The sequence below is a fragment of the Leuresthes tenuis genome, unplaced genomic scaffold (assembly GCF_036924035.1).
Source record: "Leuresthes tenuis unplaced genomic scaffold, fLeuTen1.0.hap1 SCAF_8, whole genome shotgun sequence".
In the NCBI taxonomy this organism is placed as follows: Eukaryota; Metazoa; Chordata; class Actinopteri; order Atheriniformes; family Atherinopsidae; genus Leuresthes; species Leuresthes tenuis.
The window spans coordinates 12,932,430-13,176,222 of NW_027325362.1; the positions used below are offsets into that span (position 1 = coordinate 12,932,430).

Genomic DNA, 243,793 nt, shown 5'->3' on the forward strand with positions numbered 1-243,793 from the left:
ATGAATCTGTTTGACAAGATCTATATTAAAAGATATATTTCAGCATACTACTGCTGAAACTTGTAGAATTCACTTGTAGACAATACTGCAAAAAATGTTTCAAATAGGGAGAAAGGTCACATTGTTGAGCTGCTGTAATATACGTCTAATTTTTTGTTTGAACTCTCTTTATATTTTTCCCATGCAGAAAGCAGAGTGCATTACACATGCAGAATTAACTGAAAATGTGGATGCATGAAGTTCCATTGAAGACAAATACCTGTGCATGCAAACAGTCAACATGAGGGAGCAGAGAGCACTGAAGTCATTTCAGATGACATTCCAGATGGTCGTCTTTAGTCTTTCGATTAAAACATTGCAACAAGATGCAAGCTCTCAGCTCAGCTGTAAACCAATAAACAAGTTGCTCTCTTTCTGTTACATGTCTGAACGCAGCTGCTTAAGGTGTGTTTGCTGCCTCCAGTTGTCAGTACGCGTCATTTCTCACAGACTGCTGGGATCAGTATTTCAGAAACACACCTGCTGTTGCCAACAGTAAGCACAGGTGATGACAAATAAAACTTAAACGTAGTTCCTCTATTTAACCGCCAATGTAATGGAAAAAGTGCTGCTCCTAGAAACAGAGAGAATTCCTGTATAACCCAACTGTTTGGAGCATTTTCACAGGACTTAGTCCAGTGTTTTTGGTTTGATTAGCATTTTTGGTTCAGTTATATCACTCTTCTTGGTGTGTTTAAGTGTCAGTAAAGAACTTGTGATAATAAAACCGTATCTCAATATGAATCATGTCAGTATTCAAATGTGCTATGTCATATGTGTGTCATGATCTGTGGGTTTTTGTGTTTTGAATTTTCCTATGTTCTGGTGTTCCTTGTTGTTCTTTAGTTACTTCCTGTTTTATTTTGTAGAGTTTATTCTGTTGAGTCTTACTTCCTTTCCTGTGTCACAACTGGTTTTTATTACCGATTGTCTCACCTGCTGTTCATTTGTGATTTACTCTGCGGTTTCAGTTGCTCCTCGTTGAACCATTCCACATTCAATGTATGTATTTAGCTGTTCTCAAGTTACTTTCAGTTACCCTTTCCTTGTCAGCCAGTCTTTTGTTCCTTGTTTCCTTCTGTTGGAAAGTTTATTATTAAAAATGTAAAAATCACCTCCTACTGCAGTAGTCCTGCATTTGGGTCCACTTTTTGCCACTCGTGACAATATATAGCTATTGCTGAGGGCAGGTATTGTTCACTATTACAATATAAAAGCCTGGGCTAAAAATACACAAAGCAAACTACCTGCACATGGTGTTGGACCAATCCAATACTTCCCTGATGGCACTGAGTGATGAATGATCATCTAAACATTTAAAGTAACTGAATATCTTGACAATAGTGTACATCTGACAGGTGACAAGAGACACAACTTCAAGTTAATGTCAGTGGTGTTCCATATCTGTCAGATGTGTGTTAACATAGAAACAAGTTGCACATTTGCTATGGAATCAAAAAGTTGATAATATGTCAGTGCCTTGATATGTTGTGGCAACTGCAAACAAGTTTCTTGTTTTTGTATAATTCTATCTATGACTTGGCTGTCATTCACATTCTAAGTTCACCAGCTGTCCGATATTCAGTAAATAGATAATAGATTGAAGTAAATAAATGTAAGAAAGGGATATTGAGCATCAGTTTGAGAGTTAAAGTTCCTGTAGAAGAGTTGCAATTAGTTACAGTATGTGCCCCCCAACTTACACACAAGCATAACCATCACAGTCCAGCTTTTCCACTATCCCATAATGAATGAGTGTCTTGCTTGAATTGAATTGGCATGTCAGCGGGAGAGCAGGGCTTTCTCGTTGTAATGGATGCCAACATACTTAACCCCCACTATTTTAGACATTAGCTTCCACCACCAGTGGAACTCCTGAGAGGGCTGCTTCTGGAAACACTTTTCATATTCAGTCAGCTTATGGTCTCTCCCTCTCTTCCCCCCACGAATGCTTGGCAGAGGAGAAGATCTTATGATTATACCAGCCTTTGCTTTTATCCTCACCGTGCCTGGAATGGTTTGGTTTTCAAAGAAGTTCAAGATGTGGCAGACAACGGAGATGGAGAGACAGAGGAAAAGAGAAAGAGAAAAGAAAGTATGGTATAGAACAAGACTGAACTCAGAGTGTAATGCAGTAAGGATAGATGTTTTCTCTCAGCTGGTTGCATGTTGATGACTCAGGGTAGTTTCACCTTTAAGGAGCCTCTGATTTATGGACAGTCAGTAAACTCCTGAGGCCAGCAAGGTTGAGTGAAAAGGAAGCCCCGAAATCTCCTTTTTGAACTGAAAAGACAGAGCAGGGGGCAGAGAGGGAGAGGCAGAGCTTAAATTTTTCCCCATACCAGACTTCTTTGCACGGCAATTAGCTGTGTCCTCATTTAGTTTGCCCTGTCCCAAAGGGTAATGAAAGTCATACATCATCTTCAGGACTTGCTAATTATCCAGCTCAGTTGCAGGTAAGCTTTGTAACCATGAGAAGGCCCTGTCGCTGAGATATTTATTGCTCTTCCAATAAGGGGGTAAAAAAATACTCTCTTGAAAGGTTGCCTGTACCAAGCAACTCACATCCTCGACATACCATTTCGCAAATGCACAAGTCAAAGGGGACATGTCTTCATTCCACATAAATCATCTCCCCTGGTGTGGCAACAAAATGATCAACCAGAGCAGTGCACAAGTGCTGGAAACCGGAGAACATAAACATTTGGGGGGTCAGCTTGTCTGTGTTGATTTACATGTGGATGGCTAATGAGGGAAACATACGTGAAATGCTCTATAACGCTACAGCTGAGAGACTTTGTCTGCATCAACTCTTTCAGTAATGAGAGACGTGTATGTTTGTTAGTCTTGTAAGAATAAATGTACACATTTGGATAGCAAACTGATTATTTGCAGGTAACCTTGACTCAACACAAATGAAGGCAAAAAAAAAACACACTACAGAATATGATAAATCCTCTACACAGTCTTTTCTTTTGAAAATGAGAAGTATAAATTTATTTTCCACCAATGCAAAATGTAAAACCTTTCGTTGCTCAATACTGAATAAAAATGTGCATGTCATAAATTTCAATTTAGACAAAGTAGAACTAGTACAGCTAAAATACTTCCTCAAATAGTTATAAATAAGGCGAATGAAAAGCGAGCAGAGTGCAAAGTAATTGTGACATACAAACCCAAATGCTCTGCCCTGACATGTTTGGATGTTTTGGCCCACATTTGCTGTCACCTAGGGAATGTGCCTTGTCGTCTACTGATTGTGGCCCCTTATTCCGTTCTGCCTTCCTGCTGTCATCTTCACCCTACTATCATATCCGCCTGAGCCTTGCAGCCAGTGCAGTCTGGGTATTGGAGTCTGGAGAGCGCGAGGTGAGAGCTGGAGGCAGAGAGGAGACTTATTGTCAAGGTTATGCCTTGGAAGATGATTGATGCCAGGCTGGGCTTTCCTGTCAGCCTGTCAGGAGGCAGGAATGTTTAATGTTCTCATTATTGGTTACGCTGTTGTGTATATTTCTCTGTCAGCGCCGCCGAGCCATCTGAACTGCCAAAGCACTTCAAAGGCCTGCAGGTCATTTATCTTCCCCTGACGCTCCCAATGCTCAGCCTCAGCTGAGTGCCAGTGATTTGTTATGACTTGAGAGCTGGCTGACAGACAGGTCCTCTGTACGAAGGGGGAAAAAAGGAATCCTTTTTGTCACACTGTGAAAACATCAGTGTTCCCGTAATGGGCTACAACTGTCAGTGGAGGCCAGCACCTGACAGTTGTGCGGCCTTACTAATTTGCAGTCCTGGTGACTTGCACTCTTTCAGTTCAGATTTGGTTGTGGTGTCACATACAAACAGGCTGCCATCTGTTGTTCACTGCTGCAGGGAAGGAAGGAAAAGATAAGGGAAGAAAAGGGGAAGGCTATGCTAATTGAAGACTCTTAATCATTTCACATTGTTCATAAAGCACACATAGCCTTTCTTTGGAAGTCAGGGCAGAAGAATGAGGAGAAAAAAATAACTGTTACATGCATGGGGGCAAGATGTGGCACATGTCCATAACATGAGCAAAGAAACAGCAAAGAAAAGGCAGAGAAAGAGAGATAGAGGAAGGAGGCCGGGAGAAGGAGGGCTTTAGAGTGGATCAGAGGAGGCTCGAGGGGCGGAAAAGGAAGAGGTGAGGAAAGGGGAGGGACAAGGGTGCAGAGCGAGAGAGAGAAGAGAGGAAAATCAGATCTTTGTTTCCTTTCCCAGGCCACGACATGATTAATAGTTTTCTTCTGATCTAATTTTGGAACATGAAAAACAGCACATTTGTCTTGAAGAAAAATGATGTGCCGCACAGTGCAGATGGAAATTTCAAGCCCTGAAAAAGATTAAAGTGAAATTCCACTCCTTAGACCTAATCATGAGTTGTAGATTATACTGTCGTCTTAACCAGATGGTGGGTTTGATTCCCCGGACCCTTCCTCATATTAATGAATGCTCGACTGTTATATTTGACTTTGGTAAGTGAAATGTCTATCAGACCTAATGGACTGCCAGCCAAACTAACACACACTGCCCCTCTTTCTGCTCTTCCTGCATTTTTCATGCTTAAGACTGGTACTCTATTCAGAACATTATGCTTCCTCGTTCATTTTTCTCAGTGTTGTCGCCCGCCCTGCCTGCTAAATATTTTCACACAGAGGGTGGAGAACAAGGACAAACTTGTATCCACAACTAATTTCCTCCCATAGGTTAAGGCCATAACTCTGGACAAGCGACGTCACCTGGGGCAAACAGGGAGGGGAGCTCAATAGTAATGTGATTAAGCTTCCAGTCAATATGACTGAATATGCGGCAGTATGTTAACCAACCTAATTATGAGAGAGGTGATAAAAGCAGAGGAGTGGGTGGCCGAGCATTTCATCTCAGCACACATATGCTTGCCCTGTGGCATTGTCCTTTTCCAACCAGAGACTCTCACACGTGTGCACATACACAAACACTCCCGTTTTTCTTCCAGAGAGCTTGCCACAGACAGATTAGCTAACACGATTAGCTATGGCAAATTGTCCATTGCAAATCTGGCTAATGTCTCTCATGTTGATGACACATTCATATCACAGTACAACAGTGACAGTACACACACGGACAATTTATGTAGTTACACCTTGTCAATATGTACAGCAAAACAACTGATATCAGCTTCATTCAATGTTGCTATCCATTATTCTGCTGTTCCATCTGTTTACCTTAGGGGAAATCGTCAAATCTCATGAAAAAACAGAGACAAAACTCTGGACAATTTTGTAAGTTATTTCAGCTGCTGGAGGCCTTTTTAATCATTGTCATGCCTTTGCTAACTTTGCCTGCATTTTGTCTCATAAACCAGTGTAATGCTGTCCATTTTCTGGCCCAACTTCAGCTGTCTAGTCTGTTTCTGGACAGCCCAAACTGTAAAATCTGGTAGCTGATGAACTCCCGTGGCAGGCTGCCATTCTCCTTGTAAGCTAAAATAGGAAATGCAAATGTTTGGAGGAAAATGTATGAACAGGCAGAGGACCAGGGGGAGCAAAAGAGAGGGAGCCAGCACAAAACTTTGTTCATGAATATGCTAGGTGCAGACTCAAAACAACAGCCCCCTGAAACTTGGACGCCACTGCAAACCGCGAACATGAACGGAGGGAGACAGAGAGAGCACAATGCCAATATGTCACACGCTAAATAGTTTTAAATTAGAGCCTGTATACGCCTGTTGGAGACTACATTCATCATACTCAATGTTGGTCTGTTTCTTGCAACCCTGGCAGTAAGAGCTTCCACATGCCAGTGTCGGCGCTGGGGAGAAACAGAATCGGGTTATCAGCAGAAGTTTACTTGTCTTTAATCAGCCTGTAGCTAATTACCAGGCTTCCACACAGCGTGGCCATAAGTCATTAATCATGCTGGGCGTCTGGGAGCTCTCAGCTTTGTCCCGGACCACTGCAGCAGACAGGAGCTCCCTTTTTCATGATGGAGTTCTTTCCCTTTCTCCCTGTCTCCCTCAGAGCTGTGATGCCTCTAGCGACAATGGCGTCGTGCATTAGGGTGTAAATTTGCAGGCTTGATCGTCAATACGCACAAAGATTGTCTGTACTTCCAGTTTCCAGTCCCTTCCCCTTCCTCTACTTACAAAAGATGACTTAAGAATTACTTACACTGAACTTACACATGTGCCAAAATGCGCTCCATGCTCTGTGATTGTTGGCTTGTATTGTCAATCAATAAATCACCACTAGTGGATGATGTCAACACTTTAGTGGCAAACTCACTTGCCAGTCAGTTTAACTGACATTAGGGTCAATTAGAAGTTGCAATGGAGAAAAAATACCCTGGTAATATTTCTCAGTGAAAGCAGACTTGAGAAATAAAATTGTCATTTAGCTTGACCAGGTGATTCATCATTCTGTCTACACTGCAATGCCCTTACTCACCAGCGACTAACTGGGCCAAGGCTGTTCTCAAATTATAACATGAAGAAAGGATCACAAGGATCCATTTATGGTGTTTTGAATTGAACATTTCTAATGAGTCAGAGAGGGAAATGTTTCCAGCAGTTAAACGTAACAAGCCACAATCATGAGTAAAATAATGGCACAACAAGGAAACCACAGAGAAAAGCCAACCAGAGATACACAAAGCTAGAGAGAGCATGGAGAATGTCTCCTTCCATCACCCTGATGCTTCGGACAGCTCCATTCACCATCCTCCATCACTCTTTGACAGGAGATATTTCCTGTGACCCAACTCTGTTTCCGAGCTAGTAAAATTCAGTGTTCAAATATACACATACAGCCATCATTCCACAGAGAAAAAACTTTGAATGGAGCTGGCAGCTGCAAAGTGAAGCTTTCAGCCACTTTTCTTGCAGCTGTATGGCAAACTCCCTTGGTTGGCCGCACATCTCCATCAAATAGGTTAGACATAATATCCCTTTGTGCTCCCTGGAGGTCAACCTGTTTCCCATCAGTGAATGGCATATACATGTATACATGACAAAATATGCAGTACTAAGTGATTTTTATTTTTTTCATGTGTGTGTTGGATGTAAAGTTGTTTGTCAGGAAATATGAAAGGTTGCCATTTACTCGTTTTAATCCTTCAGCTATTTGAAGGTTGTGAAGACAGACTGTACAGTATGCCATGTTAAAGTAAAAGACTGGCATCAAATGAAAGATTGTTTAAAGTCAGAACTGCCAAAGCTTTATGCCTATCTTTTATCTTGTTGCCAATAGATCAAATTCACTTCATGGCAGAGTCATCAAAATGTATGAGAATGTAAATGGCTGGCAGACCCATTCATCTTGTTTAAAGTGGCAAATGTAACATGCTTCTCATCCTGGGTGATAAACTCATACTTCACTCTTTTATGAAGGATTCATTGTTGATGGTGAAGCATCCTGAATTTTATTAAAGCGGCAGTTAGAGAGGCTCTGCCAAGGTGCTCCTGTTGCAATACAGTATGTGCAAATCACTCAAGCTGTCTAAAGGTGAGAATAAAGACCATGAAATTATTATTTTTTTTTCAACAAAGTGAATTTTGACCTCAACACTTTGTCCTGCCATTTTGTTAAAGCTCACAATATCTAATGAAAAAGTCAAACTGAGTGCTTTTAGAGCTACTTCATATCGTAAAGATATTATGTGACATGTTTTATTTAAAGTGTTTTCTTTGACGTTTTTTCTTGAAAATTTCTCAGATTTTCTTGCAAGAAGAAAAAGTACATGTAAGTGACTCCCATATGACTCCCCCCAGCCTGAAAAGTTGTATTTCAAAAACCTTAGAGGAGGGAAAAAAAATGCAATCAGGCTTCTAAAACTCAATATTTCTGCTGGACACAGTGAGTGGTGAGTGAATCAAAAGGCAGTTTTCCTCTCACACCAACTGGCACACACACGCACACATTCAGAGTGTTGCATATACACAAACAGGCGTGCACACGTGCTCCTAGACAGTTACATACACACATTAGTCGACAGGGCAGTACACTGAGGTGGTTTATGCTTCTTGTCAGTTGGAGGGCGTGATGAAGTAATGATTAATATGGGGGATGTTTGGAAATGTAAATCTGTGCTGCAGCACAAATAAACCAGGGGGGTTTCTGGGGATGATTAAATGGACATTTCACAGTTGATTGAGCATGCAAAAAGTCATCCATTTCCCCCTAACTCTGTAAACAGCAACGGCCTCCCCCTTTCCTGTGAAGTATATGATGGTCGTTGTGGTTTTATATGCACACACAGGCCATTGAAGACGAATGAGTGGCTCAATTTATATAACCACTGGGATCTCCTGATTAGGTAATTTATATGGAGGACAGGTTTATAACTGCTAACTCGCCGTCATGTCCTGCAACAATTATTCCTGGAATCCGGCTGTAAAAGCAGACAGTAAATTCTGCATTTTTCTTTTGCTGTCATCAGGGCCCATAACCAGAGATGTGATTTCCAATCAATCTTCTTTTCTAATAAATGGAAGGCAATTACATCAGGAGAGAGTGAGACTTTCCAAACTGATTCAAGTAAAGAAGACTGACATGTAGAGTCTCCGTCTAAGGTTGCCCCCAGTGGCCTTGGTGGATCCAAAAAGCCTCCAGATTGTTTCCTGCATTTATGAGAAAATGTGTGTCACCTCTTAATGGATCAGAAAATCATATTCGAATGATATGTGAGCAAAAGAAGAAAAGAAAAACAACAACAACAAAAACATGACAAAAGCAGTAAAGAACATCAAGACAAAATTTTAGTGGGATGCAAATGGAACCTTACAACTTTTGAGAACAGCAATGCTCACAAGGTCACAAATAATGGCTAAACTTTGCCGCCTATTTTCAGTGTTACATGTTACTGAGAAAGTGTCACATTCACATCTGTCCCCTGTAAACGGCTGCGGGAATCGGTCAACCTGAACCAAAGGGCAACTCATGCAACTTAAATGTCAACAAATCTCCATTTATCAGAAAATTAATAGATAATTAGCTCGACCTGAAATGAGACAACTAACTATAAAATGACCAAATTCTGTGAAGTTCTTGAATACATTTTAAGACAGACCATGTTAAAATCTTGCAAAACACAGAGTAATGAGAAACAAAACTGAGATAAACAAACTTCACATAGGAACATAAACATGTGACGTATACATTAACCAAGATTACAGCAATTAAAATAGATAGTGACACATGAAATATTCTTTTAACTGTTGATAGTAAAATGCTGTCGACATCTAAATGTCAGTAAATAGTAATGTAAGTCCTCTTGGGCCATAAGATCCAGTAGCGTTTGGCTGAAGCCAAAAGCAAAACTTACTGGGGTTAAGAAAAAATTCCTTTGGCAAAAGCATGTCAGGCTTGTCAGTAAACTATATATAAATATATAGATATATATTTATGAACACAAACATATATATGTACAGTGGTGCTGGTTTGAAAAAGAAAAGAAACTAGCCTATATGTACGTTACTTTAAAATTTCTTTAAAGTTTAACACAGTGCTGAAGCACTTTTAGAAATGTAGTTTCTACACTTCTTTCAGCATATTCTGGTATGTTCTGGAAAGCATCTGGTGCACAGTGGATGTGTGCTATTAACAAGTCCTCTGGTTGGGGTCCTGCCCCAGCATGGCTGCTTGTAAATGGTACTCTCTTATGGAGACAAATCACCCACTGGTTGGGTTTCAATGAAAGGGGATACAGTTAGAGTACATAAATATAGCTGTAGGAAGCACCACTAACTGAGTGATACTCCAACTGTAGACTTTTTGTGGCCAAGCGCCAGATTTTATTCCAAACAGACGCAGCTACCAAAGGAGCTCACAGTATACGGTGCGTATGGAAATTAAATCTGTGAGAGCGTGTTCAGATAGTTTTCAACAAGCACATTTAGTTGAATAGATGAGTTGGATGAACCATTAAATGACGCACAGAAAATACATTGGACAGTGATGGCAGCATGATGTATAAGGAGGATACAGAATTCATTGAAATTTTAACATGTATTTCAGTGAAATGGAGACAGAAAAGCGGTTAAATGGAACCGGTAACTAATCATGAAAGAAATGTACATCGCCGTAGGTTGTTTTTTTAAACCTGACAGCCAGAACTGTATGTGTATGTATGTGCGTGTGTGTTCAAGAGAAACATTTACAAAAAGGATGACATCTGTCTGTTCAGTAAGATATTTTAGGATTTATCAAAAATCTATAATATCTTGTTTGCCGAATTTTACATTCCATATTCTACATTCCACTATTGTCTTGGACAGAAATAAGAATACTGCTTTTTTTTATTGCTCATGCATAATAAATCCATACATGATAATATGGATGATTAAAGGTCGTAAATGCTAACTGTTATTAATAAAAATCAGTTTTCTGGTAGTCTTTGTTGCTGCCTGTTAAGTGTGTGATATATGCCTAACCTCACATATGATCATATCAAACGCCTAACTGATGGTCCGACAGCCAGTGGAGCAATTTACCATGAAACACTGTACTAAAGAGCTCACAAATGAAATTAGCAGTTATACCTGTGAAGTTCACAAGGTTTAAGGAAGAAAAAAAAACAAAAAACATTTTGATGGCTGACTTCCCCATCATCGTGATATTTGTTCACAGCTGTCACACCGATTCTCTTTCTTTTAGCTAGGAACAAGGGGATATTGTTCGTTCGCTGCAGAGTGAAAGCATGCAGGCACTCAACCTGTCGAAACCACGCTGGGCTGTGCTGAGCTCTGAACTGGAAAATGCTGCTCGCCTCCCTGCAGTTTAGGACTGTCGAAAGCAGTGGCTCTCAAACATTTTCGTGTCACCGAATTCCACAGAGACATACATTAGGCCATCAACTAAAATTTCCTCCTCTTGACGCACATTAGAATTTCAGGTTAGTGCTGAATGATATAAACTGAACTATCAATGGTATTTGTGCTTTAAATCATCATTCTGACACACTTTATATGAGCTAATTGCTACCTACCTGAAGAGTACAACTGTGAAACTAAAAAACTTTTAAAAATGAGAGAAAAATCTCTGCCTTTTACTATTATTTATTGTGCGTTTATAGTAATTAGTTTTAATAAAAATCTGTATTATACTGTATACTGGAGTGTGCAAATATTTTAGGTTATTTGTTATAGGATTCACCAGCACGTTAACTTTGTTTCCAAAAGGGGATCTTTAAAATAAATTACAAATACAAATGTATACAGTTATTGGGCACCAAATACATTAAAATGCTGCAGTAAATCCATGATATATCCATTAATATTCCTTACAGAGTAGTAATTAACAACCTCCCATTATCCTAACTTACCTTTTAAACTATCCACTGTTCCAACTGTAGATGGGAGTAATGACATATTAGGGACTTTGTGACAACACACTGACGTGAGGGCTACGGTGTCCATAAGAATATTTCAGAGTATTGAAAGACATCACTGAGCAACACTGTGTCTCCTACAACAGCTACTTTAGCTAAGAAAAACATCAGCTCCGCATCTCAAAATGGCCATAAAGCACTTGATTTATGCTTAACAACACTATTGGATTTCAGTTGGCCTTTTCTATAACTCCATGACGTCAAGGAATCCGGGAGTTTAGATTCGCCATGTGGACAGTATAAAACACAGAACAAAAGGCAATGAATAAAACATGGCATTGGTCAGATTAGTAGATTTACGTAAGACATATATTCATAATCACTGGTATTGCCGAAACAGTACAGTTGGATTGAAATGTTTTTATATGTTACATATGATTAAAAAAACATTTATTAAACCACTCATTTTAATGTAACAGACCACTGGACTACAACGACAGGAAGTATTGAAATATAATTGTGCATGTGCAAATGTTTTTCCCCGAACACTGTAGATAACCACTGCTGCTCAACTTTTGTAAACAAATGTGCACTTAGCACAAAAAAAGGGTAGCTGAATTTTTGTCAGATGATGACCAACAGGTGCTCTAAAATACACCATTAGCTGATTAACTGCTTGCATGTCAAGTGTCTTTTACTCAGATTCAATGACCTACCAGAGATGTTAAACATTAACAGGGAATAATAATTGAGAGACCAATATGTTTTGATTGCCAGCATCCATGAAATTAAATTTAAAATACTTATGGATGATTAATGCTCACTGGCTTTGTTTGCAGACCAACAGACAGGCCCTCAACAAAGAATGAACAGCTCACTTCTTTGAACTCATATTTACACGAGCAAACATAACCATATACCAAAAATACAGAGTCATTGATACTTCCATAATAGGGCGCCCTTGTGAATATTTAATGTAAACAGCAAATCAAAATCTTCAACAGATCTATTTTTTTTCAGGTCTTGTGTACTACCTGTGGAGCCCTGGACTGAGGTCTACTCACATATACACGCAAAGCACACAACACGTTCAGCTGCACCTCGGCTGCTTCTGTTTATGCGGTGTTTCCTGACACCCTGTTTGGAGTAAAGTGCCGAGCAGCTTATTAATCAGTGCTGAGAGGTCTACCATCCATCCAAGCACATAGCTGCTTGCCTGTGGAACATTTTAAAGGAAAGCAGGTCTATACAACAACCATTAAAAGCACACAGAGCCATATCCCTGTAAATTATTTAGCTGGGAGAGGGCAGTAAATCAGTGTGAGTGTCATATACTGAACATGGCACATGCTGCAGTGAAAAAGGCATACAGAGCAACTATTCACACTTGGCGCTGAGCATGGCATTTAAAACCCCATGTAGTCCACCATCTCTCCACAGCCCTGTCAACTTCAGTCACAACTAATTCATAGAAGTTGATTATGAATGATCCATTTCTACAATCGCTCTCTGCTGAGTATTGAGCTTATATGCACTGGAAGCGGTGGCTTATACTTCTTCTCAAATCTGTGCTGGATTGTTATTTCAACGCACGACTGCAAGCAGAAAAGCTCTCTGGTGTGTCATAAATGGAAAACTATGTTGAGTCTGGAGGACGTAAGGAACTGAATACTGACTTAAAGCATTTTGAGGCATTAATGGTCATGCAAGTAAAGTCCATCCATCCATTTTCTATACCCGCTTAATTCGTCGGTCGGGTCCCGGGGCGGCTAGAGCCTATCCCAGCGGTCATCGGGCAAGAGGCGGTCTCCTCCTCCTCTCACCCTCACCCCAAGGACAGTTTTAAAGACACCAATTAACCTAACATGCATGTTTTTGGACAGTGGAATACATACACAGGGAGACCATGCAAACTCCACACAGAAAGGATCGAACCTGGAACCCTCCTGCTGTGAGGCAACAGTGCTAACCACCACACCACCAATGTACATTTTAAGATTTGCCAGTTCTATAAACAATGTGTAGATTAGCCATAATCAGTTTTGCTTCACAGAACCATTCAAATATTCCATTTGTAATTTTCGGGTCGAGTTATTCCTGAACGTCTGTGCTTGAGATCTAGCTTGTCGACAGCCTTCACTGTGACTGACACACTCATCAAAATGAGAATCCTTCTTGCCTGGGGGAACTGTGATACCTGTCAAATGGTGGATATCTTTTAATGTTCCTGTCTCAAATGCATGTCAGAGCAAATGCCAAGTCATAACATCAGTTATTACCTGGATGTTCAACGCCCGATTCTTCTTATTTACCTAAAGTTTCAAAAGATCACTTTTTTTGTGGTGAGAATCATCCTTGTGACAGTATTTCTATCCTCACCTGCTCGGTAAATTTGATCTGTTTGTTCATTTATTTTTGACTGACTTCTTTTGTGTGTGGCATGTGTAACTAATGTCTGCTTCTTCTCTCGTAATATGTAAAGCCTTGGAGGTTGGTTGCATTTGCTGGCTTACACCACAAAGAAAATTAATTGTTACACACTTTCACCTCAAACACACTTCGAGCGTATGCTGAATTTTTGTAGGGGGAGCAGTTTAGCAAATTACAGTAGAAGCTCATTACCTCACTTTCACAGTCTGTGCTATTGAAAAAAAACTGTAAAATGACATTGAAACTAGACTGTATAAACTTATAATATATATATTACCATATACCTGTTACATGAAATGAAAATAGATGGCAGATAGGCAGATGTCTTCTTTAAAGGAGCAGTGTGTAAGAGCCGCTGTTCGTCAGATTCTGTAATTTCCAAGTGCGTTTGAACGGTATTCGTTAGACTCTGTAATTTCCGATTGAACGCAACACTCCACACTTCGGAGAAACTACGGTGGCCTGACGTTGCGTGCAGCACACACTACCCAACACATCCATCACTCAAATGTGTCACAATGCCTTCTCCGTCAAGTGAAACCACCTTCTCAAGTTCTGAGGTTACTTTTAGAGATATAAATTATAAATATATGTTACATTTGGTTAGATATTCTGTGAAAAGATAACTTACAGTGAATGTCACTGTTAGATGTTCTGCATTATATTACCTGCGTGGTAGTAAAAGCTAATATTAGCTACGTAAGGCTAAAGGTTGTTTGTATTTAGTCTGATAGAGGGATAGCATTAGAGGGCAACACATTTTGCTCACCATTCGCAGAGTGGAACACCGGAATGGAATATGGAAGTAAGAGAGAGAGGGAGAGGACGAGGACGAGGAAGAGGATAAGGAGGCAGAGCTGCTGGAGTAGGCAGGGCGAGGCAAGGTAGAGGCAGGATGAACACAGCCGCTGCCTCACGTGAAGAAGAGGAGAGAAGATGATTGAAGATGATCTCTGTAAAATGATCTCCATAACATGATGCCGAGTAATTTCTGTCCAGCTAACAAAACTACTTAGTAGTTTTGGTGCATAAACTCATGTGAATCAACACTTTTCAACAGGGACACGGAGAAAACTTTACGTTTGTTTAATCAGATCAGCTGATCTATGTAACACGCACGGGCTACAGCCACTAAAAAACATTTACCATTTACATTAGTAACACTGAGCTGAATTACCTTTCCAGCAGAAAATAGGAAACTTCAGCGTCACTTTTAAAGCCTTTCTCCCCCATCAGTGACCTCCATTTGGGAAAAGTGACACCGATATTTACTCACGTTTTGCCCGTCTTCTATCTCTAATCCTTTTGGACTCGTCATGTTTTCGTTTCTTTGACGACTCGTGCTCTTTAGAGGTTTGTTTTGCAGAACAGTAAGCGTGGTCCACCATCTCTATTCAGATAACTTCACAAAATTGAAAAACTTCCAAAACTTCCAAAATATATTCCAACCGCTTCCTCGTCTCCTTCTTGCTCTTCTTCTACAACGTCACATCTAGCTTCTTCGTCAGCAAATTAGCAGTGAATCGCGCTTGTGTCGCCCTTTGTCCTTTCTAGGCCACTGTAATCAATATGGCAATTCAAGTGGTCTCCTTCCGTGTAAGCCTTAGGGTAGAGCAGACCGCGATATATGTCAATAAAAAGGTGAAACCTAAAGTAATAAAAATGTAACGACTTGTTCCATAGGGTGACTATATAGCACTAACAACATAGTTATATGTATTATATTCCATTTCCGGTCACCATAAATATTAGACACTGCCCCTTTAACTTTCACAGGTACATTGGGAAAGATGATTATTTGAAAATAACCTGGAGACTCCTTCGTTCAAGGCAAACATTTTAACCACAGCCACATTTTATGGACAATATCCTCCACTTTCTACGTGAGCTTTCACCATGTATCGGGTCGCAAAGGGTCACAGTGGGCACCAGGCTTACTAACCCAAGACAGGTGTTACACATAGAGATAAAACATTTTACTTTTGACAAATTCAGAGTAAAAAATGAACTAATTATGCATGTCATTGGACAGTGGGAGGAAACCGGAAAAAGCACAAGGGCCCATAAGAAGATGTAAGCTCAACACAGAAGGGCACCAGATGATCAGAAACTTCTTGCTGTAGGATGACTGCAGGAAGACCTTTTATGGTCTGAATGAAATGCAAAATACCTAAGCGGACATCAGACTGAAATAAATTGATATTATACATTGCTGTTGTCTTTCTAGTTCCTCTTGTTCTATTATTCAATGTATACCATTTTTCATAAGATATAATATACTTATAATGATACAACTCCATTTTCCAAAATGTTAGGAAATGCTGTGCAAAATGTAAATAAAAATAGAATGCAGTGATTTCCATTCTTTGTATAATTTTCCTCTAGAGATTAATGACATTTTATTCTGCTCTATATCATATATTGTGGATGAAATCAACAATGTAACTATTCAATGTAGACGCATAACTATTCAAATTTAAAAAGAACTGGAATATTGGACGAGACAAGCCTGTTCTTTTTGTGAATGGTTGAAAAAATATGGAAATAAAATACATTGATGCAGATGTTGTTACATGTTTGCACCATGAACTTCCATGTGCAGCACAGGAGTCTGCGTAGGTGAAGCCTGATGCCAAAGGGGTCCTGTGTTGAAGTGATACTGGGTTTACAATCATATTTGAAACATTTTTTAAATCATAGGTACTGCATCATCTGTGGTAGAAAGTAGAGAGACCATTCAGGTTGTTATCAGTATACACCTCAAAACCCAGCAACCGTGATGTAAGGGTCCACTAATGTGCTTGGTGTGAGTAACCTCTACATGTGTGAAGGCACTATTTATGTGCCTTTGACACTGTATATCATTCTGTGTTGAAAGAACAATTGTCGAATACTGGTCTGTCAAATCAAGCAGTTTGCTAGTTTGCTAGTTATCTGTCAGACAGAATGCAATGTATACATTTTTATGGTAGTTCTTCTACAATGTTAAATATGTGTCTTTTGGCGTGCCCCAGGGCTCTGGTTTGTGCCCAATCTTGTTCACCAAAGTGGACACACTTGGTAGAAACATCCCAGATGCTAAATTCCATTTATATGCTGACGATATGGTAATTTACTGTTGTGGCTCCACCCTTGCCGGGACCCTTGGCTACTTGCAGACTGCTTTTAACCTTATGGAACGTCAGCTTATTGATATGAAACTTGTCTTAAATGTTTGTAAAACCAAATTAATGATCTTTTTCATTAATTAATCTTTTTAATTTCATTAATGAACAGTGGAAAGACACCTGAACCTCCTCCAAGTGTGTTCTCCTTACAAGGGAACGCAATTAATGTAGTGCCTTGTTATAAGTACCTTGGTGTTTTTAATGATGATCGACTTTCTTTTAGATCTCATACTGAGAACCTGATCAAAAAATGAAAACTGAAACTGGATTTCTTACTTGCCACAGGACATGTTTTACCTTTTCTGCCAAGAAAATGTTGGTTGCTACCACCTTTCTTCTTGTATTGGATCATGGTGACCTTCTCTATATGAATGCCCCTGCAAAATGTCTGCCATCTCTGGACTCTGGGTACCATCATGCCCTGAGATTTGTTACAAGTTGCAAAGCCCTCACTCACCACTGTACCTTATATGGCAGAGTTGAGTGGCCTTCATTGACTGAACGTCGTCTTTCAACGACCGCTATCTATTAAATGTCCCCAAAGTTTGCACTGAATTCGGCAAGCACTCCTTAATGCATTTTGCACCCTGAAGGAACCTGAAGGAACTAGTTTATCTTGGAACATTTGAAAACATTGTGAGTAACTTGGAATCAGCCTCATACCGTTCTTGCTCCTGCTTTACATGAAAGCCCCATTATTTAACTTTATTGCTCTGTTCTGACTGTATTTGTTTTTTGTTGTTGCTGTTTGACTTTATGTGGCCTCTTGCCTTGCTTGTTTTAACCCTTAAAACTTAATGTTAAGCTGCTGTCTTGCCCAGGCTTCCTTTGGAAAAGAGATCATTACATCTCAATGGGACCAACCTGGTTAAATAATGGCTGAATAAAACAAAATAAATAAAATGATGAATGCTGCAATAGATTATTATGGTTATGAAGCAACATGTTTTGTCATCAAGACCATGTCTTATTCAGTAAAATATGCGGGAGAGGCTTCCTTGTAGTTCACATGTGCCAAACATCTGTTTCAAAAGAAAAACTAAGGAAATTGCTTGATCAGAATAAGGATTTCTTTACTGCTTTTACCACACCTTCTGCAGTGTTGAAGAAAACAACAAACAACCAAGGATAAATACAAATGGACTGAAGGTGATTTGAGGTTCTATTTCAAAGTTAACACTAAAATGCATAAAAGCAATAAAAGTGTTGAGAGTCCCCATATTTCCCGAGGCTGTGTTGCTGTATGTCTGACCCAATTTATCTCCCAGTCAGGCCCATTAGTTTACAGAACACCCTTCCTAATACGTTCCTCTCCCCCAAATGCCTCAGATTAATGCATGATACATCACAGAATTATCCCTTACCGCACAGTGATGATTTGAGAAATGTCCTGCTATTCTTCTTTTTTCCTGGGAAAAGTCTCTATTGAAAGTCATATGAGCACAGGCAGAGACAAGTGTAGTTTAGTTTGGGGTTGATTATATAGACAGGCGGCTGGGGTTTGTTTGGTCCACTGACATGGATGAATTGCTGGAATAATGTGGAAGCTGGTAATAGTTGAATAGTTTATATCAACGTGATAAATATAGCTCTCATAAATCACATAAGTGTTATATGTTGCTGTTTTCACACTTGGCTCCAACCAGGAAGCTCTGGAGGATATCAAGGTGAAGTGTAACCTACACTGGCTTCTTTTTTGTATATAGAAAATCCTGAGTCTTCACTATTCTTTAGACTGGATAATGGTACCATGGAGTATCAACATTCCACAAAGTACTTTAATGCCTCCATATGGTCCTTTACAGGTTCGAAAAAGAACTGCTTAGATGAGAAATTATTCTTGATGGTGCAATGAATTCTGAAGAAAACGTTGTAATTCCTAAATTGTAATCTAAGTAGCCAGTCACCAGTTACCAAAAACACAATTTAAGGATTTTGTCTTTATTACTGTGTAAGTCATGTTTTCAAGTGTTTAGGTACTTTTCATATCTTATCAAAAACATAAGAATGATACAAAATTGCTAACCCAAGCATCTGGGTAAAAGCAGCACATACCTCTGAGATACAAAAAGTAATGGCATGTAGATTCAAGAACAAGAATAGCAATACTGACATGACAAGCTTCATTTAACAATTCAACTCAAAGCTAGTTTTTCTGTTTTTCTTTATTCATGGTTCACTCCTAAAAGTTATGTTCTTTATAAATATTGCCTTTTTTATAGCGGTGCAATGATGCAGCTCAATTGCTCTCCATCTGTGAGACTCATAATCCAAGCACATGGGTTTCCACCTTGATCTGGTTAAATTGGGTTCTCTTTATCCCAAGATAAAGAGACGTATGTGATGCTTGAAGGACTTCAGATTAGGGTCTTACTTTAAGTTTTGTCTGTGTTTGTTTTAGGCTGATCTCTTGCTGCTCTGGGAAAATAGTCAGTGGTTTTCTAAACTAATATTCATGTTCAGTATGGATTTTTCTCTTGGTAATCCTCAGCTTGTGTTATTCCTTCTATAGGGTGGAAGTAATTATAGAGGCAAGAAAGCATCCACTCAACATAAAAGATCCTTCTCCATGCTTCACTGCAGGTATGATAGACTTTTTCCTAAATAGCTTAATTTCATCATCTATATGCCATATGTACATATTTTGCTTGATGCTTTGGTACACTTTGACAAAGTCCAGCTATTCCCTTTTATGTACTTTTGTTTGCAGTGGGACTCAAGTAGCATCACATACTGCTGTTTTGTCCAACGTCTTTGTCTTACATCAACAAAGAGAACATTTGCCCCCTTTCACTGTGCAAGCTAAACATGGAAATTTTGTATTTCCTCCAATATTATTGCATATATGCTTGATTAATGTCATGAAGGATTGTATTTCAAACTAAATCATTGTGTTTTCCAGTTGGTTTTGGTCATTAAAGTTAACCAAATGGCGACTGAAAAGGAGATGATGGGGGTGATAGCATTAAAAACTAATTTTCCCAACCTTGTCTTGCTCTACCGTGTCATGATTAAAAATCCCTGCAGCTTGGAAGCATGGATACTATAATTTTTGGAGACAGCCTTGCACCCTTTAGACGTGCATGGATCCGTGTTGAAAAGGTCACAACAAGTGATTTTTTTTTTTAAATTTACCTTTTTTTTAGTAATAGCAGTAAGTCTAAAAGTATTAGCGCAATTATATATTGTCTAATTTAACCCATGTGGACACAAAAGAAAAATAGGTCAAATTTTGATACATTGTAGATCTTGGATATGTTTCTTGATATTTTTCTTTGTTCTGTTTGGTTTTGTTTTGTTTCGCTTTTTAGGGGGACTGTATTCTGTGATGCGTCTACATTTCACATGCCCTAATAATGGTGTAATACTGGTGTCTAGAATTGTAATCCAGCGTCCTGCTTTTTTGTATGCTGGCTGAGTAATAGCTCACAGAAAACTTGTTGTAACTGAGCCATTTTTAAAGTCATTAGTTTTATTTTGGCTTCTTGTGGTATGACAAGTCATCATCACTATTATGAAGAGATTTAGGCTTTGCAGTGCAGCCAAAATGCACTCATCAAATTGCTTAAAAGGAAGCAATTGCTTTAAGTTAAGTGCCTCCGTGTTACAATCCAACATAAATAAATAAATGTGTTTATTGTCAGGTATCAACAGGCTAAAATAAACATAAAGGAAAGGAATCATTGAGTGCCCCACACCACTGACAAACAAACCACCATGTGCCAAATCATGCGGCTACCAGCAGGGAAATTGAATAAGCTTCAGAATGTAACTTGTATCCACAGACTTCAGCTGACTTAACCTACTCCCACTGCCGTTTGCAATTCTTTTTTTTTTTTTTCAAATCCCTCCGAGAACGTGCATGAGCTTGATGCATCCAGCTATTAGTTTTTATGTGTAGGTGGATCTTTCAAGCCAGATTTTCCACCAAAGAAAAAGTCATAAAGTCACACTCTTCCTCAAAGCTGTGCAGAACGGTGATTTACTGAGGCTGCTGGTGGAGTTGAAAAAAGTTATCTGTTCTCTACTGTGGTGATGTTCTATAAAAAGAATTTAAAAAGTTAATATGAAATCAAAAACAGTAATATTAAAAGAAAATCCTTCCAAATACAAAACATTGCAATAACAACTTTATGGGAAAAGGTCTTGCCTTTGTAATATCTTATAGCATCAAACAGAGTTTGATTTGTTTTGTACTCGAGTTAATTGCTATTTTACTTCACTTGCTGACCTGTTGGTCTGAATTCTAATGTAAACTTAATGTCTTTAAACAAATGAAGCAGTGACCTTCTTTCTATGTATTCAGTGCATATATCTTTTTATAGTGGATTTGTCAGTAAGTCTATCTACCATTATGATTGTAGACTTTTGTCAGTTTTTTTGTATGAGGTAAAGTTTTTTCTTATTTTCAGCATTCAAGCAAAGAAGGTAGTTATGTTTTTTTTTTTGCACTCCACTCTACATCTGATACTCATCTGGTACTGCTGGGCAGAAAAAAAATGATGTACCTCAGACTATGGTGAGCCCGAGCGTCAAAGCGCAACGCTAGCCAACAACAAAACCAAAAACAGAACCTGATTCCACTGAATATTCCAAAGGAACATAGCGTCTCAGGAAACACACTGTTTTCTTTTCTTTTTTTGATTTGACATTGAGTGTTGACTTACTTTGTTTTCTGTTTTGGGCATTTGGACATTTAAGATGAGCATCCGACACACCATTCTGAGCTCTTTTTGCTGCATGAGCAGACCTCCGTCAAAATTAAGCAGGCAGTGATGATGTCATGGACGTTCGGTGGTGATGTATGTACGGCTGACGTATGTGACATAGTCATTTTGCTACAATTATGAATATTGTTTATTTCAGTAGTTTCTCTAGAGGACATTTCAGTGCACTGATTATTAAATCTACATCCAACACGACATAAGAAAAATGGACTTTCACAGTAAGGAAGCGTGTGAATCACTGAAATGGTGGTCTACGCCCATGGAAATTACATCATGTTCCTACTGTCAGAAATGATTATTAGGTTTTAGTCGTTGAAAAAAAAAGAGAACAGCAACAGACATCAATAGTGTGATAGACTGAAGCCTGAACCTGGCAAGAAAAACAAAAAAGAAAGGGGAAAGAAAACTTGTAGACCAACTATTTTTATTTGATTAAAGATGAAAAAAAGGAAGAGGACTCCACTGGACAGCAACACACACACTTGTATCCAAGCCCAGTCTTACCAGAAATCAGCCGTGTTTTAATGTTTGTCCGTATCTGAAAATGCAATAGTGTCACAATCCACAGCTGTAAAATGTTAGATGGCAACGTATCCCTTTGTTGTTTGGCTGTTTTGTTCTCTGTAGGTCAACCTCCACATGACATAACCGGGTTTGCAAACCATGAATGGTGAAAGCTGTAAGCCGTAACTGTGTATATTTTTCTGTGTATTGTGTAAACTTCAAACATAATAATTCTGACCCTAACAGTATATTTTTAACTCTTAAACTTAACCATTATTTAGTAAGAATTGAGAAGTAAAAGTGAGAGATTGCGAGTCGGGTGGACGTAGAAAAGTGAAAGGATATGTTATGCAGGATAGGCCTCAGTCTTTTGGAAGGAGGTCCACAGAGTAGCACCTTTTTCAATCCCTCCTTCCTCTTGAAAGAGCTTGTGGTCAAATAATTTGTCAGACTTGTGTGGAAGTGGCTTTGAATACTTGTATGTAACGTGACGCCAAAAGTTAGCATTATGACTTAGCAAGACATTTGGAGACGTGAATGTGATGATCTATCAAAATGCAAGCTTCACTGAGTAAGACAAAAGGTTTTTCTTACAATTTTTGAGTCTGTATTGCGAAACTTAAGCGTTCTATTACACATTCTGTTGTGACGTTAGGTTGCAAATCCACAGAGCTTCAACCAATTAGAATAACCTTGTGACTGTACATAGTAACGCTCTGAAGACACAACACTATGGGCACGGCTGATTTCAAACGAAAGCAAAGAGCCCTTTGGAGCTGAGCCCATTCCTGACATTTCTCTGCTTTTTACATTTATCAGTGACAGGCAACAACCTCATCAGCTCGCATACTACTCCAAGTACTCCATTAAGGTGCCTAGAATAAGGGTGCATTTCCATAAAATATTCTTTGTCAGAATCTGAAAATGGGCAAATTATCTGAACACTAAAACACCCCCAGTGCACTGGAGTTCCCTGAGAGGACCAAAATGACCCCAATTAGGCTGTCGAAAAACAAGAAAGTGTCTCACTGGTTAGAGATCTGAGTGGCACAGATAGATCAACACTGCCACTTCCCTCACATCACCTGGATGAGCACTTTACATTTGTAAATCAATGAGGAGGGTAACCACATGTAGAAGAGCCGGGTGGGATTCCTGTCTTCTTTGGCATAGATTTTGAGAACCAAATTACCTCTATTACAGCACTCAGCTGGGGACTGCATTCTAGTATTTATCTATCTGAAAGTGGTGCTTTGGCATTGATGGATATGACACGTGACCAAATGCAATGTTGTTGTTTTTTTTTTAATCTCCTGGATCAAAGGCAGATTTAGTATGGATTTGCCTAAACCAGTGGATCTGTTTACCACCACTGAGGTCCCTACTGTGTTTTATGCTGCTTACTTTATGACTTTATTATACAGCCATCAAGCAGTGGACACCTCAACCACCGGCATCACCTTAAATAACACACAAATCTAATGACAGTCAAGAATTCCAGCTAATGTGACACCTTCTGAGTACAAAGGTGCACAGTAGGAGAAACACGAGAAGGCTGAGATGGAAAAGTAGTTAGTTGTCCAGTCTTGTTCCATTCTTCTCAAACATGACTGCAAGTTTCAAATATCAAGTGCCTACAAAGTCAGCCGTGCAAACAAAGCCATTATTGTCTTTTTCCATCACTGAGAGTTTTAGTATTGTAATCACAGTCTGATAAAATGACCACACAAACATAAAAGATAATAATCACTTCTTCACTATGTCTGGCATGGGTTTGAACATCATAGCAGTTTCTCCTTATTGACACAGCTGTTATACAAACTATAGACTTGCCACTGCAGACGAGGCTGTGTCTTTATATTATGCCACACACCCACTAATGACAGCTTTAGTGGTGGTAATTCAGTTGGGTTGAATATGGGGTTAGATGTGTGAGTCACGTCCTGGGCTCCCCCTGTTGCCAGATGTCCCACCAGGTTTCCTGCAGTGCCATTCTCCCTCTGAGGATGTGAGCACGTCCCAAGAATCTAAAATGGCTGCTACGGGTCTTGATCAAAAGTCTGAGGAAGCGCAGTTATGTTTTCAAGAAACGTGTTTCTCATATGGTTTACATTTTTGGAATGCTTTGGAGGCTGCTTTTTGTCCTGTCGGACTGCAGTTTAGACAGCTGAACATGCAGGAGCACAACTGTGAGGTGGAGGAATGAGCGGCTGACTTCAGTGAGGAATGGAAAAACTATCTTTGTAATCTCAAGAAAACTTGTAACCTGAAGTTGCTTTCTGGAAAGGCGTTCCTCGCGGCCTCCAAAGTCGCTGCTGAATCACTCCGCTCTGTGTTAGATTATGGACATATTTTCCTTTGGAACCCCTCTAATAACAAAAAAATAAATAATTCCCCTTATGTTCATGTATACTGGGTCAAATAAATAGCTACAACTTCCACAAACTTAAGTTCATTGACTCTTCTGTCGAACCACATTATCAATTTGGTTTATAAAATCCCAGTTAAATCATGAAACTCCTATAAAGTTGTTTCATGCTGTGACAATAATACACTTGTTTAAAATGATATATTAATACCTTACGTTTTCACTTATAGGCTGGGATTTTGTAGGTGTTCTGTTCCACAGAGCTCAGTGCACGCCTAAGCACTTTTAGGCCTTGATGGACAAAGTGAATATGTACTTTAGCACTCCCGCATACTCTAATCCCCCATGTTGTCTCTCCTCTGTGTCAAATCTCCACAGTGAGAGAGGGAGGGTTGGGGAGGTGGGAGCCTTGGTAATTCATGCACACATGTGCCTGCCTGTTCCTCTGGTGACAGGGCCAGGGGGAGGGGCACATGATAAATTGCCTTCCACCGGGGACCTCCGAGAACAGCCACCATGATGTGGGTAAAAATGGAAATTGCACCCTTTCACCGTCATTACATCAGTTTAGGACGCGTGTGGGCCTCATACGCACCAAGAAAGGAGTTTTTTTTTTAGTCTGACTAACCGCTGTGCATAGACAAGGGACAGCATGGCTGAAGAGGTATTCTTGATGATAATAATGATAACTCTAATACAGCTGGGTCAACAGCATGCCCAAAGACACTGAAAGATAAAGTTAATGGAGCGATAGCGAGGATATGTTCATACTAGTCCCTGTTTGATTAATTTTAAGGCATGCACAATGAATTGTGACTGACAGAACTCGGTTGTACTTCATTATCATTAAGTGCAAACAATAAACTGATATTGCTTGCAAATATCGTCCACAAAATCATCTGCAAAATTACACAACTCTGTTTTAGTACTTTGATCCTTTTTTTCATTTTTAGAATTTGAATACTTCATTTATGCGCCAGAGCTCAATATATTAAAACCGTAGAGCTGATAGAGTTTGAATTTGGATGAAAATCCCACAACTTCTCACGAGTCGAATCGTTACAATAACAAATTCAGTGGCGTGTACATTAGATTCACGGGTGGAGGACATTATCAAACACAAGTTTTAAAAATGCCATAAACCAGTTTATAGCTTCTGAACCGCCCCTTAACCCTGTAACATCATACGCTCACTCAAAGCCCACGGGTTTGGAAAAAATGAAGGAAGAAAGAAATCATAGTTGTCTTAAACGTTTGTAAAATGTGGAGAGCGTTTAACCCGAAAGCCACCGTCGTTCATTTAAGGTTGTCAACTAGTTTTTTCCATATATTTTCTCATTGAACAGTCTAAAACGTGCTTGTGTTTTCATAAAGTACAAAAATCTAGATCCTCGTTGAACCATTTTGAGCGGAATTTCACACATTTTACGCAGCTGAATTCTACAAAATACGTCGAGCCTTCTTAGACGAAAATATCCTCTCAGAACGACATCTTTCCATGCAAAATGCAGTTCCAACGCGCGTGTGTGTGTACACGCACACACTCCCACCCAATCACACACACAGAGAGAGAACCTATTCCCACTTTCAATCAACGTGAATACTATTCAATGTTTAAAGCTTTTCGAGACTTTTGCTTACTCCCAAATGTAATTTAAAGAAAGAAAGAAAGAAAGAAAGAAAGAAAGAAAGAAAGAAAGAAAGAAAGAAAGAAAGAAAGAAAGAAAGAAAGAAAGAAAGAAAGAAAGAAAGAAAGAAAGAAAGAAAGAAAGAAAGAAAGAAAGAAAGAAATTGTTACTTTCAAAGCCTGGAAATCTATAGGCCTGTTTTATCGGAAATTATCAAATGAGATTTTCTTAACTCTAATAATTGTACAATTTAATTCTTCATTTTTTTTTCAAGTCAGTGGAAGATAAATGAGACTGTTACCTCAAGGTAAAAATATGGTTAACACTTCAGAAAATGAGGCACGGGGACATATGGAACAGAATTGCTTCTTATTTTTTTTTTCCAGAATACATACAAAAAAATACCAATTCTCTTTCCATCAGGTACACCTGAAAAATAACGGCAATTTAAAATGTGGACACTTTTTGAAATTTAAGAAACAAACATGCATGTAAATTATTTTCTTCTCGATGAGACATTAAATAAGAACAAATACAATCATAGCAATTTCAAATCAACATCGAAATGAAGACCCCTACGTTAATTAGTACTCTAACATATGTGTGTTTTCACTTTAACTATAATGCACTTTTTGAGTTGCTCAAATATTTTCCATTTGCAGCTGTTACCGCCTGCTTTTAAGCTGACATATAAATAAATACAGTTGAAGTCCACGGATCCTGTCCATAAGTTTAGCGCAGTAAATATAAAAGTCTTTATATTTGCATTCTTAGTACTATAAACTTTTCAAACTAATTTCTCTCCTCACTGGTATCCCAACGCTGATGCTGTGGTGAGTCTCTGGCCATACAGTGCGTAAGGGGAGTAGTAGGGGCCGGTGGCTGCGGGGACTGGAACAGGAGCACCAGGGGTTGGCAGGGGACTTTTAGAGTACGGGTGGTAGCGGCTGCTGAGTCCTAACGCATGATGCGGGCTCCTTAAAGCCAAAGTCCCGGGGCTCCCTGGGGCTCCTGACGGTGGCATGTGCATATGGCAGGCCATGGCTGCTGCTGCAGCGCTGGCCAGTGATGAAGACCCGGGATAACCAGATATCAACTTCTCAGCCCCAGTAAAAGCAGTGTGTGTCCTCAGGTGATTCAGGAGCTCCTCTGAGCTGGAGAAACGCTTGTCGCAAGGTCCATTTGCCGACACCCAATTACAAACATGGGGGAGAGGGTCGTTGGGGAGCATGAAACCATATGGGTACAGAGGGTGTCCGCTAAATGACGGCGCCGAGGAATGAACGCCGTGCATGGGGTGTGTCGGATACATTAGTGGGTAGCTGGACTTGAGAGCGTTAGCGGCAGCTGCTGCTGCAGATTCGTGCGTGCAGGAAGCACTGGCTGCGCCCGCTAAGTGACTGGCACAATGGTAACTGAGGCAGTAAGGGTCTCTGCACAGGCTGGCTGACATTATTGTAGGTGGAGAAGCCCCAGCCAAGGGGCTGGATCCAGCCTTACTGCAGCCCAGGGAACTGGCCAGCTGTGCGTTTACCAAGCTCCCTCCGTGGGGCAGGAAGTGTTGAGGGTAACCAGCATAGGCCCCAGCCAAACTACCTGGGTAGGTCATACCAGCTGGAGGCAAAGGGAATACTGTCTGTCCCGGTTTATAAGGAGAAACCGGTGCCACAAGTCCTGACCCAAGAACGGACGCGGAGGATACAGAAGTTACAGATGAGGACTCCGAAGAGGTGGTGGTTTTACTGCCAGGCGTCGTCTCCTGGTGTTGGTTGACCTCCACGTTAATTCCACCACAACTCACGCTTATCCTGCTGTGGCTAGTGGTGCCAGACCCGTCCGTAGTGCCATTTTTGTTACAATCAGACTCTTTCTTTTCATCCCTCTCCCCACATTTCCCCTCTGACGGCATGGGAGAGGCAGAAGTGCTGGAGTTGGGGCTGCCTGTCCGTGGTGTGAACGGCTGGCAGGTGGCGCTCGGCACTCGGAAACCGGACTTCTCTCCGCCTGAGACGCCAGAAGACGAGTCCTTCTTGTCTGAGGGTTTAGAATAAGGTTTGAAGCTAGATTTGTCATCCACTCCGATGTCGCTCATTTTCAAAGGGCCTGATTTAGATTCCTTCTCACTAGATCCATTTTGTGTTACGGAGGATAATTTGGAAGAGGGTGGTGGGTCCGGTTTGCCGATTTGAGAGCAGGTCTGCGCCAGCAGAGCCAACGGACTTTTCTTGGCATCGAGCTGTAAAAAGAAAAATAATAATAAACACATGTTAATAGATGCTTTTAAAGCGCACATATAAATATTAATTTGACAACAGTAAAACATACACCTATACAAACGGCCGTTTATCGACATATTTTCTGGCATTTCTTCGTTTTGAGTAAAGTTTAATTTTACGCACGGCTCGACCGAGAGTAAACGTCTTTATGTTTAACGTAAAAAAAAACTAAATCCAAGCGCTTATTTTAACCTGTGCGCATTCTACACACTGGAATAACAACTGGGCAGGATGTATTACTGCAACAGAAGCAGGCTGCCGAAACATTACCACACAACACGAAACACCAGTAGCCGAACTAAAATATATTTCAAATGCTCGGCTTACCTCTATAGGACTAACCGGGGTAGAGGGCAGAGGCTGCAGATACTCTGGGTGCAAAATGTGTCCCGACCGTGCAGTAAGCATTTTCAAAACCTTGATGGGAAGTCGGTTTGCTTGGCGTAATGGATCACACGGAGGTGCGGAGTGAAGAAAAGGCTTGTTGGTGCTCGCCGAGCTGCTATTCCGAGAACTGCTGCTTTCCCACGCTACACAAATATCACTATTATTCAGAGAAGACGCCGAGGGCGATGTGATCATGTCCCAATTGTCAGGAAATGAAATGGCGATGCTTTCGTCAGATTCATTAAGGAAATTTAAAAAAAACAACGAGCTTCTCTGTCTGGGGGGAAAAGACTGGTAAAATGCCTTAATAATAGGTAATCCTGATAGGAGAGGCGCAAGGCGCGGCAGCTGGAAGGAGACCGTGCGAGGTTATCGCAGATCTGTGGCTGCGTCTTGCACCATGAGCGCTGCGCCTTGTGTGCGTCTGTCTGCAGGTCCTTGCGCTGTACTCCCGAAGTACGAACTGGTAGAAATTTTCACTTCAAAAGCAGCTGAATTAGTCCGAGATTAAAGCCTTTGCCGCCTTCCAATCAAATGGGACCCTGAGGTGATTGGAGGGTCAAGGGGATGTGACGTTCTCCTCTTTGTAAGCGCCTCTATTTTGACAGCTCGGGGGAGGAGACAGGAAGAAATATTGTGGTTACTGTGAACGCTTACGCTACTGAAGATGTGGGGCTTAGGGCACAAAAGTGTGCACCGACTTGTGTCTGAACAACACAAAGACTAATTTCACTCTTAAAACTGTGAAACCAGTCATTTAGTTTGGCTTATAAGGAAGATACGCGTGTGTCATCGTATTCTGCTGTTTAACAGCTCGTTCAGTTTTAATCACAGTCTAGATCGCCATTGCTAGTTTTGAGGACCTGTATTCGTGTGCACTGACACACTTTTGTTTCCTGCTCCGCTATGACAGCCACGGACCATGTCCTATCACTGGAACTTTTATTGTAGCGCATGTTTTATGCTTTACTTTCCAACTGATCGCAACGAAGTCCGCGCGCTCTCTCCACTGGGACCGGCAAACATAAAACCAACCATTTCAGCTTCAATTCCCTAAACAGACAAGCGTTGACAGGAATAGACCAATGTAGTGATGGAAGGATGTGAATGTCACGTTTTCAGTATAATATACACCGCCCTTCTATTTCTATCTCCACCCCTCCGTCAAGTGTCAATTCTGCTCCACCGCAATCAATCAGTTATTTGTCAGACGCTGTCAATCCACCGCTTGATTTATGTCAACTATTGTGGCTGATTACATGCCAGCGTGACTGCGGGAGAATAACAAATGGCAAGGGAGACGCTCTGCAAGAGACAACAAGTTTTTTAGAAGCAATAAATCGAGTCTTGTGTTAAGATTTTATTCGTTTTTTAAATTTTTTTACACGTGAACAAAAGCCTACAGTCACCTCAGACAGCATATGGGGAACGAGAGGTATATGGACTGAGCCTCACTGCCTGGGATCAAATAAGCTCTATAAGTTTCGTAGTTCTTCATAACACACCTCAGAGGTGGTATACACGCAACTTTAATAACTTGCAGACTGTCCAGCTCACGGGTTTTGCAGAGAAGCTGTTAGAGGCTCTTAAGGTGCTAAAGTGCCTCAGCTATCGGCCGACTGTGGTGTTAACAAGAAGCCTTAGGGAAGACACGAAATGTTAGCAAGTGAAGAAACGGGATGAAGAAGAAACACATAATTACAAATGGAATTTAGAATAAACGAATGCTTTATTGTGTTGTTTCTCAACTACATAAAACAGACAATTCCCGTGGAATGAGTTGGCTGAATGAAACTGAGAGCAATACGCGTCGGCCCTAAAAATTTGATGCGGAACCATGAGGTCAAACATGCCCACTTTCTCCAACAGAACCCTGTCCATCGCGGCTGAACGCATTGTGCTGCTAAAACCTGTCATCTGCCGCGGGCGCACTGTCATCTGCAACAAGAGCAACAAAGACGAGGAGGAGGGAGAGAAGAAAAAAAGAGAGAAAGAAAGAAATCCAGACATTTTATATTGACGTCAGCTCGATTCTATTTACATACAATGGAAATGATTTATTTTCTTTAAGAGGCAGCAAAGCGGAGTGGGAGAAAGAAAAGAAGAGAAATGGTCTGTCAGGCCACTGAGAAAAGAAGTTTGAAATGCCTTGAACTATTCACCGCTGAGATGGCTAATCAGTATTGAGGCTCCGGGGCAATCGGGCAGCTTTTCAATGTGGTTTTCCTTTCATCTCAATCGGAATGGAGGCGCTCAATTAAAAGCCTATCAGTTTGTAAGTAAATCAACGCCTATCAAAGTTGTCACATCAAACAAAACGATTATTATTGCAACCCGCCTCTGCCATTAATCTCTTTCTGTGGTAATCTGCTTGACAGGTCAACTTGGAGAGCAAGAAAACCTGGAGCGGACAGTGAAGGAGGCAAGGAGACATGTTTTCGTGAATTTTTTTTTAAAATCTTTTTTTTTCTTAAACAAAAACAACAACAAGGAGGTGTTGGAGTCCAAAATCTACCGGAAATGCAATCTGCACCGAGGGCTATGGTAATTGAAATTAAGAAAAAAACACTGAAAGCACGCAGTAAAAAGTAGAACAAGCTTCAGTAAATAACAAATAGAATCTCAGGCCTACACTTCTCTGCATGACTGATGATACTTTCTAAAAGCAGCAATACGTAGAAACGTGTCATTTTTACGGAACCACGGGTCGTCATTTTGAAATTGTGTTCAATATAAATAACCCCCGACTTTAAATGTGCCCACAGTTCTTTCCTATTCATTTAGATTAAAACAAACAACGACAAAAAAAATCTCAAGACTTGACATTTTCTCAGTTCAGTTGTTTTATTTTGTTTAATTTTTTTTTCTGGTAGAAAGCGGATGGGAAGGGGGGTGGGGGGGTCACAATATGCAAAGATGTGTGATTGATAACAGGCTTGCTGTTTTCTGCAAAGGATGTCAGTCCCTGACACAATATGTGAGTTATTAGGGCAAAGAAGGGCAACCATAAATTTTCACTGTCAGGCGAAAACCCTCTTTATTGTCCGCATGACAAATGGGCTCCTGCACCAGACACCAAAATACTCGGCATTCCTCTTAAATGGGAACACATTTTTGCGACCATAATTCATGATATTTAAATAGAAAGTTTTAATATCCCCCATATATTCCACAACACTGACATGTTTATGAATAACCCCGCATGCAAATGCAACTGTTTACTTCTCCAGAGGAAAAAATGTTGAACTTGCAGGATTACTGTGAGCTACATGTTGGGCCGACTCTGCCACGAGGAGAGGAAAAACACATGTCAAGTTTTACATCGGATTTATTTTGCCAAATTAAATAGCCTAGAGAATTTTTGAGTAAACAACTTTAGTAGAGTTTGGGGCATTGGTTGTAAAACACCATGTTGCACGGCTTCTCAAAGTGTTACCATACAGTTCTTTATTTTTTTCTTGGTCAGTTTCCACTCCTATTTTTAGCATTCAGTGACATTTTATGACCCGAAATCACCGTATTGTTGTTTGCTTGTTTTTGTTTGTGTTTTTTTCTAAAAAGAGACGCGTGATATCTCTACGTGTCGGGTGAAATAAAAGAAGAAGCTGTTTGCACAGGAGACTTGGCGATCAAACACGAAAAGGCGCATGCACGAAGTATTCTCTTCCTTAAAACTCCTAAAAATGAGGGACAGGGTTAACATAAAAGTCCGTGACGCGACATTACCTGGAATCACTGCCTATAAGCTCCGTTGTAAAACATCAGAAAATTAAATGATTTAAAAAAAATGAACGAAAGAAAGAGAGAAAGAAAAAAAGACCGAAACTACTTTCAAACTTGCCTTAAAGAAACAGTTTAGCGTGAGTCAAACATAAGCACACCTTTCTGCCGAACGTGACGCACCGCGAGGCGCGCGATGAGCTCTGAAGCCACGCAGACTCTCCCTGACTCTCAGGGCGAGGAGCAGGAGGAGAAAGTGGAGCTTTTTTCCGCTTATGGGAGGTCTCTGATGACGTCACGCACCATGCAGCGAGGAGCACCAGTGGCATGGTGATCACAAACTTTCTAACGTCTCCCAGCCAAACAAAGAGCTCCCCAAACACACAGGTTTGCGCCATACCTCAGCGACAGGAGTCTCTTTCCTCGTTAAGGAACATTTCATTAAAAAAACAAACCAAGCAAAAAGGCAGCAGCTTTAGAGTTCAGCTGCTATGTCTGCTTGTTATTTTAGGGTGTAAATTGGGCTGCGGAACAAACTGTATGATAGCTTGCTGTCAAAAGTCTCAGTTTTTGCAATTAATAAGTAATACTAAATTCTATTTTGTGATAAGATTGCTTTGCATAATTTATCATCAAAACTATTGCTCTGATTTTGTTGATTTTTTTTCTCTTCCTGTTAGAGAATTGAATATCCATATTGGACAAAAACTAGAAAGTCATAATAAATTATTGAGGGATTTAACAAAATGGCTTCAGACCACATGGGTGTAACATTACAGACATGTAGCTGGCTTGTATATTATTGGTCTCCACTGAATTGGTGTTTTTACAAAAAACACTAATTCTGATGCAGTTGGATTACAGGAGTAAGTTACATGGACCATGTATTGTCAGCATTATCTCACCCTGACTTAAGAATTATGGGAGTGTTACTTGAAGTTTAGTCGAACAATATGACCACGCAGCTTTGGTTTTCAGATGAAAAGCCAATGTAAGAGAGGCTCTACTTTTTCCTTCCTCATTAGCAGTGTTCCATTTGATTTCATTCTGTCAGCTTCTACAAAACCCATACAAGCATTTTAATAATCATGCAGTGAGGTTTTGCTTCTTTCCAGATGTCTTTTCAGTCGACAATTAAAAGATACAGGGCCAGTCAAAAATTTGGAAACAAAAAAAAAAATGCAGGACATAATTCTCAAAATATGTAAATATTCCAAAAATAACAAACAGGAAAAATGAAAAAAACATATACAATAAACACTTGTACAATACCGAAACTGATTATATGTTTAATTTGTCTAAGCCATGCAAGTTTTATCAAAGCTGCAGATGATACAAACTGTATATATAAAAAAAAATGTTTAAACTTTTAAAGCACAAGCTTTTGACAGTATTTAGAAAGTCATTATATTTTTCTTTATACACATAACTGCACTCTGATTAGCATATATTACAAGCCAGCAATGCCACAGACAAAACACATGTGATTGTATTCAAGGTTACATTTGTAACCTTACATTTATGCATCCTTCCCCTTGTTCAGTTGAATCTCTGACAAAGGAAGCTTTTGTCCAATTCGCACCAGGTTTTCTGATGCATACAGAAAACATCACTTAATGTCTGCTATTACTGATAATATGCATCACATACATATATTATCACTTCCATATATCAACAGGTCAGTACCAATAACCCAAAATCTGCAGTCATGTCGAGTTGCGTGCCTATGTGCCCTGGATTAGTATAGATTAAATCCACATGTTACTTATGCACTATATACTTACATGAACCTATAATCTTTTCCTGATAAGGAACCAAGCTGAGAGTCAGACTTCTATAACTTCTGCAGATTTCTCACGAGTGAGGCAGTGAGTATTCATACTTGTGTTTCTGCACACAGCCTCTATTTAATTTAGATTAAAAGAATAAATGAATAAATAAAAATGGGTAGAATAACACCTACATTTATACTGCCACACTAAATACAAATTGCAGTATATTTAGACAGAAAGAAGCTTGCCTCTGGTTTCACACCAACACGGGTCAAAGCAACACATCTTGGGTTATATCAATGCATTGTAACAATAAAACCAGAACTGTTGTGGGTTAATGGTCTTGACAAAACAATGACACTATGTCAAAAACCATGAGTATTGTTATCACATTATGGTATGTTCTATATCTAGGGCGACTGTAGTTCAGGAGGAACATGAACAGTTCATCCAAGATACAAGATACTGAACCCAAGATATGTAACAGCACATTGCCCACCAATGTGTTCCTAATTTGTTAGAGGTTTTGGATGAAAGGGTCTGCTAAATGAATGAAATGTAATATATCTAGTTAGAAGCCTACTGTGTGATACACATCAGGCATTATTAATTGGTACCCGGAAACAATCATGGCGTTAGAGAAGAACTTCAGAATATAGCCATCTGTAGACAGATCAAACCATTCTTCCATTTTCTATACCCGCTTAATCCAGTTCAGGGCTCCGGGAGGGCTGGAGGAGTCACACGAGACAATCCCAGATGCTGTTATACTGCATTTGAAGCTCAAGGTAAATAGGAATTCAGAGCTCGAGCTCAATCAAATTTGGAACTCATTGTACTCAATGCAACAAGTGAGACAAAACATGGCTGCCATTACACTTGTTTTGTTACTTTTCTGCTCTTGCTTTTTTAACACTTCCCAGCAGATAGATGGTTGGATAAAGATAATAGCACTGGATGGAAGATGTTATGTTTACAATATGAGATAACCTTTCCAGAGTTTTTGAGCAGAAAATCAGACTTCAGTTGACATTTTCTATATTTTTATTTGTCAGAGTAGAATTTATAGCTTCAAAATTCTCATTGAATGTAACCAAGCTTTAAGAATGCAGTTGCCATTGTATCCCTTTAGGGCTTCAGTTGGAAGAGAGGACACTTATCCAATACACATTTGGCACTTTTGTTTTTCATCAGTCAAGTATCGATGCCCATGTTGGGTACAGTAATTAATAAAAAAGATCCAAAATTAACAAGATACAACCTCAAAGTTATAATTTCTCGTCTCAAAACTTTAACTTGTTATCTAAAAAGAATTTATGTAGCGTCTCAAAATTATGACTTTGTATCCCAAAATGATCACTTTTGAGACAGCTGCCGCCTGTGTATCTTCCAAACAAGTGGACGAGACGAAGGTTGGCTTGGCACACAGAAATCGATGTGGCTACCATCACTGAAGACGACTTTGAGGAGCTTCTCAAATCATGAAAGTTTATGTCTTTTGAAGGAATCTTATGTTATCAAATCAAACAGCAAAGATGAAGTTGAAGTGGTCACAGATGGATGCACCAGAAAGTGGAATGTCTGCGATAATCACAGACAGAGAAACTCTTTGGCAGTTAATGTTATGTACTTGAGTGTTTGAAGTGCATCCTAATAGCAGTAATATCAAGTCTTATGGTTGCACATTTGTCTTATTGAGAAATATGATACAGATAAGCCCACTGTGACCCTTGCAATTGATGGTAAAAGTTGTTTTATCACACTTTTACCATCTGTGACCTTTAAACAATGGATTTCAGCAAAATGTCAGCTAGAAGCTCAATATCTTGACTTAGAGGATCTTAGTGGACTTTTTAAAATCTTATTTCAGTGAATAAAGTTTTCATGGGGTCTTCAAAAATATGCATACTAAATCAAAATCATGACATAGACACAGGCTTCCATACAGGCTACTAAGTCAAAAGAGATAGTATCTTAGTGTTATTTAGGTATTTTTTATTAAATCACATTGCTAAAAATGGGCTTTCGCTGGGTCTCTGCTGTTGGTAGCAACGTCACTTTGTGTCACTCGCTCGAGGAACTCGGAGATCGTGTTTCAATTATGGGACTTTTTTTCTTCTTTTTGTTACATTGGCATAAATAGGCTTCCATAAAAATTAAGTCCCCTTGGAAACGTTGTGCAGAGGGAAACCCACTGGGATCATTGTGAGTGGAACTGTTGAAAACTTTCCCATCCAACACCCAACGGACATGGTTACGGTTATTAGTTAAACCAACAAACATACTGTAAACCGTTCCCATGTGAGCCATTTTTATAGGACTTGACCTTGGTTCCATTTCAAAGCTCCTCTCATAAAGTCTAACTAATTCCATTTCAAAACCTGGCAAACAACCCCGTGTTATCTGTGTGGCTACACTGATGAGGGGAGTGTTGAAAACAATTTGTTTTCTTAGCACAGGAGCCAGCACTGAGCCGAATGAGCCATGATGTCCAGACAAGTAATGTAAGACGATGATAACGTTATTTGTAGCGAGGACTGTTGAAGAATCTGAACCTAAACTGAGCATTCCTCAGTCTTTACAAAGAATATGTTTTCCGTTTGAAAGCCAAATTCCTTCAAGAACTGCGATTGAGAGCTGAGTTTGTGCGACTCAGTGTGAGTCATTTTAGACGAATAATTTAAACTTCTGTCTCTAAACGCAAACTGATGATGCACTGTCACACATTGAGGGGCTGTGGAGCAGCCCTACTGCTGCCATCAGGAGTCAGTCAGCAGCGCTGAAGTTTTACGAGTTAACAAACAGTGACCGCGTGCTTCCGCAAAACAGCAGGTCAGCTGATTGAAACGGCACGCGGAAACTGTAAAGTCAATTGGAAAGCAACAGAGGATCTCCAAAGTAGCAGGGCTACATTCACAAATATCACAAACGTTTGATGATAACAATAGCGTGTTTGCATGCGTGAGCTGGCTTTTGGAGACCAACTCTGATAGCTTCACTGAAAAACCACTAAGCTGTCATCCTCAGGAGAAAGTCATGGCTCACATCGAATCGCTGGTGGCTTTGAATGGGACTCAGGTAAGCTCGCTCAGTAACCTGTTCGCTGTACCTCATTCCCCGCATGTCAAAGAGCTGCTTTCCTCACTAACTTTTCAAAAAGTAGAGATTGTCAGTGCTGAATGTTTTCTTTTCCTCGTCATCATCGCTGTCATGTGACGCAGTGGTTGGCATTGCAAACGCGACTTTCAGTTCTTCGGTTCCTCCAACAACTCAGTTGGTGAAAACAAGTCTCGCAAGTTGCGTTATTATCGCGTCTTGTATTGCACTTGGCACAAAGTAACATGATGAAACTGTGGATAACTTGATAGTGCTGCCTATAAGTGGACGGCGCACAGCAAAGAATCATTTCTTTCCTTGCATCACTGGCTTCGCAGATGTGGTGACAGTCATATCATCTGGTCTGATTTACAATAAAGCACCACTGCTGCATTCCAACAGCTGCATTATGTGGCTGTATTGGATCCAGAGTTTAATTAAAAATGTAGTGATTTGTGATATACTGTAACAATATAGCTGTTTTTGCTGTTCTCATATTAGAGTTTTGCAGGCTACCATTGGGTATTTTGTCTGTTATTTTCTGTTCATATCAATTGGAAAACCAAACAAACCTCTCAAAACGTTGTCGCAAAGCACAACAACAAAACCAAAAGCACTCCACTTACTTTGAAATGTTGTGTTTATTATTTGTGTGTGTTTTTAAATATAGTTTTGCTTTTCACATTAAGGTCTCCATAGTTACCGTGTGTGTGTGTTATTCTCTTTTTTTTTTTAATTCTTAAAGATATCGTACATCGGACATGACTCTAAGGACATTCCACACTTCCTTGGAGACACATACGGCCAGTTTGCAAAGCGACTGGATCTGAGTTTCAATCTGCTCAGGTAGGACGGGGAGTTAAAACACACACAACGCACAGACGGTGCAAACATGTGATCACCTGCTCTGCCGTCTTCCTGGGAGACATTCCTCTTTACGCCGGGTGCATGCACATGTAGAACATGTAGTGCCTCGGTGCACAGGTGGTCAGAGTGTTATCAGAACATTAAAAAGATGAATGACTGTTAGACTTCAGCTTGTGACATGCAGGGGCACAAACAAACAAAAAAAAAAGCATGGACATTAACTGTGACATGCTAATTTGGGAGCAAATAGAATAAGGTTCCTCAGTCAGATCATGAAGTTAAACCTCATGGCAGCTGCTCCAGAGGGGGCTGCCATTTCAGCAGCAGGGCTAGCGTAGTTGATCTGGCAAGCAAAACAAAATAGATGATGGCTACTCGGTGCTTTTGTTTCTGAACCCTTATCATGACTGTCAGGCCATGAAGCCTCTTCAGTCGAGGTGATATTTTGTTCAGAATTCTTGCCTTCAAACAGTTGTTTGTGCTGGAGATATTCATTCCTCGAATAAACAGATTTATACTGTAGTTCAGAATTCCTCTGTTATTAATGTCTTCAGGCCAGCTTGAAAATCTGTTCGGGGGTGTGTAGGGATAAATTAAATTTACCCACAGTTGAAATGCTTGTCAGCAACACACTGAGTGTGTGTATCTGGGGAAAAAGACAACAGGAAAAACATTCCCAGGAATCCTATGATCTCATAATGCAATAATTGTATTAATGTGTGCACATACTTTTGCAAATGTCCCTGCAACACATGTTTTTTTGTTTTGTGTTCTACGTTAAGTATTTAGACTGTTAAGGTATAATTTAAAGTTTAGGGGCTGTCCTGGATAAACTAACCAGGAGTCTTACAGGAATTTACTTCTTCATAAACTGTGAGGTAGAGTATCACCTGATGCTCTAACAGAATGCAGAGTTATTTTTCTTGAAACTCTTCATTTTAAAGTCCCATTTCTTGTTTTCCTTTTTACCTGGTTGACTTTTTTTTAAAGTACCCATATAAGATGTTTTGTAAAACAATACATTTAAAAGTCCCCAGAGCGTGTTCTGAGATGTATACCCTGATCTGTTTCATGCTGTTTTTTTGAGACAAGTTCAGCTGAAACAGGATTGTCTTGGAAACAGGTTATAATGTCTCTTCTCGCTTGCTTGTTGTTATTTTTGTTAGCTTAATTTGCTGTTGTGTGTGTGTGTATTGGTCTTTTGAGGGTGGGAGGAAACTACTCACTGCAGTAAACCCACATAGTGGAGAGATTAGGGGAAAAGATGTACAGTAATGGTTAAGTGATTTCCCATTTTACTTTTATTTACTACTTTGTAGGATACTAAATATCTTAAAGAAAGTTGTGAATTCCGAAAGAAACATCCTTTGTGTGTGTTGGCCTCAACAAAATGAGGAATGATTTTACGTTTCCTGCCACTTGAAAGACTTGATGTTTATGATCAAATATATATGACTCAGTTTGAACTATTTTCATAGCAGTTTTCAGTTAAGCTAATTTCATGTCAAATATCTCTAAATGTCAAAGGGAGGTATAGGGAGAGAAGTGGCATAGAGGTAAATACTTCCATTAGGTGCTTATATCAAATCTACAATCACTATTGACTGATGATTTATCAATAGGAAAAGTGATCTATTTGTTTGTTGAAGCTGATTCCACCCACTATCACTGACAGTCTAAGTGGTGTGTGCACCCATGGAAAGTAGAACTATTTAAACTTCTCCACCACATACACACTGAGTGTCTGTTGGGGCTCACATGATTACACTGGGAGGTCATGGGTGGGTGGACATGTGAAATTCAATAAGCAGTTAAACATGTGATAATGCTATATGGTAATTAAGGAATATCAGCCTCTGCTTTAGTTTTTATACCCAAAAGAATGCAACTTATAGACCCCTGACACAGCTTACTTTCTGATAGTGTTGCTGTATTCAAACATGGATCTTTGAACAGTCAGAAAAAAAAATCGCCGTTTTTAAAAATGAAAAACAACATAGATATAAAGAGACTTGAGTTCTGGAGTAGCCAGATGTATACTCAAGTTATTTAATTATTCTAGAAAAATTTGCCTGATGTCTGACTGCATTTTAGTTGACACAAATATATAGCTATGCAACATAATTATTGTTCTAGGGTTTTAGGAATGGAGCGGAGCAAAGTAAAACCAGCTAAACATGCTCCTCCGTTTTTCGGTCAGTATCCATGTCTCAGGAGTGCCGAAAAGAAACAAGTATTTCGACTTTTGAAATATTCCAGTCACAGCATACAGCGTAACAGTGTTAGCCTCGCCCATGGTTCTAATTGTTAGTTTTCCTAAAGCGTTCATTGAACCATTTGATTTTTAAACTGAGCAATCACTGTTTAAAGTCATATGCCAGATTAATCAGCTCAGTAAAGTCTGCAGATTCACAGATCCAGATACAGCCAGCTTCGGCTATATATAGCTAATCAAAACTGGGTTAACACCCCCAGATAATGTGGTTATAGATTGAATCACTTCTACCAGTATACAATAAACAATACTCAAACGGGCCAAGGAACTCTGCACATGCTCCAAAGTCCTAATTCTTTGCATCTTTGGTTAAAACAGTATAGTGTCAGTGTACATTAATATAACGGAGTTTCCAATAAAGCTGCTCTCATTCATGTTCTCATTTTCTGTTTCTTTTGTCAGATCAGTAAATGTGTCAAAAAATTGTGACTGAAAATTAGCGCATTAAGACTACGTATCAACTGACTTTCACCTGAAGCATTAACAGACCGCTTTACTCCAACAAATTCCTGATTTTCAGAACTGTAGCATCATTTGACAAAATCTCTATCCAACATCTGTACAGTGATTTCAGCTAAACCTTTATGTAAAATGATTGCCCACAGAGAAATTTAAAAATGGCAGAATATCTTCTACGCAGTTAATTGTAAACACAGGGGCATTATCTACTAGCCATTTGGGCAGTGGGTGCCCGAGAGTAGGGCACAAATTGGACTGAGGAGGCAGCCAGGTCGTGCTCTTGAGAGGAGAACAGGGGAGGCTGGTAGGCCAAGGTGCACTCAAAAGGCAGCTTTCCTGTAGCGGATTAAACTAATTAGTTAGTTTGCGGATGAAAACCAGACCAGAAAGCAGAACAAATGTTTGCTAAACCTGTGATGTGAACTGGGGTCTGGGGTCCACTGCAAAAAAGATAGTCTGCGGTTAATTCCAGGAAGGCAAGTTAATGGGAAGTGACCCCACTGAAGCACCTGAGATCGAATGGCTGTGGGGCCAAACATACGGCTGGGGGGACCAGAAAGCGGATCAGGCTCGTTCACCTGGGCCTGTCTAGCCCTTTCCTCAATGTCCTCAATGTGTGAGGGAAGCCACCACACAGGAGTAAGGGAGGATGGTTTCAGGATCCATGACTTCTGTAGTGGCAAACTTTCTGGAAAGTGCATCGGGTTTAATATTACAAGAGCCAGGGCAGTATGAAATGGTGAAATTGAATCTCCCAAAAAACAAAGGCCAGCAGGCTTGATGGGAATTGGGTTGCTTAGCATTTTGGAGGTATGAAAGGTTCTTGTTGGCTAGAGAAATACGCACATGGATGCAGCTTCTTGTTATCCCTGGACAAAAGCAAAGGTAGGATCTTCCAGGAAAAGGGGTTTGTGCAGTGACAGTGGCAGAAGCAGTCGTGGCTTCAGGTAGCTGTGGCTCATTGTTCCAACACAGCTGAAAACAAATAAGAGATTACACATAGACTCAGTTACTCAAAAATTCTCAAAAGATTCAAAAGCTCAAAAAACACAGTAAAAGGCCAGAGTTGTACCACGTGTGGATAACCAAAGATCTGGCTACGAAATAGCAGAAGACTGGAGCTCAAGTACTCAGTAGCACAGTAGCCGGCCGTCACTGCCACTGCCAGGAAGTCACTGACACAGCGAATCTATTGAGTCTATAGCGAGTCTATTGGAGTTGTGTTGAAGCCACGCCCCATAAGTGATGTTTTTTTTTACCAGTGAGTTCCATCTGTAATCTGATGCTTGGCTCAAATGTTCAGAAAACTTTTATTGGTTAAACTTAGTAAATCCCTTTTGATTGACTACTTTATTTGATAAGAATTCTACCAAACAAATCTAAAGAGTTCACTAAAAGATTGCCACATTTATTATTCACCTAGAAAATAAAATGTTTTGGGCAACAGTCTGATTTCAACTGATATCTCACGTCAGATAGTGGAGACATTTCTATATTGACACAATGACCTCATTTCATTGTCAGCTCAAACCCACCAGGTGTGAATAGATGCACATGTTGGGTAAACTCAGTGGACTACCTTCAACATCGCAGACCTCTTCATGCTGCTCAAGTGAAATCGAGACGGAGGCATTGCCAAAGTTTGTTGTAGCTAATACGCTTATTTCTGTCTACTCAATTGACAACTCTCATCCGGCAACCTGACGATGAGTCACAACGAGAAGCAAGGCACAGACGTCAGCTTTAACTGAGTCCTGTGTTGTTTTGTGTGTGCCGTACATATGTTTGTGTCTTCTGTACACCTTTGCATCGTTGCTTGCTTGCTGTGTTTGTGCATCTGTCTCTGTGAGCCCAACTGTGAGTGGCTGGGCAGGTAATGGCAGGATGAAATTATAGTAGTGGGCTGTCACACCCACACTTCTCCCTCGGTGTGCTGCAGTGTCAGCCTGTCTCATCAATGTGTTGAGGAGTGTGGCTCGCTGTGAAATTTCTGTCTCAGGACGGGCTTGGTTTGTGTTGTGTTGTCCACTTTGTTCCAGGTCAGGTGTATACACATTACAGCGAGGGGGCTTGTGCTATCTTGACATGATATCCCTCTGTGACTGGAGTGCACTTTAGGTGCCTGCATGTGTTACATGCAGTGCTATCACTCTGGACACATGAGGATTGAGGAGGACAGTTGTACATGACTCAGAGGGAAAATCCGAACACTGTTAGAAAAGTGATTCCTTTCTTCACAAAGTTGACGGAGCGTCTCGATAAATGAATTAAATTTGTAAAACCTTGTACCTGTAGGATTTTATTTCGGACAGTTTAGTGTTTTTGGTTTCTCTCTTTGTTTTTTCTTTTTAAAGATGGTACAGACATCACACAGCAACCAACATTTACACACAATATTCATTGATTTATGTTTTTATTTGTTTTGTTTGTCCTGGTTAAGATGGCAGCAAAAAAAAAAGTTGTTTGTACAATATAGATTAATAAGTGCCAAAAAAAAAGAAGCTAAATCCAACACTTTTCTTTTCCAGTTAAAGAGAATATAAAGCAGCAACAGGCTTCTTAAGTCTTTGAACAGCCTCAGTGCTGCTGTTGTACAAGGCAGGTGGCACAATCTCTACTGAAGTGTACATTTAATGCGTATTCACTCATATGCTCACCTAGTTATTTGTCGAGAAGTTTTTCAGGTGTACTATTGCCGCAGAACCTACATATGTTTAATATTTTTTATTGGTTTCAGAGCTCTGCTTTTGTAAGTTTACAAAAACAATAAGATAAGTATGTTCTGAAATCTCATGGCAGTGTCTTTCAACAACATATTGATGCATTTAACTATAAGATCTGTATCACTGGATTTCTCACAACACACATTTTTTTTTTACTTTCTCCAGTGTTGCAATCCTTAGATGCTCTTATACCATCATAGTTCATATATCATTTGGGACAATGACTCATCTAAATTGATTGTATTTTATTTTAAGTTTATTCACCAGAAGGTTGGTATTCTCTCCACACAGGAGAACATGCAGACATATTCCCAATTTAAGTTAATCAACATCTACTGGCATTTTTTTCACAGTGATAACAAACAAACAAGTAAACAATAGGTAAATCCATCAATCAATCAGTCAAATAAATGGATGAATACAGACGCTGCATTGCAGTAATCCTTATTAATACACTTACTACTGAACACTGTTTAATACATAACTCATGCTTACTCTGTTTACAATTAGGGCATTACAGGGAGCAGAATGGATCATGTAAACGCAGGGCAAACATAATAGTGTTGAATAGTTGTCTAGTTAAGTTAAGTTCAGCTGTTTTCTGTCTCATTTTTATTAGATATTTTTCTATCAAATGCAAAAAGCTAACAAACAAGAACAATATCACAGCTGAATTATTTTGTTTATTACTCCCTACTATGTGCAATCAGCTGCCCAGCTCTCTAAATAAGCGATATGGGGGATTGGAAATCACCATATGATAATTAATGATAAAATGTACATGTGAACAGCAGCTCTTAAGGGTCGCTGTAAGGAATGCCTCTCTAACTGACTACAGTTTCACTTCAGCATTCCTGTCGGTGGCACAAATTCAAACTGAACAAAAAAACCTTAAAAGAATGTGATTCTTTGGAGGTTCCTGGTGGGTATTTACCCTTAGGAAGTGAGAGTGCCTTAGGCTCCATTTGCTGTGCAGAAATACAAATATTGCACCTCTTGATAGTAACATGACTGCATTTACTGGCAAGCCTTGATCACTTTGTTATGCTACATTGCTGCCTTTTCACCAAGTGCTATTAACAGCCTGAAAATACATTTCTTATCACTGAGATGGTTTGGTTTTAGTAGAAGTGAGAGAAAGTTGGAACCTTTCAATTTCTGATCACATTGATCTTATATTTAGTTCTCAAACTGACTGCCTTACTTTCACTAAGACTGAATATATGACCTGAAACATTGACATTTCTTTCTTCTATGATTGACAGAATTAAGTATACAATAGAAGTATCCATGCACATGTAGAGCTGCACTCTAGTGTGTGTGTATTTGCCTATGTGTGTGTCTGTGTGTGTCGGAAAAGGGGGTTTGTGTTCACCCTGGCCATGTTGGTGATGGCAGGCGTTTTGCATTTTAATGACATATCAAGTATGCTAACTCACATTTTAAAACGAAAGTGCTCTAAATGTCGCTCGGCTGTCAAAATGAGATGTAAGTAGTCTGATGAAAAGAGAACAAAGAAGACAAAGTAGGGAGGCCTGGTACACTGAGAAATGAAATAAAACCTTGTATGGCCTGTCAACTGTGTCGTTTTATATTCATATCTAAGGAACATTATAGTATTACTCCGCAGCTCAAGCCTCACTCATCTGTCTCTTTCAATTCGTCACAGACAGTGCTCTGTCTTTCAAGTTGCTGTATGTCAACACTGGAAGGGGTCTGCTAATTGACAAATGAGTGTCACACACATCAAGTGTCTCTTTTCTATCCATGCTAGGTAGAGTGGTTGTTTGATGGTAGGGGGAAGAGGGGAGTCCCCTATTGGCAGAAGCACAGTAAGCGGCATTGGACTGGCCCAAGAATGGGAAGTGACAACAGGAAGAGAGCCTGTCATTGTCTTGCCTAAGTGTTCAATCTGCAGAGATGCTGGTATGCAGATAAAGTGTCAGTTAGAAGGAGAGGATATGAAGCATTGGCAGTATGAAGTCTTCAAATCATTTAACTGGGAGCGTAGAGTGTGTATGTCTGGTAATAGTGGTGGCGTACTCTGTTCTGCTGAGGAAATGTATTCCATATCCTATCTATCAGGCCTGTTTAGGCAGATATTCTCAGATAACCTGATCTGTGTCTCATAAATTAAGGAGTATGCAGAGCTCTCCCAGCCCTAAGAGATTTAAACCAGATAGATGAAAGGGACGCGGTCTGGCAGGAAATAACTTATTCATATGAAGGACAGTGATATTTCGTATCATTCAGCGGTAGTGGGAAAAAAAAATACCATTTTAATTTTCACTAGGATGTTTTTTAAATGATGTACTACCCCTGGGGAAGTGGTGGGACGACATAGAGCTGAAGGTGTTCTGCTTAGTGGACGACTAGTCCTGTTCTTCTATCTCTCCAATTTGAGGTTATATCAATGTTTTATTTTATTCCATTTTTGCAAACACTTTTCTGTCTGAGAGCAGTTAAAGGTGTCTCCACCGAGAGCCTGACTAGATGTGGAGAAGAAATAAGAAATTTGTTTGAACAAAATATGCACGGTATGGGATGATTTAAGTAATTTATGTGCGATTGTATTTTGGTCAGTCTTAACTATTCCCCCTGGCCAGATCTTTAAAGTTTAAATGATATGTGTATGACTTCTTGGTGGATGAAGCCAAATCAAACAACGGTTTTCTAATGAAACAAAAGAACAGTTAACCGCTTTTACCTGGTCAACAGACCATGTTTTATGAACCTCAGCAGATGAACTACACATTTTCCTCATGTCCTCACCGGTGGAGCTCATCAATGTAATGCTTGTCATTTCAGATCAAGTATTCTACCTCTCTACTCTCGCATGCATTAGCCCTCACTAGTCGCATCAGCCGCTATACATCGTGGAGCATCCCACAATAATCATCAGTGGAAACCTTTGGGGCAATAAGTGAAGTAATCACAAGATCGGGTTCCTTCTCCTTTTTCACAAGTTTGTTGCAAGAAGTTTTTTTGAGGAAGTTGTGAATTGGGACATAGCAACAACCCAGTGATGGCAACATTGCAACAGTTCCTCATGTTGCCTAAATTAACAAAGACTGCATGCGAGTTATGCCCATGTTAATGATGCCAAAGGAACATTACATTACAGCTGTGGATCTTTGCTTAATTCATGATTTGATTAAATTTTATGCATCTAAAGAAGCATCTTGATTTCCTTTGTATGACCTCAGTGGCGGGACTTTGGGATGAAATGCATTATCTGCCTCTTTAATTATTCCTATTATGTTTATTTTTTAAACCATTTTTCTTTTTGTAAATGCAAGACTTTTAATTTATAATGCCACAATATTTTTTTTCCTTAATGTCTTTCGATTACTATGACTGCACTTAGCTACATATTAATTATCACTCTAATTAATTAAGATCAATCTGTATTCTCTTTTTATTTATCTATTTCAAAAATCAGACAAATGTCTTCAGTATAAAAGACTGCATCTTTTCACTGCCAGCATTTGCCTGACTCACCTCATTACTGTAATACTGCATGCTAAAATAGAATAGAAGTGCTTTATTCATCCCAAACTGGGAAATTACTTTACAGTAGCAGCATTTACACCCGAGTGAAATAGACATGAAAGCACAAAGCACCTACTATTAAGTAGTAGTATACACAAAAACACTGGTAACTTCTCATGTAATAGCTTTTCAACTAACTTTACTCATTTACCTGGCATTTCGGTTTGTGGTGGTGTGGAAGTTGTCACCATTGTCACCTCAAAGCAGTAAGGTTCCTGGTTCAAATATCATCTGGGGCCTTTCTGTGTGGGTGTGTGGGTTCTCCTATGCATTTGTGGGTTCTCTCTGGGTACTATTGCTTCCTCCCACCAACTAAAAACATACATGGTAGGTTATTTGGTTATTCTAAATTGATCCTAGTAGTAAATGTGAGTCTGAACGGTTTTTTTTTTGTCTCGCTTGTCTCTGTGTTGGCCCTGTGATGGAAAAGTTTGCTTACATCACCTCTTCAAGAACTTCAATATTTGGCCAGACTAAGAGTTTTCTACAATTGCATTAATCTGTAGATGCTTATCCAACGCTCACTGCAACGGTGTGGTTCATAGATGTGTTGTTGGCTACTTTTGAATGACAGTGGGAATCTGTGGAGCCAAGCAATAAGCTACAATCTCAGGCCTTGCCAGTTGTTGTGGTGTCAAAACAACACAATATCTTTGTCAATAATTATTTGTCAATAATAAAAAAAATTGTATCTTCTTAAGTTGATCCTCTAATTTTGAATGTATTTTCTAACATGTCTAGTGGAACACTTGTATTTATGTTTCAATCAGTTCAGTTAAGTGAGTAATACAGCTCATATTGGTAGAATGCAACGTTCTCGTGGGAAAACCTGCATCCTGACATTAGCATGGATGTTAAAATTTTCCACTTCCCTAAACATTTTTGCAAACCTTTCCCCCTTGGCAGTAAACTCTACAAAAACTGCTTTTGAGGGCCTCAAAGGACACAACAAAGAATCCGATGTGTTCACCCAACCTCCAAACCTCCAGACTCCCCAGATACCAATCTCATGGGATGTGATGGCATGTGTGGGAAACAAGCCGAGTCTACAAAGACCTCACTCCACCATCCACAGGTTCCAAATGATCTATTACTAATTTTCAGGTACCAGAAACTCTAGGACAGTCTCAGCTCTTTGTCCATGCCCTGATTGTTCATTTTTTGGTGGGATAATACAGTATTTGGCAGATGGTTAGTGTTATCGCTGATTAGTATTTGTTGGCTGTGTAGAAAGCACATTTTATATTTATGTACTGTCTTTACATCTTATGTTTTACAAGTGTGTTTACAGTGATTATGTACTGTTCGTTTTCTCCTGCTGAATGTTTAACTTCAGCTCATTATTGTACCTGAACGCCCCCTGTACTGTTCAGACATCCAGAGCAAAACTTCTGCAGCTGCTCTGCTAATGTGCTGCCGACACTACACCTTCCAGACCTCGTGTAACACAGTCAAGTAGCTTGTCTGTCAGCATCAGCCAAACAATGCCTTTTACCCTGAGCGCGACATGAATCGTGTAAATCCTTATCTCATGGTTAAAAGACAACAAAGGTTACAGAACAATCTCTGTTAGGAGCTGCCATCAGCCTTCCAGAGCATTCCACAACCTCCTCTCCTGTTCAGTCTACAACCATGTTGTGGTTTAGGATTCTGAATGGAAGAGAGCATCTTTATGTTCTTTTTGTTCACATTATATATACTGGGCAGAGATGCCATTCCTTTTATGACTGCGTCACATTTTTTATTGTGTATCCCAAGACGGATGGCGTGCCACTGACACAGAGATTTACAGGCCTTCAGCTTGCAGTGGCTGAGCTTTAGAAGGGCCTGCTGACATCTAGCCAACACTTTGGAGGAGGAGAATAAAAGCTGACATTTTATTGGCTCTCAGAGAGAGAAAGAGAAGAGTTGGGGTTTGGGGGTAGGGACAAGGGAGCGGGGGAAGAAAGAAAAAGAGATTCTGTTTCTGTACTTTATATTTTTCAGCATTGCCAGCTGTCATGGGAACCTTGCTAAAAAGAGGGGATTTATTGGGTATTATTTAGAAACTTGTCAGTGGTAATGACTACAGCTATGATTTCAATTATCACCCACTAAATATAGCTTAATTCACTGCCTTGATGGCCATAATGAGCCACCCTGACATAATTTTTCAAAAATTCGATACCATGCTATTTTAATATTTTATGTTGACCACTGATTTAATTTTCCTCCCCGGTGCTTGGCATGTGGCATGGTCCCACTCCCTCATGCACAATTGGATAGTCAGAGCTATTGAGTTCAAAGCTGTCCCCGGGATATATTTTTTTCCATTGACAGAAATCCAATTAGTTTTAGTACACAGTCTGGCTGAATAAAAAGGGTCTTAAAATCTACAATATGTTTCCTTGGTGTTTTAGCAGAGTGCAAAGCCAGTGATGGATCTTTATGATTTGAACTGATGGGGCCCAAGTGGACATACTCCCTTTTTCTATTTTGGCAAGTGAAAAACAAACTGTTCATATGTCTTCGTAATTTTGATAGGCAGACCAGATTCTTTTGATTTTGTGTAAACATCCACTGCACAGTGCATGCACTGGCTAAGATCTTGACTCTCGTACATGTTTAAACATTTATTAAATACTTTACTACTACTACAGAAATTCTGCCGAAACACCATGTAAATATGAGAGAGGGGAAAAAGTCAGATGTATAATTCATTAGTGACATGTTTAGTAAGTAGAGCATTTGGACAGAGTTAATGTGAACTCAGGTTTTGACACGAGGGTGTGCATTTTTAAGCAAACATTAAAGGGAAGATGATTAGAACTGACACTTGGCTGTCAATTAAAAGCCTGCTGCTTGACGTTGATGTTAAGGGGTATTTTTGATAACATAAAGCTGATTCTTTTTCTTAAGCTCTCTCCCTCTGTGACAATGAATTAAAGCTGTATAACACATTTTCAAGTCATTTAGGATATATGCCACAGTTAGGACCTCTCCATATGTGCCGTTTTCACATTAAAAAGGGGAAAGGGGCAACAGCTTATCCATAAGACTCTGTCTCTTTTAGCCCATAACTCAAGTACTGTTTATGCTCATCCCATCACATTTAGCCATCTCCGAGATTGATGATGTAAGCAACTGGAAGGCATGGAACATATTAGAACTGAGCATGGAGAGGGGCAGCCATACTTCTACTTCCCTTGGCTGAATCCCAGGTGGAAAAAAAGGAGAGGAAAAAAAAGGTTTGGAGCCTGTTTTGGACGATGAACAAAGGAGCTTCCTTTGGTATGGTCTGAGCAGTTTTGGTCGCTTCATGGCTTTCAGTCTCCCACAGTCTTTCCTAGAGGGCCCAGGGGTGAAAAGTGAAGACAGATACATGGCTGTTTTCATGCCAAGATTTTAGAGGATGATTGCAGCTTTTGCTGCGTTTTGAATTTTAGGGGATGATTTTTTTAAGAGGGGCTGCATGATAAATTTTGTCAGTGGACGAATAAATCCTATGACCATAAAATACAGTTGGAAGCTGATGTTAGAAGGCAGCCTTTAAAGGCCTCGCCAATACTTGAAGACTTCGCTTTTACATATTTGTGAAGATGAGAGACTAATTAAATATTTAAATAATTTATTTGTATTTTTATTCAAGACGTAATGATCTACTGTTCATACAGGACATTGTATTTGCTTGGTCTGCAATTTCATGCCCATAACAGCTTTCGTGGGCGAGTCCTCATATTTTCCTCAACGCCTCGGAATGCTTTCACCATCGCTGGCCCTGGACAGCTGTGGCACATTCTCAGCACAGCTGTAACTCATTTCCTGTTTCCATTTTAGATAAGCCTAGTCACATCTTTCACAGCTTTCACTTGTAAAATCCACTGCCTGCCCTTTCAAGCTGCCAGTCAAAGAAGTTGATATTGGTCAGACAGGAAGATTTGTCTGAGATAGCAGTGCCTCTGGCCCGCACTCTGGCCCGCACTCTTTCCCTCCCATTCTTGTTTATTATCTACATTTGCTTGTTCCATTTCTGAGGAACGAAGAATAAGTTTAGAAAACTGTAGTTGTGAATGAGCTCAGAAATCAAGGGCAAGCTATGCTTCTTTTGAGGCTACATCTGACATCCATCAGCATGGAAATATGTTTTAATGGTCAGGCTGGCTGCAAGACATCAGTAAGCTGTTGCCTCACTTTTCCATCCAGGGACATATTGAGATAAGAAACAGTGATGGCATGTTTCATGTCCATTCTGCTGACACGTCTGGGCTGGAAAACTACAAGGAAGAACCCTTCTCATTTTAGGCCCAGCAGGCTGTGGAGCTCTGTATTCTCATTCTCATTTTTCCTTCTTAAAACACTGTTTATTCATTTTGATAAATTCACTAACTTCCATCATACTGGTTCTCTTGCAAGCTGCTAACTACACTATTATCCAGCAGTATGATTATGTGAACAACAGAACAAACAGTCCTCTGATCTTCTCAGTCTGTCCAGACGTTTGGTGGTGTTTAAGAGTTTATCCCCAGAGGCAATGGCAAGATAGCTTTTGTACTGGGGGCACTGTAGAGTTTTTTATTTTCTCCCTCTGTCTGGATCCCAGGCCCCTGGGTCCTCCAAAGCTCAGAACATGTCTGTACTCAGATGTTTCAAAACACCAAACAGCAGAGGAAGAAGAGAAGGAGGAGGCAGAGGAGGAGGAGGAGGAAGAAGAAGGGATGAAGGAGAGACAAAGGGAAATGGGAGGAGGGCAAGGAATTCTCTTAGGGATGAAGTGTACATGTACAAGCAGACCAGGCAGAGAGGCCCAACAGGGTCTGTAGACTCGTGATCTGAGGGCCGTTTGTGTGTCAGTCAGATCAAAGTCTGTGGAAGAGCAGCAGAAATCCCTTTACCTTCTCTGACTCTGGAAACCTTTATTGGCAGCTGGGTAAAAGGAGGGGGATGATAACGGAGGAGTGTAGTGAAATCCTTCAACTTGTGTTGGTTTTCATTGTATCGCACAAATCCTTTTTAAGGAAGCGAAACTTAGCTTTACACTCATTGTTTTAAGTGGCATTAAACATTCACACAGAGAAGTTTACAACCGTATTGATCAATTAAGATCAATTAATTAAGATCTGATTCTTAAATGACGTAACAACCGAGACTGCAACCTCTGGTCCCAAATTTGGAACCTTTTTCAAAACTGCTGTTGCCTTACACTTTACAAAAGGATGTTCTTCTATTGTTTTGGATGTGGAATGATTTAAAAGGATTCTCACATAGAGAACAGGAGTGTTTTCATGGTTTATTATTGAGAATGTGTTTTTATGTTTTCTTGTATATACAGTACTTGTATACGGTATTGTTATTAGGAACTTGTATAAGATAATTATACAAGCTGATTTATTTTTTGTCATTGCCACTACAGTGTATTATCCAACATGTCATCATCCAATTTACAGTAAATCCGATCTTGTTTTGGTGATATATGTGTGTATGTATGTGTGTTTTTTAAATGTGTTTATCTATTTTATCTAAGCTCATCAAACAACACAGAAGCCCAGTCCCAGTTCTTCCTCCTCCATTCCACTGGAAACAGCAAAACTGCATTGCTAACATTTTAAGCTCTTATAGTAAGTGTAAGTGAACCCAACATGTAGTTCCTGTAGGCCTCTGGAAAGAACCCGAGTAAGCCAAGAAGCCAGGCTAACTCGGGAAGAGTGGAAGCAAGCGCAACTTCAGATACAAGCTTAAAGTTTACCTGTTTCAGAATGATTTCCCATACTTAGCAATGCACCATATAGCAAACGTGCCGCCAAAATCTTCTCGTCTGCATGAAGTGACTTTATTTTACAGTACACTGTAAAAAAAGAGATATAGCTATGTAAAAATGGATTGCTGTTCTTGAATCTATACAGCCTATTTATTTATTTGATACCTTTCTATTTTAATTTCAGAACATTATAAAGGTTTGAATCCTTTCAGCGTGAGCTTATCAGCTAAATGCCTCCTTCCTAATCTACTGATAAGTCTGTACAATAATTTCAGTCACCAAACTAATTGTTTGAATACTTAAGAGCAACAATACATATTAATTTTTAACATGAACTCCTAAAAGATGTTACCTTCTTGGATACATTATGGATGCAGCTTTAAGGGAAATCATCAAAATCATATTAGATATACAGTAGACTTCTATATACAGACGGCTGTTCCTTCCACAGAATGTCAGCCAGTCCGTCATTTATACTCACACCCTTACACTGGAAACACGTAGTGAGTGTATCCTTCCACGAGCCTGGCTGTTTAAATTAATTATTAGTTTTACAGCAAACCCTGAGGCCTTGCACAGGCAGCTAATCCCTGTAGAGGGCTAATCCGACCCCACGTTACAGAAAATCAATGCTGGTCTTTGGTGTAGGCATGCCATCGGGGCACGGGGACACATGTCAGACAGGCCTCCTGATTTTTTCATGAGGGGAATTTTTTGAAGTGGTAGACCCTGTGTTGGATGCTCGAGGTGGCCAGAATTTAAAAGACTATCCGGAAGCAATAGAAAAGGCTTGTGTTTCTCATGGGGTGCTTGTGATGCAAGTGTGTGGTTTTTAATGAATTATTTTGACTGAAGGTAGATCATGAGATGGAGCGAACGCATGCTGTCACAAATGTAAACTGCAGGGATTTATAATGATATAATCCATACAGATGATCAAAGCAATATTGATAGGCATACTAAAAAGATCTGGTAACTGTGTGAGTACTTAAAATAAACCACCACCACAAGATTCTGTGTGTCTCTGTAACAATGTCCTTGTTGCAGTCTCTGATGATAGACGTGTGTGGTGGATGAGCGTCCTGCATTCATTAGGGATTTGAAGGGAATTTGTTTGTGATCAAGTAGTCTGAGTTATGTCACGCTTGCTATATTCGCCGCTATGTTGGTTGAGGATTAGTGCCAGTTGAGTCTGTTTATAAAAATCAGGGTATGACGTGTACCTCATAATTTGATGAAAGGAAGGGACTGCAACAGTCATTTTGAACATGTCAATTTGCGTCTTTTTAGCAATAAATCTTATCTTACAACCCAAAATGAGAACATCCTCTTTTGCCTTGGCAATGATACGGACAGTCTGTGATTTGAGATCAGTTTAATATCTTGTCAGATTTGATACATGGTAGAAATTGAAACCACCATTCATTTTCTTTTACTCTGTCAGGGTTTAATACCATTCAGGGATGATATGAATATTTCTCATTCCTCAGTCTTATTTCATATTCTCAACTGTCTGTCAGTAATTGGAGTATAGCGAGCGAGAGATGATCTGACCCAGTCCCCTACTTTTTGCACCTCTCATTCTGCCTATTAGTTTTGGCTTACCAGCTTTCTCTCTCCGTCACTGAGACTGGCAGCTGAAGATAATAGCTTTCATAATGTGTGGAGCTTCATTCCAAGCTCCTCTGTGTTTCTCTTTATGGGAGAACAAAAAGTGTTGAGCCCAGTCAGTTGATTAATTTCCTCTGTTGGGATATTAATGAGAGGAACAGAGCTGTCTAAAGCCTTTTTTGACAGCCTTCAAAGTCTTGAACAGGAGGACTTGTTGTCTGTCTTTGGAGTTCACATAGGCATTCATTTCTGTTTACACTGAGGCAGTCTGCATATATAAATGCCAGCCTATGATAAAAACGATATGCTACAGTTGTATCGAAAGTGTTTGCCAGGTTTGTTTAACACAAATAAAACAATCAGATGCTATAGTATTGATAATAGCTGTTTTAGCTCAGTTCATAATGGAACCAAACTCTTAATTTTATGAAGCATTTGCACCATATAACCTTAATCTTGGATGTTGTGGGTAGGTTTTCATGAAGGGAAAGCTTTGTGGACTGACTGTGGCTTGGGTGGGGGTGCCGCTAACGAGTAAATGACGTTCGTAGGAAATCTTGTGTCTTGTCATGAGACCAGTAGCTTTGACTGTTTGCCTCCCCTTCTTCTTGAAAGCACAGTGAAACATTCATCACTGATTATGGTTCTTGTTTATCACTCAGCCTTCGATGAACTGTCGCTTAGAAAATTCTCATGATTTTGCTTAATGCATGGAGACTCCACATGTAGAGGCAACAGTACCTTCAAACCAAAATGATCAAATTAATGTTGCACAAATTTGTCCGACATATTGATTATTATAACAGATGTTGGACAGTGTTTTGAGAGAAAACAAGATTTCAGAATTGTGCAGCTGTTCTTCTGCGGTTACTACCCAATGCTGTTTAAAACAAAGCAGTGTAAGGATCTCTTGTGACGGCAACAACTATCCCAGTGTCTTATCTTATACACAGCAAACAAAATAAATAGAAAAGATTTTTTAGTCTTTCTTTTTCTCTGGAATGCTCTTATTATAAAGCATTGTATGTACCTCATAGGCATATCTTACATCTTTAGCAAAACTGTCTTTTTCCCCCTCAAGATGTGTTGTGGGCTACCTATTTTTGCCATTAGTCTATATATTTAATCTATGATGAGAGTATTCAAAATGTCTATACTCTTAAGTTTGTAAATGAAGTTCAAAAAGCCAAAAAAACGAAGTCGAGAGAGGTGAAACTTACAAAGGCTCACTGTGTTTCACCAGTTTACTCCATCACTGCCCATAAGTAAACCCTTTTCTTTATTTTGATTGATAAAAAGATGAGCGATTGTGAAACCTGACAGTATTCTGGATGCTTAAGTAGATGTAAATGCCACGACGCGCGTTTCTTTCAGTGCACTTTCATGTTTTTATTATGAGCTTGTGGTGATTTATCAGGAAAAAAAACCTTTCAATTGTTACATTAGTTGTCTGACGTGTGTAAGGGACATTCAGACTTAAGGTCCAAAACTTCCCCAACTGAGACAAATCTCGTGGAGACATTTTGTTTGTAAAACCAGTATGTGCTTATAGTGTGATTCATTTTCCAGGGACTTTATTATACACTCACTTTCAGAGACACAACTCGTATTTTTCTTTTATATTAACCAGCTATGTGATTATCAACTCTTGGTAAACATCTTAAGTAAAAATAAGTACAAAAACTATTAGCTTGTAAAGTAAAGAGAGAATTAAAGAAGACATTTTGGAAGTTCTTCCTGTTCACATAAGCCAGCAGAGTTGCATATTTGCTTTACATGGCTTTGATTAAAGGTTGTGAGAGAGAAGAGACGTTTCTTCTTCTTTTTGGTCTCTTTGCCAGCTTGGCAGCAGCACCAGCATTTAAATGCCCATTAACAACCTTTTAACTGTCAAGATCTTTTGAAATATGGATATTTGCTTTCCTCGCTGCTTTAGAGCCACAAAAATTACTTTTAATAGCACAAGTGTTGTTATTAATATGTTCCTCTACGAGCTGCAGGCTAGCTGCGTGCCATTCTAGTGCAAAGGAGTTTGCCAATGATGTCTGATTAGGAGTGCAAGGGGAGATTAATAGATGTTTCTTCCCCCCATTTGTTATCACTCTTTTAGTACTTTGACTGACTACAGCATGTGACAAATAGAGGGATGCCTCTGCATTTCCTGAGTGTGACACTATCTATCTATTCGTCAGCCTAGCTCAGTGTTGATGCAATGTCTCCTCTGACAGCACATCCAAAGTCTGCTTCTTAGCCCTGTGCAATTTCAGCAGCAGAGGAAAGGTGTTTGGGATCTGCATTTTAATCCTGGCCTGTTTAATGTTTGCCCCCTGACAATCTGGGCCAGACATCATTTTAATGGTATGTACAGTGATAAAGCCAATAAAATGTCAGAATGATTGATAATCTGAGCATTATAGCAATATGACTTTCCAGCTCTCCTCTGCGCTCCAATGATGGTTTCCAAATTGAATTCTTTATGTGTGCGTGTGTGTATGTATGCGTGCACATTCACATAGCATACATGCGTGCGTGTTTTCTAAATCTTAGGTGAGGAGAAAACAAAAGAAATCTTGTTAGTTTCTGGTGAATCAGTTTTCAGTGTTTATACAATACATTATTTCCAAAGTAACAAACCACATCGGCTGAAGAGATTATCTCAGAACATTTGCCCTGCTTACCGTATTTATCAGGAAAATATGGAATAGAGTGAGAACAATTACAAGGATGATTACCATATTTCTTCTGTTAAATAAATTATGTGAGATCTTGCTTTCCTCTGGGTGTCAGGAGTGGTGAATGTATGAACCAGCCCTGCAAGTGTTTTATATCAAAGCTGGCTTATTTCTGTCTGCCAGGAGTGGAGGTGGAGAAAGGATGCCGTCCAAATTTCTTGACGTATGAACTTGTCAAAACACAAGTGGACATTGACATGCCACAGATGCTGGTGAGGCAATCAGATAGTACATTTTGTATTTAACCCTGTTTGTGTTTTCCTGTTGAGCCTGTTTTCATCGGCGCAACTCGTTAAGAGCTGAGGTGCCTTTTCAACATGGAAACCAGTACACATCAGGTCTGAATGTTTTTTTTTTTTTGCTTGAGATCTTAAGGCTCTGGTTCACTGATTTATTGCTTGCTGTTTGCGAGCCAATAGCAATCTGTTTGAGATTGACAGCACATGTACGCCTGTAGTGCAGGCAGTGACTCTTTGGACCTATGAAACTGATCGTTTTTATCTTCAGCAAAGTCAGAGCTGTACTGCCTCTGACTGCCAGTCATAGAAAGCTCTTTGTTTTATGTAAATGGTGATTGATGACATGTCTGGCACAGCCAGCAGTTTTTGACAAAAAGTATTGATGGCTGCTCTCAGTAAAGTGTTAGTCCAGGTGACAGAGCAATCCATTTTTAAGATGAATGTGAGAGCTGTAGAGGCAGGGAGACTGAAGCAGGAAAGTCATCAGCACTTTCTGGAACGAGTTCTGTATTTGTAACTCCATGATAGCTTGCTCTCATGCCACCGCATCACAATGACGTATGCCAGCTAATCCAATGTGTTTTATCACTTTTTGCAGCCTAGTTCCCGTAGTCATCTCACAAGGACTCTGTTCTTACTAATTATTTGAGCTTGGTGGGTTCATTGAAGTCTTTTCACATTTAGTGCTACACCTGCTGTAGAGGATCAAAGAAGAATTTAAGAAGTTACAGATGATCTGTCTCTGATTAGAGACGTTGAGGTACAGTTATTAAAAAAATACAATATATGGAAGAAATGAAATGAAAAAGTGTACGTTTGCAATCAGTTGCCCTAACGGCTAACCTCAGTTATGCAATGAAATCAGCAACGTATGCATTCATGCCATTCACATGCAGAGGGGAAAAAAAAAGAAAGATATTTATCCCTGGTTTGGATAGATAATGCTGCTTAATAGTTGTCTGTGGAGACAGATATATGTGGACCCTTGAGAATGACTTAGTCCTTATTTTTTTGGTTTTAGTTAATGTTTAGTACACTGTCATATCTGCAGCCCGGTCCAAGTTCTGTCTTTAGTTGGCAGAATCATATAAGATGTTTTATAAACATTGGAATTAATTTTCCCTACAATGATGTCAAGTTGTCAGGGGCCAGAGGCAGCAAAACATGGTACAGCATTGGGATAAAATCCCAAACAGCCTAAGACATATTATAGAATTATCATTGGCTGTTACCCAACCAAAACATTTAATCTCTTCTCTTTTATTATTCATAGCAACGGAACATTGCCGGATTTCAATTTACGCCTATGCTGAAAAGATTTCAAGCTTCAGGATACAGTTTTTGGTTAGGAATAATGTCAATCATAAAATTTGGCCCAAAAAGTCAAGCGCCAGCTTTGCCAAAGGAAACTGGAGGTCATGTTTTGACGTTGGTGTGCAATGATGCATTGCGCTCTTTTGGTATTTACTTTAAAATGTTATTAGTAGAAGTTATTTTTAATTGAAACTATACGAAGCAACTATGTAGAACACTATTGCAGGTGGTGCAGTTCCTATACTGTTCTGTGCTGTCGAGCACATGAGGTGTCTCACACCTACAAAAGATGAATCACACCATAGACTTTCTCCATTTGTCCTCCAAGTTCTTGCATTGGGGAAAAAAATCCTGAATCATCTCTTAGCTTGTTTTTATTTTTTTCACCCACATCTAGTCCTCTATAATGTACTTGATGCACTTGTAACACCACTTTTCATTTTTTAAAGAATTGTACTCATGCTAAAGCAAATGCAGTGATTGAGCATCAGTGTAACTGAAGTTAACTTCATCTCTACACTTAATGACAAAGCCATATGCTCTTGTTGTGCTGCCCGGAATTTTTTATGTTTTATTTAAAGAGGGCCTTATGTATTTTTAACCAGTCACAAAAAATAGGTTTGATGCCTTGTAAGAAATATACCTACCTCTCAGTTATGGCTCATTTAGCACATGTGGGAGCTGTGTGAGATTTTACAGCAACTGGATTTCTTTGAGTTAGATGATTCCATGATCCACAGAGCTAACTACATCCCCCGTACTCCATCTCTTCTCTGACGTTCGGATGATAAATGTAAATTTACATTTGCTCTCTCTGCTATTAAACTCTACAGCACTGTAATTTCTCTAATGGAACCACATTCAAAGACAAGTTTACTTTTGGATCTATGTAGCGAGGAATGTTTAAGGGGGGAAGCCAGCCAGAAACTACTAATACCTGATAAGTTAGATTAATAAGCATTAAGTCTGCATGTACAATATGAGGAAAAACTATTACAAAATCTATTCTAAAAATGGACTAGGTGCTGACGTGTGTTTGACAAAACCAGATTTAACAGATGCTTCAAGGAGACCTTAACCCATGAAATCACACTGTCCTGCATCCAGAGCCCCACCCTCTAACTGCTGTATAAATAGATTCTCGTGACAGGGTAATTCATCTCTGGCCATGAAAACATCAGCTTTAAAAGACAGCTCGCTGAGACCCCGCGCTTGTTAGGGGCCAGATCAGCAGCCCAGATGCCTGGGATGTAAACTCATGAAGAGAAGATTAATTTATCTGTCATCCCTGACTTTGACAGTTGTTGTAAATTTGACTCTGGCCTCTGCACACGGAAGGAAAGGGAGGGGCTGAGGGGGGAGAAATGAGAGACGAGTAAAGATATGGAGAGGTGTGTGAAGAGAGGGGATGGCATTAACGAGGGAGGGGTAAGGTAGGGGCGAGCATGTGTCAAAAATTTCAAACATACAGTATTGACAAGTGAACTCACTCACTCAATGCTGCTGTGCACCTGGACTGCATCTACAGCTGCACCTCTCCAGATGATGTGTTTGGAAACATATTGTTAGAAGTTTGGCAGTGACTCTAGCCAGTGTCTAGCGCTCCTCCTCAAAATTGTTCCCGGCTTTTCTTTTTAAGATGGTGGTCACATAGGGCACATTGGAAAATGAGTTGTGGTGGTGTCAGGGAAGCCATTTGGGGTCTGATTGATAGTAGCAGGCGAAGCACAGCGGCCATGTTCTCTGATCTCCCTATGTGCAAGCCATGCTTGGCACTCTCGGGGAAACAGGAGAGGTTTTTTTATTTAAAGTTAATGCCAGTGCCAGACACGTTGCTTTAGATTTCGTATCATATCTGTGTCAGTGTTTCAGAAAATAGATGATAAATTGCGGAGCATGAAATATTTCGAGTTAGCTTTAGAAGAATAATGGGAAAAACGTATTGATGCAATCACTAAATCTGATAAATGACTTAAACGCTCATCGTAAATCAGTGGATGTACAAGTAACTAAGTATTTTCGTTTTTTTTATTTTTTATTATCACGTCAAGGTCATTAAATGTAAACTGGCAATTTACATCAGATCTAGTCTAGAATTCATTTTGGCAAGTTTTGCACATTATGCTTTCCTGCTGAAAAGCAACCGTCTCTTTTTAAAGTTTTCTGTCCAACAATTTTTTTTTCCACAGATGTTGGTGCCAGTAATGCAGGCTTTTTTAGATTTTATGAAGCTGCAGATGTGGATGTAGTTATGACCTTCATCAAACCTAGTGCTGTCAATGAAGAACTCCTCTGAGCTCTGGGTCTGCATAAGAATTATGATGTCTCCTTTTGCCTCTATTTGACCCCTTTGGCTGTCTGTGGGCCTGCCATAACTGCCACTGAATTTAGAGCAGCTATCCTTTTAACTGACACATGCAATGTATTACTAATTTATTTCTTCGAGCTTTTCAGAGGTTTGCACTTTTAAATAAATCACCTTTTCTTGGATTTGTTGTGTGTTTGATCACATCGAGTTTATTCACTGAACATAAAAGCAAATCAGTTCATTGGGTTTTCAACAAACCTTATGTGTCTCATTGAACCTAAGGGAAGTGACAAATATAGCTCACGATATCTTGAGCTTTTATTGTGGATTAGCATGCTAATAGGCTTTTGACTTGATTTGACAGACCTTGCTTCCCCCTGGAGAGGGCCAGCCTCGAGCCAGAGAGAGGGGTTAGCAAGGAAAAAAGAGGGGGAAAAAAGAGGATTTAAGAAGGCCCGTGTTGCTGGGTGGAGGGGGGGGGGGGGGGGGGGGGGGGGGGGGGGGGCATGCATGCAGGTTTGAAAGAGTGTGGAAGATATTGCCAATTAGCATGTGGAAGAAAAAAGGTTCTGACAGGAGAGGTAACCCAGTCATGATAAATATGGTGACTTAACAGTCTCTCCTCCTCCCCTTTTGTCTGTCAGATCCCACAGCTGTGGACTTAAGAACTCTTTTCACCTAAAAGGAAATCAAAAGATAATCCAGAGTTTGATGTTAGGAGAAACTCTTGAGTCGAAGGGGAAAAGGGGTCACCAGTGTATAGGGCAATGGGTTTAAGCTGTAAACCCCTCACAAAAGGTTCTGACGGAGCAAGTTCCTCCCCAATCCCTCTAAGTGTATTTGGAAAGTTCTAAGCACCCTCTCCGTGCTTGACTAAACCTAGTGAATAATGGGGAGATAAAGGAAATCAGGGGGTTCAGGCAGAAGTTTAATTTCACTACGAAAACAAATATGTGTTATCAATCAGTGAGGTGAGATTGAATCCTCCCACCTGTTCCATGTTTGTTTGTCAGAATTCCTCTTGATAATTTAAATAGCTACCTGCATTTGACTGGCAATCTTCTCATAGTTTGTCAACAATAATTGTTGGTATTGTTCGGGTTTTTGGCATCTTATTCCAAGCGGATGATGAAACTGACAAAAGAATGAAAGGCTTGATTCAGCTCATTTTGCTTCTGAGTGTTGGTACATAAAGTTGCTCTCTGCAAGGCAGAGGAGGTTAGTAAAATGAGGTGCGGCGTATTGCAGTACGTTGTCTCTCATTGACAAAAAGAAGGGAAATAATGGAGCTGGCCAGGTGATTAATTGGGAAAGTCTCATGACAGGTTAGACAAACTTACATTTGTGTTGTCTCTTTCTTGAACATCGGTCGTATTTTATATATTTACTCAGCATTTGGATTCTTGTCATACACAGTCAACATATCTGCTTTAGCTTTGGACATCCATATCATTTGAAGGCATTTATATTTCAAGAAAATGCAGTCAAGGAAAATTTAAGATGGTTTGACCATCTCTTGACCACCTGTCGTTTCAAGGATATAGCTGCAATACATTAGCTGTCTGTGTTGGGAGATAATTCCTGCTCTGATGATGGCTGACCTTGAGGAGCTTGGGTGACGATAGCTTTGCTATCATCTCTTGAACCCCAGTTATTCTAGCTTGAAGCACGTGTGTGCACTTACCCACAGACACACTATATGTGCCTTATTGTGCTGCCCGAAACCCACGCTGCAAATGACCTCTCCCCACTTCCCTGACAGTTTCATGCAACTGGCAACTGCAGTATTGCTTTAGAGCACATTTGCTTAACATAAGAATGTAATTTTCAGTGATAAGGTCCTGGAACTTGGCAGGGCCGGCAGGGGGGAGCTGTCATTTTGGTGCCAAACCTCCTGTCCTGGATGATCCGGGGGCATGCCCTGGGAGACTACTCAGGGCTGAGCGGGCCAAAATAATGTCATGCTAAGAAAAAATGATTAATCTATCCCTGTCTATCCTTTATTCCACACGGAAGGAAGGATGCGCAGAAAAACTACAGTCAGATAAGTGGCACAATAGAGCATTTGTAAATATGCTTATTAGATCACATTAGGCTTTGCTAAATTGCCTCATCATTCTGATTTAGGGGTAACTGAAAACCGAAACTAGGTGAATAAACATATTTATGTTATAAAAATATTGTCAAACAGCACATTTAAGTTGCTCGCTCTCTGCATTGCAGTCATTGGAACTGTTTAGTTGGAGGAGCAGTTTACTTTCAACTAGACTCATGGGATCTGTGTACCCTTTTGGGGGTGGTATGTAGTGCACATAAAGCACACTGGGTGAATATCGGAGCTGAGAGCCTCACCGTAAATACACAGGTCAGAGCTGTCAGCTGGAACACTTCTCTCCGTGGTTTGCCTCCTCTTTTTAGTTTGAATCCACTCATCATGGGATGTGTTAGGAACAGATATAGGCATAGATGCCATTGGTGTTGTACAATAACAGATTGAAAAGGGTAAGAAAAGCAGCAGAAAAACGCACTCTGAAGTGTGTGTGAATCCATAATAGCCCCACTTAATGACACAAACTATCTTCCCTTGCTGACGGAGAGAGGATAAGCTTCCTCCGAGGGCCCACTGTTACAAAACAGAAGACAGTAGGGCTTTGACAGCTCCAAGTGTCTAGGGCCAGGGAAATAATTGATAGCAGGCTGCCTGCATCCAAGGTCCTTTAGCAGTAATTGCAAGCAGAATCTGACTCTCTGATCTCACCAGTGGTATTGGCTATGCCAGAACAGCCTGGCTTTGACAGATTGCCTTCCTGCAGTAATAACTTAGGCATGTTCCCTGTTTTCTCACACAAGGCCATACAGCGCTGTCTCCACCACAGAACTAACCCAGAATCATCAGTGATTATTTTATATGTGCATTTTTCTTTTAGCTCTTGGCTTATTTTTTTTGACAGGACACTCTTCGAAATAATGGTTTTGCCTGTAGCCAACAGCCCTGCATACTGTTTTCCATTGTAATGCCTTGAAATAATTGTTTAAAAAAAAAAAAAAAAGGGGGCTGTGCACATGTTGACTTACATTTGTGAGACATCATGCATACAGGGCAGCTTGTGGAAAAACAAATGGATATAGCAGATTTTTGTTATTGGGAAATCAGACATTTACAAACCTTTGAAAGGATTATAAAAAAAAGACTGTCCAAGATCAGCTGTGTGGCAGATATCTTTTAGTTAAAAAAAAAAAAAAAGGAATTTTCAAACACTGTCGGTTGCCATGTCTCTTTCTTTGAATGACAGCCTGAAGGCTTTATGGCCTTTTGAGGGATGGTCCCCTTCCCTCTTCCCTCTTCCCTCCCCTCATCTCCTTGTCTCCTCTCCCTCCTCCTCACCTACTCAGTCACACTCTTCCATGCTCACTGTCTGCACTGTAAAGCACTCAGGGATTTATTGTCAGCTGGAGTTTCCTTGATGGGGTGTAATAATACTGTGCCTTTCTCACCCGCTAAGGTGGTAGAATCCCCTCCCTCTGCTGATGAGAGGACCCCCACAGGCTGCCCTGTGTGCGCCTGTGTTCTGTGGCAGACTTGTAAGCCTGGCAGCTCCACCCCATGGCTGTCCAAACAAGGTTTCTCAACAGGCGCCCACATCAAAAAGAACAGTGCATGGTTGCTGCAGGAAAGTGAAACGGCAGGATTTTGCCTCTAGTTATTTATTTATTTGTCTTTTCGCAAAGAGAAGAAAAGAGTTAAAAGCATATGAGCGGTTTTGGCAATGTGATTCTTTTCTGTTTTTTGTTTGTTTGTTTTGGTGCGTGCACATCTTTTTTTGTTTTGGGCTGTGAATTGTTGCTTCTGCTAATTACAATTGAGTAGTTTTGAGTCCATAGTTGCCAGAAATAAGTGAAGGAAGGATGATGAGAGTAAACGCCAAACTGATTTCTGAATGAAAATCTTTAAAGGAATGGAAGTGTAAATAGACACAATCCCCATGACACTGCGCCTTAGGAAATAGGATACTGTGGTTAGTGCTTTACTGCCAATGTCTGTCAGTTAATCTAATTTAATCTTTGAATTAAGGCTTAAATCAATGCAAATAAACATTTGTAAATGAGTCTGGGAATAACATGTGGAAATGATATCAAACACAATATGAGTAAAGTTAAAAGTCTCTAAATGCCTCAGAGCATACTCTAAGCTCAGCAGGCCAACTACAAAGATGGCTGCTAAATGCAATTGATAGTAATTCCCTTTCATAACCTACAATTAATGAAATATCCTTTTAATGATCCCTAAACCAGGGAGGATATGAGAAGGCAGTTTGTCAGGTCAGGGTGGGATAAACTGGTCCCAGCTTCCTGTCCTCTGTGAGAACTTGGTGTCAAGATAGATGGGTGCGTCATGCTGCTTTGAAACGTCTAAACATAGATGTTTAAGAGGTGGACGCAATGTGAAAATGTAAATAAACTTTATTGGAACTCGGGGTCAGGCTGAGGTTGGATTTATGGTTTTGGCATTCACCCTTAGGCCCATCCGTCATCCCTTTGCCCCACCGAGCCCTTCAGTTCCAGCTCTTCCTCCTTGAGCCAAGTCCCACCCCCACCACACACCCCAGATCACAAGACCCTCAGCTGAACTACAGCCGACCTGGCAAATCCAAGGCCAGCTGGGCTTCAGATGCCATAATAAGAACCATTCAGTGCCTTTAATGATAGTGTGACTATGGGGCAGGCCGCTCCATCACCCTCTCTTTTAGTCAGTCTGGTCATATATTTTTTCCATCAGTCTTTATCTAACTCTTCTCTTAATTTCTTTGTTTCTTCTTCTTCCTCCTTTTCCCTCTTAGGATTTTTCTGTGTTTTTCTCCTCAGGGGGTGAGGATGGTGAAGGATGTGATTTGGTGCCAGTGTTATCTAGGAGGTCTTGAGGGACATTTTGCATTTAGGCTGTCTTCCCGCTGGAATGATGTCATACCAGAGTCTATGTTAACTTATTTATGGCACAGATGCTTGTCATTCTAGTGGTCCCAAATTATCAAGACATAACAGGACTCTTGTCATCAACTCACTACAAGCATCTGACTGTTGACCTGTAGCTTTATTGTTTTTGGGTAAATCTGATGTTATGTTGAAATTAATAATATGCTTATGGTTTATTTATGTGTAATCAACAGTAAGAGGAGGTCTCTTTTCCATTCTTATGGTCAATGATGCTTTTGGATCCCAGAAAGGTGTACCAAGTCCAAGTTTGGTGTTTATACACAAAACTGTTGCTGAGATATCATCTCACGTCATGTTTCTTAGCTGTTCTGCCATGTTTAATTCGGCTGTGATGGACTTTTGCTTTTGTATAATAACTTGGAAAGCATTTTAAACTTCCGTCTGGTTTAAAATGACCTTACGGAAATGAATGTCATAGAAGACTGCCATTTGAACTTGGCTCGAGTGAATTTGTTTAGTGGTAGTCTGTGCTTTTCCAGTGTCATCCCATGGGTGTGCTGCAGTGGTGACCAATTGAATGACTTCCTCCTTTGTCCACGCTCCAACTTCCCAGCAGGTTTGTTGAAATTTGGCACCTTAATTTCCATGTAATCCAAGACACAAAGAAACAAACTATGATCTTAGCATTGAATCCTTGGCAGATATCCTTAAAATCTTGCATAGATCTAAATTAATTATGCAATACAGTGTGTATAACCTCTCCTTTAATGCTGTGGTAAAATAAATGAACAGTACTCACCATCTTAAAGTATTAAACATTTTATCCAGGCAACTTGTTTCTCATTTTATATGTAAAAGTAGATAGTTATACATTTAGAGCAACCTGTTTCATAAATGTAAGATGACATGCTTGATATTGAAAATAAAACCAACTGAAGCCACATATAGATTACATCATGTCCTGCTGATGCATGCAAAAAAGTTCAATGAGGGACAAACAGCAATCCTCTGTAGTTTTACACATTGTACTTCACTTAGCATGACTTAGTAGAAAAAGATCTTCAAATGTACTAAGGCAGTGACTGTGATTATAAATAAAACAACCCTCCAGTGCCTTTTTAAACAGCTGAGGTTGTACACTTGTTCCAGTATTAGAATATAAGAGGACACCTGCCATAAATGACTGAGGGTATCTGGGTAGAGCTTTGATCTTGTGTGACAAATTCACTGCTTTGATGGGAGTGGCAGTCATAATCCTTCTGCTTAACTCGTGCTTTTTGGCCCAGCCGGGGTCCTGTCCAGGGATAAAGCAGTGGGCTAGGTCTTAATCAAACAGCAGGGTCGCTGGCTGCATGCAGCGAAGGGTCTTTGAGGGTTAGAGTGCGGAAGGGCACATTTAGGACAGGGATGAATACACACAAACAGAGGATTAGAGTGTTTTGCCTACTTGCAAATGGGAGAGGTTCAGTGGGCTACTATACTGAAAGAGTAGAAGTAAGGACAGCAGGACTTGCTCTCTTCCCTACAGGACTGAGTTCATACGCCCACTTTTACCCCTTTTCTATCAAAGCATTCACAGTGCTGGTTCAGGGCTGCTGCTATAGCCAGTTCTTAGTTTGTTCTAGCTAAAAACTGGCTTGGTTTCCACAGCCACAACAAAGCCATGCCTTTACATCGCTTTAAATGTTGCTTCTAAGACATGCTTGACCCTGCCTCCGCTATTTTCTGAATATTAAACGACCACAGTGCAGGGAGACAGTTTATCTTGACAAATCAACACATTTTACACCATCGTTATCATCTGATCTACTACTTACTGTTCCTTAAAGTGACGGCAAACACAGTTGCATTGAAAGGAGTGTTTGTCTGCAGTCTCTGATCAATGCGTTTTATCTTAATGGTCTGTTTACAGAAAGCGTGGGAGCATGGGGCCATACATCAGAGGCGTGTCACATATTTTCTTTTATTTAAAAAAAATGGGTTAAGAGTGAACCAGGTAAATTTACTTGAGTACCATCACAGTTACACTTGTAAATAATTGGTCAATTGCTCTTTTTTTGCTTTGACTGACAAACGATCATCCTCTTAGAAATGAGAAACACAACTCATTTAGAATTATAAACCATTTTCTCTGTTTGTCACTTCTATTGATTTTCTTCTGCCTCCGTCTCTCATAGTTTATATCTAGCTCTGAGATATACTCCTGAGGAGGATTTATTGCGGCTATAGGCTTTACCCGGCAGGTCTGCCATTACCAAGAGAAGAAAAGCAGGGGTGGGATGGGAGGGGCACAACAGCAGCGCAGTATTGGATAGTGTTTAAATACCGTAAAAAGAGCCTGCTCATTTACCCAGTGAGAGCTTTGAAAAACAGACTGGTGTGATAATCCTGTGAGTAGCAGGTGGCCGCCTTTAATGTTGGTGTAAAACAAAATTGCCCTTTTTCATTTTCAATCCTTTCTTTATAATCTTTAAATGAGACAATTGATCACCCGACGGCAAGAAAATGGTTTCACCAGTTTTTACTCAAAGTGGACCTGAGGAGAGGATGATAGTGCTGGCTGAAAAAAAAAAAAAAAAAGAGGCTTTTTTTTTTCTCTACTTTCTATTTACTATCTTTTTCTTTCTCCCTCTCAGACTGGGCTGTCAGCAGTGAGGAAGAGGAGGAGGAAGCAGGTCTTTTTTCTTCTTCCCCCACCACTTCCGAATTACCTGCTGGGTCCAAGCTCTTTTATGCTCTTGTTGTGACAGGTAGATTTATAAGGCTTGAAATTTGTACAAATCAGTTGTCATTCAGCGGCAGCTGTCAATGTGTCAAGCTGTCAGGGCCTGCTGTGAGGGAGATGCCTTAGGGGGCTGAGCGAGGGGGCAACCGCCCAGAAAAGAAAATGAGTTCAAACAGACCTGAGAAGCTTCTCGATTCCTCAGGCCTTCTTGCCCCTGTGGAGACGCCATTGATTTCTCTTGATGTTGAGCAACAGCGTGCCCAAAAGATGACATGGCACACCGAGCTGAACCCAGTCAGGCTGCAACTTGCCATCGTTTGCTGCACCAATCCCCTCAGTCTGAAGGTGCCTCTCATTCTCTGCTAAATGGCTGAAAATCTGTAATCTCTCTGAGGAGGGAGAACACCAGAGTTGCATTTAGAGATCGTTGGCAATGTCTGTTGTGTTTTCACGCGCCTCTTAAGTAGCTGAAACGGAAATCTCTAAAAAGAGAGTGACAAGAGTGTTTAAGGATTGTTGTCGATTGTAGTTTTGTTTGCTTGTTTTCTCTGGCCCTGTCTCTGCGTGGGCCTGCCTGTGTGTGATTGGCGGGCCTGCTGGGGCACTGATCGGCATGACAGCCTCTCTCAGTCAGAGGACCCCAGGTGACACACACCTTCTCCATCCTCCATCCTTCCATGCAGCCTTCACAGAGGAATGGCAAAGACAGGTGCTGCAACCAGTGTGAAGTGTGTGGAAACGAAAGACAACAGCTGACAGGGAAGCTGTGCCATGCGGCTGTGTACACGTCAAGGTGTGGGATGACACAAATATGCTCATATTTCCCTCATACACATCTCTTTGTGGTATTACTGGCTCAGTCTATAGGTGCAGGTGGAGCAAACATGTTATTTTTGACAGCACATTATTAGCAGGCTGTCTCACATCCATGATTTCAAACGTCTGACCATGAAATTGCAGCACTGAAATCTGATTTTTATTTATTTTTTATGCTAAAAGTTTATTTCACTCGGTTTTCAGGTTTTCCTGTATTCACCTGTACCAGTAGTACCACTGGCTAAAAGTTGTTCTTCTGTCTTAGTGTAAGTTAAATCATTTACTTGTTATTCATTTGGATTACTTAATGTGAAACACACCCAAGATGTGTCATATGTCTCGTTTTAGTCTCATAACATGTTTTTTTTTTCCTTTCTTTCACACTAAACTGTGGCACTGTATGCACAAGCTGTGCTTTGACTTAATGATGCTGTCAAATTTGTTGTCAGCATTTTGCAGTTGTGAAACTGTACATGATGTTGTTGTTCAAGTTTTTTTGTCACCTTTCCCCTCCAATTTAATGACAACAACAGCCGTGAAAAGGAAAAAAAAAAAAAGAAGCTATCTCTCAAAGGAACAGAACTGTTTACATCCAGGTGCGCAAGCCAAGTTTGTTTTCACACCCTTCACCCCTTTGTTTGTAATGCATCACTGCCGAAATCCCCCCCCTGAGATGGACAAAGTGTGACCTGCTGAATCTGATTCAAAGCTTTGACCAAAGCATGTGGTTTTTTAATCACGTTGAGCCTGAGAATGAACACGAGGGACGTAATTTGAATTGTGTTTGAGAGCTGTTTATTTTAAAGCCTGAGGTCTCAATTTCTTTTCATAACTCGCAGTGCTCCAACATGGCTAACCTGGCTCTAATCCAGGCCTCCACCTAAACATGTGTGAACACAGACACAGACACAGACATGCATCAGAGCTGCATGACTTCACTGTAATTAGCTTGATGAGGTTTTGGGGGATTCTCGTAACAGATTTATCATCTCCACCTGGCGATGTGAGGTCCCTAAAAGAGAGGGTTTCATGGGACAGTGTTCAGAAGGTGACACTTGCTCAGCAGCCCTGCCACAAGGGGGGAAATATTAATCAAAGTTTTCCATGCAGCTATTAACAGCTGCTGGCCGTGGCCTCTGTGTGGGTCTGTGTGTGTTTATTGTGTGGCAGTGAGCAGGAAGTTAGTCCACAGAGAGATGAGTGTGACGTGTCGGAGTTTGTCTTGTAAAAATGCAGCTGTCCAGGACATGACAGCTACAGCGTTAGAGGGGCCATTACGGGGTGTAGAACATTTCCTGGGAAATGGCTTGAAAAATGACAATGCAGCTTGTGCAATATTAATTGCTACACAGTCACCATAAATAAGTCAAAAGGCTTTAAGAGAGGAACAAAGTAGAACGGTGCTGGTTATCCATAGATCACGAACTAAGAGAACAACATTAAAGCTCAATTCTTTCCAATATGTCCTTTTTTTCACAAATGTGATTTGTAGATGCAATTGTATTGTTTGTTTGTTCTGTGGCGTTATTTTTCATTTTATTTGCTGTGGGTTATTGTTTTTACCAGAAAACTACTGGCTGTCTGAAAATGGAAGTAACATATTGACTTTCTTTCTTTGACTGAGTCTCTTTGTCCTTCGTGAACTTTGTGACTCTTACTTGTTAAATGTCGGATATTTGTACTTCAAAGGACCAGCTTTGGTTTGCAAATGAAACCTTGAATGTACGCTGGACTCCCATTTAGTTGCAAATTAACAGTTCATTGTTGGGAAGCTGTTGGCACTTGTTTGGCAAACCGTTTTCATGTAATGAATAGCTTACACATGTCATCCGTTTACAAGGCAAGTAGGATGAAAAGAAACGGCAAGCTTGCAGTCAAAAGCTCACCACTGAATAACACTCGTTTTTATTTATTTGAATTCTTTGATGTAGCCATGAAACGAGAGTCAGTACTTGTGGGTGTAATACTTTACTGAATATATTTTTGAATAGGTTAAATTGGTTTCAGTCGTCTTTTAATGTTAATCATTTATATTTGTTACAGTGTTTTTAATACAAGAAAAATATTTCTGACTTCAAGATATGAGACTACCATGAAATTACAATATTTATGCTTTATAGTTTGTAAAACCAGTCCGATTAGAGCAGAAAAAACACATTTTTCATGTTCAAATAACTTTTGTTTTTTGTAATTCTTAATTTCTGCACATACAAAGGGGAGCAAAGAGGTGAACGCTGCAGCACTAGTGTAGATTGTTCTGCAGTTGTTTCCACGTCTTGCTTCTCAGCAAGCTTTTGTCGGATTTAGCAACGGGCATATGTTGTTTAATAGGAAATTAATTCTCACCCCCGTCGCCTATCCCCCAGTAAATCAGGCATGTAAACCAAAAACCTGAACACAGTGACTAATTAGAATCAAAAAGGGCTGGAATCCATAATGGGTCTCCTTCACTCAAAACACTACTCTATAATTGGCCATAAATAAACCCTTGCTGTTTTTGTGTGAGCTGTAAACAGCTGAATGCTTCAATTAAGCAGAAATACACCCGCGCCATGTTAAATGCAGGGTGCTTGGGAGCTAGCTGACATATGGATATGATCTGCGCTCTCCCCCTTCGTTCCAATTCAGGCCTCTTTTTTCGTAGAGTGCGTGAGAAGCACAGATAATTTCTTTTCGCCGATGTTATATTATTGTGGCTCACATATAGATGGTTACCGCTTTAGGTACTGAGAGTTTTCATGAAAGATGCCTGAGTTTTGTTATTGACACCGCAGGTTGCCTGTGCAGTGGAACACAGTAAAATTTATCAGTGCGCTTTTCTTCACCTAATAAATCATCTAAACAGGGTAGACCATATGGCAGATAAGACCTTGGAAATGTGGCTTCGGCATGTGAAGAGTCAAGTTGCTTGAAATCGGCAAAGATCACGGACTGCTTGCTTCCTTTCCCCTCTCTCTATTTCTCTTTCAGAATATCTCCTAGTTATTTTGCACGAGCCATTTTCTTGTTCACCTTATCACCTTTATGTCACTTGTTTTTTGTTTTTTTTATGTTTTTTTTTTCACTTTTCCCCCAAGAAGAAATAAGCAATTCCTGTACGTAGAGGGCTGGGAGTAGATAACTCTCTCCCTTCTCCATCTCCCTTTTTCCGTCTTTCTCACTCCCACCTCCTCCTCCACTCTTCTCCTCCAGCCCCTCACCCCCCTCTGCCTAGTGGGTCCTGGGAGGTGCACAGACTGATGGGAGAGGATGATATATGTAGCGTCTGTGTCCCGGCTCTCCTCTGGCCCTTTGTCATTAATCATAGCCATTAGCTTTTCTCACTGCAGCCTTGTCTGTGTGCCGCTATGAAAAAGCAGCCTTTTCTCTCACATCCCACACCAAGAGAACCTGCTAATACCTCTGCCTCACTGTCACGAGGCTGCATTTTCAGAACACGACAGACAACTATTGTTATGTAGAAGACAGATATTATTTCCAAAACCTGCCACTCTTCACCAGGCAGGACAGTGAAATATGAAGGGAATTATTGAGTGGCTTTAAAGTAGAATTGATCATCAATATTGATTTTTGCAGATAATAACTTCTCTCTCTCTGCTCTTTGTGTCTTTAGAGTGCAAGTCTTTCCAATATACTGTTAAAATACACATCGACTAAACAATAAAAAAATGCGACATACCTCAACTGTGACATCTGTTTTGGACTGGTTTGAACTGGACCACAATGGATTTGGCTTTGTGGAGAGGCTGTAGAGGCTTGGTTTGGGCGGCCAGCGTGTGAGTTAATGAGAATAAACAGCTGGCCACTGTGGTGACCATCTAGTGTAATAGAGATGTATGGCCACTGGCTCCTGAACGCCTACTCCTCCAATCCCCAAACTGTGCCTGACAGATATACTAAAGCCTCATCAGTCTAGTCCCAGACACGCCAAACACATAGAAGACACACATGCCTGTGTTTCATAGAAAAATACACACACCTGAACTCAAAGTAACACAGACCTGGTGCACTCAGTCCACATATCCACCATCTTGCATACCAAGACTCACACACACACACACACACACACACACACACACACACACACACACACACACACACACACACACACACACACAGGCACCAAGCCAGCACTTTCCACATTAGAGACTCAACCCTCTTTTTCTCATTTCCCTAACTGTATCATCCATACTGTACCTAATGAAATGATTGCAAGTAGTTATTGCTGACTTATTATCTAGACACACAGCTTTATCAAAGTGCTGCATTGATTTAGTGGACTGTGTCTCCAAGAAAACTCCAGGGATATTTCATTTGCCTGGCTATGCCATAATAATGGGTCCCATCCCAGTATGCATTATGCATAGATAGACCATAGATAATTCAAATGGGAGGAACACATACATTACCGCGGCTCTGTAACCTCCTAGTCTCATACTGTCTATTATATTTGGTTGTGGTGTTGTTTGTTTTGTGCTGCACTGGGATCCCATTACTGTGAAATGATAAGAACCTACACTGCAGCCGGCAACATGTACAAATTTGTGTCATAGTTTTCAGCTTTGATAAATCCCAAACACCTTATTCAGCAGGTATTTGTGCTTCCTCTCATTTGACAGTGTTATGTCCACACAAAGAGAGAGCTAGCTCCAGGTGGCTCCATGCCTCCCCCCAGGGTTTGCAGAGCGAGATAAGCGTTTGTCTTTCCTGTTCTAAAGTGGCTCCTGTTAAGCCCCATACCTGGAAGATGACTGATTTTGACAATACAATTTACATCTCTGTATAAAACAATCTCACACTGCAGCTGCCGATTTACACCGGATTAAACTGTTTGTCTCCGTCATGGGGTAACCACACAATCTATCAGGGCCTCTGTGCCTTTTCCAATACCACATTCCCTCTCTTGTCCCTTGAGAGCAGAAAATTGATCTACGAATGCAGAGCGGGGCTCCCCTTTTAAAATTGCTACAACAGATTTGGAGGACCTACAGTTATAGAAACATGCAGATGTCAGTAATTTCAATAAGACTGATACGGTAGTAATGAAAACATCTGACGTTTGGCGTGACGGCTACAGGATTTATGGCTGCATTAGAGGGACAAGGGCTTGAGATGACAGTTTTGCAGCGTTCAGCTCAGCGCTGCCTTGTTTCAAACACATTAAAGGTGCAGATCAATTAGCGTTGGACGCCGTTTGCTCTGCCACAGACAGTCCCTTTTTACAGAGACATGAAAAATGCATAGGTTTCAAGGAGTGATTGTGAAGCCATTAGCTTTCCTCATCCACTCCCATTTTATTGTCTGTGTGCATTTGCAGTGATATATGATTTTACAGTAGCCAAAGCTAAAGAACCTTTTCTTTTTATTATCACAAAATATCCTTGAGATCTTTCTCATTTTATCTTGACATATCATTTTGAACTTATTCCTTATTGCAGATATAAAATTACAGGCAGAGATGGGCATCTGTAGAAATCAAGAGTGTTATTGCTAGATAACTGTAGAAATTAAGCATCACGTATGCTAGACTTAAAACTATTCTATGACAAGATTGTGTAGCTGTATTAGTATTCAATTTTCTTATATCTGTTATTATGCAGGAAATTCAAACTAAGCTCTAGACTCCTTCAGATCAAATACCCTTCTTAATCCATTATTGCACTCCTATGATCTCATGGTGTCTGAGTGCTGTCTCTCTGTTCCCCTTAGGTGAGTCATTGCAAGTCCTGTCACCCTCTCTGCTCCATACGCCATATGTCTAATTCTAATTAAATGAACATTAAGATCCCCCCCCCACCCCTTTCTCTTTCACACCCTCCCCGATGCTATCAAAGCTAGGAGAGCTCAAATGTTAAAGTAATGAATGTGTTAGCACTGTGACAGGAGCAGGAGGAGGAAAAGAGGAGGAGAGGAGTCTGAGGAGCGATGGAGCAGTGCAGTTTGGCACATAGCGGCCACCGTGGTGGCAACAGTGGTCACATTAGATTTGCATAACCTGCTAAAAAGCTATCAGAGGGCCTGCAATTGATTGAATTTCACCTCAGAGAAGTGCTAATTAATAACGCTGTGGATCTGACAGGCCTTTATTATGTGTGTGGGACAGGAGATGATGTCTGTATTAGCAGGGTCTCTGGAAGCTGTGGAAGAGAATATAGAATGATGAATTAATGGAACTATGCCCTAGCTCTATCATCATATCATTAGAAGACCATTGATGGTTTCACACCACAGGTAGAAATCTATAACGGTGTAATAGTGCAGTAATATTTAAGCAGCAGCTTATATTATCTGCACTATGTCATGGATGGAATATGTGATTCATATCCTCTGTGAGCACTCAACTTCTACTTAACTGAGGTTTTTTATTTTTTTTATTATTGTGGACTAAGCAGAGGCTTGTCTCAACATTTTTCTGGGCAAGCAAGCATGGCTACAGAACAGTTTGTCCATTAGTGTGTATCTATGTATCAGTGTCTCCATGTTTGTTTCAAGAATTTACTTTCTACCAGTTTTATTGGCAAATTATTCGGTAGTAATTTCCATTTATCTTCATCTGGTCATGCTATGGACTTAACTCAGAAGAGGTCTAAAATGCAGCACATTTTCTGAAAACCAGATGGTTTTTGTGGCCTCTGGGTTGAAGTCAATTCAGCTGGAGCCAACTGGTAACCATCATCAAGTTTGACATGCTGTGCAAAGGTTAGTGAAAACAGCAAGAGTTTAGTTATGTGCTTTAATAGATTAGAGATTTCGGATGTCATCTGCATGTCAACTTTGGGTTCATCGCTCAAGCTTTGTGATGGACAAGACAACAGCGACTTTGATCGTGTGATACGTTTACTTTTTGCCATCTGAAATATGATATATTCTTCATTTTTAAATTGCAACACAACCCAGAAAATTCTGTCTAACTAAGACAAGGAGTGTGCAATAGTGCAAAAAATAAATTTTTTCATATCTTGCCCTTTTAGGCTTTGTCTCAATCTGTGAGGTCGTCATAGAAAATCTGTGTTTCGAATCTGCCAGAAGCACTTTGGCCAGAATGATCCCCGTAGTCAGGATGATAACCTTGTTAAATCACGCTTAAGATGCCATCAGAAAGTGCCCGAGCGGTATGCTGTGTTACCAGCTGTAATTACCCTGGTAGAAACAACTTAACTATGTGTAAATGACCACTCCTGCTTTGTGAATATCATATGTCTTGAAAAACTTATTAGATTAAGAAGCTACACTGTGAATAGATTGGAAGTGACAGATATTAAAATATCTTGCCCGGATTGTTTGGCATATCTGACCACAAATAAGATGAACTCTGTTGTCTGTAATCATGAACTGTGCAGTACTGAGAACAGGTCTTTATTGTCGAACTCAAGGAGTGATTTTTCTGTTATGGATTGCAGTTTGGTTGTGAAACGGATACAATAATGGAAACATCTCCTGTTTTATGTCTTTTATTAAGGCACTATATAAGCACATATTAAATTCACTGGTACGGTGTGAGAGAAAGATTACAGTATTCTTTAGATAAAAAACCCTATTATATTGGTTTAGTACTTATTCAAGGTCACACTGTATATTAGTTGCATAGAGATGCTTTTATGGTTTTCAATGCTTATTGCTCTAAATTAGCTCTCCTAAATCATGTCGTCCTTTTGGATGGGACGCCTGAGAGTCCTGCATCTTTTAATGTGTATACTTCCCACTATTCGACTTGAAGTAGAGACCCTCTTCATCATTCTATGAAACAGGAAAATGCCTGTAGGTAATGAGACTGAATGCAATTGAGAGTAACTTATGGAGCTAATATTCAATATCTGCACATAACCAGGGCTCTACAGCATGTCATAAACATACACTTGGGTGTGTTTCCCAAACATCATTCTGCCATGAATATTATTTCCCTGTCTGTCTTCACGGTGGTGTTATAATTGGTTGGTTCCGTGATGAACTGCGTTTGATGTGCCAGAGCAGGTTTCTTTTGGAATTCCTCTTCTTTGGAACATTGAGATCCATTTTTTGTGTTTTGTGCAACATGCACCAATGAAGCCCTCTAACTGGGATCTACAGAGAGGTAACACATTTGTGGTTGATTGATCTGGTTGGCTAAAGAATGTCTAAGTTATACCAGAAAATTTAGTCTTCAAAGTATGGGCATTCTATCTAGTTCTTGTTTATAAACTTTCAAAAAATTTGTCCAGATGCCCCCTTTCAGAAAGTTTTTTTTTTTTTAATCACTAGTTTCTGATCATTGCTTCTAAGATGTCCAAGGAGTGTTACCATGATATTACAACTATTCAAAGCAAGAAATTTATGAAAAAGATCAGAATTATGGAAGTTTATTCTTCTACTAACACTGGAAAGTCAGCATTTAACATCAGTAGACTGAGATTTTGCAATCTACATGAACGTATAGTTAAATTTTGTCACTGCATTGATGCAGAATCCTATATGTCTCCATTGCAATGCATCTAGAGTCGAGAAAAGTCTACACTTGTAGTTGTTATGCCAACACATATATTGGCATTTACTCTGAAAGTCTTTGAATCTCTACTGTAGGGATGGAAGACCATCATTCCAAAATATATTTATCTCATTTGTCTAACATCTTTGTTCAGAATCTCCATTAAGTGTTTAATTTTATTTGGGTCTGTTGATTGTTAGTCACAAAACCTTTTGCCATCAAGTCTTGCCAAGCTCGTCAGGGCAGAAATGTTAAAGATCGATCACACTGAAGTACTTTACACTGGTTTGTAGTGACTGTTTCTTCTAAGAAGACAACTGCATGCAAACCATGCTTTTAAAATGCTCCCCCACAGCATAACAGAGGCATCACATCCCCTCAGTCGATGGGTCAAAAGTTCGAGTTTTTCCTGAAATTTGCCACCTGTCTGTCGGTTTTACAGCTATCATATGAAATGAAAACTTAAGACTGCATTTTAGATAGCCTGTTTTCTCCTGGTAAAGGTTCAAGTATCATACTGGGTTTAAGTCCTTCCTCAGGACCTCCCAGAGAGTCATTTGTCCAAATGAACATTAGTCATTATTCTTTAATCCCTTACCAAAGCTCATAGATATCACAACAAATCGGTGTCCTGTGACATAAATTAGGTGTAAGCATTCAATAAACCCACCCCTGTATTCTGCGCTCAACTCCCACCTTCTTTGCTCACTACCTCTTTTCTCTTGGTGTAGCACAAAAAATGCATAATGTGGACTGCAATCTGATAAGTGTACCTTCACGGTAGCCCTCCCTGCTCTATACATCACAACAGTTGGAGAGAGTGTGTATATTTGTTAGTGAGAGTGAGAGTGAGCAGATCAGTGCAGGGGGAGCTGTGGTTGGGATTGAACTGGGCTGTCTGAAGTTGATTAATCGGCCTGTGAGGGTGAGAGACTCCCGGGCCAGGCAGCAGGGTCCATCCCCGTGGCATGTGATGCTGATTGGCTTTGTCCTGTGCGTCTGCGCTGGAGGAGCGGACATTAAGATTAAGTGATGCTGTCGTGTTGGGGAGCACTGCACTGCATCATTCTGGGAAGAGACAGCTGTGCTGCTTAATCCTTCATCACCAGGGGAGAGCTGCCAGGGCCCAGATATACAGCCAAAGATAACCCTCCATAACTTCTGCTAAAGATCAGGAAACTTTGAATTCGCATCCATCTGCTTGGCTGTGTTCAGCTCAACCCCCCCTCTGTCTGTGCTAGAAATGAGCAATCATTAAGAACGCTAAATAAAAGGAAGGAAATGGAGGAGAAAGTGAATGATGGCTGAAGGGAACAATCGAAGACCAGTAGTGTGGATGAACTGTGTATGGATAACCTTTGGCAAGGACTGCCTTTTGTCTTGGTGAATGATTGATTCATAATGCAGATAAGTTGCACATACATGACACTTGTTTTCAAACCTGATCAGCGATAAGAAAATCAGTTGAATTATGCAACATATTAATTCAATTTGCCTTCCATGGCTACCATCATAGTAAAATTCTCATTTTTAGGTTTGCGTGTATCTTTATTATCCCATCTGTCAATATGTACCTCAATCTGCAAAGTGAGCTCTGCCCTCTTATTCTAGAGATTCAGGAGCTCTGACTTGTTGGGGTTTATTGGTGGGACTACAATCTCTCAAGAGCTATGTGTTGTGACACTGGTGTTAAAGCCTGTCACTCTAGTTTTCTGATAAAGCAGAGACCTAGCTAGAAAGCTCCAGTCCAGATTTGTGACTTATCAGGTCAGTCAGTGATCAAATATGCCTTCACTGCAGTGTTACCCTACTACCTTTACTGAATGCTCCCACATATATGAACAGAGAGTATTTAAACTTGTGGCTGCTAGTCCTAATATATGTATTATTATACTCATGGTCAATAGTAGTTGTAATTATAGTAATAAAAATGCTGTACAAATTGCATGCTCAGTGAAAACAAGCCTAGGTGTCACTTCTCAAAGCCATGCAATGTACTTCTCTTAAAATGGATTGTATTTACTCTAGGTTTGCCGGAGAGAAAAGCAAGCTGGTGTGTTGTGAGAGCAGATAAATCCTGGGTGGAGGCCGAGTGGCTGACTGATTCCTCCTGTATGCAGCGATGGGTGGCGTCAGCAGGTTTCACACTGCTGGCCTTTGCATGTTTGCAGCTGGCTTGATGCAGCTGTCAGCTCGTGATTGATGACTATCATCATTTAAAGTGTAAAAGAAAACGTCTCTGTGAAGGGAGACATGATGAACTGCCGCCTGCTGGTGCTCTCAGAGACACGCTCAGAGTTCCCTCCTCCCTTTCCCTTTTCGGTCTTACTCTCCTTGTTTCTACTTCACTGCTCCCCCTGTCCATCCCTCTGTCTTTCTCTCCTTTCAAGCTTCTTTTTCTTTGCCCTTTTTCATCTTTACCATTTCTGAGTCTTTAAGCACCTCCCTTGCTGTCGTCTCTTCTTCCACGTCCCTCCCGCTTTTGTCCTCTCACGCTCTTCCTGTTCTCCCTCTGCCCCCATGATTTCCATTCCTGTCCGCCTGTTTTTATTCAGGTCTGTTTAACTAATGTTTGTTCTATTCATCTTCTATCCAATTGCCTTTCTCTTTCACTCTCTTGAACTTCTTATCTGTTCTTTCTGTGTCTGTTAGTGCAAAGACACGCAGCTCCTCAGAAGCAACCCGTGCTGGGCTCTGTAAAGTTCACTCAGCTTGTAATACCTCTTAGAAATGTCTAAATTCATATGGACCCTGGAAAGCAATATATTTAGTCCCTGCCAGCTGCATACCTCCACAGCAACCATGACAGTGACATATTAGTTATGCTGTCTTTTGCAATGTGATATCTTTAAATTTGCCACCTTGTTAAGTTTTGATTAATGTGATTCCATTTCAGCAAAGTAATTGGCTTGGCCCTGTTGTGAGCGATACACAGGCGTTGCGCCGGAACAAACGCTCCAACATGGTAATGAGGCAATGAGTTTGTTCTATGGATGTTGGCAAGTGACAGTTATTAATGATTGTTATGATAAACAGACGAGTGCAGATCGGGGGATGAGTCGGGCCAGACTGACAGTTTAAAAATAGCGTACTCTAGAAAGTACTAACGAAGTAATACAGTGTTAGGAAAACAATCATGCAGGTTGTCAAAGGAAGAGGTGTAATTACAGTGCTACACTGCCCTGCCTGGGAGGAGCTTGCTTCTAATAGAGCCAGAGGAATATACACTGACAGAGAAGAGCAAAATGATATACAACTTTAATTGGATCATCTTTTTTACCCCCCCTTTCCTTTCTCAGAATACAAAGGAGGTCTGTTCTCACAGCTGTGTTATGATAGGTTTGGTCTCCTGTGAAGACTAGTGACCCTGCGTAAATGACTGTATAGTACAGGGTACCTCTGTGTTTGTGTGATTTGAACATGGACTGTGTTACTGTTGCTATCCTTGTCTCTGCTTAGTATCAAAGCTGTGAAAATGTGTATACAATATGTTTAAATGGTGTGAAGTCATATAAACTTAGCCCCATTTTAGGTCAACTTTTTTATTTATATGTTGGAGCAAAAATATTTCAACACAACTTTCTTTTGTGTAAATTCACAACTATATTTTTATAACTTTTAAACTTTTATAAACTTCTATCATTTCAACAACCTGAACAAAAGATACTCAATGTAAATAATTGATGAATGCCAGATGTGTTAGCTGCTTTAGGTTTGCTAACTGCTGGGGTAAAACCATATTTCTCCCTCTTATGACTTCCCCTCTTCTCTTTTTCCTATTGGGTCATATTAAATTTGCCCATCTTCCATCGTTACGCCTGAACTTTTGGTGACATTTAACCTGTACCGGTGTAGGGCTGTCATGCAATACTTGGTTTTGGAATGTGATGATCAGATGACTTTGCTGGCCTTTGCATGAACCCTGTCTGGTGTTGATTTAGTGAGGCACTGAGATCAAAGTGAACGCTTTCAGCTTTTGTCAGTAGGCTGCTGATGTTATAGGCTCTGAGTGTGAACAAAACCAGTCCTGCACAATGTTGGTGAACTTCAAGCGTGGAATCAGAGGAATCAGCATTGTTGTTGTTGTCACCACCTTAACAGGGTTTTACTGTAAACAACGGCTTTTTCTTTTCTTTGATTTTATGTTATGTGCTCAACAAAATGTCGCTCTTTCCAAGCAGGATTCATTAAAAATCTTTTACATGCCTTTTTATTGTTATGTTAAACTGTGGAAATTTATCTTTTCTTAATTACCTTAATGACGCCAGTCTGCAAATTGGCCAAAGACAGCGTTAATCTCTAATTGTGAATGCTACTGTTTCCATTTTAGGGTTGATTACCTATGGAAATGGTTTTGAAAGGACTCATGAATCAAATTATTAATTTGGTGTCAGTGTAAACCCAAATATAAGGCTCCTATCATTGAGTCATGCTCCAGTGTCAGCACTATGCTGAAATAGTTAAGTCTGCTCAATGGAGTTTTATGGTGTTTTCAACAATGGAAGGAGATAAAACCCCTTACTAAACAAGTCAATATTTAATTTTCCTCTTTCATTCATATCTGGGTGTAGCTGTGGAAATTGATTGTGGTTTGATGCTCAAGGAGACAGTGGTGATTCTGTGCAATTTTCAAATAAAGTAAAAAAAAAAGACTTGTGAGTCTGTAATGGTTATAGTTGGCAGTAAGTGTTCTGGTTGGAGTTTCAGAGCCCTACAGTATCCATTATCTGAGTTTTACAACACCCTGTCATTGTTGACAGGTAGATTATAATTTTTCTGTGGTAGAACAATTGAAATGACAGTGGTTTAACAAACTTGGATGGGACAAAGGAGACGTGGGGTTCCTGCAGGAAATATGCTGCTTAATCTGTGTGGACTTGGTGCTCGGAAGTGAAATGTCCTGCTTTCTGTCTTATGAAGGAATAAGAGTTTCCCAGATTGTCCGAGTATGCACTAAACAGGGCTGCTTTTGATGAATGTGTGGTTAAAACAGTTTCTACATGTATTTGGACCTCACAGTGATAGTGGAAACCAAAAAAGACATTTGACCTAAAAAGTCTAACAACGGCAAAAGAAAGAAGAGAGGGGAAAAAAAGGTACAAATACAAGATAAATCTAACATGTTATAGCTTCATAATTTACAGGTCTTTTCAAGGGAGTTTGAGCTTTCATGCATTTTTTAGATTTAAAAAAATATACAGCTCTCGCACCAGTTCTACCTCCTCTTGGCTAGCATCCCAGTAACATGGCACTTGCTTCTTGGAGCTGTCATACATATTCTCTTCACGGTTCCATTCTTTTTCTTTTTGAAGGCTGTGATTCGTGGCCATATGGAGCCCATCCCTTTGTTTTCTGTGAAACTATCCCATCCAGGGGCCTCCAGTACGGGCTGGGTTAGCGTGTGGAGCTGCTTGGTGACTGTCAGCCCTGGTAGTCTTCTACTGCTTGACATGTGAAACCATGCAGCATACTGTAGACCTGATGTTAGAACTCACTTACAATTAACTTGAGAAGGCACTGACACAGGGCCTTCTGTCTCCGCAAGTATTTGGGAGGAAACTACTGTGTGGTATTCCATATAGCATTAGCTAGTTATCATGCTTTATCTTTTTTTAAGAAGACATTGTATGGATATTGACCAAATGTTACAAGAGTCCATGAACTTCAGAAATGCATTTGGGTGAGCAAATGCAGTTGAGTAAGAGGAAGTGGTGGATGGAGGAAATGCAAGTAAAGAAAAAAGAAAAGTAGTTTATCTCCCAGCTGCTCGCTGTCTCATTGGGCATATATCAACACTCCCCTCCACATGGCTCTGGTTCTCTTCAGTGTCCCCACTTGCCCTCTCACAGCTTTAACTTTAACAGCTACAGCCCCCAAGCCCCCGTGACTTCATAATGAGTTTAGTCAGAGTGATTATAGCTGCACTATCCTTCTGTCACTGATTGTTAAACTAGAGCTGAAGCTGAAGACCTTTGTCAACTATTATTTCAATAGCACTGTTAGTATAAGTCATCAGTGACCATCACCTTCATCGGTCTTCATAAGTTTGATTGTATGGTCCACATACAAAGTGCCACGAGTGCAGTGTGGGTATATTTTTGTAACATCGTGACATCTTGGTTTATAAAATCATATTTCTTTGTTCTCTGTTGGTAAACTAAACCCAAGATCACACAAAATCATGTCATTGTCTTCATGGCAAACCTCAAAATCGCTGCAGTAAGTTGATGTCCTACAAGTTTGGGACTCACTGATCAGACATGAGACAGAGTGAGCAAAATGAGTCGCTTACAGGGGTGAAATGACACCTGTCTACCAAACTGCTCTAAGTCCTTCTGCAGAGGTCTATCACACGACAGTGAGGTCACTAGAATGAGAGAGGCCTGGAAAATGTCATCAAAGACTTTGTCTATAATTAAAAAAAGGCATACTTTTATAGTTTAATTTGCTGTCACTATGTCTGTGCTTAGTGTTAACACCTGATGCAGGGCCCATGTGTATATGCTACAAGATACTTGAGTGCTGGTGTAATATAAGTAAAAGCTGGCTACAGGATGTGCTGATGTGTACCGTCTTTCTGTCCTGGAGGAGACTGTGGTGAGAACATATTGATGTTGATTGATTTTCTGGGGCAATGAGTCAACTTAGGTCAGCACATCTTCTTTCTAAAGTGTTAGTATGTGGCCATGTAATGCAAACATAACTTGGATAACTGGACCTTGCATACAACATGCCATTAAGACTTTTAATCCTAACTATTACATTTTCTTTTCATGTCTGCCTGATTGGTTGGATCTTGGTTCAACACTGGTTTCATCAAAAAAGGTAAGCTATCCCATACCCGCCTGAATTAAATACAGTTTCTTATTCTATCTTGCTGCACTCACACAAATTGAATTCAAAACACAGCTCAACCATCCGGTTGCCTTGTTTATTGTCCAAAGCAGCATCACTGTGTGCGTATTAATCATGCTTACACAAGTGTCTTAATTACTCCCAGTGTAGCTGCTCCCACCAGAACCCAGGGGATGACCTTTCTTTCTCTCTTCTCATACCCCATTAATCATCCATAATCAACACCGTCAGAGTCAAGGAGAAGGGCCACTGTGAGCTGCCCAACACTGCCCACAGACCTCCATTACATCCACGCTCAGATCTTTATTAATCACACACGCATGGAATGGACATGAACAAAATCACACACATAAACATAACCTCGACATTGGCATTTAAATGGGTGTTATTTGCCTGTATGAAACATCCCATGAAAAAAATTCTCAATGTATTCTTCTTCTTGAAGGTCACTTTTCTATTAATAATCAGGAATCAATTGTCTGTTAGTTGGATGTTCTCTCATATCTTGCATGAAACCAGAGGAGGATGCCCACAGGCCAAGCAAATGGCATTACACTTATAAATGGGATGCTCTGACATTCTAGGCAGACTCTGATTCATAGCCATCACATAGCTGATATGTCTAAGTGCTCGGGACGCACAAGGAAGTGAAAAACTACAGTGTGCTGGGCTTTTAACATTTCGGATCTTGTTTAGCCCTGCCAATGGCAGATTGACAAGTGGAGTTTCGGCTGTAGCAGGTAACTGACATGCCTGCCCCCCCTCCCCTCCTGCTGACTGAAAGCTTAATATATCATTTGTCAGTCAAGGATGGGCTTTCATTCAATCATGGCTTGGCATCCAGTCGAATACCATCTGGAGCTTCAATTTCATGCACACGAAAAGCTGAATACTCACTTAGCAGGCTTGTGTTGCTGAAATTTTAAAAAGAATGTATAATTCAGTCAAGTTTTATAACACTTTGCCTTTTACCTTCCCAGTGTTAATAGACAATGTCAATGTAACTAGTGATCAATCAGCGATCTTTTTCCAATGAGAGGGGTTACGATATTTCTGTAACACTGGGTCATCTTGCATCACTTACATGCAAAAGGACAAAATGCCACTTCAAAGTTCTATAATAGTTTTATGACTGCCCACAAATTGCTGTCATAAATTTTTCATTCTTTTTAATTTACTGCCATAAATCAAGGCTGCTGTGGGCTCTCGGCTGTAAATGGGATTGCTCCATAGTTTTGGCATGCGGCAATCTGGCTTTGAATCGCTGAAAAACAGACAGCACATGGAAGGTAGTGCATTAATTTAGTCCCATGAATTATGCACTTACTTTTATAATGTCAAACCATAAATAATGTTGATGCATTGGGAACTGCAACACATCACCCATAGAAATTGTGCATTTGAGATGAATGGGGATGCTGTGATGGATAATGGATCTCAACCAGCGTGATCTATTTTAGTTTGTATCCCAAAGGAAATGATGGTGCAGAATTAGGGATACAAGTTTTACAGGAGCTCTTTGATATTCATGTGGTGTCTAACTTAGGTCTTTGCTGTTTACTGTTGCCATGCATTGTTCAGTCTGTCTTACTTTCCTAATTCTCCTTCTTAAACTTTTATTGTCCTTTATGTAGCTTATGCAGAATAGATCCATAACAAGAAACACATATTTTCTCAATTTTATGCTGACAACAGACTCCTGCTGTTTTTCCAGTTCCTCACATGTACGTGTGTTGTTTTGCTGTTGCTTGGTCTCAGTGCAAACAGAAATGTTGCATCAGGTTTTTCCCACCTATCCCCGACAGTACCAGATGGACGATTAAGTAAGGGACTTTACTACGGCTTGTGCCAGTGCTCAGTACACTGAACTCACTGAAAATTGTGTATTATCTGCCATTAGGTGGGGATAATACCACCTACTCTCATTGTAATGGCTCAGAAAAAGAATAATTGAATGTGCTCACAGGCTCTGGTTCAGTGGAGTCATGTGTGAATGGGAATGCATCAACACACATCTGCTTTTACTGTTATACCTCTATATTCCTGTTCAAACTGAGTGGCACAGGACCAGTTTTGCTGTATTATGATCCACTGGATGTATTAATTATGACAGCTCATTCATTTTCTCCTTGATTCTATTGACAGGTCTTTCTTAAGCAGTCGAGCTAAATGCTATGATCGATACTTTGTTTTTAGGAATTGTCCATTCTTAAGTCTGATGAATTGATAAGTCTCATAAGTAAAAACAAAGTAACCTCCTTTTTGGTTGTTGTTTAAATTTAGAATTACTTAAATAACTTTACATAAAAAAGTTCATATCTGCTGTTCTTGCAAACATGTTAAATTAAAGCTGTTTGATAGCAAACATACAGTTGTGTTAAAGTGGATAAAATTTCCTCTATTTGGGTATGTGAGGGGTACCAAGCATTGGTTCTGTCTTAATTTAAAATAAAATGGTGGCTGTGCAGTAAACTGACTCTCTTCTGTTGTTGAATGTGATGTCAGAAAAGTGGCATGTGCATCAGACAAAGTCCCTGTTTCTCTGTGGAGAGTATAAATCATTTTGATGTTCACATGGTGGTCTTGTGTAGACTTTAAATAGAAGGCAATGCCACATCAGCTGCACTTTGAAAATCATTGACCACAGCAAAGTAATTAAACAGTGTACCATGTGCTAAATGCTGCGGTGAAATAATCAGAACATCGGACGTTTGCTGTGAATCGCCCATTTATTCTGACCTTATTGATGTTTGATCCTTCAACACTGACCTCACTGTTTGAGATCTCTGGTGACACAGAGGGAAGACTGTTTTTCTTTTTTTTCCCTTTCAGGCAAGAGACAACACCCAGTTTTCAGCAAGTATTTCTAGTTGACCCCATTTTCCTCCCTGGGATAATAAGCTCTGGCACTGACAGTAAATATCTCCCTGGGTTTCATTACCCTCTGTTTGCCATCATAAATCCTTCCAAAGGAGAAACATTCCCCAAACTGTCCATGCAGGTATATTTGTGTGCATGGCTAAATGTGTGCGTGCATGAACAATTCGTAAGTTTGGTCTGGTTGTCTTTGCGAGCCTGTGTGTCTGGTGCAAGTGAGAGTCTAAAGGGCTTGAGGTCTTTCAATACACAGACACACGCCTAAATTAACTCCCTATCTTTGAATAATGAATGCCTTCTATATTATTGAGTCAGAAACTGTACTGGATAGACTGCACAGCCTTTAAGACACTTAAATACTGGACAAATGCTTCAGAATTGTTTTGAGACTTTACGGCTACAATGGAAGGCAGTTTATTGGAGTGGGCTTTGTAAGAGTACAGTCTATCCATGTCGCCAGTTCTTTGCTGCCCTTGCTACAAAGTCAACAGACTGCAGGGCTGTAGTCAGCGTCCCTGCCCCCTTGATTTAAGACTACTCTTACCAGAACCCGGCAAAGGCTGTTGGTCCTCTCTTTCTCTGAGAGCTGTCACTCTTGTGTGTAATTTGCCCTTCTGAGGGGAAAAAAAAAAAGCCCAACTCAAACCGTGAATAATGAGTGGTTGTTAGCTTTTGAGACAGAACAAGCAAAGCGAAACACAAAACACTGGAGTGAAAGAACTGTAATTACCCAAAAGCCTATGAGTGCACTCTTAGAGCGATTGTTATTGTGTGCGAGTGACCTTTCATGCCTTTGGCATGCCGCTCTGTGGCTCAGTTAGACTGGTGCTATCTGGAGACATGTAGAAAAGGGAAATAACTATATGATTTAAGGAGGATTTCAAGAAATACCTTTCAAGAATAACTGAATCCCCTTTCTTTGAGTAGAGGCATCCTGTTGTTTAAAACCTTGGTTGATATTTATAGTTTTTTAAACCACTCTGACAAAAGCAAGAAAAATAGATGATAACATTGTTTGACTTTGGATTTGCGAGATAAAGACCATTTGCATTTCAACAAATCAACCTGCTGATCATGTGTTTCACTTTAGCTTTGTTTTATGAAAAACTCCCTGAGAGACCACCCATAGGAAGATGGATTACTGGGAGATATGTGTGCCACGAGCACCCAGCCCTCCCTCAGCCTGTCCACATCTTTAAAAGTCCTGCTCAAGCAACAACAAATGGACAGATTACACAGTGACTACGGGATGACAGATAACGCAAAGCAAGCACAACTGCAGTGCGGGAACCTCCTGTTCCAAGCCTCACAGACTGACTTTTTTTTTTTAGATTTATTCCATCAGTCAAGTAATTAACATGATTTATGGTACTGGGGTGACTGTTAGTGAGACAACAAAGGGGTCGGGGTGGTTCCTCCCCCAAGGAGATGCTATCAGGTGTTTTCTGCTGCGCTTGCAATGCAGTCAGCATGCAGCTGTAAATCCAGCCATTCTGCATTGAAGAGAGATGACCCCCTCCTTTCCCTCCCCTCGTCTTCTCTTCCATCTAGTTCTCTCCACCTTCCGACTCACCCCATAGAGGTCACAAGTTCACAGCTCGGCCTTAACTGTTAAAACCTGGGGGCTGAACTTCTGACCTCACCTACTGTTAAAAGGAGCACAGTGAAAAGTGTTTATAAGAGCTGCCGTTGGGGCCAAAGAGTTTGGTAAAGGGTCGGGTGATAGGTCCCACTCCTTTGCCAATATAACTAAACATAATAACCTTTAAGCTTTAAGTAGAGACTGCCTCTGAAAGCCAGTTTTAGGTATGGCACTAGCTGATTTCTAAGATGCCTTAATGGCATTGTGCCCAATTAGTAACAAATATGAAAGAGCTGACAATACAAATAAAGATGAATCTAACACTGTGACATTGCCCCAAGCTTATTTTCAAGTCTCTAGATTTCCAGTGAAACATCTCGAGAGCAATGTAGATACTGCCTTGAAGCATTAGCATAGTAACTGTCTGAAAAGAATCAATCCTAACAATCTTTCAATCTTACCTTATTCATCCGTCACATAAAATATGTACAACATTCATACCTGCTTTCACAAGAGTGGCAGTTCCCAAAATTATTATGGCTTGCAGGTAAAAACAAATGCATGAAAGTGCTCAAACTCAGCCCTGTTTACACACAGCCTCTTCATTTCCTGTAACCTCTATAAAAAAACAAAACATGGTGTCTCTAGGCTGCCTGTTTCCCTGTTAAAACAAGAGGGGGGGAAATTAAATGCCTACAAGCAGATTTTATGATCTGATAAAAGATGGCATTTACTGTTGACTGATTTACTACCTGCTGAAGTTTGTGAGTGTCTTGTAATACAACGTCAGTTCTCCAGCAGCCAAGCCGACTTTATGAATTTTTTAAGACTTACATTTTTTTCTTCTTTTGTTTTTTTTTTGTTTTTGGTCCTATTGATGGATTTACCACAAGAAAACCCATAAAAAGCAGTTGGAATCTAAAAGTTGCGGAATCCTGTAAATGAAACGGTTTGATTGAATGATAATTGCACACAGCACAAAGTCACTACTTTTTCCTAAGTGTACATTTTGCGGTTATTCTTCTCAACATGTCTGGTTAATTTGCTCTGGTGTCTGTGCTCATTACTGTGAGCTTGTGGTAGTCTTTGTTAGACAACTTGGCAGGCAGAGAGGCATTACTGTGTCTATTACCATTGAGTGACTAGTATGTGGTAAAACAAAGCCTGAGTGATTTATTGCAACCATACAAATATTAGTTCAGCTAAGCCAGTATTACATTGTTTCTAATCAGAAGTGGCGATCTCCCCTGCAAGTGACAGCTTGGGGATCTCATAAAATGATGTTTACGTTCACTTTTAGTTTCCCAACACTCATGTTCACAAAAAAAGCCTGGCTGACTGGTGAGGAATTTGGACCTTACTTGCAACCATGGCACTGTGTGACAGGATTTGTTTGTTAACAAAGGATTTATGGCTTCTTGGAGCTGTGTCAATTGCCCATTGTACTCCTGTTCTGTTGATACATTTCTTTTAATAACACGCTGAAAGCATAACCCCTTAGCTGTTTACTGTTCCCGGAGATATATTTGGCTTGTTAAGTGGCTTTTTTTAATAAAAGGAGATGATGATCCATCCATTAACTCTATTATTGAGAGCAGGGATATAAATCTGTGAAAATGACCTGAAAGACTTGACATTTTACTCAACTAAACACTTTAGATAGCTTTGTCTTATCAAGAATTTATTGGTGAAACAGTATGCATTTCAGTCTTTTACTGTCTGACTGGCTTCTTCTGTGTGTAATTTGAATTTAATTTGCAGGTGATATATATTCTTTCCAAGAGAAAGACTGCAGTTTTCATCCAAAGCTCGTTCTTTTGGATACAGCGACTAAATAGTCATAAAGACCCTCGGTTTTCCACTTTGCCATCTATATATAGTTATATAAATGTTCACTCAGAATGTGTACCAAAGCTACCTGGGATTCCACTGCCTTCTTCATAATCTTGATCCTATTTTCCTTAAACTCTCCATACCTTTAAATGTATAGAGTTAAATTTCTCACTATGGATTTTAGGTTTCCCTTTTGTCAATTATGTTTGACAAGTGTTGAAAGGTTGTTATGCAAATGTCAGGTCTCTGAAAACATGCTCTTGCTCTTTGCTGAAGCCATGTTGCTTGGGCTCGGACTTTGTTTTGTCCACATATAGTTAGCAATGGATATCATGCTCTCAGGAACAGGATGTCTCTCTGTGCAGATCAAAGAGCATTTGTGGTGGGGGGAAAACAACTTCCACCTCATTTGTTTTAATCTTATTCCATCTTCCTCCCACCCCAGCATCCCTAATTGGAGGAAAACCAAGGTGAAGGAAGCCCTGCATGTCAGTTTTTGCATTCTTTGTTGTTTCTCCTTTGTTGTTTCACTCCTCCCTTCTGTGGCCTTTGTTGGCCCTGTGAACTCCATGCGCACTTTGACCCTCAGTGACTACTTCTTAGGCATTTTCTTACTTTTTTAAAGTCTACACAGACTTTTCCCCTCACCTCTTGACCAACCATGAAGTAATAGTTTGACCCTTTTGTCCGTCTTTGTAGAGTCCTCCTACCTCACAGGTCATGAAGTTTTACAACTCAGAGCAAACGGCGAAAGGTGAGGAGTGGTCAGCCAAAGTTCATGTTATCAGGAAGCCCTTATCACATGTCTGCAGCCAAATGCATCGGTGTCAAGACTTTCTTGACCATATCTAAAAGGTAATGGTGATAAAGTAAATTTAGACAATAGGAAAAGCAAAGAGCCTTCCTACTTTGCAGTGTTGTGTTTGGTAGACCGTTTGACTCGGGGGGGGGGGGGGAGGGCTTACAAGAAAAGACTTTATTGTAATTTTAGATAAACAACGAAAATTGTTTGGTAACACTCAGCAAGACCAGATCATAGTAACGGATGTGAGGGAAAATAATTTGAGAAAAAACAAGCTAAAAATATATATACGTTTTTACAGTGTACAGTGTAAACAGGCTTTCAACAGTAATTTAGTCGTTTTATTTGAAATCCCACAGATTGTAGTGCTCATTAACAGCTCTGGATATAGAGTTGTCTGTGCGTTGGCATCAAAAAAGATCACAAAGCCTTAAGTTTAAGTAATATATTCATAAAGTCAAAAAAGCATCGGTCACATCTGTACAGTGTGTTTTAAAACCGGCCATGCAAACAAGACTAAATGTATCTGTCAGGTGCTTTTGCAGTCTTGAATAATAACCTATGTGTGTACTATTAATTAGATCTGTACAGTCTTAATGTGATTTTTTTTAAAAAAGTCGGTTATTGGTTAACTGGTATTATATGTGGTGTATTTTGTTTCCTAAGGAAACATATAAATAAATGATCTATATCTGGGAAATATTGAAATGTCTCTATTCAGCCGGGTGTACACGGTGACTACAATTTTCCATAATCACACCCCATTAAGTTTTGTTCCTTTGCCCGTGTGTTTCTTTCAGTGTAATATGTGCACATATGCATGCGTCTCGGTGTGTCATTCGTGTGTGTACATGTGGTCTATGTGCAGATTTGTGTATGCATCGGGTTTTTTATGAGGGAAGAGTGTTTTGTGTGTGCATGTGTGTGTCCTTCTCTGTGTGCCTTTTGGATTAAATGACAGTGTTTGATCAATGGTGCCAGGCTCTGCCCTTGGTTCGTTTACTTTTTTGCTCGTCATTACTAACATGGTCTGAAATATCTGGGTAACAGAAATTGATATAATGACGGAGTGTGCCTTATTATCTTCTAGCTGCATCAGATTGGCAAACTTCTGAGGAAAAGCAAAATGTCTGGGAAATATTACAAGTCATTTATCAAGTCCCCCTGATTAGCATATTGCCTACAGAAGCACTTGTAGAAATCTAAATAAAAGTGGCCGATTGGGAGCTGGTTCCATTTTTCTTTTAGCTGAAAAGACCCTCGTGGAGGCCTTTGTGACCTTGACTAAGGTGTGGTCTATTGACAGTGCAAATGTTACCACTTCTAAACAGAAATCTTGTTGTTACCATAACAACAAGATCAACAAACATCATAGGTGATGAGCATAAATATCACACGTGTGGCTTATAGGATGACTCCTCATATGTCTGTCATGTTGAGCTCTGGCCAACGCTGATGTGCTGGTGTGATTGTTTGAGTGGGTTTATGATCACTTGTGAATGTATTTAGTACAACAGTGGTGTCAGAGCTATATTAATTAGGAGGTGACTCCATACTCCATTTTTCCTTGTCAAATTGAGCTAGTCCCAGGTGTACTGTGACAGAGAGGGAGAGGTGGTGGAGTCCAGATGAGGCGCACCCAGCTCTGCATCCGGCAAACTGAAATAATGAGTTTCCTTCCCCCTTTAGCCACTGTATGCGCCATGATATATAACTCGCAATTAAGCATGCCTTGGTGATCCAGTGATTAATGTCTCTTGTGGTGGTTGTGAAGGCACAGGGACTTAGTCTGAGACTGGGGGACTGGCTGAGCCTCCCTGTTTGTATTCCTCTCATGGCTGCGTCTCTTTCTATCCTCTCTCTCGGCCTCTTACACACACTGTTTATAACCAGTCTCCATTACAGGGAAGATGGAGAGGACCATTTGCAATTCAGTAACCTTTATGACAGTGCACTCTTTAATCAGAGGCCTGTATTTCCTTTGTAGAACAGCACACACACTTGCACAGAAATGAACATCAAGGCCCATGAAATGCTCTGGTGAAAGTGACGTATCTGATTTACTACACCTTGCGCTTTTTCATTTGTTGTTGTTGAAGGCTTTTAATTTTTATGGTGGGCCAGCACTAAGTAAATTATGTCTTGTTCAAAAGATGATGCTTGCTCGTTGACGGGGGATAGACTGAACAACGATACTATTTTCCATATTTTGGTATCATTTAAGACCAGATAGTTCTTTCTCCAGTCTGATAACCCGATATCACGACTAAATGTGTGTAATAATATATTTGTCCACAGCGCAAAACCTTGCATTTTCACAGTAAAGACTCAAAAATTTGTATGACTATGTTTTTTATGACTTATCCCTTGATAAAGACTGGAGAAGCAGGTTGCATGTTGCCACGCCACAGTGTCACACTTGTAGCAACGTAATGTCTTTCACGTTCAGTGTTTTGCGATGTTCTCACTATGTCATTATATTAATGTGCAGCTGCTTGACACTGAGACATCTCACTTGTGTGTGACATGGCAGTGTACCCTTTTGAGAATGTTGATTTGGTCATTTATAATGACGGGAAGGGTCGGAGGATGGCGTTACAACTACATGCTTTGGTGTGGATATTGCAACATACATGATTAAAATGTATCAGTTCAATCATACCTTTCTACCATTTCTATATTCTTTATCAGCCATATTTGACTTTTGAGAAAGCACAAGTACTTACTTGCTTGTATTTATATTTTCCATAGCTTATTGTTTTCTTCATTGTCAACATATACTTTTTGATTAGATTATCATCTAATTTACTGGTGAATTGTAATGCTGAGTTGCCCCAACCTCAAATGGTGAATGCTGTTTTCAGCCACTTCACTGGTCCTGTTTGGTGATGAAGGCTTTTGATTTGTTCTATTCTCCAGAGACCCATTCAACTGACTGAGCGACACTCATCCTGCAGAGCACAAGGGCAATTCTCTTCTGTCCCCTTCTTCCTACTTACACTCTCTCTCCCTTTCTTTGCTGGATCATTTCCCTCCACATCCAGAAAGGCTTTGTAGTGATCGCATCAGTCTCCCAGCCATGCTTCCTCTCTCCCTTCCTTTTTGTCTCCCTTCTCTTATTTCCCCTCTCTTTCACTCCAACTTTCATAAGCTCAGTAAAGCATGGCCTTCAATTCCCTTGTTCTAGTGTTTTCACTTAAGATCAGGAGTGATGAGCAAAAGGTTTCTGGCTCAATCCTTGAGCAAAGGCCTGGCATGACAGGGATTATTATTTATTTGTCATCTTGGATGTAATAAGCTGTAGGTACAGAGTGGAGAGCTGGTGATTTATTGCTCTGTCGAGCGCCAGTAGCAGTCCGGCCGCTGGGGCGTGCAGGATGAATACCGGCCTGTCACTCCCGTCCATCCGTCTCCTTGCGCTTGTCACCCTCACAACACTGCCCCATTTCATGCCAGAATACATAAACAATCTTTCATTACTCCTAAAGCTTTTTTCATATTTGCTCTTCACAGAACATGAAGTTTGAATTTATTCATGATTTTCTCCTTTTTTCCCTCCTCCTTGCTTTATTTTTTACCATGTTCCACATTAGGTACTGTTTTTATGTTTCACATTCAAGGATTTTTTTGAATAGGCAGCCTTTAAAAGTTGAAAAGTCTCATGCTCATGCAGTTTTTCCCGTCCTCCTCCTGTTTCATTGTCATTTCTGATCCTTTTGGCCACAACTTCATTTTTCTTCTCAAAACCACTTATGAGAAGAACAGCTGAACACGCCCACTTCCATTTCAACTTTTCAGAATGGATTATTTTCAGTCCGGAGGATTTTTGAGCTGGGGATGATTGGACATGAATATGTTGGTGTGCTGTCAGCACCATGTCCTTCCAATGCATTAGTGTCAGTCTCCATGCCGCAGGAAAGCATGAAATGAGTGATGAAATATCAAATCCTCTAACCCCCCCCCCCACACACACACTCTTTCGTCCAGAGCAGAAGACATAATATCGACCTCCGGTCCATTTAGACAGGAATTTAATATTTTTCAGCTAAACCAATCACACATGGTTAGTGCTCAGTGTAATCCAATCACATTCCATCATAAATGCCTCTCTTGTGAGGCTATTCACAGACCTGATAAACTGGTGGAAATCAAGATGTTGGAAAAACACAGCCTTAATAGATTGTCTTGGCTGCCTTGGAGGAGCTTGTCCCACTCCTCACTGTCGATACACATTTTCATTTTCCAGCCTTAACTGAGCTCTCCAGGCACAGATTGGCTAAAGTGGAGCTGACTTTGTAAATGGGACTCTCATTTATTAAGGCCCTTATCTGCAAGGTGGACTCGGAGAGGTCTCAGAGAAGATGCCAAGCCCACAGAGGAAGAACAAGGGTAATTATGAGGCATTTATTTTGGTGAGCTGATTAATAGTAGGACCTGTTTTCAAGCTGAGACTATGATGGTTTCCTTTTGTGTGTCCTCTGAAAGGCTCAGGACATCCTATTCACGGTGGCATTACATTCAGAAACACCACATTACAGACACAGTGTGTGTGTGTGTGTGTGTATCTACATGTGTGTATCTGAGCAGTGAAAAGTGAACATTTGTTAGAGGACATAGGTGGCGATGCCTCACACAGCCAGTGAACTGAGAATACTCATTTGGTTCCTGAATAAAGCTCTGACAGCTACCATTTATATCTGGCTCGTTGTATGCTGTCCAGCCGATTAATAACAGTTTATTGCTGTCTAATTAGTCTCGGCTGATTGGAATACATTAGAAGTGGGAAGGAGACTTGCACGCTTTGTTTTAGTATGTGCAACACAGGAAGCAAAAACACAAAGACATAAATCAGCACAATAGGTGCAGGAAAAAGAGTGCACCTTTAAGGTATGAAAGCAAAGAACTGGCAACTAGCCACTGACAACAGAAAGTACCAACTGACCTTTCGTTGCTTTTATGCACATTTTTTACACATGCATCAAGTGTCATGTCTACATGTAAAATATTCCATAGTCTGTGTCTTATTCATTAGATATAACCAAGAATCAGCGATTCCCCTTTGATCAGCCATTATAACATCATCAACTTCATCACATTCTGTCTCAACTCGAGGCAGAGGCTTTCTTACAATGCTCAGTCTTTGACTTTGCGGTTTTCATTAACACTAACTGCCCACCTAAATTAAGCCAAGATGCTTGCATGAATTAGAACCATGCCTACTGACTTTGCTATATGGCTGGAATACCAGTTTGTGCACATGGGGAAAATTAGCCATGGAAATAAACAAGAATTCCTTACTACCGCTACCAGAGTTAATTATACTTTGCTGTATGCAGGAGATGCGTTTTCATACAGACCAGCAAATCTTTTCATGTATTTTAACATGACTTCAGTTAAGTATTATATAATGTTTGATCTGTCTTACCCTAGTCTGTTCTGAACCCTAAGTTTAGATTTTAGAATTTGGCAGCCAATAAATACATCCATTAACAATTAACACAACTCTGGAACAACAGCCATCTATAAAGTTTTGTTGTTTAATTCAGTCTGTATTTTATATCCAGTATTTTGTCATCAGGTTTTGTAGCATTATGGTGGCCTTAGTCTGAGTTGTTTTTGTGTGAGTCTATGTCTTTATATGCATGTCTTGACTCAGATGAGCCTACATGCTCCAAAGTTCCAATAAAATATCATTCAACTAACTTAAAGGCAACATCTATGCAGTGATTTCAGCTATGCTTACATGTCCAATGGTTTCCCACAGAGAAAGATTGAAATGGCAAAATGTCTTGAACTTTTTCTCACACAGTCCACAACGTCGCAGTGTCTGACATACGTTGGTTAATAACTCAACTCCCTTGGAATACTGGGACGATGATGGTCGTTTTAAATGGCCAGCTTGAGCTGTAACTGCAACCAGATTCAACTGTGCATGTAACCCTACTGACTGAAACCTAAAAGTGTGTTCTACACTTCATATTTACTTGTCTGATACATTAATGCAATATAATTACAGTTTTGTCAAGTTTTAGGAGGCTGTTTTGAAGCAATGCTGGGGTTTTCCTACTTTTTTTTTTAGAGGACTGGCTTTGGGTGTTTTTTAGGTTAAGACATATTGCCACAATATGCTATAAGCTTTTAAGATAAGCGGTCTTGCGGAAAACCTGAGTTGTGACATATTTGCTGTAAGTCATGGACAATTCTAGATTGGATCAGTCAGGGAGATGCAACAGTGCAGAACTATGAGCAGCTGCGATATGCATGCCAGCAGAGGTAATAAGATTACTTATAATCAGCAATAATGTGTCAAGATAAGCTAATGTTCAGAATTATTGAAATGTTGTACACTGTGTTACCTGCCTCAGAAGTGGAAATGCAGACCTGACTGATAGAAAGTTACAATGTTGTCTATAGAAGCAAACTACCCACCATGTTCCATGCTAATGACACTCAAAAACCAGAGGTATGCCATTTTTATTACTTAACATTTAAGCTATTTGTAACATTATTGCTACTTTTTCGCCAAGCACTGTCCAGATATGTTTGTTCTACATTTCCAGTGCAAACTATGGTGTTTGATGGGTTTCTGACTTACATGTTATACCTGGACCAGTAAGTTTACTCTCTTAAAAAAGCATAAGCCACTTTTTCCCTGATCAGTATAGTAGTTGGGAAACAGCATTTTGGTACAATACCATTGGCAGCTTAAATGGAGTGGAATCTAATTACACATTCATTTGCATTTAGACTTTACTTAAAGTGAGAATGCATTGTTTTGACAGTTCTGTGAAAAACACTAAAGACTTGCACACAAACTTGCACTCCATAAGAAACCATCAAAGAAAACTGTGAAACAGGCTGGATTTTTAAATTAATATGTATTTAGCTGTCAGGCATATTTACCTAGTCTTGTTATTCTAATTTAAGCTAACTCTAGGCTAAGTGCTCAACAGATGAGAAAAATAACCACATTTAGAGACTGCATATTAGAGAACTTGGTTGAGAGCAGAAAAAAACAATAATTTCTTCCAGGTAGGAATGAGTTTCTTTGATCTGTTCTTTTGAGCTGTTTCCTTTGTGCTGGTAATAGTGTGTAAGAAACTCCTTGTTTGTGTCTCAATTGCACTGAGTGGTTAGGTCAACTCTGCCTGGCCTCTAAACCTCCACTGACATGCAGCTGATCAAGCCTTAATTAAGGAGACATTTTCTCCCTCGGATTTCTATTGATGCGCAGAGAAAAAAACAAACTGAGCCACTTTGCTTCTGAACTAGAAGAACTGACTGTACAGCTCTCTTCCACATTTAACTGCTCTTTATTTTTGGCTCTTCTTTAAATTTTCTTCTTTGGCTTTCTCTTGTATGGACCTGAATTCTCAACTCTGCTTTCTGCAGTCTAACTCTGCTGCTGCTTTTTATCCTCTTTGCCATCCTTCTCAAGTTCTTCTTTCTTGCTACCTGTCATCACCTCTGTCACCCATTCAGCTCTTGCCTCCTTCCAACTCCTTTTTGCCAGCTGCCTGTCCTGGCTGTCCGAGCTGAGGTGAGTGTTCTAGGTAGGTTGGAGCAGGACATTAGTGTTTCTGCTTGCCTGTGCAATAGAATGCGACGCGCATCAGGGCCTCTGTCAGCAGATCAGCGGTGATGCAGATGGGACGTGAAAAGCTCCCTGGCGATGAGGCTTGTAGGCTCGGCCACTCTCGCCTTCCTTCTCCTGTGTCCGCTCTGAATCTCTCTTATGCTTTATAGCATACTCTTTCACACACACTCTCTCTTTCCCAACCCCTCTTTCCTTTGTTATTTCAGCGGTAAGGATGGAGTGGGCTCTGACAAAGTGCTAGGATTGATAGATGGACAGAGCTAGAGACTGGATGAGAGGATGGATGAGGGCAGAGGAGGGAGTTTAACACAGGCAAACACAGAGAGACGGAGAGGAACGACCTGCTCGGTTATGCAGGCACTCGCCTCCCCACAGCAATTTAGCCCTCGACTAACCCAGTGCCAGTGGACTCTCAGCCTCACTACTTGTTTGGTTATGGTGCTTTAGAAAGACTGTGAAAGGAAGCAGGGAGATTTAGCTGCCACACAGAGCAATGCACATGCTCTTGTTTGTATACTTAGCATAAAAAAACCACACCACATACGCATAAACAAATACTCTTTTTAAATTGATTTGCTGTCGAGATTAGATTGAAACTTGATTTACTCAATCTTTTCTGAAAACACGTTTTATTATATATATATATAGATATATATTTATATCTATATATAAAGAGAAGTGTGTATGTAAATGTGTATATATGTATATATATATATATATATGTGTATCTTTTACACAAATCCACGTGTGTGATTTGAAAATACTTCAAATGTGCAGTATTTCTACTTCAGCTTTTATTATTTTGTAACGCCAAGCTTAAATGTGAAGGGTGTATATCTGTGTATTCCTGAAAACTCACCCTGAGTTCCCTGTAGTTGTGTGTAGAATGTCTCAGCCATTTTTCACAGCTCCTGCTTACCTAACCACCCCTGGAGGAGAAAGATGGGAGAGAGGTTCTTGTAACAGTGTTCTTATTACAAAAGCCTTCCTCTGCATCTTGGGTGGGGTAACCTGTGTATGTGCGCTTGTGCATGCATACTCTCATTATGCTCCTACCTGCTCTGCATTACTTGTCAGTGGTGTTGGAGTGCCCTGTTCAGATTAAGACTAATGCCGACGGCCCCAGGAACTGCGATTAGAATCACACTCATTACTCAGGGCCCGGTGACGGAAGCAATTTAAAGCCCTAGTCTTTACAGTACAAGAGGCAGGGCAAGCTCCCACTGTCAAAGGAAGGGAGACTCTACCCTACACGCACATCAACACACAGTAATACAACTGCAGTGCTCCCTCTTCTGTTCTCCAAGGACACCTGAAGGCCAGGCCCTTTGTGACTTAATTGACTCCCTCTCTTTCCCTCCGGCTTTTAATTTATTTAACCTGTGGAGAAAAGAAAACTGGGTTGCACTGCTTCGAGATGCATACCACTTCAATGTCTGGAAAACCCATAAGCCCGATACATGTCTTTTTGTGCGTGATGTACGCAAAATAGATGATGAGGATTTGTAAGGGGAGGCTGGCATGAGATGTGCTTTCACTACCACAGGCCCCAGACACGAAGGTTGGATAGTCAATATGTGTCAGTTGCGTGGCTTTAAGACTGATTGAGTGTGTAGTGCAAATGTGAATGTGTGCTTGTGGCTGTTCTAGGTATAGGCTATACATGTGCACATCAGTGGGAGCTTTGACAGTCTTTGGGGTGGCTGCACAAGTCTGTGCACGCCTGCCTTTGTTCCTGTGTGTAAGCTTACGTAGGTCAATGGATTTGTGCTGGTGTGATTATGTGTTTGTGACTCACCCCCACAATCAGGTTACAGCTGCATTGAGTCCATGTGTGACAGTTGTCCAGAATGCCAATCAGGGGGCAGTTCAAGGATGCCTGTCATTCAATAACGAATGATGGGCCCATCAATTAGCACCTGTCACCATAGCAACTCTATCATAATAATGACAGAGCTGCTCAGGCTGGAGGAGACAGGGGAGAATTTCATCTTTTTTCCTGTCAGTTAGGAGCAAATTTGTTGTATTGGGAAAGTTGTGCGACATCGCAGGGTTTTACTTTTGTAATTGTCTTTTGTTTTGATGACATTCATCCACAGTTACTAATGTTAGATGCTTTTTTATTATTTGTAACAAGCAAGAAGACTCTTTTCTTCTCTTTTTGTCAGTTGAACTTGGCATTAATTAGTTGAGTGGTCAGCTAGACTAGAAAAGCGCTGTACAAGAAGAGTTTAATTTACCATTTTCTAACATTTACCCACTGATAAGGACCCGAGGATTTTTTGTTATGTGCAAAAAATTCGGAGACGATGCACTTTCTTTTTTTTTTGCAACCGAACCAACCCATTCTGTGACATCTCCTCTACACCTTTAAAAATACCTTAGAGAAATGGAAGCTCTGTGGAGTGGAGAATGCAAGAGGAAAATGTTTGTGCTCATTAAGTGGTAACTGGGATCCTGGCTTAATTGGTGCTGTGTACCCAAATATATACATGCGCTTTGCTTTATCTTCTCACCAGATTAAAATGTGTTGTGACAGTTTTCACTTTTTCACTTGATTAATTGATGATAGCATCTCTCACATTTCTCTCATTTTTAGGGCTTCTTGAATGTAAAGGATTCATTTACATTCAATGCCACCATTTGATTTATGAAAAAAAAAATCACATCAAGTGTTTTGACAGTAAAGAAAAGTTGTGATTGAGTTTAATGTAGTCGTCATTTTTATTTTTTTAGTTTTGTTATGTTAGCTTTTCAGCTGTGCATTTCTATACAAACCACCAGCTGATTAGTCAGCATTTATACTTGCCATAGTAAGGCTTATCTATATCCCAGCATACTGAACACAAATGACACTGACTTTATTCACCCTTCCAGTTTCAATAGAGAATGGCACTGACTGATTGATATTGTAATTCATGCTGGGAAGTAATGTTTTACAGCATACGTAAAGACAGATCTGTATGCCCCTCCCCACCCAAGTACCTTTCTTCTTGTATGGATCTGCCAAGTGCTGAGGACTGGTTAAATGCTGTCAATCATTGATTTTTTTCCCGTGACAGCAGAGTGATGGCTGTGGTGATTGAAAGAGTCAGGGTTTTGTCTTTCTCCCCTGCGCTTGCAAGGATTCAAGCAAGAAATCCTTACACCTTCTAAACCAGCCCATCACTTCCCTCCTCCTTTTTTCTCCACTTTCCCACTCTCTCTTTCTCTCTCTCTCTCTTTTAACAAATGGGCATCAACAGGCCATGAAATAATCAATGCTGATGATCCATCTTGGAGCCTGTCGATATGTTAATGAGCACGCCTCATCGTTATTGCTGCCGGGTCATAAATCACTGCCTCTTACCAGAATGCACAGCAGCTGGTGCAGCAAACCCCAGGCCAGGAATAAAACACTGTCTTTTAACGATTAATGTCCAAACATTCTGCTGCCCTGTGCCTTGATTGTTTTCAGATGCCAAAAAAGTAGGACAGATTGTAAATCAATAAAACAATAAGACAAAGTGTTTTAATAAAAGGAGAGGTTGCAAGTAAATCATTGCAGTGCTCCATTTAGCACTGTTTCCTGGATAAGGAATAATTGGATACCTGGTACCCAGAAGTCATTTTTAAGGTTATAAATGCCTGTGTCGGCTAGTAGTGAGAAGCAGGCTGGCTTGCAGCCTTACATTTTTCAAATCAGCTTTTTTTTAAGGGACCCAAGCAAAGCAAATGGAGGGTATAGTAGTTGGCTGTTTGACTATGAGTAATGAAAAGATAACATGTTTCCACGGCGGACACTGTAAATCACTATACTGAGATGATGACAACGGATGGTGGAGCCATTATTGTTATTATTATTACTGTCTCATGTCTTCTGCTTGAAAAGGTTACTTTTATCAACATGTTAAATACAAAACTCACATATAGTATACGTTCATTGTCCTCTTAATTAACCATTTTGTGACCACCTTTTGGGTTGGCATCTATTATTCAAATCTGTTTGATTTGTTGGTGATGTTTAAATAGCTACGTGGATACAGGTGTGTTTATTACAGGTTATCTGGCAACAAAGTAGAAATTCGTTGTTTGTTTTCCAAACTTTATGTCTATGTTTGATTGTTTGTTACATCAGAAACCCATGGTAAACAAGTTCACTAAATTACTTATTATGATATTGAAGTTGGTTTGATATGATACGATATGAGTGTTTGAATTAACATATAACATGCAATGCTGTACTGTTTTCCATTAGGTGTTGGGTTTGACATGTTGGGAATGACAGTACAACATATCCGTTGAATAATACTGCTTATGGGAATACAAGTTTACAAGTTTTCTTACAGTGTCAGTATTGGTGGTTAACAGTGTGCCAACTCTGTTATGGAAACACTGTAGTTTATGAAACCAGGGCATCATAACCCAGAAGAGCAGCCACATTTTATTTTTTGTTTGTTTTGTTGCTTAGCAACAAGATAGGTTTTTTCACGTTTCTCTTCAAAGATATATCTAAATAAGTTTGATGACTTTGCTGCTATAAGAAAGTTTGAGTTTCAAGATGGTTCAAAAGTAGAACATGACAAACCTTTTGTTTTGCCTCTTTGTACACTAATTCTATTGTAACTTTTTTCACTGTGGTTAAGAAGGAAACACACTGACACATTTACTTATTTTCTCCGTGCCTCACACAGCAGCAGTCAAGTATCCTGCCTTTGGTCTGAAGAACTAGATAACATGTGCAAGTGTTGGACACCCCAATTTATTTACAGGAACTGAATTTACTTCACACACTGACAGTTAGAATTCCTGTGGCATCTGTGGGGTCTAAATCATCCTTGCGATATAGCACAGCTCTGCATTTTTTCTTCCCCGGTGCTAAGTATTATAATGATGAATCTGCTACTCTGGCTTATGCCAGCTCCAGGCGGACATAACAGCAGTTGTTTAAATTTTCCAAAATAAATAGGGAATATTTCAATGGAGACAGATAGTAGAGAGGAGCCTGGGAAATGAAATAGTTTGACTTGTGGAAGTTGCCTTTCCAAATTGTTTTTGTTACAAAGATAAGGTACATTAAGTCCAGATGTCAAAGAAAGTAAATAATACATCAGTTGGCTGCAATAAATGCCATGTGCCGAAGGACCAAATGGAGTTTTTTATATTTTCATAGTTGTCATCTATCAATATCTGCATTCCTATTTCCATCTTCCATATCAATTTATATGTAACCATCCATCCATGGCAAACATTCTCTGTATCTCCCTTTGGTGTTCAGATCACATCTGTGTGTGTTGCCGTTTTAGAACAGATGGGCCAAATGAATCTGGTTATTAGTGTGAATTTATTGCCTTTCAACATACAATTTAATTAGAGAAGTTTGCCATCTTGCACCAGTTAAGCTAGGAAGGTTTACATTTCTTGCCTAACAGTGATCTATGTAAATTTCTAGCAGCTTGTTCTCGATATCCACAGCTTTTTGTCCTTACCGATTAGGCAATTCTTTAGAGAAGAAGAAGCAGGAGAATCAATATTTTCTGCTTTTATCAAATTCACAAATCGAAAAATATGCATCCAAATAATTTTTGTTCACGATCCACCACTTTAGCCTCATCTCCAGTGGGTACAGCTGAAAGCTTTGGAAGAAGCTACTGCATGTGATATGAAAGATTATTTATAATTTCAGGGCCACTGGTTGTGCAGTTAGCAAGTTTTAACATTTGGACAAAATACAGATTTAGAGACACACACAGTATGCAAGCTTTTAGGGTGAGATTAAAAAAAGATATACAGATAGCGTAAATGATAAATGGATTACCAGTTTGCTACAATTCAAGATATGGGTTTTCCATTTCAAAATTCAGCTGCTCCTCACCAGCTGCCTCCTTTCCTTTTCATTACTTGTTCTAGATCTGTTGAGAGAATTGTAATTCAAATCCCAAGCTGTAACTCTATGCCAAATATAATATTTTGATTTGTTTTGGCCAGATAGCCCACCCCTAGACATTTTCTTCTTACAAGAAGAGACAAGAAAGTTCCTAAATATTTTCTTTCCTCTTCCAAAGTTCTCAAGTTTGTCTCTATGACACTAAAAAGACTCACCAGAATACTCTCCCCCTGTGGAAAAAGTCCACACAGCATGATTTGGGACTGAATTATTATTTAGGCTTTAAACTGTTAACACAGATATGGGTTGATTAGGGTTCCTGGGAATAGTTGTTGATGAAAACAATCTGGAAGGAGTGAAAAATTATTTTACACACACAGCAGGAGTGCAGGGTTTGCCTGTTGCAGTGTACTGCATTTAATTCTTATTGCTAAACTAGGCAGCTTGATGGTGCAGTGTTGATGCCGTTTGTTGCTGAATTAGTGTGATTTTTGCAGCATTTGTTGTTGTTATAGTAAATGCTAATTAGGCTTTACAGCTATAATTAGAACCTTTCGCTAGACAGACTAATTTGACTTGTACCGCAGTAAGTACATCGAGAAGACTAACATGCATACATGTACTCACACTCCCATGTACACGTGTGATATCGCACATGCATACACAAATATCTCACCTTATAATTAAGATCTTACTAACTATCATCCAAGACAAATGTGGGCGTTGCAGGAGCTGTTTTCTCTGAATGCATTAATCATTCCTTTGTTCTTGTGAGCTCTTAGAAAGTGCATGTGTGGTCTTAATGGGTATTTCATTGAGAACACGGAGTTACAAAAGTGTGTTAAAGAGTGTTTAACTCTGATAAATTTAGATTGGAGTTGCTATGACATGGGGGATTTTGTCCTGTTACTGCTGGCAGTTCTAGACTTTTAAAAACCACATGGTGTTACCCATATGGTAAATGTTTTCCCTCAACAAACTGTGGTGTTCGCATGCGTGCGAGAACTATAATTTTCAGTGAATACAGTTGACTCATGTTGCTGTCTCCTGTGTTATGAAAGATCAGAGTGGGACATGCACATCATTCAACAGCCTCGCCTGCCAATCACGTCTGCGAGTTGCCACGGCATCAGAGGCATGGCATTCTCCTGTGGCCTGCACATAAACCTAGTGGCTGTGGACGGTGTTCTTGCTTCACACGCCAAACATACTTCTCAATCATCCACTGACACACAGATCATCCACTGACAAGCATTTAAAACATTTTTAAACACATAGCAAAGTGAAAAGGCTCTAGTGACTTGTAACTCTGTCTGCTTGCACCGACAAGGACATTTTTACAGGTCTTCTTTTCCAAGCTCTGTCTTTTGCTTAAATCTCAACATGAATATTAATTATGTCAATTCTAGAACAATGGCAGTGCTGATCAGAATCTTACTGCTACTAGCAGAGGGCAATGTTAGACACTATTGATGGAAGTTATCTGTACAGACAAAGCTGGAAAGAGGCAGCTATCACACAGCCACACCACCCAGTTTAAGCACATGGCAACTAATACACATGTTATTGGTACAGCGTTCCATGCAGATAGGTTGATTATATCTGAACTTCGAAAGCCAATGATTTGCAAATACAGTACAGCAATGCACAAATACTCCTATTTAAGTAAAAGTTATACACTCCTTTCATTATCAACAAATGTACGGGTAAAAGGGTAAAAAATGAAAAGTTAACAGACTGTATATAGATTATAGACTGTATATAAGAAATAATAGCCAGGTTTCAAATGGAATGCCAATTTAAAAGGCCCTTAAAATGTAATACCAGTGACGACTGCAAAGGGATACCTCCAACTGACTACTCAACTGGTTAAAAAGAAAAAATCACTCCTTGAAAAAAATTTCCTTCAGTAAATTGTAAAATGTCCACATCTATATAGCCTGTTCTTAAATCTTGTCAGTGTTCTACCATATGTATACATATTTAAAGACGACCACTCCACCAGGCAAGCCGCGACCACTTAGGAAAGTGAGCTGCTGTAACTGACTGTGCTAAATAGCAGGTAGTCGGACGAAGCTGAACACTCAACTAATGTTGACTTGTAATACCACGATTGTCTGAGGCAGACTTTGCTCTTTAGTTTCCTCCATTTTCATAGCATTGTAGTAATCACAACAACAATTTTTATTTTAAAAAGTTACCGAGGAAATGCATTAGGTCAAGGTGATTCTAGAGCATCCTCTACTGGATCGCAAAGCAAACTACTTCTAATGGTCTGATGTATCTATATCAACAGCCAATGGTCTGAAGCATTTATATTGTATTTTCTAAATTTGATCGAGTTACTTTGAGGTATCCCCATGTTCGAATAGATGTTTGAACTTCGAAGAAAAAGTAACAAGCCTGGGTCTCTCGTGCATCCTTTGTATGCAGTCTGTGACTAGCGTGGGACGTGGAGTGAACATAATTGGCTTGGTATTATAAATTATGTAGACAAAAAGTGCAGTGAACCTCCATCACAACATTAAAACAGCAATTACCAATGTTTGACTTTTGTTGAAGATAATGTCCCTACATTTGTTCTGGTGACTCATCAAACTAACTCTCTTTTAACCCACCATATACTCCTCTTAACCCTGGAAACAAAGAGACAAAGAAGTGGGTTGTGGACTAACATACACTGGACTAAATTATATGTAAATACGTTTATTATTTATATAGACCTCAAGGACAGCTATAGTTGTTTCAGAACATGTTGAGCTTTTGGTTACGGCCTTGGGGCCTTCTTTAAAACACTTTATCATGTTTTTAGTCTTCATGAATAATTAAAAATTTAAATTACATGTCATGTACAAAAATTCATATGCTGGGGGTTGGAGGGAAAAGATACATGAAAATTAATTTTCTTTTCTCTAAGAGTGTGACGGGAAATCAATTAATCTTGATGTATTATTTCATGCAGGGCAGGGTAGCAGCAGCAGAGAGAGTGGCTACAGCTGTTCTCATTGGAGAGGCCATATATTATACTTGGCGACTTTGACAGCTTTTGAAGGAAAGGGCTGAAGGATATCAGGCAGGTGAAGCAACTGTAAAAAAAAAAATATTGGGAAATACAAAATGTTGCCAAGGACTGCTATAACTGTACAGCTGCAGGAAAGCATTATTGAATTAATCTTTCTAAGATTCTTGCTGCTATTCCCCCAAAACGGCTGTCACTCCTAGCTGATGTTATTAATGAGGTCCGCTTTCAAAACATCATGTTCATTTGATTAACTAGCCGTGTGTTTTTGTCCCTCCATCTGCAATTTATTTTTGCGTGTCTCCTCTTGCCTTTTTTGGTATGGGGGTAAGGGGAATTGAGATTTACCACCCGTCAGATAAATGTGTCCAGGTAATATAACACCAGGGATAGAGTGACAGAGCTATTTACTGCCAGCTTTAAAGTTTTATAACTTGTCACTGTTTGCAACTTGTTGTGTGTAGCTTCCCGATTTCTTAGCAGTGTCTGTAAATAGAAAATTGTTCATAGAAATGATTACTCTCTCAGGGAGGAAAGTAGAGAAATCAGAAACTGTTCACGGGAAAGCACAACTAATGGAGGAATAATATACCGGAGCTGATTCATTCTGAGCTGCAGTCATTTACAACACGTGTGTGTGTAAGTGTTTCTATGATGTAGAATTGAAATAGCATAATAATCGTTATACTTTTCAGTAATGTTAATCATTTAATCGTAGTTTGCATATTTTTCAGAGCAGCTTTTCTCCAAAGTGATGCCCAAACAGTTTCAAGTCAGTCATGTCATATCCTGATGGAAAGATGGATCACCAGCCTGCCAGCTTAGGCTGCTGGTGAGTGACAAGTGAAACGTGTCTCATCGCACATCCTGCAGCATGTGTTTGTCAGGAAGGTGTTTGTGGCCAAACGTTAAAACTGAAAGCCTGAAAGATTTAGGATATCTGGATGTCTGTATTGGTCTTTGGAATGTGTTTCATCTACTTTTTGATCATTTGAAAATTCATGTTAAATCTCTTAGATGTTAACTTCGACACAGTGATTGTCACAGAGCTTTTTATTGGATATTTAGAGAATGAAATATAGGCTTATCATGATAATTACACTATTGAATTGTTTAAGGATGACATAATTATTTCCGTATAAGTACAGTTCATACAATATTCTTTGATATTTCTTTATTTAAATATTGCACCAAAAGTGTAGCCAAAATGATTCCAATAAAAAAAGTTTTTCCTACTTTTAGGTAACTTAAGGCACAGTGCCTCAGACAATTCAATGGAAAACAAAAAAAAAAAAGAATGAAAACAACATACATTTCAGTCTATTTTAGCCTCACATCGTCAGGTAAATGTGCACAAATGTGTGTCATAAATTGTCGAAACAGGAAAAGTTATTGAAACAGGCCTAAAGAAGAGACTCGGGGTAACAAACAGCACTTAGTACGTTGTATCGTAATTAAAAGGCTGACATTGTTTCTGTTGTGCTCTGCTATAAATTCCATTCCGTTTATGAACAGATTTGGCTGGTCAACATGACTGGTAATCAACAACCAGTAAACATCTGTTGCTATCTATTAATAACCCAGCATTACAGATTTACTGCTGGCCCGTCGGCTGGTGAAAATGTATTTCTGCCAGTGACGAGGAGCAGCTTGGAACGGGCAGCCAGTGCCATTTGTAAATGTGAGACAAATTAGAGAGCAGGAGACAACTAAATTAAAACGCCAAATGACCGAGGCCAGATGGAGCTCAATATAACAAATGGAACAAGTTGTGGAGGTGCCAGTTGTACAGACGCTGAGGGGCACTGAGGGGGAATTGATTCAGGAGTGCCATTGGGTGAGCAGATGAAAAGGTTATATTAACACTTACAGGAGGCAGAAAGTAAGCCTCTGTGCCCTCTGGCTTTATGTTACAGTCATTCAAACATATGGACGGTGCCGTCCATATCATCTCTTAAATGGTGCAGTGTGAACGTGAGAAATAAACACAGTGCCTCTTACATTGAATATATTGCCGGGAACATCACTAGAATCTCTTATATCTTTATTCCAGTATCTATCTTGATTGTTATTCATTGATAACATTCACACATGGCAGACTAGAGCACATTGTATATGTGAAAGTGGCATGATATTATCTGCTGACAGTCTTGTTACAGGTGTCATTCTGGAATGAGAAATATCATTTTCATTTAATTTTCACAAAGAACAGTGCTCAATATGGTAAATGTTGCTACATTTGGGTTGCTTGTTGGTAATGTATCACACCTGCAGCTCTCTTGGTTAAGACACATGAGCGCATTTGTATCTTGTAAATGGGTACAGAACGCTGGGGTGAGGAACACATTTGTTTGGGTTAAAGACTGCATGTTAATGAAATAGATCACGAACATTGCCATTATGATAATGGATTACTGCACTCTCCTCGTGGCATAATATTTTATTTATGACCTCTTTGGATTACTTGGGTAAAAGAAAAGAAAATGTAGATAGTATTCTGCTCTATGGCCCTTATCCAAACACAAAACAACCGGTATTTACGGAACAGATTTTTCCCCGTGGCATGTGAAGATCAGGGAGTTTGAGGGGGAGATTAGCTTTGGGTTAATGAAGTCTGGAGTCTGGAGAGAGATGGTTATTACTTTGTAATGTAGAGTCTTTTAATTTCCACTGTGGCAGTCAGGCCTAATGTGTTATTTTACATTCTATTTTAGATTGCACAAAGTGGTCACTGCTATTTGTCTTACTCATTTAAAAGACCATTATTCAAATGTATTAGGAGATGATACATTTAGCTGCACTCAAAGCTGCTTGCCTTCCTGGTTACTGAATAATGAAGTAGTCCTCACCAGGGACAGTAACACAGCAGTAATATTCTTTTGAAAGCCTATCGCGGTCTTTTTCTTCTACGTGACATAAATAAGCTCTTAACACATAATATACTACCATTTGTTTCTGTAATCTCTGCCTTTTATCTGCCTTTTTCTGCTCTTGAAGCAACATTATAGGAATCTCTGTTCTCATCACTCACTTGAAATCCCCTTTATTTCTGTAGGAGATTTCCTCCTGTGCAGTTACTTACAGAGGTCTTCTTCTTACATCTTGCTTCTGATAAAGGAAGGAGGAACTGACAGGGGCTATTTGTTATGGGGATCAGACACAGGTGACATGCAGTAGATTATAAAATGCAGAGACGTGCAGAGGTCAGACAAACAATTTACCACCAAACCTGGGTGCCCATGATGCTCTCTGCTTCCTTTCTGCTTTATATCAGAAATAAGGGAATCCATAGCTCTGAGGTGAGGAAGGTGGTAAGGATCATGTGAATAAGGGAAGGGGGCCAGAGGAGCACAAAGGACCAGTGAGTCAGCCCCCCCCCCCGGTAAACGGCAGTCAGGTTTGCATTTCTTTTTCCCTGCCTCTCTGGGTTAATTCACAGGATGAAAAGCTGCTCTGTGTGATGTGTCATATATCAAAGACAGGGCATCAGTAATCTTTGCTCAAGGGCACAGATAACAGACAGATAGACATGTGAATGAGATGGAAAAAAAGCAACTCATCCCTTTCTGCTACCACCACGAAGGAGATAAAACAAGATTTATGGTTCATCTCAGACCACATACCGGCTGTGTGGACCATTTTTCACATGCTCCAAAAATTGGTACTGGAAAGCAATCTGCCTGTCAGAGTGTCCATCAGGTGCTTCAGGAGGAAATTGGGTCCTTCGGGCTTTTTGCTCTGCAGTCAGCTATTTTCTTTATAGCAGTTTTGTTTTTAATGGTATCCATAAATATGTGTAGGGTTATAAGTACCTTTATCACCCAAGGAGCTTTTCCACATCATGTGGCCTGCTATGCTCCAGTGGTTGTTTCTGAACTGGAAGCATCCTCTCTGTGGACACTGTGATCAAAAGAGCCACAGCACAGAGTTGTGGCTGTGTTGATGGACATGGATGATGTTGTTGACTTTGATTGATGGAAATTTGCTTTGATAGTCAAACAAGACTGCTTTTTCCATACGAATGAACTCTCATTTCAGACTGAGCAGGGCAAAATTAAAACCATAAATGAATTGCCATCCTCCATAACATGCAAAACACTAAAAGTATATATGTACCATTGTGACTGCTGTCCAGTGTGCTGTATAGCAGTGTGATGGATGAGTTCAAGTTACATACTTGTTGATAATGTTGATAAAATTACACAGAGAAGCTTCATCTGACCCAGTTATTTAGTCCAGTTATGCCATCTTAAAGTCTTGGACCATTTAAGGTCATCTATTGCGTAGTATGAGCAGAGTGGACAAGTACAAAATAGGAACATAGGTTGTTTCATAAAATACTGAATATGAATACATAATGTCTAAGAACAAAGCCAATTATACCAATTGCTTGATTGATGACAACCCCCATGGTGGCAAAGGTGGGTAAGTGTATAAAGGTTCAAGTTGCCAAAATTGACTGATAACAATTATATGTAGATTTCAGCAATGGTAATAGTGTGTCTCATGCTTATGGAAGAAGTCAATTTAAGATAACATATTGCTTTTTAATGTGTTTTATTTTAGACCGTTTATGTGTTTTGGTTTCCTACTTTTAAATTAGTAAAGATTCATATGGATACAAAAGTAGCTCATTTTGTTACCGTGTAGGAAAAAAACTTAACACACTGGTAGGTATTGGTAGACTGGTAGAATTTAGATAGATCCTAACATTATTATTTTTCACTGACAATGGCAAACCAATCTTTATGTAAAACTCATCACCTGTGGAGTGGGGATTGGCTGTTAGCGTCACAGTAAAGACAGGTATACTGTAAAGCAAATTTCACATTCTTGCTATCAAGACATTTCCCTTAATTATGCAACTAGACACTCACCCCACTGAAATCCATTCCACGGGGCTAATTATCATTAACATCACTGAGAGGAGCACATGGCTAATGAACATATCCTAACATAAGCTTGTTAACTGATGATATTTCCCAACCATTTTTTTCTCAACATGGAATTACACATGTTGTTTATACCATTGTAGGCTCATTGTGATTCTGTGTTCAGCACTCTAATGTTTCTAAGTCATCAGTAATGAACGATGGCATGTTGGCTAAATCCTGACTGCACAAGTGCAGGGATGCCTAGTATACTGTGAAAAGAAAAGTTGATTGGATCAATAAACATTTTGTGAACAGGTTTGTCTTTGATGTCACAGACAATCATCATTGTATTTTTATATATCATATTTTGACAACCCCATGTTTATCAGTGAGGTTAGGATAAAAAATTTCAACACATTTGTGCTTAATTTTGCTCATTTTTGTCAGCTGCACAAACCGTATCCACCAGATATGATCATTCAATTATATTTATATCTCTTAAACTATTTCAACAGATATTAAACATCATTACAATCATAAACTTGGGTTATTTATCTGTTTTTTTCATTTTTTACATTAGATAGTATTATTTCTCACTGTGTATCCCTAAGAGACTGTGAGCTTTGGTTATAATTATAATTCAAGTGAGTAATGAGTTAAAAAAAAAGGATGAGGAAATCATCAAAAAGCATCTCATCTAAGAATGATGAGGTGCAATATGCAAAGCCAAGGTTTGCAACAGATTTTGGTAACTAATTGTGACTTGTGAAGCCTATAGCAAGTCAACAAGTTGTGTTTGAAGTAAAAATTGAACGCCTTCATTGCCATCGTGATTGCAATTATTGTAATTTCTTTAAGGTGCAAAGACACTGAGCAGCATACACACGTGCATACCAGTATACTTTAAGATAGGCAACATAAAAAATAAGAAATAAAAAAATCAATAAACTGACTTAGCTCCGGAACAAAAAAAGATAATAAATGTTCGAAATTTGTTGTCTTTCTGTAGAAATCTGCACCTTTTGTCTCATATTCATGATAAATCTGTACAGCTAAATACTTTTCATTGTACAAGAGATTTGATTCTGAAGTTGTTTAATCATTTTAACAGGTATTGATAGATTGAGACCACCACTATGAGAAGATGTGTGGAATTGGCTTCTACTGGTCGGATTTGTAATTTTTCAAGTGATTCCCGACTGTCAGGAATCCGGTATTAGAGCAGCCCTGCTGTGCGAGGAGTGTTGATAGCACAGGGAGCTGCATAGCCCTGTCTGTTATGGATCAGGTTGCACTTGGGGAAACATTTGAAGGCTCCTCTGGGCTTTCACAGAGCCGAATTTTTCCAAGGGACAAAAGGATCAGCTTAAAGCAACAGGCTTGTTGACTTTGATATCCTATCTAATGCCAGCACTTCCACAAGTTTACACCCCTGCAAACAGGCCTGACATTAGAATATCCTCATTTGTGTGAGCAAGGGGATTTGGCCCACCACAGGGGTTTGAGGTTTGTGTTTCTGCCTGTCATAGATGAGCGAGGGTTTCCACTATGTGGCCCGTGTTCCTTTCTCACCAGACCAGACTTTGAGAATGAGAAACAGGCCATGCAGAGGGGATGACATAAATACCTACCTGGCTCAGCGGGCAGATGTTCTGTGAGGGTCATTGTGAGTTGCAACAAGGGTAAGAGGACAGACTGATGTAAAACATGCCCTTATTTTGCATATTGTCACATGTACCTTGTCTCCTGTTGCTCCTTGAGCTCTGTCCTACCTGCTGTTCTTGTTTAAATGACTTGCCAACTGTAACATCTGTTCTAACATAAAAACATATAGGCAGAAGCAGAATGTCAGCTGTGCTGCAGAGTGACAAGATGAACAATTGGACGAGCATCTTTCTGAGGCTCGCCTATATTGTACAAATGAAAGGTTAGCATGCTGCATTGTATGCTGGAGGAATGACCTTTTATAATCATCCAGCGGGCGACACATCTGTCAGAAGCCCAGTGAAACTGCAGTTTGGAGTCAAGGAGAGCAGAGAGTGATCAGTACAAATCATTTCCACTTTTTTGCTTGCTGACACAACAGGCCAAAATGTGAAAAAGTCACTGGGGAATTAAATATGACTTCTCTAATTTTATCCCTCTTATGGTGTAAAAGGTGGTTTTAGTCAACACTCATAGATAACACAACATGTATCAATGTTCATCATCTGTTACACCTTTTGTATGTTATTTCTCTCAGGGTATGTTTTTTTATTTTTATTTATTTGTATGAGGGAAAAAAAAATCATGCCCTGTCTTGATTGAGTGGACACGCCTTGCTTTTCATGTCACTGAGAGCTGTAATAGTAGTTGACGAAGCTAACATTCACATTTTCCAACCACTTTTTATGAGACTACGGCTTGATTTGTCTCCCTATAACTATCGGATATTATGTGTACTTTTCATTTGGCATCATGTTAGCTGAAAGGGGAACACAAGCAAAGTCTAACATTTCAGTTGCCCCTGAAATTGGCAAACTGATATCCTCTCTACATTTCCTCTGTTTTTACATGTTTTGTCTGATCAGAGCCCTTGTAAGAGTGTGACATCAGAACTTGGGGTTTGCCCTATCCAGGGGCCTTAACCTTAAGATTACATCTGCAGAGGGGTTGGAAATGTTCAGAGCTGGAAAAGTAATTGCAAAGCTAAGGTTAGTAATTTTGTGGTATTAAATTGCCTGTCAGAGCTAAATGAAGTAGGGCTTCTGCACTGCCAAAAGCTATGTGTGCAGAGTAGTGTAGCTTTACACAAAGTAGGTAGTATTTTTCCCCACCACATCATTTTATCATTCAGCTGAGTTCATGGTGTTGTTTTAAGAGATTTAAGTCTCATTACCCCAACCTAGGCCTTTTTGATTTATACCGTTATTACACCACTCTCCCTCACAATAGAAATGATGCATGAATCACATGGTACCATAAGACAAATGTTTCTCCAAGACAAAAAGAGACACTGTAGCTAGTTAAAGGGACCCTCATTAAGCTCTCGTTATTGGATAAGTGGCTCTCATTTTCCTTGTGAGATTCCAGGCTTGACTAACTGGTCTTTATACCTCTCAGATGATTACAGTATTTCATTACTGCAATGTTAATTTGTCATTTGTGATGTGACCAGCAGTTGAACATTTTTCTGTGTCCAGATCCATGTCACTGACCTTCAATTTCTGCTGAGTCGAACACCTGCTGACCTCAGCCTTAAATTTGTCAGGGATGAAGTTAAATATGGGCCACAGAGCTGCCTTATCTCAACCTTTATCTGCATTTTGTCCACATACTTCAACATAAAAGATGTTCTGACAGTACTTTTTACAGTAGAAATAAAATGGCAAAAGAAAAAAAGATGGAGGGATATTGGAACAAAACTAAAATACAGTACTTAAGGAGCAAACGTTAATAACTATCAATTATTCTGATGAATATCGACTGATTTAATCAACCTTTAGCTTTGTCAGGTAATTGTAAATAATCCATGGTAAAGATCGTAACTTATTTTTATCTTACAAAAAATCTAAAACCCAAATTTATTCAACTATGACGTGCAATGAAAAACAGCAAATCTTGTTCACTGTTCACAAAATAATGAAATAAGTAATTTAAAGATTTCTAATGAGCTTTCTGTAGACTGACTAATCGACTGATAGGCTGATTGTTCCACTACTGCCGCTGTTTTGAACTTGAAGAAACTCACAAAAATTTGAAATGACATTTATTATACAGTACACCAATTGTTAAATACCTACTTTAGGAGATTATTACTTGGTGAAGTAAGGTCAGCATTATCTAAACACTGTTTCTTATTCCATTTTGAATGCAATAAAGTTTGCAATGTAAAAATTCGGACATCTTGTATAAAGGAAATGTAACAATTCCACAAAATCCTCCATAAAGATATTGGGAATCTGTATATCATGTATATTTGCTCAATATTCTTTAAGCCATTACCACCTTTTATGATAGATTGCTTTAGTTCAGACATAGATTGTCTGTTTGATCCTCAGCTTTCCCAATCCATAGCTCAGAGGCGATACTGACCCCATTATTGCCCTCAGTATGTTACTCATTTGTTAGTTGTTTTGGATAAAAGCATCTCTATAATGTAATAAGTTTTTTATTTCCTTGGATTTATATATCTACATTTTATAAATAAAAGTGAATACAACCACATACAGTAAATCCCAACTGAATCAGAGTTCTGTTTCTTTTCTTTTGAAATAGTTAATTTGTTTCTGAAGATGCTAGATAAGGAAAGCTAAAAACAATGTAGCTAATAAAGACAAAACTGCTAAAAGGCAAATGAAATATATTCTAAAATAAAGTGGATAAAAGATGGTAGTGGAGATGGCTTGCTTTGAAAGCTATCTTTTTTTTAAGTCCTAGTTGATAATTGTCATTGATTCGTAGGATGACGGATACTAAGAGGCCCACTATCGACATTACCATTGACAGTTTTAGTAAATTCCATGTCTAATTATCACTCCTGGCCAAATGATAAACCTTTGTGTTCCTGGAGACGGTGTCAATGGTGCAGGATGCCTTGTTCTAGATGGAAGTATTGAGCCGATTGCCACTATGCTGTGATTTAAAAGAGGACATTTCTTTTTGTGTGGTATAATTAAACCTGATATGCACTACTCCCATGCCACAAAAACATCAATAAAGCAAATATCTGCTGTTGATGGCATTCATGCTGAGGCATTTTTCACTCCTTTTTTTTTCAGTCAGTCGTATTTTGAAGACTACTCCCTCATCCTCTTTTTTGCGTTTTGCTCATGTAAGAAATGTTGATAAATCTCTAATCCTACCTTGAAATACAGTACAAATGTGGTAGACATAAACCACACCCATTTGTCTACTAAGTTTAGCAGCATGTCCTTATTTTAGACTGTTTATGTGTGTACCTTTGCATTTTGTTCACTGTACCCCGTCAAATTTATTTCCCACTTGTGATTACTGCCTCCAGTGGCTGAAATAGCTGCTGCAAGTCACCCATATTGACCACCGAGACACTGACAGCCTCTTTGTTGGAGTGACATGTGAACCTGCCAAGGGCATGAACCTGCCAGGGCCTCCAGCAGGTGCCAGAACCTGACACCTCCTCCAGCCACTGGGAGCAAAATGGTGGGTGCTGATGGTAGGGGCTCTTGGGCCTTATGTTCGAGAACTAGTAACATGATGCTGGAGCCCCCTGCCTTTTTCCCACAGTGGCCCTGAACCACCACTCTGCGGCTCCACTGGCTAACTAACAGCTCACTTGACTGTGGTTACAGAAAGCTCTTTGTTGAGAAGGACAGAATTCAAGGGGAAAGTGGTGTAATCCTTGCTCTGTCCTGGATCAGTCAGTTTGGATTTCACACAGGCCCCCCATCAGGCCCAGCACAGCCAAGGGCCCCTGGACACTGTGTTACCAAGGAAACAGGCCAAAAGCAAAAATAGCAGCATCCCTTGAGAATACATCAGCTTTTTATTTTTTATTTTTGCTAAGTTAGAAACAAGTGGAACAAAATCTTAGCACAAACAACATATTCATATGAAGATAAATTATGTTACAACAATATGATTTCACATCTGCCACCGAACTGCTTATTTAGAAGTTGTTAGCTGAAATATTCTTTTTCAATTGATGACTTTTTCTCTTTTTACTTTAAAATAATTTGTATAGTATATATGTACTTGCCTGCTAAATATCTCCCTCTGGTGATTTCCAAAGCAGTAAACATGGAAAAATTGTAAAAAAAAGTGTATCAAGTTTATTTCTGAAGTCTTATCTACTTGCAACTTTTCAGATGAGACACTGTGAATGTAAGCTAGTTCATAGCAGCGGTAATGGCAGAAGCCCACAAAGACAAACAAACAAAAGAAGATTAAGCAAATACGTTGATTTAACAGAAATCATCCATCTTTAAGTCCTTATATTTCTCCAAGATAACTAATGGCCAGATATACCATTGAATAATAAAATAAATGTGATGACAAGACCCTGATTTGAGCCAAACAAGCACAAACGTGTATATTAGTAGCGGTGTTTATGTGAGAGCACTTCCTAGCTTCAGCATGAATTTGTTTGAGGTACTCTTTGGATGGGATTGTTATATATTCACGGTGTACTGTCCTCACTTACTATTTCATCATCTAACATGATTTCTGAGGGATTTTTGCCTTGGTCTTCTATTACTATATTGTAGAGAGGTATGAAAAAAATTAACCACATCCATGAGAAAATGGAAACTTTTCCAGCTCATACCTCTGAGCAGCTCTCAATAGGATAGGACAAGTTGAGGGTCTGGCTCAATTCAATTTTTTCTTCAGTATTTTGAATGATTTCAAACTTCTGATTGTTTGTGAAGAAAACCCTCTAAGCTTAAAACAAACATTTTCATCATAACAGAGTAGCCTTGAAAGGCCATTAAAGTCATATCTAATGTGAATCGCATTGCCTTTCATTCAATTAGACAAAATCTAGCCCACACAAATGACACTGTAATGACAAGAATACACGCCTTATTATAGCAAGAGGTTAACATCCACCCCTGCAGTTTCAGTCTTCCTACTTGGCATGGCATGTAATGTGATCTCAGTTCAGTGTGAGGAAAACAAATTATTTTTTGGCCTCTGATTTACATGCAAGTGTGAAAATGTATTTGTTGTTATTTTAGTATACAGGCTAGAGAGAGCAAAAGCTTCAGAGGTCGCTTGTTCATTCTCCACCTATGTTATGGAGTGCAGATAATTGCTGCATGGCCAGAAGGCTTTGATTGGTTGGCTAGTTAGCGATCAGAGCAGTGAGATGTTTGGCTCTCTGAGGACACCAGCAACTTAGTAACATACTGCAGAGAGAAGTGGGCGGATGTTTTTATTTTTTTGGTTTGTTTGTTTTAAGTTTTTCCAATCCTCACTGTCTTTACGACCTCTCACATGGGTTATAATGTCATGCAAAGCCATACAATTCTAGATAGCCATGGGTATTTCTAGCCGTCGTGAAGATTGAAAATGCCAGAATTGATTTGATGGAAAGTGAACTGTTTCAGATAGTTTCAACTTCCAAAAAAACTTAATAACATTTATTTAAACAGTATCCTTCAAGGTATTTTACTACAACTTTCAGCTGAAAGTTTTTACCCTGAATACTTACTTTCAGCTTCAATCTCCCTATTCCAGAGTATATATTGGTCATCTTTTCTGAAAGATATTATAGATAGTGTTGCTTAACTTATTCACTTTTATTTCTTTTTTTATTTAGTAATGAGCAGCTACAGTTGCAGTCTTAAAGCATAAACACTCATGATGCCTGCTTTAGGCAGTGGAAAACCCAGGAGATAATGCAGTTCATCAATTTGATATAATAAACATAATCAAACAACAATCCAAATGAGCATACACTTTTCTCTTTTCATGCTGTGATATTACATGTCTGCCTGCTGTTTGGTAGCTTTGCTGCGCTGTCACGAGGGAGCCACTATTACCTTGTTGTCTGTTTGATACTTCGGACAGATAGAACATGCACACTGAAAAAAAAAAAAAAAAGCTTTTCAACTTCCCCGCACAGTTGAGAACTGATGATGATACAACTGAACATTGACATGTTCTCATTAACTTGCTAATTTAATGCTGTGTAGCAATATTTGTTCACCCTGAGCAAGCCAAAGTTACCATGTTGTCCAAATATATAGAATAATTTTCAGAGCCACGCTGTGACCCACTTGCCCAAAATGTCTTCCATCCATCCATCCATCCATATTCTATACCAATTTAATCCAATTCAGGGTTGCTGGGGGGCTGGAGCCTATGCCAGCTGCCATTGGGCGAGAGGCAGTGTACACCCTGGACAGGTCGCCAGCCCATCACAGGGCCACACAGAGACAAATGACATTCACTCCAAGGGTCAATTTAGAGACACCAGTTGATATACCCTGCATGTTCTTGGACAGAGATGCTGGAGTACCCATAGAGAACCCGGAACCTTCTTGATCTAACCTTCTTCTAACCACCACAATGTCTTGTTACTTAATAACGCTTAGTATGTGCTCTCAAAGAAAGTCTATACTAAGCAACACTGTGGTGCAGTGGTTTGTCCTGGCTTCTACCATCCTCATTGAATGCTCTTCCTGTACCTAAAGGCCTTTCTCCAGGTTTTTTGGTTGCCTCCAAACAGACAATAGTATGAGTTAATTTCGTGATTCTAGGCAGCCCTTAAGTGTAAGTGTGTGAATGGTTGTGCGTTTCTTTGTGTTAGCCCTGTTAAGAGGTATACTCTGCCTGTCATCTGATGTCAGCTGGGATATGTAAGCACTAATAGTTTTGAATGGATGGATGAAAAAGTATGCCATACACACAAAGTTGGTTGAAAAAGGATATTGCAGAGGTTTGGAGATAAATCACTGTCTTTTAATCTAGATCACTGGCTGATCACAGTACTGGTTGATGAAAATGGAAGAGGAAATATTGGAAATGGAAGAGGGAATTTGTTTTTGTGAACCACATGTTTTTGTGTCATATTTCATATAATAAAGCAAAAATGTGTATGAGGCTGCATCTCCGTGTAAAGTCCATGTAAGATTATAGCATTATTTGCATCACCAGAAAACAAGGCCCTGACCTTCTTTCTGAAGTGTCTAGAAATTGCACTATGGAAGTATTGAAGTAATGATATCTCATATTACAGCAAACTCTACATGATTTTTATGTTACTAAAATGTGCTCCCAGAATGTTCTGTGGCATTTATTATGTAGATTACTGAAGATTGTCTGGTTTAAATATGTTAATTTGGTTTGTAGCAGCCGTGTGTTTGCATTCGTGTATGAAGGTGTAACTCTTAAACAGAAAGAAAATGTAGTAAAAGAATAAATAGGGGTCCTCAGAGACAGGCTTATGGCAGCTGGACCTCGATAACATTAAACAGACCCATTACATACACACAAACACACACACAGACATAGACCCAGTATCATGTTGTAGCACCCCCTTTGTCCTGTCTCTTTGCCCTGTCTGTAAAGAAATTTAGGGTCGATGTTTGCGATGGCACAGATCCCTCCTAAGAAACAATGAGGAGACTGAAAAGAGGATTCTTCCTCTTTTCACTCAGAGGCCTTCCAGTCTGCCGCAAGTTTACATGACCCTTCAACTCCCCTCCACACAAGCTCTTAAGTTTTGTTCAACAGCTTCTGTTTGGGCATATAAGGAGGCATTGTTGCCTGGGTCACAGCAGCGGGATGCTAAGTTCAGGAGTTTACGTAAGAGGGCCTTTATAACGGGATCAGCCACAGTCTTTTGACAGATCATGTGAAAAGACACCAGGCCGCAGAAAACAACACTTTGCGTAGCATTTTTGCCTGTCATTTGGACAAGTACAATACCTATTTGAGGAATGATGTTCTTGATGTTTATATTTCAGACTGGCTTGTCAAAGACTAAAGTAAAAAAAAGAGAAAAAAAACAAAAACTTTTTCCCCCTAAACTTGTTTTCAGAATGTTTTTTTTTGTAATTTATGTCTCTAAATTGTCTTCACACTCTGTCCTGTCTGTCAATTTTTTTTGGTAGAGTGATGTTGAGCTGTTTACTAAAGCACATCAACTCACATTTCACTCTCACTTAAACTGAATGAGCTTTGTGCATCTGCAGTATTTCACTAAGCCTGTTTGTTGGATGTGTCCATCATTACATCTCCTGTTCAAGGAAGACAAGACAATGAATTTATTATGGAGACAAATGAACTTCTTTTCAGATCCCATCATTGTTTAGATTTTTCAAAATCTAGACAGCTGATGGGCATATGACAGCTGTCACAATCATCACAGTTTCTAGTCACAAACAAGCTGGAGCACGTAGGCTGTTGTCTCAAAAATCACTGTGCAGCTCTCGGTAATGTGTAGCCTGCCATCAGAGCTCGGTGTAGGATCATAAAACATGTGGCATTTTGACTTGTGCCCTGTGATTTATCTTGCCTTGAGACATAATTTGGTCTCAGCCCACAGCGGAATATATACTTGGATAAATGCTATGACTTTGAGTTGAAATAAACAAATCCCTAATGCCCTATCAATGTCCTTCCTGTTGGAAACAGAATAACTCCTTTCGCTTTCCAAAAGGAATATATATCATCAGATAAATGCTCCCTAGAAATAAGAAACCAGGGACAAGCTTAACCACTTCTAAGCCTGGCTTCCCTGTAGACTTGTGTTTATGATAAAGGGTAATGAATGGAAAGTGGATTTTATCAGTGAAAGATGGAGGAATGGTTAGCTTGAGTGATGCTTTTTGTCCCACATGGCACAATCAAGGCCTATTTTTGAAGTATAGTCCCTCGTGTCTTTGGAGACCAATTTTTGTGGATATTGGTTGTGGGACTTTGCAGGCTCTGCTGTACAGTACAAAAAGAAGGGCATTCTAGTTATCTGAAGATACAGCAGCATTGCTTACCATGCAAATCAGAAATCAAACAAAACTACTTTGTTTGATTTAACAGTCAGAAAATGTTAAATGTAACACTGTACAATTAGGTATATGTTTGTTTCTAAAGGATTAAATGATTTGCTCTAAGATTTTATTGCAGTTTTTCTGTCTAAAATATTACAGATGAAATTCTTTATGAAATTAGAATTAAATCACGGTAAAGATGAATTATCTCAAAGAGATTTTAAGCATTTTTGTTCCATATTTTGTGTGCCGACCGCTCGGCCTGTCTCCTCACCGTCTGCTTGATTTCCTCTCTATCTCATCGTCTTGCTTGTCTTTTTCTTTTAACCTGTGTCCTGCTTCCGTGCTCCTGATAAAACCTGGCACTGACTTGATTCAAATAAGGCTGCTCAGTGGCCACGGACACTCCCATCGTTTAGATTACATCACTGTCAAGTGAGGGCTTTCCTAATGGTCTGACAAATTAATGTGCAGCCTCAACCTTCTTTACAATGAATTGTTTTACATGAGCATCAGTGAAAATATTTGGGTTTCCAAAGACACGTGAGTCTGCCGTTATAGAGGTCGTTAGTGAGTTAAACAATTCTCATCTGTTTTAATCTGCACCTCCTAATGGAAAAAACAATAATAAAAGGTTACTGCTGATCGATAGCCTACATAAACATGGTCCATCTGTCTTAAAGATTAATAAATTATGGTTTCATTCAAAGAGAAAGCAAAGACTTTCCAGTTTAGGTGATTTATGCTCTTGCTTATTTGCTCCTGCTTATTAACACCTTCTGTTGTCCCTGCACTGGACTGTTTTTCATCAAGCTCTAATTGAGTGTAGGATTTTGGTGAAGTGTATTATCAATCTCTATCTGTTTCATATAGAAGGGCATTGATCAATGGAAATAGCTTTTCTTTGTTGACTGAATTGGACAGTGTTACCAGCCACTGCTCAGTCCATGTAATGGAGCTTATGGGAACAGAGCAAGCAGATCGATAACGCATTGAAATAAGAAGATGAAATTCGCTTTTTCTCAATGATTACAGACTCAATGGCTGAATTTGTATTTAGAAAAAAAAAAGCATAACATTTTTCTTTTTTGGGTGGAGAAGTGAGTCACTGAAAAAATGGCTAAACAACCACCTCAAAGATTTCTCTCTCCCTTTCAGCCTCCAGCCCATTAAAATTCCTCTGAAGTTTTTTTTTTTATTTTTTTACATATCACTACATCAAATGCACATAAATTATGAATGTCTCATATAGCAGTCTTGCACTTGTAGCCCCCGGGTTCCCTTCAAACTGATTTGGTATCTATGAACTTCGTTGTTACAAAATTGCAGTAATATGCTCTCTCCTTGATTGATCATTCACAGCTCATAATGCAGAACATGCCATGATAAACATTTCCACCTTCATGTATTACTTTGTGTTTACTTCACCATTAATGAAATTGCTGTCATAAAGTCGATTTTGATATTTATGTATGAGAATGACTTTGTCATAAAGGGGCTACACATGCAGATTAACAGCAGACATAACATATCCCTCTTTCAGACACCACAGACATGAATTTTCTTTAAGAAGCAGAGAGTTTTTGAGGAGGTCAATTTAGCAAACTTGTTTTGTTTTTTTTCTTTGCCACAGTTATCGTTTTCTGAGTCATGACTGTGACTAGAGTGGGACCTTTAATTGGCATTGATGTAATTAGGGAATTGCGCCAACTGGCATCTGCCATCTTCATCACATGCGAGAAGGGGAACAGATCAGAGGGAGACGCTGTGTGCATCACAAGATTCCTGGATTAAACTTGCTGTAAAAGTTCAGCTTTTAGAGGAAAAACAGGAGGTGCCATGTCCATGATAGAAAAATATTAGATCAAATAACACAGGACACAGTAAAACAGGCAATTTCATACCTAGCAAACACAAACTGAGAGGGCTATACCCTTTTTTTTTTTCTTTTGTTAGAACAATAATGAACGATGCTGCTCAATGAAATATATCTTCATGGTGCACACTAACAGTCGAACACAGCAGTTAACAAATTGGACATCTGCTGACTAACTCTTGTCAGAAAATGGGACAGAGAGCAGAAAATTCTGGAGTAATTGGTGGTAGTGCGGAAATTACTAGCTTGTGTGCATTTAATGTACATTTGTCAAGTGTTTTAGCCTATGGCTCGGCATACTGCTGCGTCTGTTTTGGCTTCAAAGTAGAATTTATCCTTATGCGTCCTGCTGAAGTTCTCCAGCTGTTTGTGTGATGGATACTTTCGCACCGGCTCATGCTGAATATGCCTCGGTTTTTGAGATCATCCATCTCAACTGCTGCAGGGACCTCAGGCTTATCCTGATCTCTGGAACATTTGTGCACAAAGAATTGTGTTTAGTTCTCTCCAACAGACTTCCCCCTCCCCTGCATTAAGATATACTGTAATAGAGATAGTTTGTCCTTATGCATGCAGCAAATTTAAACTCCAAAAGTAAGATTTTGGTCATATTTTGTTGTGCATTATGAAAGAATCATTTCAAATTAAATATTCAGCAGTTGGTTTATATTTCACACCTTTTTCATTTACTTAATTGAAGTCACCTTTATCCGCTTTGTCAGCACATGAAAATCCCATGCATTGCTCTCCCTCATTAACAGCTGCCGGGATCACTCATAACCTTACTTATAGCATATTGACTACTCTCAAATGTTCCAGTATTTAACGTAAACTCAGATTCCTAAGTTTTGAGAAAGGCAGTCTGTGTGTCCTAGTGCCTGACTCTCGTCTGTTCTAACCATCACCCTTTCTAAACTTGTAACCAGCTGCACATCAAAAGGAATATGATTTATTAGCAGTGCAACTCCCCAGAACTTTGAACGACCATCGACTTGTTTATCCAAGCAAAGATTCTTGGCCATATCCATAATTTCTCTGCTGGCTCTTTCATGTGGTTCTGCAAGGATACATTCTCTGGCTTCTGGAGTTGTAGTCCACCTACAGTAGAAGTATGCAAGCTGCTTATGTCACTCCTAAAGTAGTTGAGTTTAAGCCTTGGCAGTGACAAGGATCAGATCTGCCACTATTCCTTGACGGCATTGCATATTTGATGTATTTTCATGCTACTGTGGTTAGTTGATGGCACACGGATGGTGATTCCTGTAAGAGCAGTCATTATTGACTCGTTTCCCTTGAAGATACCCATCTTTTAGCCCTCGGCCCCTTTTCCTCTGCCTCCTACCATATCTCCTGAATGGAAAACATGTGGCAGGAGTTGTCATTTGTTAAGGTATCATAGAAAGAGTGAAACAGGCCAGGGGATGGCTCATCAGGAACACTCATTCAGGATGATGAATGTAGCCAAATACACATTTGTCCGTAAAACTTGCCGAGTGGATCAGCATCATTAGGCATGAGAAATAGGTGCAGCCCGCAGAGAAGTGATTGCAGCAAACAGATGCTGCAGATTTTCACCAGCATCTTTCATCCAGAGTACCATCATTAATAAAGTTGAAGGTGATCCTTGTATTTTCATCTAATAAGACCAAATAAAGTATGGTGGGACTCTCAGGAACTTGCTGAATAAACTGAATATCGTCATGGCTTCTTAAACAACAATTCAATGTGCTCTGTCTGGTTTGGAGTAATTTTTAGCTACAGAGTGATAAAGTTAGTATCCTGAGTGTGCAGTGTGTTTATACACATTATTTATTTTTTTTACTTCTATTTTATTTTATTTTTCCTCGGTTGCATTTTGTTTAAAAGTTCATTTCGCCAAAGAATAATGAGAACATGACATGACATGTGCAATGATAGAAACTGACAAATTGTTCTTGATGTTGTACAATACTGTGTCTGTGTATGCTGAATAGTTGTAGCTGATGCCATGGGTATGCCAGGTGACTGAGCCCCATGTTCAAGCAGCTTGGCTCTGTTGTAGAGGGCCTCCATCTTTGTCAGTCCTGTCTCATCTTATAAACGGGCCTGGACAGAGAAGCTTTACTATGAATAATGCCTTAGGTCTGTAGAATCCTAACACCTATAAATCTTAATAGAAGTCCCAAGATTCCAACGGGCGGCCACATCTCTTTCCCACCCTTCCCAGCTTCATTCCACCTCCCATGTGGAGTCCCCAATTTTCTCCCTCCATAGTAAACCCATAGTGACTTGAATTTGCTCATGCCATGATTTACCTACAAACAGGATTACATGCATATAGCTCATGGAAATCAATAATAAAATGTCAAGAATGCTTAGACTCGTGCGGTTCGCTAAATGCAATTTATCACTCAGGGAATCAGGAGAAGGGAATGGGCTAACAAATGGAGTCTGATCATTCGAATTGGACCTGTTGTCAAATACTTGAGGAGTGCATTTTTCATTTTCCATGCAATAAATTGCACATGGTTGTGTGTTTGTTTCAAAGGGATTTGTAGAGTCTGTGCTTATTTCCACATTTAGTGTGGAACTGTGAGCTGTTGTGTGGTAATAACTGCAATTTCCGAGTCATACCGGTCCATATTGTCAAAAAATCGTTTATTTTGAGAATTCAGTCTTTTCCATTATAATTAAAAATGAAAAGCGTTAACCGTGAGTGTTGCTGGGACTTTAACATGTTGTTTTGGGTTTGCATAGTTTGTAAGTAAAAAAAAAAAAAAAAAAGAAACATAAAAAAGATGCTGTACTTGGACCAAAAAAGATTGAGCTGCTTATGAATTACATGATGCATTATTAAACTTGCTTTCTGAAATATATTAACTGACTTTAACTTATAAATCAATTGATCTCATGTTTATAAAGTTTGTCAGCACGCTGGCAGACATTGAGAATGCTGTGCATCATTTTTACCAAAGCTGAGTGTGTTGGTTCAAGCTCAGATATTGATGCTTTCAGAGATGTCTTGCTTTGATATGTCCATCTTTGCCTCCAGACTGAGGCTGGTCAACACCATGCACTCTGATTCCCCAAATTGAGCCTGATTTAGATTCATCATTCATAAATTGGGTATGTGTCACCCTTGAATTGCAACTCAAGTGCGTGCACATGAGGTTTACTTTGTGAACTCCACTCCAATTTATTCTTAAGTCAAGTCTAATGGATTTAAAGATTTACCTTGTGTTACACATAGGGCAAAGGACTAGATTCTCTTTTATGTTGGCCTGTTGACAATCTTGTTTGAACATTTAAAAAAAATCTTTCTTACTTGGGTAATACATTTTACAAACAGTCATTTACCGAGCTTAATGAATAGCCTACAACCTCAAAAATGTTGGATTGACTCTAAATACTACACACACGCCTCATGCTCTTATTTAAGCCCAATCACCCCTCTTGATCTGAGTACCAGTCTTGCCAAGTGCCATAAACTCTTTATGAATATGCATTCCTTTGAGTCCGTTGCTTTAGAGCTGCACCAAGAAACGGCCAAAAGGCAGCTCGGGACAACACTTATAAACAGTTTTGTCTGACCACATGCATTGAGAGGGCAATGATCACCGTATGTGTCTTTAGAAATCCTGTGAATTAAACTGCCTTTTCCCACAACTATTTCTATTGCCCCGTTCAAAGATGAATTAGCAGCTTCTAAATAATGCAGTGAACCCTAATTCTCTTTGATTAGTGGCAAGTTAGATGATAGCGACCCACTGAAATTGGTCATCATCATAAATAATGACCAAATGAACTGATAAACTGCAAAGTTGCCGACCATCATAAATCAAATAAAAACCACTTGGTGTGGAAGTCTTTGGAATTAGAAGTCCATGCTCCTATTAATTATGTTGCCTTGCCATGGCGACAGTGTTATAAATCAGTTGTGAAAGGTACTCCAGTCAACTGGCCTGCCCAGCAAGGCCGGGCTGCCTGCAAATGGCTCTGTATACCCCCCCCTAATTGTTTCTTAAACAAGCCACCTCTAGAGGCTGGAGTTGATGGACAGAGTTTAAGAAAAGAATTGAAAATGTGGGGGGAGGTTGCACTGTAAAGTTTGCTCAGTTACATTGGAGTCTGCAAGTCTTAGTCTACAACCAAGAGCGCCCCTGCTTTGCCGTTTTTCACTAACATGATAAATGTTTCTCAGATACTTAAAAAAAGATGTTTCATCTTGACATTTCTATCACAACTTGATCTCCGGCTGAAAGAAACTCATCTTGTTCTGGGGGAATTGTGTCTGAATTGTTAGAGCCCTTTTTAAGAAGCTACCAAAGACTCAAGATGATTCTATAGCATGTTTACAGAGATTTTCAATGGAATTGGCACATCACATTTTGTTCAGTTATTTTAAGGTCTGTGGGCAATTCAAATGATTTTAATGAATTTGTTTAATATTCCTTCTTCTCTTAAACATTCACGTTTGTCCTTATTTGGCCTTTGCTATTACTTTAGAGTAATTTTGTCTTAAAACAACTCTTTTTGAGAGTGTAGCTGTCAAATAATTGCCATATTTGTGGTGGTTATTGTAACAGGTAATTGAGTCAGTAGTTGATATTAGCCTTTGAAATACCTGAACAATTATGCTTTCTCATGTAAATCATTCAAGCATGTAAAAAACATACTAACTTTTGATAAATGAAAAAAACAAAACTACTGAATGAATCTAGTTCAGACATCTGTACAATGTGTAGTGTGTTTAAAAAACATACTTTTACACCTTTGATGGAATCTCAGTTTCATTGAACAACAGATTTATTAGCTTATATGTTGGATCTCTGTATGCTTTGCACTAGATTTCTTTGCATCTTTTACTTGTACAAATTGCTCTGCACATGAACAGAATCGGACAGTTTTTAGCTTGACTGGCCAAGACCAACCCATGTCCGACCTACAGGATGATTTATGAGCACAGAAACATAAGCTATAGCATTGCAACCAAGCAAGTCATTCCCATGGAAGTTCTTCACCATGATTAAAGAGGACAAAGAGTTTAGAATTTATAATTACATTTTTGTTGACTAGTGAACATGAGGAGCGCTGGGATAGGCTCCAGCCCCCTCCTGCGACCCGACCGACAGATTAAGTGGGTATAGAAAATGGATGGATGGACGGATAATGAACACGAGATGAACTGGGTGTATGTACAGGAAGTTGCATCAGTTGGGTTCTCAGCAGCTCAACATTCATACATTCAAACTCTCTTGATAAACAACTAATGAGTGAATTATTGTCTTTTTATGAGCAATACCGCTTTCTAAAAGATGTGAGGTCAGGCAAGATATTTGCAATTGGTGTAACAGTGATCTTTTTACTGGTTTATATCAGACTTTCAGCTAAGCTTTCAAGAATGTCACATTTGTTGGTGAGAGTGATTTGCATTATTTCGGGAATTCAGGAGCACCAGTGGGATGCACACATAACTGGACTTACTTTGCTGCGTATGCTATTAGAATAATTGCATTCTTGCGCAGTCTGTGTACTATATTTGTTTTAACAATATAAAGCTTGTGTTAGGTCATACTACAACTTATGGTATAAGTGTCTGCCTAAAAATGTCTGTGTGAAAATGTTGGTAGTTTAATGAAGCACAGCTACAATAGGACAAAATTAGATTGTTTTTGCACAATCATGAGTACTTTGCTTTCATGTCAGCCAGCCTAACTGCCACATGTACTTATGCTCAGTGTGGACTTGTGGAGTTTGGAAAGTGAGGAGTTGGCAGGGTAAATAATGGCCTTATTTAGTGTGAAGTAACTCTCACCTGGTGTAATAGGTCCATAACCTCTGCACCTCTATGAATGCTTCCCTCTCAGTATGTTGGTTATCTGAAATGGGCCTGTAATCTCATCATCTAATTCTCTCTTGGATTTTCCCTCTCCCTCTATACATCACGAGTGATTTAGCTCTTGTACCGGTGACACTGGGTGACTCTGGACTCACAATCTATTACATGGCTAGGACAAAATAGCTCAGTTTTGAAAGGGTGCCTTCTTTGTCAATCCGTTACCCATCTCAGTTTCTCTCCCTCTCCCTCAGCTCTTTACTCAGTGTGCGTCTGGTGATGGTGTGTGCAGGAAAAGTCCCCAAGAAACCATTTAGGCTGTAGAAATGGAACAGGCCCAGGCCTCAGGTGTCCATGTCACAGTGATGAATCACATAGAACACATATTAAACCTTCCTTGTGTGAGAGGGACCTGTGTTGAGCTGCACCCTCACCCTGGCTACCATCCCTCCAAAAAATAGAATAAATAAAAATTAAATCTATTGATTTTTTTTAAAAAAAGAAAAAAAATTAAATATGACTGTGTGTTCTACACATAAAGGCTGGCCTGTCCCTGAGAAATTGATTTATTGGGTTCCCTGACATTTTAGTTGTGGTCGTTATGTTATATTTATGGGGGAATTGCTGGAGCCTCTCATTATGCTCTCCTAATTTATTTTACATACTTTTATGGCCGCTTGTGCTCAGCAGGCCTTTACAGCAGCTGTTATTGAAAAAGGGAAAAAGGCAAGCACATATCGATCAAATTTTACGTGTTTATTGCCAGGATTATGATTTATTTTCCTGTATTGTCTTGTTTGCACTGTGCCTCTTTTCAGTTAGTTGTCAAACACACCAAAAAACTCATTAGATTTGTCTTATAATGATAAAGCCTCAGTCGTTTCTTTTACATGCAATGACTCAAAGACAGACATGTCCCCAAAAACTCAAACAAAAAGGTGCCTGATTAGATCATTTCTGTTAATTTTATGAGTGGTTCAATCTGTTAAAGATGAAAACATGATCACTGAGCTTAAAAAAGTATGAAGAACAAAAAAAATTTACGGAAAAATTTTCCTTTTCTGAATGACACTTTGAGATAACTTATTCAGGTTACTCTTCGTGAAGTTATGTGGCCTTGGACATGATTAAGTAATAAAAACAATTAAATTAAATTACTCAAACTTTCGATGCATTAAATAGTGTCCCAAGATCATTCCTCAGCATAAAGGATATGTAATTAACAACTGGGATGAAGTGGTTATGAGCTGCTTCTTATTAAATTAAACTCTAAAAAAAAGGGTCTTTCAGTGTAGCACAAGATCTTGATATATGCTTATGCGGCTCTGAGCATCACCTACCATGAAATTTAGTGTTTCCAGGATATTTAACATTAAGACGTACTTAAAATTAATTCTACGTGCAATTTCTCAAAAAGAAAGCTGACAACTAATGTCAATAAATCGTGCTTGGCCTGAGACGGGGGAATCGTAAATCTGTTACACGGTTCCGCCCCTCAATGTGGTAGTCAGGGGTCGAATGGGGGTGTGAAGCTGGGTATAGGAATGAGAAGATGGATTTGCTGGTGAGGGAAGGAGAAAGGGTGATTTGAAACCCTGGACACTGATTGGTGGAGATGAGGCCCCTGTGTCCTTGTGGTGACATTCAGTCCCTGATATTTGTTTGGCTTTAAATAATACCCCGGACAGGGCCTGAGAGTGATGGCCGCCGGGTCGGCTGACATTGCAGCCTGTGCCAAGGTGAGCGACTTCAGGACGCTTCTTCCTACAATGTCTTCCCCTTCATCTCTCCACATCTCTCTCTTCCTGTCTCTGGCCTGTCAATACGCATCCACTTGTCTGATGGGTCCTTCTGAGAAGCTTACAGCTGACATGCTGGTGTCTTTATTTCCACCAGCAATCCTTTTAGACTTGGCCTGAGTGATCACTCATACCACTGACAAGCAACTCAGGCCTCGGCACCTCAGCAGCCCTCCATCCATTCCTCCTCATGACTGTGTCATTACAAAGGAGGAGCAGGGAAAGGCTTTGGTCAAGAGCAAAAATTCAGGTTGACTCCATTTTTCAAAGATTGCTCGACATGTTATTTATCCCTGTGTCCCCATGGTTTGACTTTGTGGTAAAATTCGTATACAGCAACTTAACCCATTCAGACTGGATGCAACGTGGGAAACATTTAACCTTTCAAACTTTTTTTTTTCTTCCATATGTGCAGTTTCTCTGTAGGCTAAGAATGAAATGTTTTAGTGGAAAGTTTGAAGTATTTCAGAACACTCCCTCAGGTTTTAGGAAATGTTTTTAGACAATGCATGGGTTTCAGATTGCTTTTTTAAACAACACCTAAGCTATGAAATGGTAAAGAAAAATCTTCTATGTTGACACATGTTGGAGTTTGTCCTGATTTTCTGTTTCTGTATACCTGATTTTCTGTTGCTTTTGTGGTTTAATTTTCGTCAAAACAACTGTTCAGACAAATCTTTTAGGTGTTAAATTGGATTATGATTCCAAGTTGTGCCGTGGTATACACTCGGTTTACTTTCCTGGCTGTGCAGGGACAAATCTGTTTAAGAAAGAGGCAGATTTCTAACAAAGCAAATTCATCCACAGTGCCTTTGCTTCACTTTAAGCTAATATTGAATTGACATTTTTGGGAAGAAGTGCCAGTTTTTGGCTGAGAGACATGCCAGAAATGTTCAGTTCAGGCAAAAGTGATGAAGATGCTTAACATCACAAAGCAATATGCTAAAAAAAAGAACTTCATGGGGTTGGCTGGGGCTTAGGAGGGGGGGAAGGTCACCTACTGTTTGAATGGTTGGTGTTCCTCTCATTTCCCTCAGACAAATACCCACAATGCTCTTTGTGAAGTGTATGGATGATACAGAAATATGCGAGAAATAGGCGAGTGTGGCTTGTACTGTAAAGCTCTTTGAGTGGTAAACAAGACTGGAAAAGCGCAATATAAATGCTGTCCATTTACCATAACTTAGTAATTCATAACAGTGTTAAAAGATTCATTTGTTTTTCTAACCTAGTCCACACATAATTAATCCCCAATCATCAGTGCCAGTAAAGACATTGACAACATCATGTGAAATGAAGTTGGGGGTGTATCTATAGCCCATTAGGTCTGAAATGACCACATTAATATGTAATATATTTAGGCACACAGTAGGTGGCTGTGTCCTTAGTCATGGGAGACAGTCTTGTGTTACAGGGTGGGGTAAGGCTGAGTAGTTTTCCAGCTCGTAGCAGATGATGTGCTGTTGATTACACTGGACCGCAGCAATTATGGGTGAGGGCTGGTCCTGGGTTATGGCCTCTGTGATTACTGGCCCACTGTAAATTACTTATTTACAGTGTTGTTGATGCCTCTTTAGAGGAATGACTCTGCACACAAAAGTGCTCTTTTACAGCTTTGGCCCTCTTTAATTAGGATGACTTTGGTGACATTCAGATTTACAGTGGACTTGCGTGGAATTTGGGTTTCGACATCCAGCCATTAAATATGACAGATTCTTTCAAAAACATGCAATGTGTTCGTTGAGCATGGACGCATTTACAGAGCAGTGGTTGTTTTAACATCATGTTAAATGCCGCTCTCTCTCTCTGTTTAGCACAGCTTGCTAAACAGATTTGAGTCATGGGGAGGATTTTGTTAAAAAAGCCGCTTTTATGGAAAGTTCAGGCGTGATGGGGCTCATTATCACTCTCATAAAATTTTGCTTTTGATTAACATTCTTGTTCCAAAGTTTAAATGACAGCTGACTTAATTTATATCTTCCAAATGTTATATCAGTCTTTATGGTGCATGTTGATTTCTAAGCTGCGTTGACATCCTGCATTGACTTTATTTTCCTCAGTGTGACAGTATTTTAAAAAAATGGAGCACTTTAAGATATCATATTATTTTTAATTTTTTCAAGTTCCGTATTCAATTTAAATCTAAGGTTTTTAATGATTTCTAACTTATCTTTAAAGCATAAACATATTGGTCCAACATAAGCCGTGGCGAAGAAAAATTATTTTCTTGTCTGATGACGAGAAAAGGGAAACATCATCATTCAACTGGGGAAAAAAATAACAACCAGGTCTTCATGAAGGTTGTTATCTGATTATGAGTTACATGGTCAGTAGTATTAGAAGTGCATGAAAAGAAGTAACATGATGGTGACTAAGAAACATATGTGGTGCCTCTCACCTGTATTGGATTTTGCACCACGAAGACTCTTCTTCTACTGTACACTGTTGTTAATTTTTTTGTAACTCTTTTACATAATATACTAAGAGTTTTAGTGGAACTTCTTTGTGAGTTATATTGATGAGTGTAATCATAGTGTGTCTGGTATCACTTGTCTAAATTTTGCATACTTATAACCCAACATACTGTACATAAAATCATTATTCTCTGTCTGTTTTGCCAATGTCATGTATGATGCATCCTTCTATACCCCCACCAGCCCCACTTTTTTAAGTTAAACCCACTGTGCAATTCTCATCATGTCATTCAACATCTGCTTATACAAAGTAATACTTCTAATGTCTAATGATACTGAATGGTCAGTTTGATGGTGTTATTTGGTGTTACTGAGGCTGCCCCCCATATTGTAATACAAGCAAATCCCACTCTTGTCCATGTGGTTGTTTAATAGAATCTGATTCTATTGCTGCTTCAACTGCCCATCACAAATAGTTTTCTCTGTTAGTCCTCTCCGAAGGGTGCATTTTCACTCTGATCACCTCTCAATTAGCATTAGCTATACCTCCTTCCTCTTTATGGCTTTTATATTATTTTATCGTTCCTTCTCTTCTCCAAGTTCAGCCACTTCTGGTCTCCACTAAGCAAATTTACAGCTTTAATTTCCCCAGAAGCATCCGTTGCTTCCAGGTGTATACAACTTGCAGTGGCACTGGGACCTGTGAGTCTGGGTCAAGGGTCACTCTGATTAACAGCCATCCTCTCTTGGGGAGGACAAACTTCACTGCCGCTGTCATGAAGAGGTATGATGCTCCTTTTGTTCCTCCCCTCAGGCAACTGTGACAGGCTGGCCAATCAGTGAGCTGCAGGTTTAAATCTGCCAATTTTTTAGACAAAACAAAAGGCTCTTCAGTCTAGCAAACAGACAAAGCCCTGCTGTTTGACTGGCTGCCTGTTCTACCACCAATGCAGATTACGCTAAAGTGCTTAGTGCATATAATTACAAGTAATTGGCAAATAGCAGGCTCTGACCAAACAGAAATTGTTTCATTATGTCTAATTAACACCTACTTGATTATGGTTAATTGCCAGTGTTTGATAATGGAGGAGCAAAGTTGTCAGTCTGAGACAAGCATGAGCCATCTGGATCACTGATAACCATATGCTGGTGCCTTGCTTCACTTTGTTGGGACCAGAGCTGTCAGGGCCATAGACAGTGGCAGGTGTCTGCATTGCATTACACTCAGCACATGGTGTAAACACAACACGGCTCAAATAAACATGTCAAGATTCCCAAGCGTCACATGCAAATGTACACGCAATCAAACGTACACCTACTCATTTGTAAGCATGCGATTAATTGTTTTCAGCCTTAAAATATTCATTTGAAAAGTGTGCTGTCATGACTGTCAAAAGACCAATTTTATATAATGATATTGTTTCAAGTTTGCTTTCGTATCTTACGGATGTGGAATGCATAATTAAGACGCTACAAATGATCATTACAGTAAATTCCCTTAAAGGAATTAATCAGTCCACAACTTTTAAAAAGATTCCAAAATATGCCATTAGGAAAAAAAACTGAGTTCCTAAGAGCTTCAGAAATTATTTGAAACAAAAGACTCCCTGCTGTAAACAAAAGAAATTACCCTGGACCAAAATTGTCTGTCCCTGTTAATTAGCGGCACGTGCAATGTGAAATTATCAATGACGCACATAGAAGAGAGATAAATTCTCCCTTATTTGGAAAGAATAAAGCCAAGATGTGCCATTATTAGTCTTTGTCATGTTTAATTGTGGGATCAATTAAAATATGGGGGATAATGATGATTTATATGTGTTTGCGTGTAATTTGATATTCATTAAGCCAGCCAGACACATGCTGGTATCAGCTTGTTAATTGTGTTTCCGTTTTGTTAAAGGGTGGCTTTTGAATGCAATTGCCTTAAAGTTTATAAAATTACTATGCTGAATGATTCTGTAGTCTGGCAGCCAGGCTCCATAGTGCTGCTGTAGCATATTTGTCTTCAGTTGTCTTTAAGAACTGCTACAGATTTTCAGTTAATTTGGGTTAGTAGCCTGTAGTGTGTCACTACTAAATAATCAGCTAACATTTTTTGGTTTGGTGTATATAACATTTGTATTTATTATTATTATTATTATGAACTTCACAAGCTCAATGATTTTCTTATGAGCTACATTCTTATGTTATTTGTCATTTCAATCCTGCCATTGTAAGTGCTTCTGTAAGTAATAGTAAAGCCATTGATTCTCTTGTTTGCAACAGTGCCATAACTGTACTTCCATAAAGACTTTATGAGATTCAAACATTCAGCCTATTACAGCTTATAGTAGGTATAGAGTTCACAAATCAAATTTTGAAGCCACTGAGAGTGTTTTCTTTTTTTAATTGTCCATTTGGAGCTCCCATAGCTGTATTCTGTATCTGCTCTCAGCATCATATTGTTGAAATGGCAGCATTGGTCAGATGAACAGAGCGTTCTCTTGAGCTGTTTGCAACACAGGCAATTCATCATGCACATGTAATGCCTGTTGTTTGAGCGCACCAGACAGCAGTGATGGGAGAGCACTTTGTTGTCATGCCCCCCTTTTTCTACTGCAAGGCTAAGATGTAGGCCAAGTGGAAGAGCGCCAAATGATTCAATGCAGGACGAGATTCCCTTTTAAACAGCACAGAGCCTTTCCCCCTTATTCATTTTCTTAGATTACCATCAAATTTGTGTCACCAGCAAGGCGGCGTTATTGACTCACAGCGATGTACTCCTTTGCTTTCGTTGTTATTAGTTGACATGCTGACATGCTGACATTTTCATATGTGTCTTTGCTAATGCCTGCAAATTGCTCTGACCCAAGAACGTGAGAATTGAACAGATAATTTTAATAAGATTCAACTGCAGATTGTGTGATGTGCCTGCCTTACACATATAGAATACCAATTGTAACCTGTTTTTAGAGGCGACTAAGGGAGCAAACCATAATGGGTTTTGACAACATTGTATTAGGCACAACAACTACGCATAATGTACCGAAAAATTGAACGTGAAATTGGAAACACAGGCAAGAGCAAAGTAAATTTACATGGTTTGGTAGGTTTGGTGATGTCTGATATCATACTCTCTCATGCAAGCTCTATCTGGAGGGAGAAGGCAGGAGCTGCAAAAGGAGGCTTAACAATGGATATCAGTGGAGAATGCTTTTAAAGTTAAGGCTGATGGATGGCTTGTCAAAAAAATAATTGCAGTGGTATAGAAGTGAACTCGCGCAAGCTTGCCAAGGAGGGGTTGGGGTAGGTATGGGGGGTGTCAAAGTAGCGGAGGAGGGAGGCGCCATCAGCAGAGAGCATGATGGGAAGTGACAGTGGTCTGTCAAGAGGCAGTGGCTGCCCAGAGAAGTGTGAAGCCAGAGCTATGAGGTGGCAGGAGAGAGCAGGCTGTCAGAGCAAGAAAGTGGCTTTAATATGGCGAAAACCAAAGGAATCCGCCTGTCAGGCCTGCTCAGCCAAGCCATGGCACAGCAAGAACGGGGGAAAGGAGAGGAGATGGGGAACGGATATGGGTGAAAACAAAGGTAGAGAGAAAAAACATTAGGGATAGACTGATGGAGGAGGGAGGTTGAAAAACGGGGTACGAGTAGTGATAGCTCTTTGGCAGGAGGAGAGGCATGATGGGAAATTGTGTGGGACAGTGGAACAGGCTCAGCCGTCAATTAGAAGTTCCTGAGGAAGGCCTTGGCAAGGTGATAAAACTCATCAGCTCGCCTACTCACTTTCCAGGTGGCACAGTACTAGCTCCTGGCTGCTGTTAACAGTCTGCGGTATACTCACAATAGTCAGTATAACTCTAGGAGATGTGCTGTAAACTAACTTCAATGTAACTTTTTTCTTTTATCAATTACATATTCAAAATGAGGAATGTGTAGTTTAAAAGGGTGGTTTTGTATTATCTAGGACCCAAACAGGTGCCACCAAGGCAAAGGCAGGCTGGTAATAACTGTGGTGGATCACCCTTTTTCTATTTACATAAAGTGGTGGAACATATTTAATAAGGCTCGTCTGCCCTGACTCGACCTTGTGTGATAGGCACTTTAATTCTGTGACCCATAAGGAGATGCTGAGAGACCCATGTGTTGATTACTGACATGAATTTATTCTCACTGGCTTTTCACACGTGGCAATTGCTTTTGTTTTGTGGGGTCTTTGTTGTTGGGCTTCATGTATATTATGCTGATGTGTCCCATGATTGATGTAGCATGTCAAGATTTAATAATGACACTGCCACTTTTCTAATATTGTCTACATTATGTTTTGGCCTCATTTTATGACCACCTATTTTCATGACATGAATGATTCACATTTATACATGCATAATTGCTGAATTTCATAAACATACAGGCAACAAAGTAGCATGCACTGTGTAGTACAAGCAGCTCTCAATATTACCATGACTATAGTATGTGTGTTATAGCAGAAGCCATGATCTGTGTCTTCACATTCATAAGCAATTAGTCTTGCCATAATTTATTCCTCATTAAGAGCACGTAATTAAAGTTCTCTGTGGCTTCTTTGAACATTAAATTACAGTCTAATTTTCTTCAAATGTAAACTGTGATATTTAAAGAGCCACTAACCACTGACTCACATAATTAGAAAAAAAAAAAAGTTATTCTGAGAACTTATCATTACAGATCATGATATAATGATGTGTTCACTTGTGAACTTCATACTCTGTCAGACCAATGCAGCATACAGAAGTAGCACTTGATTGAAAGACTGTGTATGGATTTTAATGAGGACATATGAGGCTCATCTGGTTTCTCCTGCGTAAAAATCCTCCACAGAGTTTGAAGTTATTACCAGGGGTGTGTGACATTCTTGCAGTTTTTGACTCAGTTTTTGACTCAAATGTCAGGTTTATGAGAAATGGATTTGGTGTTTTGGTTTAGACATTTTATTTTACTGCACAATATATTTGTCTGAAAAGCTGGTACAATATTCTTTTATCTCTAAGTTTCAGTCCCAGAGGAATTTTTATAAAAAACATACCAATCTAAAATGATTGCGTTACTGCATGGTAATCGATCTTTAAAGTAGCCTTTAGTTGATTAATTGTGCTATAGCTGTATTTGATGTTTTCAATTGCCTAAAAAATTGAGTCCAAACCAAAAAGATGAGGATAGAACCAATCCTTATTGTTCTCTTTTTTTTTTTTTTTTTTACATAACATGACCCAACTCTGATCAAAATTGATAAATTAGAGATGTTAGGAAAAAAAAAAAACTCTTGATGAACAGCTAGAGCCTAAACTGGACAGGTCGCCAGTCCATCATAAGGCCACACAGAGACAAAGGAGACAAACAACCATCCATGCTCACACTTGCATGGACAATTTAGAGTCACCAATTAACCTGACATGCATGTTTTTGGGCGGTGGGAGGAAGCTGGAATACCCGGAGAGAACCCACATTTAGACAGATGGGAAATGCAAACTCCAGCTGGGATTTGAACGCAGAACCCTCTTGCTGTGAGGCGACAGTCCTAACCACTACACCACTGTGCAGCCCATCCAAAAGTTCAGTATTTGTTTGTTTGTTTTTTTTGCTAAGCCATAGGCCAAGGGTTACAAATTAGGTTTAGACATTGTGAAATTTATGTTTATGTTAAATTACGAATTGGTCATTTTACTAATCATGATTCAGAGGTCTTCTCATGTCGCATGGACGCAGCCCTACAAAAAGCAATACACAAGGGTTATGTTTGGTTCCTTTCTTAAATATAAGACTGGGTTTACATAACTCTTATCTATCATCTAAACTTTCACAAATGAGGCCAACCTGCGCTGAATGATCTTTCATCTCCAAGGAGGCGATATTTGTTCTCGCTTGTCTTTTGTTACCATCTTGTGGCTGCAGATCCACTTTGAATTAGCTCTGATTGTTGACAGTCCATGCAGATAGTCCACATAATGTTAAATAAAACTGCAGATTTTTCAAATGGGAAAATATTTATCAACCAGCAGCTCTGAACTTACTAATGTCAACATTATATCTCAATTATTGAATCCATGTAAAACCTAAAAGGGTGTGATTTTTATCCTAACAAAACAATAACAAAACAGAAAATGCTCTGCTCTCTTTTGGAATCTTCCACATTTGGGCTGGATGTGTCAAACTGAATAGAGCAACAAAGGGTAGCTGACTCTAGCACTTGGTAGTTGAGAGAGAGAAAGACATGATGTCAGCACTGATTGGGGGAAAAAAGATATATAGACTACCAAATTGACGAACTGACTCGAGAGAAAGATGTAGAGAGAAGAAAGATTGTATGGACAGAATAAATGGATGGATAGAGTGAAAGCCTCATTTAGTGAAGAAAAGACTGTATGGCCTGCCCATACAACAGAGGGAGAATCCAAAGTCATTGATCTCCTGGAGCCAATGACAGGCCAGAACTCAGCAATAATCATGACAAATGAGCAGAGCCTCCACCAGATGTGAAACTGCCAATAATCACACAGACCCCCCCCCCTCTCAAAACAGAAAAAGAAACTGCAAGGTCGCAGAATAGAGCAAAGGACCTCTCAATACTCCTGGGGGAGATCATCTCAGTGACCAATACTTTTAGTGTGCACTTATTATTCCTGAATCTTGTATTTCAAAATGTCTCTCATGCCACTTAGATATTTAGAAAAGGTTTCCATAAATGATATGAACTGCTAAAACAATTACGTGTGGAAATATATGCAGTGATTTTAATGCATTACAAGGTCAATACTTGAACATTGATATCAGTCTTTCAGTGGAACAGTGGAAACACTGGGAAATTAATGAGGCTGCTGACATGCTCCTATAAAGACATTCATGCCTGGAGTGTTCTTCTTTGTAGATTAGAGCAAAACAATAATGATTAAATTGCCGCAGCCAATCAATCTCGGATTCGATAAAGTATGATTTGTAGCACATTTTCCCTTTGCTTTACTTTCTCTCTGGAGATCATAGACTCCAACACCGACCCTGACTCTCAGACACCCACCCCCTCCCCGGATGAACCATTTTCTAATCAGCTTTATCTCTCACTTCTGAATTTATCTTATTCATGGAAAATGCCAATATATTAAGCGGCTTGTATGATACACAAGGTGACCCTACTGACTTAATGACATAATACATTATCCTTAATGAAGTCAATATCTCGTCTTTTAGCTGTCTGTCTATTGGGCCGATTAATTGCAGTGTCATTAAAGTTAGCTCTCTTTTCATTTGAGCTTGGCAAGTGGCATAAAACTAATGTTCTTAGTTATCAACCACTGAAATAGGATGGAGGGTGGAGGAAATTATAGGGAGGTTAAAGGGGGGTTTCATACAACCCACCTGGGTGTTTTTATCAATGACACCATACACAGATGTATTTTTACTGCAGAACAGATGGATCCTAACATGTGTCGTTATTAGGCTGCTTACATAATGACAGTTTTTTTTAAAAAATGTCAACAAACTAGGTTAATTGCAAACTAGGTTCATGATATATTTTTCTCCTTAAGAATAGAAGTATTTACATTGCACCTAATCCACCAATGATAACTGGCCTCAGAGTAAAGCAAACACTCTTCTAATGATGGGAAAATACAGAGTAAGGGGTTTAAATTATAAATATGGTGCAAAGCCCTGCATTTGTTAGTAATGCAGTGTATATTGTTGAAATGTATGATGCAGCAGTTTCCCATCTAGTCCACTGTGGTTGACAGCTCTAACATAGAAATTGTGCCCCTGTGGCTGTGATTGTTCTTCTGCTCAAGGGAAGGATTGGAGCCAGTAGTTATGTCCTAGCTTAAATTCGCATAGAAGCAAAATTAGTAGCCAGATGATTTCTGTCTTGTAAGTCTGTCTTAGGTTGGCCTGAGGGCTAAAATGACACCTATTCACCTTAGCAATGGTTATATGACATGTATTATTAGATTAGTGTCAGCATGTTCACTCAGGTGTTCCAGATTAACAAGTTTGATGATTTTAAATGTGCCAGTTTTTGTATAATGATTAATTATTTTCATAATAATTTAGGCACATTAAAAGATAAGCATTTTGCTTATGTGGGTATCCATAATTGCTTTTTTTTAGTAACCACTGTGCAAATCCAGTTCATTGACAACATTTAACAAGGGTAAAACCATTTTCAGTGACAGAGATTCATCTCTGTTGGGACACATCAGCCAACACCTGCGCCTCCTCTTGCTGTCACCTTTCTACCCTCCGTTGTCCCTCCATCCCTCACCTGCCCTGTTCCCCCAGTGCTGAAACAAGCAGGCTAGATGGGGGTAATTTACAATGTGTTATCTTTGTCTATAGCAGCAAAATGATATGAAGTAAATCACGGTAGGAGTAATGAAAGACTAAGAATACATTCCCGTGAGCACATTTTAAGTGTAGTATTTGTTATGGTGGCAGCGCCTGAAGAGGTTGAAATGAGACAGGCTGAGGGGCCATAAAGCAGCAGCAGGGCCCATGTTAATGCTGTCTGTCTGGGGTTAGTAATTGGGTTGCACTGATGAGTTGCTTCGAAGACAAAGTGTAAATCCCTCACGCCTGCCGTAAATCTTACATTGTTGGAACAAGGTGCAATCCCAACAAATATTGATCCTGCCTAGGGGCCTGCTGTGTGTGTGTGTGTGTGTGAGTGTGAATGTGTGTGTGTGGGTGGGTGTGTGTAGACCTCCAATTACTATAGTCAAACCAGTGCGCCCTGGTAGGCTTGTTCTACAGTACAATTGCATCCCTGTCTTTACCTGAGATTTGGCCCCTGTTGTTAAACTGCTGAGCTTGTTTTGCAGCCAGATTGTCACTGCCTCACCAGCTGGGCTTTTGTGCTCTGAGTAAGTTCGTGGTTTTTTTTTAGTTTGAGTTTTCTAGCTGAAAAGTTGCTGCAGGTAACTCAATGAACTGTGATGGATTTTAGTTGTTGCATTATTCATGAATGTTTCTACATCAACTGTATGAATATTTTGGAGGTTTGTATTGTGTCTGCTGATTCATTTCAGCTAGATGTTTACATTGTGCCGTTTGTTGTCATATCACAGCTGTTGCTACTTTAACGACTGCTACTGCTAACAAGAATATTAACAAGCTATTGTTATTATTTAACTAATTAGACAGAAAAATAGTTTGTCTATGATATTGATAATCTTGCAGCTGTTTCTTATTTTTCAAGGAGATTTGTGGAAGTGAGTGGTGTTGTGTTTTTAGCATTGTTTTCTGGATAGCAATTTGTCGCCAATGACGGGATTGTGACCTTTTCTGCAGATACTGCCTTCACATCTGTCTTTGTAGAGCAGCCAATAGCAATGCCTCTGGCTGACAAGACCTGTGATTTGGCAAGTACACCCGTCACCTTGAGAAAATTTCTGAAAGCTGAAACAGAACCCACATGGAATGCGCCGGTGTAGTTGTCCTGTCAGTCCACTTGCATTACAAATTGATAAAGAGAGGTTATTGATTTCTTTAAAATGTTTCAACCTATTACAGCTTTTAGTGCTGACGACATCATCTGTGAGCTCAACCCTAATAGAGTTGTTCATTTATAAAGCAACATCAGGCTTGACGTAAAACTTTTAGCAGCAACTAAACAGAATCTACGCATGTATTTACTCACATACTTGCATGGGGAATCCACGTGACAGCATCAGACCTGTGTCTGTTCTTGGGTTATACAAGTACAGTCACAGCACTTTTTGCCTAGTTGTTGAATTGTGCTATAAGAATAGATTTGCCTTTCCCTTCCTATACCCATTGCTGTCTGAATGACTGCAGACAGTTTGACTAGCTGGAAATAATGTAAAATTTTCTATAAAAAAAAGTAAAGAGAGGAGAGCCAGGTGGATTACTGCATGCATTTGGACAACTGGAGTCCAGGCTAGGAAACACTGAAATGAAGTGTGAAAACAAACACACGGCTGATTCTTTTTGCTGAAATATAGCTCTCATAATTCATCTGCACTGGTCAGCTGTCCAGATAAATTACGTAAATCTAGACTGATAATGTATGCATAGGCTAGAATTTTGAATCAACTTGCATAATTTACACTGTGTAAGTTGATGTTTTTGTTGAGCAGACCTTAGGAAACATCGTTTTGAAAAGAGTCATAATATAGAGACACACTCAGTAGATCCAGTGCCAAAATGTGTTGTCATGCCTGATAATGAAAGCCTGCTGAAGACATCATTGAAAATATAATATTGCAGAACTGCTCACTTGAGTCTCTTGATGGATTGTTTCACAAAACCATTATTTTAATAAGACCTCTCCTAATAATATATAAATAAATAAACTAATTAACTATCACAGACTACCTTCAATCATTTACATCAGTGGAGAAAAATAAGATGGTAAAATCAAACCATTCACAAAGTAAGTTGGGAGAAAATTGAAACTGTGATGCCAAACCACTATTTGGTACAATAACATGCTTTCTTTCAATGAACAAATTCTCTCTAGTTTTAATATACGATTTCTCATTGCTCCAAAGTCGACACGGTAGATTCCGCCTTACAAATCTCAAGAGAATCCAGCTGCCTAAGTGGGAAATAGAGGTATAACAGATAACTCTGTCTACATTTCAGAATTCTCATCCAAACGACATCGCACTTCTTTGTTCTCCCCTCAATGCAGCCACCGAGTTTAAATTACAAACCCTATTTCCAGAAAAAAATTGGGAAGATATGTAAAATGCAGGAAAAATCTGCAAATCTTTATTTGATCAAATCTCTCTTTTTCATACATAAAGACAAAGGAAAATATATTCAGTCTGAAATGTTGTCTCATGTGAAAGAATATAAGCCACTCAAAGATTGCCAGCAACACACACACACACACGCACACACGCACGCATGCACACACACACACACACAGAAATAATAATAATAAAAAAAAAAAAAAAAAAGAAACAGAATTTTTCTGGAATATACAAGTACCACTGTTCTGGGAGATTTACAATCAGCAGAGTAATTGGTGACAGGGACAGGTAAACGTGCCAGAATTGGGTGTAAAATGAGTATCCCCCAAAGCCCTGTGTAACAAACTAAACAGTTGCTGTAGAGCCAAGTCTTCGTATTTTTGGCAACTAGGAAAGTTAGGGGGATAGTTTTGGGTATTTGGTTGGTTGCAGTTTGAAATTATAGCCATATTTGCTCGATGTTACTATAATAATAATTGAAATAATTAAAAGAATTATAGATTAATAATGGCAAAAGTCTGTATTTACGCCCCTTAACTATTTCTAAAAAATGTCAGCATGTGAATGCTGCACGATTTCTGTATGCTCAATTGTATTTTATACTTAAATGTAGTCTAATCAAATGGTTAACTGTAAGTGGCAACGAGTTGGTATTTGGGAAACAGAAATCAGATCTCATGTGCTCTGCTTCTTGCATGTAACCTTTGAGGTTTTGAAATGTCATTGAGCTCTACTTAAGCTAAGTGGTAAACTAGTCTGACTGTTTGCGCATGTGTGCATGTGCAATTCAGGAAGGCAGCTTATCGTTAAACACATCCTATCTGTCTTGACAGGTCACTGTCAGGTTTAGCCCCTCTCCTCTGTCACCCCTGCTGATACAGGATGTCACACAGAAATCTACCTGCATGAGTATGCTAATGCGATGTGATCTGATGAAGCTGTGAACCGCTTGATGTGACGCAAAGGAAATTTGATTCACACTCGGCTATGTTATTTCACTTTGTTTTATTTTGCACATTGATGCTTTCTATTTGAAGTGCTGAATTAAAAAAGAGAAAGAACACAGATGAAATTAACTGCAGCAGGGTTTAGAAATGCAATGACATATATAGTGAATATGTTTGACTCACAAGAAAGGTCATGTGATTCAAAACAGGAATCAGCTTGTCGCTTGCCCTAACCTTACCTGTCAGTCTATTACATTATTAACACTATCCTCTTTGTATTCCATTGCTTCACCCAGGATCATCCACATTTTGCTCTGGTTATTTGTCAACTTATTCAAAGCTGATATTTTGTTTTTGTTTTTGTTTCTGTTTTTTTGTGAGGAGACTTCTCCATGGCATATGTAGCATGTCAGAGACATGCAACAGGGTGTTTCATATGATGTTGTAGCAAACAGAGGCTTATTGTGAAAGTGGTAATGAGCAATTTGAGAGCAGGATGAAATGAAGATGACCATAATGTGATATATATATACCGTATCTGTATAGATTCACTCTATTATGTTAATATAGGTTAATACATTGTGTTTATACAGGGACACATTCCATCAATATTTGCTTCTTGTCCTTCAAGAGAACCTTTGTTAAAAAGTTTCTCAGCAGCAGAATTAAGGAGTTGTTGTTTTTGGAGCTCAATGTTGCTTAGGGGCTGCGATGTGGATAACTCATTGCCCCAGCTCTCTGAGTCCATCTGTAAAAGAGGGAAACCTGGATCTGGTGTGATGGCACTTACAAGATAAACCAGAACCATGAAAAGCTCCATTAATAATTCTCTTATTTGGGAACGGCGCCCTGCGCTTACAGAATACAGGGTAGTCCATCTCTTCCAGCGGTGCGGGGTGGGGTGTGGGGGGTTGGTATAAGGTCAGCAGGGAGAGACACGTTCCTCCATTCGCCCTCCTTTCACTTACCCCTCCCCTCTTAGAGTGATGGGCCCAGGTTTTCCAAGGTAGTGCATTTGTCTGTCAGGACTCTTGGCTGGCTGGTGTGATTTAGCTGCTGTCAGTTGATGCCGGTGTCCAGAGGATGATAGCGGCTGGCTGGATGGGGGGAAATTTGTTACCTTTAGGTCTGACAGGGAGATAATTGCTGATGGTTAACAGAACAGTATGGAATCCAAAGGGTTGGAAGCGGAGAGCAAAGTAATGGGATACACACCCAATGGGTACAGCCTATTTTCCTGTCTATATGCACCTGATGTAACACACTTTCAGTTGTGCCGCTAGAATTAAGCTTGACAACTTGAAAACAATGAAATATATTCTTTTTATTTGATATGTATAAGATTCATCCAGTTTAATCTTCTGAAAGGATTCGATTTTGAAACAAATTTAGTCTGAGAAGAAGAAAGCAGCTGAGGCGAGTTTGAACATGCACATTTTGTTTCAGTTTTCCTATGTGTGTCTGTCTTTCATAGTCTTTCTGTAGATTCGTTTTCATGAATTATTTGGCTGTTGTAAAAACTAGTGCACCTATCAGTCTGTGCACAAAAAAAAGTGGATCAATCTGTCAGGTTCTTCCATAGCCGTCTCCTTGCACTCATCATTACAGCTGCAAAGTCTCTGTGCTCCTTTGTACATGCAGCAAATGTCTTGCTCTCCCTCTGTCTTATAGGCCTTTCACTTCACCCTCATGTCCACCCCAATCTCCATTTCTCATGTCCAAGATGTCCACATAGGTGCCTCCCAGCTCAAGGATCAGGACTGCTGTCAGTCAAGCTATCCAAACTGCCAGCAGCGTATCACAGAGGGAGTTAAGTAGGAGGCGGACCTGAGAGTGCAAGTGTGATAGGTTGACAGGGGATGACTGACATTTTAAACCCCTGGTTAATTGTCTTCTCCTCCTCACATCAATGTAGAATCTGCTGGGCTGTAATGCTGTGGGTGGAGTTTGGGAGCTTAGTCTGGATATTGTTGCTGTTTTCATTGTAACACAATTTGTCTTTTGCTAAGTGGGTTCAAAGTCCTTAGAACAGGACAACTCTAGTTTGCAGTCCCGAGCCTGCTTGTTCTCATTTAGATGTAAAACAAAATCACATTATTTTCTGTGTTAGTTATCTAACATTTGTATCTATATCTCATAGACTTGAATATGTATTGATATATATATAGTATGTCTCTAAAAAAAATACTTGGATTGACTCTTTTTATTTTTTTACGGTCTATCTGCATTAATAAGCTGCGCTCATAGGGCCTTAATGCACCATCACTCCTGGGTTGACCTCAACATTATATTTTTATTTTCTCACTGACAATGAGAGTAATAGGAAATATTGATTGGCAGCGCAGTTAAGTTGTCAGCATAGTCATTTATGTGTCAGGAGAACCAGTTAAATTGTCAAAAAAAATCACTTTAGGACTCCTCTCTTCCTTAACAGCTTTCTATAAAAGTGTCTCACTCAGACAGAAAACGCTTCCATCCTGACTGAATTATTATGGTTTATATTGACTTCTTGTTGTGCATTTGATTGGGTATGCTGTGGATATCTCCTGATATAATACTAATGTCTTTTTTTCTCCTTTTTACATGCATTATAAAAGCACAAAACATTTTTCTTTAGATTTGGGTACTTACAATATCAAAAGTCAGATTCTAATTGTAGTCAGTAAATTTTGAGATTAACTAATATTGACATAGTCTAATATTAACAGCATCGTGTAACTTTGTTTGGATTTGCTAACAAATACACACACATACACACACCCAACAGTATACATTTTGGTTGGTTTGTTATTAATGGGAGCTTTCAAGAAAATCCCTTCCTCGGATGTTATCTGTGCTGATGTAAGGCTTGTAAACATTTCCCATTAGTTTGATCTGTCTTGCCTGTCAATTAGTTGTCTCTTTAATCTCTAGCCCCCACCATGGGAGGATGTATGATGCAAGATTCAATGGAGATTTGATGGTGAAATGATTATCGAGTGAGTGTTGATAGGAATTTGGGAGGGGTTGAAAATTACTTTTTATATGGGTTACGTTGGATGTCGTGCCTTGTGTTATATCACATGTTAAAAAGTAAGGTTTTGACAGGTGTTAAAAATACACCACTCTACTGACTCTGTTTATCATTTTTAAATATAGGTTGGATTCAGCTAAGGAGTTATTATTTACCTTTGTTCCTTGTTTGATTTGTTTCGTGTTAATAAGTATTTATATTTAGAAGGTATATGCATAAAAATAACCAAATCACATTTTCAATTTTTCCTGAGTCCAAAGTCAAACAACATCAAGTGTTAAAACCGTTTATCTGCAATACTTAGATGTCGTTTACAGTTACTGCAAAATAGTAGCAATATAGGCTGTAGAGCTGGAAAACATGGAAACCTTACTCCTTTTTGGTCTAGTACAGCTCTTTAATATTTTAGTATCTAACCCCTAGCTTGGATAGACAAACACATGATCAGCACTATAAAGCACATCAGCCTTCCAGATTTGTCCGTGGCACCGACTGTAGAGATTTGCTTTAGTTTTGAAGGTGCACTGCCCTCATACCATCGCGCCAAAATGAAGAAACACATAACTTATTTATTTTCAATTTTCACATAAGCCGTAGTGTTTTGGGTTTGTGTTGAAACTCTTTTCAAAATAAAATGTAAAAAAGCAGCAAAAGTGAATATATTAATATTGCATTTGTGACGTCTTAAAGAAGTTAGGCAGGAAATCAGGTGTCTTTAGAGATTTGCCACATTACAGTGTGGGAAAACAATGTACAACAAAGTACGCACAACTTCAAACCAGAGAAGTCTCTTTTGTTTGTTCATTTTATTTTTTTCCATGTCCGGTCTTTGTGATGTAGTCGCAGCCTGGCTACCTAGACAGCAGACTTGTTTTTAATAGAACAGTGTTCACTTTGTGTCCAAGCTGGACCAATGTTATTTGAAGATGTTTAGCAAGGGGCTGATTGAATTTGTCCCTCAGTGCAGAGACAGGCTCCATTAGGCAGTGGGTAAAAGGGTCGTGGGACCTGTTAGAGAGATAAGAGAGGGAGCAGGCGGTGCAGACTGGCCCCAGACTGAGAGCACAACTTTAGGGAATAAAGCTCCATAATAGCTGGTCCGAGGTCAAGTAGACAGTCTCTCTCTGAACAGCCTCTTACAACTAATAAACCAAAAAAAGTTTATTTTTTAACTTCAGGCAAGTGCAATGATTGTTTCTGAAGAAAACTACCTAACTGTCTGTGTGATTTTGGCATATCTGCTTCAAGTTCAGTCAGTCATTGACTTGGAAATTGCTTGTGACAGTAACAAGCTGTCTAATCACTTGGTTGACAGATGGAAAGAAGGCTAGATTGTTAGATTTTCATGACAGAGCGATTGTTTTTTCAAAGTTAATCAGTCTAAATTGACTAGCAGTTCCACAAGATACCTCTGCTATATTTATATTTGTTTCTCCAAAGGATGTTTTCTCTAGTTCTTTGCTGTTTGAAATGGGTGATCGTGACAGGTGGCTGTCTATGTATTTTATGTACCTTAAGTCTCACTGTGTATCTGACTACCACAGCCCTTTTCCCAAGGCCCTTGGCCCCTGGCCTCTATCTCCTGCTCTCTCTTACAGTAATGAAGCCTGCCTTTAAGGAACGGGGTGCAGGCAGCGAGGCATCACAGATTAGGTCAGTGGAACGGCTAGCGGGCTGAGCATGATGGATGAGGGCCAGAATGAGTTTCTGCCGTGGCTGTATTGTGAAATCTTTTCATTGTCACCGACGGGCCTATGAGAGTCTGATGAATAAGGGAGCAAGTGTCAGAAATGCCCTTCTATTCCTCTCTCCTCTTCTCCTTCAATATCTCCCAAAGCTGCCACCCTATATGCCTTTCTATCATGTCATTTTCTAACTGTCTATACAGTCAGCCAATGAAAATCATTGCTAAAGATAAGCCAGGTCCATTTCAGACAAAGAGAATGAAAGCACTAATGAGGCAAAAGTGGTGCAGCCATTGGAGTAAAAAAAAAGCTCCAAAAACGTCAAACTGGAGGATGTGCTGCGCTGGTCTTAAAGTTCCAAATTGGGCAAAACAAGTCTCCTTGCACTTTCACACTCTCCTCTCTCTTTCATCCAATGCAGATGGACCTCCTGCTTTCAGAGAGCAAGATGAGAGGCAGCAAGGGGGGTGGTGGTGGGGTGTCTTTATGGGAAACGTTTGTGACCAGCATGACAGCTCTGCTTGATGGATGGGCCGCCTCCATCTGGTTGCAGTGCATGTAATAAATATCCATGCTCATGTTTGACCTCTCTCACTTACCAGACACATCTTTCACTTTTGGGACATCCAAGGGGGACTCACAATTATGCTCTGACTCTCCACTTGCTGGGATGTCGGGGATAGCGGCTCTGTTTATGGGCCACAGCCCAAGGGCAAAGAGTCAAAAAAATAGATAGCTGTAAACAATGCTTCCACTGCCAGGAGGATTCTCTGGCATTCAATAACCTTTAACACCTCCTAAGCCCTCATCTCCCTGAGCTGGTTGTATGTACCCCAGAATGCACTGCTGCTCCACACAAACCGCCTCCATTCTTTGTCCAGTGATTTAGTTTGTTGTCTGGGCATGGGTCAAAAGATCAAATGCCAGCATCTGCGCAAAACTTGCAAAAGAAAAAAGAAAAAATAATTAAAAAGAGCAGCAGAAGGAGAAAAAAATCTGACCAAATAGAATTCAGTTTGCCCTTTGCTAATATGTTGAAATTATTTAATCATTTATCATATGTAGAAAGGTTATTGTTTAGAGCAACTGGATATGTGTTTGAGCTTTTCAAGGTCGTGCAAATATAGTTATACTCCCACCACAGTTTGCTATTACATATGAAGGGAACACATGTTTTCAGTTGCTATGACTATTCTTCTTTAGCCACTCAAATACAGTAGCTTGTGTGTTTGCCCTTAACAGTGACCCAGTGCATTACTGGTTAGCTCCTCAGTAATAGAAATAGATATGCACCCATTGAATTTTAATAAACCTGGATAATAATGAGGCCGAAAACCTGAGTGAATTGTAAAGCACAAGGCTAATGAAGTGCCTATGTGGGCAATATGTGAGAAATAACCTATAACCTATTAAGAAACAGCCCAACTCCCTCTAACAGAGTCCTGCCCCTGATTGAATTAGTGCACTCTTTAATTACTGAGCATCTAAGATGGGAGCTCTGAATCTAATTGAACTTTTTCATGCTTGCTGCACCCCAGCCAAACAATTTGTTCTGTAAAAAATTGAATTAACAGTCTCACTTTGTCTGCATTTTTTTATTTTTTTTGCATTGATTTTGTATAACATTAAGACCGTCTCAGAGATTTCCAGGCTGTAAAGAATCAAATCGCACAGCATTATTCACAATAACGCATATGTTATAATTGCAGGGAGAACTTACTTAAAATTCAATCCACTTTGGCATCATTATCATGTATCAACATAATAAATGAGCCCTTCAGAGCATGGTAATTATAATTTGATAAATCATCAGCAGAAAATTAACTGGATGTCAAAACATTCATTGGAAAGGGTGATGAATGGAGGATGATTGTGGTGATGAATTGTGTTAATCTGCGCAGTATGAAGCCAGCGAAATGGCTAAGCAGCCCAAGATGGATGGGCCATAGAAGCTGCAAGGTCAGGACACACAACTGCAGAATGGAGGGAAGGAAAAATAGGAGGGAATGAAATGGGGAGAAACATTAGAGGGACTCTCAGAGCACTGTATGTCTTCCTCGCAACAGCAGTTTGTTATGTTGGACTTTAGTTGGACTGGATTTTGACAGTGAATTTGATGCAGTAGTCTGTGTTTCTAAAAGATCATAGAAGATAAAGGCGATCATGTTGATTATGGTTTGGTGCTTTTAGGAAAAGTACAATATTTTTTTCCTTACTGAGTGAGTATAATAATAATAATTTCATTATATATTTAACTCCTCTAATTGGGCAGAAATATATAGAGTTTGTTAATAGACCTCAAGAATTCACACACTGGGATTTTGTAAGCAGTGCTGACTATAAACATAATATTTTTTGTTTTCAAGACAATTCCACCAGATAGCCTTACAGTTTTACGTTTTCATAAACATTTATTGTGGGTACACTGTTTATATTTATGGTAAGACAAAGGGGGCAGAGGCATGCTCAAGGCAATAACTTGTTGGGTAACTTGGCATCTATGTAGAACTTAGTTTGGCGGCGTGTACTACTTACTTGAAAGTTATTGAAAACCATGTTAATCCCTTCATGGCAACAGTATCCTCCAGTTTCTTTCAATTGAATAGTGTACAAGGTAAAATAATAAAAAACGAGCTCAGAGATGGTTTGAGGAACTTTACAGACTTCAAGATTTGGACTTGGACTCCAAATTTCCTTGCTCTCAATTTGATCAATGATTAATGTGCTTTGAAACTAAATCTGATCCATGGAGCACCCAAATGAGAACTATCAGGAGCTACACTAGAACGTGGCAACTTAGAGTAGAAGATGGACTTGGAAAGTTGAGCAAAACCCTCCCCCTCCCTCTTTACTGTGCTTTAGTTCTGCCTCCAAAGCCCTGTAATCTATGTGCTGCCTTCTAACAACAGAAACTGTAGAGGTAACAGCGAAGGGCATGAGGTGGAGTCTCCTCCTGTGTCAGTTACCAGGGGACTCAGGACACAGACGCAGGGTCGTTTGGATTCCAAGAGGTTTTTTATTATGTAACGAACCACACAGAGCACAGCAAGGCAGGGCGATCACCAGGCAGAGCAAAGTAATGGCTATGAAAAACCTAAGCGCGCTCCTCAGTAACTATGGCGCTGAGGAGGAGAGCAGCTATGAAAGTTACAAAACATACATCTCTCCAATCTGGGAGGAAAACAGAAAAGCTATGAACACTTTACAAAACAATGTCACGCTCTCCTAACGAGGCGGAATAAAACAAAAGACGCACTCTTAACAAAACAGAGGCACTATGAAACTTTACCGATAAACTTAAAACTCTCCTTTAAAGGAGGCAACTATGAATGGTTACAACAAAAAATCATTCCTTGAAAACGGAGGAAAAAACAAAGCTATGAAACTTACTGTGTTAATAAATAAACTAAGGCTAGGGATAAGAGTAATTTACAAAACAAGGCAGCACTGCAGGAGGCTCGTGGAACTGTGGATCGAGGAACAAGACGAAGGGCTGGTAATGATGCTCATGGGGAGAGACAACATACTGGCACAAGAACAAGGGAAACACAGACTATTTGAACACATGAGGGACCAAGGGGAACAGGTGGAAACACTTGGGAATCAGGGAAGACAATCAGACGCCTGACACGGGAGGGAGGGCAAGATACTGGAAACGAGAGGAGAAGGTCAGTGCTTTTTCAAAATAAAACAGGAAATGACGAGACAAGGCATGGAACAGAACATAAACTGTGACATCCTGGCTTTTACTGATTGATTTTATGTATATATATAACCCTGCAAACATTTCTTTGCATGGTTTAACAGACAGTGTTCTTCTTGTAGTTTTCACTGTAACATTAATAACACATATGTACGTCAAGTTGATCAGTCACATCTCTTGTCTCCAAACAATATTTTTATAACCCCCTTAGGGCCCAATATATAATTATTGTGTGTTGGAGCTTTGAAATGTCCTCGTGTATCCTCTGGAACACCCTAATGGGGATACATAAAGCAGAATTAAGCCAGTAGTCTTAAACAAGTTTCTCATAAATAACTCATAACAACATTTGTCTAATCTGAAATATATGCAAGTGTCAGCCTAAAGTCTCATTATTTGTTAATATAATTTATTCTTCATTATCTAAACCTGTGAATCTGAACAAAGCTATATAATAGTGTATTCTGTTGTAAAATTTTGTAAAAGTATTGCACGTTATTTCTGCCATTACATCATGTTAGTTAGCAGTATACGCACTCAGAATGTGTCCTGAGTTTTGTGTGTTTAAGTCTTAATTTGGGTATTGCTGCTCTTTTGCTTTAATGAAAAAAAGGAGGAAAAAAGCCTCCTTCCAGTGGTAAGATTGGAAGAGCCTTCACTGATGATAATGAAGGCTATTTCTACAAATAACAGTAATTACACATCACTGCTTTTGAAATGTGACAAAGCAGACAATGTTGCTTTTATTGAATTCATTATGTTGACAGGCAGTACATCCTTTTTATTTATCTGCTATTCGTTATGGTCTAAGTGAACGTGTAAAAACTGACAACTATGCTTAAGCCTTGCTATTCCCCGTGTGTGGTTTTAGATTCTCTGCACAGCACTCTTTTTGCGCTAATGCTTGTCTATACATACCTGACCTTAACATGAAGTATGTATCCTCAGGTAGGTCTGTCGTTATAGTTGCTTCACCACACAAGGATCTAAAGTCCCCCTTCACATCCTGTGTCATTTCTAGGTGGGAAGTATTAATCTCATACAGAGCTTCAGACACCTTTTATCTGCTTGGCAGGTTGACATGTAAGGGGATATTTCGCCTTGATTCCAGCAATGAATGCAGCACACAGGCTATCACTTGGCCCACGCTGCATATGGAAGAGGAAAAATCACACCTCTCTTTCCCTTTCTGTGACTTCCATTTTCATTTGTGCTCTTTCCGCTCACTCTTTTCAGTCTCTTTCTCTCTCTCCTGGAAATTATCACCAGCCATGTCAGGAGCTGTGTCAGATGAAGGGGGAGAAATGTGTCACACTGCCTCTTAAGTTTCTGATTGTCTAAATGACACAGAATCTCATCATACAGCTGTCTTCTTTCCTGACACTACAATTACCCATAATTCCCTCTGTCATTCACTGTCTCAAGGTTAGTATTTTATATCTTGAACGGAGGGTGAGAACATTTGCATTTGGAGGCTAGAAAAAAAAGTTGCATATTTGTTACTGTGCATTCAGAATATTCTTTATTTTTTATGTTTAAGATGGTTGTTTGGAACAGGATGTGTTTTTACATTGGAATTTACCCAGAGGAATGTATTACTAGAAAACTGATGTTCTCAAAAAGGTAACTGGTTCTGGCTGAGCTACAGTGTAACCAAAAATCATGCATTTAAGCATGTGAATGTAAATTACCCCATTTCTAAATTATTGTTAATGACAAGCACCTTGTTTCAGCTGACACCATGAAGCAGATCGATCATCAAAATAGAAATTCCTTGAAACTACTCCTCAGAAAGCGGGTGTTGTATGTCCCCCCTGACAAAGAGTGAAAATGGCCCATTATCAGAGCCCGTCTTACTCCATCATCTCTGATATCCTTATATGGTCACTGGGTTAAACAGTACATCTTCCCATCCTTTTTACCCCATCCCTCGAGTAGAGTGTTCTTCAAAGGTATAAATTTCATTGAAAAATGACAGACTTGACACCATAATTGACCTGAGAGCCTCCATCTTACTCTTTTAAATTTCTCTGTTGTAATGTGTGTCAACTAGATAAAATGATTCCCATCTCCACCTTTCTGTGGATTTCCATTTGCAAAGACAGCTGACTTGACTGACTGGCACAGGCACCATTATCATTCTGTTTGAATGCCTGGGATTGGCGGTTCAGGTGGTGATGAGTGGGCCTCCATTGTTTGAAACAGGTGCTCACACATGAGCCCTGTCGAGCATGTGGAGCTGTTAGATGGATAAATAGTTTGTGATAATGTTGGGATTTAAAATTCTTTTTGAGTAATGCTTTACCCTGTCTGATAGAGCATCTTGTCTTTCTGTCAATGTGTCATAGTTTCATGGAAAGAAAATTGGTTTTCTACTTTCATTAAATTTGCTAATGACTTCCGTAATGCTCATGTTATTAAACAGGAAATTATCAGGTGGGGGTAATGTACATTTAACCTTTGAATATTGTTCCATCTTACAAATGTCAATTAGTAATGCATTATTGAAATGTAAGAAGATACAGAACATTTCATACTGGCTAAATTGATTTATATGTCATAAACATACAGAACAGGATATTTAATTATGTTTTACATTTGTAAATATAGCATTTAGAGTATTAAAAGCATTCATTGAGTTGATTGTTTCCATATTCACATTATTAGAAATGCTATACCCTTTCTTGGCTCTCCTATGATTATTACATCCTTTTCCCTCTTGGTTTTTTATTACTACCATGTGTCTCCAACAGTAATTATGTCAAGTACATCTCAACCAAATTCACTATAAGGCAGACACTGTAAACATTTATTTCCAATAGAAAGACAAGCCACCATTTTGCTCCTTCATCCTTTTTGTTGTGTTATTTTCACACGTGATCATAAAAAGCCATGCTCTGTTTTTCAATGCAGTGTCATATTATTAAGCTTCATGCTTGTTTCATGAACCAAAGACATATTTCTCATTTCCCTCTGGCTAATTGGGAGATTTTTAGGACTGTCTCAAGCCACAGCCTGATACGCCCAAATGTGTCAATGTGCTGGTATGCTGCTGCTAGACAGCAAGTCGGACCTGTTCTTAGAGCGATTCATTATTAGATAAATTAACACTATATTGACAAACTGTGTTAGGATTGAGTGATCTCTTCTCACACTTGGATACATCATTTTTCTTGCCCTTTCAATCTAAGTGATAATGAAAATGGAATATATTCAAGCTCAACTGGAAAGTGAAAGGTAAAACGTTAAGTGGGCCTTTTTTTTAATGGAAAGGGGTCTTGAAGGAACTTTGCATTAGAGTGGTGTTCTGTGTGTTGAACAAATGTGACCCATGTGTTTATTTTCTCTTTGTCCTTGCTAAAAAAAAATGTAGAGGCAGCCTTTATGTATCAGAGTAAAAAGACCTCAGAAGAAGCAGCACTTTTGGTGAGTAAAGCTGGGAGGCTAAAACAAGCTTCAAAGAAGGTCCAGTCATACTCAGGTTCACTGGTAAGCCTGTTGGACATCAGCTTTGTTCTTCTCATAGGCTCCTTATTAGTGGCCTGATGCGGTTGTCCCCTTGCATGTTCCTCTTGTACCTCAGCTGGGCCAATTTGATAGCCTAAGTGCTCAAATTGAGCCATTTTGTCTCACTTTGAAACAAACTAGGACCTATTATGTGTGTGTGTGTGTGTTTGTTTTAAATTTATACCCCTCCTCCTTGTCTGTTTTCCACGTTGGCCTTGGTCTATGTAGGTTGTCAATGCCCCCTGCCTTTCTCTTCTCTTAAGTTTGAAGCGCTAGCTTTGTGAGGGGTCAGTGTTTCCACTCCAGCAGTGTCAGCTTCAATCTGGGGCGATTTGGTGTGAAATGTGTGCCATGGTGTGGGGGCTTGCAGGTCAAAGCCCCAGTAATTGATGTTGCTTATTCATCTGCTTTTCCTTGTCTACTCTCACCAGAGCACAGCAGCGTTTTTTTGTTTGTCTAAATTGTTTGAAGATTTACTGTAGGTCTTAGGGCTCTGAGAAGCATTCCCCTGCTGCACTTTGTCTGTGTTCCTACCTAGCAGGGGGTCAGCACCGGGCCACACAATGGTGCCTGCACAAAAGAGGCTTTCCCCAACACAAGGCCTGGAGGACACAGCATAGCATGATACTGAGCACTAGGGGATACACAATGGCATTGGCACAAAGAAGGCTTCTCTTAAGACAGGACTCAGAGGACACATAGCATGACAAGCAGGGCAACTCTCACTGTAATTAGCCATGGACACAGCCTGGCCAATGCCATTTTGAGATCAGTGAACTATCTTTAAACAGCATTAAAAACACAAAGGGAAGAATGAAAGTTTTTGACAGAAATTCTGTAATGTGATGCGTCAAATCTAAAAGAAACAATGTCCTTGAAGTGAAAGATGTGGCTCTACACACTGTAGGTTTGAAAACTATCACTTTATTTGGGTCTGCTGATCTCTTCCGCTTCATTCGTTTGTTGCTAGAAACGGTACCTGCTTGCTGAAATGGTGGATCTGTTTAACCACAACGAGGAGCATAATGATGGAGCCAAGTTTAATCTGGCCCTCTAGCATGTCAGGCGGCAGCATGGGTGGTATGTCCTCCAGGCCCTTTGAAGAGGGCTGATTTAGAGAAGAGATTTGGATCATTACACAAGAAAGAACACTTCATAAGTACCGAAGTGAGTTGGAGAAATGACGGTTAATGATGTTGACAGCAATTCACCTCTGCTGAATTACAGAAAGATTTGACTCAACTTGCCTTCTTTAATGAGCCTCACTCTGTAAAGGTAATGGGCCAGCAGTAAGACAAGGAGAGAGGCAAGGAGGGGAGACATTGTGGAGAAAGTGAGGGATTTATTCCTATTTTTCTCCTCAGGGAACTGCTCAGCTGCTTGTGCTTTATACTGGGCAGGTAGGCTCATACCTGCATACCTCCATTTACATCTTCATGTCGGTGTTTGTTGTAGAGAACAAAGGAGTCTTCTGGCATGATCCGAAAAACATGATGACTTAATTTGAGTTTTTCAAAGAATTTGTTGTTCAAGAATATCTGTCTGAATAAGAAATTTGTAGAGGGAGTAACTTTTAATCATGAGACCCGAGTTCAACTCCACTCATTGTCTTATTTTTTTCCCCTTCATCTTCATTAGGTTTTGACTAGAGTTTGATGATGGCACAGGTGTATTAGTATTTACATTTATATACCTATTTCTTCCCCAGAGTATTTTGTGCAATAATATTTGCTTGATGTAATTAGGAAATGGTGTCATCACAGAATTTGTGGGGTACAACTCCCTTGTTTGCAATGCTCTCATCGTTTATCGCAGCTAAGCAGACAGTGGCTTCATAGGAAGTTGCTGAGAAGTTTGTGAAATACGTTGCTGTATTTTACAATCAGTTATTTGAATCAACTTAGATTTCATTTAACAGTCTTATTTTTTATTTCTAAAACGAAAAATCCTGTCTTTTTTGTCTAATTGAGTAACTCTAGAGTAAGGATATGCGCTGCTTTCGGATGTTGTGTTACATGACAAACGACTGCACTTACACACCGTGAATATATGCCATAATGTAAAGGCTTTTTCTCCCTATAACCATCTATCTTTCACTATGATGTTTTTGATGCATGTCTTCGTAATGATAATCTGCTTGGATCAAACAAGCCTATTTACATACTTCTAGAGCAAGGACGCTGATTCCGGCCTACAGCTTGTTTGCTATTTCTAATCCTGCATGTTTATGCGCAGGTTTGTGACAAAAACCTTAACTGACAGTGTGACAGTTGATTTGCAGCTCTACTTTTTTCACATTTGACTGTCACCCCATCAAAGTAAAATATCTGTCGATGTCTTTGAGTGTCTCGCACTGAATGATAAATATGTACATCCAAACTGGGATTCAGTGCCAATTATGCATCGACAGAGATGTCACCAAGAATGTAACATTTAAATTAAAATGATGGCATTCAATTTCAAACTGCCTTGTGCGGTGACATGTCCTATTATCTCCTTCCGCTGTGTAAGGCAGGACAAAAACAACAACGAAGAAATTCAGGAACTATTTCAAAGGTCAAATCAATAGCTTTGTTGTTTGTCAGGTTTTTTTTTGTTTGTTTTTTTTTTGGCACACCTCCACGTCAGTCATGAAGCCTATTAATAGGTATGTTACAAGCAAAACATGCTCCAGGCTTTGATAGTTACATTCAATATACTGGTTAGGTAAGGCCCTGAAAACGCTTCAGGGTTCAAGTAAACTGTTGCAAGCTCCACTGAAAACATACATTTTGGGTCAGTGATGGCAACATCTTTCTACAGTTCTATTGATTTTCTTCAAGCTGATATTACCCCAGCAGCTTTATTATTTAAAGTCATACATAGAAGCGCAGTGGGCTCAGTAGCACATGGAAAACAAGACAAAGCATGATAGTTAAATTGGCAGGAATACTTGTCTAATTATCACTTTTCTGCTCGTTCTCTATGCTGAGATTATGTAATTATCTTTTAGAAACACTTTAGAACGGCACTGCTTTGTGTGTGTGTGTGTGTGTGTGTGTCATTTATGAGGCGCTGGTGTACCTGACACTCAGCGAGCCACTTAATAATATGCTAGAAAGGCAGCTAATTATATTACAATAATGGCTTGATGAAAGCAATAAGGCAGGCTGCTCAATGAGTGATAGCACTGTTAGACTGCTCAAGTTGTACCCTTATCACAAATTATTGTTATCCCACTGAATAGGAAGTTCTTTAATTACAAATGTGTTTATTCATTAAGCCACATGAATTTGAGGGCCTCTATGTTTGTTATTTATGCGAATAGCAGTCTATGTTGAATGATATGTTTCTCTGCAGTGATATTTTCAACAAATTAAATCTCATATCAAGGTAATTACTCCATGTTTACAAGCCCCCCCAAAGCTAGGATATCCCAATTAAAGACTACACCTGTTCTATTTCTGAGATTTGTATTTGTTACATGTGTCATTACATTTTCCCCCGAAGAGCAGAGGTTTGTCAGCGGGGAAGAACCACCACTTAGACCCCTCACTGGGCTTCCAGATTTCATCCTGCCTCTACAAATGTTCTAGGCAGACTGGTGTTGTCTAGTTGTGGGATTCTGTACAGTGAAGAGGCAGGAACACAGCTGACACATTCCTCCGCAGGGCCTAGGGAGGGGGTAGATGGGTAATCTGACGGAGGGCGAGCCAGAGTACCAGCAGCAGCAGCATCAACATCAGCCATAGACTGCTTTCGAAACTTTTTAATTAGCACTAATTACCTTTGCAGGGAAATGTTGAGGCTTGAAAGGATTTGTGTCAGCAAGTGGGAGATCAAAGATTGTGGTGCCGTGCATTTTAATCTGAACACTGAGGGGTAATAGAGAGCTGTTTGTGTGTTCGAGAGAGGGTTAGAGGAGGAAAATCATCCCAGGTGGTCCTTGAATAGTCTACCTCTTGTAATGCTGTCTACCAATCACACCACAGGTCCTGTCACATTATAAAATTTTTCACTAATATAAAGGAATTAACTTTAGTTTTTATTGTTGATTAGAATTGTGCTTTCCCTTCCTTCACTTTGTTCATTTCCCCCTTTATCTGTGTGCATACATTCCTCAGTGTTAGTGTGTGTGCACACGCTTGTGAGTTTGCACGCACCGCTTCATCAGGCTGACAGGCTTTTCATAGAGGTGGTTTTAATGCATGCCTGGACATCACTGTGGCAGGGTCATCCATCAGACATCAAGACAACATCGATCATTTGCCATGAAGAGAGCGCGGGGTAGTGATTATTTGCTATTAGGTGGATGCTGAGGCATACAAATGGCTGGCAGTTGACAGTTGAACTCACTCTAACATAATGTGGGTTGGCTCCCCCTCTCAGGGAAATGTTGACAAGCACTGAGCCTGAACACTGTAATGACAGAGTGTACAGGCAGACAGGGAATTGAGGGATTGTTCCTCACAGATTGCAACATTTATTACTCGATGTCTTTTTTTTTTATCATTTTATTGCAAGTACTGTACATTAGTTCATTTTCCAAATACACGAGTTCAAACATGGCGGACTTTATATTTATGTTTTCTTTTATCTGGGAAAAAGTCATTGTGAAAGGCACTTATTGCAATATGTTTGGCTGGTTGACCTTTTCAAAGTAATTTTGCAGCTTTATGTCCTCATTTAAAGATGCGTCTGCCTGTGCAACATACATTTGCTTGTTTGTCCCGCGCTGATGTGCTCACTGACTGAGATGGCATCAGTGAATTGATTTTCAGCTCCCGTTGACTGAGAGAGGAGGACGTTTGTCATGTGGATAGACAACTAATCTTTCAATACAAACATTCACAAGACACATGGCTGCACTGTGAGTGCAGTCCAGGCACCGTGAGCAGGGAAGTATTGTGGAAGCTGTGATGATATATTCTGCAGTGATGATGTATATCAGAATGTGCAGTTAGGGGGTATGCATGGGAAGCAGCTGTCATTCTGTCTTGCCACGTAACAAAACCTGCTTAAACTTTAAAATCGACATCAACCTCTATTTCTTTCTTTGCTGGGGAACAAGCAACTCTTTTCTACCTCTCGGTTAGGTCATTGTTAGTGCTTAGACTTCACCCCTTGAAAAACTGGGGTCAAGCAAGGCTTATGAGGTTGGAGCTGACAGGAATGTCTGTCAAGTCCTTATCCCTTGGTCAGGGTTGGTCTAGGGTCATTAATCAAACAGGGATTTGAGGTGCAAAGGGAAGCATGAGGGCAGGTAACGCTGACCTCAGTACAGTGGCTTTGATTTTTCTCAGGCCCTAGCTGTGCTTATGTGTGTGGGTGTGTGTGTGGGTGTGTGTGTGGGTCTGTGTGTGTGCGTGTGGGGGGGGGTTATGAATTGATAGGATCTGTCCCTGTCTGATTCACAGTGCTCTCAGCCCCTCTGCCAGCGCTAATGACATTGAGAGAGAGAATATTAACCTCACACACTCAGCAGGAACATCCACAGGGGTAGTCTATAACTCAGACACTGCAGGATTCATGAAGGTATAATCATTCACACAGAAACTAGCTTTACATTTTTGTCTGACACTCCACAGTGTAGATATTTTCAATAACTGAATCTGCACTTCTCACACTATTTCATGTAGTGTGCAGTAATAAGCAGAGGTATTCAACTCTTCATCACAGAGAACTTTCCTGATGATATTTCATAGATTCCTTCTTGCTTGAATGTGCTTGTGTCCTCTAAAACGTAATTTTGTTTTGCAAGTGATGTAATTCTCTGTTTTAAAAAAAAAAAAACCTCACTGCAAACTGACTGCTTTGTAGCTATGATGCCTTCACATATATCGGTAGCAAGCATGGAGCAATATTCAAAACAGATTAAACTGAACCCACAGAAAGAATAGATTTGCCGGCGGCACTGAATGTTCTAATGATTTGCATTGCCATTAATAGTAATTTGCAGCTGCCTGGGAGGAGACATGTAATCCCCTTTCCATGTGTAAATTGACATGCATTCATAGAAGGCTATGTGAGTCCTGGATGTGTGATCTTTAAATGACTGCCACCTGAGGCCTGGCAATGCAGAGAGAGGGACTGCCACACTGAGCAGTGACTGTCTACATGTAAGCAAAAAAAAATAAATAAAGGGAGAAAGGGAGAGCTGTAAGGGAGATGAAGACAAATAATGACAGTCTAATTCACCACCGCCATCAGAGATGCATGTAGGAGACACGCAAAGGCCTTAAACTGCTGCTGGGGGGAAGAATCCTTGAACAGACCTGAGCAGCTCTGTGTGGAGGTGGTAAGAGGGATGCTAGAGGAGTTGCAGGGCATCAATTTGCTTCGCAGATAATGTCTTTTGTCATCAGCTAATTCTGATAGTGTTTTGATGCTTTATTTTTGGATGTTTACTACTGATTCTGCATGTTTATTGTGGTTTAGAGTGACAAAATTGAACTGCGTGTGTCAGTATGTCATGATCTCAGTGGAAATTCACTGTGATTGGTATAAAAAACAAGATTCAGGAATATGGGTAATATTGCGTAATAAGACCAACATATATATTGCAGTTCATAGAGTGTCAAGAACCATCAGAATATTTTTTGGACTATTTAAAGTTGAATGGCTCTCCAGTGTCATATTTTTCTCAAGCCAGCCTTTCATCCATTCACCTATTTTATTAAGTTTATTAAAGCCAGTCCACACGTCAGGTTTTTCAGGTCCAGTTTCTTTTTTTACCATTTATTACACTACCGTATCCTGGCAGGCAATCTATAGTGTGCTTGAATAGTCCATTATGCACATATGAAGGCCATCAAGGCCTAGTATTGGTCAATTCATCAAATGTTTATCTGTTGCCTACTGAACAGAACATCACTCTGCAGCTCTGGCCCCTTCTTTAGAATAGAATAATACTGCACTGTTTTTCTGTACTGATGCAACTTTTCTCTGAGGACATCGGCTGCTAAACTATGAACTGCGGCTGTGAGTGCTCTCCAGATTTTTTAAATCTGTGTGTGTGCTTTTACATGTATATTAAACTCAGCAACTTTAAGGATTTTAGTGCTAGGAGCTGGGATGGCGCCTTTGCTATCTCTGTCACCGCTACGTTAACAGAGCAGGCTTTCATATGATAGCTCGATTTTATATAGAACTCAAACAAACTCAACATTTGAGTAAATAGCTTCAGCATTTATGGAGGATAAACAACAAGAATCTATTTAGGCAACCGTTCCAAAAGTATCAGACATGAGAAGGGAGACTGCATAACTCATGTAAAAGAGCAAAGAATGTTGTGCTTCATTTTCCGTGTTTTGCCTGAGGAGATCCAACATGACACTGGTACACACCATTGGCAGGAGTGACTGACATTTCAGCCAATAATGGTCGAGAGTTTTCTTCCCTCTGTTGTCAGCAATGGTTTATCAATCACTATGTCTGCATCAGTATTAGTGTATTGATCTGGCAGGGCTGCTCTCTGGGTCAGCGTCTCCTCTCCAATGTCCTTGTCTGGTTTCTCACATCCTCCCCTGCTTCTTGTGCTGAGTTTCTACTTCAGCTAAAAGTGACTATATCTGTTCTCTGTGCACAGTAGACTGGATATTTGCAGAATACAGTGGTTTCAACACATACATGCACTACTTATGCAAGCTTGAAAGCACATACATTGATGCACACAGTGCTGTATGATGTATAATGGTGGGCTTACACAAGCTAAGTGGCAGTCAAAGCGTAAAGACATCCATGTGAAGTATTAGTTCTGACAATGAGGCTGATCATAATTATCTTAATAAGGAGAGGATTCATCACCTCATCACCTCGTTAAAAAGACCGCCTCTCTGTCTCTTTCTTTCTTTTGCTTGAGAGAGGTTTAAGAAAATGCCATTTGATCACACATAGAAATCTTATTTTAGAGAATCTGTACTGAGTTGCCGTACTTTGCTGTGATTAAATTGTTTTTCATTGTTTATAAAAAAAAATAAAGATTTTACTTACTTTTGTCTATATGGTAAATTTGAACCTAAACAATAAAGGGTGTGATCTGTGATAATCGTGTTAGCAGATATATGATATTTGGTGGAATGCAATACAGAATCTTTTCATTTTCACTATCATTGTGGCAGTTTCTTAAGGAGTGGAATTATAGTAGAATTGCATTAAAAGAAAAATACATTGTGTGAATTTACAGCATTGTTTTTATGTGTTTGTGTGCTTTGTCATTTACCAAATCTCAGCAGCATATTGTCAGTTATTCTCATTAGTTTTGTTTAAAGCACAGCCACTCATTTCTTAAATGGGGGGAAAGTACTTTTACTGCAGTGCTTAAACTTTGTTAGTTCTCCAAGCTGCACATTAAAACAAGAAAGCTTATAAAAAGTAATGAAACCAGCTATGGAAGTCTACAGAGAGAGCACAGAAAGCTGGCGAGTATTAGAAGTTCAATCCCTGCACTGTAGCTAATGCTGGGTGGGACTTTGAGGCTCTCCCCTGGCTGTGAATTTAACTGATTAAATCAGCCAGTGCACGCAGTGGTGGTGACATGAAAACAACAATTAATAAGGCTCCCTCCTGTGCCATGCAGCTCCCTTTAACCGAGCAGCTAATAACATAACCCATAGGACTGCAGCCCATCATACACACACACACACACACACACACACACACACACACACACAGGTGGCAGTAGTTTGTTAGCAGCCTTTGTTCACAGTAAATTAAATAATGTTTATCCAAGGTGGGAGAAGATTGTGCCAAACAACACATTAACAAAGATTATATTTATAGATTCATTTAAATTTGTTCTGAATTCCCCGTCAGTGCAACACAACAACTGCGAGAAAGAAATGTATAAATTGTGTTTCCTGTTTTTATATTTAAGTTCTCATGTATTCTTCAAGCTGAAGTTGTAACTTGGACAAAGTCCAGCCAAACATGTTTGCAGCATGTTTCTTCACATAATCCTATTCGGTAAATTAACCGAAATGTACTTATATCCTCTGGAGGTAATTATGCTCTGGGTTGATAGGCACCTCATGCTTTTAAAGATGTGAAAATTCTATCAGGTAAAACAGGTAAACTGAATTTTATTCATCCATCTTGCTGGTGCGTTAAGCTGACCTGATGAGAGGTTGTTAGCTCGCAGCTTTGGCAGTATGATGGCTAGGTTCTGTCAGCTGTTGTTGTGGGTATCAAGTGTGTGTGTTTTTTAAAAATGTCAGTGTCTGCTCAGTCTGCCTTGCGTGCAAGTCAACAATGAATTTGCTGAAATGTCGTTTTCCACCCGAGAAGATAGCTTTTCCTTTGTTGATCAAAGTTTCTGGCAGGTTTTCCGCTCAGTGTGTCAATGAAGTTTTCTGATCAGTGACTAGTGTGTCTAGGTGGAGTTTAGGGTAATTTGTTGGAGAAAGCACAGAAAAATGTGAACAGGCCAACAAAAATTTGTATAAGATGACATATTAGTTTTCAATGATTACTTTAGTGGACAAGTCAACATATTGAGTCAGTCTCAGTATATTCTCCAGCTTTATGTTGTATTCAGGTGCTCAGCCTCTTATTTTCAAATTATTTTCCTCATATTTGCCTGTATTTTTACGCTATTGTTGATGGTCCCTTCTTGAATTACGCTTCCTAATTTGTTAATGCAGATCTAGGGATGACAAAAAGTCCAAGCTGTAGCTGTTATAATATAAAACCTGAGTTTGTACTATAGCAAAGTAACAGTGTTACTGGAATCTGTGTACAACACAATCATGTCATCTCTCTGTTTACTTTTACTAGAAAGTAGAGTTTTAACGATTTTGTTTTGAATAAAAAAGTAGTTTAGTTAGACACTTAATAAAAAATAGCTGTTTTGTTAGCTCTCAGAAGGTTTGAGAAGTACATTGCTTGTGATTTGTCAGATTTATGCCAATGAAGTCTCCCAGGACCCTTTAACATGGCATGTTGACAGTGTGAAGGATTAGACAACACATGTATTGCCTTTGGGAAGCTTCTATGACTTGAACTTTGCAGGGCCCTAACATAACTTCTAACACCACCCTCTGTCATTTTTATGCCTGTGTTAATGTGTATATGTGTGAGAAAGACAGGGAGGAAAAGAACTGAGATGACCCCTCACCCCTCTGCAATGTGTCATGAAATGAAATGGAGAGGCAAAACGCTTTCTAATAAAAAAAATAAAACAAAATCCTTACACCAACTCCTATCACGAAACAGTAGCAAAAAAGTTTCCCCTCCATTCCGTCTGTGATTGCGAATGTATTCCGGTTCCCGTGAAAATGATGGATGACAAGTTAAATTTGTGTCTGGGGAGTGAAGGTGAACTGTGACAGAGTGATTTGTCTTGGGAATGAAGGGTTAGGGTCAGGCGAAACTGGGCGCCTCAAGGCACAAGACATTGACAAATTCATCCTGCTCACCGCATTTCTGAAGCCTTTTGTTTTGGATCCTGGCTACTCACAAGTGACCCCCATCCCTCATTCTGCCAGCCGCTGAAGGATGCCTCACCATGCCAGGGGAGCTCAGCACCACTAATTCTTGTCATTCACTTTCCTGACAGGCCCAGACCCATGTTCTCCTGGTGTATGAAAGACAGACTGAAATATTTATTTCTGCACAACAGTTGACCAGATTTGGAGTCGTTACAGTTTTCCTGTTTCCTTATCATTACAGGTCACTGGCAGGCCTCAAAATGTTCACTGAGCTGGAAGAGCTGGTCGCCGACAACAATCTGCTTGGAAATGACCTCCAGTTGCCAAGGTTACCCAACCTCCACACCCTGACACTTAATAAGAACCAAATATCCTTTGAAGAAAATCCCTAATTGCTTTTCTTATTTTGATATTTTGAAGTTGTGTGCTACACAATTATGAATTACAGGGATCAGTTTTAGAGTCAGCTGTTTATTTTTACTTAATTCTTATGTAAGCAGAATCCTCTCTTGTCTCAAAGAGCCACTTTGTTATGCCATGGCTTTGCAGGAAGTATTTTGTGTTGCAAAAGAGTTGAGGAATTTGGCCATCACACAGTTCTACACATGACTAGTTTTTGAACCACAGGGACCTCTAGTGGAATCATCAGTCAACATAGCAGATGTCTTTTAAGACAATAAAAAGTATTAGATTAAAGTCATATCCCAAGAATGAGAAATTATATAAAGTATTTTCAGTTTGGCCAAATCAGCTTTATATTTCGAGATATTTGAAAAAAAAAAAAACATTATATTGCCCCCCTTACCAAAATGAAAAAGATCACATTTTAATTTATTCCTAAATATGCCAGCGCATGCTCATATTTAGTCTCTGTGATTATAACGGCCCTGTATGTTCTGCTAGCCAAGCGTTTTGAACATGCAAAAACCAGAGCTCTACACTGTCACTGTAAATTTAAGGCACGCATTTAAGACACATTGCAGGGCTGTTTATGATCAGTGAGAGAAGTGTGAACTTCCTCTCTAAGCCTCAGAGCAGGTTCGGCAATGTGTCCTGTTTTCCTTTGGTTATGCAGATCCTGCTGGGTAACGATGCTCACTCTCCCCTCACATTTACACACACACACACACGCACACACACTTCTAGAGTCAACATTAAAACTGGGACTCCTTGAAGTGTGCATCTGGGACTGTGTGCTGAGTTTGGTTGTGAAGTGGTCGGCACATGCTAATAGGCCAATTATGTACATCCTGTCGTGGCACAGTGCCATTTTAAAGCTCGAGCGCCGCATTAGTGCAGTTGTATTTTGACACTTTGGGGCTCAATTTTCCAAGTGAATGTATTAGTGATGAATGTGCCTGCTTAGGGGCTGTTTGTTTTTTCCACGTTTCGCAAAAGTTTTCCACAGCATAGCTCTGAGAAGCACGGACTGTTTGAACCACAGGGCATCCATCATTTTGTCACTGTTCTGCACCCGGCCACCTAGGAAATGAAAGAGATGGAGAGAAAGAGTGAGAGCAGGAGCCAAATTGTGTCAGCGCTATATGCCAAAGCCTGCACCTTAAATTGCCCCTCTGTCTGCCCAGGCTCACAAAGCCACTGACTAGCCTCTTTGAGCACCTCGGTAAATTTGACAGTGACGTGTTTTAGTGCAGACAGGCCTGGGAGGGGCAGTGTGGGTAGTAAATGCTAATGTAATTAACAGCACTAGGTCCTTGACATTCGCCCTTTGACACCTGACTGATATCGAGGCCCTGCTGGAACACTTGGCTGATGTGACCCCATCACTCAAGTACCTAAGCCTGCTGGGAAACGAGGCTTGCCCCAACCAGCTGGTAAGCCCGGATAAAGATGAGGACGACTACCAGAGATACAGGTCTGTAACTACATGAACAAACTGTCATAATGCCACACATGAATGAAGAATTTATATTACAGCTGGACACATAAACCAATGGACGGGTGGATAAATGAAAAGATACTGCAGATAATGTTCTTTGTGTTCATATTTTTAGTCAGCCAGCTTTGATACAGAGCTATTTAGTGATGGTTTTTCATAAGTAATGAATTTGGAGATGGTTCCTTTTTTTCAACCACTAGCCTCTACATTTCATAACCAGTCTGCGGATTCAACCCCATCACTCTAAAAGCTTTGTCAACTGGCCCTTCTACACTCCAGTTTGCAAAATGGATTTCATGTGTGACTAGTCAGCACCACAAATGAGTGTTTACTACCCTGCCTTACCAGAGCAGATGATGCATTAAACATCAAGCTAGGCCTCAAGCCATGCAATATGACCACCATTTGTCAGGGTCCTTTACATGAAATGCAATAAAAGGCGAAAAGCATACTCTCTTTTGTCTGTTTTAGCCCTAAGTGCTTGTTTCTGACTCTGTGTTTCTTATTAATCATTTACCACCCATGCCTTTCTTGAATAATCTTTTATTCTCTCTTTTTGTCTCCCTTTCTCTTCCCCCACCCCTCGCCCTCACATTCCCTCTCCTTCTCCCCCTTTCCCCTCTTCTCGCATGCTTATCTTACTGGTGAGGAAAGCTGTTCTGTTTTGACTGACAACGTCTACGGTCCTGTAATGTAATATTCATAATGTGTCACATAGTAAAACATCAATTTGAGCGTGATGCAGATTTTGTGTCTGACAAGGTTAGGCTGTATGCAGGTCGTGACAGCACTGGCCTTGGGCAATAAATACCCAGCCCAGTGCCTCAGGAGCTCTTGGTCTCACAAGTGAAATACCCTGGTGCGCTGCTTCGGTGCTCCAATTAGTGCAGTGACATAGAAATATAGCATTCATTCACACAGCATTGTGTTGTGTAGGGAGGTTAAACGTTGTCCTGTTCTAAGACGTCTTTGCATAAGCTTAGTGGCCATTTGCAGTACTACAAAAACAGGAGCGTTCTACCTGGTAGAATAATATATTTACAATGCTTACTGGTTATGCAGCATAAACTCTCAATTTGGGAGACCTTAAAAATCTGCAAGCTTAAAAACCGATGTAACTCAACCCATTTCTTCTCTCTCTGCATCTGTTATGCATAGAGATCAATGGATTTTTATGTGACCTTTTAACCTCTCACCCTGTGGAGAGTTTATCAGTTTGTATGATCTGCTGTTGTGTCAGATCAAAGAGGAATCCGTGGTGCCCCAAACGCCAGCTGCGCTTTTCTGCTTTCTCTTTTATAAATGCCATAAGTGCAGCTGCAAGATAATTACCCACAATGTCTATCAATATTCTTCTTTTTTTGTAATTTTGTTTTCAAGAATTTCACCTTGTCATCATCCATTCAGTTATTATAAGTGTGATGCATGCCTGGTAACATTTTTTTTAGTAACTTCTTAGATACGAATTTATATGTAAGTGTAATTTCTTAGGGAAGTGTCTATTGAGAAAGACCATAAAAGTTTGGACGAATTACAAGGAAAAGTGAAATAGTGTTTTCTTTACAATCTCTCAAATAACTTTAGTTAACAATCAGTCAAACATTCTCTGATCAGAGCATAAATCTTCTGCTTCATGTTGGTAAGATCTGTTGTTGCTGGAATTTCCAAGCAACACACAGAAAATATGGAAAGTAAATTTCATGATAAAGAAATAATTACATGTGTTGAATATTTTTTTTTTCTTTTTTACTTGTTATGTGGTTTTAGGGAATTTTCAGCAGAACTTTTCTTTAAAAATCATCCATACCATACCCGTGAATTACGCATCGTGGGTATTGGAGAGCTGAAATTAGTTTTGAAGTATTGTTTGTCCCTTGTCAGAAGATTTTCAAAAAGTTCTTAAAAGTAATTTTAAGAGAATAAAAGTGGCAGAAGTTTTTGAATTGTTGTGATCTAGGTTATGAAATATGTGTTTATTTGTTTTTTAAATTCAAATAATCTAGACTGATTTTACTCTGAAAGAACTGCTTCCGAGAGTCATGAAAAGTAATATTTGGTACTGTTAAATGAGGTGTATGTAGTCTTTTTCTCAGTTGACCCATAGCATCACCACACCCCTACCCCCTGTGTCTCCTTTCTTATCCTCCCTCTGTAGTTGAGGTTGAATCATTAATATCTCCACTAGCTGACAGAGCCTTGTCATCTGCTCTGACCCTGTAATGGTAGGTTACCTATGGAGAATAACCTCTCGTCTTGTCTCCCAAGGGCATCTTCACATTTCATCATGGAAATGTCCTGAACAAAGTCCTTTTACATGGTGAGAGACACAGGAAGGGAATAGGGCCTCTCGAGTCTGAGTGCTGGTGTATTCGTCAGAAAATGGGGTTCTTATTAAGAGGTTAGGAGCAGGTCGTTTTATTGTGTCATAATGTGTTCACAGGAAGCCATTGAAAGCCATGTGATATATGGAAATTTCCATCTCTCTCAGCCAAAAAAGCATATATTATATTTTATGTTTGTGTTTACTTATATCGGAACTTGCTTTTTTTTTTCTTCTCACTTAATTTACATAAAGATATTTTCTCTTCCACGTCAGCCTAAATCTGATCCCTGCACCAGCCCCCTTATTATCCTCAAATGTTGAAAACATGACACAGACTTTGCCATCTCCCCTCATCGCCATCGCCATCATCAATTTGTCACAGCGCTTTGCGCACAGGTCTTGTCTGTGCCCATATCCCTCGTCCTTTCTCACCCTCCACTTAGGGTGCCGCATGCGTGTCCTTCTTGGCTACCAGCTCAGCTTTGACATACCGGTTCCTCTAACCCTGCCTGCCAGTGAAAGGATCCGTTGTCATCTATGTATTCCAGCCATTATCTTTTGACGTTTCTCTCCCTCACAATGAAAGACAATGTATGTCTGAAAGCTGAAAGAGATATCTGTGATGCTACCAGAATGACAGGTCTGGCAGACAGTTTGAATCTTCATGTGTGCTATTTATATGGAATACTTTTTCTTTTTGGCTTTGAAGGTGATTAAATACAAAAGAAACATCACCGATAGATTTGCATCACCATTAAATGTTAGTAAACGTGGCTCCTTTGCAAGAATTTGTGTCAGTTTGTATAGTAGATCACGGTTTAGACACTTCTCTGTTTTTTACTCTCAGTCCAGAACCAATCTACATTGAGGCCTGATTTTTTTTTTTTTTCTTTTCTCACAGATACTTCGTTCTATACAAGTTGCCCCAACTGAAGTTTCTGGACACCAGGAAAGTAACCAAGAAAGAACTGATGGAAGCACGGGCAAGAGGAGCATTCATGAAAGTGGTCAAACCCAAGTCGGAAGCTGTAAGTCAAGCTTTTTTTTCTTTATTTTCTTTATTTAAAAAAAAAAGAAAAACTCTTTTAAATAGTAGTCTTTCTGAAGTATTGAGTGGCTTTGCCACATTGATCTCTTTCCTCCCATTTCTTTTCAACTCCTTTATCCTTCCTTTCTTCCTGTGCATGCTTGACTGTCAGTGTCCCTTTACAGAGGTCCTGCTACTGTGGCCCTTTGAAAAACTCTCTTTGCTACAGCTCTAAGTGTGTGTGTGTGTGTGTGTGCGTGTGTGTCTGTGTGTGTGAGTGTGACCACGGCTTGACCTGATTCCGTATGCATGAGCCCAGATCAAAGACGACGGGCGGCTGTTCTGTCACACTTGTGTTACCAAGTGTGACATGGCTGGCGATTTAAATGACAGCTCATGTACATGACGCACACAATTGCTTAATTATCTCTAGCCCATGCTTTTATTGGTTCCCATCTTTTTCGGACAGTGTAGACTAATTAGCGTTTGGGAGTATTGTGGATATAACTACTTCACCCCCTTTTCTTTTTTAATAATCCTTATTCTGCCCCCTTTTTAATGAAATATAAATGAAGGTCTTTTGCTCATATTTGATTTCATGTAATTGTAAGGTCATGAAATATTTACTGTTTTGGGTCAGCTTAGCTTTGTCGTTTCAAGGTCTCCGGGGCTCTCACAGTGAGCCTGAGAAGTAAAAATGGATCCAGAGAAGCACGACTGGAGGCATCCAATGACAAATCAGAAGCATGTGAGGAGATGTTGGGTTTAAAGTGCACAAGGAAAACAAAACATTCATTGTTTCAGACAATCAGTTAGGATTGTGTACTCTTTAAGTGTCACTTCATGCTTTGCTTTGTTCTTGATCCTTGATGCAACTGGCAAAACACTGAAGTAATTTAACCTCAGTCTGCCGTTTTTGGTAGATGCAGAAAAGTGGAGTGAAAACACTGTTCATCCACTTTATATAAAAAGAAAATAAGGACCTCTACAATGCTTTCTGGCAGGGTAAAGTCACTTTTAAGATTGTATTTACATAGCTTGTCAGTGAAAAAGAAATGTTTGCCTTTGTCGCCAAAGGCTTTGATGAAAGGAGAGATAATCACAGATTCTAGCTGACATGATGTGTATGTTTTCATGTTGTTGTGTCTTTGAACCTGCTGTATATGATTATTTATTCCCTATGCTATGTAAAAGGTTACAGCTTTGATAAAAATGTGTCTGCCTTACATTGCACTTGCTCCTGAACATATTCCTGTTTTTGTACCTCCAGTTCCTTATTAGCAGTGCTTGACTAAATGTAGAGGATTTTTTGGGACGTATCACATATCTGGACTCTGGAAGATGACTGCAGTTTTTCCATGAAGTTTATTTTGAGTCAGATGAAACGTGACGTGTCAACTTGATGAGCCATGAGTGTCTGCTACTCTAATTGTCCACATCATCAGACTGATTGTTAGCTGACCAATAGTGCAGGCCACCAATTAGCAAAACATCTGCAACGGGAACAGGAGAGTGTGGAGAGATGATGGCATAATTAGATATTTGTGTTTGCTTTTATGTCTCGTACAGCAGGGTGCTGCTCACCATACACTGTCTGCCATTAGCTTCATTACAAAGGATGGTAATTAGCTGTCTTGCTGTCTCTTGCACTATCATTCGAGTCTCAATTAGTGCAGGTATTGGATTAAATAAATATAGTATAAGAGAAATAATTAGGAATTAAAACATTTTATTATTTTTCTGCTTTTAATGCAGCTTAGGGAGAAACTTCTTTTCTTCCTGCAAAAAGGACAGATAAAGTGAAACTGGTCTAGTTACATCGATACATGTCCACTCCTTACACTGAGGAAAGAGCCCATTCTTTGGCATTCTTACTGCATGATGTATGTATTGGAATAAAGACAGCACCGAACTTTCAAGACCTCTCTTGAGTCATATCGGGATTGAGTGTGACCACAGTTTAAACTTCTTTTTTAATCATGCCATTGTGGCATGGCACTGAGCGACGCCACATGGCTCTGATAAATCAGTTATGGTCTTTAGCACAATCTGAACATCATAACTTTTCATACATTCCCAATGTTTTCCATGTTCCCTAAATCACAACCAGACAGTCAATGGCCAGTCTCTCCAAAGAGAGAGTCGTACAAAATCCTGTTTATGAGAAGTGCAGAATTAAGAGAAGGGGGAAAAAAAGGTTGTTGCCATAAGATAGATACATAACTTAGTGACCCAGAGTTAAACCTTCATTGCAAACACAAATGCTGTATACTGACAAAGAAAAACACAAAGAATTGTGGTCAAATAAAATAACCACATTTACGTACTGTGAAGGATTTTGCAGCTTTTTAAAAAAATAATAACTTGGGATTACTCCCAAAGTGGGTGACAGCGATTCGCCTTGAATGTTTCAGTGTCTGCTTGAGGTAGTGATTGAGGGTTTTCTATTTGTCATGCTGTATTTCTCAGTATAAATGAAAAGCAGTTGGACAAAAACAAAGGCAAAATGACAACATGTAGGGATATAAAAAAGAATGTATAAATACCTGGACTAAACAGAAAAACACAGCAGTGACGATTGAAGTGTTTTCCCAGAACCACAACACTAAGCAGAGTCAGAGTGGAAAAGCCTCCGAGCTGTATTTTGGGAAATTGGGCGTGTTGGAATGCTATAATGTGATAATTCTCTTTGAGGACTTAGAGGTCATGGAATGAAATGGCGTTAAACCACGTAGAGCCATTTGGACTGTGCTGAGCTGCTTTTGGAAAATATATGTGGTACTTTTTTGGCCCAGTTACTCCACCTCTCTCTGCTTTGCCATGAAGCCCACATGATGCCGTCAAACCCTTGGGTTAAACTAGCCATGTCTATCAAAACACAGTTGACAGCACATTCTCTTTTCAGATTTCAAGTACTGCAAAAAATGAAAATAAGAAAGCGCTTAGCAAATTTAACAAGTAGAATAACATTTACTCCTTGCCACATGTTTAAGAATGTTTCCCAGTGAATGGAGAAACTCCCCCTTACTAAGCGCAGCTTGGTAGCTACGTCAGCGGATATAAATGTTCCTCAGATGTCACTTAGATTTTGCCTGGATGAAGTATTTGACTTGATTTTCTAGCATGAACACAAGTTGCTTTTTTTCCCCCTCATATAATGTAAAACAGATTGCATTGCAGGGTGGCTTGAGCCAGCTTCTGGGTCCCATGAATGTCTACACACAGGGTAACGGTCCTTCAAGGGAATTGACAATGACAGAGCCAGGAAAGTCCTCAAGTGGATCTTTTCAGTTCTGTTTTTTCTTTCCCAGACACTAACCTGCTTCACTCCGCAGAAGACAGCGGTTTGTTTTAAGTTTTAACTGTTGGGAGTGGTCCAAATCCAAGATGGACTGCATGGTTTCAGAACCGTGATTGTGCATTATGGCGACATGTGATTGAGGCTTTTTTGCGACACAGTTTTGGATGAAGTTCAGGCACTTTGCTATTTTAGTTGTTTGTTTTTTCTCCCTAAAATGTTTGCTGTATAGTATGTTGCCATGCTCATCTTTTTGCTTGAGAGTTATGAGTTCCCCGAAGCTCTGGAACATAACAAACAGCATGGAGTATGGCTCATTGTGAATCTGCCTTCTGTGAGTTTGGTGAATCATTTTACTGAACAAATGTTTCCTCAGAGAAAACTCAAACAACATGGTAGTCAACATGCGAAGAGTATATTACCCAACTGACTGCCGTGAAAGGAGTCAGTTTATTACCACTTCTTAGTCTTTGCGAGATCTATATTTGTATTAGATTTTTTACAGAGCACTGATCTTTTTTCCTCTCTCTCTGACACGTCTCTGTATAAAAACAGTAGGTTTAATACAGACAGCAGTACAGAAATGTGATTAAAATATAACCACCTTAAGTGGCTGCCTGCTCTGCGTTTAGACAAATAAACTCACTGACAGGTTTGCTCGCTTAAAATTATGATCTCCTTCATATCATGTATAAAGTCTTTTCTGTTCATTGCATCACTTGCAAAGATGTTCTGCTTTCTTTTAATGATAACATATCTGAAATGTTCAAACAGATGTTTATAAGTCTTTGGACATGTTTAAGCTTGTGTGATGGACGAAACTCAAGTGTTTAAGTCAGGCATTTCCAGGGAGAGCCATTTTCAATCTCTTAGATAAGTGTATTTGACTGTCAGTATCTGAGTGAGGTGCGTATGCCTCTTTGTGAGTATTTCTCTATGAACTGATTTTCAGCTGTAAAGAGTCCAGAGTTTGAAACGCCGTAACAAGCTCAGTTCTGAGCATTCTGGCAGCTTTTGCTTAGAGTTCATGCAGGGGTTATAAACTGGGAAAACAACAGCAATTAGAGGGAGTGACTCAAGCTGCCCGCATAAATCACCCAGTCCTTCCATACCATAAACACTCTGTAAAACTTTAAAGCACAATTAATTGTAAGCAAGAGTGTGGATATTGATTTATTGGCTCTTTCAAAAGCTTGGAGACACGTGGTGTGTGACCTGAGTGTTGTGTCACTCTCTTAAGGGAAGTTGATGGATGTATTATTCATTTTTGGATAAAAGACAACACATAAAAACAAACATGTGTTTTTGTAAGGGCTTTTATGAGGCACTGAAGTGACCTTGATACATTAACTGATTTTCCTCTCCCTGTGCTGGCATGCAGTGCAAAGAAGGAACGCCTCTGTGGTGAAGTATTTGTTGTCTCACTGTCTCTTGTGTTTAGCTGTGGAGTTTGAGGCCTGTCAGAAAACAGGCCAAGGCTGGCCAGCAATAATGAAACGTCTCCATCTCCCATTTTCATCTACAGATTTCATGAACCCTGACAATTCATGGGATCGACCATGTACCTTTTATTACAACTCTGATAATATTGACTTCATTGTATTGACAAGCCAATCCTTTTAAGACAAACTGATCTATCAAACTTTTTAGGAGGAACCTGGATCTGTAGTAATTTTGCTCCTAAAACAGAGTCATATACTATTCATTGCAAACCACTCTATAAATATTGCAAATGCTCTATAAGTAAAATATAATTGCCTGTAAGGCAACTCTTCAGTGATTCTCCTTATCAAATTATTCTTTCAGCTATTGCATACAGTAGTGCCTTGTCCCAGTACGTCAGCCTATCAGTCCAATCAGGGCTAATCCTCCCTGCTAGTCTCTTGGTGACAGGAAGATGCTGCTAGTCTAATGAGAGACAGCTGGCTTAGTGTTTTCCATACTCAGAAAAAGATTCATCTTTCTTTCTCACTATCTGCTCCAGCGGGTGTTTCCACAGAACTGTGGTAACTTTAGATCTCTCAAAGAGATAACTCATTTTTCTGTCTTTAGTTGATGTTGATTATAGACATTAATCACTATGTCAGTACTTTGTGGTTGACTTTGAAGGCAGCTTTGCTCTAAATTGCATGCAGACTTTAATCAGATAATTCAAGTAAATGTGTGGTTATCGTACGCAGATGTTGATAAGCTATTTAGAAAGTTGATAAACTCAACAGCCTGAAATCATGAAAGATGAAGTGCATATAATCCATAAAGCAACCAAAGTGAAAGTTTTTGTTCATTTGTTAGAAACTGTAAATACTTGTTTTTGATGTGCACAAACTTGACAAAGTGGAGGTTTCGCTTCCTCAAGGTGTCAGATGTGTTGAGGTTTAATCCGTTATATCAGTTATCGCTATTGATGGAGTCTTCTTACAGCAGCGGCAACTCTCACGACATAGATGGCGGCGTCAGAGCTGAAAGTCCCGTCACTGAAGTTTGTGTGTACACAGGCCGCCTTTGTGGTTTTTAAAGCTTGTCAGACATGTCAAGAACAGGCTAGAAAAAGTATATTGTTTTCAGCCACTTGGATTCCTTTCCCCCTGACATCTGCCACTCCGCCAAGATGATAAATTCTTGCCTCATTAAGCGTGGGTGTGGGATTACAGACTGACAACACATTAATCACAAGGCTGTGTGGCAGCAGCCCCGCACCAGCTACAGGCATTGTTAACCAAACTTTTCTAATGTGTCACTCTCCTCCCTGACAGCCCATAATCAATCATCCTGATTGGCAGGGCTGATAGATTACACTATTTATACTTTGTGTAATGAAAGCTAGCGTTTCCACCTACTGTCATTGTTGAGATGATGATAGGCCACATCGTCCAGCTAAATGGCAACACGTTCAAAAAGAGACAGAGAGAAAATAAACGCTGCAGACCACAACGCTTCATTGTGAACTTTAGAACAGACTCCATGAGCTCCATGGTGGGTGCTTAGTGTGTGCGAGGTTATTCAGTGCGAGTGTGCATTGTTCACCCTACACAGCGTAGCTTTGAGGCAGTCTTCGCACCATCACTGAGCTATTGTCAAGGCAGGCCATGCTCTCACAGGTAAAACTATGCTTTGTTTGTGTGGGATTCAGTTTCCCTGTGACCTGTATGTTGAGGTGAGTTTTTGTTGTCAAAGCCTCTTTTCTGACAGAAAGTGAATGATTAACACATGTATAACAACAAAATGACAGGACACTACACTCTGTATGTGTACACAGGTCAGCAGCATAATGGATTTCCCTGTATACATACGCAAGGTTTCAGAACTATCGTACATCGTTTTACAAGCCCTCCAGCAGGATTTTCTTTTTTCTTTCTTTTTTTTTTTACATGGGTGCTGGATGAAATGACACACTGCTGGTAGCCTTCAAACATAATAAGGTTATGTTTCTTTTTGTTCATTTTGAGCCATACATCTTTGTCTGGCATTAGAGATGTCCTCGACACACCAAGAGAGGAAATTGAATATGAGCTCTTAGTTGAGAGGCTGCCAAGCATTTGCAGAAAAGAGAAGAGAAAAAAAACAGTCCATCATATTTTTGACAGGCAGTAAATCCAAGACTTTTTTTTTGTGAGACAGTTGCTGTCATGAAATTAGTTAACTAGACCATATTATGGAGAGCTAGGTAATTTACCCTCAGAGATGCAATCGCAAATAACTAGCAGGAGGCCGCATCCCTGACCTGACATTGCTTTGTGTATAATGCAAAAATCTGGTGACATGCTCAATGGGTTCTGTCAGCTGCGGGATTGAATTCTCTGCCTACTGCGTCTCAGTTTGGAGCACGCTGGTCAATTATTTCTGAGGCTGTCAGTGCACAGGGAGACACTGTTATTTAGTATGTGTTAACTTGGCATCATTAAGACACACACCTGACAGAGAGTAGCACACCTGAATGTTATTTATTTTGATTTCCCGACAGCGCTAACCTTCAAACACATTGACCTCCTCCTATTTTGCGTTTTTGTGAAATCCCACTTGGTCCATTACAAACGGGAGCTGTCGAGACAGTAGGGAATCAAATGACCGAGAGTCATCTAATCTAACACAGCAGTGTGGAAGAGGGGCTCACATTTGTTTGGACAGATTGCTCTGATCACATCGTGGTAGTTGAGTGTCGACCCAGACCCTGCTGTCCACACAGAATCTTAAAAGCCTATAGTGAAATGCCATTTTGTCATAGATCTATGTTTTTGCTCGCAAGCAAGAGTACCGTTAACCCAGAATCGCGCACAATGGTTTTGTTCCTTGTGACAATGTAATGTTTTGACTTTGTTTTGTGGAAACTGATTGATCATATTTTCTACTCATGCTGCACAAAGAAGAGCTACAAAAGCACAAATGGAATAGTCTGAATGACAGAAAATTCAAACTTTTTGAGGAAACACATTATTTTTACCTTTTTGAAGAAACACATTTCCAGTTTATATTGCTCCTTCCCACCCTCCAAAAGCTCCAGCACCAACCAGCCCTGGTGGTGAATGGGAAACCTGATAAAGAAAAGCATCCGCTTCACCTCTGCATTGCAGGATGACATGATTAGGAGGTGACAGCCTCTGTAACAACATCTCTGCATTTATCTTTTTCTTCTCTCTCTCTATCTTTCACCCCTGTGTCTCTCTCCTTGTCTGTCTCTTTCCTCTCAACAAGTCAGACTACTCTATAATTAATGTCCCTGAGGGCTATCTGCAGGTCAGGCAAGGCGGATGCTGTTGAGACAGGTAGCCTTGACACCTCCAGCTTTGTAGCTAATGCATGCTGGTTGGTAGACAGCTGAGGTAGGCCAGAAGAGGCCAATGATGAGGGCTTGAGTGTATTTAGGTTGGAGACTAAGATGGGACGAATACTGTAGGTTGAAGGAAACCAGGCCCTCGTGTGTGACCTCTCCACCTTAGAGAAAAGAGGGACACTTTATCACAGGATTAAATAATCAAACCTGGTGCATTAAGAGCTTAGCCTGTCAGGAACATCCCATCTGACTGACAGAGAGGAAGCAGACAGTTTCACTAATATCAGCAGCACACACGTTTAACCTATGGAAGGCACTTTATGTTATGGGATTAATTGTTAAGGGATGAATATTATTGCATATATATCATATAATGCTATCCTCGTGGCTAGTTTGGCACATCGTAATCAAAAAATTAAGCAACACTTCTTGCACTCTGTCATTTTTTACTTCAGGACATTGTGTAAATTAAGTGCATTTACAACAATTCACTGTTGGGGATTACTGGCAAACAATCATGTATGGAATGTAAATTAATAACATAGCTAAAAGTTCCCCAGGGTACAGATTGCATAGCTTGTGTTTTATTTCCTGGCACAGAGATGTTACAGTGTATTTAATTGCTGTATTCATGATAATTCCTGTATGCACTGAAATTAAAGTAGCGTGAGACATCTGAGAAACTTTACTTGCAGAAGCAAGTCTTATCTTTGACTTTGTTTATGCATAAATATCTAAGCCAACCACAGAATAGGAGAAAGGGTACTGCTGAAAATTACCATTATAGAGACGGACCATTATACGGCATGTTGTATATTTTATCTGTAACAAGTAGTGTGTTATATTATGTAAAATCCCATAATGCCTTCAGATAGAACAATTGTACACTGCAGTGCATTGTGTTAGTGGAGTGCAGCCTCTAAGTGTTTGATGATAATTTTAATCAAAGATCCCAAAAACAAGATTATGAAGATGTAAATGAGTATCATAATGGTTCTGTGAAAAGCTGGTTGAATGTAACAGCATGTTCAACTAGTCAAAAGTTCCCCCAGTAGTCTAAGTTCCATGAAACCATCTTACAATTTTTGGTCTGCTTAGTTTGAACTGATATGGCTTTCCACTGTCCACCTCTCAAACTTGTTTTTACAAAATCCACACACGATCTCCTCTCCACAAAGATATTAAACTCCTTTCCCTAAAATCATTCTCTGAATAGCCACTTGTGGGCAAGCTTTTATTTTTCTTATGTGTTGAATGGAAGCAGAAAAAAATGGTCGAGAGAAGCATGGTTATCAACAGGGTGGTGGGAGAATTCCACTGAGGAAATTAAGTTCAGACAGAGGAGGCGAGAGGAGACAATGCTTATTCAGCAGTGGAAATATGTGAAAGCGTTTTGGTCACCCAAAGTTCACTGCGAGGGCTGATGGGTCAAGTGACACTTAGACAGCATTTTTCTGTCATTCATGAAAGTGTTGGAGCAGGTCGTGAAGGAGTGTCACAGGTTTACTGGATAGCAGTGGGCAGTGAAGTGAGGGAGACCTCTTATCTCATATTGTTTCACTCTCAGGAATATTTAAACAAATTGTCAACTTTGTTGAATTATGTTGTTGTGACGAGAGCTTAACAAAAGCTTAAGCTTCTGATTTGTAAAACATGTGATTAAAGTACAATACCTGAGTGCTTTACGTGTCAAAAAAGAGTATGAAGTTCCTTATTTTAAGCATACTGGCATTTTTTGTGATTTTAAGTGTCAAATTATTTGCATCTTTCTGTGTTTATCAAAGGTGTTATAACCTCTGACAGCTTCATTTGCTTTCTGTTTGATGCTAGAATTCAGTTGCAAGCTGACACATTGATAATGTGTTTTCCCAGAATAGGTCTGACTTGTACTGTACCATACTTAAGAAAGTGAATCAGAGCCAATGAGCTATAAAGGTCTGTAATAAGATATCATGTGAGATGCACTGCGAGTCATGATTAGTGACACATATTTCATTTCAAGGATAACTTCTGCAGACAATGTGGCACAAAGGTTTGTCATTTTATCAGGTCTGATTAAACTGTGGTGGGTTGCAAAGAGAGCCATTGTGACAGACAATGGGTTTCTATTCTTCTTCATTACTGTTCTCCGCTGTTCTCTTTTACCTCAGCGTGATAAACAGCGCACTGAAGTGCCAGTGATGTCCACAGTCGAACTGACAGAGTTGACCTTGTAGCATCAGCCCATTTTGTCTCATTCTGTAAGATCTCTCTTTTATCTTGTTAGAGCCTACAACTGTAACCTATAACCTGGACATTTAATTTGATATTATGATACAAATCCCCTGGGATCACCTGATATGCTGTTTCTATGCAATAGGCAGATGGGTAGTGCAGCGGGCATCACTTTGCAGCTTTTTGCCTGCCAACTGGCAACGTCCATCACCAGACGTGTTCGGGGGGGAAATCTGAGAGGTGGGTCGGGCTGCGGCAGCTCTGACTTTCATCACACCTGTACTAAAAGCACGATGTGGAGCAGCATGTCCATTCTATCTTTCCCCTCTGTAAGGGAATATTGAGACAGCAGTGGATCAGATGGACTCACATCCTGTCAGACTCATCAGATTTCCGGACGACTGAGTGCTTTTGTCAGCTGAATTCCAGACTTCTCCCTTTTGTGCAGAGGGCTTTTCAACAATAATGTGTCTCAGGACTTGACCCCCTCTCGGAAAAAAATAATATCATTGATACAGCTATGACTAACTTATTCTAATAGTTTACTGTACATAATTCATGAGATGTCTGTCCGATCAGAATATGAAGTCTTAACTTACAATTCAAACCAAACCAGCAGGACAGACAGAGGGAGACAAAAAGTGTGATGCTCCTTTCACGATGTCTCAACTCATCCTCCCTTCTCCTCCAGCTTGTCTCATTGTGCCCTCTGTCATAGATGTCAGTCTTTTTTTGACACCTGTCTGCCCTTTCCTCTTGTCTTACTGTCCCATCTCCTTCACTGGAGGGTGGAACTGTTTGTTTCTGAAAGTTTGTTTTTGGGGGGTGGAATACACTGCTGCTCCTGGCCACATCTAGTCTTTCAGCTCATCACACAAAACATGACAGCCCTCCCTCTCTTTGGTGCTGAGATAAGCCTTTTCTCCTGTCCCCATGGGGAGTCAGAATTTTTTTGCTTCGCTCTCTCTTTCTTGAACTTCTCTTCAAGACAGCGGATCGATACTGTGAGAGCAAGCAAACGCTACCTGCTCTGGACTGCCCTCACAAACACTGTTTAATTTTTGCAGTGATGTGGTTCGAGGTCATGTACCAGTTCAGTCCAAAAAGAAATCAATATTTCATTGACTGCAGATACTTTTTTTTTCAACACATAAACTGTCCTTGAATGGAAACTCAGTATTACCTAAAACATCTCATAGATCTTAGAGGAGAAAACTACAGTGGAAACAAATCAGCGGCACAAAATCCAATATCATCATAGGCCTCTCAGTCAGTAATACCAATGCATTATGCTTTCCTTGGATACTGTGGCTTGAAATTGCAGCAGTTAAATTAGGTTTTAACTCTGGTAAACATGAGTGGTAAAAAGACTATAATTGGCCCGAAAATGAGAGCAACACGGACATCTTATAACTTGTAATTATGTTGTTTTGCTGACACACAGTGTAATTACGCTGCCTACTTTAGCAGTGATGTGTTAAACACTCAAGTATTGCCATTAACAGCATGGTGTCTGTTAAAGAAATAAGAAATTTGAACCATGAAAAGGCGGTATTGGCGTATTTGTATCTAACTCTGTCATGGCTACACTCTCAACTAGAGTCCTACACCATGTCATATTTGCAGTCAGGAAAAACTGAGGTTCATGGAAATTTTTTGATACCAATAATCCTTCTGGGTGGTCTACCATTGGCCTTCGAAGGCGCCCAATACTCCACCCTGCAGACCGTCTCCAGGCGTAGCTCCTTTTTTTTTAAGTGGGTTGTTACAGCTTCACGTTTCTCCTACTCTCTAGCATTTTGGATTCTCTTTGGAGTGTATCTCCACATCAGATAACCCCAAGCAGCAATAGTCAAACGCTAAGTTCACACATACTCAGGAGTTTTTTTTGTCAGGCCCATATGTGCGGGTTGTATGTGTTTTTTTTTTTTTTTCTTTGTTTTTTGTGTCTTACAGCACATAGTAAAAGCTAAAAACTGAATCAGCTGTTCGCACAAACCTCTCATACAGCAGTTACACAGATGCAATACTCAGGTCTGTACAAAAGCTCAATTGCAGAAGAGCAAACACGGGTTTTTGCACACAAAAACACTCACACACCTAAAGAGGGGGATGTGCCTCCGGGGGCCACGTCAGTTACCTGCTGACACACAGGCTAGTGATTGATGAGACGCCGGGGGCGCTGGAGTAGACTTTGTCAGCTGCTCATAATTTATACATCTTATCTCCATCAGAAGAAAAGACAGAGTGCCGCGTTGTGTATATGGAGATGAAAACACTGGGCTTGTTTAGGCAGCGGTGACAGGGTAGCTGCTAGCAGTTAGCTGCAGCGCAGAGTGAAAACTCAGATTGCTATCTGTTAGCTTTCTCACCAGGTCCCTCTGTGGCTAGAGCCTTCACTCTTTACCTGTGATGAATCCGCTGACTGTCAGTCATTTTCACTCACTTTCATTCCCCCTTTCTCTCTCATGTTTGCCTCTCTCTTTGTGTCTTCTTTTCTCCACTCTGCCTCACTCCCTTGTGTCTCTATTGCTCCTCTGTGACCCTTTCTTTTTTTGTCTCTCTTCTCTGTCTATCTCCTGTCACATTCTCAGGCCAGACAGGCCCAATCCTCTGTTGAAAGCTGCTGGCTCTTCCTCAGTCCAGTCACAGGGCGAAGGTCATGACAGAGGCATGGCTTAAGTTACAGAATAATTAGCTTTGATAGTCTCATGCTGAAATCAATGTTCAGACAGCCAACGGCTTTGGTTAAATACTGGCTTGCTTTTTAATCAATTAGTCATTGAAATGTAACATATATTTTATACAGAGGTCATTGAATGTTTGGTTGATAACACAATTAACATAATCATCATCGCTTTCTGTATCTGTATTGTAAGGCACTGTCACATGACCTTTTTTGTATTTGGACGAATGTGAACAGGAAGTACATCCTAATGCACTTCAGAATTAATCTGGGTGCTTCTGTTTTTTGTCATCAATAAGCACTTGTGACCCAGTGGAAACCATCACATTGCCTCCATTTATTGTACAGGCAGTGTTCTAATCATGAGCCATTCCAAGCTTTGTTCATACTTTTTTATTATTATTATCATTCAAGTTACTCTTAGTTTAATCTGCCCAAAGGATGCAAGAATTTGTTAAAATTTTGCCTCTCTACTCTTGGGTTTGATCTAGTTAGGACGTCCCTTTCGAATACTTCAGTGTACCTCCTAGAGAGAGTTCTTCAAATGACTGAATGTCATGAACGGTATTTTCTTTACCCTGGAAAGTACCTGTGATCATATACCACTGTTGTTTTCCATGGCTTTTTATGTTGCTAAGCTAATCAGTGTGTCCAGTTTTTTTTTCACAGAATGCACAGATTTGCTGTTTTGACTGCTCTTAATGTACTTTCTACCTGTCTGATGGGATTGTTTTGTTTTTACAGCCTGAGGATTACCTTTCACTTGTGTTGAGAGCTCCTTTGCATAGTATAAGCTTACAATAACAGCTTTAAAATGAAAATACTGTGCTTTAAAACCAACTCTGGACTTTTCATCTGTTTTGTTGATAAATAAATGACAATGGATGTCCACATCTGTACATGAAACAACTTAGAATCAGTTGTTCATTTACATTTGAGTGTTTGAGAAATCAGCTTCTATATATCAAAGATTTTTCTCCTAGTACCTTCCTGTTTTTGTAATGAGATTAGTCTCAATTGATATAACTTGAACTTATTCTCTCCCCAGCAGTTTGAATGAAGCTGCCTCATCATTTTCATTGAGTAGGATTATCCAAAGTTTTCTCTTATAAAATCCTAATTTTATTTCTGCAGTGTCTGACAAAATCCCAATTTAAGTAATTTCAAGAAGAAATCAGTGCTGTGAATTTGGACTCACGTACATGTACAACCACCCCCCCCACAGAGAACATTAGAAACAGACTAAAGTCTTGAACATTTTCTCACACAGTTTAAAGGGTTGTGGCATCAGACATACTTTAGTCAATAACTTGATCCCCCCGCCTGTACGTATATAGTGGGACAAGGATGGTGGTCCAGGTAAATGACCAAGTTGAGCTTTAACTGGAGCATGACTGAACTGTGCATGTAATTGTACTGAGTGTGTGCAAGCACTGTTGATGTGGAGGGGAGTGCATCTCTGTGACTGATACCAGTAGCGGGTCTTCAAAGAAAAATAGGTTGAAAACCACTTTTCTAGACTGCAAACCATCTTTGGTACACAATATTATAAACAATCCTAAGATCAAAAGAAAGGTCACAAAACTACCTTGAAAAGACCAGACCTACTTTATTGCTTATTTTATTCATATATTTGGTTTCTTTTGTCAGTAGGACGGTGATAAAAGAAAAAGCACACAATGAATCCCTTCATTTGGATTTCAACTCTCTTCTCTTTCTGCTGCATATTTTTTAAACCATGTACTTAAGGTGCTTAACACCTGCTAAAACAAATGTGACATGTTACAGTGGCACTCCTCTGTAGAAGACACGAAGCTAGGAAACACCAGCACAGATTTCATTGATCTATCCATTGGCTATATCTGCTTTATCCTGTGGAGGCCCACTGCACACTGGAGGCCATCCCAGTTTACATTGGGCAAATGGAAGGTAAACCCTGGACATGAAGTCAATCCATCAGAGATTATCATACTTGTCTTGAGCACTTACATATGACCCATGTAGGCAGAGGGAGAACATGAAAGCCTCATACATAAAGCCTCGAGCTGAGACGAACCTTCGAGCCCATCACTGGAAGTACCCCAAATTTGAAGTTGTTCAGATTAGCTTCATCTCGACAGCAACAAAATGCCCCTTATATATATTTGTCAGTTGATCATTTCTCAATACTATCTGGAATTTTTGATTTAGAAAAAACACTTTGATGACAGGTGTAATCATGCATTATAATAATTCTAAAAGTGTGCTTTTAATTTTCTTTGAATCGCCTCTATCGACTCTCTCATACATAATACGATCCATAATCTTTCATCTGACAGACTACTTTAATGTCATTATGATATTTTGACTTTTATTTAATTATAACATTGCAGTTCTTCCCCTACCACAGTTTGTGTTTCATAATTCCTCTGTTTGTTCTACAGTGGCACTTCTTGGATGATTAAAAGATTTCAGAAGAACAGAAGTTGAGCATATTGTCATTTTGTAAAAAACTAATGCAGTGTATTGTACTGATCCTGCATATAGCTCAACACTGGAATATAAAGGAAGCTGCCTTGTCTTGCCCTATATACTCAGTGTTTGATAATGTCTTACTGAATGTGAAAAGAAAGTTTATCAACCCACAGAACTTTACCTGACTCTTCTCCAATTGTCTCAAAGAATACTTTGTTCCCTCAAATTGTGTTCAGATGTTTTTAAGAGTGTCAGTTAACTACTGCACCAGCAAAACAACTTTGATTCCATAACCTCTTCCCACTATTGATCTTGCCTTGTAGATAAAAGGCTGCTCCCCCCTAAAATCATGCATTTTTCATTGTGGTATCAATGGCAGACTTTGCATTTGGCATCCCACTTAGCTTAAAGCTATACTCACAAATGCTGTCTGTTTTGCTCTATTGATTCAGAGTTCGCAACTTGTATATTTGAGATATCAGTCCCTTGATATTATTTCACATCATCTTTGAACAGCCACAAAGAAGCAAGCAAATTAGACTAATTAATGCATTTTACTTGTTGTAGATTACTGTTGTGCTATGCAATAAATATTCAAACTGAAACATTCAGACATGATTAAGAAAAGTGTGTGTGGTAAATTAAACCCCCACAGTTAGTCATAGTGCTGAAGCTGCTTTGTCTGTCTGGAAAATTATTTGTAGATGAAATGCTCCCCTCCAACATTATGCAAACACATGTGCACATACACAGTTAATGCACAGAATTCCATAATATTATGCAGTATTTCTATACAGTTAGTGTAAAATGTTGATGGGATATAGTTGGTACACATGAAAGCTGAAGAAAAAATGAGCAGCAAAAGTCCAATTCTACCTACAGGTACCAAATGATAGCTCACATTGTGGTGGTGATGCTTGTCAGATGTTAAACAACACTTTCAACCATGGACAGAAAAATGAGAGAGTCCTCCTCTCTAATAGAATCTAAAAAGATGAAAAATATAGTGCGGGAGACATGAAGGACTAGTCAAAGAGGTGACCATCAGCATCTCTGTGGCGTAGCTTGGCAGCCTCCAGCCTGCCTTGGTGTAATTGGAGAGAAAACATATATGGGAGCAAATAACCCCCTGTCAGGGCCATTAAAAGGAGATGTTGTGACGACTGAGAGGCCTGCTTGCCAAGTAGAGCAAAATGTAGGATAAGAAAAAGAAAAGAAAAAAAAACCTGCTTCAAGCAACAGTACATCCAAATATTCATGATTATTGTTGACTGTTAGAGGAATAGCACCTTCATACTTGTTTGTGAAACTTTCACTCCAGAGAAAAACAGATATTTTTCACTATTGTTACTGTTTTTATACCCAAGCGCTCTCATCCTTTGATTGATTTGACATGCCTACATTATTGGGTAGAATTTTAAAATGGTAAAGGTTAACATTAGCAGTAAAGATGCTCAGACCTTATTACTGTGGAGAGGCATTAAAGTAGAAAGAGGGAGAAAAGGGTGACTTACTGTTAAAACTCAGAGCTGAAATGCAGAAGGGACATAAGCAGATGTCAAATTAAACATGTAAAAATTTTTATTGTGCAAAAACTGGCATTATTAATTTTTTAAGTGTTTGTAAAGTAAACTGCACCGATAACTGCTGTTGAAAAGTCATGGGAGTTTCTATGTGGAAACACTACTTGGCCAACTTTTGTTTGGCAAACAGATATCTCATCTAAACAAATTAGATTTGAACTAATATACAAAATTTCCAGCTTCTCAAATAGCTGAGTTTTCTGTGCCTCTCTAGTGTTCTTTTTTTTTTCAACTTTTTCTCCAATATCTGCCTTTCAAAATCATCACAAAAGAACTCGCCCTGCATTTGGAAGTTGTCTGACCCCTGCATTCAGCTAAGCATGTCAAAATGTTAATGAGGATTCCCTCGAAACAGGTTAGAGGTTAAATAAAGTCCTCATACGCTGCCGCTCGAAATTCAGTCATTTATTGCCATGCCTCTACTTTCTCTGTCACTCTGGCTCAGTTCTTGTTTCCACCCGAGGACAGCGCTAGTCTTGTTGTGCTTTAATTTTTTATTGTGTGCAGGCAGCTGTGCAGGCAGCTTTTGTCTGTGTGCGAGATTGCTGCTCTAGCTCAGTGGCCCCTCTCATTAATCATTCGGTCAGTCTATTTATAATGTGGCAGCCTAGGCGCCACCTTGGTTGCCATTGGCTTTTGTCACCATGGCACTCTGTTTTGTGGCAGGAGGAAACCTAATTATTAACTGTTAAGATGGCAGCCAGCAGTAAGGACAGTAAAGGAGCATGTCGACATGGTTGGCTCACAGTCAGACTGAAGTGATAGCCTACTGAGCAGCCACAAACTAACAGCATAGTGTATGACTCAATCTCATTTTCTAGGTATATTTTTGACACTTTGTCAGTTTGGGAAAATTCACAACCTTTGTCCCACTTTGAATTATCAGTGTTTAAAATAACCATAATTTGAAAATTGCTTCTCACTGAAGACACTGAAAATGTCAAATTGTAAGAACTTGCAGCTGTTTGCAATAGACGCGTACAGCTGTTTTTTATGACAGGGGATTATTTTTCTATTATTTGAAATCATTCTGTATGAAATGGCCTCTGGTTATGTTCATATGGGATACAGTTGCCAAACTAGCCCAAATAATTAAATCACTCCCTGATTTGTTACACAATTCAGGATCTTGAAAGAAGAAAGACGAAGATGAACTTGAAGTGTCAGATGGATATGATGTGTATCTTTCGATGATGGGGGAAAAAAGGAATTAGTGAAAGCCTCCTGGAGAATGACAGTCTTTGTTATTTGTCTTCTGACTCTTTAGCAGACAGCTATCAGGAAGAAAGAGAAGTCACTGTGCACCACAGAGAGAAGAAATATGTGAGTCAGACTTTCCCCTCCTCCTGCCTCCTTTCCCCAAAGCTTGAGATCCCCCTTCCAAAAATGAAAAGGATCAAGTTGCTGTCACTGTCACAGCACAAACATAAACTTTTCTGGCACCTAATAAATAGGCAGTGTGGCATTGTTCTCAAAGCCAGACAGGTGTGTCTGCCTCTGTGATGATGGATTCCATTATTCTGTATGGAAAGCCTGTTGGCTTTCTTGTCATATGTTGTCACACATTTCTCTCCTGAGAAAGAAAGGTTTGAAAGATGGCCAGAAGTAATTACACAGACGCTTCCCTGATGCTGTTGCCATGTGTTTTCTTCTGCTCATCACCACTGAAGGTAGAAAAAAAAATTCTGTTACCCACAGCTATATATTACAGAGAAATGGTGAGTGCAGACATGTTGATGCTGCGCTGCTCCTCTTGTTGACTGCTTGCTCATTAACCCATCAGGTTTATTTTTCGTAGCTTTGGGAAAGGGCTCAGGGCAGTTTTACTCATCACTAAGGTGGAGCAGCACACCCTGATCCAGGCATGTGGTGATGACATTATTTGCACCTGAATGGCAGGTACATCAACAACTCCTTGTAAACGTATCAAATGAGAGACAGTGGCGTCTTTGTTCTCCTCACAGCCCACTTGGGTTGCTGACAGCTTGTTGATTGATATTATCATTCTTAATGTCAGTAAATAGTGCCTTGCCACATGAAGAGTCAGTTTCCTCCCGGTGCTGCAGAGCTCATTTATCTTTCTGCGGCTCTCCCTGGCACATGCCGAAATTGGAGCCGGAAGTAGTCTTCCATTTCAGTCAGAAAAGGTTGTGTGGTTTCTTTCCTCGCCATCTCCTAATCTTCCCTCGTGTCTAACTTTCTCTCCTTGTCTTCCTGGTTATTTTGATTCTGAGTGACTGAGACTTAACTGGGAGGGAAGATAGAGCTTAAGTCGGTTGTAATATGTAAGGACAACTCTTGATTAGATTCTGTCAGAGTGAGGTCTCTTTGTGTCTCTTCTGTTCCAGTCGCCTCATCCTGGAACACAAGCTTAGCACTGAACAGATACCACACTATTCAAGGGGTCTACCATGAATTTGTTACCAAAATAAAGCACTTGTTAGAGCGATTCTTCTTTCAAAGGTGAGCCACCATCATCTAATTTGGCCTTGTCTCATATATTTCTCTGCTCTGAGGGGCATTTCAGTTCCTGCAGAAGAACAAGGGTATAAAAGTAGCAGACAACATGCCTCTCTCAAACAGTACAGTGGTCACCAAAGGTCTTTGTGACATCACTTTGAAAAGGTTATACACTGACAGTGAACATGGTGGGTACACAACCTCTACAGAACAGCAACAAATGATGGCATTTAAAAAAAAAAAGAAAGAAAAAGAAGGGTACAGAAGAAAAGTCAGTGCTTTTCGTTTTAATTTTAGACAATAGACAGAAGAAAATGGGTTAAAACAAGCCACATTCAACAAGACTTGTGCATCAGGGTCACGTTCAGAAAATTAAACACACACAAACACTTCACATGCTTCCCTATAAGAGCATAATCAAAGCATGTTTTTCCTTTCTACCCCTCCCTTCTCCAATCATGTTACCCCCCTACCTTTTGCTATTATGTTGACAGATAGCACTGATATCCTCTGAGCTAGTGATAGATGCGTCGCATCTTGAGGAGAAACGGGTTTGTCCTCAGCAGGTGAATATGAGGCTCCCTCATCCGCCTAGCAGACAGACACACATGACACGTTTCGACACCCGCTCCCTGATAGCACTTTGGCATGCAGACGGAATTAAAGGGGGCATCTTTCACATGCAATTAGAGTGGAAAATAAAGACGATGAAGTGCACTGTACAAAGGGAAGCTTGGGATCAGAAAGCTGTAATGAAAGGTGATTTAGAAGTAGAGGCCCCAGCCAATGAGATGCAGAGATCGGGGGAAACAAACTCATCCTAGAAGGGATCTTTGTTGAGGATGCTATTAGACATTATCAAAGCTAATAATGACACAAAACCACAGGCAAACATTGAAATTACAAGACTATGCTCGATTAATGGTTGCTTGTATTTAGGTCTGTGAAATATAAAATTTCCAAATACTAAAAGGGAAAGGGTTTTGGTGTAGGATTGTTGGGCTTACATTTCAAGACACATTAATGACTATACATACTGAATTGACAAAATGCAGTAAACAAAGGAATTATTCTCAGATAAATTTATTTTTAGTCTGTTTTTAGTTTAATATGAGGGCTAGCTAACTAATTTATGTTTTCTTCTATTTCCTGTTACAACAAATTATGTAAAAACACATTCTTGAAAACCCACTGGAATGAACTGATACATGAATGACTGTATGCATGAATGCACAGTAGCATGCAAACATTTGGTCATTGCCATTAATGTTTATACCAGATAATTTTTTAAATTTTCATCTTTTATTGTTTCACAATACTACAAACAAATATTCTAGTTTAGGAAAGTATGGCACTCTGCAGGATCAGTGCGCGGTAACACGCCCTCTGGCTTTTTCAGTTCTTTGAGTTCTTACTGCTGGCTTCTCGTCAATTTGTTTTGTGAGACTCTTAGGTTTTATTGCAGCTCTTGTGAGATCTTTTCACAGTTGCATTTAGGTCTGGAGATCTTAAGGGGCCACGATGAGATCTTCAGCGTACTGCTCTCTCTTGTGGGAGTTGACTGATGATTTTGAGTATAGGATTCGGTTTAGGATCGTTTTCCTGTTCTGGGCAAGTCCTTCTACCCTCAACACTTTTCCACGCAGTGTGGTGAGTGCTTCGAGAATTTCCTGGTATTTAATTGAATCCTTTCTCTTCTCTGCCAATGAAATGTTTCCTGTGCAAGTCAAGTCCGATTTATGACGAAACTACCCCCATACTTAACAGTCCTAGAGGTGTTTTTTTTTTTTTAATATAAATGAAATTATGCTACAATTTAACTCCAAATGTTCTATTTTACCTTAATCAGTCTATGTGGCTTCTTTGTTTTAAGTTATCAGGCTTTATATGTAAATTAAAACACTTTTCATGCTGAATTTGTAGAGATTAAGTGGTGAAGGAAGTGTTTTCTTTTTTAAATTTTTTGAGGCTAAAAAGTGTCAAAAACATTAATAGCCTGCTAATATTGTCTCTCTTTATCTTAAGGCCTTTTAGAAATGGTTTTGCATCCTATTTATTTTGGAGAAACAGGAAGTTGGAGTGGGCGTTCCCAAACTTTTACACACTTTTGTATTTGCCAGTAGCATCTTATTAGAGAATATCTTACTCTCATTGTGTTTATCAATTACTTTTATGCATTAGTGTGCCTCCGTCTGAATTAACATATCTACTTTGCATCTTTTCAAGCACCTCATCTTGACTGACTGGTCATTTCCTTTGGTTTGCCATTTGTGAAAGTTTTCAAAACCAGCATTCCAAGCTTCTTGGTACTGCTTGACTGAGTGATGGACATTTGTTTTACCTCTCTTTGGCTAAACTGAGGAAAAGGAAAACCATTCCTCTGTCTGCCATTGCCAGCCGTGAGTGGGTGTCAGGACTAAGGCTGGTCCAGAGCCTGCTAATGGTGCTGTCTGTCTCAGTCAAATACTTCAGTCTTCAGTCCCTCAAGAGACACAAAGCGTCAAAGTTTGACTGGAATTAAGTAGCTATTGAGTGAACGAGGGAGACCACGATTGCTCTGATGAAATCACTGTGCCATTACAAATACAGATTTGGTCTCAAGAGTCTGTATTTGAAAACGCTGTCTTGCTCCCTTTAAAGGTTGAATGTGGGGTGAACCATTTAGCAGGTTAGTGGATTTATATAAAGGATCGCTCGTATACAATAATTCCTTAAGTGTCCTATTGTAGTTGGATTAGATATTGTTCATAGATATAGTTCACTCACAAGCAAGATACATTTTATACTTCACTGACAGAAAAGCTCATTGAATCAAATTGCCACATAACATCCTTAACAAGCATCTGATGAATTATTTATTTGGCACCTTAACAACAAGTTGCAGTTCAGATGCATTCATATTGTCAGCAGACACTACAGGCAGGCTGTCTGGAAATCAGAGGCTTTGCAACAGAGAGGCTGCAGGGCAGCGATGAGGTGACTGGAGGATGTGAGACCAGTACTGTAGCTATTACAGGATGTCAAAAATTGTGCTTAATTGAAAATGATTAGCGCTCTTGCAAAAGCCGATCAAGTCAGGGTTTTGGGGCGAAAGCGCAATTGTCCTGTATAATCCTGCCTGCCGCTGTTCTTTCATCTGGATGAAGAGATCAAAAAAGAAGGGATTTGTAAAGGCCAGACCTCCCTGCGCCACAACCAGTGAGCTCAGCTCCTCTCTGCAGTTTTATCCTTTCAAATTCACTTCCTCTGTCACACTTTCCTTGGTCTGTGTTTCTTTTTTCCTTTTATGAACTGATATTCCTTTGACGTCTCAAGGTATGTGGAGGTCAGCAAACAGTCCTTTGTTGTGTCGTGCCGTAATATCAGTATGCTTTGCATTAAGCTGTGAATCATGATGATGAGGGCTTGTGTTACTGCGTGATTAGAGATTGCACAGCATTGCCCTTCATTATCAGACATCAAAGAGGAGCGCGCAAACCCACACACAAGCTATGGGGCGTTCTTCCGTGTCCTCCTTTATCCATCCACCAGAAAAGAAAAGAAAAAAAGAAAAGAAAAGAAGAGGATAGGAGGTAGTCTGAAATGAAAGCTAGAGGGGCCCAGAGAGAGTCAAAGTGAGACACACATAAACACTCAGGCACATGGAGGAATCAGCTGTGAGCTGAATGGATCTGAGTTGAGGGGGAGTACACTGCCCTTATGCCCTTTCTTTGAAGTGAGGCGCAGGCCGTATGTACAGGCCCCAGAGAGGGGCATGTCTACATCCCCCCCATAGGCTGGCTGAAGGCAGCGGTCCGACTGGAGCATAAAATACAGAGAAAAGAATGGGGCTTTATCGCTGAACTGGTCCCTCTTCACACAGTTTATTCATCTATACTAGAGGGATTTTGGTCGAGAGAATGCAGAGGCAGTGCACCTTTCCTTACTTGGTCTAACGTTTGCATAGTTGTATGGATATTTTATGGAAATAGGGTCCTATTAGTCAGATTTAGAAGTGATAACATAGCTCATTCAGCTCCCGCAAATAAAAATAATAGCCTTGACAATTTATCTTAAGATTGATGTGATATTAATTCTGCCAGACAAATGAATGATGGGCATTTAGTTCTAGTATCAACAGATGTATTTTAAGTCAGTGGACGAAGAGGGATTGTGTTAAATGCAACACCATTAACCCCGGGCTCGATTAGTAAGACGGAAGAAAAACTCAGAGCAGATGATCTCCATCAGTGAAATGTCACACTGTTGCTCTCAGCTGACCACACACTGTAAACACACACATCCACTTTGATGGACCAGTCCCCCGCTTTCCGCCCGGCTCTCAGGTTGGATGGGATGCGGAGAGACGGTGTGAGGTCTTGTCTGGTTTAGGCCATTCTTGCTCTTCTCTGGCCTCTGGGAATGTTTGGCGTGAGATAAGGCTGTGTTTGAAGAGGAGCACCAGATGCTCGTATATTACAGGTTGTCTTGTCATGCCGCAGATAAAGCCTCAGAGAAGCTGCTGTCGCCAAGCTATACCACACACAGACACACACTCACAAGGAAGATAAATGTTTACAGGAGGCATTCACCCTTCGACAGTGTCGTGCTGTGGACGGCAGGGCTGTCATGCCCGACCATTTTTAGGCTGTAGCTCATGTCTGCAGCATCTAGACTTTGACAATGTGTCACATGCTTCTTATCACTTTTTATAAACACATGATAATATTCTCCTAGCTTGGAGACACTTTTTCATTTTCATAGAGATATTGTTAGCTTTAAACACTGACAGATAGACAAAGTGGTAAATGTTATGTGGGGGGGAGAAAGCAGGAGATTAAGTTTATTGGCTTTCTAAAGTCTTTTACTACATAACTAAAACAGTGGTCAGAATTTTTGCTGAAATTGTAAATTATAAAAAAAAGTATTTTTGTGATAATCCACCTCATTTTTATTTCTGCCATTGAAGGTCCAATAGAATAACTTGGTGAGTGCTATATGCTTCTTCATATTGCTGTGTTTCATATAAAATCAGAAACTCAGAAGGCTGCCTAACCCCAGAAGTTTGCCATGGCTGGTCAACGCCACCCTTTAACATCAGTGCTGCTGAATTTTAAAACTACAGTGTTTTATCGTGTCTAAGATTAATGTATGTGCCTGACTACAGATATAACAAGCTCTGAAAATACTATTGGAAGTAACTAAAAAATATATATTTTGTACAATTTATGGCCTGATACAAATATATTGTAATGCACATAATATAAGATTACTTAGATATTCATTTTGATTTTATGACTAATTTAGGTTCATTAAGCCAGGAACAAACTTTTACTGTACTGTCTTTACCTAGTATGACAGTAGTTTATTATACTCTAACCATGTAACCTTTTGAAATAGCTCTGAGTTACACTTAATTGGTTAGTTCTCCTCATTATTCAATTGAGCTAACTTTTTTTTAACATAAAATACTGTCACCAGATATCATTAACTTGCAGATTTGTCCCTATTTTCCACCTTCCAACCTTCAGTGAGGTTATTCCCCGCTAATAAGACCCGAGATAGTAGCTCGGTATAATGCAGAGACAGGTTTCCCTCTGTCATTAAGTCATGTGTTTGCTAAAGTGGAATGGTACATTGCTTGACATAAAACGTGGCATGTCTTCATTTGTCAGGCTCATAGGGCTGTGAGACAAACGATGTTCAGAGTGTATGTCTGAGGGCCCTCTGAGACCACAGTTGAGCGGCTGCTCACTGGTGCGTTTCTCATGCTAATGTCATGGTCTCCCAGTCTATCTGTCACCCCATTACGCTAACATCATTATGCACAGGGGCCTGTCTCTGTCATTGAAAAGAACAGAATCATTCCTGTCTCATTTTGAGGCAAATTGTTTGGGGAACATTTCTTTCTTTCTTTTTTTTTCCAGTGGTAATGGCGGGCCAATCATTTTGCAAGGCTGCAGGTATGCAGATGAATGAATAGCTGTTTGAGCTGTTTGGTGAAAGGAGTTTTTGTATTATTCATGAGAGGGCTGGTGTGTCTAAAAGAAAAAGTGTGTCTATGTCAGAGTGTGTGTGTGTGCATGTATGCACATGCGAGGCTGGAGGGGGCCAGTGTGTCCATCAAACACACACACATACATGTATATTCACTTACTGGTACAGTGCATATGTATTGTACGATGCTCCTGAATTAACTGCAACACAAATGCACTTTTGCTTAAAATTTTCAGATGCCAAAGGCTGTAAGCTACACGCATTAAGCCCCGTAGTATGTCATTAATTTAAACTTTAAACATCCAGGTGAGATTTTTCCTCTGTGATCTTTTCCCTTTCAACATTCTAACATTCCAAATCGGGGTTAAAACGATTTTATCAATCTAAATGTCTTGTTCATGGGGAGCAGCACAAACTTCTATTTGTCAGCTCAGCCAATTGCTCGTGCTGGTAGGCATGTCTCCTGCATATGGACCATGTCTTTGTCTAGGAGCTGTGCAACCACCTGCTAATTGAAAAGCTTCAATTAGCTTAGCGAACAGAAAGCACAACCCTGGCTCCAGTAATTGCCTTGGTGACAGTGCTTAAGCAAGAAGAAAAAAGCTTTTTTGTGTCATCATTTGCACAACGTTATGAATAGGTTAATAAAATAAAATACTTTAATTATAGCTTAGTTGCTGTATTGTTAATGGTGCCAGTGCGGCTCAATTGAATAATACAGTTTCTAGTATTAATTATCTGAAAGTGAACTTGTTTAAATGATATTTTACAACCCCTTGATAAAATTACCGCTAGAGGCAATGTAATGATAGACAGACAAAGGCCATGCACAAATTATCATAAACTATTAGCTTGTTTCCAAAGGGTTTTATGTTAATCTTTTAGCGCTTAAGTACCCTGCAATTAACATATCAGGAGGAGCTGCCTTCCAGCTCGGCTTGCAAATTGAAGTGCTCAGATAAAAAAGCTATTGAGATGAAACCCTGAAAGAGAAGAGGAGCTATCGCACTGAAGTGCGCTGGAATTTTTACTTGTGTGCTCTGTGTCTGTGCGATAGGGAGACTTGAAGAGCACTGAGACAGAGAATGAGTGAAAAACAGAGCAAGATGCCGTGAGAGTGTCTGTGATCAAGGGTGTATAACAATTCCATTATCTCTCTTGGGTGATGACATGAGATGTCTCTGTCAGGCCTCGTTCCCTTTTTCTAATTCTACACAGTGTGTGAGCCATAAGCAGAATGAAATGGCCCTCATTGGCTGCAATGGTGGCATCTGATGGAATGTGTTTACATATCAGGCTAGTGGCTTGATATGTAAATGTGATGCACTGAAAAGACCACAGAAATATATGCTTCATTTTCAGGTCTTCACAAGCTGTGTTCTCTTATATGTGAAGTGCAGTTGTATCCACTGAGCTATCATCTTGTAAAGAGTGCATTACCTTTAGCATGGTAGACTCACAAAAAATACACCTGATCTTTGGAAGATATGTAAGTTTCATAAGGTAATTGGCAGCTTTACTTTGGTCTTTCTTCATTGTTGACACAGAGTAGCCAGCACCATTTATATTTCTAACAATTTCTTAAAGATACATAATATTCTGAAGCTCTTTGGAAAATCAAGCAAGGTAATTGTTACCAAATGCAATATATTTTATTATCGTGATTTAATGGTAAAAAAAATTAAATGGTAACTGCATTTCCAAACCTTTTGGTAGCACTTTCTTTTTGTAGCCATCTAGTTACCCTTACTGTAGAAAATAATTTATAGAGTATGTGAATAATGATTGGTAAGATCATTATGCGTGGCATTTTGCACATTCCAGCACATATCAGTCCTGACTCAGTGAAACCATATTGCCCATAGAGTGTTCTAAAATTTTCCTCTATCACCCAGAGATAGATGACTCCACTGAGGCCTTAATCTCATGTTAAAGATTTGTTGGCCTCTAGAAGTCAGGCCTAGCATTGAGATGCCTCGTCTGATTTATATTCACTGGCATGGAATGGAAGCCAAATGCTCTATCTGCAAAGCAGATGCCGCAGCAGTGCCCTTGTATTAGGCTTTATATTTCACCTGAAATAAAACCCCTGAGCAAGGTTGTGTCCTTGAACCTTGTCTTTCTTTTTTTCTTTCTCTTTCTTTTTTTCCACTTTTATCGACTCCTCTCATGTAAAAGATAACTTGACAATTAATATGTCTCCAACTGTAAATAGCAGAGGAAATAACCCAGCACTTCAGCCTTTTCACTGAAGGTTTTTATTTCTTTCATGGCTGTATATGAGAGCATAAAACCCAGAGGGGGAAAAAAAAAAGCCCATAGCCGTCCAAAATCTTGATGAACGTTTCCTTTAAAACCAAATTCTTGTCTGTCAGCCCCTACAATTTATGGGGTGGAGATTACAAAGCTACCAATACAATAAATTAAACTGACGGACAGAATTATGCCCAGTGCTTCCTGCTCTCCCCAATGACGTACACTAACTTAGCACTGCCTGACAATGAGTATGATTTACCACCCAGGCAAGAGTGGAGAAGGGAAAACATTCACAGGCAGAGGCACCTAGGCCTCACATTGGCCCACAGCCTAGTGAATAAAATCCTGCCTTAATTCACCCACAAACGTGCTATCATTAAAAGACTAAGAATAGGCATTGTAGATCATGAATACTTACTGATCTATTAGCTAACAACAAAAAGCATAAGCCCAACCAAGGAGAGGGAGATTGTTTGACAGAATGTTGTCAAGGAGAGAAAAAGACAGGAAAAACATACTCATTCTCTCATTCTCACTCACAGACACCCTTAGCTAAATCTGACCAGGGATGTAGCCCAGCCCTATCTTCCGCTGCAGCGTAGGAGCAGATGTGTCTGCTCTCTTCTCAATATGTGACAGACAGAAAAGATAAACAGAGAGAAAAGCAGAGGGAGAGGAAGAGACGGAGGGAGGGAGGGAGGTAAAGAGAGCAGGAGCTGGCACGGCACTGGCTAATTTATCTCGCTGAGAGACAGATTAAAGAGAGAGGAGAGTGAAACAAAGTTCCACTGGCTTAATCAGCGGACAGCCTGCTTGCAGAGGACATGATAAATCAGAGCGGACTCAGTCCAGAAGAAAGCTTTTGCTCTGGGAGGGAATGGGAGACATCCTCAGCCAAACAGCAGTATCTTTTACATGGGTTGTTGTGAATAGCGGCTTGTGAACTCGCTATACGTGTGTACTTACAATTGATAGTCATTGCTATTGTTTGAATGAACATTGCTGTACAGTAGTCTTCTGTAGTTACTTTGTTAGAACTCTGTTATTTTTAGTCGCAGGTGAACAATCCAGCTCAGTGGTGTTGTGTAAACAGGACAAAGGAACATGAAGGACTACAAGTTTCCCCTTGGTTCTTCCGCAAAGCCTTGTCTTTCTTTAGCTTCGTGTCCGACAGGAGGGCTAACCTAAGGCCCTAACCCAGGAACAGGAAAGTGGGCTCAGATATCCCTGTGTCATTAGTTCACTACGGGGTCATAGCTGGGTCACTCAGACCATGATTACACCCCTTGATTTATCTGCTTTGGAGCCCAAGCAGAGATAAATCTCAGAGCTCATCCCCGTCGTGGGATCCTCACTGTCTGATAAACGGCCCAAGCTGAATAAACAACCGCCAACTTCCCACCCCACCAACTCCTAACCCCTCATACATTATGAATTATTCATCCACATTGTGAACTCTGTTAAATGTGTATAGTTTGTATCTTGAATGGCAAAGGTGCGTCCATGATTTCTATCCAGTCCTCTTTGCCACTCTTTGATTAAATGCTGGAGAAGCAGAGGTTGGCGGACATTTTGTTTGGTAGTTGTTAACTTTATTTCCTCACCCCAGCTGTCGTCCTCCAGCCTGCTCACATAAATATACTTTATGCAAATATGTCATTGGTTACTCCATGCCACGGCTCCTGTGTAGATATTGGCTTGTCTGCAACTTTATGACAAAGTTTAAAATCATTCATTACAGTGACCCCTGCGGTAAATTTGCTCAGTGAAAAATTACCCCCGCTCTCCTGTTTGGTGTGTAGATGTGATCATGAGTGCATTTTAAGTTAATTAATTGGCCGTTTCTGTTGACAAGAAATTTATGCAGTAATAATTTGCTCGGAATAGATGCGGAGCGCAGGAAATGAGATATCCATCAGAGTGCTTGTGTTCCGCCAGCTGCACCGCGGCTAATATGAAAGTATTTCAGCCTGTACAGACCCTGCTGTTTGCGCAGTCAAGATTATATATACCCACGATCCATTGCCTGCCTCACAGGCGCTCATGGAGGTCTATGATAACAAAGACTACGTGATTTATGGCCTGCTGTGAAAGCAGAACTTGATGAGATTAAACAATTTCATAGCATGAGTGTTTCTCAGAGGGCCCTCTGATTTGTGGCAGCAACACCGACAGTAAATCAGGTTTATATATCTGAAAGCATGCTCAGCAAAGGAGTGCAATTACTGTTTAAGACAGCTACTTTTTATTTCATTTTTATCCCTGGTTTGTCTCTTTTATTCCTGGCCTGTCACATAGCCACTCACCTTCATAAGTCCTTTTGAGAGAAGGGCTGAAGAGGGGAGGAGGTGGGAAAGTCAAGAAGGAGAGGAGAGGAAGGCACACAGTGGCGTGTGCCCTCTGCTATCGCTCCTCAACAGCTTCACAGAAACAACAACAACCAGGGAACAACAACGGCCGCTGGCCGAACAACGCAGGCATCCAGAGAGCAAGGGGAAGCACTCCATTTTCAATGCTTTGTTTGCCTGCTGTTCTGTCCTTGTCTGAATAAATGGAGTAAGAGTGTAATTAGAGAGTCGCGCTTTGTGCCTCGCGATAAAGATGACATGGTGTAATGATACAGCTTACAGGCCCGCAGAGAGTTCTGTCTCATGAAAGAGGATCTGGGTCGTTTGCCTGTGACTTATGATAGGTGTGGAAGATGACAGCATTATCACTGCATGTAGAACTCAGAGATGTGGATGTGAGAAACTTTTTTGAAAGGTTGTCAGGGATTGCAGGCGAGCAAAAATGGGTGCGGAGTATACTAAACTTCCATATTTACAAGTCACCGTGTAAAAGAATTCAATCGAAATAGAAGAGGAATCTTATCCTCATTGACCCACAAATTATTTTTGATGTAATTAAAAACCACTTTATCTTGAGTTCAGGTCAGAGCTCTTACAGTTAATTATCAGAGGTTGAACTGCGTTTATGTCACTCGGCTGCAACTGTACCAATAATCTCATCAGTTAGTGTTTGTGCATGAATGCAAGCAAACATTTAAGTACATGTGCCTCAGTGTTTCATGCATTCAGATAATACAAGTGTGTGTGCGGGCTTCCTAATGTGAGTTTGTGCGCACATGCAAATTTGTGAGTTTGAAGTTGTGGTTAAATGTTCAATGGGTGTTTGTGTGTCTGTGTCCTTGGGTGAAGATGTGAGTTGCGCATCTGTCTGCATCATCCCATATCTTCCCAGAAAACATCAAGAGATCTCATTATTTCGACACATCTCTTGCTTTTTTTTCTCCCTCTCCCTCAGTGTGCCTTGAGTCAAAATTAGTTTTCATTCCCTCTGTGATCTATCTGACTGAAGCCGGCTCAAAGTAAAGAAAATCGCAGCCTTCGTAGCAGGGCTGAGTCAAACACACACTTCACACAGCCGCAGTCTGAGTTAAGCATTGCTAAGTAACCTTCACATTTCACTTGTGTGAAGAGCTAATTTCCTTTAAGTTCACATGTCACTTTTTGTGGCTCTTTTTGTGGGTACTCTTCAAATGTCTCTCGGCGTCTAATTGCATAGGAAACATTCTAGACAAGCCCGTGTGACAGGCCCGCTCCTAGAGTCTTCAATTATTTAACATCCTACTCTCTAGAAAACAGCCCTGACGTTAGCTACAGCCCCTAATCGGAACAGAAAGCTTCATGATATGGCACACTCCTGAGTTGCTGTAGTTTTGTGTGTTCGTGCGTTGTTTGCATTAAACAAGAAAAGATAGAAATATTTCTTTCCACAACAGTTAGATAAGGCAAAACTATGACAAAAATTATTACTTGTCATGAGTAGATCAGAACATTCGCATCCTGCTTTCTTCTCCGGTTTTGTTTTTAAAAGAATGCTTTTAAAAATGTAAAAGTTCCCTGTTAAAGTTTAAGAAAGGCATTTAGTCATTGTTTGAACTAATATATACAACATTTTATCTTTTTTTGTTTTGTTGTTTTTAAAATCTGTCCAAATGGAAAGGTCAAATTTGACCAAGATAAGACAGAGCCTGCAGCTAATTGTACTACATACCTGTAATGTAAGCTTTAAATCATTTAAACTTACTCCACTAGACACCAACAGGAAAGGTCAAATGACTTTTTAAATTTCAACCTAAAACAAGCACTGCCTTATTACCATCTATGAGTCATCGCTATGGAAGATTAACGTCCAGCGCTCAACCTTTGCCTGCCTGACGCTTAGCCCTACACAGCACTGCGGGTTTTACTGTTGCTGGTTCACTTCATGTGCCTCGTGCCCCGAGTGAAACATCAGAACAGTTGCTCTTGTGATCAGTGATCATATGATACATTTACTCGGAGCAAGTTCATTGGAGTAGAACTAGTTAATCATTAAACACACGCTCAGCAGTCTTCCTGCTGAGGGGAAGAAAAAAAAAAAAAGTGTAAGCACCATTGTATCAAATGTTCTTCCTCCTGCCGTTAACTGAGAAAATGAATGAATGAGGAATGAATACTTTTCATGGACACACCAGGTATTCAAACTCATTGGAATCTTTTCTTACCCCCTTAAGCTACTATCATGAAGACACGATAAGAATTAAATAAAAACATTTAATCATTTCTGGCAAACGATGCACCTAAATGATTTTACCTCGACAAACAAATTGTCTCGTAGAATTGCAGCTGGATAGGATATTTTCTAATAACATACCATAAAATAACTGTTGTAATCTGAGTACAAAAACATTTTCAAAAAGTGTGAAATAGAACATCTTTCATTTCATCATTGCCATTACATGCTGTAAGACACCCCCGAGCTAGTGCCACTTATTCATTTTTCATAGTTTATTTTTAAAAGTGTTGTATTGTTTGTAACCCATAACTTCAAAAGTATGAAACACAAATAAAAAGAATACAAAAAAACATCAAGTGAAGAAATAACCGTGTCATGCCGGCATTAAATGTTGACTCAAATAAGTTCACAAGTTGTGTCTCCTCTGATCTCTAACATGATCAGAAAGCTGCACCAGTTTATAGAGACAAGATGTGAAAAAAGTTCCATGCACAGACACAAAAGAAATATTTTGATATAGACCCAAAGAGAAAACATATCAAAAGACATTTTTATACATGTCTTTTGCAAGCACAAAAAGCAGAAATGGTGTCAAGAGAAAACAAAACAGAAGGCTTGTTTCTTCCAACAATTGCTTTAAGCTACAAAAATCTCCTTGAGTCCCAAGCCTCCGCTCAATGTCAGCCCCCACCTCTCGCCCCCCGCTCCCTCTTTCTGCTCTTCATTTCTCTCTTTTCCCCTTTCCCTCTCTAAGGCAGGACAGGGCCCTCTTTGCACCCTGATAGGTTGTGGGCTGATGCTTAGCAACAACATTCCTGTGCCCTAAGTAGCAGTAAGCCTCTGGCTGAACTCTTTGATGTGGCTGTCAGGCCACATTTATTTCCTTTTAGCACTTTGTCTACTTGTCCAGATGTATAAGGAGATAAAAAGGGCTGGTGTTTACACTGGTCTCCCTCTGTAGCACGGCTGTAATTAGATTGTATTGCTGGTCAGTCTTAAGGAGGGAGGTGAGGTGAGGCAAGGCAGGAACCAGCTGTGTCACGACGAGCTGATCAGGGGGAGACTTCGTAGCCGGGGCCGCTGAAGAGGAAAGCAGCGTGTAAAACACAGTGTAAACCAGGTACTTTATGTACTTTCACAGTGACAACCAAACCAACATGTTTAATACATTTTCAAGAAATCGTTCTAGATCGCCATGATGTACTCTAATATAAAATTCATCAATATCTGTATGTGACAGCTGTCCCAGCAAAACTTTGTAAACTTTCAGCTGAAAAATATGTCGACACACATTTTCTGACTCACTTTTCTGCGTCGCACATTTTAAAGATCCTCACCACGGAGGTGGTTGTGTACTCCGTGTGGCTCTCTTTGTGATTTGCCTCATCTCTTGCCACCCCTCCCCTGTCTTTCTCCTCCTGCTTCCCTCTCTCATGGTGATATGTTGGAAGTAGTAATCACTATTGCCTCTGGGTTTATCAGCATTTATTCGTATAACAACACTGAAAAGGAGAAGACAGACAGCAGTGGTGTGATGTATTATCCGAAGTGGGAATCATCTTTCATAATGACATCCAACTGAGCTTCTTCTCTCTACCACCTATTTTTCTGTCTCTTACTCTCTTGCATACACACAGACGTATTTTCTTCATTTCTCACTCCCTCATTCCACTCCCCTCTGTCCACTCTTTATTATCGCTGAATCCATGGTGCTCCCCAGCCTGTAAATTTGTGCCACATTATCATAAGCTGCGGTGATAACTCACATTGCACAGAGACAATAATGATGTGAACACTCAGCATATGCCCCAGGCCCAGCAAATTAAAACAATGCTCAGCTTGATGAGCAGACTAATCTGGACAGCAGAGACTGAACGAGGAAAAGGGGTCCACGAAAGCCTTAAATAGACGACACAGCAGCACCTCCCTCTGTTCAGTGTTGGCACGACTAGAGAAATCAAGACAAAACGAGGAGAGAAAGAAATGGCATAGAGAAGGAGGAATAGAGGGAGTTGGACTATTCATGAAGCGTTGTTTTAAAAACTTGAAAGAAATACAATGAGTGAGAGTATGAGACATACGCTAGCTTTTATTTATTTATTCATTTTGTTCCACACCTTTTGAGAGTTGTGTAAAGCCTGAAAACAGTAATCAATTTTCCCCTAAGTATGTACAGAGAAATTGGCCCTTCATTTGTTTCAAACGCGTTCTCATCAAGATCTTTGCTGCTTTCGCATTCCTTGACAGGTCATTGATGAAAGCAAAGGAGTGCAAATGTCAAGGGGTACTGAGCAAGGTCTGAAAGAAGAAAAAGGAGGATTGGGACAAGTCGAAGCTAGCTGATTGATGTTGTGTGGGAGGGGTAAAGGGATTTTGCTGGAGAGGACAAGAAGTGACAAGAATCACAGATGCTGAATGGGTTGGGTGCATGATCAGTAGGGATGATGGCGAGGAGGTGAAGTAGTGGTGTCATGCATAACATTGAGAAAAGGTGGATGGTAATACTGAAAGTAAGGGACTGAAACCAGGGAGTAAAGGCAGCCCAAAGCGCTATCTAGTATTCAACTTGCCCCTGTAGTCTAAGCCCTAACATAGTCTTTACTTGGTGCCAATAATAATGTGGCAACTGGGAAGATTAATTGAGGGCAAGCAGCAGGATTAGGAGAGGGCTTTTGAGGACCAGGCAAGCTTGAAGAGGCCCTGGCTTGTGATCTTTGAAGCAGGTCAGGAAATGAGGAAAGCAGGGGTGCAACTTTATGGTGGCTCAGAGGAGCGTGGATCAGAAAGAGACAGTTCACAATCCCTGTCTCAATGCTTGAGTTACTCACTTCAGCTCATCAATTGTCATAGACACTCTTTGTGAGTTTGTTGGAATTGCCTATATCAATTATATCCACATATTCAAATGGCAAAATCTAAATTTTCCAAATAGGATGGGTGGTGATTGTATTGCACTATAATCTGTTACTGGCTCACTCAAGTCCCAGTGATGCAGGTCTTGCTGTTCAGCTGCATTTAACTGCCACTTCCCATTAAAAGAAAATGGGAAGTGGCAGTTCTTACTTAGTACTGTATATCTCATTTTGAGTTGTTTTACTTCATGTGTTACTCATTCCATCAAGTACATCAAGTGAGCTTCGATACAACTTAACAGATTCTAGCCATTCCAGAGGCTGAGAGCAGCAGGTCTGCTGTCAAAACAATATTCCTATTCCAAACTGTTTCTTTCGAACACAGGGTCTTCCAGTGTGCTGTATAGGTTGTAAAGTCTCAAAATAGGCTTATTTTGCCATTTTTTTCTCCTTGGTGTAATATGAGACACATGCTGGCCAGACTTTAATGCCTTTCAGAGATGCTATCTAAAAGCACATTATATGATCGTTTTCAATTCACGGTGCTCTCCTTGCCCATGAAGAATATGGTTCCATTTAACAGTGCAGACCATTCCATTTCTCAAGGTTATGCATGGGCATGTAGAGGAACAACAATAAAGGTGGGGAAAATGCAACTCCAAACCATCTCTAATATGTATTTGTCAGTCGAGCCTCTTGGTATGATTAAAGGCCCAGTGCATTCCTTTCCTGCAGGAAAGGAAAGTATTTCTGCAAAGGCATCAGATATCGCTGTGTCATGATAAACTGCCTTGCTCCAGTAGCTAAAACGCTAAGGGAAGGAAGAGGATGTTTTGGACCTTGAAAATCCACCACAGAATAACAATGTCAAAACCCGTGACCTGTTTGTGAGTGCTGTGTGAGAGCGAAGCCTCTGTTTTCTCTTTGCCAGAAATTCATCACGCTTGTTTAGCATGAATGTCTGACTTTGTTCACAATCAACAGTTCATTCCAGTTGTGCCGCCAGGAACATATGCAGACATGTATCTCGGGTTTTAGTTAAGGAACAATAAATAAGATGGCCAGTTCAACAGAGATGTGTATTTATTGTCTTATTCTTTGAAAGAAAAAAAAAACTATTGCGGTTATTCCTTGCCTTGTCAGACTAACTTCTCATAAAGGTGAATTGAACCTCATTGAGACAAATGTCTGCACCTTTAGTTGACCACTGTAGGTGGTCACAGCTGAGAGAAAAAGACCCAGCCAAGACTTATATCGCACTTCATTAGTTCATCACTGTAGTTTCATGATGTAGTGTCAGAATGTGTCTTAACACAGCAGCAATGTTTCAGTGTTCTGCACCAATCCTGTAAGGGTTATCAAATTTATTGAATAGTATATGTTTTGTTTTAAAACTTTTCTTTTCCACTATACATTAATTTTTTTCCATGTTTTCCTTCCACAAGCCCCCTAATGAGCCGGGATCTGAGAGTCGCCCTCTTCCCTACACCCCTCTGCCCCGGGGATCAAGGGATGCCAGGAACCACAAAGGTAAGTCAAAGACAAAGACGCTTTGTCTTTGTAACATTCTCAACCAGGAGGTTTGTACTTCTCAAAATAAATAGGAAGCAACACAAAACATTAGATTACCTTTTCAAAATCGCAGCCTATGGATTATGTAGATGTGAGTCATAACCCTAACGGCTGCAAAGAGTGGGAATCTGCTGAACTTGAGAACTTGAGCTGAAGTTATGTTATCTATTCTTATTGATCTCATTTCATCTGTGTGATGTGTTGATAGTGGGAATAAATCTTAGTAATCTCTGGCAACTCCGATCTGAATGTGTGTGGGAGCACAGAGTACATATGCAGGATGAAGCATCCTTGATCTGTTGATTCTAGACATTGATTAGGCCTCATATTGACCCAGCATAGATGTAATTATGTAGCAACTTCTTAACATCAAACTCTGCGCTCTTGGAAGAATGCATTACATTTATTAAAAAGATTCTAAATTAATTGTGAAGGACATCTACTGCCTTAGTAGCATATTTCCAACTGAGTTTGATGTAAAAAAATTACTGGAGCTCCATTTCAATAGATAACTATTCCCACATGTTAGCCTATATGATAAAACAAAAGCAGTTTGTATCAATTTGACATGATTTGTAACATATCAAACTTGACTAAACTTTAACCTTCAGATATGTATCATCCTAAAGTCTTCATTCAGTATCTGTTTAGGACTTTTTAGAATTTCATAAGCTTTTTAATGAATTAGGACTGTATAACAAATGCAATATCATAAATAAGATTTCATATATCACTTGAGGGTAAACTATTTTAACAAATCTTTCAGACCAAAAGGTTGACTGAGTGGGGCCTTTTTAAATTGTAAATTGAAATGTGGAGTCTTGTTTTGATATACTGGAAATGCAGTTTAATCGGGTTTCACATGGCCTGCCCTACAGTGCTGGTCATGTGAAGTACATAAGCAGTAATAACGAATTAGGTTGTTGGGGTCAACATTTTCAAATTTCTATCTAGGTCTAAGGGATGCTCTTATCTGTGGCACACATCTCTGACTTCACAATGAAAAACAATTACCAGGGAATGTATAAAATGGACGGATGTAACCACCATGACGTAACCCACTGGTTTGTAGGCTCCATTTTTAGGCCTCAAGTTAGGCATTGTGGCCATAGCCATTGCTTGTAAATAAGTTACAAGCGAGTGGAGATCTGACAGGGAACCATGGAAAAAGTGCGCTTTCACTCGGTAGTGGCCCATCAATCCCACCACAGCTTCATACTTTTGAATACTTGGCTGTATTGTCTTTTCTTATCCTTAATGGAATCTGAATTGTTCTTTTTTTGATCAAATCGTGCTTTATTAAATTAGACTTAAACTAACAATGAAGAACATATACTCATTAAGAAGATCTTTATTGAGCTTGCAAATCAAGTGTGAAGCAGGGTTATTTTTCTTTTAGCACCCACATTGTTCTTCCCCTGCCGGCCATTAGATATAATGCACATTTAAGGCCCTTCCACACTGGCTTAATTTGTTAAATAGGAAGGATGTCCATCTTTTTTATACAGTCTACACTAATGAAGTGACCACCACTGTGGTAGCATGACTCAGTAACCGTGAGTCTCCCTATCCTTTATGGAACAGAATAAACCAACAGCCCCATTTATCGCGCCAAGGACAGATCTATGTCATGAAAACCAAGATGGTGCCAGCTCTCATCGGATGTGAGGACATAGAGCCTTGTGCTTTGTCAAAATCAGACCTGTTAAGAACACCCCATTTAAAGGTGAGGGGATCTGACACATGAAATATTGTTCCCCTCTGTCTAAGATCTGAGCAACAATGACAGTCTCCATTTGTTATTTTCATGATGCAGTACTGCAGTCTTAGATAACGCAGCACTCATCTTCGCCCTTCACCTCCACTTCATGTCCCTGCCTGAAAGCCCTTACCCCCCACTCCTCTTTTTACCTACATTTATTTGCACTTCTAAAACATGGTTGAGTTTTCTTTGTGTGGGAGATGGTCACAGCAAGTCCACATTTAAAGAGAACAAAGCAATGCCAAAACTGTGCTGTAACAGAGAAAATTATTCAGACAGTAATTTACAGTGTTTACTTAGTAATATTCAGGATACAAACAATGCGGGTGAAACTATATGCTGCATGATTTTGTGTAGTTCACTGCAATGCTCTTGTTTCATAACACATGGTAAATTAAACATTGCACTCTTTGTTTGTTTGGTCATGCTTTATATCCTATTTGTGCCATCAAAAGTGCTTAATGTCCTTAAAGTACTCCTTTTGTTTTGTGCTATAGTGTTAAGAGACCATGCACGGTATGTGATCTAAAGCGCAATTTGTCTTTGAATTACATTTTATACAGTATACTGTGACAGAAGTTGTTTAAAAAGTTAATGAAGTAGTCTTTTTAAAAGAGGAACGAGGGATACCATATATTCTACCCTGACTCCTGTAGTAGCAGTCAGATCAGCTTTATTTCTGACATCTCCCTGTTGGCTGCACAGAAAAAGCCGCCCTTTCCTCCTCTCAGCTTTCAGTACCCAACCCCTCCACTATGTCACCTGTGTGGAAGCCCCAGAGCCTGGGTGCCAAAGGTAATTACAGCAGCAAGGAGCTCTCAGAGGACGGTGGCACTGGCAGGTCACTGCCCAGTGAGAAAGGGGTAGAAACCAAGGACAGAGCCCCTATCTAGGTTGGTGAAGGAGTCAACCTGGAGGAGACGGTGTAAAACAAGGCAGTAGAGAGAAGAGCAGGAGAGAGGGGATGGTGGGAATGGCAGAAAGTTGTGCTGATGTGGCTATGAAATCTCAACCATAGTCTTGAAGATCACATCCGACGATAGATAGATTGACAAAAGGAGATGGAGGGATAGAGGAGAGACGACAAGTTGGGAAGGGAATCAGCTACAAACAAAAAAAAAAAAGAAAATGGGGTTTTACGAACTAGACAAAGGAAACTAGACAAAAGATAAAGTGAAGGATGATGGTGTGTTCCAGTGAAGGCGGGACACAGAGTCGAGTAGACTACACAGTCTGGCAAGAGGGGCCCGAGGATCCTTTCATACTGTCACCTTGACTTTAACTCTTAGTGCTGGTCCAACTGCCAGCTCAGTTCTAAATCTAGCAGTGCAAAATGGAGTCCCAGCCCTAAGTATTTTGTTCCCATATGAAGACTGTTTTTACCATACAGTCAACCCACAGCACCTGACTAAGTGTATTCTTATGTCTTACCATGACAATGAACTATTTCCTCCTGCATGAAAATGTTATTTATTACCACGTCATTTGATCTGGATGACACATTTCAAAGGGAGATTCACAAGTTTACCTTTGATTAGAACTCTGCTTCAGAAATATGTAAAAAATAAAAAGTTACATCGGTCGTATATACCCATATGTATAGAGGGGATTTAAATGAAATGCCTTTGATTTAATCTGTATATAATTTAGTTACCTTACAGACTCCGGTAGCCTTTTCTTTTACAGGTATCAGATAAAATTTTATTTGGCCATCCCCCCACAGTAACAGAAGTAAATGTAAGGGAAATATTTTGAGAAGCAGAGAAAAGAGACAAGGGAAAATGCCTGAAATATACTTTACTGTTCGAGCCCAGGGTCCTTTTAATCTTGTTGTCCTGGCTCTGCTTCCTGCTGCTTTGTATATATGTATCTTAAATGGTGCACAACTGTTATTAAAACCCCAGGAGGAAAGCAGTCTTCAATGCGGCACAGAAACACTCCTTCCCGATGACACCCATGGGGCATCTCTCATTTGTCTGGAAGTTGGCTCTCGTTGCATGTCGAGGGTAGCTGTACTGAAACTCCAGCAACACTCCCCCTCGACCCCTCATCCACCTCCTCCTCAAAGAAAAAAATGCAGCAATGGGAACAGATCCAAGCAAAGAGTAAACTGTTTTACAGTTGCTGCACAACAAATAAACAAACATCTGGAAGCATTCAGAGCAGCCCATTAGAAGGGCTCTAGGCTTTGCCAAAAAGGGGTAAATGATGAGGAATGGGCTGTCGAGAGGCTGGTGGAGACAGGGGAGAAGCCAGATGACGGAGCTGTGGGTGCTAAGCACTGCCTTTTAGAGCTCAGCTGGGCTCAGAGAGATCTACACCTGCTGCTATCTCCTCCTCCCCTCTTCTGCTACACCAGACATCTGGATGGGATACATGACTAATGGATGACTAAACTGCTAGTGTTGAAACTTAGCTGTTGCCATTATGAAGGAAAAGGTTGTTGGTGTGACTGATGACTTAATGTTCTTTCATGATACACTAAGTAAAACTAAAAGGGAGTTTGACGGCTTTAAAAGATGTTAATGCGTCAAAACAGATTGCTTCCCAATGTCTATTCGCCGTTGCTTATATATCAACCAGAGCCTAATGTATTGTTTAGAACTGCATGGATTAAGTGCATGACTTTTTTTCAGTGCCTGCTTTATTTTTGTGAACACACATTTCTTTGGTAAATGAATCGATTCATTACCTCATACATCTGTTTCTTTACTCTGTTGTGTCGCAGTACACTTTTTTTTTTTTTTTCCACACTTAAGTTGAGTGACACCTCCGCTCTGTTTGATGTCACTCTGTGGCTCGAATGAAAACACTCATCATTCTCCTGACAATCTTCCCATTCTGGTTTGGACTGCCTTGGCATGTTCCATGAGTATGGAAATGTCCTCTCTCTCTCGAGCTTTGTGAGAAAAGACAGAGCACCTTCAACATCTCCCTTTAGACAATATGTATGTGTTCTGCAAGACATTTCACTCAGCCTTGTAATGATTATACCAGCAGGATATCTCCCCCGATAATCATCACTCTTAAACAAAAAGACTTGCGCTGGCCCCCACACAACTAAAAATAAGCCATAGGGAAAGAGCAAAGTGTAAGCTTTTCCTTAAGACTCTCCCAGAGTGTCCTTTATTAAGCTGCTTTGTGTAAACTTTTGCAGTAAAGCAAAGTATGGTTGATGTGTGTGCTCAACATCGATGACAAATGACAGAACAAGAAATATTATAACAAAGAAATATATATAAAGATTTGCCTGCCAGCTGTAGACTGAGCCTCTGGACCAAAGTCTATTGCATTAACAAAGTAAAGACATGGCCTTCTTCCCAGGTACTGAGTTAATAAAAATGTGTCTCAAGTACTCGTCACTTTGTGAGGGTTTTATTTCCTTGCACTGTTTGCCAGTTGTTGAACTTATGAGGTGTCCAAGTTGAGCGTTTAATGACTGTGTGTCTTTGTTGACGTCTCAGATGATGTCATGTAAATTACAATACATCCATAAAAGCTGAAACCTCAAAAAGGAACTGCAAAGACAGATTTTGTAAAGATGGAGAATAAAGCAATGTAATATAATAATGTAATACAATTACTCTTGGACTATGCCTGGCTGTTGATCACAGTTTGAAGGTATGGTACCGGAGTATTTCCATTCATTGTCTCTTTATGCTCTGATAGACTTTTTAGAGAACTATTTATGATTTAAACAAGTACATTCTACTCATGATTCTTCTGCCCTTGCACTGTCATAAGACTGTGAGTGTTGAACTTTTACTGTGTGTTGGTACACAGTATTGTTATTTTAGGTACAATAGAAAACCTAAATACCTCTTGTACCAGTGATGTACTGTTTTGGTTGTTAACTTACTGCTCTTCCCATAGGCCAAGTGTGGTTTACATTATGTGCGTGCTGTATTACAATTACTATTATTCACTAACTGTAAGGAAAAACCGACTGTAAAAAGTAAGGCAATGGTGGCTACTGTCTTTTTGGACAGAAAATAGGATACTAATAGCTGAACTCCATTATTAATTTTTTTCTAAATAAAAATGAGCATGAAAGGTGGTTGCAGTCACATCAGTCAGTTTTTTGGCAGTGTAACTCCCGCTGCATATCCATTGAGAACTGCCATATCATAGTAGTAAATACTCCCCTTGTATAGGACAGCCTCTATTTCCTTTATCTGAGTCAGATGATGTGATAGTATTCCTCCCAAGAGTGGATTGGCTCAGTAACATGAATATCCATTTAAGCTGGCCTATGGAGATGGATGAGGGAAGAAGGGATGAGGCAAACTGGGCCTGCAATCCGTCACCGCAGCTTCACATGCAAACACTACGCTGTTCGCATCCAAAGCCACGAGAGCTCATTTTTTTTGGGAGGCGGGCCTGTCCTTGTTATTACTAGCCCTGGAAATCACCTCTACATTTTCTCCTTTAGAGGCACGCTAGATTAAAATGCCAAGATAACCTCCTCAACTTCCATGACAGGCTTGACTGCCAGAGTCTGACGAGCCAGCTCTAAACTGCTTTGAGAAAACAGCCTTCCACCAAGTGTCATTATCTCTCCGTTATCGGATGGCACTCCTCTCACAGTGTGTGAATAATTCTGTTTGTGCAGGGTTTGGGGAAATGTCAGTGACACTATTGTTTTTTACCTTGCCTTTTGATGTAGCTGAAAGAGTCTCCTGAGTGTCTTGAGTTCTTAAACTGATGTTGGGCGTATACAGCAAAAACTTAAAGTGGAAGAATGGGACTGCTTCTGAGTTATTCCAAGAATTTATTTTTGTTAGTTCCTTTGCTACTGGTATAAAAGTAAATATTTCACTCTGTGATATTGTGCCTTAATAAGGGTTTCCTCGGTCATGCTTAAATCTTTTGATTGGTTTGAGTCAAGCAATTAAAGCAGTTTCATCATGATGAAAAAAAAGAGTTCGCCAATCCATTAGGGCATCTTCTATCTGAATGTGAACAATTTATAGTCACTATACAGATTAATTTGATGCTCCGTCAGTTAACTTGGAAATGTTCTGTCGTACTTTTCAATGTTTCCATCCATCACCAGTAAAAAATGATTGTTGCAAACTTTGAGCAATTTTCTCAGCAGCAGAAAAACTATGGAGCTTCCTAAATCTTTACAGTCCAAGACAGATCTTCCTTATTTATGATGATTCAAAACCAAGTGGACTCACCCATTAAAACGTCCTCAGGCACAAACAGATGTAAGTTTGTTGGCTGCTTCTCTTAATATGTCTGACAGCTAGACAAGGACATGAGTTTCTGCCAAACAATTCCAGTCCTCTTGGAAAAACATACAGCTGGTGCTCTGGACCTTGGTCTACTTCCCAATAGCGCTGGCCATTCTCAGGAAGGTTACAGAACATAAATCCTCTGAGCTGGATGGGTCTGCTACAATCAGCTCTGGTTCTTATAAAGCAACATCAATTTTCTTCTGCTGGGATTTGTAGTTGCGGTTCCAGACAACTGAGATGCAGTTTGTGCTTTTGAAGTCAAACTTTCAGACAAAAGCTGAGGTCGGTTTGTGTAGACTTCATGGTTTCCAAAAGTGGGAGTCCATCATGATAATTTAAGTTTGTTGTTGACTTTCAGATGGATTTGGATATTTTTACTGCAGGACCGACGTCAGGTCTACCTCTTTTTTTTCTGTGTCCATACCCTATGAAACAAATTGCCTGCTCAGTCTTTTTTCATGAAGAGGTTTGCAAGCCTTCATTCTGATGAATTGCCACTAACATGCAGACAGATGCTGGACAACTTTTCATTACAAAGGTGACGGGATCAGATCATAATAAGCCCTGTAGCTTTTTAATCATTGTGTAGTACCAGGGATGTTAATATTTTTAGATTGTATGATAAGAGTCCACACAGTAAAATGTTGGTTGATGTCTCTTAATATCTAAATGTGGCATTTTTTGATGAATTACATTTTCTGATGCTAGGAAAACTGATCGCACACAGTAATCATTCAAGATGAATATGTGACTTAATGCTGGTCTGGTAAATGTCTTAACAAAATTAAATCATAATTCTCACAGTGTCTTGTTTGTAATGCTACTGAGCGGCTGTGCCATATCACCAGATGTTTTTGTCAGGCTTTGCAATATAGAGTTATACATGCCAAAGACTTACTAACATTCAAAGAAAATTCACATTTCAACAGTGTGGACTTGTTAGAGGACATACCCCCAATAATCCCCAAGAATGTATAACTAAAAGATTAACTTTTCTTTATAAAAGTTGTGTTACCTTTAAGTTTAGGGTATTTGGTCATATACATTTTTAAAATGTTGGACTGCAGTGGTAGTATTGCAATCATTTAACAGCACAAGGATATTCTCACTTTTGTTGTGTACACACATCCATTTTATGCATGTCATGGTGGCTGGGAGAGTTCACATATACTGCTTGTTCTAAAGATTTTGAAACACAAGTTCACACAGTGAACATAAGTCCATCTCTCTTATTACAATATACCGCAGGTCTGTTCCCTTTACATAAACAACTTATTTACATTGTCTAGTGTCTAACACTAAAGGATACCACCAAACCCTTACCGTAGTGATGATAATATCCAGTTATTTTCCTTGGAAAGATAGGTCACTTCAGATTGGACGTTCATGTACATTAAAGATTAACATTTATTTACTTACACTACAAGTTAAGCTTTACCAAGACAGTCATCTGTAGTGTCAGCAAGCTTTTTAACAGTTCTAATTATTACTCCAGAAGGAATAAAGAACCTAACTGTATTGTATGTCCTTAGTTCCTTGCAGTGTCGTGAGTACCTCTGTCATTCGTAGGAATGATGGACAAAGCAACAAAGAATAATGCTGTGGTTGTGATAAGGTTATAATTCAACTCAACTATCCCTTAAAAGACTATTTTTGTATTATTAATCAAAGTTAGGTCATAATGTCACATAATAAGGCTGCTAGATTGCAAATGCAATTCAAAATACAAACTTATAGGAAATGACACCCCTTGTGTTTTTTTGTTTTTTTTTAATGGTGTAAATGGGCGGTTCTCAATATAGATACATTTCAGATATACTTGAGTAACTAAGACAAAGTGATATCTACAGTGCAAATGCCATGTCAATGGTGTGATGCACATATTCAGACGTGAATGCAGACAAGGGTTCCATAGAGTGTTGTGGGTCCTCAAACATCACACATTGAACACACTCATTCCCAGGTACCCTCAATGCTCAGAGCTATTGCAGTGAAAAGAGCTGAACTCATCTGTCAATTATAGCAAGCTCCACTGGGCCATTGTCTAAACTGTTTTCTCACTCTCTGTGTTCACTCTGGTGGATCCAGTGATTTATTGTCAACTGCCTCAGCATCAATATACAATTGGGAGACACTAAGCTGTGATATCTGAAGACAAACTATTGTCAGAGTATCAGCATAGCTCACATTAAGTGCCATTTTTTTTCTTGCGTTGTACAGGGTGAAAGCCTTGTTTGGATTTGCTACTTGCAAAAAGAAGAGAAGACCATTATCCAGAGTACTTGGATTCCTGTGCTATGGAGCTGAGCTTTTTGCTTCAGATTCACTCTGCAGCTGAATGAATCATGTCAGAGCTGAACAAAACGCAGACACAGTGTAGCAAAGTGATTTTTGTAGGTCAGCTTGTCCTGCCCGGCCTCAAAGTCCACTGGGTCAAATGGATATGAATGTCAAAGCTTTTATGTTGGAGTGATGTGCATTTTATCTCTTTAAAAATATAAAAGGGGGGCCTCAGTTGCAGGACGTAGTGGGTCCTTTTATGGTTCACAGAGGCATCAACATCTCAGCTCAACTAGAGTGAAAAGACTGAGGGTCACAGAAATGCTAGCAAGTCCCAAACAACCTTTTAATCTGTCACTTTGATTTGCTTATTAAGTCCCGTTAAACGGACAGAGCAGGTTTCTCTGTCATGATAATATAAGCCGACAAGTTATTTCACCATCATAATTTGATTTGAAAATAGTTTCTGGCATGTAATGGCGCTGCAGTGCAAGATGATTGAATTGACTGAATCATATCTTTTTCTCTTCAACACATGAATTTATCCAAGATTGTTGTAATTTAAAAGGAATTTAAAATGCTTTTTGCTTAATTCGTCATCCCTCTGGAAAATCAGGCATAAAAAAATAGGCATTTTTTGGAAATGGTTGACATCATTTGAATCATAATTTAAATCAAATCTGCACAAAATGTTCTTTTTTCATAAGACAGTTGCATACAGCGTGTGGTATTTGTTGAAGTCATCAGCTTCATGATGTAGTAACTGTTGTAGCAGCTCTGTATAGAAATAAGTCATTTTTGTGCAAATTACTGTGCGGAGTTTTGAATACCTACAGAGTCTCATAAGAAAGGTAAAATATGTCTCCCCACTTGACACCATTAGTTAGTGTTAACAGATAACCTTTGGCAGGACTTGCAAAACCTTCCACACCATTTCCAGCTTCTTTAGCAGCTATAAGCCTGATTTAGGGATGTGGACAGCTCGATAACAGAAATGCAGAGGGCATGATATGGGGTAAAGTGAAATGAACATAGCTTGCAATGATATTCCACGTTTGTTTGCCTCCACTCTAACCCAGGTATAGAGTCTCTCAGGGCTAACCAACTGTTATTTTCTACTTTCTGATTCATGATGGTATTGATTAAATAAATAATTTCCTTTCTTACATTTCCTTTATCATTTCTCCTCCTTGACTCCCCGTGTGTTCGTGGGTTAACTCCGGGTATTCCGACTTCCTCCCACAGTCCAAAAACATGCATGTTGGGTTGATTGGTGACTCTAAATTGTCTCTAGGAGTGAGTGTGAGCGTGGATGGTTGTGTGTCTTGTTTGTCTCTGTGTGGCCCTGTGATGGACCAGAGTGTAACCTGCCTCTCACCTAATGACAGCTGGGATAGGCTCCAGCCCCCCTGCAGCCCTACATTGGATTAACTGAGTATAGAAAATGGATGGATGGATAGATCTTTCCTCCTTTGATTATATCCTCCACTCAGATTATTGTTTTTGCTTTATATAGCAGTTTTTTTCAAAAAGAGGATGATGTTGAGATAACCCTGGGAGAGCGGTGATAACACAGCCAAAGGCATGTGTCCTTCCTGCGTCACTAACCCACTATGACATTTTGGGTTGAGGAAGAGCTCAAGATGTGATGTTTATTTGCACTTTTTATATCATACTTGAAGTCAAACTGCATAGCTTCCTTTTTTTTTTTCATTGCACAGTTTCAGGGATTGTTTCCTTGCTCTGCTTCTATTGGGATGTGTGTTACCTGTAAGAGTATGGCATGGTAATCCTGATAAATACATTGAACAAATCAAGGACATTAGTGCTGTGATGTGCAGTCGATAATATTTGGCTTCATTAATTCCTATGCCCTGAGATGGCATCCCACCCCTATTAGGTTTGAAATCTTATCCCCTTCTCTGCTATACCTCAGCTGTGGCTCAACGAAGCAGCCAAGCAGATAATGTGCTCTGAGCTCTGAAACATGTACCATTATAATTAGCTTTGTCAGGTCCTAGCCCCTACAACCCTCATGCAGATAATATGATAATATGTCTTCATAACCGGCTGACCTTACATGCTCAATATTTCTCCCCTTATGAAGATTACATGTCAATAAAGTAATTGAGTCCCGGGGTGTGTGGCAAGTGAAGATTTAGGTTATTGGACTTTTCAGGGCAGTGATGTACGAGCGTTATTATTCTACCTGTCAGGAGATGTGCAAGGGCTGAGGACAGTCCGAGAGTGTCGGGGGGGGGGGTGAGGAGAGAAGGAGAAGGAGAGACAGAGATAAGGGGAAAGAGAGAGAGATGGGAGGGTGCAAAAAGAAATGAAGTGAGCCAAAGAAGGACACAGACGAAGGAGAGTGAGGGAGACGGAAATGAAGAGGAGGAGGGACTGGGGAGAACAGAGGAGGCAAGCTCATTTCTCACAAGGAGGGACAGATCCACAGTTAATCATTCTTTCATACCTTCATCTCGCTGTCCCCTCCCTTACTCCCTGCATATGAACAGGGGATATGTCATATTAATTAAAAGAAATAGAGTTACAGTGGAGCCATCCATCTGAATGGAGCACATGCAGGCCAGAGGGGCATGAAATATTCCACACAACACAAACCCATCATCACCCTAGCTTCTCTGATTGGCTTCTGTGGTTTCATCATTTTAAATCCGGGCAACAAAATGACAGCACGTAATTTGATTTAATCTTAATTTAAATTTTTTCACTGCTTGTGACGTCACCAAGAACATATATTTTTCACCACATCAACAGGCTTTGATGCTTCATAAATGCACGCCTCTATCATTGCTATAGCTTTTATTCTGCCTTATTGACTTTTACATACTTTCATTAGAACTCTAAAAACAATGTTACCAGACATCATAGAAGGTTTGACTTCAACAGACTTTAAAAAAGACATCAGTGTTCTACATATGTATGATACGAAACAGCCTTTCTGTTTATGCTCCAGTGTTACCTGGTCAACTCATTTTCAACTTCAAGCCCTCTGCAAGATTTTTTAAAGCCAAGTGCCATTAATTATGAATAAGTGAATGTATTGTATACATTTTACATCTTGTCAAACAAATAATTCACCCCTTTAGGGTAAGTAAGACACATGGTTTATTCACACATATCCTGACTAATAAACACTGTGTTCAAGTGTGTCACCTCATTGTAATGATTTCCAAATGCTTCGAATCATTACTGCTCAGTTCACCATGAGTGAACTGAGCAGCAGAAGATGTATAACTTTAGCTGAGTCGTTCAGTTGTACTGTCTCATTAACTGCTTTTATTTCACAACATACTGTCCCAGAAATAATTTTGCTATACGATATTGTGCCACAGTTGTAGTAATATAGTAGCAAAGTGTTGTGAGTATTGATCATTAGGAATGTTCATATATCAGTATTGGAATGTAAAATATATATATATATATATATATATATATATATCAATACACAGATGTTATCACACTTTCTAGTGTCACATAATAGTGTGAAAGTGGAGTGATTCTACGTACATCCATGTTATCGTCTTTGTATTTAGCACTCTGTCACGTTTTAGGTTTTGATTCATGTCTTGTTTCGTCATTTCCTGTTTTATTTTGAAATACTAACTGCCCCTCTCGTTTCAGGTACCTTGCCTTTCCTCTTGTGTCAAGTGTCTGATTGTCTTCCCTGATTCCAAAGTGTTTCCACCTGTTCCCAATGGCTCCTCATGTGTTCAAATAGTCTGCGTCTCCCTTGTCTTGTGCCAGTGTGTTGTAACTCGTCACATTCCTTACTCTAGCGTCCTTGTCCCACAAAAACCCATAGTCTCATATCCTCGAGCCTGCAGTTGAGCGATCCTCCTGCAGAGCGATCCATAGTCTTGTTTTCTCGAGCCTGTAATCGAGTGTTCCTCCTACAGAACTATCTTTATTTTGTCATTTATTCCATAGCCACAGTTTATCCCACTGTAAGTTTCATAGTCTGTTTTGTTCCTCCGTTAAGGAGTGATTTTGGTTTACGTTAATATTTCATAGAACCTCTGATAGTGGAGTGTTGCGTCTTTTAATTATTGTTAATGCTTCATAAAGCCTCCATTAGAAGGAGAGAGTTTTTGTTTCTTGTAAAGTTCCATAGTGTTTGTGCCCCGCTTATCGGGTGAGCTTTTTTTTGTTTCAGTCCACCTCAGTAGGAGAGCGTGAAGATTTATTTGTAATCATTTATCGCCTGTTCTGTTTTCCTCCTGGAGTGGATAGAGTTTTGTTTCTGATCATTTTCATACCTGTACCTCCTCAAATATAGTTATTGAGGAGAGCGCCTCGGGATTTTAACAGCCCCTTGCTTTGCTCTATTTGGAGATCCTCAACGTTATTATTGTGAATAAACACTCTTACCTTGAAACGACCCTGCATCTGTGTCCTGTGTTCCGTGACACACTCCACTTTTGTTCTGAGAGATATGTCTTGGGATGCCTGTACTGGCATACTGAGACAGATGCAGCTATATGCAAAGCCCATTGCATCTGTTGCATTATGTACATAGGGTTGAATGAGCAGTTGTCTGCCAACCAGAAGGTCGGTGGTTTGATTCCTGGCTTCCCTGGAAAACATGTTGAAGGGTCCTTGAGCAAGAGACCGAACCCCACATTGTGCTAATGCGTCCGTTGGTGTGTGAATGTGTGTAGCTCTGTGCAGCCTTATAACACAGTATAGACTAAGACATGCTTTATGAGTGCATGTATCATATCAGTCAGATTTCTCTTCTTCTGCCTGTAGGGGCAGTACTTTCCAGGATACTGTTATGGGCTGTATTGATGAACAAACTACTTATATGACAGTTTCAGTCGGAGGACTCGTTGAGCAGGATACGAAAAGCTAGATTACTTTGGGTCATTTCTAGATACTGTGCAAGATATTTTGAAATAAGTTGATTATTGCGAAAGGTCTATCTTGTTTACTGGGCCTAAATTCTGATTTCCCTCTTTCATTTACAACTGCCTTTACAAACTAAATTTAGTGATGCAGAAAACTTTTACTTTATTTTCAAATACTTAATTAACTCTCCTAATCCCTGACACTCATTTTTTCCCCAAAATATGATATTGATTAAATTCACATTTGATTTCTATAAACTGTATTCATCCAAGCTGTTCATGAATCGTATTTATGAATCATCTTCTTTTCTTTTACACTTTTTTTTCTTTCCACATCTGATGACAAATTGTGCTAAATGCCACATGTCAAGGTACCATTTTGCCCATCATAATTTGACTGTCAGTAGTGGAGACAGAGGAAATGGGATGTGAAAATGAGTGTGGTCGATTGAAGTCCAACAATGAAGGTTACACACATTTTCAGCTGTGAAAGAGACAAAAGCAGGGGACACACAAAGACAGGGTGGAAGAGCAATGTTAAAGGATATTTTACCATGTCCCTTTAGATTAAGCCTAGAGATTGATATCTTCCAGTCAGATGATGCCCTGATGTGAGTGATCCAGCCCTTCCATCACTGTGACATGCAGCTCTTGGCTAACGCTTATCCGTGTTGATGGGCACACCCTATGCCACAAGGGCCTTGGCTAACATACCCACCTTTCTCTGTCCCCTGCTCTGTCTGCCTCACTCTGCCATCTCTGTTCTTTTATTTCTATTGCCCTTCTCTACTGTTTTCTGTCACCATGTCATGTCCAATCACTGTTCGGCTGGCCAGGCACTCATTCGGGTAGGCAGGGAGCAGGAGCCCCAGGTAGCAAACTGCCTAACAGGCGTCAGGATGGGCTCTGAAATGACTCTAATAATGGAGCCTCCGTGTGTCCAAACTGGCCAGTCAGTTAGCAAGGCCCGGATAGAGAGTAATAAGTGTTTGATGTCTGCAGGCGAAGGAAGTGAGAAGGAGCGTAGCTAACCCTGGGCATTCTGGTCAGGCAGGTGCAGCCAGCCAGGCTCTTGAGGGTGACGGCTGTGAAACAAGACGTCAGATTAGTATTGATATGTGTCACACTTGAGGTCAGTAGGCTCTTTGTTTAAGAGAGTGTCTCAGAGTGGTAACAGCCATGTGGTAATTGATGTCTAGATCAAAAGGGAAACCAAAGGATGACAAGCAAGAGTTTTGTGGAAAAAAAACTTTTGTCAATTTTTGCAAAGGAAGACAATTGTACAACAGGCAACTAAATGATCAGAGCATGTTTATATGCATGTGAAAAACTCCAGCAGCACTTACTCGCGTGGCTAAATTTACGGGCCATCTTTGATGGAAATTGTCACTGACACACAGCGAGGTGCCATTCTGTCCACTGACGCGTGAAGTCCATCATTGTCTCTGTAGTTGAGTTTAGTTAACATGACACTTAGCGAGTGACTTTGCTTTAGAGCCAGCAAAACACTATCATTGTCATGTCATTTTTCTTTTGCTGGCCAATTTTCTATGTGTTCCTTGCTGAATGCCTCACTGAACGCTTCTGGCTTTTTACAGTCGGCATGTGCAGCTACACACACTTTCAGTGCCCTCTAAGTACATGTCACCCCCTCAACACATTTTAAGCCCAGCACCTTCCTCTGATAAAGCCACAGCTGTCCTTTCTGGTGTGGCTATCTAGTAACAAGCTACGTCCCTTTGAACAGTTTTATGTGGTTGTAATTGACCTGACAATGGGGTTCATTATGCAGTCCCTTTCATGCTGTTTTGCCTGATAATTATTATTTAATGTGTTCAGATGGAGAGCATCATTAATTCATCCCTTCCTCCAATGTCATAGAGATGAACAGTGAAGTTATCACTCTCTGGTGATTAATATTATGCTCTTTTGTTATTGAATCCTGTCCCAGTGATTAAACCTTCATTGAGTGACTCACCAGCCGCTCTTATTAACGGCACCATTAGCGAACACAGTCAAACCTCTAATTGCAATTTTCACTTTTTTCTTTCTATTTTGGTCAGAGGTTTGAACCACTTATCTGTGCTTTTCTTTTAATTAGAAATCCTGGGTGTAATGAAGAACACAATCGATCAGTGTCAGGCCATGTGCTGTGCATGGGTGGTGATTTGTGATCCACATGTTAACGGGGAAAATGAGCGCTTATGATTACTTGTGTCATTAGTGGCTTCATGTTCCCTTAAGGGTAGATGAACTCTAGCAGCAAATAACCAGCTTGTCATTGTTGTGCTTAAAGAAGTTTTTTTTTTCCTTGCATTCAAGGTGTGTGTTGGTTATATGATAGCCATGCCTCAAGAGAGGCGGTCCAAGGGTACTTAGGACTTTGTAAACTGCCTGAGTCCTCCACCTTAAACCATCGTCCTCTTATCTTCAGACTCCAGAGCTACCGTAACCAGCGTTATCCTCAGGCTGTGTGGAATAAATGTCACTGAAATTAATTTCACCTTTTTTTTTTTCCATAAAACCCCACACAATGGTAATCTCTTTCTGCAGTCAAAATGTGTGCTCTCCCAAATTCAATTTCCTCCTCATCCTCAAGAGTTGAACATATAAAGAGTCATAACTGGCAAACATTTGTCTGGTTGAATCTGTAATTCAGCCATCAATGAATAATGCCATTCTCTGTTTAAAGTGTTTGGTTATAGCCATTTAGTGTGTTAACAGTGCTTTTCCCTACGTGAACCATTTCTGCAAATAAGCAGTAAATGTAACCAGTATATAGAGTATGTGCTACTATGTGCTCTTTTACCATATATTTACAGTATATGTATGTTTATTTATTTTTTGTTTCTTTTGTAAAGTAAGACCCTAATCACACAGCTATCATCTTCTAAAAGACTAAACCTGAGCCTTTGAAGCATATGAAAACATACAGAATTTGTTTTTTGTTGCTCTTCAAGAAGAATTATTTGACAAAAATCTACTTGTTATTGATCAGGGCTGGTTGAGCCACGATCCTGCAACCTTCCTCTGACAGCCCATCAGCCTGTGGCAATAGCAAATTTTTCAACTCTCCATCTCTTATACACACACTTGAGCCTATTTCTTTATCCACTATTGGCCTTCTGTGCGTGTGTGTTGTTATTATCTTGAGTAATTTACACAGTTCCTTAATCTCTATTTCAGTCTCAGGTTTTCCCTTCCTCTCAACTCATTGAAGACTTCACGCGATGAGAAATTAAACCAAAAATTTATTGAAAGACTCTGCTGCAACATTGAGAGAAAACGTAGAATACAGCACTATAAATGTTTGTTTATGTAGTGGTCGGTTCACTTCCAACACTGCTACTGCAAATTCTAATCAGTTCAGCAACAGATAGTTAATAGTGGGAAACGTCCATTTAATTTGATGAAATGACCGCATGTTTCTTATATTCTGAAGTATTTATTTCAAGCTACTGGGTGTATTACACTTTTGACACGTTAGAGCACTACTTGTGTTGTAGGCTGTATAATCCCCTCCTTCCTGTCTCTCTGGCCCTCCTTCCATCCCTCCTTCTCTCTGCCTTCTCCCCAGCCTCTGCCTCGATGAAAAATGGGGCGCATTTCCTTGATGGCCTGTGTGGATGTGGAGAGTATAAATGGCTAATGAATTACAGATGAACATTGACGCAAATTAATCTTCCTGATGTCCCAGGGTTATATGGCAGCTATTTAAAAGTTTAATCAATATGCTGAAGTTGAGAACATGCAGGCGCTGCAGTTGTTTGGGCCGCAGTAAACGGCCAGGAGGGAAACCAGGAAGGCATAAGCCCAGAGCATGCATCATAATGACAGCTATTTATGTTTAATGGACTAAATGTTTTATTTTTTTTTTTTTTTTTTACTGGAGGAGGTCAAATGTCAGCTTAATTCTTAAAGTTACAAACAGCAGGTTTGTTTGAGACCCAAGAGAGACGAGTGACACTTCAGCTGTTAAAATGAAACTAATGGACAGAACAGTCTATTAGTAGAGATAGAGTAAGAATGGATTCAGTTTCACCATGTCATATTAAGCCCTCATACCTTTCCTGAGAAATGCACATCATAAAAATGATAATAGGATACACCTCATGCTGATGCCATCAATATCTGTTACTTAAATTATGTCCCCCTTGGTCTATTTTCTCACTGCCAGTCTCACTCCATCACTACACACACACACACACACAATGACATACACCAATCTGTCACTTCATCTGCCACCATATCTGACATGATAGTATCTTGCGCTTGCTGGAGATTTGTGGCCATCACCCTTCATGATGGAAATAACCCACTCCACCACGTCCCGTGAGTGTTCTCTTGCACAGGGTTCTGGTGACTGCGGAGGCCATTTGAGTTAAGTGAACTCATGTAAAGTGTAATTTTTAAAATTCTTGCAACCTACTTTTGACTTTCAGTGATAAAAAATATTATGGCCTCTGACCTCTGCTGTCACCTGGGATTTTTCTTTCAGAGATCACACAAATCTTATACAGTTAAACACACCAGGTGTGTCAAAACAAAACATAGCTTATTCCATTCAGAGCTCAAAAGTCATGGGGCAACAATGATGAGCTGTGTGTGGACCTTACAATCGAATCCAATAACAAATGGCCCCTCTCTGTTTTTGAGATACAGATTTGTTGTGCCTTTCCATGACATTACCAGCAATTTGTGATAGTAATTTAAATTTGTTTTACAAAAAAAAAGTGACTTGGCCAGGGTCCCCTAGTATATTAATGCTTTCACTGTTTGATCTTGGAATGATTTACATTAAATTGCCAAGTTGAGTTTCATTAACATAGGATAGGGGCTCACTTTTAATGCATGACGCAGTTCCCTTTAAACTCAATTACAGCATACAAGAGCACTGTGTTTTACTGCCAAAAGCCCAAAGTAATACAGAAAATCCAAAGCAAAGGTTTAGTTAATCAGCTCATAAAAAGGAAGCTTCAGCACAAAAGCACAACTGAAACAAAACTGTAGAACATATATAACAACAGCATGGCTCTGTTGTAAAAAAAAAACAGATATCTGGTGATCTGGTGGACTGCTTACAACACAGAGCTGTCATTTATTTCTATCATGGGATTCATTGATTTCATTGTGAAATTGTAAGGTCTCTTGCATTTTTAAACTTGACTGGGATAGACTGGTTTCTGATTCATTTGTGACATCACTGATTGCTCTGTTTTTGGAAATATTTAACAGTAACTTACAGCGAAAAGTTAAGCAAACTCACAGGGACATATATCAGCATACCGGCACTTTTATACAATTCAGTTTTCTCTCCATGGCAATGTGCTGTGTGTGCCATCCCAGTGTGCGATACACTGAATCACAGTCCACTGACTGGTAGCTTATGGGATGTGGGGGGTTATGTATCTGTTGGCTTTCCTATGACAAGGAGGTGCTGACTGAGTTAGGGTCTTATGGCATTGGGCTGAACTGATAAAAGAGCAGCCGGAATAGGATCATGTCCACAATAACAGCCCTTTCTCACAGCAGCCTACACCCGAGCTTGTAAATCTCTCACACAAAGTGTTATAGAAGCCTGTCCCGGGCTATGTTCGCCCCTCTTCCCCGTCTCCATGACAGTTATTTCAGCCCCTTAGAGATAATACAGAAAACGTAATTGCATTGTTAATTGGTTTCTTCATGTTGCTTTTTTTTTTTTTACTGCATAAAACTAATTAAATTGTTGGCTAAGGGTGCGAAAGCAGTAGGTGGGACTGAAAAGAAGGGCAACAAACAATAGGAATCAGAAAGGAAAAACATTGAACTGAAAATAGCAAATATGATAGAAGAAAGTATGGTCAAGGAGAAAGACAGAGTGGAAGCAGTTGAGATTAGAGGGGAGGACTGATGTAGAAAGGGATGAGACAGGCAACTGTGAGTGGAGGGAGTGAATTCATGCCGAGAATGGATAACCTTGATGTTAAAAGCCACATCCGTTGGATGCGTCTTTCTCTGACATATTGATGGCCCTTGAAAAGAGTCAAGCTGATTTTATGCTGGTAACAACCATTAAAACTACTTCATCATCCTTCCCTCTCTCACCCCTTCTGACTTCCTCTTGTAAGGGTGTGCTGATTGAACGCAGAGTTCTGAAGCAGGGCGTGAGCTAATATGGCTAGAAATCACTACATGTGCACTCATATTCACAGAATTTCTGCTTGTGTGTCCTCTGGGTTTGAGATGCATGAAAAAGAATCTTAGACAGACAGAATGCAAAGTTTAGTATTCACGTCATGCAAAAAAAAAGTTTGTATGATTTTTTTTAGGTGCAGAACATTCGTTTAAAACTGTAAGATTTTTTTGTAGTCACCGACAACTATTTGAAAGTAAAGCTTGCAAGATCTCAGTTTCATTACCTAATAGATAACCTTACATTTTATTTGACAGAAAATGAGATGTATCTGTCCTATATCTCTTGTTGTGTTAATGTTGAGAGCCCAGAGAGCATTGTTTTTTGTTAGCACTTGGCAGAAACCGACCTGATGCTAGGTGTTGTCTTCAGCTTGAAACTACTCAGTTAGTGGCTGATGAGCCATAATCTAGAACAGTCCTCCATACTGCTTTAAAGTCCAACAGAAGACCAGTCTCTGACTGCTACTACAAAGCTTGAAACTATATCAAAGACCTAACTGACATTTTTTCACACATCCTATGTATTAGTGATCCCAAAATGACTGGGTAATGCTGTTAGGGAGTTCTTGGGCAGTATAATTCTATCATTGCAACAGACGGGTCAAATAGAGGTAGAAGCATAAGACTTTGCTGATACCTGTCAGTTTCAGGTCATCTAGCAGAACTCTAAAGGCCAGTTCATGCTGCCCATGCCCACAAGGGTCAGGGTGACCTAAATACTGTCATCTGTCCTAGTTAACAAAGGTCTACCCACAGCCCAAAACTGGTAAAGTTGAGGTATGTATGCACTGCAGTTGACTTCAAATGAGCAGGGAAAGAAAAGAAAATTGCAAATGTTGAATGCACCTCCAGTTCTGTGAGTATCTCTGTAGCTGTGCACGGGGATTTGTCCTTATCCAAACTATTTAATATTAATCATTTAAAGGATAGACCTACAAAGCCCATGGCTAATGTGATTTTCTCTTTATTCTTTTATTCTTTTACATGTAATTCTTCCACTGAAGCAAGCACAGGAGCTCATTTTCTTACTGTTAAGGGGTTGGCATTCATGTGGGAGTAGGGAAGATACCTAAAAGCCTACCTTTCCTTATTCACATATCCCATCAATTAGCTTTCATTATTGCTGTCTTTTCATTTTCCATACCCAAGACCTTTAACTCATGGTGTTTCATCTGTCCAGAGATGCATTTAAAAGAATGCTGCTATATAAAAAGTAAACTTTATATTATTGAAAGGACAAATGCTTTTTGACGATAGTCATTGGGTTATGGACTGCTGTTTTGAAGCTTTGAGTTCAGCTTTCAGCTTTAGCCTCATTAATCTTTCTGGAGTTGAACGTGAGCATATTTGGACACAAGGGTAGAGCTAAAGAGCGATCCTCGATTCTGATTTTTGACCTTTAGCTATTACATTTGTGAATTATTTCCAGCTGGGACCAGCAGCACATGGATTAGAGAGATTAAAACTAGCTAAAGACACCAATGAATAATGAATTGTGGGAAAAATTCATTGATTTATTATTTCATGAGAGAAGTTCACTTTTTTTTTCTCAATGAGAGTCAATTGGAGCCAGAAATGTTTTGAAGCCAGCACCCTGCGGTCATTGGGGAATTGTCTATGTACTGTAACAAATGAAAACCAGGATTACATAAAAAGCAAGGCCCCTCAATGCAAACAAATAAAGATTGGCCTCCAATACAGGCAAGACATTAATTTAACCAGTTAATCATCAAAATAATCATGCCATTGTGATTGTTTCACATTAAGTATTTGTCTGAGTGACATTTCACTTTTCTGCAATAGTGCTTGATCTATTCATTGTGAACTTCTTTTGATCAGCTGTTCTGATTGGTTTGTAAGCACATCTTTCGCAATAAAAACCCTATTCAGAACAGATGGTTTTCTGTTCAGTGAAATTCAAAAGGAATTTTAATTTGATATGGTGCAAGAAGTGTTAGGTAGGTAGTAACAACTTAAAGTTGGGACTTTATTTTTTCCACATACTTAGGACAAATTCCAAAGGAGGTTATTAGCTAAGCAACTTTTTTTAAATTAGCTTTGGGTGAGTTGGACTAATTTGGAATTTAATGAATTTGATTTGATTGGAATGTGATTGTATTACAATGAATTGGATTCTAATTGGCTTGAATTAGACTGTACTTTTGAAAGGCTTTGAGATGACAGTTGTTGTGATTTGGCGGTATATAAATAAATTTTAACAGATTTTTTTTTTTTGGAGGTTTGCACATCTGACTGAAATTATGAGGATTCCCAAATGAATTACTGCACAGCTGGTTGACTGGCATGTGAACACATATGTAGTGTTTTTTGTGCATCATTCCAGATGTCGTTTTTTTTTAAGCATGAAAATAATTCATTGTGAAAAATTCATACCAAGTCATACCAACAACAATGACAACTAATGACATGACAACATGACAACTAATGACTCTAATAAAGGTCTGGCACCTTAAACAGTCATAGTAAATTAAGATGTTGGCCTTTACTTGAGGAGGTATGATATTTCTCAAACTACTCTTCACATTGAGGCTCTTCTGTTCATGAACTAGGGTTTTCTTATACTAAAATTAAATCAAGGTTCATTATGTGCAGGATTTGGTTTCTAGGCCACGGCAATTTACAAAACTGGTTTCTGCCCTTATTACCTTACCCTATGCTATGTCTAAAAAACTGATACATTAATAAGAAAAATAAACTCTTATTGCTCTACAGTTTGTGTTGATTTTACAGTAGAGCTCTGTTATAATATGTGAAGTTTTGCACTGCTGCCTTTGTCACACTGTGGCAGAATTGCCCATCAAGCCCCTGTAGAGAGGACACATGCTTTAGGTAATCAGCTCTTTCGAAGTGAGTGATAATGAATCTATGCTGCAGTTATCTCCACTAAAGACGTACAGAAAAACAATTCTGGAGTCTTTTAATAAAGACAAGGAGGTTTGTTTCTCCCCTTTAAAAACAACAAGGGTGTGCATGACACATGAAGTACAAAGGCCTTATTGTTCCTCCACCAGTGCATGATGGAAACATTAGACTCCACATCACTCTGTTAATCTGTCACTTCAATGGTTGCTCCCACTGTTCTCACTGTGTGCAGTGTTTGTGTGCTTGAGATGAAAGTGCGTATGGGTTTGTGGTAATGGTGAAGAGTGTGGGTGTTGAATCAACTGCACTCATCCATGGCTTAGGATACACAGAGGATATTGTGAACTACTGAGTTTAGCTCTGTACCACTTGTTATTAAGTGTCAGTTCATCAGGCAGAACCCCACAGACATGTGCATGGTTTCACAAGGCATTATATAAGACTGAGTTTGGCTTAGTTATTTCCTCTCCTGTGTCCAACCACCCCATCTTTCTCTCGGTTTCTCTTGTAATAAGAGCAAGCTCTCGCTGTGAAGGGAATGCAGTGAACTGGAGTGTGTCGTTTATGCACACAACTCACTGCTTAATGTAGTGCTGAAATGGAGAGTGTTCACATTTATGCACTTTTTCACTCGCTGGGAACCAGACCCCATCGCTGATCTTTGTTCTTCTTGTTCCCTTAGTTTACTCTGCCTCTTCTCCGTTAATAACACACAGGTGTATATTAGCGCTGTCGAAGAGCTACAGGTCACACATTGTCTCAATCTTTCTGATTGGTGCTGGAGAATCACAGAATGTGGTCCCTCCAATCCTTCTAGATCCCCACGGGCTCGTGACGAGCTCAGCAGAGTGTGGTGGCCTGAGGGGCCTTTAGCTTTAGTTCCTTCATCTGTGAAGGTTATATCTGAAAGGCTTTGGTTGCAACCTACAAATATATCCCCTCCAGGTAATGTCTTATAGGAGCCTTGGTTCTGGTACCTCAGTGGGTAATCTCTTTAAGGGCTCCACTCCTGGAGAGAGTGAGTTTCTCGCTGGGTACACTGTGAATATGTGAAAGACCCCAGCAACCATGTGATCAGAGCACTGTGAGATACCCTGAGTCCTGTGGTGTCAGGCCCAGTATCCTACCATGGCACCTATGTCCCCAGGCAAATCACAGCAGCTGGAATTCACCCCCTGCTCCCAACCTCCTCGCTGAAGAAGCAAAGACACACACTCACACTCATGGGCACACAAACACACGTATATGTATCCCTCTTACACCGGGGGAGCAGGCAGGCATGGAGCTGGTCTTGGATTTTATCGGAGGTGACAGCTTCTCACACTTCAGTGTTTGGATCACCTCAAGTAGCTGGGCTATGAGGGGAAATGAGCACCGCTCCACTACAAAGTCCAGATTTAGATTGACTGAGCTTGTCCTCGGGCTTGTGGGCTTCTGCTGTTGCCGTACTGCTCCTCCGCCTGACAGAACACCCACCACTGCTGCAAGGGACGGGTATGTGTGTGGGTTCGTGTGCATGTCTGTGCACCGCATATATGCTCATATGTGTGTGAGACTTGGTAGAGCTTACTTTGAAGAGTCTGAGAGAGTGGGGAAAGGGAGCGATGTGTCAGGTTTGGTTAGAATTGAGGGTGGCATCAGAATATGCTTGGCACTAATATGGCACCAGTATCTCTGTCCCCATCTCTGCTTTCTGTCACTTAGTTGCCATTCTCTTCCCGCCCTTGACAATGTCTCTTTGGATTATGTGATTGGACTTACCACTTGGAGCATTCCTCATCCCTCTGCGACACTGCCTCCCCCATATGTCTCTCCTTTCCTGCCTTGTCTCTGGCCTGCCTCCCCCCTCCTCCTATAACACACTTGATGTCTATTTAGAAAACCTGGTGAAAGCTGTATCTGTTCTGCTGTCAGAGGATCATTGACAGCACTAATGCCACTTGTCCTTGCCTCATTTGGCAAGAGGTGACACCTAGGTTCAGCCAGCCACATTCATCAAGTGGCAGTGTGAGTGCCTATGACATCGGAATCAGAGCGAACCAACCACAAAGCTCTGGGCAGCCATCTGCCTGGACAGCGCCACCACTCATTACAACAAGAAAGCACTGCTGACCGTTTCATCTCCTACACTGCCTTCTCCTCCAAGTGCATGCTTGTTTTGAATGTTCTTATCTAAATAAATACTGTCATTTTCAAAGTGTTTGAGCAGTGACATAGATGCATATTTTGTAGTAATAGCCAGTATGATGATCGTTTTAACAGCTGAATGGCAGCTCGACTCATGAGAACTGTTCTCAACTGTTGCTCTAGTTTCCTTTTTGGTATAGTTGAAGTCTGGACCAGGTCTCTGTTTAACATTTATCTAAGTTATCAAATAATACCAGTTTTTCTTTTTCAAGCAATGTTAAAATATTGTCATTAAACTCCCACTACACATATCATATTTCTAGTTTTATGTGAAAAAAGTACAGATAGCCAGGAATATGGTTTTTTGAGCTTTGAAAGGTGAAAAATCCCACAATTTCAGAGACTAGATCAGAACTTTTAATATAATGATTTGTCTGTAAATTGCTGAAAAGAAAAATCAATAAATGTTTCAAGCTTAGTTTGGAAATTCAAGCAAAATTAAGTTGTTTAGAATGCTCAGACAACTAATCCATCATGAAATCCATCATGAAAAATCATTAGCTGCAGTTAGAAAATAGTTGAATCTACCTCATACAGCTGTAAAAAAGTGTATTGTCTTTAATACATGAATAATGATCTCATGAAATTAATGTATGTAATTAATTTATAATCATAGCAAATGTGCACACACACACGTAAATATATAAACGTAAGCTATTTTTTAAATATGTTAGTGTATTTTACTTATAAATAGCATGAATAGTACATTAAATATGATGCAACAGAGAGGATTATTTAATTGCCTGCTGTGGTGATTCACTGTGTGTGTGTGTATTTTAGTGTACATTAGTTACCGTGAGCTTGTTCCTGTCAAAACTTTGCCACTAGGCCTCTCTGGTCTTTCACAGGAAAAAAAGACATCCCTGCACTTCCCTGCAACACCTCTTATCCTCTGTAAGAAACAGACCCCATGCAGTCCTGGCATTTTTACCCACCCTACATAACAAAGAAAAATGGTCTGTTTACAGTCACTGCTTCTTACTTTAATGTTTGTATCTTTAAAGTCACACAGAAACACACTGGGCTCATGAAATTTTAATGGTTTAGAGCCTGTTAGAGACTAACTTTATTCATAGATTTAGTGTAGATCAAGAACAATTTTAGTAATGTCACTGCAGTGTTTGAACACTTTAGCTTTTGTAACCTGGGTAGAAGCAAAAAAAAAAATGGTTCTGGGCAAAACATGTTGTTTTCAGTTATTGACTTATAATGACTTTTCCTGTATATTTAGTGTTCTTCTCAAACTGTGTGACCATATCGGAGTTAGTGTGTTTATTTGAAGAAGTAAAGATTTTACAAGAGGAAAGTAAAGATGTTTTATGCTTCTCTGTAGCGCTGATCATTAGCACGATAACACAGATCAGGATTATTCTTTGAGCAGGGCACCCATCAAGTTCCAAGTGCAGATATATTTTGAGTCTGATAGATGAATAGAATGCTTTCCACGTGCACCTGCTGACATTGATGTGACCCTCACTGTCCACCATACCAGTCTGTTGATGTTTTGACAAATACAAATTACAGTGCAAGAATGTCATTAATGTTTCTATAGAAAGTGCAAAAGTGATTGGATGCTATCTGTTTATTATTTCCTATCTAAATTGAAAGGATTTTTTATGAAAGCATGATCCAATTTGTGTGTGATTAAACTTTTTTTTTCAGTCTACCTGCAACTGGCAGATAAGTGCATTGTGAACTCTAACTCAGACAGTGCAGTTTTATACAATTTAATTTCACATGCAAATACATACATGTGGCCTGGGGGTCACATGGTCATAAGTTCTATATATACTTAACTCTATGATGCTAAAGGTCTTAAAATGATAAGAACAGATTATTTATTTATTATAATACTGATTTTATGATTTTCGTTTCCTTTTTTTCACTTAAAGATATGATGCAAACCTCACCTTACTTTGTCTTACTCTTTTTAGGGGTATTCGCCAAGTGTCGCTACATGTACTATGGTAAGCATTCAGAGGGCAACAGATTCATCCGAAATGACCAGCTCTGACGAACATAGAGAAGGACATGAGTGGGTTCTCACTGAAGGGCAGAGGATCAAATCCTTCTCTTATTTATTAAAAACCACTGGTGATATTTGACTCACCTCATATGCTGGAAAAAGAAAAGATTTGTTCTTGATCAAAATATGCTGTTAAACCTATAGTTATGCAAGAAAAATGGTTTTTATTTGTTTTATCTTATTCTCGCTCCATTGTTGAAGCCTCCTCTGCTGAGCTGAGTCTAGTCCTGTCTCACTGCTTGCAGCTGAGAGGTAGAAATGACACTCCCACTGACATGATTGCCTCTAAGCATCAGCTGCTACATAAGTCAAGACACACAACTCACACACACGCAAGGACAGTCTCTCTCTCTTACTGTGTTATACACAGGCAGCAACAAACAGACCCAGCCAATTGCTTCCCTCTCTTTGACAGCCATGATGGATCACTTGTCCACTTCTGCCACTAATCAAGGGTGAAAGGGGTGCCGGTCACACACCTGGGCCCTGACATGGTCTCATCTCCTTCATTCTCTCTTTCTCTGACTTTCCTGCCCACACATGCACACACACACACATAACTTTGGTTTAAAACATTAAGGCATTGGACTATTTGGAAGAACAAGTGAAATCAGTGCCTCTTGCTTAGTATAAGTCAGCCTGCAGATATAGTGATCTTAAGAATTGTATTAAATATATTCTATCAGTCTGTCTATTGAAACAGAAGCTATACTTTTAAATGTCTGCCATGTAAGATGTATGACAATGACTTGGTCAGTTAGTTTTGTGCATACCGTATACAAGCGGTCATGTTATTTCTATCAAATGCTGCCTATAAAGATAAAAAAACATTCCTTTAACAAATTATTGAGGACCAAGGTTTGAACCAGTTATACCTTCCAGGAATGATGGTATGCACTAGTTTGGGCACCCTTAATCAAAATTACTGTTACTATATTTAGTAACAGATTAATTGATCTCCAATTCATCAAGACATTTCAAGATTGCTGGAAAGGCAAACTCTCAGTTTGATTGCAAAATACATCCCACTCTAAATTCTTCCCATCCCATTCAAAAGTTTGGATGTATTCTGAAAACAATTAATGGGCAATTGTAAAGATTAATGTGAAGTTTTGGCTGGAATTAGCAAAGCTATGTTTGGATAAAAAAGAATGAAGAGTTTCATGACAACAATACCTTCCCATCTGTTTAGTATGGGGCTCCATGTGTCATTAGGTATCTGCAAATTCTGGTAACATGTTCCCTTTACCTTAATGTCATTGTAAATCTATGGATAGTTCTATAAAGCCAATCAAGATTCTCTCAGACCTTAGAAGGCTTGAAAAGAAAAAAAACACACAAACTGAAACAGTGTGAGTGTCCCATAGGAAAGTGTTGCAAACTCCTGTCAGATAGAGTTATAGAAAAATAAAGGAAAAAAGAATCATCTTTTTTAGTTTGCCTTTTGGAAATAAGGTCATATTTTTTCACAGTGACTCAAAAGAATAGGAACTTTGACACAGGATGCCCAGACTTTTGCATGCAAATGCATATTAATTTTTGTTGCTGTGTTATTGCTCATTTATTTGTGTTTTCCATTGTGCCTTTAACCACATTACTCCTTCATACAAAAATGTTCCATTTGTTATTTTCAATGAGATGCACAGCAAGTATGAAAATATCAACAACTTAACATCCAATGCAGTTTCCAATGTCTGACACATGATGTTTCTTCGAATAGTTTTATGCTTTTATCATTATAATTTTACACTGTGTTGATTTTAGTGCCTTGCTACAACAGCAGGTAAAATGTTTAAACCTTTAAGAAGATTTTACATAAACAAATCATGTTTCACAGCTGATCTGAGGTAAATTTGTAATTGCTGAATGTGATTAAAAGAGTTCAACTTACATGTGTCTCTGGTTAAATTGTTCCATGGCTTAATGTGCTTTGCAATCTTGTCTATTGATGAAATGTTCATTACATTAAGTATTTTCCTGAACAAAGCATATAGAGCCAACTGACATTTAATTGCCCAGTGTCACTCTTTATTACAGCCGCAAAGGTGGTTTGTTAACACATCCTTTACTGATAAATCTTGACTCTCATCATACTTACATGTTAGAGGTGATAAATGTAACTAAACCATGATGATGGGCTAGAGAGAAGAGGCTTGATGTAAGTGGGGCCTGAAAGAAACCATGTTGAGTTTCAGTACAGCATGTCACTCATCCACAAACAGATGAAGAAAAGGTCAGAGATAGCCTGATGCAATGTCTGGCTCACTATGCCTCTCTCTGTTCATTTCTTTATTTTCATTAGCTTAAACATTTGCTCTGGTTTGTAAGACTGTGTATGTGAGAGAGTGTCTACTCGCATGCACTTGTACACTTCACGACTTCCTACAGGACCGTGTGACCATATTCTAGATGACATGCCGCTCAGGAGCCTGGTCACTAGTGCTAGCGTTTCAAAATGACAAGGTTTATTTGTCTGTGTTTTGATATGCTCAGAGGAAACCGGAGCTGACAGCCGGAGGAGGCAGGAAGAGAGGAGCCACAACAAGTCCCCCCCCCCACACACGACACAAAATGTCATCCTTCCCCTGGCTGCAGCGTGCGCCCAGCCATCCTGCTGAAAAGAGCAGACATTTAAAACTTTGTGACATGTGTCACAGGCACTGCCATTGAGCCAGTGCCACTGACAGAGCTGGAATTGACAGGCCCCGAGCCACCGGAGCTGGCTGGGGGACACACCGAGTTTGGTGTGTGTCACTTCCCATCCTCGTCAGGGACGCATCCAAAGCTGCCACACCAACACAAACTACATTATGGGTGGGGTGGGGAGTGCCAGAGCAGGTTGACATATGCTTGACGTGCACCTTTGTGCATGCGAGGGAATGAATTGGATGCTTGGCATCACGGACAGTAGATTAATTAAGGTATGAGCCATAGATCTACCTGTAGGCGATGCCCTCTTTGACCCTAAGCTCCGTCACTGCTGCTGCTTCTTGGGAACTTCCTGGCTGAACAAATGGCACGCCACTTCATCACAGCAGATCAGTGACATTCTGCTTTCCTGCAGGCTCCACTACTGGCCACAGTGTGTGTGCGCATCTCTCTGCATGTGTGAACTCAAATAGTCTAGCTCTGAACCTTAATATTTTCTATTTAATTCCTTTATTTTACAAGGTAATTTTTTTAAAAGCCTAGCCTAAAAAAACTAGGTAATGGTGTTTCACATGTTAGCTGTTAGTTGGATTTCATGTTGGTATAGACCATTAAAATCACATTTTGTCTTTATTCTAGATAACACAATGCATATGTATCTGATCATACCTTAATCACAACTGTAATCACTGTAATAAGATTGCTTTCAAATTTTAGGAATGTTGGAGTGTATTTATACACTATACAGTCTCTGAGCTCTTTATTACACGTCTATATGCATAGTTCATCTCCCCAAAAGGCACTTTATAGTGTTATTTACTGTCAAAAGAACCAAGGATCAATCAGTCCACAGCCTGATGACTGATTGGCATCAGTTAATGGAAATTTACAAGAAGGCAGGCAGAGAAGAAAAAGGTCTTGTCTTTATGAGTGACAACACCAATAACTACACAGCATACAGGACAGTATGAGATAGATTTAACTGTCCCCCTGGCTCTAGAAAATTCTTTCCCTCTCCCACTCCTTCCCCTTTATCTCTCTGCCTGACATGCAAACTCTTTCCCTCCTGCACCTGACTACATTTGGCAACACGCTGCTGTCTTTCTTGCTCCAGAATGGCTGGAGTGGGGGAAGTGGCCCTTAAATCTGGGCCTTGCCAGTCTTAGATGAGTAACATTTGTCATTCAGGGTTATGCTGTAGTAATTAGCTTGTCACTGGGCACCGGGCTGAGCTGGTTCTTTCTGTTAAGAAAGATGGACAGACTGACACAGGAGCTGACAGCCAGTCGATAATGTGGCAATTAATGTCATAAATAATTCTATAGCCAATTATATAAAAATGGACCATGTTCTTTCAAAAGGCCTGCTACTCCCTTATCATTTCCTCTGATAAGGGGAACAACCATCTTCAACCCCCTATAATTATGGGTCTTTTTATATGGAAATATAACATAGCCTCACCTCCCCACATGTTTATGGCACAGGCGTGCAATAGTAGAAAGAGGGAAACATGAACAATAAATGGTAACATGCTAATAAATGTGTTTTGTGGCCCTTAGTCTTATCTGACCTGGCCTCATGGCAAGACCATGAGGCATTTTAAATGTCACTGGTATGTTCAAAAGGAAGGGGGAAAAATACTTGATTTGAAAATGCAGACAATTATGTGAGAGAGATCGATTCGAGCTGATATTCTAAAGGTTGCAAAAGCTTAACCAACAGTGAGAATATTGATCCTGATACCACATCGCTTGGTGGGAAAAATTATATCCATTCCCTGTCTTCAAGATGCAGGTCAATCAATTGCAGCAAGTGAGAATAAATGATGAGCTGGCATCAGTAAGGGTTCACTGAAAAGTAAATGTGCTGCATATTGGAGGGAAGTGGAAAAGTGGGAATTTGCTTTGAAATGCTTATTATCCGGCACCTCGGCCTGTTTCAACAGGCTCATTTGTCTCGAC

At 39.8% G+C, this 243,793-nt stretch overlaps 2 protein-coding genes across 3 annotated transcripts; one reads left to right on the forward strand and one right to left on the reverse strand.

The window, feature by feature from the left end:
• Window positions 1–26,535: 26,535 nt before the first annotated feature.
• Window positions 26,536–29,423, reverse strand: znf503 (zinc finger protein 503). The gene is made up of 2 exons (XM_072390891.1): window positions 28,789–29,423; window positions 26,536–28,421 (listed from the first exon to the last, which is right to left on the reverse strand). Exons 1-2 carry the CDS (start codon window positions 29,041–29,043, stop codon window positions 26,991–26,993), a joined length of 1,686 nt encoding a protein of 561 aa, XP_072246992.1. The 5' UTR covers window positions 29,044–29,423; the 3' UTR covers window positions 26,536–26,990.
• A 7,768-nt stretch (window positions 29,424–37,191) lies between these two features.
• lrmda (leucine rich melanocyte differentiation associated) lies at window positions 37,192–242,277 on the forward strand. Of its 2 annotated transcripts, none has more exons than XM_072390921.1 (7): window positions 37,192–37,418; window positions 38,182–38,282; window positions 170,070–170,201; window positions 171,570–171,704; window positions 174,953–175,079; window positions 211,631–211,715; window positions 241,677–242,277. In XM_072390921.1, the coding sequence occupies exons 1-7, from the start codon at window positions 37,377–37,379 to the stop codon at window positions 241,799–241,801; spliced, it is 747 nt and encodes a 248-aa protein (XP_072247022.1). In that variant the 5' UTR covers window positions 37,192–37,376; the 3' UTR covers window positions 241,802–242,277. The 2 variants fall into 2 exon arrangements, with proteins under 2 accessions (XP_072247022.1, XP_072247023.1); XM_072390922.1 differs by lacking the exon at window positions 241,677–242,277 and adding an exon at window positions 239,092–241,073 and having other exon boundaries at window positions 37,193–37,418.
• The last annotated feature ends 1,516 nt before the right edge of the window (window positions 242,278–243,793 follow it).

Bases quoted from the DNA above. Each gene is read 5' to 3' on its own strand.
- znf503 (XM_072390891.1), bottom strand. From the start codon at position 29,043: ATGATCACATCGCCCTCGGCGTCTTCTCTGAATAATAGTGATATTTGT. The intron at 28,422-28,788 runs GTAAGCCGAGCA...TTCTTTTTACAG, and splicing joins CCCCGGTTAGTCCTATAGAG to CTCGATGCCAAGAAAAGTCC.
- lrmda (XM_072390921.1), top strand. From the start codon at position 37,377: ATGGCTCACATCGAATCGCTGGTGGCTTTGAATGGGACTCAG. The intron at 170,202-171,569 runs CTTTGAAGAAAA...TTGACACCTGAC, and splicing joins CTTAATAAGAACCAAATATC to TGATATCGAGGCCCTGCTGG. The intron at 211,716-241,676 runs GTAAGTCAAAGA...TGATATGCTCAG, and splicing joins GGATGCCAGGAACCACAAAG to AGGAAACCGGAGCTGACAGC.